Below are 274,188 nucleotides of genomic sequence, written 5' to 3'. Positions count from 1 at the left end.
CTTCCGCTGTATATTCATAAGGGATGTGGTTTTGATTATACCTGACTAGCCTAGTGGTTTTCCCTACTTTCTACAGTTTAAGCTTGAATTTTGCTAGAAGAAACTGATGATCAGAGACACAATTAGCTCCAGGTTTTGTTTTTGCTGTCTGTATAGAGTTTCTCCAGGGAACATACTGTAATCAATCTGATTTCGGTGTTGCCCATCTGGTGATGTCCATGTGTTGTTTGAAGTATTTGTGATGACCAGCTTGTTCTCTTGATAAAACTCTATTAGCCTTTGCCCAGCTTCATTTTGAATTCCAACTTCCCTGTTGTTCCTTTTATTTCTCAACTCCCTACTTTAGCATTCCATCCCCTATAATGAGAAGAACATCTTTCTTTGGTGTCAGTTCTAGAAGTTGTTGTAAGTCTTCATAGAATTGGTCACCTTCAGCCTTTTTAGCATTGGTGGTTGGTGCATAAACTTGGATTACTGTGATGTTGAAAGGTCTGCCTTGGATTCTTAATGAAATCATTCTATCATTTTTGAGATTGTATCCCAGGATAACTTTTCCCACTCTGTTGTTGACTATGAGGGCTACTCCATTTCTTCTACGGGATTCTTGCCCCCCAAAGTAGGTATGATAATAATCTGAATTGAATTCGCCCATTCCAGTTCCATGACGCCCAGGATGTCAATGTTTATTCTTGCCATCTCCTGTTTGACCACATCCAGTTTACCAAGGTTCATAGATCTTAGATTCCAGATTAACATGCTCTCCTTTATAATACAGCAATAAAATTACTTTGGTGTCCGTTAAGTTTAGAGACAGGATGGGGTGAAAAATCTGTCCAGTGATGCAAGTGGATCAGTAATACAAGCAACAGGCTCAGTCCTCTTGGGCAATACAAAGTTGAGAAAAACCTAACAAGTTTCTTTTAGCAGCAAGTCAATAAATGCATTTGTAACACCTTGAGGGATAAGAGTTTGTCTTGCGTAAGCTTTTGTGGAACTGGAGATTAATTTTAAAGGAGGCGTTATGTTACAAAATGCAATAGAAGCCAGTCTCATCTAGAAACTAGGGTTTAAAATTCAGTGCAAACATGAGGGAAAATCACCTTCCATATTGCTTATACAGAAAATAATCTAAATCTTTTTCTCAAGGGTTCCCTCTTCTGGTTGCTTAATTAGAGGCAAACACACGAAACTAAGTATTTTGTCATCAGAATGTTGTTTACCTATTGTAGAAACAATAGACAAGAGTTCCAAGGTAGTGTTTGAATTAATCTATTAAGGAAAAGCAAAGAAGTCTTATGGCACATAAAAACCTAAGGAGCCTTATTTGGCATAATTCATGGACTGTAAAGGCATTTAATCACTTGCAATCACAGACACTTAGGTGCTTTCTGGAGGTCAGAAAAGAGCAAAACAGCACTAAAAGTTCCAGTGAGGCAATGCTTACAATAGTAGTATCTAGTTTTATAGGGACAGAGACGGCAAGATCTTGTTGGCAGAGTATTTGGGGGAAACCCACAGACCCTGTAAATAATTTTTTCTGCCTTGAAAGCAATAGAAATTACTGCAATGTAGTTTACATGTTTGTACATTAACCAGCAACAGTATAATACCGAGGCTCAGTGCATCCTGTATTAGACAGCAAGTCTGAAATGTCCTTAACAATAACTTCTGTTGTAGCTAGGCAATAAAACTAATTCACAACGTCTGTGGGTTTCTTCGAAATGTTCTAGAAAGCAGATCCATTTACTTTCATATTGGTTCATTTATCAAATTGTTTTGCAGTCTTTATCCCAAACTCTGTAAAATCATTATTATCACAATTTTGATGAACCGAAGTTCAAGGAAATCTGCCTCCAGTATAACAGCAGATCTAGTTATTCTTTATGCTTGGTAAGTGCTAGGCTGATTTAAAAAACCTGCTTAATAAGGCGTGGACTAGCAGAGTCCTTTGAGAGCAGATATTCTGATTTCATTTTCATGCTTCAGTCATAAAAAAATTGATTAAACATTTCAAAAAAATTATGCAGCCTGTACTATTATGCATTTTTCTGCACACTGCTCCTATTAAGCTTCTCCTCAAAACAAGATATTTAGCATTTATACCCAACTTCATGCATTTATCCAGAAATTCAACTGAATCTAATACTTTTCCCAATTAAATGCATTAAGAATTTCACTTCACTATCACACTGCATTTTGAACATATCAAGCTGCCTTATATCAAGCATGACACATGTTTTATCTAGGCTGATATTGTTTCCTGTGCCTCTTTTACCACTAGTACTCCTCCATGGCCTCATGTACAGGTATTTCTTAACTTGGCTACAATATCCTTTTGAAGACATACTACAATCTGAGCCCAGCATCTATCTAAACGCAAAACATTTGTTTTATTACTAAACAGCTGTCAACTTCTCCAAGTGTCAAAAAGCAGGCACGTGATCAAAACATTATTAGGTAGTAATACCTGTGTTTATCCATTGACAAAAGTGTTCTTCAAAATATCCTTAATCTCAGGGAGGTCAGCAAGATGAAATTGAAAAATGCAAATGTGTGGTTTAGCAGGGTTTAGATACTATTCTTGTTGGGTTTTTTCCTTCAGGATTGTCTCCCAGGAATTCAGGATGAAATTGCTAGGTCTAAATGATGTCATGTGCTCTGGTAACAAAAGTAATCCTCACTGTGAATCAATAGGATTTACTCTTGGTTCTGTAGGCATAGAACGGCAGCCATGGGATGATTTAAACAATTCACCAGAATAAAGTGTCAGTACTTTATTCTGAAGGTCTTTTTATCTTAAATATTAGTTTAAAACAAGGAAACATAAAATGTAAGATATTTTATTAAATAATTGAAGAAAAGGTTCAAGAAATTGTGATAAATTGGATTTTGGATCTTTAGGATTTATATGAGACAATAATTGAAGTTTATTTAGCATACACACTGATCAATCAAATGGTCCTCTTCAGATGAAATTAAGTTCGGTCCTCAAACTGTGCCTTATTTTTTAAGAGATAAGCCGCTAGAAATTCAATAGGATTTGGTGGTCTGAAAAGGAAAAAAAAAGATAGCAATTTCTTGTACACCTACTTATTTTAACTTCAATGATCTTATTTTATTTTGATGCATTACCTAATTTGGCATAAAACAGACAGTAGCTAAGTAGAAACATTTGCTGTTTTTCAAATCTGAGTCAGAATGCCTATTTCATATTTTTCTCTCTGTTTTGTCAAGTACAGAAGTGGGGTGTGTGAATGCACATGTGTCCCTTTTCTGTTGGGGGCTGCATACCAGAGATGGACAGTTTGAGACAGCACTGGGTGGAGCCACCACTGACAGTAGGTGGCACCACCCATTTACTATCCTGAATTCTAGCATCTTTCATTTTATATCATAGTCCATACTTCCCAGTGCTGTAATCTTCATCCCTATTGTTCTTTCGGTGCCTCTCTTACCATGTAGGATTTTCCCCCCAAAACATACTTAGCATATTTAATGACTTCCTATCTCTTTGATGCTGCAAACCAGATTGCCTAGCTTTTTTTTTACTAATTATGGAGAAAAGTGCAACTTCAATGGCCAAAAGGAAAATGCAGGAGGAAAAACAACTCACTCTGTCCCTGCTCCAATACTTTCCTCTGCTTCTGGGGTAGCCACAAAGGAAGAAATGGCCCTTCCTAGGCTCTCTCCTGTTTCAAATAGCACTGTAACCAAGGCACAGAATGCTCTATGAGTCCAGTATTAAAATCTACTCTATTTCTGTGCTGGATAAGCTGAGGATTGAGTCAGAGGAAGTGACGGAGGCTATGGGATAGATGCAACGGTGTCATAGGGCTTAACCAGTCCATGGGCCACAATAATACATGTTTCCCAACCTTTTATTATAGGTTACATTTGACAACTGTGAAACAGTGAACTGATAGCAATGTATGATTTCATGTGGTACAATTTCATACAGAGCAATACTGAATGCTGCTCCCTTTTCCAAATGTCAGTTACCAAGAGCTCCTTTTACCCTCCTCCCTCAGAATTTTACAGAGAAACTTGCATAAACATCTACAATATCCATGGTGATAACTGAATTAAAGCTGACTATTAAGAATCATAACTGTTTTCAGATTCATAAACTAGATCTCTAGAGTAAACTTTGAGATCTTCTAAATTGAAAGCATATAGTTCATTTCTCTGAAATAGCAAATGAAGTAGGAGATCTATGGACTAGAGGGTTTAAAAATTCAGGAGAGGACTTACATGAACAAATTCTCTATACACTGACAGTCCTTTAACCTACAAAACTGTCATGTAGAGAGCTAATCTAGTTTGTGCGCAACTTTTTGGTATAGAAGATAATTCATTCACCTGAGCCCCCAATGTTATTTTGGAATAGTATGGCCCAGATATATACAGTGGTGCCTCTCTTAGTGATGTTAATTCGTTCTGCAAAAATTGCTGCAGAACGAAAACGTTGCTATGCGATATTAAAAAGCCCATAGAAACTCACTGAAACTCCTTCAATGCGTTCCTGTGGGCTTAAAACTCACAGTTGAGCGAAGATCCTCCATAGCACCGCCATTTTCGGTGCCTCTAAAGCGAGGAATCAGTCTCAAAAAACAGTGGGTGACCATTTTGTTTGAAACCGCCGATCAGCTGTGCGAAAATGGGGGCTTTGCAATGATCACTTCCCTGAGATCATCGCAAAGTGAAAATACCCCACAGGGAACATCGCAAAGCGATCGCTATTGCGATTGCACAAAGTCCACCGCAAAGCGATTTCGTCGTAAAACGGAGTGATCGCTATGCGAGGCACCACTGTATTTACCAACCCATCTAGGTTGTGTTTTTTTAATTTTATTTTTAAACTAGACCTATATAAAGCATATAAACAGAAAAATTAGTTAGGTATTTCTAAATCCAATGATGAAAGAAAAAAGTAGTACTGTACCTCTCTTTTGCAAGCACTGCAAGTCCCTGTAATAGGATAGGCACAACTGTCTGATCCAGATAGGCACGTGTAGGCAGTGACTGAAGGTCCACTTTCTGCTTTGATGTTTTCTCTGCATTTGCTTTCTCATTCTCCACTATTCGCTTAAAATGCAAAGCACACACTTCATGAAGACAGCAAAACAGTATTTTAGTTGCAAGCATGAAGACATGCATTGCTCAATTCAAATGGCCAAGAAGTGCCCAACTATCTGAATTTTTTTCTTCAGTCTATTTAACGAGTAGACGTTGTCTAGAGGGGCGGGGTAGAAATTGAATCAATCAATCAATCAATCAATCAATCAATCAAATGGTTTCATTTTCTCTAATCAGTCATGTGAAACTTGAATTATAAAAGATTATTAACTTCTTTCATTACTGACTTTGGCTCTAAGGAGTATCACTGTGCAGCCTAAGTTCACGCATTAAATACAGTTAAAACGGATTCTTAGTTACTTCAATTCAAAGCTTATAACAAAAAAATACACACAAATGTACAAAAACATGCCACACAGTAGCATCAGTCTAAGCACATATATTATATATATACTGAAGCAATAAACTATACAACACATTTTGTTGTATTACATCCAAAGAAAGCACTTGTTTGATTTTATCTGAAGAAAAGCTAATACAATTTTCTCTTATTCTTGGTGCCACTTCACAATAAATATCAGATATTATATGGCCACAAGAGGCAAGCTACCATAATTAATGACTTGCCTGATACCTTCTTACCAACTTCATTTTGCTATAACAGTGGTAGACGATATTTTGCACATAGGTACCAAGGTAAGGCTAATCTTGATTATTAGTATAATCTTAGTTACCTCTACATTTTCTGTAAGACCATATTCTGCATGAGGATTCTCTGGAACCTGCAAAAATGACATATAATTATGAAATACAATTAAAATATTTAGATATGTTTGAAAAACACAGGTTCATTAAAAGTGGTATTGTTGGAAGCTTATATTACCTGTGGCTGGCTCTCCATAATCTGTTCTGTGTCCATGATGCGTAAAAATTACCTAATATAAAATGATCTTTGGGGAGAAAATTTAAATTTTAAAAAGGTTAATTGAACTGTGACATTTAAAAGCTCATAACACAAAACACAATCCATAACCAAAGTGCTATGAGCAATTGAGAGAGCTTATTGGAATGGATTCAGATTTTTGCTAAATGCACTTTTTCCACATAAAAACAAATAGATATCTTACGAAGAAGAGAATGGTGCCTTAACTGCTTTGCACTGTAAAAACTATTTGGGGTGGTAGTGGTCTGAAAAATGACAGAGAGATATATTATTGAATGATCATAAATGATACCCAGAAATGTGGGTGTAGATAAGAGCTGTAAAAGCTTACTCCAAAGCAAACCCCACAGATTGAACTGAGGCTGGCTCCTAAGAAACCATACATGGGATTGCAGCCCTGTTTACGTACCCTAAGGAACGCTTTGTCCATAGTGCGCTCCCCTACACTACACACTAAGAAGCACCTCAAACCGTCCATACGAGAGCCATTACTCGACCTGCCTGCTATTCGGTTATTAAGACTACTAAATTGAGAAGGCGGGAGAGGACCGGATCCCGGCTGCATCACGGAAACACGAGCGCCGGGATCTCGGGTTTCCAAGCAAAGGCCGGGCAAGCGGCGGCTGGGACTCGGCTCGAGAGACTCGCCTCCTCACCTCCGAACAGCCAAGCAGTATCGGTTCGGGAGCGAACCCAGAGAGCAAGGGCCTGTCGCGAAGCAACGGCCAAAACAACCGTCGATGCAGGTCGTGCGCAGGCTGACGTGCTTCGCTGTGTCGCAAACGAGAGGAAAGAACTGTCGTAAATCACGGGCCACGAGTACGCCTGCGTGAGGACCAACGTCCCTTACTTACTTCCTCTCTAGAGGGGGATGCGAAGATGTCGATACTCCCAGGAAAGGTGGCTTACTGAGTCTGTCCTAGCTCATCAATAGAGTACGTGCTTGTGCATTCAGAGTAAAACCAATCATCCAGCCCATAAAGCAGAAGTAACTGAGCAGCAGAAGGAAATCGTCACTAATCAAATCAGATTCGAAAATAAAACGTGCTCACATCTCAGAGTTTGAAAAGGTTCACACCTACAAGTAGGAAAGGTGTTTTAAAAATGATTAGTTACAGCACTTAGTCACCCGATAATTAGCTAGCAATATATTTATGCGTTTTAAGATTTTTCTTGAATTCTTGATTTTCTGGCTACTGGAAAGTGGAACAGTTGCCTTTCATTTTTTTTCCTTTTTGTTATAAAAAGTCACTGGCCTGTAACACAAAGCACACTTTAAACCAGTTATATTGCACTGCAAAAGGCATGAAGTTACCTTTCACCGCACTTCAGACATAACAGCGAGATTCCTGTTGGCATTTGTGCAAGCATCCCCCTTTCATGGAATGGTCTCCATCACACTCAGTTTTGCACTAATTGCAAATTATGAGGTCAATTCTATAAAAAAACAGACTGCAGGAGAAAAATGTCTTCGCTATGGTTTTTGCCCATATGGATTTTCTCAAAAAGAGCCTGTTGTATGTAACTTAGCTATGCCTTAGACTAGAGATTTCTTTTACAGGAATTAATCACATCAAACTATTTCCTTGTTCTTATGTGAGCTGGAGGAAAGAGGCAAAGAGAAGAAAGAGAGTGAGTCATTCCCTACCACGTCTATAGGGGAGGGTAATGACAGAGAGGTAAAGAAAGTGACAAAAGAAGTGAAAGGACTGGAAGCAGAAGAAAAGAGAGAGGAGACAGAGAAAGAGAAAAAGAGGGTAGATGTGTTCTTGAGGTCAGAAGAGACAAGAAAAGTGAATGTGTGGGAAGAAGCGAGACAGAAGGAGGAAGACGTACCAAGAATATTTAAAATGCCACAGAGAAAGGAGACAAAAGATGAGATATGCAGAACAGTAGAAAGAGGAAAGAAAGAAGGAGAATTAAAGATATCCTTAGAAGGGCTAGGACTGGAGGAATGGACTGTGTTAGTATATCCTTGGAGATCCTTGGAAGAAGGTGGTCCATCCAGGACCTGTCCTGCCGAATCAAAAGCCACCGGAGGAGACTGGTCTCGTCACCTCTGTTGTGGGACTATCTGTGTGGTGAGGAGTGGCTCCTTACGAAATCCAAGGGATCAAGAGCGATTCGGACCCTCTCCCTATTGAGGAAAGATTACCGTGGCAGTTTACCTTTGTTGTGGACTGAGTTACCTGTAGACCTTGATCATGTTGACCCTACAGAAGTTGTTATTGACAAACCCAATAGTTCTGTTAATAAAGACTTTATTGTTAAAAAATTGATTTCTCCGTCTTTTCCCGCCAAATTTAAGGAACTATCGTACGCTAATGAAGAGCCCTATCACATCTTACAGGATAACACAGTCTGCTTTAGCTAGGGAGTTCCAGAAGTGCTGCAGGAGGATCTAAAACAGTGTGGGAAACAAATTTAAATATTAATATACCTGAAGAAACTTGGACAGGAATCTGGAAAAAATATCCATATAAATCTATTTCAGCAAGTGCAAAAGAAACGGTTCTAAAGGTAGTGCACCGATGGCATCTATGCCCTACAAAACTACACAGAATTAATAAAGATATATCCGATAAATGTTGGAGGAACTGCGGTCAAAAGGGAACTCTGGAACATATGTGGATCTCTTGCCCCAAAATAGAAACTTTTTGGCTGGAGGTAATTAAATGGATAGAAACACTGACTAATCAAAAAATAGAGATTAATGAAACATTATTGTTATTTTCATTATTCACGGGGGGAAATGAGAAACTACAATATAAAGAATTAATTGAAAATCTCATAGGCACCGCAAGATCTGAAATAGCTAAAAATTGGAAAAAAGCCCAAGATCTCTCACTGCAAGCATTCACAAGTAAAATATGGCATACATTGTTGATGGAAAAAATGACGAATAAAGTTAGAGTATATAGAGGGGAAATAAGCTATAGTAAATTCACGGAAAACTGGAAGCCATTATTAAAATATGCTGATAAAATGGAGACATGTGGTTTGAAAAGAGACTTAGATTGTTGGTCAATTTTTTTTAAAAAAGGTGATGGTTAAAGGTATATATATGTGATTTGGAGAAAAGTGGGGAATAGTTTTGTATTTAATATTTGTAAAATGTTCGATTGTCTTTTCATTCTTTAGAAATAAATAAATAAATTAAAAAAAAAAAAGAAGTGCTGCAGAGAGAGATCTGTCTTGCATAGCCATAAATCTGACCTGAATTTGTGGTCAGAGGCACCATACTCTCATCTGAAGATATGGAAATAGCAGGGCTGAACACTAGAACTGATGAAGTGAGCTGCAGTCTATGCATGTTTATGCTGTACATGTTTATGCTTTTTGGACTTTAATGTACCCCAAGATTATTTGTTGTTTTGACTGGGAAATTAGTCATTGGACCATCCTCTTCAACATAGTTCTTTAATTTAGGATAACTTGATCTGTGCATTTGACTTAATGCTGACTGCAGTACATATGAGTGTGAACAGTTAACAGATTCTACATGTCTTGGTTTCTTATATAGAACCTAAATTTTCTCTCAAAAGTAAACAGTTTGATCCAGAATGAATTCATGAGTATTTTTAAATCACATTTCTGTAGATGTGGGCTTTCTGATGTCTTTATATAAGCAAATATTTATTATCCTGTTGGTTTATAACCCACCCTCTGATCAAATTATTTTGAAAGTGGCTTATAACAGGTCATAATAGTACACCCACATCACACATGAACTCTCTCCCTTACAAAACACCATGCTTCATCACTTGATCCTCTGGTGAGCCAGAATGCATTACTGGGTAACCACTTTCAAACAGCAAGTAGCAGTTGGAACCCAGTGTTCTTTCAGACAGGTGTGAGGAACCATAGGTAAAGGTTCCCCTTGATATTTAGTCCAGTCATGTCCCCGTTTCCAAGCCATGGAGCCAGCGTTTGTCTGAAGACTGTTTCCGTGGTCACGTGGCTAGCATGACTAGACAAGGAAAGTCATTACTGTAACAGCCTCCTTATACCTCACAAAGGGGCCATTACGTCACACTCAATCACTCTTCGTTTCCACTGCCACCAACCATTCCATCAAATGAATCTTCAGGCCAAAGTATGATTTCAAAATAAAAACTTAGGTTTATTGTATACAAACAAAAGGAATGGTAAATCACTTGAATATAAATAATACTTTAATCACTATAATAATATAACAATCACACACACACTCTCACAGACCCTCACTATGTAGCACAGTTCTTATCTCTCAGTATCTCCAAGCCCTAACCATCTCCATCTCTCACACCATTCACTCCCCTTATATACAACAGCTCCACCCCTTATGTCCCACCCTCCATCACACCATTGGTAGATGACACACAGCTTCAGCAGTGACGGGCAGGTGATGTCATAGCTGTATGTAACAATTACCTTCCCACCAAGGTGGTACCTATTTATCTGCTCACATTTTTACATGCTTTCGAACTGCTAGGATGGCAGGAGCTGGGACAAGCGAAGGGAGCTCACTCCGTCATATGGATTCAATCTTACGACTGCTGGTCTTCTGACCTTGCAGCACAGAGGCTTCTGCAGTTTAACCCGCAGCACCACCACGTCCCTATGAAGAACCATAGATCACTGTAATTGCTGCTTCCTTAATCAATGCATTATGTCGACAGACTGATCAATCGTCGATCAGGGAGGAATAGCTTACCGGCGGCAGAGCTTGTTTCCCTCGTCAATGGTAGTACAGACTATCGTATATTGTCCTTCCCTTCAGCTTAACCCTTTCAGGACACTTTCGATAAACAGCAAGCAGACTGAAGGAAAGAGCATTTATTAGAAACATATTTTTCAACCCAGTGCAACTACTCATGTCAATGACTATATCTTTGTACTATAAGAGATAGAATTGCCAGGTCTCAGGGAGTTGCTACGCTATGGAGAAGGATTTTTATACATATGTGTACAGTATTGTGAATTTGCTTTAAAGACAAGATATACATGCTAATTTGTTCTGCATCATCAAGTCGGAACCGACTTTTAGCGACCCTAATACGGCTTTCTAGGGAAGTGAGAGACGAGTTCCACACACCTCGTGAGTTCCCATGGCTGAGTCAGGCAGGATTCAAACCCAGGCTTCCTGAATCTCTCCTTCTATCCACACACCACCCATTGTGCGGAGAACTGCATTGCTTGATGGGAATTGTAGTCTACGGCTCTCTATTTTAGATTGCCTGTTGCTGGCCACGCCCCCTATTGTCACTTGAGCAGTTCGCGCAGGCGCGAATTAACAATAGTTCCTGTAGCGGGGAACGGCCGTTACGGCGCTCCTTATTCAGGAAGGGTCGCTACGTTGTGGTCCTCGTGCGCGCGCGCGGGAGTTACCGTACGTGTGCCTGAGGGGCCGAGCGAAAGGGGCGTAGCCTCGGTCATGGCCGGCCCGCGCGGGTGCTTGTTGTCAGTCCCTGGCCGCGGGTTATGGCGACGACCGTGGTGAATGAATTCTCCGGGCGGGAGAGGGAAAAAGAAGGGCTTCGCCGCCGCCTCCAGTTCCCCGACCCGAGCCGCCGGGGCCTCCCCTTCGGCCGCGGCCGGGCCGGCTCCCTCCGCCCAGCATCCACCTCAGCCGGTAGCGGTGGCCTCTCCTCACAAGCGGAACCTCTATTACTTCTCGTACCCGCTGTTCGCCGTCTTCGCGCTGCTTCGCTTCCTGGCCTTCCAGCTCGGGCTGCTCTTTGCTTGGCTCTGCGAGCGCCTCTCCCGCGGCGGGGCGCTCATGGCAGCCGCCAAAGGCACCCCTGGCAAGGCCGGCGCCGTCGACGCGCCCGAGACGGTGCGAGCCTGTCACAAGCGCGCCTTCGAGTGCATCTCCACGGCGCTGCGCATCGATGAAGACGAAGCCGGTGAGCCGGAGTGGAGGGCAGGGGGTGAGGCGGGGGGGGGGGGAGAGCGACAAGGGAGACGCCGCCGCCGGACGGGTTGGGGTCCGCCGGCGGGCGGGCGTGGGAGGTAGCTTGGAAGAAGGCAGGACGGGGCCAGGCAGGCCGAGAAGGGGGCGCGGGAGACCCAGTGAAGTTCGCCTCAAGCCGGGCAGGTCACCAGGGAGGCGTCCTTGACCGTCTGGTTTTTATATAAGAGCTTAAAGAAGGAGTTCCGTTAGCAGCACCTCGCGCCGCTCTTCTACTACTTTAAGGTTATATAGCATTGTCGCCGGATTTGTTGTGTCCGCTCCCTCCGAGTCGCTCTTGAGGTTGCTGAGGGGGGGGGGGGAAGCACGGAGCGGTTTTCGTTCCTCCTTTCGCTTTGAGTCCTTCTCTCGTCTGTTAGGGATGGTTTGCCAGTGCAGACGGCGAGTTAGGCCTCTTTTCTCAGTAGGAATTAAATACGATTGCTGTGATCACGCACAGGTAGACTGGGGGTCGTGATGTAGAAGGGATTGATTGCATTAGAAGGGAAAGCTCGGTGGTCTTTTCACACCGCCCGGGAAGAGCAAAGTGTTCCTCTGTGTGGAGGGTATTGACATGAAGGGCTTGTGGGTGGAGTCCATTTGACGGAGGTTTTACTGTGCATTTGAAAGAGACTTTGTGTACTACCCGCATAGTCTCTTTGTTCTCTGGTTCAGCTTGCACTCCTAGGGTTTTATCATCACACACTTGCTCTGGTTTCTTCTGTTATTCTGTCCCTGCTACATCTCAAAGGTCCACTGAATTATTTGTGTGACTGGCCATGTTGAAGAAAATGATACCTACATAATGGTAGGGATTTGAGGCAACCTACACATACAGTAATGGTTTTCTTGGTGGTGCTGTTGGGCTGGTATAGTAACCTAGGAGGAGTTGCAAGTCTTGTAAAGGAAGAGGAATGAGTTAGAAAGTACATGTTATGACTTGTCCGTATATTTTACTTTTTGTATTCGCGAAGGCTTTCACGGCCGGGATCTAATGGTTGTTGTGGGTTTTTCGGGCTCTTTGGCCGTGTTCTGAAGGTTGTTTTTCCTAACGTTTTGCCAGTCTCTGTGGCCGGCATCTTCAGAGGACAGCACTCTGTCTGGGTGCTGTCCTCTGAAGATGCTGGCCACAGAGACTGGCGAAACGTTAGGAAGAACAACCTTCAGAACACGGCCAAAGAGCCCGAAAAACCCACAACAACTATTTTACTTTTGTTGATTGTGATGTTTTGGGACAAAGACAAGCCTCTGATGTTCTTATATACCATCAAGTCACAGTCAGCATATGACAACCCTATGAATGAACAATCTCCACAGTTGCTTCCTTTATAGAACCAATCTGTCTCATATTCTGCGTTTCTTACTGCTTTAACTTTTCACACAATTACTGTCATAAGGTAAAAACCTTTGTTGCAAAACCTTGAGCATCACTTTGCTTTTATGGGAAATTAGAGCAAAGATCCTATAATTACTGTGCTCCTTGCCATATCCTTTCTTGGGGATTGGAATGTTGCCAGTCTGAGGGCCATTGTATTTTCCCTATTTGTTGGCATATTCTTGTTAGGATTTTGACAGTCTTTGAGGCGTAGAATACAATAGGAACCCCATATCTTTGGAGGAACAGTTCCAAGCCCCTGCCTCAATGATACTGTATAGTGTGCATTATAGCTAACACAATCTGTTGGACCCAGGACTCCCTTGCACCTGTAATTTTTATCTCTATGGGGCCTCTATGAGTAAAAACTAAATTGAAATCTTCTCTCATTCCTTAATGTACTGAAGATGTCTCCCTCTCCCCTCAATGGCTCTGCAGATTTTATTCTTTAAAGACAAATAAAAATGCATTTCCTTGTTTGCCCAGAAGTATTGAGGAATGAGCTGACTGGAAGACAAGAAGGCTGGGAGGTGAAAAACTTCTCCCAGGTGGCAGTTTGGCATAGGTTAACGCCCCTTCTTCTTCCTCACTATCTAATCCAGCTCTGAGTTTTACAATGAAGCTGCTCTGGAGAAAGCTGCTGGGAGACTAGGTGAAATGGCAGTAAAAAGGTAAAGGTAAAGGTTCTGCTTGACAATTTTTTTGTCCAGTCGTATTTGAATCTAGGGGGCGGTGCTCATCCCCGTTTCCAAGCCATAGAGCCAGCGTTTGTCCGAAGACAGTCTTCCATGATCACATGGCCAGTGCGATTTAGACATGGAACGCTGTTACCTTCCCACCGAGGGTGGTCCCTATTTATCTACTTCCATTTGCATGCTTTCGAACTGCTAGGTTGGTGGGAGCTGGGACAAGTGACAGGCGCTCACTCTGTCATGTGGATTGGATCTTACAGCTGACGAGCTACAGACCTTGCAGCACAGAGGCTTCTGCGGTTTAACCCGCAGCACCACCACGTCCCTGCAGTAGCTAATCTATATAGCATAGTGTCTAGTTCCCTCTAGTGTCAAGTTCTGATAATTACATCTTGAAAATCCATTCTGTATTTATATTTTTCCATGTAATAATTTTAATATCTGTATTTTCAGAACGTGGATAAATGAATCAGCAGTTGTCAGTCCTGTGGATAAGGGGGTCCTACTGTAATTCTATTAGTGTCCCATCTACCCATGGTGATTCATTTCTTCCCAGTGCTTTAAGAGCAGCTTTTACTTTACTTTCTAAAATGGTAGTTTCTTCATCATAAGATTCTTCTTCAAATACATTTAGAATCCTTTTATTTTCTCTATGTAGGTCTTCAGTATACTGTTTCCACCTTCTCTTTGTTATTACCTTGTATTTCTTTGTGCGGGTCATTATATACTGTATACAGTGGTGCCTCGCTTAACGAGCGCACCGTTTAACGATGAATCCGCATAGCGATGTCGCAATTGCAATCGCAAAAGTGATCACATTGCGATGTTTAGATAGGGAAAACTCGCATTGCGATGATCGGTAAGCGTTTCACTTACCGATCTTCGCATTGCGATGTTTACAGAACAGCTGATCGGCAGTTCCAAAATGGCCACTGCAAGTGTTTTCGCGCCCTGCCCTCGCTTACCGAGGGCGCGAAAATGGCGGCACTATGGAGGAACATCGCTGAACGGTGAGTTTAGGGCCCCATAGGAACGCATTAAACTAAGTTTAATGTGTTCCTATGGGGTTTTTCGATCCGTTTAACGATGTTTCTGAATAGCGACGAACGGATTAACGTCATATTTTAAGTGTCTCTTCTGTCATCCATCTAGGTTTTCTTTTCTTTTTACTACAGGAATTGTCTCTTTGCATTCTTTCCTTACAGCATCCCTAGTTTCAATTCACAGTTCTGGTTCATAGCCAATTGCATCTAGTAAGGCAAATCTATTTTTAATGTGAATTTTAAATTCTTCAGAAATTATGTTTATATTATATTTTGGTGGTAGGATTATTTTAATGTACTTGTTCAGCTTTACTCTAGTGTTTGATATTAATAGCTCATGATCAGTACCAAAGTCTGCTCCTGGTCTTGTTTTGGCAGAGAGAATACACCGTTTTCATCTCCTGCATCCAATTACATAGTCTGTTTAATTTCTGTATTGGCAGTTTACTGATGTCCTTATGTACAGACATCTGTTAGATTATTTGAAGCATGTGCTTGCAATGAATTGTTGCCTTCACAGAACTCTACAAGCTATTCTCTGCTTCATTTCTGATCTCTAGATCAGTTTCCCAGTGATATTGGTTCTACTTGGTGTCCTATTTTTGTATTCTAGTCTATTGTGATTATAAGTAGTAGGGTAACATATCTTGTTTTGGTGGGTGATCAGTTTCCTCCTGGATGCCTGCATAAAAACTTCCAATTTCGTTTTCAGCATCTGTAGTTGAAGCATAGACTTGAATGATGATGGTGAGTTTTCCCAGAAATATGATTGATATTATTTGGTCAGGCCTTGCATCATAGTTCCTAACTGCCTGTGCTGCATCTTGCCTCAGTAATAGAGCCACTCCAATTCTTCTGTCATTTCAGAAATGTTATTTAAATCATATTTTGGCACTATTATTTCCATGTTCTTCTTTAGCTTTACTCCAGTTTTTGACATTAACAGTTCTTGGTCAGAATTACACAACATGCTCCTAGTTTTTGTTTTGGCAGAGAGAATACAGCTGCTCCAGTACTATTCCCAAGTATGTATTCTGTTTGATTTCTGTATTAGCCATATGGTGATATCCATGTGTACAGTCATCTATTCAGTTGTCTGAAGCGTCTGTTCCCAATAAACACAGTGCCAATCATACAAGTTTCTAAAAATCTCAATGTGTAAGATATTTATTCTGTTAATATATTCAGTCAGTAACTTCTGGGTGATGTACTGTATTTAGGCCCTTTACTAGTAATCTGCATTAATATTTTTTGGGGTATTAGATGAAGTGCTAGCATAATGTACAGTTTAGGGCTTGGAGATGTTATATGTGTAACATGAACAAGCAAATTATTTATTCTGCAGTCTCTATTTTGAGAACAAATCCAAACTGCAGACCTAATGGATGCAAGATCTGACCTAATGTTTAGACTTACACTTTGTCCCCACCCCTGTATTTTTATATCACCTATCCAGATGAAGAGCTTAAATGTGTGCATGATTTTGTGGTGTTTTGGTTGGTTGTAATAAAGGTATGGCCCAACTGGGGATTTCAGATAATTAAATCTGAGTTTGAGTTGTCAGATTAGATTTAAATATATTTTTGCCATTCTACAAGGCAAACTTTGTTAGAGAAAGGGGTGAAATTTGGTGTATAGTGCCTCCCAAACCAATGCCATGGGCAGCCCACTTCCTCCTGTCTGCCATAGGATCTGGTTATAATTATTTCTAGAGAAGAAACAGTTGTTTTGTTTTCCAGTTGACTGATAGTTTGGAAGGAATTATCATATTGCCCAATTATCCTGCCTATTTTGTCTGCCCCTCCCCTCCCCCTAAAGTCTTGGCTACTTTACTTTCATGAATCATCTGAAGCTATTTGGTTTACAGGTGCTTTCTGCTGGTTTGTCTTGTCGTTATTCATGGCCAGGAAAGGTCTGATTATTGTGGACTGATGTGAATGCCTGTATGGATAATTTAGCTTTCTGTTCTTGTGTTGGGCTGGACTAGGCAGGCTTTGTTTCCTTTTAACTTTGATTTTGGGCTCTCTGACTTCTAAACTGATATGCTTATACTGTATAAATATTTCATATCTTAAAGTGCAGTCGGGAGTAGTGTAATGCCAGAGTTTTGAATTTTAAAGCACTAATTTAAAATGTCACATGAACTTATTGAATGATTATAGTCAAACCACTATCTCTGTCTGTGTTCTCCATCTATGTAGTGGGATGCTGTTACCCCTTCTTTAAATACTACTGGTCAGATTACTTTGGTATTGAATGTGTGTAAATCACAGACAGCACTATCTATATCAATGTTATTTTTTTAAAAAAAAGTTGTCCTACATATATTTTGTGCTTGATCAAACATCAGTGCTAGGAGACATATCTATTTTTATATTTTGTGTGCTGCAGCACAGTTGTGTAAGTTCTATACAGTGTCTAGAATTTTGATGACTTGTTTCTTCATAATGTAAAGAACACAGCTGTCTTTTTTCAGCAGGACAAAAGGAACAAGCTGTTGAATGGTATAGAAGGGGGATTAAAGACCTGGAGGAAGGGATAGCGATACCAGTTATCGGTCAAGGTAAGCCAACTTTGTATGTGTGAGAAATTGTGAGCAAATTGGACAAATGTGAATGTATGTTGTTTGGAAAACATGTGTGAAATAGTTTAGAAGAAATACCTGGCTTTTGTAGAACTAAAGCTTGAAATTACAGATTTTAAAACACTTTGTTCTTGTATCTGAAATTTATTTTCTTGTCCGTAGTCATGTTATCAGATGCCTGAGCCAAATAAAGTTCAATTGAGATTGTGTTGCCCATTTTGTATATGTTTGACATCTATATTAAATTAATTTTTATTTATTTTATTGGGACTTTGACACACCAGATCCAAAACTGATTCTGTTCCAAGTAATGCCAATTTGTGAAGTAGAGGAAACAAAGTTATCAGTCTTCCTATATAGATGATGATGGATTGGGCCTGCGTGATTAGTAGTAAGGACTCCCAAGAGCTGAATTGAATAATATTTGGAGGAGCAAAGGGTTCTAAAGCCTGATATATGTCATCATGTTCCAATCTTAGTCTCTAGAAGATCTACTTGGAAGAGAAATACTAAGAGGCTTTAGCAGTCTGTACTGCCAGAACATTGTAGGATTAATGGCCAAAAATGTCACCTATCATGAGGGGAGTCTGCTTGTTAGTAATCAGAACACAACATCTATTCTCAGTTTAATACTAGTATTAAGAAATACAGTGGACCCTTGACTTACAGACGGCTTGACTTACAGACTTTTTGAGTTACAGACTTCTCTGGCCACAAAATTTAGGTTTGACTTGCAGCCTGAGAATTGACTTACAGACCAGAAAAAAACCAAAATGGAACAAAAACGGCCTGTTACGGGATTAATCGGTTTTCAATGCACTGTAGGTCAATGGAGACTTGACCTACAGACTTTTTGACCTGCAGCCACCGTTCCAATACGGATTAATTCCCGAAATCAAGGGTCCACTGTAAGTTGCAACTGAAGTATTGAATGTGAATAAAAATCTTCCCAGTTATTGGTTTTGTGTGCATATGGCTCATTTTGGTTTGGAATAGTAAATATACTGCCCAACAGCTTTTAAATTCTGTATTTTGAATTGATAACTTGGATCTATATGTAATGCCTCTATAGATTTTCTGGTGAAGTTTTGTTTCTTTGAAAAGTAAGAATGTTTTAACTGGGGAAAAAACCCTCTTGAACAGTCTAGTCATCAGTTTGTTTTTTTAATTGAGGAGGTGGGGAACCATGGGTTTGGAGGACCCTCAAAACTTGGTAGAATTGTTCCTGATAGAGAGCAAAGGTTTTTGTTTTGTTTTTTTCTGAGACAAAAAAAAAACCTTTTTCACAAGAAGTGCAGTTTTTGAGTGGTTTTGGAAACTGGCTGTATATTTGGGCCCCAGAGTGGCACATGCTGCCCACAGTTTGCACAGTGCCTATTGTAGCATAACCTAACAAAAATTTTACATAATTAAAAAACTTGAAATAGAGTGCTTTTCAGAAGGGATGCAGATGGCGCTGTGGGTTAAACTGCTGAGCCACTGTGCTGTTGATTGAAAGGTTGGCAGTTCAAATCCGCTTGACGGGATGAGCTCCCATTGCTTGTCCCAGCTCCTGCGAACCTAGCAGTTTGAAAGCATTCAAATGCAAATAGGTACCACCTCGGTGGAAAGGTAATGGCATTCTGGAACATGTTTACTCATGCCACCTACGTGACCATGGAAGGTGTCTATGGACAAACACCAGCTCTTCAGCTTACAAACAGGGATGAGCACCAGCTGCTAGAGTTGGACATGACTGTACTTAATTGTCAAGGGGAACCTGAACCTCCCACACTATTTTTTTTTGTCACAAAATAGATCCCATTGTCTGAACTCAACCCCTCCTGAGGCACAGAATCCCCATGGAAGACTGGCCAATGCACCAGTAATAAACCTTTAACTTTACCTTTTCAGAAGGAGGTCTAACACTGTTATCAATCGTGTGAAATTATATCTAAATGTTAATAGGGAACAGAATATTTCAATTGGGAGTAGACTAGTTGGTCATAAAACAAAAATATATTGGTCTCTATGTACCTTGTTATCCTTTTGTCATATATGTAACTGCCTTAAGCAGAAAAGATCATGGACAGACTTACTATGTTAGGTGATCACATAGGGTTTTAAGGGCCTCCTTGGTGCATCAGTTATTTCTAGGTGCATTTATATTTTAATTTGGATTTAATATTAATATTTTTCACATTTTATTAGTAGATGTATTATAGACATTGCTGTTGTAACTGTCTGAATATTTAACATAAATGTAAGAACAGGTAATCATATGGGCTTTTTCTGTTTCTTTTCTGAATATTTAACTTTCTCTTTAAGGAGATCATTATGAACGAGCTCGCCGTCTCCAGGCTAAAATGAAGACAAATTTGGCAATGGCAAAGGACCGTTTGGAGCTGTTAGGTACTACTTGTTATTGTTCTTCTACTTCTAGGAAACTGTACAAAGTGCATTTATTTAAGAATCTTTTACTAGAAAGGAATTGGAGACTTGAAAAACTTGACTTTTCTAATTTTAAAAAATAATATTTCACTGTCCCACTAGTTTTTATTTAAGTTGAGTAAGTGGGTATATTGTGACAGAGATACAAGAATATTTTCATGTTTTGGATTTTGCTGGTAGTTTAAAAGAAATGGCTCTGGAGTTTGAGTAAACAGAAAATAGAAATGTAGCATGGCATTGCTAAGTTGAGTTTGCTGTTTGAAAAAGTTAAGATAATCAATTTACCCATAGTAAGTATATTTAGCAGAGGGCACTAAAAGTGGACAGTTTCATAGTGGAAGGTATAGGAATATCTGCTGGATAGAAGTTTAAACTGAAGTTTTAAAATACAGTGGTGCTTCGCATTATGATGTTAATACATTCCAGCGAAATCGCTGTAGAACGAAAACATCGTAATACGAAATTTAAAAGCCCATAGAAACGCATTAAAACCCGATTAATGAGTTCCTATGGGCTTGAAACTCACCGTCCAGCGAAGATCCTCCATGGCACGGCCATTTTCGCTGCCCGTGCAATGAGGAATCCGTCCCAGAAAAGAGCGGGGAGCCATTTTTTTACCTGGCGGCCATTTTGAAACTGCCGATCAGCTGGCCAAAAATAGTCGTTTTGCGAGAATCGGTTCCCGAAGCAGGGAACCGATCATCGCAAGGCAAAAACCCCCCATTTAAAACATTGTAAAGCGATCGCAAAAAGTTCATCATGATGCAATTTCGTTGTTAAACGGACGCTCGTCTTGCGAGGCACCACTGTACAGAGAAAGCATATACCATATTTTTCCATGTATAAAACAACACTTTTCCTAAAATAATTATAGGAAAAAGTGAGAGTCATTTTATACACAGAAGTAAGACGGGGGGGAGGGATCAAAGCGCTTTGATCCCTGCTTCCCCCCTCCACTTTTTGCAAAGAAAGTGGAGGAGAAAAGCGATTCCTGCTTTCCCCCTACATTTCTTTGCAAAAAGCTGCTCTCCCCTGCCACATTTTGCAACAAAAGTGGAAGGGGAAAGTGATTCCTGCTTTCCCCTACACTTTCCTTGCAAAAAGCTGCTTTCCCCCTACACTTTTTGCAACGCAAGTGGCAGGGTAAAGCACTTTCCTCGCAAGAAAGTGGAGGGGGAAAGCAGGAATTAAAGTGCTTTGATCCCTGCCTTCCCCCTCCACTTTCTTGCAATGAAAGAAATTTTGGGTTAGAAAAGTGGTGTGTGTGTGTCTTATTCATGGGGGTATCTTATACATGGAAAAATACGTTAAATAGACTAAATTGCTGTAGAGATGGATTATTCTATTTAAAATAATTCAAAACTATATCTTTCTAAATATAGCATAAAGAGATGGGCAGTTTTTCTTCACTGGGAGCAGGTTCAGAAGCATAAAAACCAAAGACCATAAATACAATTCTAAATTAATTTGCATACTGAGAAGAGTGAATTAAAACTAGGTAGCAGTTGCTCATCTAATTGACCACCTCAAGTCAGCCACACAGTTGATGCCATTAAAAATAATATTTCTTCTGTTTTTGGTTTTATGTCGCTGGTTCACAAAGCATATGCCAGGGGTGGGCAATTAATTTATATAGGGGAGCCACATGAAAAATCTGAACTCTTGTTCGGGGTCGAACCAGCTTTACTTAAAAATAAAATAAAACAGTAATGTTATAATTGTTTTTATTTAAAACTTGTTAATCTTCACAAATACTAAAGAGTTTTTTTGCAGTATGTTAAAGATAAGCAACTGATCAACTTTAGACAAAAAGCTATATTTATTTATTTATTTATTCTATTTATTATATTTATATCCCGCCTATCTAGCCGATTAGACCACTCTAGGCGGCTTACAACAAGGGGTACAACAATGAATAAAAGCAGTTTTACATAAAAAGAAACTTTCAACAATAAGGTTTAACACTGGAGAAAGAAAAGAAAAGGGGAATCGGGGATTAACTAAGGGGGGGAAGGCCTGCCGAAACATCAATGTTTTTAGTTGATTTTTGAAAATGCCCAGCGAGGGAGCCGCGTGAATCTCAGGGGGTAAGTTGTTCCAGAGGCGAGGAGCCACCGCCGAGAAGGCCCGGTTTCTTATCTTTTCCTTCCGGGCCTCCCTCGGCATTAGGCTCCTCAGCCTCACCTCCTGGCTCGCGTGAGTGACACGGGTAGATCTTGTTGGGAGAAGGCGTATAAATGGTTTTGATGTTCAAAACTGTCCGCGGGCCGGACAGGAGTGGCTTGTGGGCCATATGTGGCTCTCGGGCCGCACTTTGCCCAGGTCTGGCATATGCACATGGGAATCCGTTTTTATTTACTAAATGGGGAAAGGCTATGACACAGTGCTTGCATAGGGAAGATGAAATCCCCATACCACATTTTTGTTCCACTTTTGTGCAGTGCTGGTGGTAGAAGAGAAGAGCACATCTCTCAAGATATTGTAATTAGCAGCTGTCAGCCTTAACACATTCTCATTGATATTTTGGTCCATTTCTATTTAGATTAGAGACGTTATGTAAGCTGTGACATTGTAACCCATGCATTTTGTCCAACTTCACATTTTTCACACTGTCGAAAAACAGGTTAAATTACATTGTTAAGATGTAAAGATGTGTAGATTTGGAAATTCATTGGTGAACTTTCTGCATTTGTTGTAAATATACAGTCTTCTTCACAAGGTCAGGAGAACCTCTGTTTTCCTGTTGGGAGATAAATCAGTCACTGCATTGACTGCCACTGGAGTCAGCTTATTAGGGCAGATCTAGCCCTTTATGATCGGCCTGGAGGGAATCAGTCAAAATGAATTGTTGTTTTTTAGGGTCAATGCTGTGTCTGATCATCTGATTGACCTTGTTTCACTCCACTTATTTTTCTATCCCAGCCTCACCTACATATGAAGTGGAAGAAAAGAGGAAAACTTTTAAGTCACCAATTGGCCAGAATCCTACTGGCAATCCCAGCTAACTTAGACCCATTGAATCAATTGGATTTACATGTATTGAATCAACATTTAGCTGCTAATTTAGTGGATCTGCACTAGTTCAGATTGCCAGTAAGATCCAGGCCTTGCATGGAACTTTAAAAAAGACAGAAAGAAGGAAAGCAAGCAGGAAATCCAGGATGCTAAAGCATTTGCTCTTAGGCAGCAGATGTCTTTGTTGTCATAAAAATGAAGATAGCTGAAATGCTTTGATCATAAAATGAGAAATATACAGGTTTTCATAGCTAGGCATTCATAAATAGAGATGGGGATATTCGTATTCAACAAGCCTCGCTGCAAGGATAAAGAGTGGCAAGTGGATCACGCACTACGGAGCCATTGGTAGAATCATGCCGTCTGTGTCCATGGAGGATTGTTGAGTGGACCATCCGGATCCATGGGGCTGGACCCTTGTTAATGCCACCTGTATGGGGATATTCGTATAATAATACCCCCATCTCTATTCATAAAAATGGATAAAGTAAATGCAGGGAAAAGGTTCTTGGCTAAAGACTATGGAAGCTGGATAAAACACAACATGATGGCTTAGAACTGCCACATCCAAAGTCAAGACAGTTATTTTGACATTGTAGTTTTAAAGTATTCACATACTTCTTGAAGATTGATCGCTGACTAACATAAATTGATTCTTTGTACCATTATCATTGGTAAAAGACTTATAACACTGGAAAGATAAATATCCACCTCTTATAATTAATGAATAAAGGGCCTTACAATGCTACTGACATATGAATGTATGGCATATAGAAGATAATCACATACCAATATGTTTTAATTTTACATATGGATATATTTAAAAAATATATTTGGAAGCCTTTTATAGAAGCCTTTTAACATGTTTATGTACATATATGTTTGTTTTAGAAAATATTACTATGTTTGTAGTTCCATTACTGTTTCTTGTTTTAATTTTATCTGTACAAATGTTGAAAACTGTTGCAGATTAAAAAAGTATATTGGGCCTTTAGTAGGATAATAGAAACAAGAAAGATACTTATAGTTACAGTTGAGATTGAGTGCAGGGAAGAAGCAAGATTTATTGCTCAGCTAAACAAAACACAATTTACATCTCTGTTTATATTCTCATGGAAATTTATATCTAGCACTAAAGCTCATGCACTACTCATGAAAATTCAAAGCAACATAATCTTGCAGCATAAAGTAAAACTATAGGTACGAGTTTGAAGAAGGTAATAAAGAGATAGAGACTGCAGATGGAAGTTTTTGTGGACACTTTTTATCTTTCACTGGAAGACATCTGACCAGTGAAGATTTTCTACTACTCTTATGGATAACTCTTGCAGTCCTTTTTCACATGAAAAACTTTTTAAAAAAAAACCAAAACTATTCTGTATGCTGCTCTTGGGAAGATAGCAGTAGCTTTTAGGTCAGAATCTTAAATCTGCTTTTTGTACATGGCTATGCTAGACACAGAAATTCTCTTATCTAAAGACTGTGTGAAACCTTATCTTAAAAACAATTTTAGACCTTCTGAACATATGTTATGTGCATTTTTCAATGTTTCTCAAATTTCCATTTTTTCTGTGAAAGACCAAACGTTCGGGGAGGGGTCAGAGGAACAGAAGAAATATTTCACTTCTCTAATGCTGTTGCTTGCTTTCTTCTGTTTCCTCCCATTGTTTGATTCTTCTATGATATATCTGGCTAATCTCAGTTGAAAGAAACCCCAATTAGCTTTATCTTTCCTTTCCCAGTGTCTTTATTCAGATTGCATGTTTTTCAAGATGGTGTCTGTCTTGCTGTAAAACATTCCCTACATCCATTGAATGATAGTTATTAATAGAACTACATATATGTCAAAGGCAGAGCTTTATTTTTGTAGTAATTTTCCAGTTTAACAACTGTCATCTCATTTGACTTTTTGTAGAAACATGTGTTGTGTGGCTTCTTGAGCCATGACTTCCATCTGAGGAGCAGATGAAGAGGCTTAATGTTCCTAACCCCAAAAGTTCAAAATCTGTAATTTCTCTGTCCAAACTACATTGCAAAGAATTATTTCCAGGTCTCCGTGGTACTGTACATCGCTTGAGGAAGGAGGCAAAGTCTTTTTTTTCTAGGGTATAACTTAAATGTCACTCTGCTGTTTCCAAGAATGCTTCCAGTTCCTCTTGCAGCTTCTTGACATGTGGAATTAGAATTCTGGTCCAGATAAGGGAAGCCGTAGCAGCTAAGTGTTTTTAGAGCATGGAAGCAGCACTCTTTGTTTTGTTTAGCTGCAGGAGATTTAACTGGTTACCTTTGAAATGATTTGTTGTTGTTGTTGAGGCTCCTAAGTTAAGAGATAGATTTTGTCAGTGTGATTTCATGCATCTCTGCTGAGAAGAAAGTCTTACTGAATTCAGGATAACTCTCGTTAAGCATGCATGTGCTTAAGGTCTAAAGTTTTTAGGCTATGTACAAAGCTGAAAACTGTTCTCTTGGACTATAGTTGGGATAAACTGCATTTTTAAAAAAGTTTATTGTAGCTATCTATTGTGCGTAGTACTTCAGAAGAGTCATCAGATAATATATATTATTTTTGTATATTGTGAAGAGTGTTAATGATAATTTTATACATAAAGCAAGCAGAAAGCTTAAAAATAGAGTATATTTAAACTTGCCTGGTTTATAGACAGTAGATGCCATCGGCTTGAAAGTTGGTGTGCTGGGATGAACCTTAATATGCTATCATTATGTCTGTTTAGAGGTTGCATAAGTAACTGTCTAGAATGTTGGGGCTGCTGCTCCTTTTTTCATGTACCATCAGTGTGCAATGTGAATTGTTTTACTTGATTCTGGTGCTTTGGTTGATTAATTATAAGCTTCTTACCTTTGTGGGGTGTGGCTGTGGAATCATTGCCTATTAGAGATGTGAAGGGGATTTTTACTGATCTTTTTTTTTTCATTAGAACACCTGAAATCTGTTAAGTTTATTCTTAGAAAATAGTGTTTTGGATTTACTCATATATTAATGCATATGAGTTATACAGGAGTTCAACACTCCTGTGGTGAAAAATGCAAATGTAAACCAAACATTTTCATCTGCCATTCAATTCAGAATGCCCATGTTTTACAGTTTCAAATAAAAACATAAACACGGTAACACAAAATAAACATTGCAGGAACAAATCAACAACAAGCAAACAGTTTTTTGCTTAGTACCTGAACAGCTCCATAGATCCTTGGCAACATACCCCTGTACAGAGAGTTTCACAAGCAAAATAGGCACCACAAGCAAAGACGTTCTTCTCCCCGTATCTGCCCACTTCATTCCTGATGACAAGGAGATCCAGATGACTGTTTCTAATGCACATCTCAGTATATCTTCAGGTTATTGTCCTAGGATATACTTCCATAATTGTGCAATTCAGAGCTGCACAAGGCTTTAACCTTCAAGTGTACTCAGAAACAAACCAGAAACAAACCAGAAGCCAGTGAGGTTCTTCAGTGTGGTCTCTATGAATCCACACTAGTGGGTTAAGACAGCGCCTGTGCTGGCCTCTCGGAATCTTCTAGAGCTGTAGGGAAAAGTAACAAAGTTTGAGTTGCCCTGTATTGCACATGCCCCTCCGTGGACTAAAAGAGAGTTCAATCATGCCTAAATAGAGCAATTCTGCTACTTCCTGATTAAGAATCTCTTTGAGATGATGTGGCCAGTTCCATACGCCAGTCCTGACTACCATCTGAGGTGGAGTATTCATATGGTGTTCAATCATTGGGGTTAATCCTGGTTTGTTTGAAAAGAGATCCTTAAACTTTCTCCAAATTTCTTATCTGAGGAATCTGTTCTGCTTCTGTCTCTTCCTCTGGTGGTTGTATGCAAACCAATGCCTCAGGACCAAAGTCTTCATCTTCAACCTCCCCCAAAAAAACTTCCCTCTCTTTCCATTCTTTCAGCAAATTCACATGAAATATACCTGTGTTCTTCTTCTTGTCTTGCATAGCTATTTCATAATCTACTGGTCCCACTTTTCTTATAACCTCATATGGTTCTTGCCAACGCACAGAGAGTTTTGCATTTTCAGCTGGTAACAATAGTAACACTTTTTGTCCCAGGATAAACTGTACCCTTGAGTCATAGCTCTTTTTCTGGCCTTGTTGCACCTTCTGTAATGGATTTTTGGCCATTTCTGCAATCTTATTCAAATGTGCTCCCATCTCTATCACCTGTTTAATTATTATCTGAGATTAATCTTTACCGCTGTCCCATTTTTCTTTTACCAAATCTAATACTCCTCAAGGGTTCCGGCCATATATCATTTCAAAGGGTGAGAACCCTGTGGAGGCTTGAGATTCCTCCGTAATGGTAAACATCAGTGGTTCCACTAACAAATGCCATTGGTTAGGTTTTTCCATTATTAATTTCCTAAGCATGCCCTTCATAGTTTTTAAAAAATCTTTCTACTAATCTGTTGGCAAAGGACAGCCTGAATATTGATAGCCTCTAGGGCAGCAGTCAAGATGGTCTACAACAGGGGTCCCCAACCCCCATTCCACACCCTGTTGCTGGTCTGTGGCCATGGCAGGGCCGGGCCATGGAGACAGATCTCCCTCCCGCACTTATTCCCCCGCACCCCACCTGCACGCACAGCCCACCACCCAAACAAATGCGTGCCCCACCCACCCACAAGCACGCCCCTCCACATGAGCATGCACGTGAGCACCCCCTCTGCAAGCATGCCCCTCCCCTCCATGCATGCGCACAAGCGTGCCCTGCCCATCCGCGAGCACAGGGAATGCCCTCCGCACACGTACTCCACCCCATCAACCAGTCCGCAGTTCCAAAAAAGGTTGGGGACCACTGGTCTACAGGATATTTTCCTTTGGTCACTACCATTCACAAAGTGATACCACGCAGGGGAAAATCCCAGAAGTCCTTTTTTCATCAGTTAACAATTTCTCACCCAAACACTAAATAATAGTTGGGGCTGTTTTCCAACAAGTGTGAGTGGTAGTGTATTCTGTAGACCATTTTGACTGCTCTCAAATTGCTTTTTAAAAATTTAGTATTGCTCCCCTGATGCCTGGATTCCTTCTTAATTAAAAAAAGTGGGTGCTGAGACTAGCTGTTGTCTTTCAAGGTAAGCAAGTTTGGTATTTTCAGTACTTGTTTGGAATCTGTAGTGTCTGTACGGGTGGTGGTGGTAAAACAGCTCTACTCTTAAAAAGCCATAACTCAAAAATTGTTGAAACATCCCTAAATTTAGCACAGAGCAAGAGCAGACTATTTGCTACACCTGTGCTAGATTTGGTGCTGATCTGAGGACCAGTTTCAGAGTTGTAATTTTTTGTTTGGGGTCACCCCTGTTTTTTGAGTTGGCTTATGGAATGCTGAATTGACCTTTTGTACAATACAGTACACTATATTAAGTATGTGAAGGGAGGAAGTGAGTGAGGAACATGGAATGCTGGTAAAAATGTTTCTGATTGGCTGGGAAAAACTAGGGGGAGTATTTTGTGAGCCATGTGAGATGACAAGATTGAGAAGACAGTGATTTTGAATTGTGAGATCTCAGAATGAAGTTGGAGGGAAAAGTTAGAGGTTGTGAGATAACAGAGAAAGTGAAGGATTGCACTGAATGAATGTAAAGCCTCAGAAAAAATAATGCTTTTTTAACACTACATTTAATAACACCTTACTGGTTCTATTCAAGCAGTGTGGTGCTAAGTTCAGTATCTGAGGGCTGGCTATATGAAGGGTAGTTTAAGGGCCTGAGTAAAAGGGGCAGGTACATACACATAGATGCAGCTAAAGGCTGGTAGCAGCAGAAGAGGGAGAGAGGAAATAAGTGAAGATTATTAATTTAAATCACCACATTTATTCCTCTGGTAATTTAAAGAGACAATTACCTAAACAGTCAGGTGACCAGACAAAAGGAAGTTGCACAATGGGGAGGGGTAGCTGTGACAAAGCTTTTGTGTTACTACATTAGTTTTTAAATGTGAACTAGTAATTATATAAAAAGAATTCCCATCTAAGCTTGATGGAAACAAAAATCTAGTTGTAACATGTACCAACTGGTTATAGATTTTCACATACATCTCTCTTTTTCCTGTTGATATCTATAGTTAAGTTTTTTCCTATTGCATTGAAAAGTTCCCTACCAGTCCTTTCATTGTTGTTTCAGACTAATTTGGTTACTGAATACAGTTCACAACTTTTTCATAATAATAGTACTTCACTTGCTAGATGTAATATTTGTTTCATTACATAGTCAACATTAGACATATGTTCTGTACCATAATTCAAAACAAGTTAACTAAAGACAAAGTCATTTTGGTGTGATTAGTGTATGTAACTTTTCATTGGTTCATTTTTTTGTTTTTTATTTGTCCTTTCCCCTCCTCTGTTTTGCTGCATAGAGAAGATGCAGGCAGTTAAGCAAATCCCCAAGCTGCAAATGGAAGTCTATAGTGACAGTACTAACCTGGTATGCCGCAATGGACATCTCCAGTCAGGTGGGTTTGGTTTTACCAGCACCTAATTAATCAGGGGGATGTCTGTCAGTTTCTAGTGTATAATAAATAAAGTATGCAGTGCTAAATTGCCTGCTTCTCTACTTTAAAGGTTTTATTTAAGTGCATTCCATCCTCTCTTAACTATTATTCTTATTAAACTTCTTTTATCAACCTCTAAAGTTTACTGCATTTTAAAATGAGGTAGTTGTGAGGCATTTATTTCTAATGCTTTTAAAATGCAGTCCAGTAATATATAAAAAACCAGTGTTTTTAGATCTTGTAAAATGCAGCATCATAAAAATAAACTAGTAGATTTCTTCACCTGTTTGACAGTTTAGAAGATAGGATGATAGAGGCTGGTTAAGTTGGGAGATGAAATATGGATGTTTTATTATGAGTGTTGTTTCATTTTTGTTTCTCTTTAAATAATTCTTATTTATTTTGTCTTTTGTATAATTGTATTATATCATTTAAAAACTTTTAAAAGAAGCTTAGAAAAGAAAATTAATTTTTGTTGGATTATTTTGAATTCTATTTTGTGGAAAACTAAAAATACCTGACCATTATTTTATATATACTTTCCGTTAGTTGAACTAGCTCGTTGGTTTGGTTTACTGCAGAGTATGAATAGCACAGACAGAAGAAGGTTGTACACATTTGCAACATTAAAGTGTTACTGGTTAATTAGGAGTGTTATGTATGAGGAAAACTGCTTGAAAACTGTAAATATGAGCAAATTATACTTTCCTGGCATCCGTAAACATTGCTCTAAATCAGAAAGAAAAGCTTAAGGACACAGCGTGCTGCAGGCATTATAGGCTGAAACCAGGGATGGGTGTAGCTATGATGGGGATAAGATTCACTTAAGTCCTGCCCCAAATGTTCCCCCACTGAGATATCAGTGAGACCTTTTCACATTCAGTGCAAAGGATAGAGGTGGTGCTTGCATGCATGTCCTGCTGAACATGCTTCCAGTGCTCTTGAACATGAGAGCATTATGAGCTTCCTGGAGACTGGGCATATATGTATGCCATTGGCCACTTGTGTTGTCCCTGATTTTAGGATATAATGGCTGGATGAAGTTTGTGTGTCTACATTATCTGTGTAGAAGTCTAGTTAGTTAAAATAGGTAACTTCTCTGCCACAAATCACCATTTACTTTGTGATTTGTCACCTCAATAATATTCATTTTTCTGTAGATGCAGTGTGTTTGGATTCACTGTGCAAGTGTTTTTGAATGTCCAGATTAAGCTAAAATGTGATCTTGGTTTCTTGCTAATATTTGTATTTTAGAAATCTGGCAAATTGGATTTTTGAAAGATGCTGGCTGGAATCTAAGGGGTTTAAACATTTTTGTTTTTATATCCTTCTTAGATTTGGGACATAAAATACCTATTTTCTCTCTTGTTACTTCTATGCAAAGCCTCATTTAAGAATGGTATAGTAGTATAGTATATTTCAATGATTTAAAAGGATGTGATATCTTAGTTGCTGAGAAAAGATGAAACAGTGCATGTGAATGATCCTGCAAAAAGCATTTTTCTTGATTTCAGTAACTGGTGCTCCCTAAAGCATCTGCATATAGTTCTGTACAGACAGTCATTGATGTAGAGGAATAGTGTTTGACTTTGCCTACAGTGCTACAGATTCCCTGCAAAAAGAAAATCCTATTTGCTCTGTTCTTTTAGTTGCAGCTTTTTCCCTTGTTCTATACCACTCAGAGAAACAATGCTATTAGCTAGATTGTATGGCAAGGAGTTTCTGGTCCACCAAATTTCACAGTTAAAATATTTTTTTAAAAAACACAATTTTTAGGAGAAAGTCGTTGAGGATGCAGCATATATATATATATATATAGAGAGAGAGAGAGAGAGAGAGAGAGCATGTGAGCAGCCTTGGAGAGAGAGCTGCACAATTTTCTTACAAGCAGGTTCACTGGTAATCTTTTAGCTTTTAAATACTGTTTTAGTGGTATAAGTTGCCTTGGGTCCTTTTGGGGGAGAAAGGTGGCATAGAAATATTTTAAATAAATAAATAAGATAAATAACCTTGAAATGATTTAAAAATCAAACCAAACCCAATTCTAAAACTATGTGGAGGTCATTGTTACTTTATTTTAAAATGTTTGATATCTTTATAATACACAAGGTAATGTACAGAGATACATACTGACATTATTATTGCTGGGACAGAGAGGCCCGCACAAACTACTCACCCACACTACACAGACTTTCCTGTTGTGGATAAGCTCCAGGGAGTTCATGTGCTGATGGCTGGGGAAAATCTTTCTGTCTGGTGCCCTCCCAACAGTCTGTCTCCCTGACTCCTCAGTGCTCCAGGGAGTTACCAGAAAACATCATAAGGTTGCATTCTTTAACTTGCACACCAACCCTGCCACATAGGAATACTTTTACGGCTTGGCTTTCTTTTTGATGTCTTGGAACCGGGACTGATTAAAATGGGACTGGGTAAAGAACAAAGCATAGGATATCATCTGCTCATTTCGCTCAGGGCCAGTCAAATTGCTGTATTAGTACAAGTGGTGAGCTGTGTTGTGTTAGAATCTCTGCATTGGTTTTAGATAGCAAAGCTGACTTCAAATGCTTCCTAGAAATGTAGTCATGTATATGGTCATCATGTATACGTTGAGCTTGGCTGAAATAAGTCATACTTAATTGTACCTTTGGCTGCCTTTTAACTTTGAATCAGAGAGTCCCTGGGTTTTATCTTGACTCTCAGTTTTATTCAGTGCCCTTAAGCAACTGTCTCTTTATTTTGGTTCTCTGTATCCAACACATGCCTCATGCATTGCATCATTTTGATACTGCCCAGGTGTTCAAAAGTGATATATAAATTACAAGTGGTACAGTTTTCCCCAATTTGTTTTTCTGTAGAAATTATGGGAATTGTAGTTCTACATATATGAAAGGCATTGATCGGGGAGATTACAGTAATACCATAATAAAATATGCAACAAAATGCTTATTACATGTGGTTTATTTGCAGTTGTTTTCATCATACACAGACTGCATGAACTGTAGTGTTTGATTACAAATTGGTAACAGAAGTAGATTAAAAGAAAAGAGGACTGTATGAGAATAGTAACAGGTATCACAATATATAGGGAGTACATGTTAAGGTCGGTTTGTTGCTTGTAATGCTGTACAATAGTATTCTTGAACAAGATAAAGTTCATTCTTTTTGGTAGATCTATGGAGATGTCAATTTGAGCATACCCTATATTTATGTATATGTCATTTCTATTTGTAGAAAGTGGAGCTGTTCCAAAAAAGAAGGATCAGTTGACTCATACTAGTAACTCGCTCCCTCGTTCAAAGTCTGTTGCAAAAGCTGGATCTGGAGGCCTTTCAGGGCACCAAAGGACACCTAGTTATACTGGAATATCCAATTTTAATGTGCCTAGACAAGGAAATGTTCCTGCTACTTCAACTCAGAAGGTAAGGTGGAAGTTTGCATTCATGATGAACTGTTATATTTGCCAGTTTTTCTTCAACTGAAAAATTGAAATTCAAAATTGAGGACTTGTGAAATAAAGGTCTCAATTATCATTTATAAAATGTATCTCAGAAATGTTATATACATACATAGCATACTGGTAGAATGCCAGTTTTGCCTGAAGAAGATTTCATGTTTGATCTCTGACATCTCTGTAGAACCAGAAGTGAAACTATCTAAAATTCTCAGGGTTTGCTTATAATTACTGTAGACAGTACTAAGCTAGATGGGCTAATTACAACCTTCATATAAGGTAACTTTGTATGTTTTTTTATTCCAGAGCATCTTCTAGACCAGCTCTGGACAATGTGTGGGCCTCCAGATATTGCTGGTCTGCAGTTTCTGTCAGCCTTAGTAGCCATAATGAATGATGACCAATGATAGAAGTTACCATCCAGCAACTTCTCAAGGGTCACACATTTCCGAGTCCCATTGTAGAAGAAAATGCTACTTGTATTCTTCAAGTTCCTATTCTGATTGTGATCAGGAGTTTTATCCAGTGGCTGCTGAAGAAGGGCCAGTGGAAAGGGTAGGGGTACAGTTTTTAGCAATTTTCTCTTCCCCTGATTTTCCCAGATCTGTTCGGGAGAGTTGAGATGTGCTCAGAGAAAGATTTGAAAAATGCGGGCAAAGAAAATGCTAAAAATCTCATTATATCGAGGAAAGGTTTTTGTCAACAGAGGGAATTAGTTGGATTCTGTTCTGTGTGATAGAGGTTAGCAGCCAGTATTGTTGGAAAATCTCATCTTCTCAGTGGTTTATATGAAGATAGTTTGAGTAGCTTCAGTGATATTATAGGTATTGAACAGTATACACACAGATGTGGGATTGGTTTTTCTCTTCCCTCTGAGAAAACAGAATTTCCTCTATTCAGCATAAAGTTTTCATTCATACATGCATGCATTTTGCTTACATATTGCCTTTCTCTGATGACCCTTTTTATGAAGTGGCTTGAAGACTATTTGAAAGACAAATATTGAAATAGCTAAAACAGAATAAATTACAACATTTTTAAAAAATGGAAGATGATCCTTATTAAAATGATTTGAAGAAAAACAATTTTAAAATTACTTAAAAGCGTATTTAAGAAGGTAAAATTACAACATTGCCTTTTAGGCATCCAGTTATTTAGCAAAAGCCTGCCTGAATATGAAGATTTTTGTCTGCTAGCAGAAGGCCACCGAGGATAGGCAGCCTGGCTTTCTTTGGCAGTATATGCTACAGCCTGGGAGCAGCTATCAAAAATGCGTTCTGTTATGTGCTCACCAGGCACACCTGTGAAGATGATGAGACCTAGAAAAAGGTGCCCTCTGAAGACCCTCTAAGCGGCCCAGAGTAGTCATTTGACTGGATGGGCAGGGTATAAATGCAAGAAAGACAGAAAGACAGACAGACAGACAGACATGTGAAAGCAGTATTTCAGAGACTACATCAGTGTGGTGAAATATATGTGTATATTTCAGGCAACAGTATAACTATGTAACATATTCATGTCCTGCCCATTCCTGCTTTTATTTGATGGCAGTCTGCTTATAGTCTAAAAGATTCTTAGAGATATTGGGGAGGAGGTTTTTGTTACACATGATATTTGTCTCAGCTAAAGAACTAGTTAAACTTTAGTTAGCGATTACAAGCTCCAAACCAGAAGAAGGTGCAGGAGAAATTGGGTTGGAGGGATGCATGCTGAAGGGCATGCACCCAAAGACCATTTTCCCTTCTTGATTAGTCTATATGGTGAAAAGAAAATGATTTTTTTCAGCCTACTGGCCACCTCTTACAATGAAAGCTAGTTTAATTTTCAATTAGTATTAAAATGTGTGAAATAATTGTTTCTTCAGGCTACTCCAAAAAACAATAGAGCGAATAAGCCTTCTACTCCGACAACTGCTGTGCGGAAAAAGAAAGAAGCAAAGGTTTTTAGAAATGTGGACAGTAATCTTGCTAATCTTATTCTTAATGAAATTGTAGACAGGTAAGTACTAATGAACACATTTTATTATTGTCTTCTTTTGTTGGGGTTTCTTTATAGTATTGGAGGGGGATTTTTGGGAATTCCAAGGATTCTTCTTAAAAGTCAAGTATTGCTCTCTGTATTCTTTTTCTTGGTGAGTTTCAAGCAATCTTTTGGTGGGGCTGACTAGATAAAGCATGAAGACATATCCCTAGGAAATGGACCACTTTAATGTAAATGGGAATAATATCATAAGGGTAATAGATTTCCTACAATTGTCTGTGATTAAGGGTATGAAACTAACCAGCTGCACCCTGGAAGAATGAAATGTCTATTGTTGCACTAATTGTTATTCTGTATCTGTCAGTGGACCATCTGTCAAATTTGATGATATTGCTGGGCAGGAGCTAGCTAAGCAGGCATTGCAAGAAATTGTTATCCTTCCTTCTCTTAGGCCTGAGGTAAGCAATCTTATTTAGTCACTTTTTATACAACACCCGTGAAACTTATCTTGTATAGCAAACTGTATTCTAATAATCTTTTTATTCTCAAAATTTGGTAACTAGTTCACATAACACATTGAAAGGAAATCAAAGCTGTTATCCACTCTCTCTGCAGAACCTACAAACAGCTCTTACACTGTTTTAGATAGTTCATAACTCTTTGGAGCAGATTTTTAGAGAGACCCATAGGCTTGTAGAGGAATACAAGAATTGGGGAAAATCACTGCTTTTGCTGTTCTGTCAGAAATACATGCTGGATCAGAACTTTCTGCAGGTGGGAATAACCATTCAATTTGCAGAAGGCAAATTTTGAATCCATCCCAGTATCAGGATATACTGTGTTGCTATAGCCTATAAATGAATCAGTATATGTAATCATGTGACATACGTAACATGCTAAAATAATTCACAAGCCCTTGAATATTTCTATCAGAAAATTGCATCTGTCCTTTTCATATACAGTAGCTCTTAAAAATAACCAGGGCATTGCTTCCCAACTTTGAGTAACTCTGGTGTTCTTGGTCTGCAACTCCCAGAATCTCCGGCCAGCATAGCTAATAGGGAAGACTTCTGGGGGCTGCAGTCCTAGAACACCTGGGTTATCCAAGGTTGGAAACCACTGATCTTGGCAACCTGTTTTCAGCGTATCCATACAGCCTTCTGAAAATTATTACCTGGGTATCTGAATGATTTGTCAAATACAGTATTTTATATAGACTCATGCTTGTTTAGTGTTGTGAAACTCTGTGTAACTCATATGTTCTTTCAGTTATTTACAGGACTGAGGGCTCCTGCACGGGGATTGTTGTTGTTTGGCCCACCAGGAAATGGAAAGACGATGCTGGTGAGAACTCATTTTTGTTCTTAGAGATGTATGAATCAGTCTATGCCATGTGTTAGTTTTCCATATATTCAGTCATAATTCCTTTTAGCAACTTTATTTTTACTAGACAACCTCCATCCTATATTTTCATATGCATTAATAAAAATAAGATAATCCTAAAGGGAAATAGGAGTGTATTTTATTTCTGAGTCCAATGTACTCTAAATGGGAGCATGTTAAATGAGAACATAATACCTTATGAGGAAGATTCATCTTCTAATTATAGGAGCAGACATGCTAGACTTTAAAAATAAGATGCTCTGTATTGTAAACACTTTGACTATTTGGATTTATCTTAAGTGTATTGTACTATTAAACATTTCAGCAATATACTGTTACTGTTGTCTTATACTATAGTTCTAATTTGGTGGATTTTTTCCCTTATTTAAGGCCAAAGCTGTGGCTGCAGAATCAAATTCAACCTTCTTTAACATAAGTGCTGCAAGTCTAACATCAAAATATGTAAGTAATAACTGTGTATTGTGGCTGAACAGTTAAGAAAACACCTTAGGAGTTCATAATTTAATGGGTTGTGCTTGGGAAGCATAACTGGGGAAGTGCTTGCTCTAAGAATATTTATTTATTTATTTATTTACAATGCTTTTTAGCCACACTATTACCAATGATGCTACTCCCAGTTTTGTCCCAACCTTATTTTTCTTTCAGAGCTGCAGCTAGAGTCTGCAGATTTGTGGACAGTGGCAGGTTGGGATTCTGAGCCAAATTGAAAATTTTTGGATAAAGTCCATATACACACCTGACTTCAAAGCCACTTTGGGGAGGACAGTACAGAGGTTTTTGGTTTTGTTTTGTTTTAAAGGAAAGCATGCTTTATGAAACTGATGAGACCTGACTTAGATCATCAGAATGCCTACTTATTTATATTATCAGTTTCATTGTAAATGAAAGAATTAGCCATAAAAAAGTTTAAAATACTGGCTAATAATAATGCTGCAGTACTGTACTAAGCCTGAATGTTGTGGGAAAATGAGGCAGCCTGCTAGTGCACATTGTCAGATTGCTGAGAGAAATGGCTAAACAACCATGGGTCTTCCATCTATGGTACATTTATTGAAATGCCTGGACTTAGAAGTCTGGCTTGTTTTGCCCAGTAAGAATCATAAGGCATCAGTGGAATGGGAGTCATTGAAGACATTAATTAAGTATTTAGGGTTTGGATCTAATTTTAATCATATAATTCACCAACTTTATTCTCAGAATACACCTAAGGTTATAGTGAACGATGGTATCACTGAAACAATATACCTAGGTCGGCGCACTAGACAAGGTTGCCCCCTATCTCCAGTACTTTTTACAATGATAATTGAAATTTTGGCACAGATAATTAGAGAAGATAAACAGATTAGAGGGGTAGATAATAAAGAGAATGGTAAGATAAATTTATTTGCCGATGACACATTAATAGTTAATAATCCAGCTGAAACAATTGAAAGGTTGAAAATACATTTGAAGGAATTTGAGAGTATAACGGGATTAAAGATAAACTGGGGGAAGTCCGAATGTTTATTGTTAAACCATTCAGAAGAAGAGGAAAATAAAGTGAAAATAATATTTGAAGGTAAAATAGGAAAGGTAATGAAATATTTGGGGATTAATATAACTTGGAATCTACAAGAAATAATCAAATTAAATCTGGATAGATTAAAAACAGAGATAACTGGAAGGATAAAGGAATACCAGAAATTAAAAATTTCATGGTTTGTTAGAGTCGCATTATGTAAAATGAAAATAATCCCTAAATTAAATTTTATATTTTAGATGCTCCCTATAAAGATTACAGAAAAACAATTAAAAGAGTGGCAGACAATGATAAATTGTTATTGTAATGGAAACAAACGAGGGAGGATTAATAAAAAACTATGGTATGTCGCACAAAAAAGGGGGGGGTCTTGGATTACCTAATATAAAATTATACTATGTAGCGAATCAGCTTAGACATATCCCATATATAATTAAGGATAATAAAAATTTAATTTGGATGGATATTGAGACGGAAGGAATACAAGTAACTGTGGAAAGTATCTTGTTTAAAAAAAATTGCAGAAGGGATAAAAAAGATCTATGTTGGAAAATTGGAAGGAATTTAGAGAGGTATTGAGTCCACCGATATCTCCTTTATCTCAGGTAGTTGATTTAAGGAATTTTCCAGAAAATTTAAAAAACTTAAAGAATGTATTAAAAAGCAAACAGATAAGCAGATTAAAAGACTAGACAGAGAAGATAAAAGAAAAAGGGGATATAAAAAAGATATTAGGGGGAGAAGGGTATTCATGGTTAAATCTAATTCAATTAGAAAAGTAGACAAGAGAATGGTATACTAAAGAAGGGAAAGGTAGAAAAATGACAAAATTTGAAGAAATTATAGAAAAAAGATTGAAATCAGAGGAAAAAACAAAGAAAAGGAACTGTAAGTCAGATATATAAATTATTAAATCAAGTAGAACAGGGTACTGTAGGGTTAAAAATGCAATGGCAAAATGATTTGGATGAAGAAGTAATAGGAGAAGAATGGGATAAAATATGGGACCAGAGAATTATGAAGTACATGTCAGTAAGGATAAAAGAAAACTGCTATAAAGTAATATGGAGGTGGTATTTAACACCGGTCAAAATGAATATGATGGATAAAACTGCGTCATCATTATGTTGGAGTTGTAAAAAAGAGAAGGGGACGTATTTACATATGTGGTGGCTATGTGAAAAAAGAAAGAAAGAATGGAAAGTAATATTTAGGGAAATAACTGAAATAATGGGATTGAATATTCCAATGTCCCCAATAACAGCCTTATTGAATTTGAGTAAAGATCAATTGGTGAATGAAAATAAGGATTTAATAATAATAATAATTACGGCTGCAAGGATAATTATGGCAAGGAATTGGAGAAATGAAAATCAATTTAACCTTGAGGAATGGTATAGAGAATTGTGGGACATGACTATTAATGATAAACTGACATGTGATATGAAAATAAGCAGGGGCCAAATGAAAAATAATGACTTTAAAAAAATATGGAACGTATTTTTAGAACATGTATTTCGGAGAGGGAGGGGTATACACCGAGTGAAGAAACATTGAAATTTTGGAATGAAAATGGATGGAAAGAAGTGTAATGCTAGTCCTGAGGGTGATGGGTGCACTGTTTTGTTTTGTAATTTATAGTCTCGTAATTTATAGTTTTTTTTGTAGTAGTAGGTATTTTGTATTTTTCGTATTTTTTTGTATTTTTGTACTTTTTAATTAAAATAAAATTTAAAAAAAAGAGAGAATCATAAGGCATCGCTACAAAATTCTGGTTTTTGTTGTAGCCAGATGTGCACACTGTGTTGTTCTGGTCAGACTTCTTTTCTCTCATTAGACTAAGATTTGGTTTAAACGATAGAACTAATGCTGTAACATAATTATCCCTACTAGCAATTGGCTGCTGGCAGCTGGTAGACTTAATCTAACTCATTGGAGAACTATGTGCAAGATTTACAAGGGAAAATTTATTTCTTGCTTGGAATGCTGTAACATTCCAAGCAAGAAATAAATTTTCCCTTGTAAATCTTGCACATAGTTCTCCAATGAGTTAGATTAAGTCTACCAGCTGCCAGCAGCCAATTGCTAGTAGGGATAATTATGCCTTTCAAGGCACTCTTAGTTCTCTGTAATATGTAATACTTCCCTTAAGTGCCAATCTCTTCTTCCTCTTAATGTTTCTTCTTAATGACATCACAAACCGTCTCTCCTCAGTTCTTCCCACTTGTCTGTTCTGGCAGCTAGAGCACCACTATTCTTGTAAACGAAGTAAGAGGATCAAGGCCAAGGAAGTTTGGCTTGCTAGAAAATGATCAGTATTTATAACTTTATTTACATACAGAAAATAGCAGAGAGAACAATACCTAACTGATTAAAAATCATTTCCATAGCAAGTCAGTTTAGTTGCCAAAAGCCTTTTAGAATCAAAAAGGTACTTGCCTGTCAGCAAAATAACAAGAATGACCCAGGCTGAACTTTCCTTTCTTGGGAGGGCCACAGAGATATCTCTTTCTCATGACTACACCAAACAAGCCAGGGGATTGAGTGACGAGTCTTCTGAAGACTTTATATCTAGGCAGGCTCATGTGGAATAATAGGACTCCCCCTCCCCCAATACCCACATTCTATGAGAAAAACCTTTGGAGGAAACTGCTGGATTTCTCTTATTGGGGACAGTTTCCTTTTTAAATGCTGCTGGTTGTTTTATTAGCTGGTGGCTGCTTCTGCCAGCTTTCCCCCCTTTCCTCCTGATTGCCATTTTGTGTATCTTTATTACTGTGATGATTACTGTGTTCATTTTGGGTTGATTCCAGACTAGAACATGCTTAGATAGATGCATTGAAATCAAGTCTTGATCATAGCCATTATGTTTTTGAATGACGAAAATCAGTGGGTTCCAACCTTTTTGACACCAGGGACCAGTTTAGTTGGAGACGATTCTCCCAAGGACTGGGGGAGGTGGCATGTATCCGTGTGTACATGTGTCTGTGTGTGCATGTGTGGGGTTCTTGCGTGCATGTGGGAGGCATGTGTGTGTCCATGGGGTGTGTGTGTGTCCATGTGGGTGGTTGGGTGTGTGCGTGCACATGGGGGGGGGGTCGGGAGTGCACGCACAATTCTTCAGCCCTCAAAAATCTGTCTTGGCAGCCTGGTCCTTCCAAGGCCATGGACCGGTCCCGGTCCGTGGCCTGAGGGTTGATGACCCCTGACGTAAATAAAGCTAATAGTTTTTAAATAAAAGCAATAAATCCTGGTACATATTTGTTAGGGTAACTATGTTGTAAAACGTGATGACAAGTAAAGTTATCATCTGAAGCAGATATTAGAGAATTCCTTTTTTCCCCCCACTCCAGGTTGGTGAAGGGGAGAAATTAGTGCGTGCTCTTTTTGCAGTAGCCAGAGAACTTCAGCCTTCTATCATTTTTATAGGTAAATTTCTATATTTGCCAAATAGAGATTCATGCACTTTTATAAGAAATTCTTTATGTGATTAGAGAAAAGTGATTCTTGGTTCATCTTCTATCTTATTTGATTAATTATAATTTCTTAAAAGTATGTTATAATTTATTTTGTACATGTTGTGTTCTATACTGTGTGTTGGAAAGTACTTTGACAATCTGTACTGAAAAGTGAGGTATTAGATATCAAACTGATAAACAATCCAGTAGATGAGTCAGATATATGGTTTATGAATACCACAGACTTTTAGAAAGAAAAGCCAGTAAATTCTAGATCAGGTCAAACCTGAACTCTCTAGAATAACTAAACCAAGACAGGTCTTTTCCCATGGTCTGTTCCAAGACTCCCTAGAAAAGATAGTAGTGCAAAGAAATGAAAGGAATTGGAAAAGAGGGAGCCTGGAAGTGACATGGATTGTCTCATGGCTTTTAGTTTGCAAAGAGTTGACCAGGGCTCTTAATAACAGGATGTTTTGGGGGTCATAAATTCATAGGCATAAAATAGCTAAAATCCTATTGTACAGTACACAAATGACTTTTTTTGCAAACCAATTGCTGTAAGCTAAGAAATCTCCATAGACATTGTCTGTTTCATACTGAGTTGTGTGACTCAGCATGCGACAGATAAGGTCTGCAGATGGTAATATGTATCTAAAAGTTAACACTGTTTGCGTAACTGCCCAACAAGATTTCAGCCAATGATAAATAAATAAAATAAATGTGCTCGCTCATCAAAATATTTATAGAAATAAAAATAACTACAAAAATATATAGCTGCACTAAAAATAATACAAATTATTTAGCTACCTTTTTTAGGATCACAAATTTTATGTTGACATTTTTTTTAGATGAAGTGGATAGCCTATTGTGTGAAAGAAGAGAAGGTGAACATGATGCAAGTAGACGTTTAAAAACAGAATTCTTAATAGAGTTTGATGGTGTAAGTATTAAATGTACTATAATATTACAATGATGGATGCTAGCAGCAGTTATTTAGCATCTGAAATTTATTAGCAGATCTTATGCCTTCTAACTCCTTCATGGATTGCTGCCTTGTTGTGGCGAAGGGGCTTGAGTAATTCAGAGAAGCTATGGGCTATGCCATGCAGGAACACCCAAGACGGAAAGGTCATAGTGAACAGTTCTGACTAAACGTGATCCACCTGGAGCAGGAGTTGTCAAGCCACTCCAGTATCTTTGCCAAGAAAACCCCATGAACAGAAACAAAATGCTAAAAGATATGATGCTGGAAGATGCTAATGAAGCGGTTGGGCCAAAGCCAAAAAGACGCACAGCTGCAGATGCTCCTGGAAGTGAAAGGAAAGTCCGATGGTGCAAAGGAAAATAGTGCATAGGAACCTGGAATGTAAGATCTATGAACCTTGATAAGTTTGATGTGGTCAAACAGGAGATGGCAAGAATAAACATTGACATCCTGGGCATCAGTGAACTAAAATGGACAGGAATGGGCAAATTCAATTCAGATGACTATTATATCTACTACTGTGGGCAAGAATCCTGTAGAAGAAATGGAGTAGCCCTCATAGTCAACAAAAGAGTGGGAAAAGCTGTACTGGGATGCAATCTCAAAAATGATAGAATGATTTCAATAAGAATCCAAGGCAGACCTTTCAACATCACAGTAATCAAAGTTTATGCACCAACCACCAATGCTGAAGTCGCTGAAACTGACCAATTCTATGAAGACTTATAACACCTTCTAGAACTGACACCAAAAAAAAATGTTCTTCTCATTACAGGGGATTGTAATGCTAAAGTAGGGAGTCAAGAGATAAAAGGAACAACAGGTAAGTTTGGCTTTGGAGTTCAAAATGAAGCAGGGCAAATGCTAATAGAGTTTTGTCAAGAGAACAAATTGGTCATCACAAACACTCTTTTCCAACAACACAAGAGGTAATTCTACACATGGACATCCCCAGATGGGCAACACCGAAATCAGATTGATTATATTCTTTGCAGCCAAAGATGGAGAAGCTCTATACAGTCAGCAAAAACAAGACCTGATTGTGGCTCCGTTCATCAGCTTCTCATAGCAAAATTCAAGCTTAAACTGAAGAAAGTAGGAAAAACCACTGGGCTAGTCAGGTATAATCTAAACCAAATCCCTTATGAATACTCAGTGGAAGTGAAGAACGGATTTAAGGAACTCGATTTGGTGGACAGAGTGCCTGAAGAACTATGATGGAGGCCTGTAACATTGTACAGGAGGCAGCAACAAAAACCATCCCAAAGGAAAGGAAATGCAAGAAAGCAAAGTGTCTGTCCAGTGAGGCCTTAGAAATAGCAGAGAAGAGAAGGGAAACAAAATGCAAGGGAGATAGGGAAAGTTACAGAAAATTGAATGCAGACTTCCAAAGAATAGCAAGGAGAGACAAGAGGGCCTTCTTAAATGAACAGTGCAAAGAAATAGAGGAAAATAGTAGAAAGGGAAAAACCAGAGATCTGTTCAAGAAAATTGGAGATATTAAAAATGGAAACAATAAAGGACAAAAATGGTAGGGACCTAACAGAAGCAGAAGACATCAAGAAGAGGTGACAAGAATACACAGAGGAACTATACCAGAAAGATCTTGATGTTCCGGACAACCCAGATAGTGTGGTTGCTGACCTTGATCCAGACATCCTGTAGAGTGAAGTCAAGTGGGCCTTAGAAAGCATGGCTAACAACAAGGCCAGTGGAGGTATGGCATTCCAATTGAACTGTTTAAAATCTTAAAAGATGATGTTGTTAAAGTGCTACATTCAATATGCTAGTAGGTTTGGAAAACTCAACAGTGGCCAGAGGACTGGAAAAGATCAGTCTACATTCCAATCTTCAGTTTCTGAAAATCACTGCCAGGTGATTTTGCCACCTTATTAAGAGATTAATCATAATGCCATATATTAAGAGATTCTCGCATGAAAAAAATCAGGAAGCCTGAGGAAAGGTTGATTAAGAATCATAATGTTTTAATTTCTGAAAAACCACGACAGTTGATTATGTCATTAGCTTTACTATATGCAAGTTCTCCTACTGGATTTCAGCCAGTGTGTATTTTAAACTAGATGTTCTCAACTAGTGGTGGGTCCCAGAATTAATCTAGGTGGACACAAGATTTTCATAAAAAGTACTAAGTTTTCTATCTCTTATAATCCCAATGTCTGCCTGTTATATGTCATTTCCTACTAATCCTGCCTATCATGAATTACCCATTTGTGACCCTTCTGGCATGCTAGTAGTAAATTTTGCCATTCACTGTTCCTACTACTCCTCTGTTCTTCCTTTTTACTAATTAAATGATAAATATAATAATAGAAAAATATTAATGAAATAAAAAATGCCTGTAAAAATGTTAATGTCGCTATGGGAAAAAGTGGCTGTTTTGTTTTTAATCATGGTGCGACTCAAGTTCTTTAGCAAAGTGATAGGTAACACTTAAGATAACAAAGGTCAAAAGCAACTTTTATAAACTGTAGAGCCTACTTTCTTTTGTTACTGAATCCTTATTAAAATAAAGAGTAGCAAACACAACAGTTCACCTTTTCTAGAAAAAATATTAGTCGTTGCTGCTTCTGTTTTGCTGAACTCCAGCTGTTCTTCACGTGGGAGTATGACCTGTAGCATGAAACAGCATACTTTGAATGGAGTTACTCTCATTCTTGCACTACAAAAGCAATATAGTATTGAAGTAATTATAGAAATGCAATTATGGAAGCAGTGTTCAGCAAGCAGCAGCAACAGTGGTATTTTAAGCTTTTTGGGATATAACATCACAGCATTTTCCAATTTTTGTCTTTAAATTTTGGTTTATTGAAAAATTAGGTGCAGTCTTCAGGAGAAGATCGAATACTTGTAATGGGAGCAACTAACAGGCCACAGGAACTAGATGATGCTGTTCTCAGGTATTTTAAACTTTAATTAGCTACTCATATGCAATTTGTTATGTAAATTTTCTAGATTTGCATTCAGGTTTTTTTAAACAAAGTAACTTGAAAAAAACTACATGTGGCGGGTTCCGGTGTTTTATTGGGGGGGGCAGTTAGGTGAGTATCCTCGTTTTAGCTGACAGCTCACAATACCTGGTATTGGTAGGATATGATAAATATATCTGAATGGTTCCAAACTTCCTACCTGTTTTAAAAAGGAATGTAGGTGTGTTTGGTTAGAACTTGATGGCTTTTGTTAAAAAACTAGGAAAATATTTGCACAATAAATGTATAATCAGATAGAGGAATTGCTAAAAAATACTTCATAATTGGGTGGAATACTTTCAGTAGGAATATACCGTGTTTCCCTGAAAATAAGACAGGGTTTTATATTAATTTTTGCTCAAAAAAACGCATTAGGGCTTATTTTCAGGGGATTTTTTTTTTTTCCGTGTACAACAATCTACATTTTTTTCAAATACAGTCATGTAATCTTCTGGTTGCTGCACAATGGTGGAGGGTGGGGTTTCACTTAACTGGGGCTTATATTTGGGTTAGGGCTTATATTACGAGCATCCTGAAAAATAGTACTAGGGCTTATTTTCAGGTTAGGTCTTATTTTCGAGGAAACAGGGTAATGATGTATTTCTTTGTTTTGCTATTGAAAACAAATTAGTTGCATTGAAAAGATAAAAGACATAGGCTGTAATCCTGTTGAGGTGCAGGAGCAGCCAGTCAGTCATATGGTTCATGGCACAGTTGTGCAATTGATCATGCAGTTCATGATCATAAGTTCACAGCTGTACAGTTGTTACAGTTTCACAATTGATTGCCTGGCTCATGTTGGAACTGTTTCATGATATCCACTAACTACTTCTGCAGACATACTACTTTTGCCCTGTGGTGTTTTTTTCTACCACTTCTGCATCTGCTCATTATGTATGTGGAGCTGTGCAGCAGGATTTCAGCCACTGAGCTGGAATCAAATATGCCTTTTATGCACTGGAAGCTTTTGTTAACAGGAGGATGGGAGATGGCTTTTGCTAAATTTTTTCCATACTGTTTCAGATTGTCTCCCTAGTCTTCTGGAACACATTTTGAGTGTGTGTGTTGATTGGGGAGGGGAGGGGCAGAACCCTTCTTCGTTTTCTTTGTTAGTAGATGTAAGGAGTGCCATTTTAATGAGTAGAATTCTCTTCATAGGATTTTAGGGTCCAACTCCTGGTGATAAGGAAAAGCTAGGTTTGGATAGACTCTCAGAATTTATAGTTCCAATAGTTAAATATTGCTAGTGGGAACTATACCATTTCATTTGCTGCTGTCCTTCAGACACGAAGAATATTTTAGGGTGATTCAGCACACTTTATATTGCAACTAAGATGGTACGGAAAGGCAGTGAAATGGGGTGGAAAGTTCTACACTGGGAGCTGCTGTGGGCAGAAAACAAACTTGGGAAGGATTGGAGCTTGGGAAAACAATTGGAGCTATATACCATAGTTTTCTGTGTATAAGATGATACTTTTGTCTAAAATCTTTAGACTAAAATTTGAGGGTCGTCTTATACACGGAAGTAAGTTGAGGAGAGAATAAAATGGCCCATACCTTGCCTCTGCAAACAAACTGCCTCCAATCACAAGACTTAGCTTCCTACAGTCAGGAGACTTAGCTTCCTCCAATCACAAACCTTATGTAACTGATGTCAGCTGATGCTGAATAAACCAATTGAAACACACTTTGTTGGAGGTGGAGCATGTAGGCAGTGCTCAGATGCAACAGGGACTCTTAATGTCTGAGCCCAGAGGCTGAATACTCAAAGCTAAGATTCTTAATTTTGGGTTAGAAAAGTGAGGGGGTGTCTTATACATGAGGGTGTTAGACATGGAAAAAACACGGTAATAAAAAGGACTGGAGAAGCTGCAGGTCAGTCTTGTTTCACTGAACTTCCTGCTTAGGCATATTTATTTTGTATGTATATGTCCTGATGTTTGGCTCTAGAGATGTGATATATTAAATTTGCTAAAAGAGCTTTCTGCAAATGGCAAGCTGAACAAACTTTTCTTTATTTTTAAAAAGCAAAAGTTGTATTAGCTTCACTGAAAAGAACTGTAAATTCATAGTTTTCGTAAGCATCAGTTTTTAATAAGATTTTTATACCATTTTATAATTTTGTAGCTGATGTATTTTATCTAAAATATGTGCTGTATGTGATAGTTTAAAAATATTCTTAAACACACAGTGGCCAAAATTCTGTTGCTTACCATATCACAATAGAAAAGACCCATTTTATAATCTGTGAAACTTACAGAGGAATTATATCACCAAATCCCTATTGATTCAATTATGCTAAACAACATGATTTTAGCCAGCATGTCTGTATTATCTGTCTGTCTGTCTGTCTTTCTGTCTATCTATCTATCTAATTAATTAATTAATTAATTAATTAATTATAGAATTAATTAATTAATTAATTAATTTGTACTCCGCCTATCTGGTCCACTGGACTATTCTTGCTGTCTTTAGAAATCTCTGATTACACCTGCTGTTTTGTTCTTACCCAAGTGTGGTTTGATGTTTGTTAAACTTTGATGTGGTAGGAGAAAGATAGGTTTTATCATGTTCTACTCTCTGAACTACACATCTGTATCCATATCTATGTTTTTCAGGCGATTTACCAAACGTGTCTATGTTTCTTTACCAAATGAAGAGGTATGTAACTTGTAACAATGTTTTCACATAAGGTAATGCCTTTCCGCTAGTGCATTGGGGTTGCATATTAGAGATAATGAACTACAGTGGTGCCCCACATAGCAAGGTTAATCCTTCCGGATTAACCATCGCTATGGGGAAACATCGCTATACGGAACAGAAAACGCCATAGAAACGCATTAAACGTAGTTTAATGCGTTCCTGTGGCTCTAAAACTCACCGTTGTGCGAAGTTTCCCCATAGCGCCGCCATTCTCGCGCCCTCGGTAAGCGAGGGCAGGGCGTGAAAACAATGCGGGCGGCCATTTTGGGTGTTCCGCCGGCCATTTTGGAACTGCCGAACAGCTGATTCCCCGACATCGCAATGTGAAGATCGGTAAGCGAAAGGCTTACCAATCGTCACAATGCGAGTTTTGCCCATTGGAACCATCGGTATGCGATCGCATTAGCGATCCAAAAAAGGATCGCTATGCGAATTCGTCATTAAATGGTGCGCTCGTTATGCGAGGCACCACTGTATAGACTGAAATTGCTCACATAATTTTTACAAATATGGATCCTCAATGTACAATCTCCTCTTGTCCCCCAAAAACCTGCTCTGGGGGGCTGGGAAACTATGGTTTTCAGGCATTCAGGGGCTGCCGTGGGAAATAAAGAGAAGCATGATCCTTCATGATGGCTTTGCAGTGCCAAAACTGTGCTGGATGTAAGCTTTTTATTCAAGTATATTTTATGTAATACTGCTACTTTGTGCACTCACAAACAGTTGAACATTGTGTTTTACAGACACGACTACTTTTGCTAAAGAATCTTTTAAGTAAGCAAGGAAATCCATTAACCCAAAAAGAGTTGGCACAGCTGGCTAGGTGAGTAACTTTCTGTCTTATTGCTAACACTAACTCTGTTGCTCATCAGAAGGAATTCTAAAAGCAGTTGCTCTTCAGTCCGTCACATACGGATTCACTTCCTATCCTTTGATATAAACATCAGTAACTGATGTCCCTCCCTCTTTCCCCCCCAGAGTGCATAATACTACTGCATTTTACAGCTGAATATTAATTATTATTACTGTTTAAATTATTTAATATAGAATTGATAAAATTTGAATTAAAAATTCATTGAAAATATTTATAAGATTAGTGGCTTACAAAAATAAAAATGCACCAATAAGACTAAAACATTTGTAAACTTAATTAACTTCCTGTAAGGCAACTACACATTCCTGAAAATAAGTGTGTTTACTTTTGCTTTTTATGAAGAATGACAGAGGGATACTCAGGGAGTGACTTGACAGCATTAGCAAAAGACGCAGCATTGGGCCCTATACGAGGTAAGCATGGTTAGGTATTGAGAAATACAGTACCTTTTACATAAGCTGAGGTGCAAAGAAGTAGTTTAGCTAGACTAAAATGGTTACTATATTTTTCGCTCCATAAGATGCACCAAATTTTTAGAAGAAAACAGGAAAAAATAATCTGTTTTCTTATCCTAAAAATTGGTGAGCCTTATGGAGAGGTCCATCTTACGGAACAAACCCTAGGCCCCTTTGGAGGCTCACCCTGCCCCCCCTGGGGCCAGGAGGAGTGAAATCGCCACCTTCTGGGACTCTTCTGAAGGTCCCTAAGCTTCAAAAGACTCCCAGAAGCTGGTGATTTTGCCAGCACTGGCCCGGTGTGGGGGTAGGGGACCCTTGCAATGCTCTTCCCCCCCCCACGGGACCAGGGGGGATGAAATCGCCAGCTTTAGAGTCTTCGGAAGCTTCTCAAGCCTCAAAAGACTCCCAGAAGCTGGTGATTTCGCCAGCGCTGGCCCCGTGTGGGGGTGGGGGGGAGTGTCGCAAGGGTCCTGGAAGGCTCACTCCGACCCTTGCGACGCTCCCCCCACCCCCACCCCCCACGAGGCCAGGGGGGGTGAAATTGCTAGCTTCTGAGAGTCTTCTGAAGCTTTCCAAGCCTCAAAAGACTCCCAGAAGCTGGCGATTTCGCCAGCACTGGTCTGGTGCGGGGGTGGGGGGAGTGTCGCAAGGGTCCTGGAAGGCTCACTCCGACCCTTGCGACACTCTTCCCCCCCCCCATGGGGCCAGGGGTGTGTGAAATCGCCAGCTTCTGAGAGTCTTCTGAAGCTTCTCAAGCCTCAAAAGACTCCCAGAAGCTGGCGATTTCGCCAGCGCTGGCCCCGTGCCGGGGTGGGGGGAGTGCCGCAAGGGTCCTGGAAGGCTCACTCCGACCCTTGCGACGCTCCCCACCCCCCACGGGGCCAGGGGGGGTGAAATCGCCAGCTTCTGAGAGTCTTTTGAGGCTTCCCAAGCCTCAAAAGACTCCCAGAAGCTGGCAATTTTGCCCGCGCTGGCCCGGCAGGGGATGGGGGGAGTGTCGCAAGGGTCCTGGAAGGCTCACCCGGACCCTTGCGACGCTCCCCCCCCCACAGCACCATCGGGGACGAAATTGCTGCCTTCGCTCCATAAGATGCATAGACTTCCCCCCCACACACATTTTGGGGAGGAAAAAGTGCGTCTTATGGAGCAAAAAATACGGTATGTAGGTTTTTGAAAGCTTTAAACAGCAAATTCAGGCTTCACAATAGCATAGAAGGAGTGGGTTGTTCAAGACAGAAAGTCTAGAGGCGCACAGAATTGGTTGTACACGACTGTGAATCAGAACCTCTTAAGATGGGTCATTTTAATATATCAGTGGGATCTTGAATCTTTCCCTGTTCTGTTTGGTTAAATAAAAGGCCACTTTAAAAAGTACATATTGATACAGTTAAACAGGGATTCTTATGATGCATTTCTCTATGAAAAGAAGTGACATGATATTGATGTGATACAGAATTAGAGGACATCCATCATTATTGCATCAACAGAGCCAAGGACCATAATTTTAGCTATTCCTTGAATTTGTGCAGGCTGATCACATGTCTTCGCTCATATGTATTTACATATAGAAAAAAAAGTTATAAACACCTTAAAAACCTGTAGTTTATCAATCTATTAATAATATGAATGCAGATTTTTGTAGTAGTCTATGAAGTTGGCTATGTGATTTACTTCTAAATTGTTATTACAGATGGGGATATTTGTATTTGTATACGACTATCCCTGACACAGCTGGGCCTAATGAGGGTCTGGCTCCCAGGACCAAACTGTCCACTCACACATCTTGCCTTGGTGCCGGCCCATTCATCCTGCCAGTGGCATCTTGAGCGCCACTCTCTTCCTGCTTGGCTAGCCATTCCAGACAGGGTGGGAGGACAAGTCTCCCCACAAGGCTGCTGAATGGCCAGCTGAGGAGGAAGAGAGCGGCGCTCCAAGCGCTATTGGCAGGATGATCAGTGCCACAGCAAGACGCATGAGTGAGCAGTCTGGTCCTGGGGGCCAGACCCTCGTTAGGTCCAGCTTCATTGGGGATATTTATATTCATATATGAATACGAATATCCCCACCTCTTAATTGATATCATAATTCAGCCTTCCCTAACCTAGTATTCTCTAGACGTGTTCCCCCAATCTGGAGCCCCTCACACCTCTCACAGTCTGTACTAGCGGGCTGGGAGAACTTTTGGAACAAATTTTGAGAGGTAGAGGGCCTGCGTAGGGAAAAGGCCTATTGAGTGAATGGAGGATTGCCCGGGGGATGTTGCATTCACACTGTGCACACATTTCGTGGCATAAATATTTTTCCCCAAGCTTTGATATTGTTCCCCATAAAAGTGAGTGCACAGTACTACTGTGCTAGAAATATGGGATGAAATGCAAATTTTATATACAAAAATCATTTTTCTTGTCTTCTTTAACATGCTCATAGGTAGATTTAGTTTTACTCCAACGTCAGGAGGCAGTGGAAGACAGGTTGGCCTGGCGTGGTCTGGTCCATGGGGTCACAGAGTCGTACGCGACTAAATAACAACAAGATTTTTTTCCCAGTTCAGGCTAGAAAAATAATGGAATTGAGCTCCTGTCATTAAATGTTCATTTAAAAGTTTGACCTTCAAATGTACACTGTGATGCTGAAAATATTAGCATACTTGATTGTATATATATTTCTTTCAAAACTCACTGATCAGGATTTCCTTAATTTACAGAACTAAAACCAGAGCAAGTAAAGAACATGTCTGCTAGTGAGGTATGATGCTTAAGACTCACTTTACCAAACAGAAAACAAACTACTGGCTTTTGCTGTTCTTTTCTTCAAAACGTGTGAACAGTTGAATAGTCTCTTGTTTTAAGACCTCATGTTGAACAGATAAGAGAGAAGGAAGCTGTGTGTTTTTGGTAGCTGTTGCATAGACTAAGTAGATATGCCATTCATTGTAATTTCTGGAGACATCCTGGAAAAAAGCAAAATTATTTAGCTTTTAATACTTGCTGGCCAAAATTGGATTTCATAAATATACTGGTGGAAAAGTTTAACTCAAAGCATTTAATGAATTGAATGCAGACTGCCAAAGAATAGCAAGGAGAGACAATAGGGCCTTCTTAAATGAACAATGTAAAGAAATAGAGGAAAATAATAGAAAAGGAAAAACCAGAGATCTGTTCAGGAAAATTGGAGATATTAAAGGAACATTTTGTGCAAAGATGGACATGATAAAGGACAAATATGGGAAAACATCAAGAAGAGGTGGCAAGAATACACAGAGGAATTATACCAGAAAGATTTGGATATCCCAGACAACTCAGATAATGTGGTTGCTGACCTTGATCCAGGCATCCTGGAGAGTGAAGTCAAGTGGGCCTTAGAAGGCATGGCTAACGACAAGGCAAGTGGAGGTGATGGCATTCTAGTTGAACTATTTAAAATCTTAAAAGATGGCGCTGTTAAGGTGCTACATTCAATATGCCAGTAAGTTTGGAAAACTCAACAGTGGCCAGAGGACTGGAAAAGATCAGTCTACATCCCAATCCCAAAGAAGGGCAGTGCCAAAGAATGCTCCAACTACCATACAATTGCACTCATTTCACACGCTAGCAAGGTTATGTTCAAAATCCTACAAGGTAGGCTTCAGCAGTATGTGGACTGAGAACTCCCACAAGTACAAGCTGGATTTCGAAGGGGCAAAGGAACTAGAGACGAAATTGCTAACATGCACTGGATTTTGGAGAAAGCCAGAGAGTTCCAGAAAAACATCTACTTTTGCTTCATTGACTACGTAAAAGCCTTTGACTGTGTGGACCACAGCAAACTATGTCAAGTTCTTAAAGAAATGGGAGTGCCTGACCACCTTATCTATCTCCTGAGAAACCTATACATGGGACAGGAAGCAACAGTTAGAACTGCATATGGAACAACTGATTGGTTCAAAATTGGGAAAGGAGTACCACAAGGCTATATATTGTGTCCCTGCTTATTTAACTTATATGCAGAATATATCATGCAAAATGCTGGACTGGATGAATCAAAAGCCAGAATTAAGATTGCCGGAAGAAGTATCAACAACCTCATATATACAGTCGATACTACTCTGAAGGCAGAAAGTGAGGAGGAATTAAAGAACCTCTTAATGAGGGTGAAAGAGGAGAGGGCAAAAAATGGTCTGAAGCTCAACATAAAAAAACTAAGATCTTGGCCACCGGTCCCATCACCTCCTGGCAAATAGATGGGGAAGATATGGAGGCAGTGACAGATCTTACCATCTTGGGCTCCATGATCACTGGAGATGGAGACAGCAGCCACGAAATTAAAAGACACCTGCTTCTTGGGAGGAAAGCGATGACAAATCTAGACAGCATTTTAAAAAACAGAAACATCACCTTGCCAACAAAAGTACGCATAGTCAAAGCTATTTTTTTTCCTGTAGTGACGTATGGAAGTGAGAGCTGGACCATAAAGAAAGCTGACCACCGAAGAATTGATGCTTTTGAATTGTGGTGCTGGAGGAGACTCTTGAAAGTCCCCTGGACCGCAAGGTGAACAGACCTATCCATTTTGAAGGAAATCAACCCTGAGTGCTCACTGGAAGGACAGATCCTGAACCTGAAGCTCCAATAGTTTGTCCATCTCGTGAGAAAAGAAGACTCCCTGGAAAAGACCCTGATGTTGGGAAAGTGTGAAGGCAAGAGGAGAAGGGGACAACAGAGGATGAGATGGTTGGACAGTGTCATCGAAGCTACCAACATGAATTTGACCCAACTCTGGGAGGCAGTGGAAGACAAGAGGGCCTGGCATGCTTTGGTCCATGGGGTTACGAAGAGTCGGACATGACTAAATGAGTAAACAACAACAATGAGTTCCTGCCCGACTGCTTTGTTGCATGCCAGTTGGGTGGCTTGGTGTGGAATCAATAATCCAACTAACTGGGGATTCATTAATTAGCAACAGCTAGTGCAAGTTGTGCCATTTCTCTTCCATCCATGCATCTATAGAACAGGAATTTGTCTGCTGTTTAAGTAATTCATCTAATAAAAGAAGTCATTTGGTTTGTGTGCCTAATACACAGAAGGCATGTGATTGAGTTCTTTAGGAGACTGAAGCAGTTCCTCTTTTTTGGCGGGAAATAACTACACAGATCCGTTTGAATGGTTAACAGATTTATTTGTACTAACATTCTATGATTCAACAATGACTTCAACAGGATCAAAACAGGTACAAACCCAAACTGAAGCTTAGGAGAGTTTATTGAGGGGCTGGTCCAAACCGTTCTTTGTCTGTGAGCTTCCTCAGCAGAGCGCTCCTCACTGCACATATTGTGCCCCAACAAAGATGTCTGGCCCAGTCTCCCTTGCACAGCAGCTGATTGAAGGTCGGATCTCATCACTGTCCTCCAGTGACCTTGCCCCCCTCCCAGGGAAAACCACCACTGTCCATTCTGGAGTTTCTCTTACAGTCACCCTCTTTTCTTTTTGATCCAAATTGGCTAATAATCCTCCTAACATTTAAGTTGGGAAAGTCTTCTAATAACTTGCGCCTTCTTCCATATCTAAGCTCTTCCTCTTTTCCCCTTCTTTCATCTTTCTTTATCCCAGTCCGCAGTATACTGAAAACTCACCCTCTCTTCTGATCTTTTGTGTCCTCCTCCCACACTGGTAGAGTTAACTCCTCCTCCTCTTTCCCTTTTCCTTCCTCTACTAAACAGACTTCTTTTACTTCTTTCTCTTTCAATTCCTTCACTTCAGTTTCTTTTACAACCAATCCTTCCTTTTCCTTTCTCTCTCCCTCTTTCTTCAACTTATTTGAGGGGACAGGTCACTCATCTTTCTCTTTCCTATTTCTCTTTCACAAGGCAACAATACAATTAAAATGTAAGAGCAAAAAGCAACAGTAGCAGAGTAGTTAAGTTGCTGTACTGCAGTCAAAACTGCTTATGACACAGGTAGCTGGCCCAAGGTTGACTCAGCCTTCTGGCCTTTTGAGGTTGGTGAAATGAGTACCCAGCTCATGGGGGGGGGGTGTAGTCTGCATAATTAACTTGTGAACCACTCAGAGAGTGCTTTGAGTGCTATGGGGCGGTATATAAGGATACTTTATAACATGCTGAAACATTTCAACAATTAAAATACTTTTTTGCGGATTGTGTTATGTCAGCTGAGGACATAGAACATAAATGTAGAATAAGCATTGTCATTAATCCCTATATAGTGCAAACGTCATAATGAGAGACAGATTAGGATTCATAACTACTTAGTCTGTATGTTCAACACTACAGGCAAAGAATTCAGAAGCTCAAATGTATTTCTGCAAGAAATCAGCTTCTTGAGCAGAATTAAATATTTGTAGTATTCAGAGCATTAGAGTGCTGTTTCAAACACAGGCATGATCGTAAAAGTTAAAGTTGAAATACATTCAGGATAGATAGCTAAGAACACACAAATTTCCTCCCACAGTAAGCCCATAAGACAACATCCTAACATATTCATTAGAATTAGATCATGTTTGGTTCTTTTCAGAGATATAAGAGGCTTCTTGAGAGAGAGATCAGTTGTGTGACCAGTGTTCTTCATTATTTAATTAGTAGAATCTTAGTAGTGAAAAAAGATATGTCAACAGACTGAAATTCTTGCTGGATTTTCATTTTTATGTATTAACACCATGTAATGGAGTAAATAGAATTTCATTTTATTCTATCTTTTGATATTGGAGCAGGCAGAGTATAGACATAGTTAATACAAAAACCTTTCTTTACTTTCAGATGAGGAACATCAGATTATCAGACTTCACCGAATCCTTGAAGAAAATAAAGCGTAGTCTGAGCCCTCAAACCCTGGAAGGTTATATTCGCTGGAACAAGGACTTTGGAGACACTACAGTTTGATATGCAGCTTTGTCACAAGGAGCGGAGAATACTACATACAAGAGACAGACTGCTGTTTGAATGCAGCCAGAGTTTACAAAACTTCCCTGATCTTTAAATATCTGCACTAAAAGACCAGACTGATGTAAGGAGGGCAGGGGAGAATCTATAAAGATGTCAAGCTTCATACCTGGATTTCCACTAAGGGCACTGTAAGGGAGAGCACAATGAGACATGGGGAAAGAATTCTAGCAGTTGAATTATGCTAGGAAGTGTAATTTGTATATGTTGTTGGCCGAAATGTTCTAATAGCATTATCAGATAGGGGAAAAGTTTTTTTAATTTGCTCTTGACATTTAGCTTTGCTTTTTTTAACCATTAACTGTGAGACTGTTTTTAAATTGTTACCTATGTATTGATAATGTGCCAAATAAAAATATTCCATATGCATTGGGAAAGATAACCCTGTTCTGTTTGAAATGTCCACAGAATAAATCAGGAAGTCTGTTACTCTTTGTTGTAATGAAACTCTGCAGTCAGTAGAACTGTTTAGAAATCTGCAGAACGGCAATGGCAGTACAACCAACAGCAACACCAAAGGGCTTTAAATTGGCAGTCTTGTGTCGTTTGTTTCTTGCAGCATTTCTTCAATATATTTACAAGGTTGCTATCTTAGGATAATTGTTCTCACATTATAGATATGTAGATCAAGAAATAAGAGCAAGTGGCATTAACTGTCAACAGAAACTTCAGATTCTCTCTCTGGTGATGATTTTATAATGTGATGTTCTTCAGTTTGTACATACAAAATAGACCTTCTAAAATATAGTGTAACCCTTTCTGCTAGCTCATATTATTTAAGTCTAAAATTGTATTAGGTGGACATGTGAACATGGGGGAACTGTGTTCTTCCTCAGATTTGGAAATCACATTCAGTGCCCCACAGACAGAGGTTTTCCTTCTAACAAATCCACCTGTCTTGCATAAAGGGGCAGTGGAAACATATGAGGGAGGGGGCAGTTCCATTTAATAATCTGAACTATGAAACAACTGATTAAAGCTAAATAACATGCAAATCAATTACTTTTTAATATTAAAAGGATGGGCATGTTTAATCTTTGTTTATTTTGGTGTTTTGTTTGTGTAACAATATTCAGAAACCATGGTTAAAATGCCGTTCAGTAACTATGAGAAAAGAAGGGCTTCCATGTTTATAGTTTAGCAAATGGGGAGAGGATAAAAAAAATCTATGGAAACTTCTGTGAATGTACATTTTTCTCTTTGAACATTTTTTAAAAAATAATGCCCCATAATTCTAGGGGAGGGTTTAATTTGACACAGAACAGTGATGCATCTTTAATTTTGGCAGTTAAAATAGAAAACTAGTGATCTTGAACTAATGAGTGTAGCAATTCTGCAGTCTTTTTAAAGGGCATCATCATTGACCATAAATGTAATACTATCCTAATCACAGTCAAGAAAATACAGTTATAGATAATTCTACAAATTATGATGATTGTCAAAAACTAACATTTGTTAAGTTTAGAAAGAGAGCTTAGAATAGAGGCCTGGAATCTCTTCAAGTGGCCATTAGATGGCTTCATTAGACATTTCAGATACCCTTGTGTCTGAAACTTCAGAATAAATAAATTGTGATTCATTTTGGGGAGCTTCAAAAAATGTGGTTTTCAAACTGGACACCCTTAATCTCTGCATGAAAACTACAATGTGCTTCTCACTGCTCCCAATTTAGGCTAAAATCTGTAATGCCTAAGAAACCTAGATGATTGATCTTCTCAAACACTTCATTAGTCAAAGTTTAAAACCTTTTCAACTTGTTTCTTTTATGAAATAAAGAGCACTTTCCTGTGTCGTGCAGCATCCTGCCTTCACATTAATTGTACAAATGATCGTTTATGGTAGCCTACATGAACATAAAAAGCCTCGCATAAAATTTGAATAGCTGTTAGCTGTTCATAACTTACATTTTCCCTGAGGAAACACCAACATGGTTACGACAGAGATGACTGTAATGTAGCTCTAATAATTGTATTCCATTATGTGATAAGGTGTAAAGTCATCATTTTAGCTCATAGAAAAAGTCTGTTAGACCAAACGTGCCAGATTAGCCATCACTTAATTCCCAAATTAGGCTTATCAAATCATATGGCATTTATATATTGATTTGCCTTCCTGATTCAGTCAAATCTTCTGCTTGCGGGATTAATAAGAAAAATGTTCTAACTTCTGATAGATCAGGTTTTGAAATGTTTGGATAGTCCTATCACTGAGTGGCTACAAAAGCTGAAGTTTGCTTTAGGCTTGCTAATTTGAAGGGACTAAGCACTATTAACTGGGCTTAGACTTGCAGCAAGACCTTCTTTACTTTAGAGGAAAACAGACTTGGCCTTCCGGAAGAAATTGGCCTCTGAAGGCAGTGTCCAAGACATCTGGAGGAAAATTTTCAAGCCATTTGATCTAGTAATAACTGGGATATCTCAGATACTGAATGGGCGCTGTTAGATTAGCTGGATTATATACCTTTGCAGCATATATTGGGAAGACTTCATCCATTTACTTGAACAGAATACAACTCTTTGCGTCCTCATTATCTCCTTTTTTGCTGCTTGTTGTATTTCAAATAATTTCACAAGAATTCTAAAGTATTTGAATGTTGTGTGTATTATTTTTAGAAGAGTGATCAGGCCTTTTGGCAAGACTTTCCAGTTTATTTACACAAGTTAATTGTAATACCAGTTTATCAAAGGATCCTGAAGGAAACACAAATGTTACAAGACAGTGTCATTGAATAATGTTGCCAGCTCACATAGTCTTAATAGTGCTGTACTTTAATGCCATCAGTTTCATTCAAACAGGGTCCCTTCCTTTTCAAGTGTTGTATAGTCAAAGTTGTCGCTGAATGGATAGATAGGCTATTCATGCTTGTAACATAAGATTCTAATAATTCTTCTTTTGGCCCTAAACTTCTGTAATTTCTAGTTGACACTGAGTCTGGCATACAAGTGTTAGTGGGAACTACGTATTGAAAAAAATCTTCGTTCAGGCCAAGGTAGAAGTTGAATGCTTTTATTTATTAAGCAGTATAGACACTGTGAGGGACATGGTGTGCTGAGGGTTAAACCACAGAAACCTCTGTGCTGCAAGGTCAGAAGATCAGCAGTTGTAAGATCGAATCCAACGGGGTGAGCTCCCGTCACTTGTCCCAGCTCCTGCCAACCTAGCAATTCGAAAGCATGCAAACACAAGTAGATAAATAGGTACCACCTCCGTAGGAAGGTAACAGTGTTCCATATCTAGTCGCGCTGGCCACGTGACCATGGAAACTGTCTTCGGACAAATGCTGGCTCTATGGCCTGGAAATGGGGATGAGCACCACGCCCTAGAGTCGGACATGACTGGACTAAATGTCAAGGGGAACCTTTATCTTTTAGACACTGCAATGTCTCTGTGTTAGCATTTTGGACCATTGTTCCTTAGAGTACTGCACCCAGGGCTCTTACAAGGAAATTAACATATTACAAGATGTTCTTTAAAAATGCACTGTTATTATAACAAGCAGAGGTAAGCATTCACTCCTACATGTTAAACTGATCTAGTCCCTGATAATGTTGTTAGGTAGTTTACCTTTCTATCTCTGAGCCGTTTCTTCTAAAGTAATGGGTGGTTAGGAAGGACCTTGGGATACTAACCGTATTTTGAATTCAAAACCAAAAGTGCTGCCAAAACTAGAATATTTTCATGTTTACCATATTTTCAGCTACAGGAAGACTGCATGATAGCATCCATTATGGAAAAATTCTTATTTTCTTTCCACAAACCTCTTTTTTTATTAGACATTGCTCTTAAATATCGAGATCTGAACTTGTATTGCGATAATAAAATGTATAAAAGCATGAAAAAGGTTCTCATTAAAAACTTGAGATACTTGATAAAAAGTTCATTTTTAGTTTTATTGTATTATGTGGTCCACTTCCATGCCTTTCAACTATATTGCCTATTACCTTTTGCTGTTAATATTTCTCATGTGATGCAAGATCATGGATAGTTTCTTGTAGAATTCTTCCATTTGGATTCTTTGAAATGAGACTAAAACTCTTTATTGATGTTAGTTCTAATTTAAGTACAGTGTGCTGAAACCAGTTTTTAAATTTTTATTACGATTTTGTTAGATTCTAAATAAAGTGAAAAAAATTGAAAAAAATTGAATGACTACCGAATATTTCATTTAAATGTTGTAAGCAATTGATGTTTTTGTTAGATGAGGCTGCCTGTGACTCACAATTTTTGTCATGTCAGCAAATACATTCTGCTTCAGACTATACAGTGGTACCTCGCATACTGATGATAATCGCTGCAGCAAAAAACGCTGCAAAGCGATTTTGTCGCTATGCGATTTAAAAAAGCCCATAGGAATGCATTGAAACCCATTCAATGCGTTCCTATGGTCTTCAGACTCACCTTTAAATGAAAATCCTCCCTACGGCGACCATTTTCACTGCTCGGTAAGCGAGGAATCCGTCCCAGAAAACAGCGGGCGGCCATTATTTTACCCGGTGGCCATTTTGGAACCGCCGATCAGCTGTTAAAAAATCATCACTTTGTGATGGGTAAGCGAAACAGGGTACCGATCATCGCAAAGCGATTTTTGCCCATTTAAAACATCACAATGCGATCGCTTTTGCAATCGCACAATCTTCATCGCTATGTGATTTCGTCATTAAACGGGGTGCCCGTTAAGTGAGGCACCACTGTATTCTGTTTTTGTTGTTGGATTTTCCTCCTTCCATCACAAGTTCATATTTTTTTAGTAGCAGAGTATTTATTTTCATTAACCATCTGCCTTGCAGGTAGTACATATAAGTTACTGTGATATAAAACTAACATACTAATATCAAAATGATAATAATAATCAAATATATATACTCTGAAAAAGTAAACTGGTTAAGTCTGCAAAGAATTAGTTTTGATACCATAATTAACTGAATTTTAATTGCTGCTGGTTAAAATTTTGCAGACTGCGCCATCACCTGTTTGTTGTGGTCTGCAAGTAGAGAAGATACATGTGTGGCCCAGCTTGTTATCCAATGAAGAACAAATTGCACAATTATGTAAAAAGAGCAAAACAGTAATACATGTTTCCTTTTACTGTCACTACATGAACATATGCTTCAACTTTATTAATTAATATGATCATTGGTCAGTCATGTTAGACATCCAAGACTGAAGTACAATAACAAAGCATATAATATTTACAACTGAAATAAAGCAGACTTAAATTCAGATTACAATTAAGTGTGAGTTTCTAATCTAATTACTGCAGTGAGTCAGTCATCTGTTCTCTTATTATACAAACCACTGCACAGAACTTTGTGACCTCCACTTGAGGAATCAGAATGGAGAACAAAGATGTAAAATTTATCAGGTCTACCTGGATAATGTTTTAAAATTTGGGAAATAAGTAAACTCTATGAATCCTTATAGTATGCACAAGAGGACATTTTCCAGTTTCCACCATAACAATTTGGCAGGGGCAAAGATATTGGTCATAAGGAATATATGAGTATCTCCCCTCTAGCTGAGTGCAGAGAATTGAATCAGCCTGTGTAAAAGCTCTCTGTGTCTTGCAAGTTTTAAATTACAAAGATAATCTGCTGGGGTGAAGATTTTGCTCCTAGTTACTAAATAATATGAGACCTGTGCTCTATTGAGTGGAGGGCTATGTCCCAGATCTGCTTAACAGCCTCCTTATTTTTCATAAGTTCTAAATGTAACAGGGTTGGAGCAGATAACCCATAGGAAATCAATTTTCCTGCCACTGCTCTTGCCCACCCTGAGGGGTGATTTAAATGGGCATATATGATTCCATAGTGAAACTCTTCTGAAATGACTCTGGAGTAGTGCTGAAAATATGACATTAAGTTGTAGTACATTTAAACATTTACCTTTTAAGTACAGTGGTGCCCCGCATAGCGACGTTAATCCGTTTCAGGATTAACGTCGCTATCCGGATTCGTCGCTATGCGGGGGGGGGAACCCCACAGGAATGCATTAAACTCCATTTAATGCGTTCCTATGGGGGAAAAACTCACCGGTAAGTGAAGATTCCCCCATCCGGCCGCCATTTTCGCTGCCCGGTAAGTGAGGGCAGGGTGCGAAAACGCTGTGGGCAGCCATTTTGCTGATCCGGCGGCCATTTTGGAACCGCTGATCAGCTGTTTTCTAAACATCGCAATGCGAAGATCGGTAAGCGAAACGCTTACCGATCATTGCAATGCGATGTTTAGCCTCTCTCGTGCACACCCCCCCGCCAATGTGTGGGGTTCCACTGAGACCAAAACCAAAGTGGCTGGAAAAATTGCAGCGTGGAGGGAGGTGGAGTCATGTTCATGTGGGTGCATGCCTTAACCTTGCAAACAAACAAGCAAGCAAACACATTAAAGTTTGTTTGCAATTTCTTGGCAGTGTGTACTTTTTCCTGGGCCTCTTGGTTTAAAAGCTTTGCAAAAATAGGCTGCATCTCTCTTCACTCTCTCTGGTCTTCTAGTGTTACAGATCAGCCCTCCTGCCTGTAGCCAGAGCTTGGCTGCCAGAATAATTTTCAGAGGCTCTTACACTGAGGTCACATAACATTTACTGTCACCCTAAACTGGTGTCACTTTGGCTGTTGTACATGCTCCTGAACATTGCTTTTTGTCTGTTCTGTGACCATCCCCTTAATCTCTCCACCCTGATATTTTCCTAGCTTCATGATTTCCAACTCTCTGAAGGCTTCCTACTACCCTTACACCTTAAACTTTCAGAGCTCTGCCCTTGCAACCCCTTAAACCTGGGATTTTGTCCCAAGACAAGCCACCTCCATATCATCCTCCTTCCTCAAATCCTTGTCCAGCACTTTTGTGGCTGAATTCGGCAACAATTTGCTATAAGATAAATGTGCGCAGAGGTTTGTCTGAGCCTGGGTGTATTTGCCTCTTTTTTTGGTTCGCCCAGAGGGAGAAAATGAGTCCACATGGACAACGTTAAGGATGCTTGCACTATTTGAGCTAGTTTCCCACTAAGAAAATACTAAATCTCTTTGCCCTTATCAGGCAATGTTTTTATAGGGGGAAGGAAGGTACATAAGAAGAAGCAATCTAATGAACGTTTTCATTCTCACCAAATCGATGCAGGAAACAACACCTGCCATTCATTCTGCAGGAATTCTTCAGTAGTTATTTTTAAATAACATTTGGGCCATTTCAATGCTTTAGGTAGGGTTTTCGTCCCTGCTGCCAACTGCTATGAAGCTCAGCCATTTCAAAATCGCACTTCCATTAGTTTCTACAGCGTTTCAAATGGCTCCCACTGTTTCCAAGAGACATCCTTATTTATTCTTGCCATTCGTTTTTACTCCAAGTCGTCCTGGACGGACACGCGAACAACTCCTTCTGCTCTGCCCCGGGAGAGACAGACCAGCGAAGGATCGACTCCGCGGGTTCTCCAGGACCGCCCACTTCACAGGATAGAAACGCCCCTCCTCTTGCCTCGCTCACCAATGGCACATGCGCAGAGCATTCTCCCCGCTTGCCACAACACCTAGAGTGGGCGGGGGGGAAAACACTAGCGTCACTTCCTAGTTTTCCGGCGTCGACCAATTACACTTCAGCTAGTTCGACTCCTTCCTTATCTCTATGGTACCCAGAGGAACCGCCTTTTCCGGCCCCTTTGGGGAGCCACGGGTCCCTCAACATGGTGAGTTGCGTTATTTTCATCCCGAGAAGTGATGCTTGACGGCGGTCAGCTTGGGTGCACGTGTAGAGGCGGCTTCACGACCGGGAGGAGGGTGAAATGAGGCCTGCCCGGGCAACTTTCCCGTCTCCGAATAAAGGGTTGGCTGCCCTTTATTCGACGAAGAGGGAAACGGCCGTTGTTCAAAGCTGCTGTCACTTTTTAAAGGGAGGATTCCGTGCCTTCTGGTAGCTGAAGGATGAGGAGACCTACAGCCCCCGAAACCCTCTTCCAGAGCCAAACGTTTCTCGAAGGTTTGACAAATTGGAACAAGTTCAGAGGAGGGCAACAAGGAAGATCAGGGGGCTGGAAACCTAGCCCTGTGAGGGAAGACTGAAAGAACTGGGCACCTTTAGCCTTGAGAAAAGAAGACTGAGGAGAGATAGGATAGCACTTTTCAAATACTGGAAAGACTGTCGCACAGAGGAAGGGCAGGATCTGTTCTTGATCATCCCAGAGTGCAGGACAAGCAGCAATGGATGTACCAGTCCTTGTGTTTCTTTCTTAAAGAAAACATGCCACCTCCTGGTTTTTAATATTGCAATTCAGCCTGATCCATTAGATTTGATGTCCGGGTGTAAAGTTTTAGTAAATAAGCCTTTCTTTTCTGCACATCCAAGCTCTGTTATGAAGACAAGAATAAGTCAAGAGAGGCTGGGAGAGAGGGTAGCAGCCAATCTTCATGAGGGGGATTATGAAGTTCATCCCTGAACAAACTGCAGTCTCAGTTTTATAAAATTATAATAATGATAAAATTATGAAACAGAGAATCTGAGGTCCTTGGAGGACAAATATGATAAAAATCGCAGAAAGTTGAAAAATCCCCAATGGGGAACTTCTGTTGTGCTTCTGCCTGTTTCACACCTGTTAAAGGCCTAAAAACGTGTTTTTTTAAAAAAATTCAAAAGTTTGCAGCTGTCTTGTACTCACATTTGATTGGTAGATGGCTTACTCCTGGTAGTCAGTGTGGATCAGTATTGTAGTCTGCTTGGACACAATCACTGGCAGTAGTAGAATGTTTTCTGTATTTTAAAGGCCTGTGTTCAGAAGTCAGACTCGCATCAAAAGGAAGTTATAAATTAAGAATTAAACAATGACTAGTATTGTTGCTTTTTTGTTTGCAGGGCACAATACACTTGTTTCGCAAATCACAGAGATCCCTTCTTGGCAAATTAACACAGGAATTTAGATCAGTAGCAGCTGATCGAAGGGTAAGAGTTTTCTTTTGCAATGGATAAAAATAAAATTGTTCAGTGACATGCATTTTCCAAAATACAGCTTTTACCTTGCTTGATTAAAAACAACTTCTGTAAATATTTATGCAACTACTTAATTTAAATTTGGGGGAGCACCCAGTTCATACTAATTGAATGTTAATGAATGATGTTGTGGTCTGTCTGCCTGTCTTTTTCTCTCCTTTCCCAAATAATTGTTCTGGTTATGTAACTGATTGTCTTACCATGTGGTCCATTGAACACTAGCTGTTATGGTGTTAACAGTACAACTCAGAAGTTGCAGCTGAAAGGCTGTGGCTTCCTTTGTTGAGTCAGCACACTAGCTGTATTTTACTGATATTCTCATGAGCAGTCTCAGTGGAACAACTGCTTGTGTTTAAGGTAGCCAGACAATGCAATAATGTTCTGATTTTCTCCACATGTGCCGAGTAGCTTGATCTCTTTCAACCATGGTGTCCTTCTGGATAGGCTGGCTGGTTTGGGAGTAGGGGACACTGTTTTACGGTGGTTCTGCTCCTTCCTGGCTGACCGTGTCCAGAGGGTGGTGCTGGGGGACAATTGCTCTGCCCCATGCATTTATGTCATGGGGTTCTGCAGGGCTCAATACTGTCCCCCATGCTGTTTAACATCTACATGAAACCGCTGGGAGAGGTCATCAGGAGGTTTGGGCTGAGGAGTCAGCAATATGCTGACGACACTCAGCTCTACCTCTCGTTTTCCACCAATCCAGGTGAGGCGGTTTCTGTGCTGAACTCATGTCTGGACCTGATAATGGACTGGATGAGGGTTAATAAATTGAAACTCAATCCAGACAATGTAGAAGTTATACAGCATGGGGGACAGTATCAAGCCCTGAGGAACCCCATGACATAAACACCATGGGGCAGAGCAACTGTCCCCCAGCACCACCCTCTGGACACGGTCAGCCAGGAAGGAGCAGAACCACCATAAAACAGTGCCCCCAACTCCCAAACCAGCCAGCCTATCCAGAAGGACACCATGGTCGATGGTGTCGAAAGCCGCTGAGAGGTCCAGGAGTATCAACAGGGTCACACTCCCCCTGTCTCTCTCCCGGCAAAGGTCATCATACAGGGCGACCAAGGCAGTCTCTGTACCAAAACCCGGCCTGAAACCCGATTGAAATGGATCCAGAAAATCCGTTTCATCCAGCAGCGCCTGGAGTTGCCCGGCCACAACCGGCTCCAACACTTTGCCCAAATAAGGGAGGTTTGCCACTGGTCGGTAGTTAACCACCAGACTTGGGTCCAGGTTAGGCTTTTTAAAGAGTGGTCGAATTACCGCCTCTTTCAAGGCGGTAGGGACCACTCCCTCTCTCAAAGACGTGTTCACGGCCTCCTGGACCCAAGTGCAAACCCTCCTGGCAGAGCTTCCAATTAGCCAAGATGGGCAAGGGTCGAGCGGAGTGGTGGTAGAATGGACACATCCAAGCACCCTGTCCATATCCAAAGTCCAAATAAATAAATATCCTCAGGTCTCAACAATTGAAACTCATCCATTAATATTTGACCTAAGCACGGCACGCTGGACACATCTTCCGATTTAGCAGTAGCAGTGGAGTCCAACCCACTGCGAATCTGAGCGATATCCCCCTCAAAATGAATAGCAAACTTATCACAGCAAGCTGATGAGCAGTCCAGGACCTCCACCATATTTCCCGGTTGAAGAAGATCCCGGACCACCTGAAACAGCTCTGCTGGATGACATTCTGAGGAAGCAATATGGCTGGAGAAATATTGCCGTTTTGCCAGCCGTCTTGCCATGAAATAGGCCTGATAATCGGCTCTAAGTCATGTTCGATTGGACTCCCAGCGGGACTTCCTCCACCTGCGCTCCAGCTGTCTCCCCTCTCGCTTCATCGCCCGCAGTTCAGAAGTATACCAAGGAGCTGTCTGGGCTCTGCGTGCAGGGAGAGGGTGCTTAGGCGCAATCATGTCAACCACCCGGGTCATCTCCCTATTCCATAGAGTGACCTGAGCTTTGACAGGAACGCCGACCATATCAAATGGATAATCCCCCAGCACTTTCAGGAAACCATCCGGATCCATTAGTCTCCGAGGGCGGATCATCTTAATAGATCCGCCACCCTTGCAGAGGGGAGAAGAATCTAATAGACTAAACTTGATCAGGAAGTTTGACTGTGACAATGGAGTCACAACCAATCCCCCCCACATCCAAACCACCACTTTCCAGTCCCGTTGAGAAAACCAGGTCCAAGGTATGGCCCTTCGCATGTGTCAGGCCGATGACACATTGAGACAGCCCCATGGTTGTCATGGCAGCCATGAGGTCCTGAGCTGCCCCAGTCAAGGCAGCCTCGGCATGGATGTTGAGGTCCACCAGCACCAACAGCCTGGGAGTCCTCGACACCAGGTCCGAGACTACCTCCATCAGCTCAGGTAGGGAAACTGTTGGTACGCAGCAGGGTGGGCGGTACACCAAAAGAATCCCTAATCTGTCTCGCAAGCCCAACACACAATACAGGCCCTCAAGACCTCCTCTCAAAGGGATAGGAGGCCTGGTCAAGGAGATAGAACTCCTATAGACTATAGCAACTCCCCCTCCCCGGCCCTCCAGGCGACATTGGTGCTGGACCGAGTACCCCGGTGGACAAAGCTGGGAGAGGGCGACACCACCCTCCTCTCCCACCCAGGTCTCATGGGTCACACAATGCTGAGAGAAAACTAGAGTGGTGGTTGTGAGGATAAAAACTTCCTAAAAGAGAGACAGAGACACTAAAACTCTGTTCTGTGGTTTCAGTTTTGATCTGAATTATACCGCTAAAAGGTGAATTCATAACTTAATATTGGCTTGAAATACAATTGTGCCCTGCATGACGATGATAATCCGCTCTGTCAAAATCGCTGTACAGTGAAATCGTCGTCATGCAAAAAAAATCCCCATTGGAATGCATTGAAAACTGGTTAATGCGTTCCAATGGGGAAATACCTTGTCGTCCAGCGAAGATCGCCTATAGAAAACAGCTGATTAGCTGTTTAAAATCCCTGTGTTGCGAAGCTTCTGTCCAGAAAACACCCATTTTGTGAAGGGAGGGAAGCCATTTTGCGGAGCTGGAAAAATCATCGTTTTTCCGAACAAATGGTTCGCGAAGCAGGGACCTAATCGATGTAAAGCGAAAAAAACCCATAGGAACCATCGTTTTGCGATCGCTATAGCGATTGCAAAAAAGCCATCAATCGATTTCGTCATGCAGGGTCGTCGTCATGTGGGGCACCACTGTAATGTGTGTATTTACATTTTTATTTTATCCTCCGTTTACAAAGCATTAAAGCATGTAATTGCACAAGCAATAGTCACCTGAACAATTAAGCTCATAATATCTGCGGCACAACTGATTTAAGTATTATATCAAATGAATGTAATAATACTGAGTAACCACTTCTACTGAGTAGAGAGTTACATAAAAGTAAATATTCATGTTTAGGTTAGCCTTTAATACTTCAGTGAAAGGAATTTCTTGTGGTAGCAAAGAACAAGACATGTTTTAGTGGGACTGTGAGGGTTCGTTGGGGTGTGTTGTCCTCTCTTCAATAAACGGACGAGGCATAGAAGGAACATCAAAAGGTATCATATTTATTTCAACGTTAACATCTTCCGGTACACCACCCATGAAAGGGTTCAGAGACGTTTGGAGACCATGGTTAGGTTTCGAGGGGGTCCATAAACTATGTACAAAGGGGTTAGTAGTCTCTGGATTCCAAGGACCGGTTAAGGGCGGCACAGGTCCCAGACCAGGGTTCGTTTCTTCTTCCAGGGAAATTAAGGGTAAGGTCTCCTCATCTCCGCTCCAGCCATCCCAGGAGGATCCCTCTCCTCCTTCGGTACCCCAAGGGCCGGGTAACCCCCCAGCTTCCTCAACTCGGCGATATGCCATTGTCGTTTTCGTTCCAGCTCTCAGGCGACCGCCTCGCGTTCTTCCCGCAGCTTTCTTCGCCACTCCTTGGCCTCGGTTTCTCCCCAGTAGGACGGACGGGGTTTTAGTCCGAGCTGTCGGCGCTTTTCTGCCTCCTCATGGGGAATCCGAACCTGCTCCCATTTGTGGGTCCAAGGGTCCTCCATCCAGACCCACTCCCAACCGCCTGGAATGTCTCTGGCCCTCTCCCTTATATCTCCCATCCCCGCTTCTATCTCCTCCCCTCTTTTTCCCGCCTGAACTCGTCCCGGTTCGCGGGTGATCTTTAACCCCTTCATAACCTCCTCTAGGTCCCGGGTATCCACCCCCTTGCTCAGGGTAAGGGTTCCGCCGCATTCTGTCCCCCAATCAGGGGTCTCCACTCCTCTATCTTCCCGTCGCGGTGGGGATGGTGGGGGGGATGTCTGAGTCTGGTTGTTACTCTTCGGGCGTAGCGGCACTCCTACCATGGCTTCCACTTTGGGAGCCTCACATACCCCCCCATCCGAGAGTGCCGCTCGCTCCTCCTCGCTCCGCGCCCACGGTCCCTGCCGGGAGAAATAATCTACGTTAGAATGTTCTCTACCCTTTCGGTATTGAACAGTGAACGAGTAGGGTTGCAAGGCTAGATACCAACGGGTAAGTCTGGGGTTAGTCTCTTTCATACGGTTCAACCATTGGAGGGGGGCATGGTCTGTCACCAAGGTAAACGGGGCTCCTTGTAGGTAATATTTCAAGGCGTGAGTGGCCCATCTAATGGCTAAAGCTTCCTTTTCGATAACCGCATACTTTTCTTCTCTGGGTTTCAGCTTCCGACTCAAATACAGAATAGGGTACTCTTCCCCCTCCCTCACCTGAGACAACACCGCTCCCAGACCTCGATCGGAGGCATCAGTGAACAACACAAAGGGGCGAGAAAAATCTGGGGAAAATCGGATGGGTAGCTCACAAATTATCCCCTTCAACGTTTCGAAGGCCTTTTCTTGGGGCGGGCCCCATTTAACTTTAACCGAGGCCCTCTTCCTGGTAAGATCCGTGAGTGGGGCTGCTATGGAAGCAAACTGAGGTATAAATTGTCCATAATAACCAATTAATCCCAAAAACTGCTGTACCTCCTTTTTGGTCCTTGGTCTATACCATTTGGAAATCTTCGTTACCTTCTCCTCCTGGGGCTGTATTTCACCCTGACCGACCTTGAAGCCCAGATATTCTACTTTATCCAACCCTATTCGACACTTTTTGGGATTAATGGTTAAGCCCGCCTTTTTTAACTCGTTGAGCACCCTTCTCAAGTGAAATAGGTGTTTTTCCCAACTAGCGCTGAAAACAATAATGTCGTCTATGTAGGCCGCTGCCCATTCTCTCTGGGATTCCAACAACCTATCCATAAGCCTTTGAAAGGTGGCGGCCGCCCCATGGAGCCCAAATGGCATCTTAACAAATTGGAAGAGCCCCTTGGGGGTGCAGAAAGCTGTTTTTTCTCGATCCTAAGCTCTCACGGGAATCTGCCAATATCCCTTTGTTAAATCGATCGAGCTCAGGAAGCGTGCGTTCCCCAATTTGTCCAATAGGTCCCCTACTTTTGGCATGGGATAGGCATCAAACTTAGAAACCGCGTTCACCTTCCGGAAGTCCACGCAAAATCTCAAGGACCCATCAGGTTTGGGTACGATCACTGGGAAGCTTCGCCATGGGCCCTTGGCGGGTTCTATCACCCCAATGCTCAACATGTCTTCTACTTCCTTCTCCATGAGCGCCTTTACATGGTGGGGCCAGGTTCTCCCGTTTTCTCTTACCACCACTCCAGGGTCGGTCTCAATGTTGTGTTCGACCAAGTTCGTTTGACCCGGGATCTTAGAAAACACTTGGGGAAACTCCGACTTCAGGGAGATGGCTTGCTCCCTTTGGGTGGGAGTAAGAACTTCACCCACCGTTATGTCTTCCTCCTCCTGCATCTCCCCAATTTCAGGCCCCAATTCATCATCAGCCTCCCCGTCGAAGAAGCATTCACGGTCTACCCACGCTTTTAGTAGGTTCACATGAAAAACCTGTCTCTTCCTTTTCCTATCTGGGGTTTCTACTTCATAATCTACCTCACTAACCTGCCTCAGGACCTCATAAGGTCCATGCCATTTAGCTAAGAATTTCGAAGTCTCCGTTGGTAACAACACCAGTACCCTCTGTCCCTTTTCAAATTCCCGGGGCTTCACCTTCCTATCGTAACGATCTTTCTGTTTTCCCTGCGTTTGAGCTAGATTCTCCTGGGCCACCTCCCAGGCTATCTTCAAATTATTCCTCATCTCTACTATTTGCTGCAGGGCATTCCGTGATGCATCTTCTCCTTCCTCCCACCTTTCACGTATTAGGTCTAGTATCCCCCTTGGCTTTCTCCCGTACAACAATTCAAATGGCGAGAAACCCGTCGATGACTGAGGGGCTTCTCGCACTGCAAACATTAAAGGGTTAATAAACATGTGCCATTTTTTGGGGTGTTCCATCGCCACCTTCCTCAACATCCCCTTCAAGGTGCGATTGAACCTTTCTACCAAGCCGTTGGCTTGCGGATGGTAAATGGAAGTCCGTAGGGGTTTGACCCCCAAAAGATCCCACATCTGTTTGAACGTTAAGCTCATGAAATTAGTCCCTTGGTCCGTCAATACCTCCCTCGGAAACCCCACTCTCGAGAATACCCCCAAGAGTTCTTTAGCCAGTACTTTCGCCGTGGTTGATCTCAAAGGGAGGGCTTCAGGGTACCGTGTAGCGTAGTCAATGATCACTAACACATATTGATGTCCCCCTTCTGACTTAGTTAAGGGCCCTACGATGTCCATTGCAATGCGATCGAACGGCCTATCAACCAGTGGCATAGGTATTAGACCAGCCCCAGGACCGGTCTTGGGTTGCGTTAGTTGGCACTCTGGGCATGATTTACAGTACTCTTCGATGTGTTTCACTATGTCCGGCCAGAAAAACCTTTGTCGGATACGTGCCAACGTCTTCTGTGTTGCCAAATGCCCGGCCACCGGCAAGTCGTGCGCCCAATGCATTACCCAGTTCCTCAAGTGATCTGGGACCACCAGGGCCGACTCCTCACCCTGTTCCCCCCGGCGTACGTGGTACAACAGCCCCTGGCGTACCTCAAACCCTTCCCCGTTCCTCGGGGTTTCTCCCTCTGGGTGGGCTTTCTGAAAACAAGGCTTCAGGGATGGATCATCTTGTTGCAGGCCCCTCAATTGATCTCTGGACAACTGCATTACTTCTCCTTCCCCTTCTCCCTCGCCCTTTTCACCCACCAATCCATCTTCTGCTCGTCGCGCCAAGTCCTCTAGGCCTGGCCAGTCCCTGCCCAACAGCATCTCTCGGGTTAGGCCGGGGACTACTCCCACCTCCAAGGTTGCCTCTTGGGTTCCAATAGTCACATTTGCCCTGGCCGTGTCGTATTCTTTGGCGTCCCCGTGGATGCACCTTACTACTACCGTTTCTCCCAGTCTCGGTCCCTCTAACTCTCGCACTAGTGACCGGGTGCACCCGGTGTCTATCAGGGCCCGTTTCCTCTGGCCGTTGACCTCCGCTGTTACTACCCACCCGGGATGGAACTTCTCACCCACCTTGGCGGCGTTTGCATATATGTTGGCCCATGCGTATTCTTCGGCTGGGCAGAACTTCCGGATGTGGCCGAATTGGCCGCAGCCGAAGCACGCGGTCATCTTTTCTTTTTCCTGGTTCCATGTGGGTGCCAGCTTGCTCTTGGCGGGGTCAGTTGTGATCGTTGGGCGGGGAATCTGCGACCCCGTTGTGTTCACATATTCAATGCGGTCTGGGCCTTGTTTCTTGGGAGTCGCCATCTGGTTCCCTCGTGGAGCTCCTGTGTTCGTTGCCTCCGCCATCTTGTCTTTGCTCCGGGGTTTCTCTGCCCCTGCCGCAGGGCGATTTGACCATGGATCCTCCGCTCCTAGATAGTCCTCCAGTAACGTAACAGTGCCTTCTACCGACGTTGGTTTATGTTTCACCACCCAGTTCCTGGGTCCTGGGCTAAGCGTTGACACCAATTGCTCTAATATCACTAGCTCTAGCACTTGCTCGGCCGTCTTTCCTTTCGGTTGCACCCACCTCGTGGCATTCACTCTCATCTTTTGCGCCACCGTTGGTGGGTGTATACCCGGCTTCAGTCGTAGCTCCCTAAAACGTCTGCGGTAGGCTTCCTCATTTAGGTTCAACGTATTAAGGATTGCTGTTTTCACTTTTTCGTAGTCTCCTGAATCCTCTGGGTCTAGCGTGTCCACTATTTCTTGGGGTAGGCCCGTCAGGTATGGGGTCACAATGAGAGCCCACTGGTCCTTTGGCCACTGTGCTGAAACCGCCACTCGTTCAAATATGTTTAGGAACGCCGCTGGGTCATCTTGGGGTCCCATCTTTTGGAGTTTGATAGGTGGGCGATGTGCGATAGTACTTCTGCCTTCCGTCGTTGTCATTTTAGTGGTCAGTCCTAACTGCGTTCTATGTAGTTGATCTATGATCAGTTTTTGCTGGTCGGCCAGTTGTCGCATCAGTGCCTCTTGGCCTTCTGTTATTTGTCGCATCCAGCCGTCTGTCTCTTTAGGAGGAGTTGACAGCCCCACGTTGGGCGCTAATATGTGAGGGTTCGTTGGGGTGTGCTGTCCTCTCTTCAATAAACGGACGAGGCATAGAAGGAACATCAAAAGGTATCATATTTATTTCAACGTTAACATCTTCCGGTACACCACCCATGAAAGGGTTCAGAGACGTTTGGAGACCATGGTTAGGTTTCGAGGGGGTCCATAAACTATGTACAAAGGGGTTAGTAGTCTCTGGATTCCAAGGACCGGTTAAGGGCGGCACAGGTCCCAGACCAGGGTTCGTTTCTTCTTCCAGGGAAATTAAGGGTAAGGTCTCCTCATCTCCGCTCCAGCCATCCCAGGAGGATCCCTCTCCTCCTTCGGTACCCCAAGGGCCGGGTAACCCCCCAGCTTCCTCAACTCGGCGATATGCCATTGTCGTTTTCGTTCCAGCTCTCGGGCGACCGCCTCGCGTTCTTCCCGCAGCTTTCTTCGCCACTCCTTGGCCTCGGTTTCTCCCCAGTAGGACGGACGGGGTTTTAGTCCGAGCTGTCGGCGCTTTTCTGCCTCCTCATGGGGAATCCGAACCTGCTCCCATTTGTGGGTCCAAGGGTCCTCCATCCAGACCCACTCCCAACCGCCTGGAATGTCTCTGGCCCTCTCCCTTATATCTCCCATCCCCGCTTCTATCTCCTCCCCTCTTTTTCCCGCCTGAACTCGTCCCGGTTCGCGGGTGATCTTTAACCCCTTCATAACCTCCTCTAGGTCCCGGGTATCCACCCCCTTGCTCAGGGTAAGGGTTCCGCCGCATTCTGTCCCCCAATCAGGGGTCTCCACTCCTCTATCTTCCCGTCGCGGTGGGGATGGTGGGGGGGATGTCTGAGTCTGGTTGTTACTCTTCGGGCGTAGCGGCACTCCTACCATGGCTTCCACTTTGGGAGCCTCACAGGGACATCCTCCTTGTGTGTTGCTGTGTTGTTAAAAGACTGCACTTTATACTTTTAGGAAGAACATAACACTTTCTGTTTTGGGACTTTATGATTAATTGATTTTTTGCATGTTTATGGTAATATTTATAGTGTAATTCCGATTCTTTTTTATCTGTTTAATTTTACTTTGACTTTCAAGATGCTGTATTTTGTTGTACACTGGTGTGATGGCTGATTTTTCTGTTTGAAACGTAAGCTACAAACATATTATTGTGAGTGATTTGTGACCGAGCAAGCAAGCTTGAGGGTCCCCTCTTTGTTTCAGTAAGTATTCATGCCTATTGGGTAGGTTCAGACAATCACCATCCAACGTACACTCTAAGTTTCAGCCATGCTGGGCAGGGCTCTGCGTCTCTCTCTCTCTCAGCTTCGCCCCAGCGTGTGTGCATGTGTCCACTCCCCTCCCCCCGTGTGCTGAGTTCCATTATGACTGGAACCTAATGTGATTGCTGCACAGAGGAGGAAGACAACTGCATAGAGAGAAATGGAGTTGTGTGTATGCGTGCGCCCAGCTTAGCAAGAACCATCCCATCTGTGCCCTCTTGGCCTCTTCTGTTAACTAATTTAAAAAGAGAATTCCTGGTTGGCATGTCTACAAGGAACTCGGGTTCAATTGATTATTTGTTCCTAAGCTGATGCATGACAGAAGGATGGAAAAGAGGAGAATATAGTAGTAATAACTATCTCTGAATTCATAAGCCATATTATAGGAAGCCTTTGGCAGTCATTCAGATGTGACCAATGGCATTTGTCACAGAAAATGCTACAGTGTTATTTCTGGTACCTCTTGTGTGGAACTAAATTTGCAGAAGCGGCCATAGCTGTTTGGCAAAATGGCTGTACTGTGTCTGGTTATGGCGTGAGCCACATGATAGGCAGCTCTTGGAACAGCCATGAACATGTCCGAAACTTCAGTTCTGCACACAGTAATCCCCAGCAAAGATACTGCCTTCTTGAGATCTGCAGTGGGACTAAAACTGATGGTAGCTTAAATCGCTTGTTCAAAATTATGTGTGTGTTGTAGGGTTATAAGTTTCTTTAATAAAGCTTTTTCAAAAAAAATTCAATAAGATTTTATCTTGATTCCTTTCCTAAGCAATTCCTTTAATCATTTGTCATTTGCAGTCCTGGAAAATCTTGCTGTTTGGTGCAATAAACATAGTGTGTACTGGTTTCCTACTTATGTGGTGCAGTTCTACAAACAGCATAGGTATGTTTTTCTTTTTTCATTTAAATGGTTATGATGACAATAAAATGAATCTTGCACTGATAGAAAAATGAGCAAAGTCAAGTCCTATTGTTGGTTTATAAAAGAACTGGACAGCTGAATCTTAATCAAATTAACTATAGATGTGTGAGCAATATATAATGTCTTATAATGTCCTTCTATTCACAAAAGGTATTTTAGATCATCTGCGTATTCCCTTCTATCACTTCTTTGGAATTTTCTTCAGGCAGATTTTAATGAAATAGTAGGATTATTTAGTCTGTAAGGATTTATATACATTTACAGTTTAATGTAAAATATCAATGGATGCTCCATCAAAATTACAGTGCTGCTATCTAGGACTTTGTGGAGCTATTGTTGCTGCAATATCACCATGCCTTTGCTATTCTGGAGTAAATTTCCCAATGTTGGAAATTGACATGGACAGATACTGTGACTGTTCCTAGTGAATGAGATTGAACTTGGTGTCTTGTCCCTTCCTGTCCTCTCTGACCATTTACTTGAAGGAGAGAACTAGAATAGATCATTCTGCAGCTGCTTGCAAATTTTTTAGTGGCTACTTGTCTTTCAGCTGTAGTGGATCACTCCCAGAGTCCTGTCACTTGCAATTCCTTTGAGGTGTCTTACAGTTCAGTGTGAAAAAAGGAATATCTTGAGAGCAAATGTGCTTATTTAGGGCGTAGTCTAAAGCCCAATATCATTGAATTTATCATTGAAAGCAGGTCTATGTATCAGTTTTTTTTCAGACACAAATTTGAAACTTCTAGATCATTTATTTCTGTGAGAATAAAGTGTAAACCTTCTTTCCACAGCTTTAACAGCATATACCTACTTAACAATCTTTGATCTTTTCAGGTAGGTTTTATAACAATGTATGATTTGCCTTTTGAAAGTTCCCATCTCATTTGTGGACAGAGAAATTCAGAAGGATGTCACCAAATTTCTCCAGGGGAAGAAAAAAAAATTCTCCCAACATTTTTTCAGATGTGGGATCTGAATTTGCAGTGGCTGAACGAATGGCTTTGTTCCTTTTCTACTCGAAATGATTTGTTTTTGTTTTTGTAATGCATCATCAACAACAGCAGAGTTGGCGGCCTGTTGACCTCCACTTAATGTCATTTTATAACAGGGAATGGATGTGCTACAGAGGCAGCCACTTATGGGGGGGGGGAGAATGGTGGAGAAGGTTTTGAAATAAATCTGCAAAACAGCTTTCTATTTCTAGAAGAATTAAAAGAATAAAGGAAATCAGAATATTTCTTCTTAGACAATTACTTTCAGATAAATTTTGGCTTACTATTTATTGTCATTCTTCTGAGTTCAGCAGGTTCTGAGTTCAAAGGCCCTGAGTTTCTCTGGGCCTTTGAAATATTATATTTGCAAGGGGTGGTTGTAGATGGTCATAACTTTGTGCTTATAATATAGTTCTATCCCCATGAGCTCAGATATGAGGGATAACAATTTTATCCTCCAGGAAAAAGATAAATAGTCCTGTGTATCATTTGTATGACAATAAATGCTTTATTTTACCGTGCAAAGGGCATCCCAATTTTTAAAATGTTTCTTTTGGATATATTTTTGTGCTTACTGTAACCCTACAAAAATGGCCAAGGATGCTGCACATACTTCACTTTCAATTACACATTCTGCAGCTTCCCTGGTGGCCTGCATTTCCTTGTGTGAGCCTTCCCTGTTGAAGGAGTTACTTTATCATATTGTTTTCTCAGCTGTAATTGAAGCATGGAAACTTGTGGGGGCCACTGGCCGCTACAAGGATTGTTGCACATTTGTGTTATAAAAGCAAGAGATGCATACACAATCCCTGGTACCTTGTATCCATGACAATTTCTCTGAAATTTTTCCATGTCTGCTATAATTTTCAAAGAGATCTTATGTTAGTATATCATTTTGAATGAGAATGTTTGGAATTCTCATTGGAAAAAGCTTCATCACAGCAGGAAGGCATTTATGTGGTAAATTCCTGATGAGCAGAATAAGTCAGAATTTTATTGAGGGCACATGATTGATTTAAAATAGAGGGCTGCAACAATTTATGTTTCTGGATAACAGAGTAAAAAGCAGTATACAAGTTTCTCATCTTCAGGAACTTAAACAAGTAAACACACTCCTTGCTGTCATAAAACATTCTCTCATGAGAATTTTAAACATCTCATTCAAGTTGATCTGAAATAAATTATCCTCAAAAATAATAACAGAAGAGGAGAAATAGCTAAAGGTTACTCTATCCAAGATAAGGGGGTGTAGAATTGCAGTCCTAAATGTCTGTCACTGTACTCATGATATTACAGTGCCTTTCTACATTGTGTTGCCAGACCCTTCTGTACAGCAAAACAGAGGTTTTCTGGAAGACAGAATATACTGGCCAAAATCCTGTTAATAACCATATCTCTAAGGCCCATCATGTAGCAATTTTCCAATCTGGTGGGCTATACTGTTGATTTCAAAATATGAGAAACTGTCTAAGTGCTGCATTCTAGGAGGAGCATTATAGCCATAATCTCTGAGAGGGACAGTGGTGGTATCTTTTCACTTCAGGAAGGCCCTGCCTCTTTTGACATAGATCCCATTAGTTAAATAAAAGTATAGACTTATATTCTGTCTTTGATCCTGCAGAGGCCCTGGAATCTTAATTGTTTTCCTCTAGTCCTATGTTTGTGTATCCCTTTTCCTTGTAGGCTTGTGTAGTTGTTTGGAAGGTGTGGCATTAAGTTTTGTAAATAAATACCTGGAGCTCCGTAGTCCTTGATTGAGACTGCGGTACCAGTTTTATTGATAGGGCAGTTTACTTCCTTATCATGTATAAGGTTTCATTTTTAAAGAAACTTAATGGGAAATTATATTTTGAAATGTGAGAGTAAACTATTTTAATAGTTAGACTATACTTATTTGAATGAATCTTTATGGTTTTTATTTTTTAGCTTAATAACATGCCTAATAAGTTATTGGATAATGATGAAGAAGCCCATCCCAGCTTATTCATTTGGGTAAGTGATTATGCACATATTTTGAAAACATAGGAAGTTCATTTTATTTCTCTAAAAGCTGATATAAAGATAAAGAGGGTTTTTTAAAAAAGGGATCAAAATCCATTTATGAACCTGCAAAAAAAACCCCCACCATAAATAATTTTTAGGCAGATTGAAGAAGATCAGAACAACACTGTACCTTAGGTTTAGAGTGGCCTTGGCAGCTAGATGGGCGGTATAAAAGTCAAATAAATAAAATCAATACATATAAAATAGTTCTAGAATCGTTCGTTGTGGAGAAATTAGATACTGCTTGAGTTGGGACCATCACAAATAGACCCTAGTATGAGATTACTGACTTACAGCCCTTATATGGGTCATATCAGGCATGTGATTTTATCAGGTTTATGAAGACCCAATACAATTTTTAGTAATTTGTGAGGTATTAACAGATTGCCTGAGGAAAAAGAAATACATCAGTGTGGTGTAGTGGACAAAGTGTCAGGAGAACTAGGTTCAAATCCCTGCCCAGCCATGAAAACTCAGTAGGGCTATCAGTGATAAAGCCCTTGGCTATTTCATATACTTTGAAAATCCTATGAACGTTGTTGTAAGTTGGCAGTTATTTGATGTTACATAACAGCAGCAATTACAAGAACGAATGACTTCCAAAACATCCCATCATTGAGAGATAAGATATAATCTAAAGACCATGAGTTCTTTTATTGACTCAATCCATTGTCCGATATATACAGTATCCCACTTTTCTCTTCAACTTTTCCCAGCATTGTTGCTTTTTTCTAGTGAATCTTTTCGTGATTTAGTTTAATCATTTTTAACTTCTAGTGAAAGTTCAGGTTTGCTTAGTCTTCAAGTAAAGTTAACTTGCTGATAAATATTCTTACATGTTCAGGTTGATTTTAACATTTTTGTTCTTCAAAATTTCAGGTTTGAAAGATTTGAAGTCCTAGCAGTATTTGCTTCTACCGTTCTGGCACAGCTTGGAGCACTTTTTATACTTAAGGAAAGGTAGGAATAAACAGATAATAAGATCTAGACTGGACCTTTATCAATATTATTTTGGATCTCTTTCAGAGATGTAGTTAATTGCTAAAAATATACTATAGAGCAGTGGTTCTTAACCTTGGGTTACTCAGGTGTTTTTGAACTGCAACTTCCAGAAACCCCAGCCAGCACAGCTGGTGGTGAAGGCTTCTGGGAGTTGCAGTCCAAAAAACACCTGAGTAACCCAAGGTTAAGAACCACTGCTATAGAGACACATATAAGTGATTAACAAACAGAAGTATTTAAGCAAAATGTTTCAGTTTTTGCCATCTTCCATCAGACAAGTAGGAATATATATTCTTTTTATACTTAGAGAAAGGTTGGAATATATATGCTGCTTGCATTTATGATCAAGATATATATATAACAAGGGCAACTTAACTCCAGTGAAACAAGACAGTTATTTTTATTTTCTAGCACAGTTCCAAGCAGTGGTAGGATGTTTCATTTGTAGCATATTGATTTATACTAGAATGTATAAATGTGTAGCTGACAAATTTATTGAAACAAGTAATAATGTGTTAATTGTAACATTGTGATTCTTGTTTCTTGTAGTGCTGAGCGGTTTCTAGAACAACCAGAAATTCATACGTAAGTGGTTTTTACATACAGAGGTCCGAAATTAAATTTTATGGCAATAAAGTGGCATACCTAGTAAGAAAAGAAAAGTGTGCTGCTTATATACTGCCTCATAGTGCTTAAATCACTCTCTGGGTGGTTTACAATTTAGTTATGCAGGCTACATAATACCACCACCACCCAGCAAGGAGGGTACTGAGTGTATTTTGAGCTGGATATCTGGGATTGAACCTAGGTCTTGAGAAGAGTTTTGGCTGCAGTGTTACTGTTTAAGGCTCCTGTACAGTCTTTTAATGTTAATTTTACATAATAAAATATTAGTACAGTGTTAATTTTACATAGTGCTACAGTTTGAGGCATAGATCTATAAATAATGCTTATGCTGACAGAACATGAGGTCAGTGGCAAAAATGTATTATAACTATACTGTATCTGCATTAATACATCAATTCATATACTTAACTAATTGAACAAGGTGACTTTTTAAAAGCATCTGCTGCTGCAGATTTCAAGCTCATGTATATTTATTTTATAGGAGAACATTAGTATATAATGTATAAACCTGCTTTTCTTGTATTTTAAAAAATAGGTTATGCTAAAGCACTCAATTAAAGGAATCAGTTCTTTACTTCAATTAGATGTCATTAAATATAATTTGAATAAGACTAAAAATATGATGGCAATCAGAAGCTGATAGAAGAAATGGTAATGTAGTAAATGATAGTGTCTTGGTGAGTGGCATGAAAAATGAAGGTAAACTCCTTTCCTTTTCCAGGGGTCGATTGTTGGTTGGTACCTTTGTGGCACTCTCTTTCAACTTGTTTACGATGTTGTCTATTAGAAATAAACCCTTTGCTTACGTTTCTGAAGGTATGTAGTAAATAAGTGTGGAAAAACAACCTAACTAATACTACTGAATATTCATGGGTTCACAAACATGACTTGGAAGCGTAGTGTAACTACTATTGCATTCATGAGTAGAATTGCATAGGGAGTATCCAGTTTCATAGATAATCTGGTATATTAGTCCTTTGGTCTGACTCTGATATTTACATCTGAATCTTGGCTTGTACCAGTGCAGGTTAGTCTTGTGTGCTGTTTGTAATGGGCCTCCTTTGTGTCCCTTTGGGTCCTTTGTTGGGAGAAATGCATCATCATCATGTGATGGCGGTCTGATCCTGTTATTACTAGTGGTACTAAGAACAGTGCAGCTATATTGGCAAAATAACAAAGTGGACTGATGTAAACTAATGGTGCATATATTCCATAATTTTCTTATAAAAGTCTGACTGGACTACGGATTATACAGGATTCAGAAAAATGTTTGGGGGAATTCTATGGAGGAGATCACTAAATTGTTTCTCATCACTATGAAGGATGCTATAAGTAACGTGCAAATAATTGTGTTTTCATGAGAAATTAGATATGTCTCTATTTTGACTGGCATGTCTGATTATCTTGCCAGTTATGAAAAGGTGAAGAATCAAATAGTACTGAATTAATTTCCTGACAACCCTTGTTAGAATAACATGTTGTGCATGTTTAAGGGCAGAATATTCACAACTATTGGTAGGATAGTAGAGCCTTCATAGGTCCATAGAGGATGATTTACTTTCTGAGATAAAATACTGTCTTGGACCTGCATGATGTCAAACAAGATGACTAGATATAGATTTCTAGCAAAGTTGGGTTTGTAACTATGATTTAATAAGTATTTTCTTGAAGATAATTGGTGGTTCTGTTTTCATGTAGCTGCAAGTACAAGCTGGCTTCAGGAGCATGTTGCCGATCTCAGCAGGAGGTAAGATAGAGATAGATATGGTAATTTGGGACTTATGGGCAGTACACTTTTATACTCCTCCTAAAATGGCTGGGACGTCGTGGCGCTGTGGGTTAAACCACAAAAGCCTCTGTGCTGCAAGGTCAAAGACCAGCAATCATAAGATCGAATCCACATGATGGAATGAGCTCCTGTTGCTTATCCCAGCTCCTGCCAAGCTAGCAGCTCGAAAGCATGTAAAAATGCAAGTAGATAAATAGGTACCACTTCGGTGGGAAGGTAATGGCATTCCGTGTCCAGTCACGCTGGCCACGTGACCACGGAAACTGTCTTTGGACAAAACGCTGGCTCTGTGGCTTGGAAACGGGGATGAGCACCGTGCCCTAGAGTCGGACATGACTGGACTAAATGTCAAAGAGAACCTTTACATTTAAAATGGCCTTCTTGTAAAAATAGTTGCTGCATGGATAGAGGTACTATTTAACAGGCATGATATGTGATGTCTGTGCAGTGCTAACGTACTAAGCTGTAAAGTGTTTCATCTAGCTTTGAGCAATCAATGATTTAAAGACTGGGACGTGTATACTAAATTGGCTGTCTTAGCCATACTACGTTCTCTGGGCAGACAGGGTTCCAGGAAATGTTTCAGGTAGGAATTAAATTAAAAATATCTGAAAGGGTTATAAACAAACTCAAGTGAATGCAAATCTTGCTCTTTTTTGTGCTAAAGTTATTTTGAAATACAATTCTCTGAAGGTACCTTGACAGCAGTCTGTTTCTTGTGTGAGTGTGAGACAGCAAAGATCCTGTGCCGTATTCCCCTCTTCATTCCTCTGTTTTGTTGCCATCTTTGAATCATATATATATATTTGAGAACTCTACTATCCTGCTGTGGGTGTCTGATCAACTGAAATATCATCTTTCTGTTTTGTTTACACATTGTTTACACATAGTTGTTTTCAGAAAAATATTTGGGGGAATTCTGTGGAGGAGATCACTAAATTGTTTCTCATCAATGTGAAGGATGCTATAAGTGATGTGCAAATAATTGTGTTTTCATGAGGAATTAGATATGTCTCTATTTTGACTGGCATGTCTGATTATCTTGCCAGTTATGAAAAGGTGAAGAATCAAATACTGTATTACTGAATTTCCAACCTTTGAACTCTTGCCTCACAATCCAGTATTAATGTACTGAGTCTTAGCCCTGGTGTTAGTTTCTTGAAATACATATCACTAGATGACCAAATAGGCTTATTTAGATTCTGTATACAGTATCTTGCCTTTTAGGTAGGGTTTGGGAGTCTATGGCCCTCCAGACGTTGTTGGACTGCATGTCCTGTCTTTCCTCACAAACAGCTATGTTAAAGTTGATGGGAATTGCAGTCTAACAATATCTGGAATGCCACATGTTTCCCCAGCTTTCCTCTGTGGGATAGTCATCACAAAGTGATATGTTCAGACAGACATTTTAAGATATCAGCAACATAATACCACAAAAATAATAAGTAAAAATTGCATACTATCAAGCCAGTTCTGAGATGGCAACTCTTTACAGAATTTTCTAGGTAGAGAGTACTCAGAAGTGGTTTACCATTCCCTTCTTCAGTAGGCACCCTTGGAGTGTGCAGCTTGCCCAAGGCCACAAAGGCTGGCTGTTCTCACAGGAGGCAGAGTGGAGAATTAAATTCCCAGCCTCTGGCTCTATAGCCAGATATCTAAGCCAGTGAGCAATCCAGCCAGTACAGTGAGGCAAGCAGCACACTGACAGTTTAGATCCTTTCTGAAAACTGTTTTGAAAGTATACACTAGGGCCTGACTGAAATGACCTATTTCTCATGCCCACCAGCTTAATTGATAGTACTGGCATATGAATGGGTTTTCTGAAGTTGATCTATACATTCAAATAAGATCATTTGTGTGAAGGTTTTGCTTTAGATTACATGGCCAAAAACTGTAGGATTGTTGGCTTTCCAAATCATTTTGACTGCAACACTAATTGAAGTTGTGAGGGAATACTTGTAAATAAAATGTAGCTTTGCCCTTGATTCAGTTTCAAAGCGTGGAAGTATAAAAAGCTGAATAATGTTCCAATTAAGTATAGACACCCCCAACCCCACCATTCAGCAGCAAGGCTCACAGCTGTCCCAGTTGTGTCTCCCTGTCTACAGAGAGCTGCTGTAAGAAAGTGTGTTATGTGCCATCGTGTTACACTTTAAAGTTATGTGATTTATTTTAAGGAGTGGTTTTACCATTAAACCCCCTCCCCCTAGAGTACCCTCTAATTTCAGCCTCGCTTGGCAGGGCTCCATCTCTGTCTCTCAAGCGACTTCATCCTTGAGTGTGTGGGGTTCCGTCATGACCAGAACCAAAGGGGATGAAAACAATCACTCTGTAGAGGAGGAGGAGGAAAGCTGTGTTAAGGAAGATGGTCATGTGTGCACACACAAGTGTGTGCCTTAGAGGGAACCTCCCCCCTCCAATAATTTTTTATGTCCTTGCCATGCAGGGTCTCCTGAATACTAGTTATTCTATCCACTATACCTCAATGATGTTCACTGTATGTTTTTCACTATTTATTTTGCAATTTACATTTCTAATTTATACTATTTTTCTTTTTCTTTTTTTAGCATATGTGGTATAATCCCTGGTTTGAGTAGCATCTTTCTCCCACGCATGAATCCTTTTATCTTGATTGACCTTGCTGGAGCTTTAGCTCTTTGCATTACATACATGCTAATTGAAATTAAGTAAGTAATCTTGAATTTAATAATTACGTTCATATATATTTAATCCTGGAAAATAGATATGCCCTCTAATGTTACATTTGTTTCTTTCAGTAATTATTTTGCTGTTGATACTGCTTCTGCAGTAGCTATTGCCTTGATGACGTTTGGTACCATGTATCCCATGAGTGTCTACAGTGGCAAGGTATTACTACAGGTGAGGCAATAGAGAAGCCATTTTGTAATGGTATATTAGAGTGTAGCCAAGATTGGGAGCACTCACCAGCTTGAGCAACAGAACAAAAAAAAAAAGCTGGCAGAAAGCTGTATCTGATGCCGTTCAATATATATCAGAGAATGTCAGCTATGTATAATTGTTTTCAATATATAGCTTTCCTAAAATGTATGTGCACACAAACAAACACACTTTAATTTTATGAAATGTTTAGAAATTGTTAAACACTTAGAAAGCAGATGTAGGGAGAAAAACAGGTGCTGCCACAAGAACCATTTGCTGACCACTTACTTTTAAGATTAGAGATCTAGGAACAGCTTTACATGTTGAAAGAATCTGTAAAAAAACAAAGATGCTTGAGACTAAGATGGAGATGCTTTTATAGTGATTACAATGACTTCCTCTCTGTAGTTTGTTTCTTCAGCATAGTTTCTGTGCTGCTACCAGCTGTCATCCTGTTGTTGTTGTTGTTCAGTCGTTAAGTCATGTCCGACTCTTCGTGACTCCATGGACCAAAGCACGCCAGAAGCCACTGGTAATAGTGTGTATTCCACTGACTCCCGGAGTTGGGTCAAATTCATGTTGGTCGCTTCGATGACACTGTCCAACCATCTCGTCCTCTGTTGTTCCTTTCTCCTCTTGCCTTCACACTTTCCCAATATCAGGGTCTTTTCCAGGGAGTCTTCTCTTCTCATGAGATGGCCAAAGTATTGGAGCCTCAGCTTCAGGATCTGTCCTTCCAGTGAGCATTCAGGGTTCATTTCCTGCAAAATGGATAAGTTTTTTCTCCTTGCAGTCCAGGGGAATCTCAAGAGTTTCCTCCAGCACCACAATTCAAAAGCATCAATTCTTTGGCGGTCAGCCTTCTTTATAGTCCATCTGTCATCTTAGTACAGGCTTATTTTCTCAGTCACTCTTTACTGATCAAAATCACTTAGTTATCTACTCATTCCCAAAAGTGAATAACTGCACTGGTATATGCATAACAGATGTTAAGTTATACAGTGTATCAGTATATGAAATTAATCTTCAGAAAACTGTGGTTTTAGCAATAAATATTCACAGGACTAATGGCCCAAAGCAAAAAAAAAACCTAAAGAAAACATTTCTCAGTATTTCTAAAACGATGAAATTCCTAGAGATTTGTTTAAATACAGTGGTGCCTCGCAAGACGGCTTCTTCTGTGGGTATGCTTCACAAGACGATTTTTCCCCTGCAAGACTGATGCCTCGCAATGCATTCCTACGGGAAACCGCTTTTCACAAGACAAAAATTTCACAAGACAGCGCTACTTGCTGAACACATTACTTTCGTCTTGCGAGGCACCACTGTACATATAAAGAAGAAAAGACAGTTTCTCTCACGAACAGACTACATTTAAAATGGTTGAGGCAGGAAAAGATTTGCAAGTAAGGGGAATTTGGCTGACTCTTTAAAAAGATAACATTGTAAGTACAGTAAGGTTCTTTCATTTTTTGAAGGATTACAAAGTGATACCTTGAAAGTACTCTCCGTTTAAAAAGACTGATATATTTTAATATGAGTTTTCACTAATACATCCATTTCTGAAGGAGTGGATGTATCCACAAAATTTCACGCTGAAATATCACAGTTAGTCTGTTATACAGTATTTCTGTTGATTGATTATAATAATGATGATTTTGTCTGGATAAACATGCTTAGTGAGCGGTGAAGACAAACCTATAAATCTTTGCTTTGTATTTCAATGATCTCCACAAGCCAGGGAATGTTGAATGTCAGGCTGAAGAAAAAAACTGGAGCAAGGCAAGGCAGATGAAATGAAATATTATAAAACAAATGAAAAGTTCCCTCAAAAACCTGATGAATATTTTTGCCTTTTCCCATTTTTTCATGTCTCTTCTGTAAGGAATAGACACATCTGGCTAGAACTGAACACTCATTTCTGTAATGATACGAGCCTTCACTACAAAGTAGTAGTACGATTTACACTTGCTGACCCATAATTTTCTATGGATCTTCAGTGTTTAATGGAACCACACTAATAAAGCACTGTGGTTCAATTTTTGTAGCTGTAATTATGTAAATCACACATACAGGTTGTGGGCTAATTTACAGTGGAGTAAATGTCAATGATAGTCAATTTTCTCCCTTTTTGTGAGCTGCAAAAGATCAGATTGACAACTCATACCATGCTGTTCAGTACATTCTTATTCTATGTACTGTATCAACAAGATTGCTGTACATAAACTACTGCCCCATTCAGTGTTTCTTTTGGAAGAAACATACTGGGGTAATAATGCTTATCTTTTCCACTTATCTAACATAAATGAACCAGCTAGTTCCCTGATACTTCCGTTGTTCATAGTTCATCAGAACTGTTAACAACTGAATGTCACAGTTGGTTGTCTTTTGTATTATTGTCATTCTAATTGAATCCATACAGGCTCTAGACTACTGCAATTTGTATTGAGATCAGGTTAAGGGCACTTCAGCCCGTACAGAATACAATTGTCAGCATTTTTTTTGAGGGCCACACAATCCAAACACAAAACTCTTGACTCTGTTACACCTGCACTGATTAACTGCCAGTTGATAGTGTTGGTGATCACTTTTAAAGTCTAAATGCCATGGGGCCAGGTTATTCGAAAATCTACCTGTTCTTGTATAAACATGCCTGGGCCATAAGGCCCTAGTATCTACTTTGACTGTCAAAGACCAGTTCAGATGCACCTGTACATTGTATTAGGTTGCTGAGTAGCAGAACCTTTTCTGTCATAGGGTTCAGTCACATTGCCGATTTAAATTGCTTTTTAAAAGCATCTTAAGAGACCTAGATGTTACAGTCTATTTTAAAATGAATGGAAGCCTATCTTTATCTTATACATTGGAGGAATGTTTTTGTTTGTCAAATGCTTTATGGTGTTGCTTTAATGTATGTTATATTTGTTTGAAATTTTAAAAACACTGTCAATGTCTTTAAGGCTATGCCTGGAAAGGTGGTATTAAAACATTTGAAATAAATGAATAAAAATAAATCTCCGTGGCAAACAGATCTGTTCTTTAAAATAACTGTCATGGTATCTTGTTTTTCCAGACTACACCACCTCATGTCATTGGACAGCTGGATAAACTTATAAGAGAGGTTAGTTAGAATAAAATGGTGCATTGGTACACAGTGACCAGGGCTGCCTCTGCCAGTGGGTTCATACGGAATGCTTCTCTTCATATGCAGTGGAGGAGATACTTCTGTTCAAATATTGGCCACTCTCATCTATGGGATGCTGTTTTAGAGGGCTTTCTGATGTTAGTGTCTGCATTTAGGATTGTTGCTTTAAAAGCGGGTAACTATAAAAGGGTAGAATAAAAATCTGTTGCTGTTCTAATCTGCCTCACAGATAAAACTTTTTGGTGATGCATTTTAGTTGTGTGTGTATGAAATACAGTGCTCATGTGTGAACTAGGTAATGCCATGCATAGGATATTTAGCCTGTTGTTAACATTCAGAAGAACATATGCATGTTTCAGTGGGATAAGAAAATAAAAATGATGGTTGTAAACATTTGCTAATAAATTAGATATAGGATAATGTTTAGATCAGTCTTGTACTCTTTTAAAACTGCTGCATTTCTCCCAACAAGGGACCCAAAGCGGCTCAGATTTTCATCATGATCTTTTGTATTCATATTGAAAGGCTCTTTGACCTTAAATGAATGTGCTTATTTATGAAACTTTTGGGACTATCTTACTAAGCAGCTAGAAACATTAGTATTTTAATATAGCATTTTAATTAAACAGTATTCTCTAGATGGCCATATGAGCAGCAGGACTTATTAATATTAATGTTTTAAGAATTGTTTTAATACAGGATATTTTATATTGTGCATTTTAATGTTTTTAATGTTTTTAAGTTTTAATATTGTTGTACGCCGCTCAGAAGCCACTGATAATGGTGTGGTTTTAAAATATTGAAAATAAATAAATAAATAAATAAATAAATAAATAAATAAACAAACAAACAAACAAAAAACAAACAAACAAACAAACAAACAAACAAATAAATAAATAAATAAATAAATAAATAAATAAATAAATAAATATTTGTGTTACTTTTTTGTGTTTTTTCCCCCAGGTTTCTACTTTGGATGGTGTCTTAGAAGTTCGAAATGAACACTTCTGGACATTGGGGTTTGGTTCTCTAGTATGTATTTTTCTCTTACAATACCTTTTCTTTAGATGCAAATGATTATAAAAGCCTTATTTTTAACAACACAGCTCATTTTATAAAAGTCAATAATTTCTCATGTAATCAGAGATGACAGTATGTATTTTAAGTTATCCAATGTATGCTTACTCTTTCTCAATTAATGGCCTAGTTATATAAGCTCAGCGGACTGATGAGGTTCTTCTTTTACTTTTTAGGCTGGATCAGTACATGTAAGAATTCGAAGAGATGCGAATGAACAAATGGTCCTTGCTCATGTGACCAACCGGTTATATACATTAGTATCAATTTTGACTGTTCAGATTTTCAAGGATGACTGGATCAGGCCTACCTTAGCCACTGGACCAATTGCAAACAATATGCTGAGTCTTTCAGATCATCACATAATTCCCATGCCACCTCTAAAAGTTGCAGAAAACTCCAGCCCTGCTACATCTACTCCAGCAAAACCAAGCAGTCCACCTCCAGAATTCTCTTTTAATACGCCAGGCAAAAATATGAACCCGGTCATTCTTGCAAATACTCAGGCAAGGCCTTCTGGACTAGGCTTTAAGAGTGGAACTACTCCTTATAGTAGTGTCTTTACTCATGGATTAGGAGTGCCAGGAATGGGGACAATGCAGGGTTTCAGGACTGGGTTAATCAACACTCCCTACAGATTTGGAACTGGCACGCAAGGTCAGTCCAGACCCTAATAAACTATTTTCCATATTTATTGTGTGATTTCCTCACCACCACCATTTTATTCCTTTTCTACAAGACAGTTAAAATTTCCTAGAAGGCTGGGATAAAATATCTCCAGCGATTGTGGAACCATGTGTTCATCTTTGATGCGATTTTCATGCTTTAAATGTGAAGCCATTCACTTGTCATTCTTTAACTTTACGAGCAGTAAACTGTTTTTATATTTGAGTTGCTTCTTTTATAAATGATTATAGCATATTGCATGAATGGAGCTCTTGCAAGATTCAAATAATCAAAGAAGTAAGATTCTGTGGCCTGTTTTCTAAGATAAATTTCTCTGTTCTCCTAAAACATTAGTGCCTCTGATATAATCGTACAACCAATTAGGAATCACATTTTTCTTTCTTGGAAAAGTGTCTCAGAAAAATGATCTCTTGAAGATCGAAATGACACCCTTAAAATTCAATTCAACATTAAAGGGTATATATTTATACCAGAGTATTGTTGGATATTCTGTGGTTGTAACATCTGTTGATTAATGCTTGTTTCTGCATTATGTTTAATGGTGTCCTGGAAAATAAACTGCTTCATAGAACTCTGATTTTAAAAGTACAATTAGAAAAGTGGAAAGGAAGGATATAGGAAGAACTGATGCTTTTGATTAATCTATTAGTATTCTTTGTATTGTGAGCTGTTGTTGGATGTATGGTTTCAAGAATTCTCCCTTCAGTCTTACTAGATAGGTCTATATCTCCATTTGCAAATGGTAGATCCTTGGTCTACCTGATTTATTTCCAGTATGAGAAATATATACTCAGTGGTAAATGAATACATTGTGCTCTGTGCAGGAGGGCAGTAATACCAGAGCCTATGTAGATTCTCCTTCATTCATTATAATATGGTATTTTCCCTTGACCACAAAGATGTATATGCTCTGCCTTCCTATCTAGTTTAAGGAGTCTAGTAGGCAAGTATCTGCTCATAAAGATGTGTGTGCATCACCTGTTGTGTATGCAACTGAACATGTACTGTACATTCCTTCCCATTTCTAGTATTCTTGCCCCCCGAAAGCACTTTAAAGGTGAAATGTACTTTGCTGAACCATCTTGTTTTTTCAAACCACTATCAATCTCAACAACTAAATATGGCAGGGAGTAAACTATAATGATAGGATGTGATTATTGTACAATGACAATCCATGAGATACTTGCCTAACCATTCAGTTATTTGAGATTTGCAACCATAGTGAATGGTGTTCTGCTTTTAAAGAATATAGCCGGGTAATTCCTTTTGAATTAGATAAAAACAATAGAAATTTAACAACCAGAATGACAGCTTCTGTTACAAATGGTGACCAATAACTATAAGGTGCTAATTAGTTTATTTGCTTAGAAAATACTTGTTTTGCTTTGATGGATTACTATCCAATAATGTTAAAAAGGAAGAGAATCTGCACTTTTATTATGTGTCCTTCTTGTCCGTTGATAACCAATGCAACAGTATTTTGCTCTTTATTATTACTTTTTTAAAAACCTGTCATGAAGTAGATGAGTTCTATAATTCAAGGACAGGGGCATACATTTCTTCATTCTATAGTTCATTTGGAGTTTCCCCTCAAGTAAATAGTAAACCAAACTTCTTTTTACTTTCCTCGTGTACTGTTTTCCTCATTTAGTAGTGACTTTTCATCTTTGTATTGATGAAAAAGCCTTTTCCTTTAGCTAAGAGTAAAATAGAATCTGAAAATTTTTAGTGGTTCCACCTTCTGATTCATGTTTTGCTTTAGGTATGGGAAATATTACCCTACTAACCATAACACACTTATAATGACAGCAATAATAAAACCAGTTTCCATTGGAGTTTAGTGGGATTTGTAACTCTTTGCAACTGAAAGTGTTTAAATTAACTGGTAGTGGAAGAGCTGTAGCTCAATGGCAGAGCCCACGCTTTCTATGCAGAATGTCTCAGTTTAATTTCTGATATCTTGAAAGACTATCTGAAACTCTCAGGGACTGCTATCAGTTAGTATACACCATATTGAGCTAGATGGACAAGCGGTCTCAGTTAGTATAATGTATAGTAGCTGTATATGTTCCTCCTATCATTGCTTGATCTAAAGCAACCTTGTATTGTCGCACAACAGCCTCCATAAATGTTAACTTCATACTGTAGATAGTTTGTATAACAGCTGTCATAAAACACATACCTATTAGATATTTGACAGTTGAAGCATTCACCTGAAAAAAAATAGTCCTGACCTTAGGATAAATCAAGTGAAGGTTATTTGATGAAGTCCTATCCCTAGCATGTAAACTATAAAGTCCAATGTGAAAAGCATCTAGAAGTATGTAATTCTGTGTTTGTAGTGGACAATTTAGGGCCCTCCAAATGTTGGACTTCATCAGCCTTGTCTAGTAAAGCTAATGTTGAAGAATGGTAGAAGTTGCAGTTCAGGTACATCTGAACTGTGGCTCAATCCTCTAGCTGTAATAGTCCAACCCTTGTTCTAGCTGCTGTATCTAAAGCAAGCTTCTAAAATCTTACCAGCAAATGTGAATGAAAACAGGTGTATATGCAGTACTTATTTTTAAAAATTGTGTATACAGTCTGAACATTTTTACATTCAAAAGTTAGGATGAATACATATGTTCACTGGCATTCAGTTTATGCTATCACCTATATGTAATCCACCTTCAAGCTTAAATTCCACCATTTAATAATTGCCTAAGGAGAGAACACCAACATAGATAGCTAAGATGACGTGACTGTAGGGCCACACAATCATTTAAACTATGAATGTTGTTTAATCTGAGCCTATCATTGTCTCACTTTGTTCATATGTATAATCTAGGCAGTGAGAGTTTATTTAGATTAGCATCTGCAGCTATGTGCAAGCTATGGCACAAACAGTGGAAATGTATATTGGACCTCCAAACTGAAAAATAGTTTGTAAGAGTCAGCTATACAGCAGAATGGTGCAAGAAATGAACAGCTAGGGTTTTTGTGTAACACCTATTCTCTTTGTCCATATCCTAAGTGACTGGTGGATTTCTATACTAAAGGTGCTCAGAATTATTAACCTTCAATTTTTAGAAACAAATGCTTTCCTGGTGGTTTGTTATATTGCTGTAGCCAAATTGCAAGATATTGAATTTGACTGTGTTGATGGAACTAAGAAGACTGCCTGTCTAAGGCAACAGTGGTTTCTACAGAAATGACGACGATGTACTATATAAGTTTTGCATAACTTTTCTTCTCTCACTAAAACATACCTTTGTATACATGGATTTTATTTTCATCTGTTTTACTGGCATAATTAGCTTTAGAATCTCTTCATGGTGGTTGTGGGCATATTGGAAGAAATCAATTTTAAACTTTCTATATTAATTTTTTTTTAATTACTTATCATTCACATGTTATAAACAGCAACATAGTCTATAACAGTTGCAGGGCAAATAATTTGCATGCATAGGATCCAAAGTTCAATTCCTGGCATATCCAGGAAGAGTAAAGAACGAATCCTGCCTAAAATGTTGGAGAACAGCTGCCAGTCAATGTTGACAGAGTTGCCTAGATTAACTGATTCGGTATAGGGCGGCTTCCTATGTTCCTGATTATTTCTATAACATCTAAAAACATATTTGAAGTATCCCAAAGATGACCTAATTTTAGAACAGTGCAGCAAATGAATAAGTACCATGAGTGTGTTATCACAGGTTGAGATATTCAAGCACAAACACTTGCAGAATTTTGTTGAGGTTGTCAACAGTGGGCTTGTCAAGGTTTTCTTCTGTGTCCTCCATAGTGTGCCATACTCTTGGGAAAGGAGATGGTATCAAGTGTAGGACTGGAACACCTGACAGGAAAGGGGGAGGAAGAATGTAGAGGTGATCAGACTGCTGGAGCTTACTGTATTTCTAGATAGTACTGTGTGTTACATAAATGAAAATAACTTAAAATACATACTTTTCATAAATGAAAATTGCTGCAGTTTTACATTTTAGGCATATACCATTCCTCTTAATAAATACTGTATTAGATCTGAAGTCGTCCCAAAGTCCCCTGCTTTAGGAGCTATTCCCATGAGGAAATTAAATTAGCAATTATTACTAATGAAGGAAGGGAAAAGAATTAAATATTTTAAACCAGTGCTTCAGAAATGTTCTGGAGCGGTATTTGCGTCTAAACTTTTTTGCCACTATCCTGCTCAAGTATCTGTGCATGTGATTCTAAACACAGAAATAGCTGCAGTGATGTAGAGATGTCCAATCATCTGACTGGTTTTGTAGCTATTTGTGTAACGCAAACAGGCAAGCAACTGGAATTTTCTACATCATTGCAGCCATTTCCATGTGTGTGGTTACACATGCAGAAAATGGAACAGGATTAAACACAGAACCAACCTAGAATTAATGGTTTTGTCATCATTCATTTATAAAGGAGGGGAGGGGGTGGCAGTAACAAGACCATGTAGAATAGGATAACAAAATCTAGATTTTATATTGATCCTTTGTGGCACTTCTGATCTTTTCTACAAACTGAGCTCAAGGTAAAGCAACAGGCCCCTCTCTTTCCAAGCTTTGTGGTCTTTTCCAGAAAATCTTGCCTTATGATGTGCCCAAAGCAGGACGGCCTTAGTTTCATCATTTTTGCCTCTGGAGATAGTTCAGGCTTGATCTGTGAAGATTCTTAGTCATCCAGGTGTGATTCAAGTCATGGCAACTGGACTTCTTTCTTATTAGGTTGAAATATTTTGCTACTCATCCAAGTAGCTTCTGAGGAGAATTGGCAGGAGATCCCCGATATATCCTGTCCTCCACTAGTCTGAATAGGCTCATTAGATGGACAAAGGGCGGGTTGAGTAAAAATCACCTCTGGAGTCCTTCTCCACCCATTGTCATGGGTCATTAACAGTAGTTAACAGTGGTCTTTGGTGTTTCTGGGGATGGATGAAAGTGCAGCATGATAAATGGCAGACCAGAAGGATTAGGGACACACACAAGAAAGATCACTGTTAACAACTGTCAATGACAATGGGTGGAGGACTGCAGAAGTGGAGTTATACCTCATCCTCAGTCCTTTGTCATCCTAATGAGCAGCCTGTTCAGACCAGGGGGAAGTGAAACCAACTTGGAGGCTTCAGGATCAAGGATCTCCTACCAACTCTCCTCAGACTGAAGAAGCTGCTTGGATGAGTAGCAAAACGAAATGTTTCAACCTAAAGAAGTCCAATTGCCATGACGCAACTTCGAGATTCAGGCTTGATATGATCTAGGACCCACTTGTTTGTCTTTCTGGTAGCTGAGGGATCAGCCAAGTTATCCTCAAGCACCATATTTCAAATGAATCATTTTGTTTCCTGTCAGCTTTCTTTACTGTCCAGCTTTCACCCCATACATGGTGACTGGGAGTAGAAGATTATCTTGGTATTAGTCTCCAGTGACACATCTTTATACTTGATAATCTTTTCTAGTTCCTTCATTGCTTTCTTTCCTAGTTTTATTCTTCTGATTTCTTGCCTGCAGTCTCCCTTTGGATTGATGGTAAACAAAATCTTTCACTTTTTCAATTTCTTCATGGTCAGTGCTAAAATTATATAGTTCTTCTGTAGTCATGATTTTTGTCTTCATAATGTTCAACCGCGGTATTCTTTCACTATTATTCTGTCATCTGCTTATCTTAAATTATTGATGTTTCTTCCACCAATTTTCACACTTCCTCCATCTGAATTTAAGCTGCTTTTCTGTATGATGTGTTCTACATACAGACTGAACAGATGAAGGGATAAATACACCCTTGTCTTACATCTTTGCCTAAAGATGTTCCACACAGTCAAAGGCTTTGCTGTAGTCTATAAAGCATAGACTGATCTTCTGAAATTCTTTGGTATGCTCAGGTAGCCAGCAGATATTTGCAATGTGATCTTGAATGCCACTTGTTTTTCAGAATCCAGCTTAAACATCAGGTAAAAGCCTTTGTTGCAACACCTTGAGCATTATTTTGTTTGCATGGAAAATTAGAGTAATGCACTACAGTTACTGCACTTCTTGGCATCTCCTTTCTTGGGGATTGGAACATTGCCAGTCTATGGGCTGTAGTTGTGTTTTCCCTATTTCTTAGCCTATTCTGGTTAATATGTTGACAGATTCAGTCTCCTAGGCTTGAAATAGTTCAATCAGTCTTCTATCCTAGTGCTTTCAGAGCAACTTTCACTTCACTTTCTAGAACTGCAGGTTCTTAATAATAGGATTTCTCTTCAAAAGAGTTGGTCACTTTATCTTTTGGTGTATATCTATTTAGTATATTGTTTCCACCTTTTTATTTTCTCCTGGTCGGATGATGTACAGTACTTCCCTGTTTGTCATTCAGTATTCCTAGTCCAGGGTTAAATTTCTCTTTGATTTCTTGGACCATCTGGAAGAGATAGCTTGCTTTTTCTTTTTTATTGTTATCTGCTTCTTTGCACTGGTTATTATTGTGGGCCTAGGGCTGAGCAGGCCCAGGCAATCCCACTTGATACCATAAAACACAGTTCTGGAAGAAAAGGACACAACTTCATTGGTTTCAGCAGCAGACTCCTGGCCCGAATGCCTCTTGGTGCCACCCTCTAGCAATCTGCTGGGGGTAATCTGCTTGGGGTGACAGCCATGGATTACATGCAGGCATATGCCACTTTGTGACTCCCTACCACCTGGGTACAGTGGGGAGCATATGGCCCCCAAGCTAGTTCAGAGTCTACCCTGTCCCCAGCTCCCTTTATGGGGATCCCTTACTTTCAGGGGTTGCAGACCTTGTCTAGAGCCAATTAACACCACCGAGATCCATCCCAGTACCCCAGCCCACCACAGAAAGTTGTGCCAAAATTGTGCAATTAGCAATACCATGAATAAAACTTTTCTCACCCATGCCACCAACACCAATGTAAGTTCTCACAGCTAAACACAATACCAAATTGGGGAGAGGGAGGGGAAGCCACCAAGTTGCAGAATGGGCTGCTTTAAACAAGGGTGGGCCAGAGTGAAACGTCATAACTCTGGCTGATATGCCAAGGCCCTCTTTATTTCAAAATTTTGACAGGGGCCAATGGGAGGCAACCGCATCACTGCATCCTCCCATTGGCTGATGCACCCAGCCACCTGTGACTCCGGGGCCATTTTACGGAGCCCTGGTGTTGCCCAGGCTGCTGCTCCAGCAACAATGAGGAGGCCCAATAAGTTGGGGGGTGCTTTTTAATAGTTTTTGTCCCTACGTGACAGTTGCTGAAAAGCTGCATTCAGGGTTCTGATCCTATTTCTGTTACCTTTTACTTTTGCTTGTTGCCTACCTTTAACAATTTTAAGTGTTTCTTCTGTCATCCATCTAGGTTCTTGTTACTACAAGAACTGTATTTTGGCATACTTCCTTAATAATATCTCTAGTTTCAACCCACTGTTCTTCTGGTTCATGGTAAATTGAGTTTCGTAATGCAAATTTGTATATAGTGCCACAGTAGTTAAACTGCAGTACTGTAGTGAAGAGTCTGCTCATGAACTGTGTTGGATCCCAGTTGAGTCAACCTTCCATCCTTCTGATGTCAGTGAATTGAGTATCCAGCTTGCTGGGTTGGCAATGTGTAGCCTGCATAATTAAATTACAACCCCCCCCCCCCGAGAGATCTAAGCGCTATGGGGCAGTATATAAGTAGCACACATTTTAGATATAAAATTATTCACAGTACTCTAATGTTCTGGAAGTTGTCAGAGAGGCATCACATGCTAGAAAGATTGAGCAATATTTAATATTGTAATTCTTTAAACAGGCATAGATGAAAGTAATTATTCTGTTGGCTGTTAATAGGTACCAGAAAGACATTAAATAATGCATCTACTAATTTTGCTGTGATTTTCTCCACTACCCTTCTTATGAAAATTGATGCCCCTTCAGAGCAGAAAGGCTGTAGATTCTCCAAAGACAACCTGTTAAATCCCATCTTCCCATTGATTTTTTACAAATATGTTGCCACTATACCTGATGGTCATGTGAAACGACCCTAAATAAGCAACTTGATTCGCATACAGCCTGTGATACTTGAAATGTTGCCTTCTGATTTCTTTGTGAGCATTTATATGGACTAAATTATCACCTTCCAAGTCCACACATTGCTCAGTTGCTACTAGTAATGTGCGTCCTTGTGTACCAGGTAGCAGCAGCATTAAAAAAGATTTTCATACCTCTTCTTAAAAATGGAACATGGTCATCCTCAACTGGATGTCTTCGTAGATCACTCCAGAAGTACCGCCTTTCAGCAGGGTAATTCTTTAACAAACCCAAATCATGAAGACTTCGTTCTGCAGTTTCAAAAACAGCAATATTTAGGCAGTGATTGACAACAGAATTTCCTTTTTTAAAAAAATCAGTCTGGTTAAAGCAACAGTTTGGGGCATAAATTGGTTTCCCTGTCATCTCACACAATGGAGTGGTCTCTTGAATGCATTTCCATTTGCTCTGATTGCTGTGATTACATCCCAGAAAATGATATCAAATTGATTTCAAGTTGGAAATACTATCAAATGATAAATCCATTTAGCTGCTGCTTAGCATTCTACTGTTTTGTTTACATTTACATAGCTCTTTATTTTAAAGAGCCTGGTGTGCTTTAGTTGGAAGTGAAAAAGGAAATGCACACAACCACTTACATTTTTATATGTGAATAGAGTAGTCAGAAAGGAATTTATTAAGATTTTTCACACACACATGCCCCCCCAAGAAAAAACAAGAGGGGAAAGGAGCATACCCAAAGTTCATATATAAAATGCAGCAAACTTTTAATTTCTAGGAATAACTCCACCACACAACTGACAGTAGAGTTTCTACTCTGTGCAATTGATAATTTTTTAAAAGATGGGTTTTGTCTGATTTGTTCTTACCAATTGCTTCAAGTCTTGCAAACCATCGAGCTGTATTTAGAAAGTAAATGGGAAAGATTGGGTTCCGAGCACCAATTAAATCCAGTAATACAAAAAGATCCTGTGAGAAATTGTAGAGAAATATGCTTGTTAGAGATGTCACTCTCGGGGCCTTGTAGATACAAAGCAATGCCTGTCTGAAACCAGCGAGTCCCAGACACATTTTCTGACTCTGATCAGTTGAACAAACACTGGTAAGTGGTAATTACAGCCTGCAATCCTATACAAAATTACCTGTAATACAGCTTAAATGACTGCCAACATCCAGTCATGTATCTTCTGTATGTTTTGAGATAGTTACAGAATTCATCTGGGCTTATAATTAATCACATATGAATCACAATCACCAAACTTCAGACTTTGGTGGAAAACAGAAATATGAAAGGGTTGATAAAAGCATTGGTTTTCAAATCTGCTACCTTAATCAGTAACTTAAGACCACTCTAGATCTTCTGTTCTCACTTACAATGCCCTGAATCTGAGTGGTACTAGTGGCACCCGGTGGGTGCAGAGTAGCTGCCATTTTCTGGGCCAAGGACCGAGAGCCATACAGAGAATCAGAGGGAGACCATCGAACAAATGCTTCTTCACCATCAAAGAAAATCAGACGCAGGGAGAGTTCTGGACTGGTACCCATAGTGGTTTCCTGAGGAAGGAACAAGATGGAACGTTAGTCCCCATGCTCAGAGATGGGAAAAGTTTTTAAAAAAATTGCTACAACTTCAAGAATATTCCAGCCAGATTGGTTGGGATATATTGGGAACTGAAGTACAAAAAAAGTAACTTTGCCCACATCTGCTCATGCACATTGAATACAGAAACAACAATTGAAAAGAAAACAAGTACCTTTAGAGAGTGAAGCTGTCTGTCCAGGGCACGTGCCAGTTCTAGCATCATAGCACAAGGCACAGCTGAGTCAGTGGCACCAACAAAGACTTCGCCATCAAATTGTGGTGGAAAGTACTTAGAATCATAATGGCAAGCAAGCACCAAATGACGCTTGGCCAGAGGATTGAGGGTGCCGATTATATTTGAAAACGTGCGGTATCCATAAAGAGTGTGGCTCTGAAAGGCATCTTCTTCAACAACCCAGCCAGCTTCTAATCCTTGCAAACGGTGCTTGATATGCTGAAATGTATACAGCCACAGGTCAAAGGAGACTACTGCTGTTCATATGCAAGAAACCCATGCAAATCAACATTGTAGGAACTGGACAAATGCCTGGAAAAGCTCACTATGCTATTCTGCAGCCTAAATAAAGCAGCAATAGCCATCTATTATAGCTGTCAGATTCCTATGGCACCTTTCAGAAACCAACCAAGAATCTAAAAGCAAAGCAGACATCATAGTTTTAAAAGACACTTTTTGCAGTGTTTCAAAATTAGCCTGTTGTTACCTATTGCAGTAATGGAAAAGTAAGCTGTTAGCATTATTATTTCAACTGCTCATCATGTTTTTCCTACTTTCAGATTCTTTTTAAAAAAGAAAACTTAAGATGGATAGGAAAATAGCATAAAACCCTACAAATCCCTGTCAAAATGACAAAAAATGCCTTAAAATACCTTTAGAAAGTAACTTAAAATGTTACTTGTCACTATTACAATTGTTAAAATACAATGGTCAAAACCCCTTCATAGATTGCTGCCTTGTCGTGGCGAAGGGGCTTGAGTAATTCAGAGAAGTTATGGGCTATACCATGCAGGAACACCCAAATGGACAGGTCATAGTGGAGAGTTCCGACTAAATGCAATCCACCTGGAGCAGGAGTTGTCAAGCCACTCCAGTATCTTTGCCAAGAAAACTCCATGAATAGAAACAAAAGGCTAAAAGATATGATGCTGGAAGGTGAGCTCCTCAGGTCAGAAGGCGTCCAACATGCTACTGAGGAAGAGCGGAGGACAAGTATAAGTAGCTCCAGAGCTAATGAAGTGGTTGGGCCAAAGCTGAAAGGACGTTCAGCTGCAAATGCACCTGGAAGTGAAAGGAAAGTCCAATGCTGCAAAGAAAAATATTGCACAGGAACCTGGAATGTAAGATCTATGAATCTTGGTAAGCTGGATGTGGTCAAACAGGAGATGGCAAGAATAAACATTGACATCCTGGGCATCAGTGTGAATTAAAATTGACAGGAATGGGCGAATTCAATTCAAATGATTATCATGTCTACTATGGTGGGCAAGAATCATGTAGAAGGAATAGGTTGGCCCTCATAGTCAACAAAAGAGTGGGAAAAGCTGTAATGGGATACATTTTCAAAAATGATAGAATAATTTCAATATGAATCCAAGGCAGACCTTCCAGCATCACAGTAATCCAAGTTTATACACAAACCACCAATGCTGAAGAGGCTGAAATTGACCTATGAAGACTTACAACACCTTCTAGAACTGACACCAAAGAAAGACTTTCTTCTAATTATAGGGGACTGGAATATTAAAGTAGGGAGTCAAGTGATAAAAGGAACAACAGGCAAGTTTGGCCTTGGAGTTCGAAACAAAGCTGGGCAAAGGCTCTATACAGTTAGCAAAAATAAGACCTGGAGCTGATTATAGCAAAATTCAAGCTTAAACTGAAGAGAGTAGAAAAAGCCACTGGGCAGGACTGGATGAATCCCAAGCTGGAATTAAGATTGCGGAAGAAATATCAACAACCTCTGATATGCAGATGATACTACTCTGATGGCAGAAAGTGAGGAGGAATTAAAGAACCTCTTAATGAGGGTGAAAGAGGAGAATGCCAAAAACGGTCTGAAGCTCAACAAGAAAACTAAGATCATGGCCACTGGTCCCATCACCTCCTGGCAAATAGAAGGGGATGATATGGATGCAGTGACAGATTTTACTTTCTTGGGCTCCATGATCATTGCAGATGGTGACAGCAGCCATGAAATTCAAAGACACCTGCTTTTTGGGAGGAAAGTGATGACAAACCTAGAAAGCATCTTAAAAAGCAGAGACATCACCTTGCCGACAAAGGTCCGCATAGTCAAAGCTATGGTTTTTCCAGTAGCGATGTACAGAAGTGAGAGCTGGACCATAAAGAAGGCTGACTGCTGAAGAATTGATGCCTTTGAATTGTGGTGCTGGAGGAGACTCTTGGGAGTCCACTGGACTGCAAAGAGAACAAACCTATCCATTTTGAAGGAAATCAACCAAGGACAGATCCTGAAGCTGAGGCTCCAATACTTTGGCCATCTCATGAGAAGAGAAGACTCCCTGGAAAGGACCCTGATGTTGGGAAAGTGTGAAGGGAGAGAAGGGGACAACAGAGGGCAAGATGGCTGGACAGTGTCTGCGAAGCAACCGACATGAATTTGACCCAACTCCGTGAGGCAGTGGATGACAGGAGGGCTTTGTACACTCTGGTCCATGGGGTCATGAAGAGTTGGACGCAACTTAATGACTAAACAACAAAACAACAACAAAATTGTCAAAATTCTGTTGTTCACTGTAAATTTCAGTAGAGTACGACTACTGAATAAATGAATTTGGTAAGTCAACTCCTCCATAAATTCCACTGATTCAAATTAGTCAATTTTAACTGTGACTTTCTTCAACATACTGTAAATTGCAATTAAAATAGGCCCATTTCAATCCATGGAATTTGTGGAGGAGCTGACTTACTAAATCCTCACTGATCTAGTGGGCCTACTCTAGTGAGATTTACTATGCTAAGCAGTAGGATTTTGGCCAACACTTTTAAAAAGCCAGTCTAAGTTGCTCCTTTGCACTAAACCCAGAGCAAGTGGATAGTTCAGGATCAGGTGTGATTCCAAAGGGACTGCATTCCTATATTTGGAAGTGACACAGGATAATTTTTTTCTTGCAGGTTCAACAAGTGGGTTTCTGCAAATGCGGTCGCCTTCAAAAGAGTGACATGTATTGCTTTGCTGCCAGCACTACATTTTGTCATAGGGACACAGTAATTGTGCCGCCTGCCTGATGATGAAGTGCAGGCTCTTTTGCTTAATGCGCTACAACTTTAAAAGGAGGAAGACTCTAGAGCGAGGGAGTATGCTCATAAATCCTTCTACTAAGCTGGTAGTTCGGTTATCAACTAATCAATGTTTATTACTTTGATATTAAATGATGATGAAGAAGATGTTACTGTCTTATCAGGAACGGCTCTCTCGCAATGGTGCTGCACAGACATGTAGTGCCACCTCAGAGGTCCCACTCTTCCCACTCACTGTGGGAAGTTGGAATGGGGTGAATCAGACAGCGTGTGGCCCAGACAAAAGATTAAAGCAAGCCTTAAACAAGGGTGCATGTGAATGGGTTCATTGACAGCATTTTCTCACACCTCCTTCATGTTCTTAATTGCAAAACAACAAAAGAGTTAAAGGAGGAGTGTGAGGAAGTGGAGCTTTTTGCTGTCTGCAAATCTAGTCAGAATGAAGTTAAAGATTATTTATGAAGGTAACCAGCTTCTTTACTTCAGCTGCTGTTACTTAATGACACTTAATTGCACTCTGCTCAGGGTATACATTTAGATGTTTCCTTGGCAATGTGTCTCATCTGCTTTAAAAATGAATCCCTGCAGCATATTTTAATGTTATACGGTTCAAGGTCTAACAAGGCCTTTGGTGCCTTATATAACATGTTGCTACTTGCCCATGAGAAACACACTGTACAAATTAAATTTGATGTGTCTAAAGGCTAGCTGTTTCGTCAGACAAAGAATACAAATGATCTCTCCCATGAAATCAGCCCAATGTAATCAATATACAGTAGTGCTTAGGAAAATGACAATCAGACATAATTAAATGTAACATCACTGGCAGCCAAGAGAGGTCTGCCAGTCTGACACCATGGCCTTCTATTTGTTTACTGATAATGAAGGACTCAACAACATCATAGTAAATTCAAGGTCTAGAGAAGGTGGATTTCATGTAAAACCATCTCTCAAACTAAGCAGGTCAAGGCCTAAATAGTTTTCAAACAGGAAGTCTCCCTGAGCAGCTCTGGCATAACCAATATACACCAAAGCAAAAGCAGAAAACTGAATGTACTGGATAATCTGTTTGGGATGGAAAGAGGTGTCAGAGACATACAGTATACACACAAATTACCAGTTCTGTCCAAGCCATACTGTCAGGACCAATCAACTCTCATAGAAAATCTCATATGCAAATGACGTTTGGTAAGTTTTTAATACTGTTTGAAATTGACAACGAACAGCTCTATATTCTTTCTAAGAATAAGTTTTACTTATTTTTCTTCTCCCACAGAAGTAAAGATTCATAGGCATCCTTCAGTCTCGAGAGACTATGGTAACATGCTCTGAATCGAGGAGTGTCCACTCCAGAGCATGAAGCCCGGGTAAGGTAATATGGAGGATAGGCTGTTACCCAAGCAGCAGATCCCCCCTCTCCACAATTGCCTGAACATAGCCATTGTTTGCTGCACAAGAGATGCATGTTACTGTTACACTCTTTGTATAGGCTCTCTGCCAATAAACCTCCTAGGAAACCGAATGAGGTGCAACCAATGTTCTTTGAAATAGATTATCTCTTCTCTGTTCTACCTTATTAATCACAAATTGTAGTTGCACTTTAGCTGCACTAAGAGAGTGCATCATTGCTCCCTGGCCCTTCCAGACTATCAGGCTTCAGTGTGATCAGTGCTCAAATGTTCAATAGTTTGGGATATATTTTTAAACTGAGGATTACAATTCTTCTTCCAGCTAGCACATTTACCGTATCACTAGTGACTATTGTTTGTGATGTGATGAGCGTACCATTCCTGCTTCTAGTTCATACTCTTTAGTATCTAATTAAAACAACAATAACAACTTGGATGTGTGGCAATAAATCAGTTCTAGCAGTTTTCCTCTCTAACAAGGGTGGGGCTTTTGTAAAACTAACTAATTCAAATTTTTCATTGAAGACCAAAGTACTCCAAAATACTTTGGAGTACAACAGAGATCATGCACAACAGTACATTATTGCTAAAATGTCCCAGCCTGCCTCCTAAGCTACAATGAGGATGGGAGGGGGGAAAAGAATGCTTGAGGAGGATGGCAGATGACAATTATTCAAAAAAAATAATAATAATCCCAGAACTCCAACAGTGGAAGCTCTTGCTATGCTACAGTTCTTGAATATTTGTGCAGAACTGGCTTTTTGGAGTTTTCTTAAAGGGGAAGACAGGAGTACGATTTCACCTCTACAGCAAGACCACTCTCTTCTAGCCCATGACACTGGGATATGATAATATATTACTGGCACAGTATCTGAGGCAGGGTAACTACAGAGTTCAGATATTTATTTGTGGTCAGTAAGATGGGCTCTTAGTGGATCAGTTAACTGAAGAACCTCATACTACTATGAACAAAGAGGAAGTTCTACCTGATCCTCATATACAACACTTTGTTTTATTACATGCAGCCTTTTGCCAAGGATTAGTCTACACCAATGCAGCTCAATGTGGGAGACAGGTGTTGATCAGAAACTGGAAAAGAGGCAGGAGGAATCGATTCATTGGAGATACCAGCACAGGATGTATTTTTAACCTGTTCAGACTCACCTGGCGCACAGCGTAACTCCCAGGAGATCCTGGGTATCTCTCAATCAGTATTGGGTGCAGGTCATTTTGCCACATTCGATTGACATCGGTCTGCATTGTAACTTGTTGAAGGCTTGTTGCATTTAGAATTGTAGGGCGGTGGGAATACTGTGGAAGAAATCAAAGGCAAGATTTTGAGAATGGGCTTTAATAATATAATAAGTTTGGCCATTAAACTTTGTACTGACAATAGTGAGTATATTCATCCCTTTAAAAACACTTACTCCCTACTTTCCATTAAAGCAGGCATTGAAAGGGACTAGTATATATAATTGCAGATAATATAATATCATTATATATTACATTGATAAAATTGAAGTGTGCATGTACATGAAAGTCTTGAATGTTATTGGATGTACAAGTAAATAATGGAATATGTATAAAGGACTTTGTGGTGGGAGAATGAGGATATCCTGGGGTTCTGATTGTTCTACATATCATTACTGTATTCCAGTCCATGGAGAAGTATGTGAGCCATTTTGTGTCATCCTTATGAATAAGGGTTAAAGGGCTTAAGAGATTTAAGTGGCTTAGGGAAAGGCAAGGATGTGTAGAGAAGACCTGTTCTCACAATATAAAGTCTGATTATGGCTTATACATGTATTTGGGGGCATGCACTCAAAAACCGTCTTCAGATATTTCTGTGGAATGTAAAAAGGTCTAAATAGTTGCCTGTGGGTGAGAGAATACATCCCCCCAGTAGTCTTGGATTTCACATGCATCAAGTTTTGAGACCCTCGATCTGGTAGAGTATTTCCCAGTATTTTCTTTATGGAAGTTATTACTACAAGAGACCAGAGTCTGTCTCTGTTCCTCATGCACACATTTTAAATATACATATCTGTACATAAACTAAGAAGAATAAATTTCATTGTTAGTTCTAAGTAGACTTGACCTACTGTTTACCCCCAACATCATCTGCTGTTTTGGGTGTACATTTCATGTGATCTAATAGTAAGATTATTGCTGCTACAGTGGTTTTGGTCATATGTGGATTTCCAAACAGAGACAGTCATTGTTCTTGACGGAGGTAATTCAGCATTTCACAATTCCCCAACTTCCAGGAAGTGTAACAGACATTAGCAAAGGATGAGTAGAGGAAGCCTGTGAAAACAGATCAGTTTCCTCCTTCTGGTTGGCTTTGCCTCTGTATAGGGTCTACATATTCAGCATTATAGAAGACAGTTCTGTACTTGACGGGCTGTCAGAAGATAATCCTTTATTTGAGAGCATTCTCTCTTTGAAGGGTAATCTAGCCTAGAGAATTAAAAAGTTGATAGTTCAAACAACTCTTGAGAATCTCCCGGGCAGTGATTATGCTGAGATTCTGGGAACTGTGGCCTAAACAAGTAACTTTTTCAAGCTCTTGCCCTGTCCAAGTTTAACTGAATGATAAAGAACCATAAAGAGAGCAAGGTCCTTGAAACTGTCTATGAACTGTTAGCATTTAAGGTACAGTGTAAGCCATCATGGTCTTCCTCTCTATAATGAAATGTATTTCTGCTTAAATCATTGAATTGGATCCAGTCTCAGTTTGGAAAATTCAGATTCCACTGGAATAACTGGGCTAAAGTTTAACCTGTAGTGCGGTTCTGTATATGTCTATCCATAAGTACTTTCCACTAGGTTCACAACCAATTTTAATTCTTACTTGAGATCCAATATATAGCAAATATTTCTAATTGTGTGTCTTTACATATTTATTTGGAATATATAATGCGAAAGACAGCTAGATGAATCCCAAGCTGGAAAACATTGTCAGAAGAAATATCAACGTCAGTGCTGTCCTCTGAAGATGCTGGCCACAGAGACTGGCGAAACGTTAGGAAGAACAACCTTCAGAACACGGCCAAAGAGCCAGAAAAACCCACAAAAACCAACCTCAGATATGCAGATGATACCACTCTGATGGCAGAAAGTGAGGAGGAATTAAAGAACCTCTTAATGAGGGTGAAAAAGGAGAGTGCAAAAAACAGTCTGAAGCTCAACATCAAAAAAACTAAGATCATGGCCACTGGTCCAATCACCTCCTTACAAACAGAAGGGGAAGATGTGGAGGCAGTGACAGATTTTTCTTTCTTGGGCTCCATGGTCACTGCAGATGGTGACAGTAGCCTGCTTCTTGGGAGGAAAGTGATGACAAACCTTGACAGCATCTTAAAAAGCAGAGACATCACCTTGCCGACAAAAGACCACATTGTTAAAACTATGGTTTTTCCTGTAGTGATATATGGAAGTGAGAGCTGGACCATAAAGAAGGCTGAATGCTGAAGAACTGGTGCTTTTGAATTGTGGTGCTAGAGGAGACTCTTGAGAATCCCCTGGACTGCAAGGAGAACAAACCTATCCATTTTGAAGGAAATCAACCCTGAGTGCTCAGTGGAAGGACAGATCCTGAAGCCGAGGCTCCAATACTTTGGCCATCCCATGAGAAGAGACGACTCCCTGGAAAAGACCCTGATGTTGGGAAAATGTGAAGGCAAGAGGAGAAGGGGACGGCAGAGGATGAGATGGTTGGACAGTGTCATCGAAGCAACCAACATGAATTTGACCCAGCTCCGGGAGGCAGTGGAAGACAGGAGGGCCTGACGTCCTCTGGTCCATGGGGTCACCAAGTGTCGGACACGACCTAACAACTAAACAATAACAACATATTTACTTCAACAATTTTTACACAAAACTGCACTTTATTTTAGGGTTGTGATTTTTATTTTTTAAGCTATGAGTTGGTGGACAACACCAACCCATGACCACAAAGTGTTTTCCTACCTGGTGCCTTTGACCCTCTTTTTAAAGCACTGTCTAACTTATGGCAGGGCAAGCTATACATCTGAGTGCAGTATGTGCACTGGACCTTTGGCTCCTCCACCACCTTTACCAGCAAGGTAGGCAACACAAATGTGGAAAGAGGGAACTGACAGCAAATAAATAGATGTATTGGTAGAGGGAGTAGCATTGTACTCTTACTTCAAGTTTTGCCTTAAAAAAAATCACAGTGTTCTCATTTTCCCTCTCTGCTCCCCCAAGTTCAAAATCTGTGCTCCCAAAGGCAAGCCTAATACATATAAACCTGTAAAATTGATAGTTATGGATGATTCAGGGCAGAGAAAAAGTGTGCAGCAAAAGCACCTCATTTCCTCCATCCTTAGCCTTCCTTCCCAGTGTTTAGCTTCAAAAATATGTTGGGGTTCTGCAAGAAAGATGGCCACAGGGCTCTGTTACATACATTACCATTTTATGTGCAGTTAGTCCCTGAGGACTTCAGCTTTTGGAAGTATTTTACACCAGTGTATATAACAAGCAGCCTAAAAGGGGAGGGGAGTGTGGAATGATGCAATGATACAAAGCCAGGTAATTTTGGCCATCTTGCTCTCTCTTGGCCTTTGCCATTAATGATTTGGTAATGTGCAAACTGCTTTACTTCCTCTTTATCAGGTCTATGACTGTACAATGAAGACTGAAATTTAATGTACTTCCTCTGTCTTCTTCAAAGCTACTTAGTTGTTTTCCTTTCTTACAGGAAGCTAGCTACACTTGCAACCTACACCATACAGGCTACCAGCATACCCTCTTGCACAGAAGCCAGTGTTTGAGGCTTTTTGAGCAAATTTAGTATATTTTCCTTCTATTTTTGACAGAATTTTCTGAAGCAATAAACATATTCTGTTTTTAACAACTAGAGGTTTCTAGCTCCTCCTAAGAGAGAAACCTCTCACCATAAAATGTGGTAAGAGGTTATAGTGTTCAGGACAGTGGAAAGCAATGCTGTCAGGAGGTTACAGGTCTACACTCCTAGCAGTGTCACCCATGGCAGAATGATCAAGGCTTCATCATTCAATGATAATTCTATCTTCATCAGGAATTAATTGTTATATTAACAATAGAGAAATGTTAGTTCCAATGAGGATGGAAATTCTTCCAGGGCAGCTGCAGTAGTGGAAGGTGGCATCAATGGAGGATCTTTCACAAACAACAACAATGGCATTCAGTACTTGTTAGTACTGTGCAGAAAAAGGCAATGTTAAACTACCTCTGAATATTTCCTACCCTGAAAACTGTATGATGAGACAATCTAAAATGAAACAAGATACAGTGTTGATGATGAGATGAGATTTTTAGGATGGAAGGCATTGGGGAAGTCAATAGCACAATTGGCAAGAATTCTGGACATTAAAGGCTACTCTACCACCTGAGGCCCAAAGGCAAGAGGGTTCCCTAGAGAGCCTTCTAGCTTGGTGGAAGAGATAGGAAACATCTAATTAAAGATAAAAGGCTGCAGCTGATGTGGGCATAGAACTGCCCCAACAGAATTCCAGTCATTATCCAATCATGCTAAAATAACGATAAGATGGAAAATATATACTGTACAGAAGGGAAGGGAGGATGACAGATTCCATCAAAATGTAATATTTTGATGAAAAACCTATAGCTATAAATAGTGAAATGAAAGCTTTTTTTTGAAGGCAATGGGAAGACTTTCTGTACTGCAGTACAATGATCAATCCACTTGGAGACTGCGATCAAGAAATTAGGAGACTCAGATTTGAAAGGGCAGCAAAGAAGAAACTAGAAAAAGTCCTTGAATATAAGGATGTGTCACTGCAGAACAAGGTCAAGATCATTCATACTATGGTACTGTATTCCCAATCACTATGTACAGATGTGAAGGCTGGACAATAAAGAAAGCTGACAGGAAAAAATGAGTAATTTGAAATGTGCTATTGAAAGCAAGCTTTACAGATGCCATGGACCACTAGAAAGGCAAATAAGTGGGTGCTAGATCAAGTCATGCCTGAACTGTCTCTTGAAGCAAAAAATGACTAAACTGACAATCTTGTACTTCAGACACAGCATCAGAAGACAAAGACCGTGAAAAAGAAAATAATTATAGGAAAAGTGGAATGCAATAGGAAAAGAGGACACCTGAACATGAGATGGATGGACTCTGTAAAAGAAATCACAATCTTTAGCTTGCAAGATCTGCACAGAGTTGCTAATGAAAGGACATTTTGGAGGTTATTAATTCGTTCAGATCATCCTAGGTGGGAAGTGACTTGATGATACATAGCAATAAGTTTTGATAATAGTTGCTCCTATTTAATAATAATAAAATAATAACTGTGTGCCATGAAGTCAATTCTGACTTATGGAGACCCTTTTCAGGGTTTTCTAGGTAGAGAGCACTCAGAAGTGGTTTGCCATTCCCTTCTTCTGAGGGCATTCTGGGACTGTGCAGCTTGCCCAAGGCCACACAGGCTGGCTCTTCTGGGATGCACAGTGGGGAACTGAACTCAAAGTGTTGATGCTTACGTACAAAGCCCTAAATGGTTTAGGGCCTTGATACTTGGCAGAACGCCTTCTACCACCAAGATCTACCCGTGTCACTTGCGCGAGCCAGGAGGTGAGGCTGAGGAGCCTAACGCCGAGGGAGGCCGGAAGGAAAAGACAAGAAATCGGGCCTTCTCGGCGGTGGCTCCTCGCCTCTGGAACAACCTTCCCCCTGATATTCACGCGGCCCCCTCGCTGGGTATTTTCAAAAAGCAATTAAAAACATTGATGTTTCCCCCCTAGTTAATTCCTGATCCCCTCCTCTTTTCTTTCCTAACGTTTAACCCAATTGTCGAAAGTTTTCTTTTATGTAATTCTGTTTTTATTGTTGCATCCCTCGCTGTAAGCCGCCTAGAGTGGTCTATCGACTAGATAGGTGGGATATAAATAAACAAACAAACAAACAAACAAACAAACAAACAAACTCTCAAGCTTTGGCTTCGCAGCCAGATACCTTAAATAGGAGCTATCTAGACTGCTCCTATTTAATAGTAATAATTTTTACACAGCCATCTGTACTTTGCTAGTGCACATGCCAAATATCCTTATATATCACTACAGGCTTTCTAAAGTGGGCGTTCATACTTAAATTTGACACATGTTCAATTCAGCAATTGAGATGTCATGCTGACTTGCCTTCAGTAGATTTTAGGGTGTATTATGTTGAGCATACATTCTGCCTTAAGCATTTATTCAACCCCATTCATGCTTAGATATAGAGACTGGTCCTGTTCCCAACTCCAGGATGAAGTCTGTGGCGTGCAGTAAGTACTTTAACATTCTAGCCACAGAGAACCAGGCAAACAAAACAGCTATTTGTGTTGGCCACAGTAATCACAAATTTCAAAATGAGAAAGAGTGCAGTAAAAGGTCTCAATCGGGCTTCAGTCTGTCACCCACTGCCATATGGCTCTTAACATTCCCCAAGGGTACGTGGCTCTTGACAGAAAAACAGCCGCCCGCCTCTGCCATGCGTGATGATATGAATTCTAGAATAAGTGCCTGCCCTCAGTTATCACCACTGTGACATATGGAAAATGAAAAGGGTCCCAATATGATATAATGTATTTCTTATAACTAGCATATACAGTAATTAGTCAAAACCAACCACCATTTGGATTTGAGAAACTCTTTAGAATGCCTCCTTATCTTAGTTTGGGCCTCCGATTGTATACTAGGTATGCCACTTGCCTTGAATTCTTGAGAGTTTACTGCTGGGTAACTTCATATACAGTATGGTCGGTAACAGTAGTATGTCCGGGGAATTACATTTGCGGGGTGCTTACTTCTGTTGTGTAATGACACTGATAGTCTCTTTTCTGCCAGCATGGAACAAGGATTGTACATGGAAGATTTCTTGGTGATCTCCAGTCTATGCACTGAGGAGACTGAGACCTGCTTAGCTTCGGCAAGACAACTGTATCACCAGGGTAAGTGGCTGCTCATAGACTGGATTGTGGAGGTGGCTCACCTCAAAATTTCTGGAGGTGCCTCCCTGCCCATTCATAAGCTGCTTATATGTATCATGCGCCTTCAGGTCATGTTCTCCCTTTATTCACTATTGGCTTGTATCTCATGTGCAGTTTCTTGCTTGCTTGCTTGCTGTGTGCTAAGATAATTTGCCTGAGAGGGTGGCATTTAAGGGCACATCACCCTATCGCACCACCCAATTATCAGGGGCACTGCCAGTCAGCAAAACACCGATTTTTAAAATATGCAAAATCTTTCCAGAGCAATCAGTCCTCACGTCCAAATGTAAAATGCAGAAAGGCACATACTGAGAGAATAAATTGCATTTTAAAACACGGAACGCTAGAACAGTGCACAGAGTTTGCTCGCGTATCACTTTATATGCCTTCCCCCTCCGCCCCGGCACATTTGTCACCATCGACGCTGTGCGAATAAAGGAAAGAGAACCGACCGTGTGAGAGCATTTTAAACCCTTCCTTCCCTAAACCCCCCTCACCGCCCGGTGGACGACCTCTTCCCATCCCAGGCCCATTTCCTCCCCAACCCCCCCCGTCATTTCTGCCCCGCGCAAGCCGATCCCCCGACCCCCTCCTCCCTTGACCCGCTGCGCCCCCAAAGGAGTCCAATGCCAGCAGGCAGAGGAGCGGGACCGCCGACCCACCTTCGCCTGGGTCCAGTCTGCCCTCCCTTCCTTGCCGTTCACCAGCTGAGGGAAAGAGGCGACGGCCAGCGCCAGGAGCCCGACCAGGCGCCAGGCGGCCGCTGCCTCGCTCTTGCTCTTCTTCCTCCTTCCCCCCTTCGCCATGCCTCCTCCGAAGCGACGTGTGGCAAACGCGGGCTCGGGCGGAGGGGAGCCTCGGCTTCTCTACCTGTGAGGCAGCGGCGCGGAAACGGACCCGGAGGCGGGAAAGTGGAAAGGTTGGCGCTGGAGCGCCTCCGTTAGCGCGCTCGCCCGAGCAGGCGTGAGGTGCGGGACCCTCTCAGCCTCCCTTCCGCTCTCAGCCGTTGCCGCTGCCCTCGCTGGGGCTCATTTTGCTCCGCAACGTGCTTCCCGCCTGCCTGGCCTCCGTCAGAGAAAGGGAGGGAGCCGCACGTTCCGCTCAAACCCAGCTTCGCCTATGGATTTCGCCGGAGGGATGTGCGTTTTGTCCCTGGCACCACGTCAGCGGCACCATCAGGAGGACAGCAGATGACTAATCCCGCCTCAGCTTTGGGCAGCCGCCACAGCAAGATGGGCTCTCCCCCTGCCTTCATTTCCTCTTGTCTTATCCCCCCGAGGCACAGTGGAACAACGCTGTTGTGAAGGGGCGGCGGGCTGGACCTTGTGATTCTCTCCTGAAAGCTCCAGAGGAGAGAATCAAGGCATGTTTATTTACATATGCCATCCCAATGTGGTAAAGCCCAAAGGCTGCCATAAAGTTCAAGCCACGGAGGGTACTTTTTTTAATCCCCAAAGGAAGGTGTGCAAGAGATAGATACCCCCCGCCCCCGAAATCTGAACATTTTTGTTCTGTTCAGCTTCTTACAAATCCTTACACCACCCCTCCTTCTTGAGTGGAAGGATCAGCAACAGGGTGCTATGGTTGCTCAGGAGTGCTGGGATGCGTTCACAGTCCTCATATTCTTCTGGCTGGTTCCTTCCATATTCCCCACAAAGCCCATGTAAATGCATGCATATAAAGGCTAAAACAGATGTTGAGGGGAATTAGTTTTCCCTCTTTTCCCCTTGAACACTCCACACAGATGCATACTTCAGTCTACCTTTCACAGATCAGTCACAAAACACAGCGTGATAAATTCAGGATCTGTATGTGAAGAAACTCATATGCTAGGGAAGATATCTTCCATTGTCTAAAGAAGTACATCTTCTAAAATGTGCTATTCATTATTGTAGATTAATACTTATGTGGGAGTCAGCTGTAATGAACATACTGGGACTCACTTTCAGGAGGACATAGGTAGCACTGCACTGCAAGTGTCCACAAATGTTTTTGCTACATGCTGGTAAAGTTGTGTGTTACATTTTCTTTTCTGGGGATTCGCCTTCTTTTTCCCAAAGGGCCACAACAAGGAAACAGCTTGCAGCCTCTCTCCTCAGCCAGAGTTCCATGCGAGGAAATCCCACCATCATTAATATGGTGATCTTCTGAACTTAAAGTGCTAATGAACCTTCAGAAATGTTCTGATCCATTCCTTATTGGAGGAATGCCATTTCCATTCAAATATTTTCTGAATCTATTTGAATCAGCCCTGGTCTATTCAATTTTGCCAAATCTGCAGCCCACCAATAATATATAGATAACCATTCGTTGTCGTTTAGTCGTGTCCGACTCTTCGTGACCCCATGGACCAGAGCACGCCGGGCCCTCCTGTCTTCCACTGCCTCCCGGGGTCAAATTCATGTTGGTTGCTTCGCAGACACTGTCCAGCCATCCATCCTCTGTCATCCCCTTCTCCTCTTGCCATCACACTTTCCTAACATCAAGGTCTTTTCCAGGGAGTCTTCTCTTCTCATGAGATGGCCAAAGTACTGGAGCCTCAGCTTCAGGATCTGTCCTTCCAGTGAGCACTCAGGCTTGATTTCCTTTAGAATTGATAGGTTTGTTCTCCTTGCAGTCCAGGGGACTCTCAAGAGCCTCCTCCAGCACCATAATTCAAAGGCATTAATTCTTCAGCGGTCAGCCTTCTTTATGGTCCAGCTCTCACTTCCATACATCACTACAGGAAAAACCATAGCTTTGACTATTCGGACTTTTGTTGGCAAGGTGATCTCTCTGCTTTTTAAGATGCTGTCAAGGTTTGTCATCGCTTTCCTCCCAAGAAGCAGGCGTCTTTTAATTTCGTGGCTGCTGTCTCCATCTGCAGTGATCACGGAGTCCAAGAAAATAAAATCTGTCACTGCCTCCATATCTTCCCCTTCTATTTCCCAGGAGGTGATGGGACCAGTGGCCATGATCTTAGTTTTTTTGATGCTGAGTTTCAGACCGGTTTTTGCACTCTCCTTTTTCACCCTCATTAAGAGGTTCTTTAATTCCTCCTCACTTTCTGCCAACAGAGTGGTATCATCTGCATATCGGAGGTTGCTGATATTTCTTCCGGCAATCTTAATTCCGATTTGGGATTCCTCCAGTCCAGCATTTTGCAAGATATATTCTGCATATAAGTTAAATAAGCAGGGAGACAATATACAGCCTTGTCATACTCCTTTCCCAATTTTGAACCACTCAGTTGTTCCTTATCCAGTTCTAACTGTTGCTTCCTGTCCCACGTATCAGGAGATAGATAAGGTGGTCAGGCATTCCCATTTCTTTAAGGACTTGTCATAGTTTGCTGTTGTCCACACAGTCAAAGGCTTCTACATAGTCAATGAAGCAGAAGTAGATTTTTTTTGGAACTCTCTGGCTTTCTCCATAATCCAGCCCATGTTAGCAATTTGGTCTCTAGTTCCTTTGCCCCTTCAAAATCTAGCTTGTACTTCTGGGAGTTCTCGGTCCACATACTGCTGAAGCCTACCTTGGAGGATATGGAGCATAACCTTGCTAGCATGTGAAATTAGTGCAATTGTATGGAATTGGAGCATTCTTTGGCACTGCCCTTCTTTGGGATTGGGATGTAGACTGATCTTTTCCAATCCTCTGGCCACTGTTGAGTTTTCCAAACTTGCTGGCATATTGAATGTAGCACCTTAACAGCATCATCTTTTAAGATTTTGAATAGTTCAACTGGAATGCCATCACCTCCACTGGCCTTGTTGTTAGCCAGGCTTTCTATGGCCCACTTGACTTCACTCTCCAGGATGTCTGGGTCAAGGTCAGCAACTACATTGTCTGGTTTGTCAGGGATATCCAAATCTTTCTGATATAATTCCTCTGTGTATTCTTGCCACCTCTTCTTGATGTCTTCTGCTTCTGTTAGGTCCCTCTCATTTTTATCCTTTATCATGTCCATCTTTGCACAAAATGTTCCTCTAATATCTCCAGTTTTCCTGAACAGATCTCTGCTTTTTTTCATTTTCTGTTATTTTCCTCTATTTCCTTGCATTGTTCATTTAAGAAGGCCCTCTTGTCTCTCCTTGCTGAAATGGCAATGCCACTCCAGTATCTTTGCCAAGAACGCCCCATGATCAGAAACAAAAGGCTAAAAGATATGACGCTGGAAGATGGGCCCCTCAGGTCGAAAGGCGTCCAACATGCTACTGAGGAAGAGCGGAGGAGAAGTACAAGTAGCTCCAGAGCTAATGAAGTGGTTGTGCCAAAGCCGAAAGGATGCTCAGCTGTGGATGTGCCTGGAAGTGAAAGGAAAGTCCGATGTTGCAAAGAAACATGCTGCATAGGAACCTGGAATGTAAGATCTATGAACCTTGGGAAGCTGGATGTGGTCAAACAGGAGATGGCAAGAATAAACATCGACATCCTGGGCATCAGTGAACTAAAATGGACAGGAATGTACGAATTCAACTCAGATGATTATCATATCTGCTATTGTGGGCAAGAATCCCGTAGAAGGAATGGAGTAGCCCTCATAGTCAACAAAACAGTGGGAAAAGCTGTAATGGGATACAATCTCAAAAATGATAGAATGATGTCAATACGAATCCAAGGCAGACCTTTCAACATCACAATAATCCAGGTTTATGCACCAACTACCATTGCTGAGGAGACTGAAATTGAACAATTTTATGAAGATTTAGAACATCTTCTAGAACTGACACTAAAGAAAGATGTTCTTCTCATTCTAGGGGACTGGGATGCTAAAGTAGGGAGTCAAGAGATAAAAGGAACAACAGGGGAGTTTGGTCTTGAAATTCAAAGCGAAGAAGGGCAAAGGCTAATAGAGTTTTTTCAAGAGAACAGGCTAGTCATCACAAACACTCTTTTCCAACAACACAAGAGGCGACTCTACACATGAACATCACCAGATGGGCAATACCGTAATCAGATTGATTATATTCTCTGCAAGCAAAAAATGGAGAAGCTCTATGCAGTCAGCAAAAACAAGACCTGGAGCTGACTGTGGCTCTGATCATCAGCTTCTCATAGCAAAATTCAAGCTTAAACTGAAGAGAGTAGGAAAAACCACTGGGCTACTCAGGTATAATCTGAACCAAATCCCTTATGAATACACAGTGGAAGTAAAGAACAGATTTAAGGAACTAGATTTGGTGGATAGAGTGCCTGAAGAACTTTGGATAGAGGCTCGTAACATTGTCCAGGAGGGAGCAACAAAAACCATCTCAAAGAAAAGGCAATGCAAGAAAGCAAAGTGGCTGTCCAACGAGGCCTTAGAAATAGCAGAGAGGAGAAGGGAAACAAAATGCAAGGGAGATAGGGAAAGTTACAGAAAACTGAATGCAGACTTCCAAAGAACAGCAAGGAGAGACAAGAGGGCCTTCTTAAATGAACAATGCAAAGAAATAGATACCCATTACTGCAAAGCAAAACACAGCAAAGTGTGCTGCTTATATACTGCCACATAGCACTTCAAGCACTCTCTGGCTGGTTTACAAGTTAATTATGCAGGTTACACATTGTGTGCACACCCATCCCCGTGAGCTGGGTACTCATTTTACCAACCTCAAAAGGACAGAAGGCTTAGTCAACCTTGAGCCGGGTACCTGGGATTGAACTCTGTGTTCTAACTCCTGTCCTCTGAAGATGCTGGCCACAGAAACGTTAGGAATAAAAACCACGGAACATGGCCAAACAGTCCAAAAAAACTACAAGAACCATTTCTTTGGAAATTTGAACAATCACAAAGTTGGAGGGCTCTACCAAGCTGCAGCTGAACTGTCTGCAGTATATCCAGCAGTTCTGATTCAACATGTTGTTGTGAATTCAGCTGTCCTAATCACTTTGAAGTAAAGTCAAGAATCTGTCAAAAAAAAAAAAAGAATAGTGTTCATGACTTGTGGATATTTTCTTGAATGAGTAATTAATTTACAGGGTAGAATCCAAGAACATGGCTCTTCATAAACAACTCAAGAGCCCTATGGTTAAACTGCAGTACTGTAGTAAAGCCTCTGCTCATAACCTAAGTTCAATCCAGACAGGTTCAGGTAGGTAGCTCAAGGATGACACAGCCTTCCATTCTTCCAAGTTCAATAAAATGAGTACTCAGCTCACTGAGGGGCAAAGCACTCATTGCTTAATTACAGTATACTGTATTGTAAACCACTCTGAAAGTGCTGTAAGCACCATGGTGTGGTATAGAAGTTGATACAACAACTGTGAACATGTGGCCTTTCAGATATTGCTGGACAACAATTCCCATCAGCCTTATCAGAATAGATCAGGGAGGGGAGAAGTGCAGTGTAGCAACATATGGAGGGCCACTCCTTTCTTAAGCCTCTTTCCAACTACTTCTGTTTAACTAATAACGACTTCAGCAACATCCCTTTATTTTTCCTTACTCTGTGAAACAACAAAGAAAAAAAGCTGTTTGGTCCTTGTGCAAAATCCAAAAGGGAGGGTGGATGATGCTTTTATTAGACCACCAAAATGTCAAAGACGAGTTTTCAATTTCTGTGGAACTCTTCATCCGGCTGGGAAGGTGGGGGAGAAGCAGAGAACCCCCCCAAATAATCTTGGCCGTACAAAAGTTTTGCTCTGGGAGATAGCATTGGCTGAAATCCAGTAGTAAGTCACAACCAGAGTAGCCCATTGAATCAGTGGGGCTTTGGTGAATTAACAGCTAGACATGTTCCATTGATTCAATACGCCTACTCTAATTGTAACTTACTATTGGATTTCATTTTAAGTCATTGCTGTGTTCTGCCAGTAAGATGGTATCAGCTGCATACAGTCTCTTAAATTATTGATGTTTCTTCCATGGGTTTTCACTCCTCTTTCATCTGAATCTTATATGGCTTTCCATATGTGCATGGATGGAACAGATAAGGGGATAAAATGCTCCCTTGCCCGACATCTTTGCATATAAGAAACCATTCTGTCTCTCCATAGTCTGTCCTAAAAATAGCTTCTTGTACACAACAGAAGTTACACATCAGGACAATCAAGTGCTGAGGGACACTCATTTCTTTCAGAACAACAATAGTTGCTCATGATCTAAACAGTCAAAGGCTTTGTTGTAGTCTATAAAGCATTGTTGTTGTTTAGTCATTTAGTCATGTCCGATTCTTCATGACCCCATGGACCAGAGCATGTCAGACCCTCCTGTCTTCCACTGCCTCCCAGAGTTGGGACAAATTCATGCTGGTAGCTTTGATGACACTGTCCAACCATTTCATCTTCTGTTGTCCCCTTCTCCTCTTGCCTTCACACTTTCCTAACATCAAGGTTTTTCCAGTAGCGATGTATGGAAGTGAGGGCTGGACCATAAAGAAGGCTGACTGCCAAAGAATTGGTGTTTTTGAATTGTGATGCTGGAGGAGACTCTTGAGAGTCCCCTGGACTGCAAGGAGAACAAACCTATCCATTTTGAAGGAAACCAACCCTGAGTGCTCACTGGAAGGACAGATCCTGAAACTGAGGCTCCAATACTTTGGCCATCTCATGAGAAGAGAAGACTCCCTGGAAAAGACCCTGATGTTGGGAAAGTGTGAAGGCAAGAGGAGAAGGGGACGACAGAGGATGAGATGGTTGGACAGTGTCATTGAAGCTACCAACATGAATTTGACCAAACTTGGGGAGGCAGTGGAAGACTGGAGGGCCTGGCATGCTCTGGTCCATGGGGTCACGAAGAGTCGGACACGTCTTAATCACTAAACAAGAACAACAAAGTGCAGATCTGTTCTTTATATGGATTTAAAATTCGTTAGGAATGTTGTTTAGATTCTAATTTGGTACTACAATTCTTTTAGTGTTCTTTTTCAGCTCACTGTGAGGTTGGATATTAATAGTTTATGATCAGTACTAGAGATGGAGACATTTGTATACGTATACGAATACCCCCATCTCTAATCAGTACCAGAATCTCCTCCAGGTCTTGTTTTGTCTGAGAGAATATCCCCTGCTTCCAATTACATAGTCTATTTATTTTCTATATTGACCATTTGGTTATGTTCCATAACCAAACATATAGCAATCTGTTTCATTGTTTGAAGCATTTATTTATAATAAACAGATTGTTGGTTTTTCAGTACTCTATGAGTTGTTCTGAGAATAGCAAGGAGAGACAAGAGGGCCTTCTTAAATGAACAATGCAAAGAAATAGAGGAAGATAACAGAAAAGGAAAGACCAGATATCTGTTCAGGAAAATTGGAGATATTAGAGGAACATTTTGTGCAAAGATGAACATGATAAAAGACAAAAATGGGAGGGACCTAACAGAAGCAGAAGACGTCAAGAAGAGGTGGCAAGAATACACAGAGGAATTATATCAGAAAGATTTGGATATCCCGGACAACCCAGACAATGTAGTTGCTGACCTTGAGCCAGACATCCTGGAGAGCGAAGTCAAGTGGGCCTTTGAAAGCCTGGCCAACAACAAGGCCAGTGGAGGAGATGGCATTCCAGTTGAACTATTTAAAATCCTGAAAGATGATGCTGTTAAGGTGCTACATTCAATATGCCAGCAAGTTTGGAAAACTCAACAGTGGCCAGAGGATTGGAAAAGATCAGTCTACATCCCAATCCCAAAGAAAGGCAGTGCCAAAGAATGCTCCAACTACCGTACAATTGCACTCATTTCACACGCTAGCAAGGTTATGCTCAAAATCCTACAAGGTAGGCTTCAGCAGTATGTGGACCGAGAACTCCCAGAAGTACAAGCTGGATTCCGAAGAGGCAGAGGAACTAGAGACCAAATTGCTAACTTGCGCTGGATTATGGAGAAAGCCAGAGAGTTCCAGAAAAATATCTACTTCTGCTTCATTGACTATGCAAAAGCCTTTGACTGTGTGGACCACAGCAAACTATGGCAAGTTCTTAAAGAAATGGGAGTCCCTGACCACTTTATCTGTCTCCTGAGAAACCTATATGTGGGACAGGAAGCAACAGTTAGAACTGGTCATTGAACAACTGAGTGGTTCAAAATTGGGAAAGGAGTACGACAAGGCCGTATATTGTCCCCCAGCTTATTTAACTTATATGCAGAATACATCATGCGGAAGGCTGGACTGGAAGAAACCCAAGCCGGAATTAAGATTGCCGGAAGAAATATCAACAACCTCCGATATGCAGATGATACCACTCTGATGGCAGAAAGTGAGGAGGAATTAAAGAACCTTGTAATGAGAGTGAAAGAGGAGAGTGCAAAAAACGGTCTGAAACTCAACATCAAAAAAACTAAGATCATGGCCACTGGTCCCATCACCTCCTGGGAAATAGAAGGGGAAGATATGGAGGCAGTGTCAAATTTTATCTTCCTGGGCTCCATAATCACTGCAGATGGAGACAGTAGCCCTGAAATTAAAAGACGCCTTCTTCTTGGGAGGAAAGCGATGACAAATCTTGACAGCATCTTGAAAAGCAGAGACATCACCTTGCCGACAAAAGTCCGAATAGTCAAAGCTATGGTTTTTCCTGTAGTGATGTATGGAAGTGAGAGCTGGACCATAAAGAAAGTAGACCGCCGAAGAATTGATGCCTTTGAATTGTGGTGCTGGAGGAGGTTCTTGAGAATCCCCTGGACTGCAATGAGAACAAACCTATCAATACTAAAGGAAATCAACCCTGAGTGCTCACTGGAAGGACAGATCCTGAAGCTGAGGCTCCAGTACTTTGGCCATCTCATGAGAAGAAAAGAGTCCTTGGAGAAAACCTTGATGTTAGGAAGGTGTGATGGCAAGAGGAGAAGGGGACGACCGAGGATGAGATGGCTGGACAGTGTCTGCGAAGCAACCAACATGAACCTGACACAACTCCGGGAGGCAGTAGAAGACAGAAGGGCCTGGCGTGCTCTGGTCCATGGGGTCACGAAGAGTCGGACACGACTAAACGACTAAACACACACACATGAGTTGTTCTCCTGCTTTATTTCTCTCTCCTAAGCTAAATTTTCAAACAACATATGGTTTTGCTTTGTTCTCTCCAAAAACCATGACTATAGAAGAACAACAAAACTTCAACTGAAATTCAAATAGTTGAGATTTTGAATACCTTGGTTTAATCATCAATCCAAATTGAAACTGCAGCCAAGAAATCAGAAGAAGATTGGGAGTAGGAAGGGCAGCAATGAAGGAATTAGAAAAGATCATCAAGTGTAAGGATGTCTCATTGGAGACTGAGACCAAGATCATTTCCATTCTTGTATTTCTAATGAGTGTGAAATCTAAGAAAACTGATCAGGGAGGAATTTATTCATCTGAAATATGGTGCTGGAGGAGAGCTTGGTGGAAATCCTGGATTGCCAGAAAGCAAGCAAGAGGGTCCTAGATCAAATCAATCCTGAACTATCAGTGAAAGCGAAAACTTAAAACTGCCCAACTTCAGGCACATACTGAGAAGGCAGGATTATCTATAAAAAGGCAGTAATGCTGGGAAAGGTGGATGGCAGCAAAAAAAGAGGACAAATAAATGTGAGATGGACTGACTCCCTAAAAAAGATAACGGGCTTCAATCTGCAAGAGCTGAGCTGGGTGGCTCAAGACAGGACATTTTCTCTCATTCCTAGGGTTGCCATGAGTCACAGGTGACTTGACAGCACCCAACAACAAACTGGAGTTCAGGGGTTGTCTCTTTCAGTCCTGTAGGACTAGAAAGTTAACATGTTTGTGAATTTTTCATGGTTTTATAAAAGCATAATCCATGCCTATTTCCTTGGGGGTTTTTTGCCTATTTTCCCTACAGGGGAAAAATGTCCCTGTTGGTCCTCCTCAATATCTCAGCCACATTTGATACCGTCGACCATGGTATCCTCCTGAGGAGGCTCTCCAAGTTGGGAATTCGTGGCCTGGCATTTGCTTGGCTCCAATCCTTCTTGGAGGACCATCCTCAGAGAGTACAGCTTGTGGAGAGGGTTTCGGCCCCGTGGAGCCTCAATTGTGGGGTCCCACAGGGCTCGATTGTCTCCCCAGTGCTGTTTAATATCTATATGAGGCCACTGGGAGGGTTCATCAGGGGATGTGGGGCATCATGCCATCAGTATGCTGATGACAAATAGCTCTACATCTCCTTCTCTCCAACTATAGTCGATTCCGTTCTGTCCCTTCAGCGCTGCTTGGAGACTGTTCTGCAATGGATGCAGGAAAACGGGTTGAAGCTGAACTGGACAAGACAGAGGTACTGAGGGTGGGTGGCCCCACCATCAGCAGTTTGGGAAGCTCCCTCTCATTTGGGAGGGGTGACTCTCACCGCGAAGAGTGAGGTTCGTAGCTTGGGGATACATCTGGACCCGGTGCTCAGCATGGAAACCCAGGCGGCATTAGTGGTCCACTCTGCCTATTTCCACCTTTGGCAGATTGCCCAGCTACATCCCTATCTTGATGCTGGGGCACTCACCACTTTAGTGCATGCACTTGCAATCCCAAAATTAGACCACTGTAATGCACTCTATGTGGGGCTACCCTTGATGTGGAAGCTTCAAATGGTGCAGAATGCGGCGGCCAGACTTCTTCGTGGGGTGAGAAAGCACCATCATATCTCTCCCACTCTGGCTGCATTGCACTGGATGCCCGTGCACTTCCGCGTCGATTTCAGTTTTAATGATTACATACAAAGTCCTAAATGGTTTAGGACCTTGCTATCTGACGGAATGCCTTCTCCCACCAAAATCTACCTGTATCACTCGATCTAGTCAGGAGGTGTGACTGAGGAGCCAAATGCTGAGAGAGGCCTGGAAGGAAAAAACAAGAAACTGGGCCTTCTCGGCAGTGGCTCCTCGATTATGGAATAACCTACCTTCAGAGATCCGTATCGCCCCTTCGCTGGGTATTTTTAAAAGCCAATTAAAAACCTGGCTATTCAGGCAGGCCTTCCCTCCGGGCACAATTTGATATATCTTCTTTGTCTTTTTTCATCTTGAATTATTATTTATTCTTGGATAATGATGTTATTTTAATTGCTTATTTTGTCTGATGTACGCCGCCCAGAGTAGTTGAATGACTAGATGGGCAGGGTATAAATATAACAAACAAACAAACAAACAAACAAACAAACAAACAAACAAACAAACAAACAAACAAACAAACAAACAAACAAATATTCCTGTATTCTGGTAAATTGCTTAAAATGGAGAAAGAATCTTTCTTCTTTCCCCAGGGCCCTATAGGACAGCATTGAATACAAGTGGTGCCCTGCTTAATGCTTTCTGTGTTTGACGACGAATCCGCTTCATGATGAAGTTAGCGATCGCAAAACGATGTTTGAATGAGGTTTTTTGCTTTGTGATGATCAGTTCCCTGCTTTGGGAACCAATTCTTTGCATTACGACGGTCAAAAACAGCTGATTGTTGGGTTTCAAAATGGCCACTGGGTGTATAAAATGCCTTCCCGCTGTGTTTAGGAAGGCTTTTTGGCAAGACAGGGAGCAGAAAATGGCCGCCCTATGGAGGATCTTCGCTGGACGGTGAGTTATTCAGCCCATTGGAATGCATTGAACTTGTTTTCAATGCATTTCAATGGGATTTTTTATTTCTCTTGACAAGGATATTGCTTAACAGCAATTTTGCTGGAACGGATTATCCTCGTCAAGCGAGGCACCACTGTAATTATAGCCAGTCACTGATAACTGCTTTGAAATGAGTGTATCAGCCTTCTGAATTCAGTTGATAATTAGACATGACAAAGAGGATTTAATAACAGGATCTCTTGCAGATTTTAAATAATACTACTAGTTGTCCAGGATTCTGATTCAGACTGGTATTGGATGATGAAAGGCTACTTCTCCCCTGCCAACACAATTGTTACATATAATATCTTTACAAAGTTTCAATTTATCTTAGAAAAAAATAATAATTACCACACTTGATCTGCATTAGTTCAGATGTTCAGCCCAGTAGCACTTTGTCATGCAACTATAACTTGTTCCCATAATTGTTCTTTGGGTGACCCAAGTTTCTGTTCCCATAGGAACAGATATCCAAACCTGTGTTCTATATATCTGTTTCCTGCCCTCTTCTAACCTACTTCCTGCTTTAGGTCTATAATCTTCCAACTGATCTGTTTCGGACCCATTCTATTTCCTATAAGTGGTCCACATCTGCAAGAGATTTTTATTATTTTTGCCGTCAGATCCTGCCAAAATTTGCCCCAGACAAAATTTGCTCTCAGACAGTGCCCAGTCAAAAGTGTACAAACCTTGCAGTGGATTCATTGTTTCATGAGTACTGCTCATGAGATACATCTGTTAGGAGAATGAGGTGGAAGTTAGAATCCCCTAAAAAGCTAATTGAGAAGTGACTCGGATACCAGCTGAGAGATGCATGAGGATAGGATGTTTGGAAAAGGATACCTTTCTGGTCTGTAATTCCCATTAATTCCCAGAATCCCATGGCTGCTGATCAAACCGTCTGGGGGATTCTGGGAGTTCTAGACAAAGAAGCAGTTTCCCCAAATGGTGGAAAAGAGAATAGGCAAAACCTGCCTTCTTCTGTCTCATTGGGACTTCCAGTGCATCTCCTCTGCAAAAGTGGGAAACCATCTTATATCTTCACAGCTGTTGGGATAAATCAGACCCTTTTGGACTCAACACGAATGAAGGATTGTTGGATCCTGGAAGCCATATACTCATATGACAGTGGACACTTGAGAAGCCAGAAACCTGAGTCTCCAACTGAAGGCAGCTTTGGGGTTGGGCCAGAGGAATCTCTATGCCTTAACCCACATGAATGCTAAAGCTTAAAGACATGAGGCCAAATACAGGTTAAAAGATAATGTGGTCAGCTGTCTCCTTGGGAAAAAGGACTTCCTCAGGGGTAGGAGTTTTCCTTGAGAGAAAACGTGTTCTCCCAGGGAGCCAGCAAGCATAATGGTTGCAGTTGAGCTCTTCTGCTTGCTGGTCAGTTGCTTACGTTGAAGCTAAGGGAGGGTCTCAGGCAGACCAGCAATATAAACCTCAGTCCAAAGATTGTCCTCATTTTCAATCCTTCTTGCTTTGTATTCTGAGGTTGCTGTTGATACCTTACTGTGTATGCTTTTGGATTCTCCTTGTTTGGTTGCATGATACTTTAACTGGCTTGATTTAGATTGCTGTTTTTTGGGCTCTGGCTTCAGAGTTCCTGCACCTGTTTACCTTACAGTCTGGTAAACCTCTGCTTGTTGACCTTGGGACTAACCCACCTTGGGAGTATGGCTAATCTTTCCATTTAAAGAAGGAAAAAATATTCTGGATTCAATCTCTGAGCTCTATGTCAGTGTTTTCACTCAAAATTACTGTTCTTGGTGCATTTATTTTGTCAAGATTGACTAGTTCTAGGTATAGATGCATTTAGAAGTAAAAGATCTGATATGAAAGTTACGTGAGTATCAGACTTGTTTTTTATAGGACTCATTGAATTACGATGAGCACATGCTTTGCGTATACGGTATAAGGTCCTAGTTTTTGGTATTTCCAATTGAAAGATTGCATTTTGTAGGATAGGAAAATCTTGAGCTTGGAGAACTTCTGCCTGTTACAATAGATAATAACACTAATTGCATGACATCAAGTCAATTCTGACTTATGGCAACCTTTTCCAGGGTTTTCTAGCCAGGGAATACACAGAGGTGGTTTATCATTCCCTTCTTCTGGGAATTCCCTGGGACTGTGCAGCATACTGTATTGATAAATAGAAGCAGGGGAATCAAAAACATGTATGAAATGAGGAAGCAGAAGTGTAAATAAGAAAGAATCCAGAGCAGTTATTTATATTTAAGTATCTGCTTAAACATTATTGCCTTCACCTAATAAAATGATGAGGTGTGGCTTGGGAAAAGGCCTGGGATTTGATAAAAATGGAAAAATTGTTTCTGTATAAAAATAAATCTGTGGCATGTGGACTACAACACATTTTATTTGGCAGAAACTTCTGTGGCCTGTAGCCTACTTTTTTGCATGCAGAAGCTGTTATTTTGCTGCAACTTCCTACACATAATGAAACAAAATAAAATAGTAAAATGAATTAGATTTATAAATGAAATGTCCTTAATTATTTTCTATATGGATCCAAATATGGAAGATATCATAAATGTCGCTAGTGTTCTCTCCCCCTGCTGTTTTTTATAAGAATTCAGAAATCATGTTCATTTAAAAAAAGCCTCGCACAGTTGTTCTTCAAGGTGTTATAGCACCACCTAAGGGTTATCGAAAAAACATCTTTCACTGAAGTGACTATAATTCAGAAAAGGAATTTCATACTATCAAATATATCTTAATTTACAATTTTCTGACATTTTAATCTGTAAATGGTCAAGACTGGTGATTAATCGAAGGCCATGATATTCCATCTTACTACACCATTGAATGCCACAAAGTAAGGCTCCATGATCACTGCAGATGGTGACAGCAGCCACGAAATGAAGAGACGCCTGCTTCTTGGGAGGAAAGCAATGACAAACCTAGACAGCATCTTAAAAAGCAGAGACATCACCTTGCCGACAAAGGTCCACATAGTCAAAGCTATGGTTTTTCCAGTAGCGATGTATGGAAGTGAGAGCTGGACCATAAAGAAGGCTGACTGCCGAAGAATTGATGCTTTTGAATTGTGGTGCTGGAGGAGACTCTTGGGAGTCCCCTGGACTGCAAAGAGAACAAACCTGTCCATTTTGAAGGAAATCAACCCTGAGTGCTCAGTGGAAGGACAGATCCTGAAGCTGAGGCTCCAATACTTTGGCCTTCTCATGAGAAAACTCCCTGGAAAAGATGCTGATGTTAGGAAACTGTGAAGGCAGGAGGAGAAGGGGATGACAGAGGACAAGATGGTTGGACAGTGTCATTGAAGCTACCAACATGAATTTGACCCATGTCTGGGAGGCAGTGGAAGACAGGAGGGCCTGGTGTGCTCTGGTCAAACAAAGCGTCATACACAACTTAATGACTAAGCAACAACAAATAAAAGTGTGGAATGATGACTAACAGGATATGTACAGCTAAATGTGAAAATAATTTATTAATATAGTTTATAATGTGAAAAGGGATATGGCAAATTAAAGAGTAAGAGTAACCTTGTTGTTATAGGCAATGGTACCTACAAGAAGTCCACATAGTACAACAGAGGACAACAGAGGACGAGATGTTTGGACAGTGTCATCAAAGCTACCAAGATGAATTTTACCCAATTCTGGGACGCAGTGGAAGACAGGAGGGCCTGGCATGCTCTGGTCCATGGGGTCACGAAGAGTCGGACATGGCTAAACGACTAAACAACAACAAAGTTTTCCCTTGACATTCAGTTCAGTCATGTCTAATTCTAGGGAATAGTGCTCATCCCCATTTCCAAGCCATAGAACCAGCGTTTGTCCAAAGACAGTTTCCGTGGTCACGTGGCCAGCGCGACTAGACACGGAATGCCGTTACCTTCCCACCGAGGTTGGTATCTGTTTATCTACTCGCATTTACATGCTTTTGAACTGCGATGGGATGCCATAGCATGCAGCAATTCTGGCTGCTGTCAAATTGTTGACTGAGGGAATAACTGTTTGGCAGGAGCAGGGCCAGTCTTACATTAGGCACATTTGAAGTTGCTTTGGAAGATTTTTTGGGGAATGTCTCCCCATGAATTCCCCAGGTGTTTACCATTTATTGGACAGCAAAGCAGTGAACATCAAATGGCCTCTCTTTAATTCCTTAAGCTGACTTGCTGCAGTCAGCTTCTGGAAAGGAGAGAGGGTGCTATCTTGAATTTTTTTGCCTCAGGTAGCAAAATCTTTTGGACTAGTTGGGCAGGTGTAGTCAGACTCTCCTGATTTGAACACTACCTACCTTCCTCCTAGATGTGATCTGGGTGGTAAGTGGTTCTGGGAGGGAGGCACTCTGCTGAGACCAAGATAGCCATAACTACCATGAACTGTTGGCAGAGGAAAATGGTGACCACAGCAAGCTCCAAACTAAGGGGATTCCATCTGACATCAAAACTTCTGTCTGAAGAAGAACTGTGTTTCAGCATAAGCAGTCTTGTGTCCTGGCCTGGCTGTTCTCTGCTCTATCCTCAGATTCAGTCTTGAGGTGTGTCTGTAACAGAGTAGGTGTTTCAAGGAAGCTTTCCTCCTCAAGACAGCCCAAAACTGCACAGGTGAGTAGATGAAAAGTGAGGAAGTTATTTTTTTCTATCCTGCTCCCGGCTGTAATTGAATACAACTTTATAGAAACGTGTCCATATACTATCATTTATGAGAACTTTTTGCTGAAATGTTTTATACCGTGTTTCCCCCAAATTAAGACAGGGTCTTATATTACATTTTGATCTAAAATGCATTAGTGCTTCTTTTCAGGGGATATTTTATTTTTTTCATATACAACAATCTACATTCAAATGCAGTCATGTCATCTTCTGGTTGCTGCACAATGGTGGAGGGTGGGGTTTCACTTAACGGGCTTATTTTTGGGGTAGGGCTTATATTACGAACATCTTGAAAAATCATACTAGGGCTTATTTTCAGGTTAGGTCTTATTTTGGGGAAAACATGGTACAAATAAGACAGTTAAATAAATAAACAAATTTGGAGGAAAAGCCAATTTGTATGTATTACTGCAAATGTTCTGAATACTGCATTCACAAGGCATTCCTGTGTATGTCTACTCAGAAGTAAGCTCCATTGAATTCAGTGGAGTATACTCCCACTTGAATATTTTAAAGCCTCAGAACAACAATAACAAATAAAATATCTCAAATTAAGTGGCAGGGTATACACAAAGGCTGAGGGATTTGCCTCAGGCCTTTGATTTTGGGTACCATGAAAGGCCAGTGTGACATTCCACCTAGTGTTCCCAGTTTGTTTCCCCCAAACCAAGGTTCACTCTCTGGATACGTTTCGTCTTTCTCCCACTGCCACCACGGTGACTATCTCTCACCCACCCTGCACCATATATGCATCAGACACGTGCTGCCAATATAACTTATTTATCTTTTGGTATTTAAATCACAGATGTTCTTTTATCATTGTGTAGGATCACTCATTAAACTTCTTATATTTGATTACACGTTTGCTTATTCAGGTGTTGTATTTATTTATTCACATTAACCAACTCATTAATAATCTCTGACTATCTCTTTATCTTGACTATTCAATTTATCTCTTTCACGACTCCCCTTCTCATTCTCTCTCCACTCTCCAACCCTTCTATTCTCCTTCTAGCTCTCCATCAACTCTCTATTCTTTTTTTCTCTCTCTGACTATCTATCAACTCCCTATTCTTTTTTCGCCCTCTCTCCCTCTGTCTGTCTAATTGACTCCGCCCCTCCTGTCTTCTCATAGGCTCCTGCACTTGAGCTTCAGCTATGATAGACAGGAGTGACGTGGGCATTCCACCACAGTCAGCAAAATGTTACTTGGGCAATTTATTATTGCTGCATGCCTATTCCCAGAGAAGAGTACAGGAATTTATGGGATTTTCTTTTTCTGTATCAAAATAATCCAGCCCATAGGCCTATGTCCTTTGCTTTGGAGCAGAGTGAAGAGCTTTTGATACTTTACACAAACAGCAAAACATTTGGAGCTAATGGTTGTTGTGGGTTTTTCGGGCTCTTTGGCCGTGTTCCGAAAGTTGTTCTTCCTAACGTTTCACCGGTCTCTGTGGCTGGCATCTTCAGAGCACAGAGTGCTGTCCTCTGAAGATGCCGGCCACAGAGACTGGCGAAACGTTAGGAAGAACAACCTTCAGAACATGGCCAAAGAGCCCAAAAAACCCATAACAACCATTTGGAGCTAGCCCAATAAGCACTTCTACATCTTATTGGTTTCAGTGGGACAAGAGGGTTTAAATCTATGGGATCTGAAGTGTTTTGTACTTAGTTGCATTTTCCTGTAAACCCACTTTTTGTTGACATGGTTCATGGCATTTAACAACATGAGTAGAGGAAGTCATAGTTTATTAATTTCTTCTTTCTTTCTACTGATATAAGGCAGAGACTAAATAATTTTTTTAGCTTCAAGTAGACAAGAGTTCTACAGGAAACCACAAACCACTCCAGTGTCTTATTAGTAATTTATTTTGCCACAAGCATGTAAAATAGAAAAGAACTTCCACTTTTGAAAAGCGAAAGATTGTTCTAGACTGGGAATTGAACATTTAATTAATATGGTGTATTTTATTTACAATGTCTTGGATCGCAAGATAAATGAAATTAAGGAATTTCACAAAAGGAAAGTTGCCTACGGCAGGATGTAAATCATATGACCAGTGTCATATTTGGAGAGTAAGGGCAATCACAGAAATATTCCCCTGTTGCCGCAAACCTCTTGTTGTATGGCTGATCATGCAACTGTCTGCACACCAGTCTCACAGGCACTATAAGATGAGGCATGCAAATATGAGCATTGCCAAGGGCAGGAAGAATGTTTATAAGATTGCCTTTCCACAACTCATGTAATGGAGTAGCATAGTGCTTTATGAATCTAATAAACAACAAAGTTTACCTTGATTCTGGCCTTGCACTCACCTACAGTCTCCATAGACCACAGATGTTTATGAAAAGTGGGACAAAGTGGAGGCTGCTGCAAGATGGGAGTATTAGTCTCAATCTGGTTTAGGTTATAAAATAATTCACAAAATGTAAAAAAGAAAAAAAAGCGCATTTGATTATTAGTGAGATTCCTAGTGTGGTGTAGTAGATACAGTGATGAACTAAGACCCTGGAGAAAGGGATATTGCGTCTTTGGAACCATGTCACAAGTCCAAATTGGAGTCTTTCGTACTAAGCCCAAGCTCTTATTGAAAATAAGTTTTTCCCCTAGGAAAAAAAGGAGTGGGTGGGTTGCGACTCAAGTCTCAGGCACTGAAAAGTATACCCAAGTCGAGTCACCGGTGTGACTTAAGCCTGACATGACAGCAAGTCCTGTGACTTGAGCCCCCATTCTTGCCTGGAGAACAAGGTTTGAGTCTCCACTGAGCCATGGAAACTCACCAGGGAAGTGGAACTGGTAAAGCCACTCCTTTAAATCTCTCACTTATTTTGAAAGCCCTATCAGAGTCACTCTTAGAGCAGGGCAAAAAACTCTGGTTTGGTGGTTCATGCTGTGTCGTCCTTCAGACAAACCGGTGTCTGACACTTCCCTTCCCTTCTTCTTCCAGAAAGCATCCACTCAGAGGCAGCACCTGGGGAAGGTGGGACAGGGAAGCTGGGACACTCCCTCCGAGTGGGTGCCCAACAGAAGAGGTAGAGCTGGGAACCACGAAACACCGGTTTGTCCTAGGTATCAATAATTTATTTTCTAAGAAGGCTGCCTTTTTTTTTTTGTCAGAGTAACGATTACAATGGGTTATTTACCTAACGTAAGAGTGATAGCTGAAATGCCTGATTACATTGGTCAGTTTGTATTTCTCTTTCCACTTCCCTGATATAATCCTGTTAATTTTTATAATTGTCACTGCCTATGATGAAACAAAACAATTTTTGTACTATTAAAATACATTAGCCTACTTGCACTATCAATTAGTTGATAGTCAGTGTTTTAACTGCAGTATTACAGCAACACTGTGTAATCACATACGTGGGCTCTATGTGTTCACAGCTTTGTACAATGAAATAAAAATAATCAAATCAATTACTGCACTGAGTTTTAATAATAAAACCAAAACTACTCTTTTGCTTTAGAAACCTGGAATCAGCAAGGGACATAACAAAGCTCTCCAAATGGATGTTCGTATTATTTTACTGGCTTTTTATAATTTTACCTAATCCATCAGAAATTCTAATCTATGAAAAAGCAGCCAGCATGGCTTAGAACAACAAATTAAAGAAGCATTAGATCTATTGGATGCAACATAGCTAAGCTTTAAAAAGAAGCTTAATTGTTGCCTCTAAATGGTTCCAGTAATACCCAGTATCCATCTGTTATTATTCATAAACTGATATACACCAGGGATGGACTGGGAAATATTCTCTCTATATATGAGAGAGTTAGCTTAATTGAAAATGAATCCAGACAACTCTGTCTTTAACATTTACAAAACCAACCTTTATGATGTTCAAAATGCTAGTGTGTGGGAGCCACACTGTGGGTGCAAAAAGAAACAAAAGATTCCTTTGAACTATTTCACATTGCACATTAGCAGCAACAAGAATGTCTATCGACTGAACATAAATCATTAAAATAATCATAGGAGGTATTAACTTTTCAAATGTGTGAAGCAACATGTCTCTACACATTTTACTTATCAAGAGTTCAACAATTCACTGACAGGAATTTTCTGGCTCTATAAGTAAAAAAAAATGGCTCTGTGGTTGCAACATAGCCTTGTAACATTCTGCAGCCATGAAAAGAAAAGAATAAATATGTTTGCTATTGTTCTTTGCTCCTCTTCGAAAGTAAAAACATTTTTCCTTCACAGAATCTTAACATTTGGACTACCTTTGTTTAGTGTTTTTGGAACACTAAAAGGATAATGCTTTTGGAATGGAAATAATGTTGAGGGCAAATGAGGCCTTTATTGTGTGAATGTGGCAGTGCCTGCTTCTCCACATGCCTGTATGTAGGAATACCCACTTTTGCCTCAGCTGTGCTTCCCAAAGCTGGCTTTGCTATGAATTACAATGGTTGGTTTTGCCCCATGTGCCACTACTGATTGGAGATTATAGCCCATAGTTTGAGCTGACCAGCAGAATTGACACAGCTGTCAGAATAATGTTTCCCTTAAGCCTTTACATGCCTTCTCAACCTAGTCTGGTGTGATGAGGAGTCCTATAAAACAGATACGGGGGACATGTTAGCACATAAGAACTAAAATGCCCTCAGGAATTTTTATCCAAGGAAAGATGAGTTCTTAGCTTGCCACCTCCTGGATAAAAAATGTTGTCACCAATTAAAAGTGGCTCCTAGCTGGCATCATGATCCAAAGAGCTATCTTTGGATCTGATGTTTTAAAATGGAACTATCTTCACTCAGGGCTTGATCAGACAGGCATTTATTTTGTGCACTGCAGGGATGAATTGATTCTCCCCCCCCCCCGGCAATCAGATTATGTAATCATTGAAGTGAACCAATCCATCCCCAGAATGCCCCGACATGCACTTTTTTGAGCCTGTCAGAGGCTTTTACTGTTTGGTGCAGGTAGCTTTACTCTAGTTTGGTCCATTTAGACCAGCACATGCAATCACTGGGAAATGACCAAGTAGCGAGCCTTAAAAGTTTTCAAGGCTGCTTCTACTGGAAATTTCTGGTATCATGAAGTGGCTTAATAAGTGGGACACTTTATGATAGCAACAAATTAAACATTTGCCCTGCTTCTCAACAGGGGGCAGAAGAAGTGAAAATATTATTTTCTTACTCTGCTAGACCATTGCTGATGTACTGCATCACTTAGATTAAATAAAAAAATTGCCTTGTTTGAAGTGCCAATTAAGAAGCAACAGTTTGGCTATGGGGAATTTCTCAATTACAGTAACACTGCAGAAAAGGCAAATAAAACAATTTTTTAAAAATGTAAGTGATGCAGTGATGATCTAGCAGAGTAAAACATTTAATAATTTCACTTCTTCAAAGATCAGGGGAAGAGCTCAATTTGCTGATATCCTGAAGCAGCTCATTTATAAAGCCACTGCACAATATGAAAAATTGGCAGCAGAGGGAGCAGAGTTAAATTGGGTCACTTTAGGTCCATATGCCATTTGGATGGCACATCAAATGGCATATTGCTCCTCCAACTGATCTCAAGCAACCCTACTTAGACCACATCAGCTCATTATAAAGGGGCCAGTACAGATGAGCCCTCAGTTGGCTTTTCAATCTCTTGGGAGTTTCAGTTTTTGTTTGAAACTGTAATGTGCTGTTGCTTTATTTTATACTGTTATTATTTGGATTGCTGTTAGCCGCCCAGAGTAGACTTCGGTCTACGGGCGAGGTATAAAATAAATAAATAAATATGATTAGGGTAGAGCAGTGGTTCTTAACCTTTGTTACTCGGATGCTTTTGAACTGCAACTCCCAGAAACCCCAGTGAGGACAGCTGGTGGTGAAGGCTTCTGGGAGTTGCAGTCCAAAACTCCTGAGTAACCCAAGGTTAAGAACCAGTGGGGTAGAGCAACCTTCTGTTAGCTCTTTGGAGTCAGAGCAAAAGCCAATAAGTGTTCCCTGATGAATGGCGGTGGTAGTGGTGGGGAGGTATTCAAAAAAAGAGTAAAATTTCCATGTTCTGTCTAAAGCTCTGGGTTGATTAACTAACTAATTCAAGTTTGCTGCTCACACTTTTTAATCAGTAAAAACTAAAGAAAATCATGCAGTATATAAAATTAAATAAGTGCATAAAAAGTGAACAGTTTGTGAGAAAAATACAGTAATGAAACACAATATATGATGAGCCTGTTTCTCATTATCAAGCAATTCCTTTCTTTGGTGCTAAGGGCTATGTTTGCATAATAGCATCTTGGCTTAAAAGCTGATAAATGAATGAGCTTGTACAAATGGCTGCTTTCTCCCTACATGACAGGACACAGTTAATCCTAGAAACCACCAATCAACCATAACTTCCCACTTTGTCTGAACTGGAAAATAATGGTTGTCACTTTCAGAACTAGACAATATCTCAATCCACAATTTGAAGCTGGCTTTACATCTTGCCGTGCTCCACATCCATTAAGCAAAGCTTCTTGTTTCAAATGAAACAGAAAAATTAGTTGATGAAACATTTCCTGGTCTATTGCTACATGTCTATGACAAGTTATTTACCAGTCATTTAACTGTACCACATATTTGGAGGGAATGTTCTAAACCAGAGCCTAAAACTTTGATGAACACTTGTGTTCCATCTGGAAGATGCAGAAAGATGTACAGAAGCAATATCATTTAGAGGGTTAAAACAACAGCAATTATGGTTTGTAAGTTTGTGGCAGTAATTGGTGTGATAATTATATACATAATAGAAAATTTTAAGCTTTTTTCTTTATGGAAGTAAAACAGCTCCTATGTTATGGCAGAATACCAACACCAAAAGGGAAGTGAAAATAAAAATATTAAATGGTGGCTTTCCACTGTAAGGCCAATATTCCACTGAGCTTCTGCTGAGCGGAAAGTCCTGCCAATGTAGTAACACAAGAGTGCACTGCCAAGAAATTTGGAAAATGAGGGACTATGGTCTCTGTTGCTCTTCTAGAAAAATCAGGCTTGTAGTTGGTGCCTGGGATGAGCTGGCTGAGAGAAGGCCCATCAGTAATGGGAAGGCAGTGCCGTCAGCAGCTTGCACCTATGACAGAGGCTCATTCCTTGGTACTGAGTTAATTAGGAAAATGGTTTCAGCTGAGTGAGAGGAGGGGAAGAAGTTATTATCTTCCTTGTGAACATTTGAGGAAACTGGCTATCTGACTGGAAGATAAAATTTGGGTATGAAAATAAGAAGTTACTTTAGTTGGCTTAGTAATCTCTTATGAGAATGCTAAGCTCATTTGCTATCCTACTGCTCCTTTTGACATTTTCAATACCTTTAACAAAATATAAATTGTCTACTTTTGGATTAAGAGTGCTACTGGTACTTAAAAATAGGCCTTGGCTTCGCCATATACAGGGAACCTCTGTTTTGTAGGCATTGTTGCATTCCTGTCTTGCAAGATTGGTATAAGAGCCACAGCGCCCAAACTGATGGATTTTTGGAGCTCCATGGAAGCACTTGCCTGGTTAAGCTGGACTAAGGTGTTGGGATTTCTCCAGCTATCAGCCCTATCATCAGAACAGACAGGGTAGTGTGGCTGAGTGTTAGTGTGGGCCTCCCTGAATCCTGGGCACCCTTGACATTCACTACCTACAGAAGAATTCCCATTGTTAAGGGGATTAGAAATTGAGATAAGACTGCTGCAGGGGAAGGGGAGTGCTGTGGAAGGATTGGTGCACTTTACTGTTCCTGATGGCCTATCATCTGTGGTGGCTGCTTTACTTTGCCTTATGACAGTGCTGATCCTGCTGTATTTCCACTATTCCCAAAGTAACTTGTTCAGGGTAGCCACGAAGGAAGAAGCCCTGAAGAATAGCATTTTGACTGACTAATGGCACAGTGATGCACATCGTAAAGATGTGCATCACTAAGATGTGCATCATCATAATGTTTTCATTTATCACACCCTTATACTGTACATTAATTCTTTGGGTCAGAGTCAGAACCAGTCCAAAATATGTGGCTTGGTGAAGAGGCAGAGACCACCCCAAGAGCCCCAATTCTACCTACAGAAGCCAATCTGGCAGTTGAATCTTATTTTAATATGTGTAACAAGATAACATTCTGTATCATGCCTGGGGATTGGGGTCTAGAACAGGTTATGGGATCCACACAGCTCATTGTTCCCACAGTGGGGAATGACTGTGTTTCCTGGAAGAAGGCCAAAAGACTGTCACAATAAACAGATAATCCCCTAGTCTAAACAGTGGGAGCAACCCTACTTGGAGCACCTGGTTAATCCGCATTGGAGTTTAGCAGAAGCTCCGCACTTTGGAAGCCCTTAAAACAGCCTTGCATGTTGTAGAGGCGAAGCAAATGACCAGGTAAAACCGTTCTGTTTTGGAATAGGCAGAATTTTACGATGTATGAAGAACACTGAAAGGAAAAAAAATACTATGGAAAGGCAGATGGTAATGAAACTAATTACCAATTGATTGAAAGAATTCAAGTACTGTTCAATAGGAATATGTAAAAACGTGATCCTCGACAATGTATTTGTTTTAAAAAAATCGGAAAAAGTGACATAGCGCACTAATATTTTGAGAAGGCTGATTCCGGAATGCATTAGAGACTGTCCTCAAAGCAGGAGACAATGAGAGCAAAATCATTTGGGGTATGATCGGAAGAGAAGGTGATGATCAAATACACTTGGAATTTAGGACGTGAACGAGCGGAGCTCAAATTTCTGGCTTCCTTCGCGAGAAGCTGGAGAACCACCGCCTGCGAAAGTAACGTGGCGGTTCCACGGGAAGGAGTTTGCCAAAAGACAACGATCTCACGGTCAAATGCGGAACAAATTAAAACTCCGCGATGCCTCGCCCGCAGGGGTAGGCGAAATTCGACTGCACTATCCCCGCCGTCTCGATAAAAGGCAAATAACACTCCCGTCGGCTACTGCGTCTCCTCCCCATTTAAAACCCCGTCCCCCTTGCCTCCCTCCTTCGCTTCATTACTTTTTGTCTCCCTTCCCCCGCTCCCACGACTCCCCCTTTCGCTCTCGCTCCCTCGCACTCGCGGTTCAGAACATGAACCGCCACAGGCACTACAAGTAACGGAAACTCCGCGAGCCGCCAGGGCGCCTGCGCCGGTCCAGTCCCCTCCGCCGCTTTCCCGCGCAGCTTGCTGGGCGTCGTAGTTTTTTCTGTCATTCGCGTCTGGATGAAAGATCCGAGCGAAAGACTTCACGTCCCGAAATGCTTTTCGTCTCGGCTGTTCCCATCTCGGGCGGCTGAGGCTTCTTAGTGTGTGTGTCTGGGTGCTCGAAGTGGGAGCGGCGGTAATAAGATGCGTGTGAAACCACCCAGTCCCGGGAGAAGAGGCTGACTTTCTCAGAACCGCAAGTCAGTCATCGGCGGTTGGGGGGGGGGTCGTCGGCGGCGGCGGAAGAAGAAGCGGGAAGGTGAGGAGCAGTCCTGGAACGGGGTTACGTAGAAAGTTCTTTCGGTCCCGCAGACGCGGCGGCAGTTGCCACCCTTCACGGAATGGGATGGGTGGGTGTGTGGATGAGGGAGACGCGAAACTCGAAGTAAAAGTCTGAGGTGCGGGGCGCCAGGCGAATCGAAACCAGTCCATTTTTCCCGCCTCAGGAGGGTTTTTTTTCGCCAACCTTATCCAGATGTGGCCGGTGGGTGGGGGCGGGTGTGCCCAGATGTGGCGAGGTGAGCAGGCGGAGTTCCTCTCGGAGGCCACCCGGTCCTTTCCACCCTGCCTCCGAAGGATGCTTCGAGGCATAGTTGCATGTACTCGCTGCTGCTGTTTTTTTTTAACGGACCTCCCTTCAAAAGTCAGTTTCTTACGTTGGGCCGTCGGGACCTTAGAAGGGGAAAGAGCTCTTTCTCGCCCCCCCCACCCCCCCCCCCTCGGGCAAGAAGAGAGACTTTCGGAGCCTTAACCTGTCCTTGCCTCAACTAGCTTCATCCGGAGACGTGTAGCGCCCGATAGAAAAGGTTGGTGAGGTTTCGGAAAAACCTCCCGCTCTCTTCTCTCTCGTGCTCTCAACTTGGCAACCTGTTGGATCGCAGCTGAATTGAACAAAGCGGCCCAGGCCTAGATCAGCCCTGAAGCTGCATGGGTGCTTTATTCTGATCCAGCAGATACCTGAATCCTCTCAGTGAAGGTGTGGTGGTGTTGTTTAGTGGTGACCCCATGGACCAGAGCACGCCAGGCCCTCTTGTCTTCCACTGCCTCACGGAGTTCCGTCAAATTCATGTTGATTGCTTCGCAGACACTGTCCAGCCATCTCATCCTCTGTCATCCCCTTCTCCTCCTGCCTTCACACTTTCCCACCATCGGGGTCTTTTCCAGGGAGTCTTCTCTTCTCATGAGATGGCCAAAGTATTGGAGCCTCAGCTTCAGGATCTGTCCTTCCAGTGAGCAGGGTACACCTTCCGGTGAAGGTGTAAGGTAAAGGTAAAGGTTTCCCTTGACAAATTGTCCAGTCGTGTGCGACTCTAGGGGGTGGTGCTCATCCCTGTTTCCAGGCCATAGAGCTAGCATTTTGTCCTTAGACACTCTTCTGTGGACACTCTTCTGTGGACATGTGGCCAGTGGGACTAGTCACGGAAGGCTGTTACCTTTCCACCATGGTGGCATCTATTTATCTACTCGCATTTTACATGCTTTCAAACTGCTAGGTTGGCAGGAGTTGGGACAAGCGATGGGAGTTCACTCCAATGTGTGGATTCGAACTGCTGGTCTTTTGATCTTGGAGCCCAGAGGCTTCTGCAATTTAACCTGCAGCGCCACCATGTCCCTATATTGTGAATGTGTAAAAAAAGGTAAAGGTAAAGGTTCCCCTTGACAGTTTGTCCAGTTGTGTCCAACTCTAGGCAGCGGTGCTCATTTCCGTTTCCAACCCATAGAGCTAGCGTTTTGTCTGCAGACAATCCTCCGTGGTCATGTGGCCAGTGTGACTAGACAAGGAATGCCATTTACCTCCCCACCAAGGTGGTCCCTATTTATTTACTAGCATTTTTGCATTTTGAATGCTTTCGAACTGCTGGAAACGCATTTCCAGCAGTTCGAAAGCATGCAAAAATGCAAAAATACAGAGGCCCTGGTGTCGGTTAGTGGTTCCCAACCTTGGGTCCTCAGACGTCCTTGGACTACCACCCCCAGAAATCCTGGCTAACACACCTACTGGTGAAGACCTTTGGGAATTTTAGTCCAACAACATCTGGGGAACCACCATTGCGAACTACTGGGATTGTGAGCGGCAGGCATAATCTTGAATGGGATGCATGAATTTAAGAGCCTACCTAATTAAGGGTCTTCTTGATATGATGGGTAATGCCTTAATAAGGCCATGGTGTTTGGGAGCCTCAGAGCTGTAGGTGATGTGTAATTGGGGAGTTATGGAAGTTTAGGTAGAAGTTTTAAACTTCTACTTGATTTCCAAGCCATCTGTGATGTTGCTTTGCACAGTGATTCCCAACTTTGAATTGTTGGATTACAATTCCCATTATCCCTGACTGTTTTCTGTATTGGCTGAGGTGCTTTGGGAAGCTAAAGATAACAACATCTAGGGACCACCAAATGATAGGGAACACTGGAGTCAAGGCAGCAATGCAGTCTGGTTAGGAGAACTGCACTGTATTCTGATCCTTCTTTGCTTTATCTCTTGGTTGGTCTTTTTCAAGGTTTGAAGTTGCTGAAAGTTTTATTCCAGTTGTTGATTTGAAGTTCAGTGCATGCCTGTTGCTTTAACAAGCAGTTCCCTTTCCCAGACAATGTTTTTGTGGTGGTTAGGTTTGCAATGTGTTAAGCAGCACAGAATCCAGCCACCAGTTGGTATTTTAGTGTTGCAAAACTCACGCTGCAGTCTGATGCATCTGTTCTAGACAGTGATTTCTACTGAACTGTGATGCTCCTTCAAACAGATGTACACACCCCAGGCTGCACAGTCTCCTTGTTAATTAACATATATTTTTAGTATCTTCTCTCCTTTTAAATGCCCAAGAACTGCAGCACTATGCCAGCCGCATAATCAGGATCCAGTGTAAATACTGCTATAGTCTGAACATCAAGAAAGCTCCTTGAAGAACCAGTGGTGGTGGGCAAAATCCTAGTCAGTCTTGGTGGTTATACAAAGAAATAATGGCTGTCAGGATCATATCTCTCTCCTTCTTGATTTTGTGACAAAGTTCCTATGCTATGCTTTCCTGTGCTGGGTGGCTTGGATCCTGAGTGGCTAAGAAAGTACTCATCTTCCATTCTCTGCTTGGAAGATGACAGTAAGCTTGGCATTTTAGCTGCAGGACTTGGACAACTGAACAATCGCCAACTGAACAATCCTTCTAACCTGGGAGGTGGTAGCATGAAACTAAATTAAAGTGATTGATTATTCACTTACCTCCAGTAAACCATGAGTGGAGTGAAGATTAGGGTTCATCATATTCACTAGAAGACAAGCAAAAATAATGTAAACATTGAAACCTGCTTCTGATTTGTGAAATTAGACTAGGGAAAACAGCAGAAGCTGGGAACAATAATTCACTTGGCAAAGGACTGAAATGGATAAGGATTTGAACTGCACTGATTACATAAGGCTTTGACAGTGTTTGACTTTGAAAAGGATTCTTTATAGTTTAGCCGTTTATTGGTAACTGATTTTTTAAAAGAACTTACTACATAGAAAGTGGAAGAGAGCTGTTTCTAAATTGAAAGCATGGTAAGATCAGTGTGATTCTTTTATATGGCAAATACAGTGGTGCCGCGCTTCACGATTACCTTGTTAGATGAGGAAATCGTTTAACGATGAGTATTTCGTGATCGCTATAGTGACTACAAAACAATGTTTGCATGGGTTTTTTTGTTTAACCATGATCGGTTCCCTGCTTCGGGAATCAATTTTTCGCTTAACGATGATCAAAACAGCTGATCATCGGGGTTTCAAAATGGCGACCCGCTGTGCAAAATGGCCGCCCGCTGTGTTTTAGGTTGGATTCCTTTCTATACAGGCACCAGAAAATGGCCGCCCTATGGAGGATCTTCGCTAGACGCTGAGGTATTTCGCCCATTGGAATGCATTGAACCAGTTTTCAATGCATTTCAATGGGTTTTTTACTTTCACATGACGATTTCATTCTAGAGCAATTTTGCTGGAATGGATTATCGTCAAGTGAGGCACCACTGTATGGACAAATCATATATTTTGTGCAAGGTTTAGAGTAGTACTGAAATTCTCACTGGGTAAAAGATAGTAAATTTTGGCAAGGTATAGGGAAGCTGTGCAGTGTGGATTCTTGTTCACCAAACTGTCTCCTCTTGCATTGCTTCAAACATTTTTTTTGCATGGTCCTGTATATTTAGATTTCTTTTTTCAGTCTTAACGGAAGTAAAAATCATTACACTATGGAGCAGCTAGTTCTCTGGCCATTTGTGAGCTGTCTTGGAATAGTTGCATTAAATGGTGCATTGTGTTCCTTCTTTCTTTGTTCATTCAGATCTCAACTTGGAATGTACTTGTACAGCATTCTTTACGGGAAGAAATGGCAGTGAGAGCAAGAATATAAGTGCTGCCCACATAGCGTAATTTTTAATGACATGCACTCTACCCTTCTTTCCATTGATTATGAAATTTTCATCCAGGATCCAGACCATTTTCATTTAGACCGCTGCCGATTCCTTTCCTCACGGCCGACTGTTCATTCTTTATTTAGTTCAGAATGCCTCTGCTGAAATGTTTGTTTCCTATTATAATGACCAAGTTGCCTTTTTCTTTGTGCATTCTTCATTGGCCAGGATATAAGTCCAATGTGTCTGTCACAAAGAACTGCTGGATATCTCAGTGGTTTAAGGTATCTGGCTGCGAAGCCAGAGGTTCAGTTCCCCCCTGTGTCTCCTTGACAGGAGCTAGACTTGATCCATAGGATCCCTTCCAACTCTTCAATTCTAAGATGATGATGATGATGATGGTTCTTATTTCTTTGGTGGGTCTACTTAAGAGGTGTGAATTATGTGCCCCATGAGCAGCATGCAGCCTGTTATGGCCCCTGATGTGGCACCTTGGCAAGCCATTCTTTTCAGCCTCAAAATGGATAACTGTGCCTCCAGTGGGTTCTATGGACATAAGTATGAATTGTAAGGCTGTTTCAAACTACATTATTGTTTAAGGATCTGGAATAGTTTTTTTTTTTGTAAGAACTGGTCATTTCTGAGATTAGAAAAAGAGCTATTGAGGTCTGGACCAATGCTCCCTCTAATTTTCAGCCCCACTGGGCAGGACTCCTCCCTTCACATGCGCGCATTTGCCCCCATATACACACAGTACCCTCCTCGCCAGGTTCTGTTCCAACCAGAGCCAAAGGGGCTGAAAACTATTGCTGTTGATGTGCATAGCAGGAGGAAGCTACATGGAGGTGGGCAGAACTATGTAGTTGCGCACCTTACAGGGAAACTTGGCCTGGAGTATTGTTGAAAATGATTTGGCTCTGATTCCAGTACCTTATACCTAACTGTTCACTTTTTGTCTAATTGATGAGTAAGACTGGATTCAACCCATTGTTAAGTAGGCAGTGACCATTAGATCAGCAGTTTAAGCTTGATTGACCTGTGGACTTGTGATACTAGCATTCTTTCCCCATTGAAGACAGTGGTACTTTTCCTAAGAGCATATAGTTATGTTGAGTATATTTATATAAAAAAGCAAAGTGTGCTGCTTATATATTGCCCTATGGTGCTTAAGAGAGTCGGACACGACTTAACGACTAAACAACAACAATAGTGCTTAAAGTTCTCTCAGGATGTTTTACAATTTAACAGGCTACAGACTGCCCTTGCGATGAGCTGGGTACTCAAGTTTACTGATCCCGAGAAGATGGAAAGCTCAATCGAACTCAAGCTAGCTACCTGAGGCAGCGTTTGAACTCGAGTTGTGGCAGAGTCTTCACTATAGTACTGCAGCTTAACTACTGCACCATGAGGCTTAGTATCAGCAGTGGCATATATGTTAGGGCAAGTAGAGTACTGTTCCACCTTAGTCCCAAGCAATTCTCAATTGTTCTACTCCTGCCTCCTTAGCAAAAGCTGAAGGGGTTTCTATATGCACATGTGAAAAAAGATGCTCATATGTATATGGAACATCCATTTTGCCCTATGTCTGCCCACCATTGATTGCTATTCTTTCTCCCTACCAGCCACAGTGAAAACTGACCAACATTTACAAAATAAAGTTGTACAGTATGTGACACTTTTTCCTGTGTTGTAGAAGGCTCTCCTTTACCTGGCAGAGATACCTATTCTTGCCTAAGTAGATTTAACATATATTCATTTGTAATGTTAGAGAAATGTACATACAATCCTGTAAATACTGTATTTTTTGTTTAATAAGGGAAACCCCCCCCCCCCAATTTTCTAACCCCAAAATTAAGAAAACTTATCTTTGGGGATTCATCTTCTGGGTTGAGAACATTGGACATTTTGTCTTTGTTGAACCTTGAGGCTACAGGATCCATCTCCAAGGAGGTGTGTTCCAGTTGGTTTGTTCAGGGTCAGCTGACATCAGTTCCATAAGGCTCATGATTGGAGGAAGCTAAGTCTTCTGGCTGCAGGAAACTAAGCCTCGAGGCTGAAGCAAGCCTCTTTAGAGAGTCAAGGTATGTGCTGTTTTGTTCTCTCCTCAGCTATCTCAGCTTACTTCTGTGTAAAAGACACCCCTCAATTTTTAGGGTAATGATTTTAGGAAAAAGTGGCGTCTTATAGATGGAAAAATACGGTAACTGATATAGGTATCTTACTACATGACGGTATGCACTAAATTTAGTTTATTTGTGTAGCTTTAGCAATGCATTGAAGAAACAGGAGTATAAATTATGACCAGGATTCACATATATGGAAATAGCTGGTTCTGTTGCATATGCTCTGTTAAGCTTCAGCCATGATTTCCTCAAAGCCCCTTACAAGGTTTGAAACCCCCAGAAGCAAGCATTTCATAAATTGCAAGTGGTTGCCATTGGAAGGATATCTTTGCTTCCCCTCTAGGTGGAAATATTTACTGCTTATGTATGAGGTGGGCATTAAATAGCTCTCTTGTCTTTGCTATTTCCATGATTTGATGTTAACTACCATAGAACTTCTATTATAATATGTTTCTTCTTAGAAATTTGGGCTAACTCTGCAGTTCCTGAAATGTAAAACTGGAAGAAAGTTTCTAAAACAACAACTTAAATTGGCTCTCTTTTGTGCTGTAAGTGATTGTTTCTGTTATAATCTACAAATTTGCTTCTTCTGTAACATGGGTGGGCAAATTGTGGCCTTCTAGGTGTTTAACTCACACCATCACTCACCACTGGCTATCACAGAATCATAGAAAAATGAAGTTGAAAGGGGTCTACAAGGCCATCAAATCCAACCCCCTGCTCAACGCAGGAATGCAATCAAAGCATATCTGCCAGGTGATTATCCAAGTTTTTCTTGAATGCCTCCAGTGTTGGAGCACTCACCAACTTCCAAGGTAACTGTTTCCACTGTTGTACTGCTCTAACAGGAAATTTTTCCTGATATTCAACTGAAATCTGGCTTCCTTTAACTTGAGCCCATTGCTGCATGTCCTGCACTTTGGGATGGTCAAGAACAGATCTTGTCCTTCCTCTGAATGACAGCCTTTCAAATATTTTCACCCCTCAGTCTTCTTTTCTCAAGGCTAAACATGTCCAGTTCTTTCAGCCTTTTCTCATAAGGCTTGGTTTCCACCCCCCTGATCATCCTTGTTGTCCTCCTCTGAACTTGTTCCAATTTGTTAGCATCCTTCTTGAAGTGTCGTTGTCCAGAACTGGACACAGTACTCAAGGTACAGCACCTAACCAGTGCTGAATAGAAGGGGGCTAGCACCTTGTGGGATTTGGAAACTATACTTCTATTACTGCAGCCTAAAATAGCATTTGCCTTTTTTGAAAATATTGAAGAGTACCAGGCCCAGGACTGAGCCTTGGGGGCTCAGCCTTAGCCAACTGAGCTGTTGGCTAAGGCTGGTGAGACCTGCAGTGTAACAAATCAAGTTCGAAGTCTGGAAGACTACAAGTTTCCCACCCCTACTGTATAAGCCAGAACAGAACCATCTTAAAATATCAATTAAAATATATGACTGCTGATGGAAACTGTTTATGTGTTTGAAGAACAGAAGTTATGTTTACTATAGTTCTGAAAAGATTTAAATTACCCATTTGATGTTATTTCATAGCACATTATACTGTTTTCAGTTTTTTAAAAAAGCCACACATTTTAGGAAAGTTAAAAGAACTGCAGAATGATGCATCATTTCGGAAGGGAAGGGAAACGTGTAGTAGTTTTCCTTGTTAATGATGGAGGAACAATCCAATATTATAAAGCTTAAAATGTGCTTTGTGTCTCTTGGTAGTAGTTACTGTAGAAACTTTATTGGTTTCGTTAGAATTGTGATAAATGATTTAGAGAGGATCATAAAAGTTGAAAAAAGAGGGAGTTGTAAGAATGAATACTGTTCTAAATAATTAAAAAATTGCCATTCTTGCAGTTTAGAATGCATATGAAAACATGATGAATGTTCACTCTGTCTTGATTCCTTTTGCATCTGGACTGCAGAAGACAATTGTATTTATTGGGGAGAGAACACATTCTGGATTGTGTACTTTAGACCGAGCTAAATTCTACTTTGTTTCTGAGATTGCTTCCTGCTTAATGCAAAGACTCAGTGGGAACTAGGATGCTTATGTGTCTATAGTAAAATTTTTGAGAAATGCGGATGTAAATAACATATTTTAGCTGTAGAAGAAAGATTTGATATTACATTTTCAGTACTTATTTTTTTAGTTGAAAGTGTTCTGGGGGAAAAAGCCTCCTAATATCCACAAAGGGAAACAAAATATTTACTGCATGACTGTTGGGGAGGAGAGTTATTTAAGTGAATACCTAGTTATTTGGTCTTCTGGTTGAGGAATTTTTGTATATGGATGCCCACATATTGCCAAAAAAGCCAACATATTGCAGATCTTTAAAATACTTCTTAATTTTTTTTCTGTGTACAGTGCTGATTATTTTGGTGTAACTTTTCTTCACAGTATATCTACTGTATTTTCTATGGTTCATCCATGTATGTTGATGTCGCAACATTTTGAATATAACTATAGTTAGGATTGCATTCTTATTTGGTGTGGCAACAGCACTGCAAATTCTCAGAAAGAGATGTTCCACCTCACTTGGTGCCTCATCTTCTAAAGTGGAGATCCCCAGGATATTGGACTGTTTGCATGCAAAGCCTGTACCATTGAGATCTGGTTTCTTCCTAAAGGATATGAAGTACCTTTCATCTAAAAATGAAAGGAGAACTAGATAGTGACACAAGCATTTTGACTACGGTATCATTTCTGCTTTTAAGTAGGCTGATTGTGGTGTTATGTAACATTCTTAGGATATGTGAAATAAATTTTGTTTTTTTTCCCCCACTAGGCAATACATTACAGCTCAAAATGCTGCAGATTACCATTGTGAACCCTCCACCTCTGTTTGCAGTACTTGTGTTCATAGAAATTTTGTTCCTTCCTTTCGTAAGATGAGCATCCTCCCAAAAAAATGAAAGCCTGGAGATCTTGAGGCTAACCTTATTTTCTTCTTCATGATCACTGTGATTTGCACATATGGGAAGAACTTTTGCAAAGCAGATTCATCAAAGACAGTACTTCTAAATGTGGTATTTGAGAGGCTTTCTACCCTAAACAAAGTCTAAGGTTGTTTGGAACATAGTGGAAAGAAGAGTGTCTGTGAAAAAACAATGCCTATTTCTACTTCTGAAGAGAACAGTTTCATAATGATGTAAGCCTCTCCCAACATCTGGATGTGGTGCTAAAGGCAAAGCATTTTTGATCAGCTGACGTGAAGCTGTGCAAAGAGGACCTTTCATTAAAATAACTTCTGGCCAAAATAATCTTAAACATCATCATGCACAGAATGAAAAGGAAGATGACGATGACTTTGACAGGAGGAAATTATCCTGAATTGTAGAAGGGAAACACAAGATTTCACTTGCAACATTGCAGAGTAAACAAAAAAGCAACAAATTTTCTTGACTGTTGGACAGGTTTTGACGGATTTAAATCAAGTCAGATGTCATCAAACGAATCTTCTCCTCCATCTGTACAGAAATTTTCCCCATCTGTGTCCCATGCTGCTGCTCCACCTACCCCTTCTTTATCTTCAAGTCCACAGTCTGGGCTCTCAGGACGATTGTCCAATGGCAGCTTCAGCACTCCAAGCCTCACCAATTCCAGGGGATCAGTGCATGGAATCTCCTTTCTCCTGCAGATTGGCCTCACTCGCGAGACTGTTACAGTTGAAGCTCAAGAGCTCTCCCTGTCTGTTGTCAAAGACCTTGTCTGCTCTGTAGTTTATCAAAAGGTACAGTACAACATATAATGCTACTGATTTTAAATGTTCCACTGCTGTCATCTGAATTTTGATTCAGGATAATGAATGTACAGGGTGTGTGTTGAGGGGATGGTTAGGATGAACACAATAGTTCCCACTCCTCACCATTCTTGTCTTCCTTCAGGTGCTGAGTGTGAATTCCTACAGTGGATAGCCTGCTTAGGTAACAATCTTTATAAATATCTTAGAACTGCAGAGCTGAAAGGGACCCTATGGATCATCACATCCAGCCCCTGCCAGGGAGGCACACTGGGAAATGAACTCCCAACCACTGGTTCTGCAGCCAGATAGAAAATGCTGCTGCAGAATTTCATTCTCAGTATCCTGGAGGGGAGCAAGGATGATAATGAATGAAGGGGAGGGTAGAACTAGTGTGCTTGTCAGCATTCTCACCATCCTTGCACATTGATTGAACACTGAAATAAACACCTGAAAAGGGCTTTTGTGAACCAGAAATATTTGAGTGGAAGTTAACGCTGCTATCTTCTACAAGTTTACTTAAAAACCATCTCACTTAGTCCATTGGAACCTTCACCAAGGTAAGAGGGTCATGATTTTACAGCCCAGTTGTTGAGAATCCAGAAGGCAGTCTAACTATCACTGAATTTGTTATTGTTTTATCAGTTGAGGAGAAAAACTGAGCCATCTCACCTTTTCCAACATTTTGATTTGACTGCCTTTTAAATAACTTGAACAATAAATATCAACAGTTTTTTTTAACATGGATCAGTACCTGCACAATATGATTTTCTTTATAAAATTTCTTATATTTGTATTCTCATCTTCTCCAGAGGACCTTAGTAGTAATATTAGGCAATCTTGGACAACATGTTTCTTTGAGAGAGAAGGGCTCTCTCGTACTCTGGTATCTTCCTCTTGTGGGAGCAGTACATGTAGAGGAATCTGCAGTGAGAGATCTGTGTTCTCCCCGTGGTGATGGGAGCATGAAAACAGTGCATGAATTCAGGGGAGAAGCATCAGTTTAAGAGGGTTATGATAACTTGCCTAGGGATACATAGAAGACTTATTAGGCAAACATATTTGAATATAAGACCTCCACATCTGAGGTTGGAGCTCAGATGCTTGCTTTCTGGGGCAAGATGTGGGAGTGCCTACTTTATGATACATTGTGTTTATTAGTTCCTCTGTAGTCACAGGATTGGAAACAGTTTCAGTTATCCACAGTTTATCTCAGTCTTGTATGGAGTATAGTACAAGGGGGCAGGCCTTGTGGCCTTTGTCTCACCTCCTTGTAGGTTTTATATAGGGTTCTCTCCTGTCCATAGATTCAGGCATTCACAGTAGATTGTGGAATGGATTCACTGCTGATACGGGAGTCTTACTGTACTACAAATTCATCAGGCATGACCCTTCTAGAGAACTGTGCAACAAAAGTATGTCATAAGATACTGTACCAAATATTTTTGTCCTCTTCCTGTTGGCATTAGGAAGGTTATTTTCTGTGCAGAGTAAGATGTTCTTATTTATTGTAAAGCATGTAATGGGTTGCCCCTCAAAAACATGTCATATGAAAGGCCTCTGATATACATGTCTTACTGGGATGGCTTTTACACTGGGTTTGAGTACTTGCTAGCATGATTTATGTTCTTTTACCAATAAGTAATTTCAGATGAGTAAACACAGTTCTTTATTACATTGTTAAAACATTTGATCAGACTCATTTAAAAAATGTAATGAGAGAACATGAGAAATACATTGATACGGTGTATTGATAAGTTGGTTTAATTTCCTAATTGTGTCTTTATAAATTGTTTTCTTCGTATGTAACCTTGTTCAATGTAGTCTTTAGGTGCCTTATTTTTCATTGAAGATTTTATAAATGACACTGGATCTTAAGAGATGCAGCTCCTTCATTGTTCCCCCCACCCTTGCAAATCAAATTTGAAAGAAAATAGTTTCTTTTGTGTTGGTTTGGCAGCTTACATAATCCTTTGAGTAGTTTACTTCCATGTTTGGGCAATGTGTTTAATTTTGGTTGGGGTGAAATCCTACTATTTGTTTTTCAACTTAATGCTCCATTATTTCTCTTTGGAATCTATTTTAATGTATGTGATATATGCGGAACCAAAGTATAGTTTAAGAATACATTGAAATAACATGCGGTCTAACTTAACTGAAGGATAATACCTTACCTTAGTTTGGAAAAATTTGGTGCTGGCACTAATTTTTTTGCAAAACGAAAGCTAAAGTCCATAGATGAACAATATTTGTATTAGGGACAGCTGTAATTTCACAGCACAGTTCAGGTTTTGAGCTCTCCCAAACTCAAAATCTTACACACTACTGGTGTGTAGGTGTCATGAAGAAAGACACTGCTTGCCATTAGATTTTGGACTTAACACAGCAGTCTGCATTTTTCCACGGACTGTTGCATTTCATTTAGATGGTTCATGAAACAAAGTTTCAATAGGTCAGTCTTAAGTACAGTATATCTGAATTTAAACCCAAATCTGCAAGAAGTGGGATTAAATTATGGTAAATGTATATAGCCTATTCCCTAGAACTAAATTTCCTACAAGGAAAAAGGGGTGGGGAGAAGTGAGAGAGAAAGAACTCTGGAAGGAAGAAATGAAAGTGGGGAAAAGCCAAGTCCAGGGGACCTGAAACAACTAGCTGCTTTTCTCTCTCTCTAAATATGTGGTGATTTAATGACAGTAAACTGAGTTGGTTGTTTTGGAATCTCATGCATACCAAACTGCATGTCAGCAACTTTGCAAGATTGCAGGGAAAGGAGAGAATCTTGCAAATTCATTCTGTTGAAAAGGGCACAGTGCTCTATGCATTTAAAAAAATCTCTTGACTGTTCTTTTAGATCATAATGGTATGACTTTTTCAGCCATCACATGGATTTTTTGCACCTTTTCTTTCCATGCTTCCCTAGCTTTGTCATTTCCAGCTTTGCACGTCTCCTTTAGACACTTTCTGCCACCACATTGTCTCTACCGCTGAATATTTTCTGCATGATCTATCCTACCCACAAAAATCCCCTGACTTTAGAACCAAAGGTTCCAAAGAAAAGAAAAAGAAATTGTCTAGAAAGGTGAAGCTCTGGGCACCTAAAGTTGAAAGATAATCTTCACATGAAAACAGGAAATTCATTGAATCCAGTTGAGGTTTGCTCTTGAATGGGTTTCCTACTCCCAGCGGCTAGGATTCTGTGCATGGAATCTTAGGAGCAAGTATCTGGATTAGGCTCCAGCAGCAGCATGGCTTCAAACCCTACACCTGCCTACTTGAGATGAAGACCCTACTGAACTGGACAAAACTTCCATTACGAAGAAAATCTTGTGGATTTTCACTGAAGGCCATCCCTTCTAATTGCTGTGCAAGCAGAGTGCTTTCCTGCTACAAGCAGTTATTTCAGGGAAGTTCAAAGAGAAACCTTCTTCAGTGCCTTCTCAAGACCCAAAACCAAGTTGGGTGGGTGGGGAAATAAAGTTTTTAAAACTTCTTCAAGATTTTGATGAGTTCCTAAGGGAAGCCTCATTTACTTCCTTTATTAGAAGTACTGTGTGGAGCTGTCTCCTCACCAATTTGCTTACCCTCCAGATGCTTAGAGCTGTGTGTGGTATACTGATGCGGCTTACTTAAGGTGGGAGAAGTAAATTGGGCTCCCCCACTCCTTTCATCCTCTTCTGTGAGAAAGAGCTATAAGGCCAATGCACTTCCTGTTCCAAATGGCCCAGATCACAGACGTATGTGGTTTCTAAATTGCTTCTCCCACTGTGGTGTGGATGTTGGAATTGTTGGCATACTACAAACATAAAAATATTAAATGCTCACTTGGTGTGGTCCAGAATGTCCAGTTTAATACATAAAGCTGAGTGAATTAAATGAGTGACTCCCAGGGAATAGTAAGGCTGTATTTCAGAAGTTACCAGCCTTGGATAACCCAAGAGTTCTTGAACTGGAGTTCGCAGAAGCCTTCACCGCCAGCTGCGCTGGCCAGGGTTTCTGGGAGTTGTAGTCCAAGAACATCGAGGTTATCCAAGGTTGGGAACCACTGACATATTTGATAATTTGTGGAGTATTCCAGCTGAATGTTCTGCCTATGCCTGACCCTGTACATTATTTCTTGGTAAGGAAATAATGCAGTAGCCACTGCACATATGTAATGGAGGAGAAGCATTGTCCATGTGTGCTGTCAATTTGCAAGTGGGGGCAGGCTGATAGTGGGTTTAAGACTTGGGCCAAAATCCTGTTGTGTAATATAGTCAATTGCGCTAGAGAGGGATCATTGATTTGATGTCAGTTCCTCTCTAAGTAGATGTCAGTTCCTCTCTAAGTAGAGCTTCGACCTACGATAGGCAGGGGGAAAGCGTGGGAAATTCAAAGCCGCCCCGCTGCCCTCTGCCTCCCATCCCCGCTGCCCTCTGCCTCCCATCCCTGTGGGGAAAGGAGGCAGAGGGCAATGGGGACAGGAGGCAGAGGGCAGAGGGGTTAGCTTTGGAAGTCTGGGAATCCAAAAGCCGCCCCAACCTCTGTCCCCGCTGCCGGCTTTTGGCTTCCTGGCTTCCAAATCCCCTCCACTGTCCTCTGCCTCCTGTCATCGTGGGACAGGAGGACAGGGGGCAGAGGGCACCGGGAATGGGAGACAGAGGGCAGCGGAGGGGATTTGGAAGCCCGGGAAGCCGAAAGCTGGCAGCAGGCATGGAGGTCGGGACGACTTTCAGCTTCCCGGGCTTCTAAAGCTGCACCCGTTGCCCTCTGCCTCCTGTCCCTGGTGCCCTCTGCCTCCCTTCCCTGTGGGGACAGAAGGCAGAGGGCAGCGGGTGCAGCTTTGGAAGCCTGGGATTATTTTTCTTTGGCTGGAACGGATTAAATGGTTTTCAATGCATTCCTATGGGAAATGGACCCTCAACCTATGGACGTTTCAACCTGCGGGCACCATTCCAATACGGATTCATTCCTTAATTCAAAGGTCTACTATAAGTTAGATCAAAAGCGTCCCCTCCAACTTACTATTGCTGTGTACATTGTTCATCTTTCCAAGACTGATATTCCATTTTTCACTGCCTCAGTGTTTCCTGTAATGGTTCATCTTCCTTTTTTCTGGCATTCCGTAAAGTGGTGTTCAACATGATCTCTTCTTTTGCTTATCTTACGTGCTCTAATTTCTTTGAACTGTTAGCACTCTTCTGATTCTGCATTCTTTTGGTTTGAAGCTAACCTCTCCCTCTTGATTGAGCTTCATCTCTTGCACAGTTACAGCAAAAGCTTCTTCGCTTTGTCTATTATCATTAATTGACTTTTTAAAGTTAACCTGCTTTCAATATAGTTGGTCTTATGTTCAATCCCAGTTCTTTATTACATTGTCTTCAAAAGTGGCAAACCTCTTCTTAAATACATAGGTAAGGTAAAGGTTCCCCTTGCCATTTAGTCCAGTCGTGTCCGACTCTAGGGCACAGTGCTCATCCCCGTTTCCAAGCCATAGAGCCAGCGTTTGTCTGAAGACAGTTTCCGTGCTTACGTAGCCAGTGCGACTAGACACGGAACGCCGTTACCTTCCCACTTAGGTGGTACCTATTTATCTACTTGCATTTTTACATGCTTCTGAACTGCTAGACTGGCAGGAGCTAGGAGAAGTGACGGGAGCTCACTCCGTCGTGTGGATTCGATCTTACGACTGCTGGTCTTCTGACCGTGCAGCACAGAGGCTTCTGCGGTTTGACCCACAGCGCCACCACGTCCCCACTTAAATACATAGAATCATAGAATAATGGATTTGGAAGGGGCCTATATGGCCATTGAGTCCAACCACCTGCTCAATGCAGGAATACAAATCAAAGTATATCTGACAAATGACCATCTAACTTTCTCTTGAATGCCTTCTATCTTCCAGCAGAAGACAGAAGTTCCCTGCATTTTCTACTGTCTGGAAGAAAAATGTCAGTTGGCTGGAGGTTCCCCCTCTCTTGGTGTACTGTACATTGCAATGATCCTGAAATCACTTTATGATGAAGGGCAAGATATTTAGAAACCAGGACAGATAGAAACACAGAACACCAGCTGTTGGATGCTTTTTCAAGAAATAGGCAACACAGCAGTCATGATAAATCCAGATTTATCTCACTCCACCATAACTGTTGAAGTTAAAGAAGAAGGGATAGGTGAGGTTTGAAGTATATTCTTTGCAGATGACACAGAAGACTTTATGATCAAAACCACAGACAACAATTAAAGACAGCTTCAAAGACGCAGCTAAAAGGATAGGAAGTTTTACTCAGACATAAGCAGAAACAGCACACATAGAAATGACTTTGATGCAGAGAGAGAGAGAGATCAAAAAGAGGTCTCTGCAGGCACATTCACAGTAATCGAAAAGCATTCCTTTTAATGGAAACCTGAGAGGATGAGCCAATGAAATTGCTGCCATGATGGTTCAGAGATATAGAAAAAGCCATTTTACTGCTGCTTTCAACTGCAGTTTAGGAGTAAGGAACTTTCTAGGTTATAGAGCTCTCAAGGGGCACATTGAATAGTTCCCATAATACATAAAGTTCATCTTCTTTCTGTAGTATTAGCAGAAAAATATAAACCTCAGTGTTTTCTGTGTCTGAAACAACAAGGTACCTAACCAGACTGTTTTTAAACCTAAACAGAATGAAACATTAGTATCTGTAAAAGATGTGATCATTATCAGTTTTCTGAACCCTGTGTCCGAAAAAGAACTGCTTATGTGCTGTATGAAATCAATGAAATGGAACCTATTTAGCCTCGAGAAAAGAAGACCAAGGGGAGATATGATAGCACTTTTCAGATACTTGAAAGACTGTTACATAGAGGAGTGCAGATCATCCCATAGTGCAAGACAAGGAATAATGGGCTCAAGTTATAGGAAGCCAGATTTCAGATGAATATGAGAAAAACGTCCTAACCATTAGAGAAATAAGAAAATTACATGAGGACATAGTGAGCATTTCAATGCGGGAGGCATTCAAGAGAAAGTTAGAAGCCATTATACAGTACTTTGATTTGAATTCCTACATTGATAAATGGTTTGGATTCAAGGGCTTTATAGGTCCTTTCCAACTCCATTATTCTGTGATTTTGTGAAAAGGGGAGCTCCTTCCTCAGCTGTGTTGCTGACCTTTGCAGATGAGAGGGAAAGGAGCAAATGGGATACTATGTTGTTATCTCTCATCACTGATAGAATATAATGCTAGGGATTTCAGGATGATGTGGGAGGTATGGCGCGGGTAAAACTGTCCTAACCAAGGCACCAGCTTAAGGGATATTCCTGTGGCCAGTGCTCTGATCAGGGCTGTTGGGGCATCACTGCATGTGTAGCTTCGCTGGTAAAGGAAAGCCAGGTCATAGCAAAAGTAAGTCCATTTTTAAGCTGTGGCTGCAGCAGTACTATTACAGATGGCACTTCATTTGAGGCTCTTCAGCTATTGTGGTCTAATGCATTGGCCCAGCTTCTGGTTGTTTTCTTCAAGCACACTTGGAACTGGATGGCCACCTTCCCTAGGTTATAATTGCTTATTTCTATGAGAATTCTCTTTCATGCAAACATTACCTTCCCTTTTACGGCTGAAATCCAGTATTAGGTCACAATTAGAGTGGGCCCATTGAATTAGTGGGGACTTGATGAGTCAATACTTAAGTACATTCCATTGATTCAATGTGTCTACTCTAGTTGCCGTTTACAACTGGGTCTCAGAATTGAAACTGCAGTGTTCAGCTTCATATGCAAACTAGAGATGGGCACTTACTGTTGTTCAGCAGGGTTTGTTGGATTGGGCCCACATGTGTTCACAAGTGTTGTGTGGGCTCCCTGGATTCCGCACCCTCTCTCCTCCCATGAGTGCACACTCAGAGGAGGAGGAGAGATAGGGAAGGCTGCTGTGCTGCTTCTGCTGGTGTGCTGATGGGAACCTGGGCGAGGAATCCGGGGTGCCAGTGCAACACCTGCGGGTCTGATCCACTGAATGGCAGTAAGTGTCCATCTCTAATGCATTTCCCCATTGATTTAAACAAACTATAGTGACTAGTTCAATAACAACTTCAGTGTGTATGCATCTATATATTATAATTGATGTGACAGAGGGCCTTTCTCATGCCAGGAATATGAGAATGGCTTGAAAATCAGAGATTGCATGATGCTGTTTTATTTATTTATTTATTTATTTATTTATTTATTTATTTATTTATTTATTTATTTATTTAATTAATCAATCAATCAATCAATCAATCAATCAATCAATTAATTAATTAATTAATTAATTAGATTTTTACCCCGCCCCTCTAGACTATGTCTACTCGGTGGCTATGAGATTAGAAAATCTGTTAAATATTGTTTCTGCCATTTATTGCAAGGCAGGAGAGTTTATTGACTGTTTTTGTTCATTCTGTTTGGCAACTGAATAGAGTAAATTAGTTTTTGTAATGGAGTAGCATTTAAGTGGTTGAATTAGAGACACAAAATGAATGGACTATGTAGAGCAGCCATGGGCAGTTTTGGCAGGTGCAGGGGCAGTTTTCTGCTCAGAACCTTCTGAAGTTAAAAAAAAAACTCCTGTTTTCTTGTGGGCCCAGGACCACACTTTGTAACCCACTGTAGAGTCTAATCTATCTTGTCATTTAAATATTTATTTATTTATTTATATTTTATTTATTTATTTTATTTCTATCCCGCCTATCTGATCATATTAGACCACTCTAGGCGGCTTACAGTAAAAACAACAATTTCAGTGTTCTTTTGATGTTGAAGGCACTGTTTGCTTAAATTACAGAATACAAGAGCACGGGCAAGACTGATTTCAGTTTTGGTGTGACTCTCATTAATGCTTCACCAGTGAAAATGTTGGCATAGTTAATGGCTTAAAAATGGCATTCAAAGATGAATTCCCGTATTTATAAATAATTGTTTTATTTAGGAAAAATGTTTCTGAGAAATACTCAGCATGAGCCATAAACCAGCAGAACAAGAATACATGTTTTAAAAGCTAATATAATGGCCATAGACCAGAATTGGCTAATGCTGAGATTTCAGTAAGTGGTGTTGCAGTACTTATGCTTTTGTTGTTGTTCATTTCATAAGCAATCAGGGCAGCTAAATATAGACAAAGCTGGATTAAAACCACAATTTGGAAATATCTGACATCAAAGAATATGAAATACCTCATTGGGAAGAGCTACACTGTTCTGAGATGAAAAAGTTGTCACTGGTCTGTGTAAACCATAGGAACTTTTCTAATCTTTGCAATGCTGAAGTCATAATTTGGTATTCTATGTAGACACAAGAGATATGTGAATGGCCCAAGAGCACTGGTAAATTGCAGAAAAGATTGGCTGAAGATCAGTAGTAAGTTGCAATGAATAGGCCCACTAAATCAATGGAATTGACATAGGTGTTGACTGGCCAAATCCCTGCTGATTCAGTGGGACTACTCTACTACTGGATTTAAGCAGTGAATCATCCTGGTGTTGTGCAAGCCAGCCCAAAATTCATAATTGATCTGAATTAGGCCATTTCAAGTCAATTTCTGATGTTCTCTTAATTTAATTGTTCTTGCACTCTGCATGCAAATTTGAATTGTTATATTGAAAGACAGTCTTTAAAATAAAAAAGAGTAACCCTTTCTTCCTTAATTACCGTAATCCATAAAAATCTTACACCTAGGTTCCTGACTGAGAAGAGTTATTGTATCAAAGCTATAAGTTTCTCCCCTAAAGGTAAAGGTAAAGGTTCCCCTTGACAATTTTTGTCCAGTCGTGTCCGACTCTAGGGCGCGGCGCTCATCCCGCTCTTCAAGCCATAGAGCCAGCGTTTGTCCGAAGATAATCTTTCCGTGGTCACATGGCCAGTGTGATTTAGACACGGAACGCTGTTTACCTTCCCACCGAGATGGTCCTTATTTATCTACTTGCATTTGCATGCTTTCGAACCGCTAGGTTGGCGGGAGCTGGGACAAGCAACGGCCGCTCACTCCGTCGCGTGGATTTGATCTTACGACTGCTTGGTCTTCTGACCCTGCAGCACAGGCTTCTGCGGTTTAGCCCACAGCGCCACCACGTTTCCCCCAGGTCTCTGTAAATTTATTGGTGTCTATACACAAAAGGCTGAAGGGAGCAAAGCTACTGGTGTACTGCTTCAGTTGAAGATCCAGTCAAAAGCTGGCCCTTAGTGTCTTGCTTAGAGGAAACACCTGTGGGCCCTTGCAGTGGGAATTACAGCTGATGAACAAAGAGTAGAGTTTTCGCAGATACATTCCAGAGACTGGAGGTGGGAAGAAGCATTACTAGATGGGAGGGAAAATTAGAGGAATTTGTTTAGCAAACTGAAAGTGCTATTTTAGCTGGGGAGTTGAAATCACAATATTTTTTAGTTTACTTCCTGCATAGATGCAAGAAGCATAAACCAAGAGTGGGTAGCATGTGGATCATGCACGCCATGTAGCTTCCAGGGACCTAAATAAGCTCACACAGTATTTCTAGTAATCCCTAATGCCCATTTTTTTTAGTGCAACAATTTTTCTGGTCACTAGAAGGTGGAAGGGGCTTCCTCAGTAAAAATGGCAAGCCCTCATGGTTTGCATTATCCTAGTGAGACCATGATTCCCTTCATGGATAGCTGCCTTGTCGTGGCGAAGGGGCGTGAGTAATTCAGAGAAGCCATGGGCTATGCTGTGCAGGGACACCCAAGATGGACAGGTCATAGTGCCAGGCATCCTGGAGAGTTGTGACTAAATGTGATCCACCTGGAGCAGGAACTGGCAAGCCACTCCAGTATCTTTGTCAAGAAAACTCCATGGACAAAACAAAAGGCTAAAAGATAAGACGCTGGAAGATGAGCCCCTCATGTTAGAAGGCGTCCAACATGCTACTGAGGAAGAGCGGAGGACAAGTACAGGTAGATCCAGAGATAATGAAGTGGTCGGGCCAAAGCTGAAAGGACGCTCAGCTGCGGACGCGCCTGGAAGTGAAAGGAAAGTCCGATGCTGCAAAGAAAAATGCTGCATAGGAACCTGGAATGTAAGATCTATGAACTTTGGTAAGCTGGATGTGGTCAAACAGGAGATAGCAAGAATAAACATTGACATCCTGGGCATCAGTGAACTAAAATGGACAGGAATGGACGAATTCAATTCAGATGACTATCATATCTACTATTGTGGGCAAGAAGCCCGTAGAAGGAATGGAGTAGCCCTCATAGTCAACAAAAGAGTGGGAAAAGCTATACTGGGATATAATCTAAAAAAATGATAGAATGATTTCAACACGAATCCAAGGCAGACCTTTCAACATCACAGTAATCAAAATTTATCCACCAACCACCAATGCTGAAGAGACTGAAATTGACCAATTCTGTGAAGACTTACAACACCTTCTAGAACTGACACCAAAGAAAGATGTTCTTCTCATTATAGGGGACTGGAATACTATAGAGAACAAGCTATTCATCACAAACACTCTTTTTCAAGGCAGCTACCCAAGAGACGACTCTTGTGAGGCAGCTACCCAAGAGAGGACTCTACACATGAACATCACCAGATGGGCAATACTGAAATCAGATTGATTATATTCTCTGCAGCCAAAGATGGAGAAGCTCTATACCAGGGGTGTCCAACCTTTCACCTTTCCTGGCCCACATTAGAAGATGAAAATTTGGTTTGGGCCGCACATAAATTTTGTTTGGGCCGCATGGGGGGCAGCCCTAGCCGTCCTCCTCAGCCCCACTCCAAGCACGCTTACCGGCAGCTGTGATCTCAGACAGCAGAGGCTGCCAGCTTGGACTCCGGTGGCTTTATGGGGCTGGGAGGGGGTCCACCTATTGACGGGGATGGTGCAATGCAGTCACGCAGCCCCCCTCTCCCCTCTCCCTCCTTCCTTCCTTCTCTCTCCCCCCCCCCCTACCATTGTGACGTGCCCCGGCCACATTCCGGTCGCAAGTACCGGCGGTGTAACTTGAAACATTGGAATTTCTTTAAAAACAAAAAATTGCACTGGGCCACATTACGAGCCGACCTGGGCCGCAGGTTGGACAAGACTGCTCTATACAGTCAGCAAAAACAAGACCTGGAGCTGCTTGTGTCTCCGATCATCACCTTCTTATAGCAAAACTCCAGCTTAAACTGAAGAGAGTAGGAAAAACCACTGGGCTAGTCAGGTACAATCTAAACCAAATCCCTTATGAATACATAGTGGAAGTGAAGAACAGATTTAAAGAACTAAATTTGGTGGACAGAGTGCCTGAGGAACTATGGATAGAGGCTTGTAATGTACAGGAGGCAGCAACAAAAACCATCTCCAAGAAAAGGAAATGCAAGAAAGCAGAGTGGCTGTCCAACGAAGCCTTACAAATAACAGAGAAGAGAAGGGAGACAAAATGCAAGGGAAATAGGGAAAGTTACAGAAAAGTGAATGCAGACTTCCAAAGAATAGCAAGGAGAGACAAGAGGGCCTTCTTAAATGAACAATGCAAAGAAATAGAGGAAAAAAATAGAAAGGGAAGAACCAGAAATCTGTTGAAGAAAATTGGAGTTATTAAAGGAGCCTTTTGTGCAAAGATGGACATGATAAAGGACAAAAAAGGTAGGGACCTCACAGAAGCAGAAGACATCAAGAAGAGGTGGCAAGAATGCACAGAGAAATTATACCAGAAAGATCTGGATGTCCCGGACAACCCAGATAGTGTGGTGGCTGACCTTGTTCCAGACATCTTGGAGAGTGAAGTCAAGTGGGTGTTAGAAAGCATGGCTAACAACAAGGCCAGTGGAGGTGATGGCATTCCAGTTGAACTATTTAAAATCTTAAAAGATTATGCTGTTAGGTGCTACATTCAATATTTTGCTAGCAAGTTTGGAAAACTCAGCAGTAGCCAGAGGAGTGGAAAAGATCAGTCTACATCCCGATCCCAAAGAAGGGCAGTGCCAAAGAATGCTCCAACTACCGTGCAATTGCACTCATTTCACATGCTAGCAAGATTATGCTCAAAATCCTGCTACAGCAGTATGTGGACCAAGAACTCCCAGAAGTACAAGTTGGATTTTGAAGGGGCAGAGGAACTAGAGACCAACTTGATAACATGCACTGGATTATGGAGAAAGCCAGAGAGTTCCAGAAAAACATCTGCTTCTGCTTCATTGAGTATGCAAAAGCCTTTGACTGTGTGGAGCACTGCAAACTATGTCAAGTTCTTAAAGAAATAGGATTGCCTGAGTACCTTATCTATCTCCTGAGAAATCTATATGTGGGAGTTAGAACTGGATATGGAACAACTGATTGGTTCAAAATTGGGAAAGGAGTACAACAAGGCTGTATATTGTTCCCTTGCTTATTTAACTTATATGGAGAATACATCATGAGAAAGGCAGGACTGGATGAATCCAAAGCCGGAATTAAGATTGCTGGAAGAATATCAGTAACCTCAGATATGCAGACTATACAACTCTGGTGGCAGAAAGTGAGAAGGAATTAAAGAACCTTGTAATGAGGGTGAAAGCCGAGAGCACCAAAAATTGTCTTAAGCTCAACATCAAAACAAACAAACAAACAAGCAAACAAACAAAAAACTAAAATCATGGCTACCGGCCTCATCACCTCCTGGCAAATAGAAGGGGAAGATATGGAGGCAGTGACAGATTTTACTTTCGTGGGCTCCATGATCACTGCAGATGGTGACAGTAGGCACGAAATTAAAAGATACCTGCTTCTTGGGAGGAAAGTGATGAGAAACATTGACAGCATCTTAAAAAGCAGAGACATCACCTTGCTGACAAAGGTCCACATAGTCAAAGCTATGGTTTTTCAGTAGCAATGTATGGAAATGAGAGCTGGACCATAAAGAAGGCTGACTGCCAAAGAATTGATGCTTTTGAATTGTGGAGGAGACTCTTGAGAGTTCCCTGGACTGCAAAGAGAACAAACTTATCCATTTCGAAGGAAATCAACCCTGAGTACTCACTGGAAGCACAGATCCTGAAGCTGGGGCTCCAATACTTTGGCCATCTCATGAGAAGAGAAGACTCCCTGGAAAAGACCCTCATGTTGGCAAAGTGTGAAGGCAAGAGGAGAAGGGGACGACAACATGAATTTGACCCAACTCCGGGAGGCAGTGGAAGACAGGAGGGCCTGGCATGCTCTGGTCCATAGTTTCATGAAGAGTTGGACCCGACTTAACGACTAAACAACAAAGTGACATTTAATAAGATGAGCCCTGTTGGATCATGCCAAAGACTTATCTAGTCCAACATCTTGTTTCCAACTGTGCTCAGTGAAATATGTCTGGTTCAGAAGAAGGACTGAGAGCAATAGCTCTCTCCTTCTTTTGTTCCCTAACACAGTAGTCCCCAACCTTGGGCCTCCAGATGTTCTTGGACACAACTCCCAGAAGTCTTTACCACCACCTCTGCTGGCCAAGATTTCTGGGAGTTGAAGTCCAAGAACATCTGGAGGCCCAAGATTGGGGACCACTGCCCTAACAGCTCAACATGCTGGGTCTTACCCTGGTGACAGTGTGTAACCATCCTGTCTAATCTCCATTGTCATTTTCCTCTCCATGCATGTGTTGGACTTCTCTTTAAGGTTATCAAAAGTATGACCATTGCAACAACAACCTCACCAGTTCAATGGAAGACCAAGTTTTAACATATGGACATGGGTTAGTGTAAGATTCCTTGCTGTACTTTTGATTTTTATTAGTTAAATCTACTTGTTTGAGAGGCAATCATGAAAAAAAGTGTATTTGAAGTATCTGACAAAGATGGTGGTTTGGAATCAACAGGTTAGGAATGATTTACTGTACACACAATATATTTACACAGGTTATGAATTAGAAGCTGTCTTAGCACAAATACTTGCTCCCTATATTGGATGCCACATTTTTCAGCCAACGGCAGTCAAAATTAGATTACTGTCCACTCTGGGTCTTGGTGGTAGTTGCAGATTGAAGTTAGTTCAGAGTTTTTCTGTTGAAGTTTTTATGACTGATCTGTTTAGATGGAGTCACATTGCACTTTTCCTGAAGACGTTATACTGAATGCCTATTTGTGAGCCTGATTCAGAGTGCTAGAGCTTATCCTTAGAACCCTAAGTGGTTCAAATATTTGATGGAGCATCCTTTACTTCCTACCTCCCAGTAAATCAAAGTTTTCATCTCAGTTCCTTCTGGAAGTGGAGGAAATTATCTATTAATTGATTGAACACATTAAGTAGTGCTGTCCTTTTTTCTTTGATATTTTAAATATATGGGCCAGAGTCCAGTGGTGTTTGGGTTTTTATTACAGTACTTCATTTCTGTATTGATATTTGGAAAGTCTGTGTATATTCTGATTTCACATCTTGATGAAGGCAGCATTGAGAATTTTTTTAAAATGAATTAAAACAAGATTTTCCAGATTTCATTGTTGAGTAAGCAGTCACCAAAGAGCTCCTGCCAACCAGAACTGAGAACATGACTGAGACAGAGCTGCCAGATCATTTAGCAAAACTTGTTTGGCACAATGTGTTCACTTTTCTCCCCTTTGTATTCTTTCTATTCCTCCTTTTCTCTGTTGAATTTCTTATCCTTGTCTCTAACACCATCCTTTCCGAGAGTAGATCACATTGTTAAGTTACTCATGACTGTCTTAAGGCAGAAATGGGGTTTTAATCTGTACTCCACTCCCTCCCTTTAATACAGTGGTCAGGGAACAGGGTTAAATTACCCCAAATGGGGTAAAAATGAAAATCTTGGGGGTAATGAGGACAGTTGCAGCAGTGTGACCCTCCTCATTAACCCCAGGCATTTTATTTCCAACGATATTGTGTGTAGGCGGGCATTCTGTCACAGGGAGAGCAAGCGCTGGTGAGGAGGCCCCCTTCCCTCCCCGCCTCACCTGAGCTCATGGCCGGTGGACCTGCCGGCCCTGCGGTGCCCGACTCCGTTCATCAAGGATGCGCTTTCCTGGTGGCATGGCAGATCCAGACTGGCTGCTGCAAGCGCAGAGGCGGGGGGGGGGGGTCGGCTGCAGATGACAAGAGCGGAGGGGTGGGATAATGTTGGCGTATAAAATTTGGGGAGGGGAGATAAAAAAGTTCCCTGACCCCTGCTTTAATACAATAGTTGCCTCTTTAATACAAAAAAGTGCAACCTCTTTCTCTTGAGTAAAAGAAATGCAGGATAGAAAGCTAGTAACATCTATATTAAATTGGCATCGTCAGGATGTTTCTTTGCATGGTGACTATCATCCTAGGGGACTCCCTTCTTTAGATTAAATCTCTTTAGATATGATACAGGAGTTAAAGGCCAATGTATTGCTGGAATGATGGTCACCCTCCTGTGCTCTGTAGAAATATGTCGCTGTACTTTGATGTTGGTTATCATCTCTCATTCATCTTTGCCACTGTTTTATGTATTTGCAAAACTGTCCCATGACCACCAGTTGGCCAAGTCTCAGTTCTGAGTTGCAGAAGTTGTTATGAGGTTGCACTGCTTCAGAGTGCAACAGAGGAGCAGATAACCCTTAGGCAGAAATAGGGATTTAATCTGGCCAGGAGAACTTTCAGCTTTTCCTACCTTTGTCTAAGTTTGCTGTCACTTTTTAACTCCATGTCCTCTATGCATTTCCTACTAAGAATTGCTCATGTGCAGTTGCGTCTGTGGGCAACTGCCCAGAGAGCCACAAAGAGGAATTCAGTGAAATACTGCCTTGTTTCCTAAACAGACGTTTGTGCAGGCATAGAGTCGTTCCTGAAACTCCTCCGTTTAGGTGGGTTGTTTAATCTGCAGGGGAAAGCATCAGGGTCTCCTTTCATGACATCAAGTCTGTTCCTCTTTTCATATGAGTTTGGCTTGGAGCTGAACTGGTCTTATTTATTTATTTATTTATTTTATTTATATCCCGCCTATCTAGTCGCGAAGACTACTCTAGGCGGCTTACAACAAAGTTAAAATACAATAAAAATAAAACAACAAATTACAAAACAGGTAAAAGTAAAAAGACAGTAAAGAAATAAGAAAATCAAAAATAATCTTATGAGAAGGCCTGCCGAAACATCCAGGTCTTTAATAGATTCTTGAAAGTGCCCAGCGAGGGAGCTCCGCGAATGTCAGGAGGTAAGTTATTCCACAGGCGAGGAGCCACCGCCGAGAAGGCCCTATTTCTTGTTTTCTCTTTCCGGGCCTCCCTCGGCGTTAGTCTTGAAAATAAAGCATATGATTAGTCATTCAGTGCTTGGTTTCTTTACTGTTATTTATTTATTTAATGTGTATGCTGCCCTTCTCCCCATAGAGTAGCCAAGATAGTACACAATCAGTTTCTCTTGAACTGCATAAGTTTGAGCAGCATTGTTTTGATCGTACACAGATTTTTTTTCAGTCAATCAGTCAATAAATAGTGTGCTGCTATTCATCTCCAGGACATGGCCTGAGAAAGATGGGTCTTGGATTTACTGAGGCCCCTCTTGTGGTGTTTGTGGCGCCCCAGTTCAATGGCAGCAGCCCCGTCAACTCCCTCTCCTGTCATGGCAGCTCCATGTGGTGTCTGGGGAGGGTGCTGGGACATTCTGGGAGGTTAATAAACTGCCTCTAGTTATGTTTTTGGGAGTATAAGAGTTATAAATGGATTTTGAACTACACAGGGGTCATGCCTAACTCCAGTGTCGTTATAGGAAGAAAAGTATTAATATCAGGAGAAGCTAATTTATATGTATATATGGGATAGAGGAAAGGAGATATAACTTTTTGTCTACACCATGGTCTTGATCAGCATTATAGGGGTTGTTATTGTTGCTTTCATACAGTTAATGCAACAATAAGTAATACATTATTCACAGCCTCTCCTGCTTTAATGGTAATCACAACCACCCGTCTTCTGGTGTGGGTGATGTGACTCCCTTACCTGTTTACTCTGGAGTGTCTGTTACTCAGGTACCCCTGTTCTTCCTTTGGTCTTTAATGGTGAAAAGCAACTGCCTGTAGAAGACAAAGGTTCCTGTCAATTTCAGCTCTGCAGGGTCTTTTGATTTTCTCTTAAAATACTGCCAGAGAAGATGCATGACTTTAAAATAAATAAAAAACCTTAGAAGTAATTTGGAATTTGGAAGGAAATGTGAGGGGAAAAGAATCAGAAATGTTTAGTTGGCTGCAAGCTATGTGATCATGGACACTGAACACAATAAGGTGCCCTTTTGCCATTTTCTGTTTATTATATTTAGGTTGTATGTACCGTGTTTTCCCCAAAATAAGACAGGGTCTCTCTCTCTCTCTCTCTCTCTGTCTCTCTCTCTCTCTCTTTCTCTCTGTGTGTGTGTGTGTGTGTACACTTCAGTGGGGTAAGGCTAAAAACATGTTTAGAGCGTCTGGTGACAAGCAGATTATGAGAAACATAAAGTTGCATATCGACCCTTGTGCATAGCCATAGGTTGATAACAAAAGCAGATCAAGTGAATTTTAAAAAGGACATCCGATTGAGAGGTACTACTCTTGATCCCTTGTCTCTGGCTTAAATTTAACTTGTTTATACTATAATATATTGATTAAAATCGATTTTAGAAGTTAGTATTCTAAGAGCTCAGAGGGACTTTGGAAATCTGTATGCGGCTCATCAGTTACAACTGGGTTACTTTACTCTCATAGTATATATAATTTTTATTACTAGTTGACAAAATGGTTTAATGGGAAAAACTGATAGCATATGTGTTGTTTTCTCTGGAGTGCTGATAAAATCTGAGGTGACTAAAATAATGGGTCCTAGTGCTACCTATATAATTGAAATACAGCACACTTCAGGAACTTGGTTTGAAGATAAAATAAATTAATTAACAATTTTATAAGCTGTTTTATTGATGTAATTTCCTCCCAGGACATAATACAAGCAAAAAAATTAAGAACACAATATACAAAAATACAAATATATAAATTTTCAGATATACTGTATGCACTAATGAGCTACAGGGTGGCAATTAATACATTTAATAAAATATAGATCAAAGTAAAATATTTATGTACTGAGTTCAGAAATCTTGACTTTCAGAATAATATCAAAGAACAATAGATTCAAGAAGTTCATAGATAATAGACAAGAAACAAAAGCACTTCCTGGAGTGGTACACTTAATTGATACAATTTTCTTCTTTTCTTTTCTTTTTTGCTTAAGCAAGAGATGCATGAAATGAACTTGAATTCACTGTACCTCATGTACAAGCTTATAAAAACCTTGTATAACTATTCTACTGGGATGGAGTGGTGAAGATACTAGCTTGCCTTAGTAAAAAGTAGAGTCCAAAAATAATCTCCATATTATTTTCTTGTTAAAGAGGGGTGTGGAGGAACTTTGGCTCTTCAGAACAAGCTAGGAAAATATTATGATGTTTTTGCAACAAAAAGATTGAGATGTGACTTGCAGTTCAGTTTCTGATTTCCCATTGTAAGTTATTAGTACTAGTGGATCACAACATTTAGAAGCAAAATCTGACTTTTTTTGACTTTTATGTGGAACTTGACACTTTAGCTTAAGAACAAGCTATTTTGCCCACCCACTGGTCATCTGTCCAAATGTCTCAGTTCTCTGAAGAAACAGGATAATAGTTACAGTTTCAGCAGAAAATAACTTGATACATGTATTCTGTATGACCTCTAAACTGATATTTTGTGGCAAATACTGCATGAATTTTGATTTCATGTATTTTATTCTTTATGGATCATTTAAAAAATACACATAGCTAAGTTATTTTATATGAAAAATAGTTTGCTTTGAAGCATTTGTTGCAGGTGAAATTATTCCAAGTATTCTATATGGTTTGAAAGATAATGCCTATGCTTGAGAATAGGTGTGTGGTTTGAAACAGTGGCCTTCTGCCTGACTTGTAAGGCTCTTTGTAACTTATTTTTAACCTTCTAAATTTTTGATAGATCACAGGCTTCCAGTATATTGCATAACCTCTGTCAACACTGGGTTCTGTTTTGAACTAGATACTTTGCCATTACAGAGAGTGAAACTAATAATCTTCCAACTTTTTAAAAATGTGTCTTTTGGGGGAAAAACAGCTGGTTAGATCAAGCAAAAAATATTACATTACTTGTGTGGTGGAGAAGAGAACACAAATGCTGACTTTACAAAAGATTGTTTAATCCTGTAGAACTTTGTTATAAACCTTTCTATGGCAATGCTCTATGGTTAGGGCAGTTAGAAGATACAGTGGGGTCTCGACTTACGAATGGCTCGACATACGAACCTTTCGACTTACGAACTGCTCTCATAGGAATATATGGACTTGACTCACAAACTTAGATTCGAGTTATGAACTCTTTCCCCCCCCTTTTTTAAAAGCTAAGTCATCTTAGGTTAAAAGGAAAAAAGAAAAAATATCCCCCTCTAGTGGCAGAAGACGGAATAGCAGCTTCCCATTAGTTTCTATGGACGAAAAGAGCAGATACGGATTAAATGGTTTTCAATGCATTCCTATGGGAAATGCAGATTCGACTTACGAACTTTTCGACCTGAGAACTGCCTTCCAATACGGATTAAGTTCATAAGTCGAGACCCAACTGTAGAAGGAACAAACGGGAGAAGTTACAGATATTGTATTAGCTCCAGCTCCTTCTTCCATTCTTCATGCCTTCTTTGCTTATTTGGTTTATTTATTTAAAATATTTGTACCCTGCCTTTCTCCTCAACAAGCACCCAATGCAGCAAATATCTTATCATCATCATCATCTTAGAACTGCAGAGCTGGAAGGGACCCTATGGATCATCAAGTCCAGCCCATCAAGTTGGAATCGAACTCCCAACCTCTGGTTCCACAGCCAGCTAGCTAAACCACTGAGCTATCGAGCAGTTCTGGATACTATCTACCCAAAGGCGGCTTACATCCTTGAAAGGCAATATTAAGGTTGAAAACAATGAGTATACAACAGTGGTCTACATCATTAAAAGATAATATTTAAAGCTAAGGAGGATAAAGGGGCAGCTTACATCATTAAAAGACAATATTAAAGCTGAGACAATTAATATTTTTCCTTGCTTGGTTACTCTCTCCTGCCCTTTTTGCCTTTCTTTTTTCAATTTGTTTCCTGAACTTACTGTACTTCCCTGTACCATCTCCCTTTTTTCTCCCTGATTCTCCTAGTTACAAAGCTAGTCATATTATTGGTGCATTGTGGTCAGAGGGTTTCTTCCACTGTGATTTGTAATGTCAGTGCAACGTAGTATTTTGAAACTATAACCTGCATTTGTACAAAGAGGAAAATGATGGATATGTAATAGTTCTGATGTTATCTGAACTATTTTAATTTATTGACAAGAACAGGAAAAGTCTTAGATGGAGGTGGCAGAAAGAATGGGCTGTGCCATTTGTTGTTAGCTAACAAGATCAAAATACTACAAACTTTTATGAGGAAAGGCTGAAAGAATTGGGCATTTTAAGCCTTGAGAAAAGGGGTGATAGGATAGCACTTTTCAAATATTTGCAAGGCTGTCATTCAGAGGAGGGGTAAGATTTCAATCCTCCCAGAGTGCAAGACATGCAACAATGGGCTCAAGTTAAAGGAAGCCAGATTTCAGTTGAATATCAGGAAAAACCTCCAAACTGTTAGAGCAGTACAACAGTGGAACCAATTACTTCGGGAGTTGGTGAGTGCTCCAACACTGGGGGCATTCAAGAAAATGCGTCCCTATCTTGATGTTGGGGTGCTCACTACTTTAGTGCATGTGCTTGTAATCTTGAGATTAGACCAGTGTAATGCAGTCTATGTGGGGCTACCTTTGAGACTGATGTGAAGCTTCAAATGGTGCAGAATGCGGCGGTCAGACTCCTTACTGGGGTGAGGAAACACCATCATATCTCTCCCATTCTGACTGCATTGCATTGGCTGCCTGTGCGCTTCTGTGTTGATTTTAATGGTTACATATAAAGCCCTAAAAGGATGCTGCTATCTGACGGAATGCCTTCTCCCACCAAAATCTACCTGTATCACTTGATCTAGTCAGGAGGTGTGACTGAGGAGCCGAATGCTGAGAGAGGCCCAAAAGGAAAAAACAAGAAACCGGGCCTTCTCAGCAGTTACTCATAAGTTATGGAATAATCTACATCCAGAGATCCGTCTGGCACCTTCGCTGGGTATTTTAAAAAGCCAATTAAAAACTTGGCTATTCAGGCAGGCCTTCCCTCCGGCATATTTAATCTATCTATATTTTTTTTCTCCATCTTGAATGACTTTTTAATCTTGATAATGATGGTATTTTAATTGTTTATACTGTATGTTGTATGCTGCCCAGAGTAGTCGAACGACTAGACGGGGGGGGGGGGGAATATAAATATTATAAATAAATAATTAATAAATAAAATAAAAAATAGATAATCACCTGGCAGTTATGCTTTGTTTATATTCCTTCACTGAGCAGGGGTTGGACTTGATGGCCTTGTACGCCCCTTCCAACTCCACTTTTCTATGATTCTAAACACAGTTGTCTTTCTCATTCTTGGTGAGAAAGTCCTTGCAATATCTGTCATTCTTCAAATCCTACAGCATCATTTGTTTTCAGGCAGCTCTGGAGCAAGAGCAAACCATTTTGCACGTCAAAATATGCATGCTTGTTAAGGCCAGACAGAGTGCAGATAAGGTCACCCTTCAGAAATTTTCCTTACCTGAATAAATAAATAAATCGTCCTATTCAAACAATAAAATACACAGCAACCAAGAAGTTAAGAATTAAGTCCAAAGTCAAGTGGTAGAATTCTAGGAATACTTTGCTATAAATGGCAAAGAGACGAGGGACCTTCAGCTTGACATGCCTCAAAACTATTACTGTTCTTCTTTATCATTTGCCATGTGAATTAAACTTTGTGCAGAACTGTACTTTTTATGTTATTTTCTTGTGGGCAGAGGACTGCATTTTATACCCTTTTAGCCATTTATAGCTCTTTGGTTCAACACGGATTTAACAACTGAATGGGTAGAGTGATAAGGATTAATTAGTGCCATAGATAGATAGATAGATAGATAGATAGATAGATAGATAGATAGATAGATAGATAGATAGATAGATAGATAGATAGATAGATAGATAGATAGATAGATAGATAGATAGATAGATAGATAGATAGATAGATAGATAGATAGATAGATAACAGGGCAGTGAAAGATAAAGTGCAGAGGAAATTGGCTTTAGATGTTACCAGTCAATTACCTGGACTTTTTGTTTGTTGGTCTGTAAGATGAAAATGTCTTTGGTAACTATTTTGTTTGACACCATTATTAAATTTGCTTTCATATAATTCCTTGACACAGAAATTCCTCTTGATGTGATTGGGTGCATATTTTTTCTCCTGAGCAAGTTTCCGTAACCCCAGTGAAGCACGTATTTGCTGTTTGTTGTTGATCTTTGATAGTGTATCAGTATTGCAAATATAAAAACTAATATGGAGCTCATCCATATTAAGTGTGTGGCTTGGTTTGATATGGGTTAGAACTGTGATTCCCCTTCTCTATATGTCTGGAATGGCCCACTCCAAGCTTCCATACCTGTTTTAATTTTTCTTTGACTGCAATTCGAATTGAGTTTTCACAACATGTCCCCTGCCTTCCTCCTCCAACACTCTCCCTCCTTCCAGCTTGTGCTGTCCCATTCTCTGCCCAGTCTCCACCCCTTGGAAGGGATATGCACAAAGTCCCATTCTTTTATGGACAATGTGGGAGAGAGAAATCCTAGAACTCAAAATGGAAGAGAATGAAAGAAAAGATGCAGGAAACACAAACTTCAGGAAAGATCTGAGGATGTTACAAGAAATGTAATCCAGCAGGAATTACTGCTTCCCTTATCCCAGAAGGCTGCCATTTACATCCTTCTCCTTCTGCCTGACAGTACCCACTGCTGTCAGGCAAAATAAGGCACCCCAACCACCCCCACTTCCTAGATATAGATTGTTTTTATGGCAGTTTGAGTGTGCAGGTAAGAGGGGAGGAGGGAATAGACTATTCTACTCAGCAGAGTATATCAATGTTTAATTTTGCATAGAATCAGATCAGTTTCTTTTTTCGGGGGGTCATAGAAGGAGAGCTTGGAGCTATACACTCATTTTTTCTTGCAGAGTGAAACAGTGTACAATATTGTATTGATCCTGCCAGGCAGGGAGCATAGGGTGCATGAGAAATGGGTTTCACTTTCACTTCTTCCTCTAGCAAGCAGGAACCTAGCCTTTTGCTTCCTAATCCATAATAGGACTCTGACTATTAAGAATTATTATTACATATATTTGGAACAATCAAATTTGCATTCAGATACATTTGGAACTATCTGAATATGGTATTATTTCAGTTAATTCTGAATATTTCTCAATCTGAATGCACATCTCTACTGCAAACAAACAGCTCTCAAATGTGCATAACTTGAGAAGCAAAATGGCAAGGAGGGAATTGGATCAAATCACAATTAACATCATGTAGCTCTGTTAAAATAAATGGAATCAGTGGGTGACAGAGCCACCTCTTTAAAATGAACAAATAGGATGTGTGAATTGGCTGTGTTTTATGTCAGAATAAATTAGATAAATTAGCATAATTCTCTTGGTTATTCCTCTTTCCTTGACACCATGAACATTGGATACAGTTGCATTATGCTGAAGTTGTTATGCTCAGGAAATTAAGGAGTCAAAAATGTGATGCCTGTGATATTGGAAATGTCAACAGATGATGAAGCAATAACTATGGAATAGAAGGTGGAGTAAGAGATGTAGTTTCATTGTACAAAGGGATCTGGTCCATCCTGCATTACACCTTTTCAATAATTTTTTCTGGCAACCTCTGTAAATGGAATAGAGGGTTTTACTTGTGCAGTGGAAATTTCTCCATTGTAGGTACCAAAAAGAATAATGGAGCCTTCTAGATGAAATCATATAAGATACAACTTATTTTCATCAGATCTGTTTGAAATGTGGAAGAAATGATGCATTAAGATTCTGTCTACAGTTTTCCATATCAAAATACATGTTCAGAAGTATCCAGAAAAGTATTGGTAATATGTAACTTTTGTAAGGCAGGGTGGATCAGATCCCTCTGTACAATGGATGCATTTTGTTGTTCAGGTCTGAAGTTTTGAAAGTACTATAGTTACAGATCTTTAGCAAATTTCTGACTGTCTTGCTATAACACAGTGAAAGTGCAATGTTAGGACCACCCATAATAATTCAAAAACAGCTTATCAGCATGATTGCCTTTTCGCAAAACTGTTGTGGTCATACCACTGAACTCAAAATGCAGCAATATACGTAAGATCTTTTTATTCTATCTAAAATATTTTTCTGTTCCACAAGGTATCTTGTGGATTAACAAATAAATCAGCAGTGGAATTGTCAGGCTTCCATCAAGGCCAATGAGAAAATAGTATATAAATGTTTGTATATTGTAGCTTCAGATTATTTGTGTTCTAGGGTTTTTAGTTTGCAGTACATCTTTTCCAGTACAATCTAGTTTTTCAGAAAATGAAGTAGTAATAGGTTTGGTATATTTTAAGGAATTCTTATATTTTTACAGTAGTTATAGATATTGATACCACCAGTTGAAGAATCTCGAAAATCAGAGTGTATTCTAATTTGGACTCTTCTTGTATTGTTGCAGTTCCCAGAGTGTGGTTTTTTTGGCATGTATGACAAAATTCTCCTGTTCCGCCATGATCTGAACTCAGAAAATATTTTACAACGAATTACGTCAGCTGAAGAAATACGTGAAGGTGACCTTGTTGAAGTTGTTCTATCTGGTAAGGAGAATGGATTTTTATTGAGGCTCTCTTACTGCTTGTACGGATGGTCTTACACATAAAACTGCAACATTGCTGTGAATTAGTTGAAATTCGCAAATTGTTTTATAAATATTTATCAAACTTCACTTGCATAAATCTGACACATTTTATTGAACATATTTCTACTGTTGTAAGTATGGGAGCTCTTATTTATGTAGCTGATTTTATAGACTGGAATCCTATTGATGTTTGCATAAACTGCTGTAGCTAACTGCTGCTAGTTAATGAGTTGCTGGGGTGCATCTTGGTTGTGTAGTTGGGTGTATAAGTGGTCTGGTGGTCCAGATAGGCAGGATATAAATCAAATAATAAACAAACAAACAAACAAATAAGCAGGCATGTCCTGAGACCTTTTCAGTTAGCTGCAAGTTATGCAAACTTCAGTAGGATTCTGCCCACTGTCCTTATCTTTAGGTTCATTTTAATAGGTGACCAGTAGATGTATTTAACTGTGCCATACTACTAACGTAAGTGATGTTATGATGATGGAAACCTAACTATGTTCAGTTTGCAAGGATACACCCCCAACACATTTTTCAGTTGTACAGCCTGGATAACTCATTCTGCATCCAGTTCTGCAAGTGATAATATGCTTAAGGACCAGAAGAACAAATGTGCTCCATTATGTTCAGCTACAAAAATCAATGGAACTCTGACAGTTTGCCTCTCTTTCTCTCCTTTTTTTGGTACTGATTTTATGCTGGATTTAAGCCAGCATAAAGTACAGTTCTCTGTGCTCATGTTGCTCATATTCAAAAACAGCTGTTGAGAACATGTGTATGCAGATATGTTTTTCACTTTATTTTTGTCTCCTGTCATTTGAGCATACCCACTTTGAATTACACAAGATAATCTTTCTGCCGAAGCTATCATTAGTATTAAGAATTATTTCATTCAATACTTAGAAACATTATGGGAAAGGAACAGGGCTTCTTTTTTTTAACCACTTTCCTTTTTTAAAATATAGCTTTAGCTACAGTTGAAGACTTCCAGATTCGCCCTCACATGCTTTATGTGCATTCTTACAAGGCCCCCACTTTTTGTGACTATTGTGGAGAGATGCTTTGGGGCTTAGTACGGCAGGGGTTGAAATGTGAAGGTAAGATGGCAAGTAACTGTATAATGTGTCCATACATAAAGTTCCAAAGAACCAATATTTGTGTGTGTGTGTGTGTGTGTGTGTGTGTGTGTGTGTGTGTGTGTGTGTGTGTGTGTGTGTGTGTGTGTGTGTGTGTGTGTGTGTGTGTGTGTGTGTGTGTGTATAGTAGATCTAATAGATAGAGCTGTAAATTGTCAAGAAAACAAAGTAGCCAATACCCGTTTACTGTATATAGTAGATCTAATAGATAGAGCTGTAAATTGTCAAGAAAACAAAGTAGCCAATACCCGTTTACTGTAAGCTTTCCTCCCATAGTCTCTGGTTTGCTGTAGTACAAGTCAAGAGATCTTCCAGTGGGGCATCCTTTCACAGATGTTGGCACCATATTGTTCTTTGTTCAAGCTCTTAAAACCCATATTTTGCCTGCAACAGTGTTTATGTGGGACAATAAGGTACTGCCTAGTAGTTTTTAACGTTGGGAAAAATATTATGAGTACTGTATTGCCCACAACATCTATTCCTCCTGTGACAAATGAAGTGCTGTATGTTTTATGGGGATGTTGAGATGTAGAGGGTTCAGATCTGAGTTGCATGATGACCATGCTACAAGCAGACAAGCTGGTACAAATGTTTTGGGAAGATGTGTGAATTAGTGAAAGGCTCCCTATCCTTGCTTTGCCTTTTAATAATTTCTGAAGCAAGTTCCAAGTTTTCACTTGGCTGCCGTGCCCTTGCCAATCCTCCTGTCAACAAGCTGTTGTCCAGGTATTAGTAACCCAACACTTTTTGCCCTTTGGCTCCTGCTCAATGCCTGTGGTTCTGAAAGAGCCCAGAGTACATTGTTTAGATAGTCTGCCAGGGAAAAGCAGGCTGAAGAAGATCAGCAGCAACATGAATTGCATAACAGGCCCTGTTTGCAGACTTTAGCCAGGGTGAAGCAGGGTCAAAAAAGCAAATATTGAGGCCAAAAAAATTCCATGCATTTTAGAGATCTGCTGTTAATGACATGATCAGTGCAGTGTTGTAGGTGGGGATTAAAATCTAAACTGTCAGGGATAGCTTCACCATATTTTCTGAAAATGTAAACTGAAACTCAGCTGTCTCTCAATTTCATTTAAATATATGACATGATTAATAGGTTTTGAAATCTTCTCGTTCTCACATCCCTGATATGTATTTTGTAAGGATGTGGATTAAACTATCATAAGCGATGCGCCTTCAAGATCCCAAACAACTGCAGTGGAGTGAGGAAGAGGCGTTTATCTAATGTGTCACTGCCAGGATCAGCACTTTCAGTCCCACGACAAGTGCAAACTGAATACACAGCAACAGCTGCAGAGGAGGTATCTAATATACCTTTGAATAAAAAAATACATAGAATCGAATTGCATAAACTATAGGGAGGAATCAAAGGATATACTTCAATTTTTTGAATATGTGGATATTCAGGAGTTCGTTGTTTGTGTTCAGACTGCTGAATTCCAGCTGAAATATCCTTCTACTTGGCATTCACTCCCAGAACATTTCCCTGAACGTTGTATTGTGTTTATTTTGAACTACATTTCTATAAAATATTGGAATTAGCATATAAAGGTAATTTGAACATCTGAAGCAGTAAGTTCAAGAGAATGTTTCTGATTGTTTTCAGAGATGCTAGATTTGCAGAAAAGCCCTGTAATTTCTACAGTTACCAATACATGGCAAGAATCTCTTTTTGGCACTGTGGATGATCATTTTATGAGCATGTTGCAAAGCCTATCTTGATATAATCCATTATGCAAGCATGCCTTCTGCTCATGCAACCTTGGATTTCACTTTCCCCCTTTCCTGCCCCTCAAAAAAGCTGTACAGTGTGTTTCCTTTTGATTTGATTTGTTTTGATTTTTTTTTTGTTGAGACAATTTAATTATTTTTTTAAATGAGCAAATCATTTGCCATTAAGGGTTGTTGTCAGGTTTAGTCATGCCTTGAGTTCACCAGGTAAATGTAGTTTTGTACTAGAATTACCTTTTCTCTGTATTCAGAGATTGAAGCCTTGACTTTCTTTTCAGCGTTATAATCCAGAGCCCAGTAAGAGGATTCCTTCCTGGAGTGGGCGCCCTATATGGATGGAAAAAATGGTGCTCTGCCGGGTGAAAGTTCCACATACCTTTGCTGTTCATTCTTACACTCGCCCCACCATATGCCAGTACTGCAAAAGGCTGCTTAAAGGCCTCTTTCGCCAAGGAATGCAGTGCAAAGGTAGGAATTTCATTTTCCAGAGTAGCAGCCTTAATATCATCTATGAGTAACTCTGAAAATATTCCCAGCCACAAAACCAAAGCTTAAGCTGAAGTCTCAAAAAGAAGCACTCCAAACGATGAGCTCTTGTTTTTATATTCTGCTTAAGCAGTGCTTGTTTTTTTCCTTCCTTCCTTCCTCCTTTCTTTCTTTCTTTCCAAGTTTGCAAACGGTGACTGCAAAACATGTGCATACTTGAGGGGACACAAAAACTCTTGCCTTGGCTTTGGATGGCTGTCTGTCATCACCTGTGGTTAGACATGGGACAAGTCAGTTAGCTATTAGTATATCCATCCGTTTCCGCATGCTCACCTATAAGGCCTTAAACGGTTTAGGACCTCAATACTTGGCGGAGCGCCTGCTCCCACCAAGATCTACTCGGATCACCCACGCGAATCAGGAGGTGAGGCTGAGGAGCCTGACGCTGAGGGAGGCCTGTAGGGAAAAGACACGAAGCCGGGCCTTCTCGGTGGTGGCTCCTCGCCTTTGGAACAACCTCCCTCTGGAGATTCGCGAGGCCCCTATGCTGGGTATTTTCAAACGCCAGCTGAAAACATGGATGTACACCCAGGTCTTCCCTCCTGTCAACTTCTGATTTCTTTTGCTTTGCTATTTATTATTTATTATATTCCTGCACTATTTGTTACTGTTGAATGCCAATGTTTTATGTTTTTTAATTCTTTATGATATGTTGTAAGCTGCCCAGAGTGGTAGAATATACCAGATGGGTGGGATATAAATCAAACAAACAAATAAATAAACAAACCAACAAAGAAATAAATATTGTAACTGGGATCTGGATTGCAAAGTCCTCATGCTGAGGATCCCTTTTTCTAGGACACTTGCCTTTTATTTCCACTGTACTGTTTTTCAGCATACACCCTTTTTGGAACAACTCTGAGTTCTCAGCTTTGGAGTGCTTCCTGCTGCCTTTGGTTAGTTGTTTGCTGGCCTCATAAGGTTCCTGCTACAAATCTTGAGGCTTCTTTGTGGTGTGCTATGTCTCTTCTGCACAGATGTACCATATTCTATAAAGAGTGGCATTTAGTGAGTGACTTCTTTATTGGTGCATGTGATGCAGATGTGGTGGGGTCACATTGATTTGGCCACCAGGATGGCCTCTGTGTATCTGTCTCTGCTCTGCAGAGTACTGGTAAAAAATCATTTATTACATCATGCCTTTGAAAGTACTGAGCAGCTTCTGTTCATCTGTCCATGGCCCATTGTGCATGGGGTTGTCCTTTCTTTACAGTTTGAGCAAGGGTATTCACAACCCCCTTGTGCACATGAAAGCCCCATTGCTGTCCAGTGCATTATTATTGGCTTGCAATTTTGAAACTGCAAAGAATGCTCTGCCTGCAAAGCTGTTATGCTCTGTGTTTCTGAGCAGGATTCTGTCCACTGTAAACATTTATTTCATACTCTTACTGGAGCCTTTAAAGAATGTGTAAAGTATATTACACAGTACAGATATTAGTTGAAATCTAGCCTATTCATTCACTTTTCTAAGCTTCTAATGGCAACTGTGATGCAATGTGGTGGCATGGCTTGGCTGCCTTGGACAACAGGCTGTCTGCCTCACATTTTTCTCCTTTCACAAGCATGTGGTGCTCTGTATTTACTATTTTATAGGGATGACCCTCATCTCTAATACAGTGGGATCTCTACTTAAGAACGTCCCTACTTAAGAACAATCCAACTTAAGAACAGCTCCATTTGCTAAATTTTGCTTCTACTTGAGAACAGAAATCCAAGATAAGAACAGGAAAAAGACCTTTCCTGCTCTTTTTTTAAACCTTAGTGGTAGAGTACGTATTAACCAGCTTTGCATTAGTTCCTATGGGAACTAATGCTTCAATGTACGAACGCACCTCTACATAACAAAAAACAAAAAACAAAACAAAAAAAAAAACCAGCCAGAACGGATTAATTGGTTTTCAGTCCATTCCTATGGGAAATTTTGCTTCAACTTAAGAATGTTTCAACTTAAGAACACCATTCCAAAACGGATTAAGTTCTTAAGTAGAGGTTCCACTGTAGTTTCTATGGACGGAAATGAGCAGATACGGATTAAATGGTTTTCAATGCATTCCTATGGGAAATGCAGATTCAACATAAGAACTTTTCAATTTGAGAACCACCTTCCAATACGGATTAAGTTCTTAAGTAGAGACCCCACTGTATTTTATATGTAAAGTGTTTAGTTATCTGAAAATGTTAAATGGATTTTATTGATGGTGTTTTTATTTCATAGTGGGCTTACACCCCAAAGAGTAGTAGTAGTAGTAGTAGTAGTAGTAGTAGTAGTAGTAGTAGTAGTAGTAGTAGTAGTAATAATAATAATAATAATAATAATAATAATAATAATAATAATAATAATAATAATAATAATAATAATAATAATAATAATAATAATAATAATAATACAAAAAAGGTGCAAACAACTAAGTGTGCTGTGGTGGATTCCTCCACTATATCTTACCTGAGTTAGCCCTTTTAGCCATGCGAAAATGGTACATGAATAGACTGCATGGTAGTCTGAGTGGGAGTAATGAGAATCCCTGAAAATCGGGCAGCGTCACCGTCTGTGAACAGAGCCCTCCTGACCATGGAAGTCTGAGCCCAGATCCATCGCAAAGTCTTATTTTCAGAACAGTGTAAAATAAACTGGAGAGCATTCTTTTCTAAAGCATAGCAGTGGTCAGATGTGAAGGTGTCTTTGCTCAGACAAGCAGGGTTGACATTAAATTACTGGAAGCCAGCTTTTACCAAGTAAAACATTTTTATAGCATTTCTGGGTTCTAGACATGTTTACTGTGTAGACAGATATTAAAAATTTGCATAAGCAGATGATAGTTATATATACAGAAAAATACAACAAAAAAGTATATCCAACCATTATATAGGTGGCGGTGCAGGTTTGGGCTTGGAATGTTCCTCACTTGAGTGGAAGTGTTCTTTCAGTTTCCAAAAAGGGTGGAAATCCATTAAAGCTCACTAGTGGAGGAATGGGATTTTTCTCCTCCTCTTCTGCAGCTCAATGGTCACCTTCCATGCTCTTCCAGGGGTGGCCCCTAACCCTTCAGAATAGTCAGGAGAGAAAGGGGGTAATTGGAAAAAGTTGCCATTTCCTCTTTTCCCTGGTGGAAACATCTGGTGAGCAGAACTTTGCTTATAGGAATTCTGCTTTCAATTTAATGTATCTATGATGTTGATGTTGATCTGCCATATGTCAAAATGGCTCTTTGTATTTGTACAGAGAACTGCATGATTTGACATTTGGAGGTATGACAGTTAATTCAGTGTGGAGGTCAGGGTGGCAGAGGGACCAAATCTGTGGAAACAAGTCCACAAGAAAGTTTACTGCCCTGCAAGGGTTTAGCAGAGGAGGATTATGTGCCAGGAGTGTGTAATACTCTCTGCTTGCTTGCCTATAGTTAGTTCCTTGTTACTTATGGCTACCAGGCAACTGCTTAAATATAAGGCGTGGGCTAATAATGTGACAAGTCTTGAAAGTAATCGGAGTCTAGTAGAGATACAGTGTGGTCAATTATTTAACCATGTTATTCTTCCATCACTCCTTTCTTGGTCTGTGTAAACGTCCTTATTTTTCTTTCTCTCAATAATTCTATAACATTAATATCTGAATCCATGCTTCTTATGGTTAGGGAACAGCTCTCAAATCCTAGTTAAAAGCTACCCCTGGTTTTTTACTTTTGTAAAAGTTAGTCCATGCTAAGGCTATGGCTTCCCAAATGACAGAGAACTCAGATTTCCAGAAACCTCAGCTAGCCTGCCCAATGATTAGAACTGCCGGGAGTAGTCACTTATTCATTCCTGCACTGAGCTATGTCTAACATTGTCTTACAAGGGTGGGGATATGAGAACCCAAAGGCCAGTGCCTTAATAACATTGTTTTCTCCCTATAGATTGTAGATTTAACTGTCACAAACGTTGTGCCTCAAAAGTCCCTAAAGATTGCCTTGGAGAAGTAGTGTTCAATGGAGGTAAGAGTGAATGGTGAAGGACCTTTGGGAATGTATCGGCAATGAAATACGTAGTTCTAGCAATTTCTAAGTCTTCAGCATGAACTGTTAATACAAATGCCTTTCTCATTTTTGTAATGTACAGTAATGTTGCCCTGAGACATGTATATGAGGGAGAGACAGAAATACCATTGCTATTAATTTTTGCTATGTGTTTTGTCATCAATGTTCTTAAATTGTTCATAATTAAAAAGTCTGGCTCAAACTGCTTCCAGACTTGACTGAAATCAAATGCAGGTCTGGTCACTTTGGCTGACCAGAATGGATAATTTCCCCTGGCAGCATTAGAAAACTATTGACATATGTTATTCTGAGCTGGCTAGCCATTGCTAAGATAATTCTAGACCAGCTGTGGGCAACCTCTGGCAAGAACTAGAAAATAGCAACCCTAAGTTAAAAAACAAAGCAAAACAAACAGAAGTGATCAGAAGTCCATTTCTAGTTTGGTAAGATTTTTAAAAAATATATTAAAAGAGATTGAGGATATGCAACTTGTTTAAAAGTTTAAAAGTTGTAATTTTTTGAAGTTTCCAATAGTAGTTACTCACTTTTTCTGTCAAGAATGTTTTGTAGTGGGTATGGTAGTTGAGTCTGGGGCTGTAACAGTGGCCTGGAAGGCACATGTGGCCCACATTTAGTGTGATTTCTACCATTACACTAGATTTTGCAGCTGAAAAGATGTAAAAACAACACTGCCTTAGGTCATTGTTATTTTTCCACTACAGTGGGGTCTTGACTTGAGAACTTAATCCGTATTGGAAGGCGGTTCTCAAGTCAAAAAGTCTGTAAGTCAAGTCTCCATTGACCTACAGTGCATTGAAAACTGATTAATCCTGTAACAGGCCGTTTTTGTTCCATTTTGGGTTTTTTTCTGGTCTGTAAGTCAAATCTCAGTCTGCAAGTCAAATCTTAATTTTGCGGCCAGAGAAGTCTGTAACTCAAAAAGTCTGTAAGTCAAGCCGTCTGTAAGTCAAGGGTCCACTGTAGTACAATTTTAACTCATCAGTGTCAGTTATAGTGCAAAGCTCTACTCCAAAAAGTAGTTAGTTCCCACTATGGTTATAATTTGTTACATGCAACTTTAATTTGTTATTTAACAGTAACTAAATATTGCACTTTAAACCCATCAGAATTCCATGGCTTGTGGTAAAAAACACACCTGAAGTCAGGTCATCTCCCATAATTATAAAAATAACAGTAACCGCAAGTGGCAGTACTAGCAGCAGCAACAACAACATATAATTATGTTTTTGATACTACATTTGATATAACATATCACAGGAAGAGTTAAGATATTGCTTTTTTACTTTGCAGTTGTAATTTAACTTAATTTGCCTCATTCCTTAATTTAAGGAATACATTATAAGCAACTCTTCATTTATAATTTTTAACAACAACCCCACCCTGCAGAAATGAGAGAGAGCTGTTTTGCTCATGAAATAAGTTCCAGAATCTATACTGGAATGATATTGAGCCAACTAGGAAGTCACAAGAAAATGCATCTATTTGTAAAAATAAAGTTTGTAACTCTACACCTAGCTATGATGCTGGGTTAGTAATTTATGTGGCATATAGGAAGGTTGCTTCTTTATTTGACACCTCTGTTTTCATTTTTGGTATCCATCTGTGTTATTTTTGTAAGGCAATATACACATCCTGCTTTTTTATGTGTAAGAACCTTCTTTTCTAAAACAAACCAAATGAAAGCATAAAGCTTTCTTTCCTTATATCTTTGATCCAATGGCACTCTAAAGATATGGGATTGTTTCTCTCTCTGTGTGTGTGTGTGTGTGTGTGTCTGTGTGTGTAAGAATGTAGGAAAATTCTTATGTGCCTCTGTGTGTGTGCATTGGGGTGGGTTGGGAGATTTCTGGCTGCCTCTCCTTGGCCATCCTGCTGTGTCAGAGGCTGCAGGAAATGAGATTTGATTTGCATTAGTAACAAACCCAGGTGTAAAGGGAGTACTGTTCTCAGATTCCCATCCTGTCCAAACCCTTTCCTGGAAAGGTCTGGTCATGATGTTCTTGCATCAGAGGATAGAGAGTCAGCTGGCACAGCAGATGGAAGAATGTTGCATATGCCAACTTTCCGTTGATGGAGATTTGCCCTGTGTCAGGAAGTACCTACATAGCATAAAGTAGCCTTAGCAAAACAAAATATTAGCCCAAATGTTCCTGCTTGTTCTCTTCTTTTTTGATTGTGCTTATCTGAATTTCTTTTAATTCTGATATACTTGAACTAAAGTCTGCAATCTATTCCTAATTCATATAGTTAGTAAATTGATCTCTTTCTTGCGTTTTTTGATTCAAAGATTTTGCTATTGTTCTGACATGTCTGCTAATCTTTATTGTTTTGGAATAAGAGCCGGCTAGTCCAGGTCAAGATATTGATATGCCAATGGAAGTTGACAGCAGTGAAATGAACAGCGATGGCGGTAGGGGCTTGGACGATGTGGAAGAACCGTCTCCTCCAGAAGACAAAATGTTTTTTATGGATCCAGGAGATCTAGATGGGGATAAAGACGAAGAGGCTATCAAAACAATCAGGTTTGTGGAATAAAGATTTTGGTTTGGGATCTTGCACAATGCTTCCATGTCTTGAAGACACTTTCCTATGCAATCTGGAATGAATTCTTCTGTTCCCCAGCCCCACTCAACAGTTCAGTTATTTTACAATGCAGTTTTCCACACTTGAGCCAAAATAAAACAAATCAACAGCTGAATTAACAGAATTTATATATGCAGATGAATACAAGATTGAATTTTTTTCAGAAGTACAATAATCCCATATAAAAATCAACATGGAACTAAATTACATTATTGAAGAATGGTTGGCTGTGCAGAATTGCTGATGGAAAATGCTCAGCTGACCTAGATTTATAGGACTCCTGATCTAAGGCTGCACTCATTCTGTTGCGAGTCAGTTGATTAAATGGAGTTATGTAAGGAATCAATGTAGCTCCTTATGTATGTGTTAGCTGTAAATTCAGCTGAAGGAAGCAATTTTGTATCTGATGTCTGAAAGGGTCATTTATGCTCTCTCTTATGTACTGATTAGGGTAAAAATTATTTAGATTACACTTGTATCATTGTTTAAAAAGAGGAGAGCTGTTCTAATTTATGGGATTAATGCACTGAACTTGATTTGATGCTCAGCCATAGTCTCGTATACTGGAGAAAGGGATCTCTTTGCCAGAGTTCCATCCTATGAAATGGGAATAACAAACACTGATTTTTCCAGGGACATTGTGAAGATGAAAGAGCAGATTGTAAAGGCACTCGGATCAGTAAATATGCTAGTGAAATAATATTTCCCTCACTACTGTATACTTCAAATCATATATAGTCAGGGTTTGGTGTGAACCAGTGGAAACCAGAGTGCAAGGTCTGATTGAACCATCTTTCTTAGCCCATGGCTGTCTTCTCCTCATTAGGATGTAGGAATCTGAGCACCTATTCTATAGGAAATCATGTAAGATAGGACTTTATAGCATCAAGTGCTGTCTTGCAAAGGAGAGATGCCTGAGTTAAATAGTGGAATGGCCATTGTGGATGGAGTGTGATTGCTGTTATAGGAAAAGAGAGAGAATGCAGCATCAAGCAGTGTAGTATAAAGGTGAAGGAAGCAGTTGGGAGAGGTTAGGGAAAGGTGAGATACAAGAACAAAAGGTTAAAATGAACAGAATATTTAATATGAGTATGTAGATTTGTGGCTGAATACTGCACTCCACTTGTTTGAGGAAGTGTATAAGAGTTCACACTGAAATAAATCCAGTAGTCTTTTATGAGCCATAATACTTTGATTTTCATTCTTTTTATACATAATGAATTGGACTTAACAGAACCACCTCTCTGAAATCACCTGTCCAGAAAGCACAAACATCCTGAGTGGTTGTTTGCAGTGGCTTTTGTATGCTCTAGCACAAACTGACTGCAAAGAGTAAATGGAAGCCTGTGGCCAAGCAGGTATTCAGGGGACACCTACGTAGTTGTGCAATACCCTACGTAGTAGCTTGGGCATTGCTGGGACCTGTTGAACAAGATCTAATAAGAATGCCCTTGCAACTTTTGCAACGTTGCACAGTCTCCGAGGCACTCTGTACTTTATCCCCTTTGTATGGTAGCATGTCTGTGCCTGATCCTCAGGTGGGCAGGTGATTGTTTTAAAAAAAGAATCATCCTGTCATCTGAATGCCCACCACAGATGTAACCTACATAGAAATAGCTATTGAGGTAGAATTTATAGGCAAGATGAAGTACAACACTATAATTTGATATGATATGTATGTGTAACAATGGGTCATTCTTTTCCTCAACAGTCCATCGACAAGCAATAATATTCCATTAATGAGAGTTGTGCAATCAGTCAAGCATACAAAGAGGAAGAGCAGTACAATGGTGAAAGAAGGATGGATGGTTCACTACACTAGCAGAGACAACCTGGTCGGTCATTTAAACTCCCTGCTTTCTAGTGTGAATTGTTTTGACACACTTTAAAATATGAATTTGGATGTTAAAGCATTGTTTAGGCAAGCCAGTTTTGCATGTGTAAGAAACTGTGAAAAGAACAAAAGATCCCTGTGCGCTTACTGATTTCTGTCTGCTGTGGAGAGAAGGACCACAGCCATCATAAGGATCTTAAATAAGCTAGAACTCTGCCCGTTGAATCAGGTCAGAGCTGTGGGTGGTGCCAAACAGCACATGGGCAGGTGACTTGGCTTTCTTCATGTTTGGGGACTGGTTGTGTCCCTTACTCATTTTCCACTGTTGACAAGGGATGAAGGGTTGCAAGGCAGGAAGGGGAGAGGTGGTTTCCTCTGCCTGATGCTTCAGGCTGGTCCCAGGTGGTGGGAGATTCTGAGAGCCTGAATTGCTTCAGTTGTAGCCTCTGAGGAGCAGGTAAAAAATGGGATCACTATTTTGTCTTCCTCTTCCTACTTTCTCAGGTCCCTTGAACTGTATAATGGCCCTGCTGTGTCACAGAAAGGCATTTTCAAAAAACTGAGGATTGTGGAGCAGAAGTTGTGCCCTGGGATAGGAGATGCTGTTAGATCCTTATGCCCCAATTTCTGATCCTAGGCCTAGCAGTGTAGGACTGAGTGCTTTGTATTTAAAAGAGTACAATATGTGAGAGCACAGTTGAGAGACTTTTAAAGATTCTAAGTAGGAACAGAAAGCAAAAGCCGCTGACATCTCTGAGATTGATTTAACTAGAGAATTACAGTAGCTGTTTATAAATTATAAATGCTTCTGTGTTTGTTGCAGAGAAAAAGACATTACTGGAGACTGGATAGTAAATGTCTTACGCTGTTTCAGAATGAATCAGGGACAAAGTATTACAAGGTAAGAATTCAAAAAGAAAACAAAACAAGTAACACTGCTCCCCAGACCCCATTTATTTCCAGTGCTTGTTCCCACTTAGAATACTATTCATCTATTGACATTTCCTTTCTAGCTGAAAGAGAGAAAGGAGAACAGAGGGCCAACATAGTTCTGACCAATGTAATAGTATAAAGGAGTACTGTGAATAATAATAATAATAATAATAATAATAATAATAATAATAATAATAATAATAATAATAATAATAATAATAATAATAATAATAATAATAATAATAATAATAATAATAATAATAATAATAATAATAATAATAATAATAATAATACTTAGAATGGCAGACCTGTGGATAATCAAGTCCAGCTTCTGTCAAGGAGACACGGTGGGGAATCAAACTCCCAACCATTGGCTCCACAACCAGATGCCTAAACCAAATTACTCTAAAGCAGTTAAAATGTTATAAGAATATGTCACTGTGACATATACCCATGTGGCCCCTGCTTTTTCCCAAAAACAATGAGCTCATGTGGTAAACACATCCTTTACCACGCTGCTACCAGTTGATCTCTGGTGTTTCCTATAACGACTGAGGTCCATTCAGTACTTAGCTTTGAAACAAGAACAGCACATTCTTAAAGTTACATAAAGTGTTCAATATTTTTCTTTAACTTCTTCTATCTTAACTAATACTGATAACCCTCTCACTATTCACTCTTTACACTTTCACTCTGCCTCAGAACCCAAGCCTTCTCTTCCAACCTCTCTCTTCTCTATCTCCTCCTAATCTGCTTACCCTCTACTGCAGCCCCCCTTCTATATAGCTGGCTGTGCGTCCCAGCAACTCCCATTGCTGCAGGTTAATTACCATTACATATATGGGAAGGCAGGGTGTCTGCTACAGTCATCTTTCTGTTTGCTAACCAGAGATGGAGATACTCTCCTGCTATGAACTATAGAGAATGATTCTGGAATAATCAGTTTGGGTGTTTAGCCTGGCGGCATTGGGCAGTGAGGCTCTAAGATTATTGCAATGCACTCTAAATGGGGCTGCCTTTGAAGACGGTCCGGCGACTGCAACTGGTCCAGAATCGAGCTGCGTGGCTGGTGAGTGGTGGGGCCGCTAGGGAACACGTCAAGCTGATTCTGTTTAAGTTACATTGGTTACCAGTTGCTGCCCGGGCCCAATTCAAAGTGCTTGTTTTGACATATAAAGCCCTAAACGGCTTGGGCCCTGGATACCTGAAGGACCACCTGCTTCCATATGAGCCTACCTGGCAGTTAAGATCTAGCCAGGGGGCCCTTTTGAAAGAGCCATCCCTCAAGGAGGTAAGAGGGATGGCTTGTAGACAAAGGGCCTTTTCGGCAGCTGCCCCCAGACTATGGAATGCCCTCCCGACTGAAATTCGTCTGGCGCCGAGGTTGATGACATTTCGCTGCCAGGTCAAAACCTTCCTGTTCCAGAAGGCTTTTAATTGAAATAACAATAAGCCACTGGCAATAGTGCGGCTAAAAATATTGTAAATAAATAAATAAATAAATAAACATCAACTGTGGATCCTGATGGCAATTTTAATATATTTTAATCATTTTATCTTTTATTGTATTTTAACTGAATATTAATTGTTGTAAGCCGCCCAGAGACCTTTGAGTGGGCGGCATACAAGATAGATAGATAGATAGATAGATAGATAGATAGATAGATAGATAGATAGATAGATAGATAGATAGATAGATAGATAGATAGATAGATAGATAGATAGATAGATAGATAGATAGATAGATAGATAGATAGATAGATAGATAGATAGATAGATAGATAGATAGATAGATAGATAGATAGATAGATAGATAGATAGATAGATAAGATGAAGTGTAATCAGAGAGCTGAATGCTCATTCCAACCTGCAATTCCATAATGGACTTTGTGAGCTCATGGTGGTTGGGGAACACACAGAGGTAGTGTGGGCAACCCCTTCTCATCTCTTGCCTCCTTGCACACCTTCTTGGTTCATTATCTTCTCTTTCATGTGTTCTTTCTGAAGTTTACACATGCATAGAAGAATCCTTTCTTTATCCCCCTTTATTCATCCATTTTCAGTTCCTTCTGTCTCCCTCTTCCACTTTTTTCGTACTGCCTTCTTCACAAGCCTTAACCAGGCTCTTCCTCTTTCACTTTCCTTTCAGAGGTACATTCTCTTCAAGACTGGAGAATGTAGCAGTCTGCCCATAGAACAAAGTTGACAGATCTTTAACAGTACAATGTCAGCTAGGCTGACTGGGGCTTCTAGGATATGGAGTCCATAAGATCTAGGTGACCAAAATTACCTCGTCCTGCCATAGGAAGCATCAGAGAATGCATATTCTATGTAGTATTCTGGTGCTGTAAATGTGACTGCCAGAGGAGCCATTACATCTGTGTTTCCCAACTTTGAATCCCCAGATACAATACAATACAATACAATACAATTTTATTTATATCCCGCATATCTGGTCGTGTCAGGATCACTCTAGGCGGCTAACAGCATTAAAAATCATACAATAGATATACACATAAAACAATTTTACATGAAGAGATACTAAACAGGATGGGAAAACTGAAGGAGAGGAAAAAGAGGGGTGTCAAGAATTATCTGATGGGAAGGCTTGCCTAAACATCCATGTTTTTAATTGGTTCTTGAAAGTATACAGCAAGGGGGCCGCGCGAATCTCAGGAGGTAAGTTGTTCCAGAGGCGAGGAGCCACCGCCGAGAAGGCCCGATTTCTTGTCTTCTCCTTCCGGGCCTCCCTCGGCGTTAGGCTCCTCAGCCTCACCTCCTGGCTCACGCGAGTGACACGGGTAGTTCTTGGCGGGAGAAGGCTTTCCGCCAAGTATCGAGGTCCTAAACCGTTTAGGGCTTTATATGTAAGCATCAGCACTTAGACAGATACTCTTAGACTACAGCTCCTAGAAATCCTGGCCGGCACAGCTGATGGTGAAAGGCTTCTGAGAGTTTCAGTTTGATATAAGTTTCCTTCTAAAGCAAGCACCTCCACCTCCCTTTGCATAGCTGTCCTCCTCCTCTGCACAGGAACAATTTTCAGCCCCTTTCGTTCCAGTCACAATAGAATCTCACATGCGGGTGGGGGTGGGGTCGCGTGGGAGAGAGGCAGAGGCCCACCCAGTGGGGCTGAGAATTAGAGACTACATTGGTATAAGAACATCTTGGAACCCAAAGTTGTAAACAACTGAATTAGATGATGTTTTGGCATGTATACTCAGAGAGTTGAATGTAGAGTGTACCAATTTATAGGCATCGTGGGACTTATTGCCAATACAGTGGTGCCCCACATAGCGACGATAATCCATTCCGGAAAAATCGTCGCTATCCGGATTCGTCGCTATGTGAAAAGAAAAAGGCCATAGGAATGCATTAAACCCCGTTTAATGTGTTTCCATGGGCTTAAAACTCACCATTATGCGAAAATCCTCCATACGGCCGCCATTTTCGCTGCCCGGTATGTGAGGAATGGGTGCGAAAACACTGTGGGCAGCCATTTTTTTCCACGGCGGCCATTTTGGAACTGCCGATCAGCTGTTTTTAAAACATCGCTGTGAAAATCGGTAAGCGAAACAGCTTATCGATCATCGAAAAGCGATGTTTTACCATTAAAAACATCGCAATGTGATCGCTTTTGCGATCGCAAAAAATCCGTCGCTATGCAGATTCATCGTTAACCGAGGAGCTCGTTAAGCGAGGCACCACTGTATTGGAGGGCCAAGGGAAGATGGAAGCAGTGGCCTCAACCCTGATCTACACAGAAATAGATGTCTGTGTGTGCAACTACAGCATCCACAGGCTACATGAGAGAACATGAAAGGCCATGTGCAGAGAATTGTGAAGTAGAGCACATGTTCCCTGTAGCTGCCTCTGCATATTGTAGCATGGGAGGGAATTGCTCTTTGTGCCGTGAGCAAAGGCAAAGTTTCCTTGATAGGTCTGTTTCTTGAAACATTTGTTGAACTTCTGAGAGTGTGAAAAAGAGACTGGAACCGACTTAGCTCAAGCTATCAAGGTATTTCTAAACTGAATGCATTAAAACTTAAATGTTGCTCTCTGCTGTGAATTCAGCTTGCTTAACAAGGTTTTTGTTTAAGGCACAAGTGTCCATGTCCTGTTTGTTGTAAACTCTTTGTGTTCCCCTTAGGAGATTCCACTTTCCGAAATTCTCCAGGTGACACAGCCACGGGATTTCTCGAATGTGGTGCAGGGCAGCAACCCGCATTGCTTTGAAATCATAACTGACACAATGGTTTACTTTGTTGGTGAAAACAATGGCAGCAACTACCACAACCCTGCTTTAGCTGCTACAGGAGTTGGACTGGATGTAGCTCAGAGCTGGGAGAAAGCTATTCGTCAGGCTTTGATGCCAGTCACGCCTCAGGCTAGCATTTGCACTGCTGCAGGTCAAGGGAAAGATCACAGTAAGAGGAAAAAAACATTACTCCCCCCCCCCCATGCTTAACTATTAAGTGACTAGTCCTAGTCCAAAGGAGGAATGTGCTTTTTCTTAAAGGCAAAGGCCTTACTACATAAATGTAAATAATAATATTAGTTAGCATTATTTGTTTGTCTTATTTATAGGGTGCCTTTTCCCCTCTAATGGGACTCAAGGTGGCTCACAGTATTAAAATTAATGGTATAATTATTCAGTGTTTTATATCATGCAATTGACTTACAGTATGAATAGAAATGCTTTCCTACCTTTTCCTGGTATGTTATTCCAAATCTTTTGTGTGTGTGTGTGTGTGTGTGTGTGTGTGTGTGTGTGTGTGTGTGTGTGTGTGTGTGTGTGTGAGAGAGAGAGAGAGAGGGGGGGGTGTTACTTCATCTTGTTCTGTAATACTGTGTCTCCATTTAAGAGATACATATTTTCTCATTGCAGAAGAATTATCTGTCAGTATTTCTGTTTCAAATTGCCAGATCCAAGAAAATGTGGTGAGTCACAAAGTATACATACTATTACAACTAGATTGTTATCAATTGTCCCCTTTTATTTTATATCAAAATAATTTGAGTCAAAGACTCGTGAAAGCCTGAACTCCACATTCCCTCCCCAGTAGATGACCTGGCTTATCTAATGTGGTGTCAGTTGTTTTTGAACAAAAAAATCAGTATCTAGTAAAGTGCCTCCACATTTTTAGGCACATGGAATGAGAAGCTTTGTAAATGATATACATTATACTGTACACCCTTCCCTGCAATTCCATGCAATACATTTTGACTTTCAAATTTTGAAGGTGTAATTTGTAGCCATCGGCATATATTGTATTTTTGATGTAATTTTGCTTTCTTTTTATACTCTTCATGGTGCTGTCTTCTTTTTAGTGAGCATTTCACTGGAGAATGAATAACTTCATTCCCCAGCCATAAAATGTGTAATTGTGTGTTGAATTAAAGCCATGCTTGTACAGTTAATAAACTGTAGGTAATTAGCACCATTTATTTTATTGATGGTTGTTAATATAGTTGCAGATTGTTTGTTTTCAGCGGTGTGTTCCTTTGTTTATTATGTGAACTATTATGACTGCTGATATGCCTGCCAAGTTGAGTGGTAGGGGAATTGGACATCAATGGATGACTAAATGTCTTAGTATCACGTCTTTCCTCTTCCCTCCTTGGTACTCTTATCTCCTGGCTTTTATTTAAGAAGCAGAAATAGTCTTGTAGTTACATCAGAGAAGAGCCAGGGTTGATAGTAGCTGAATTGGCTTCACCTGCGGTCAGTGACTTCACTGAAGGAACAATGGCAAGCTTGGGGCTGGCCTGCACTCTTGCTCACATTGCGGTACCTTTCTATTGGGTACCATACAGGTATGGTTGCCAGTGATTCATAATTGTCTGATGCTGCTCTGCGTAATGAGAGAAACATTCTTGACTGGCCAGACTAAAGAAACAAATAGGCTTGGTGTTCAGGAGTGTTCTATACCTGATACTTGTATATATATTAAAAGCATACCAAAATGTTATCCACTGTTTTTCTTTTTTAATTAAACACAGCACATGGTGCAGGATAACATTTTGGTGTGTTTTTAATAAGGGCCATGTGGTTATTATGTATGTTCCCTCCCTATTTCACTCTTAACAGGTGTAACTTAGTGCTATCCTTTGCAGACAGTATTAGTATACATTAACAGGTGGGAATACAGACAAATTCAGAATAATTTCTACATAACTCTCTTTTTAGTGTGAATTGAAATTCTAGTAACAGCCAAAATAGATCCATTGAGTCAATAAGCATTGCATAAGAAATGAGTTACCATGTGGCAGCTGATTCAGTGGGATTGTTCTAGAACCTAGATCCATGTCTTAGTGTGTAAGAAATATAGTTCTTAACATTATATTTTCTTTGTCATTCATTTGACAATTTATCAAGTAATTAACTTGTTTATTTCCTGCTGCTTATATTCTCTCCATAGGATATCAGTTCAGTATATCAGATCTTTGCTGATGAGGTGCTTGGTTCAGGTCAATTTGGAATTGTGTATGGAGGTAAGTTGGGGCACATACAGTACCATTACAAATGTTGACTTGTGAAGCTGTTTGGTTTTTCTGCAGTATTCCTGATAGGTTGAGATATAAAACAAATATGGATTTTTTTAAATAAATGAAGGATATTCTATAAAAAAGTGAAAGATGTAGAACATTAATTGGAGATGAGAGTGGTAATAAAGGGTGTCAGCTCAGTGACAGAAGACATACTTTACATGCCAAATGTCCTCAGTTCAGTCTCTTACATTTATAGATAAGATTAGGAGGACTTCGTTTTGGAAATCCTGGAAAACTTCTGCTAGTTTGTATAAATGTTGTATAAGGTAGCATCCTAAATATGAGATTGGAAAGAATATTCCCTGTTTTACTTTTTTTGCAGCTCCATATCATAACTGATCTTTCAGTAACCATGAGAGATTTCTTGCAGTTTAATGGGTCAGTTCCTTAGCAACTCTGCTTTTACAATCTTGTTTCATGCTGTTCTCCATGTTTAGGAGACAGTGGCTACTGTCTTTCTTGCACAGTCCCTGACCTGCTTTTAACAATGTTCATTCCCATTAGTTCGCTCTTCCTTTCAAGTGCCTTTTACTTTAATGGAAATAAGTTTAAATGTTTGTACCTTGTACTCAGATACTTGTTCAGCTTGCAGCTATCTTTTATTGCAGTTACGGTTTCCTTACTTGTTACAGAACTACCACTACTGAATAAGAAACTCCAGGTGAGGTCTAGCTAGGCCTCTAGCATAGCAGCAGTGCAGTGTTCATGTAGTATTTCTTTAGCATTCGTTGTGCCTCTTTGTGTGTATTTTGTGCATATGTCAAATAGATTTAAAAGAGTGTTTCCTTTGTTTTTAGCTTGCAATTTCTTTTAATAAATGTGTTACACTAAGGTTCTTGGCTGTTTTATTCTTTGACCTACAGTATTTTAGCTGCAGATGAAAGCGTTTAGCATCCAGATTGTCGCTTAAGGTAGATAATGGATTTCTGTCTTCACTGAGTGTGTTCAAGTACTGGGTAACTCTGGGCAGATGGTGTTCTCTGTGCCTGTAATAGTGATTTTATTTTACAACCAATTGTGGCTGAGAATGTGACTGGAAGCAATCCTGTTCACATGTTGAAATACTGTTGAAATCAGCAATGTGCTGTGTGGAGTTGCAGGGAGGCTTCAGCCCCCCCCCCCAGTCCCAGGTCAGGAATGGAGAGTCCTTGCTATCTCCAGTCACAGATCAGCAGATTGCCCTGTGTATTTATTTATTGTATTTATAACCCACCTATCTGGTCAGACAACCACTCTAGGCGGCGTACCTTAGAAGAGTCACATTGTGATTTCTGGTTAGAAATTATGGGGATCCTCTTTCCTGATCAGGGAGGGGCATTTCCAGGAACTTCTGGAAGTGCTAGCTGAGTGTCTTTTAGTCCTTTTATCCAAGTGCAGAAGGGGAAGAGGAATAACACCTTTTTTCTTGTCTGAAATTTGAATTGAAAGGCTTTACCCAAGCTGGTAAAACGGTGTACCAGTATGTTGTCTAGTAACTCTATCTTCAAACGTCTGGTGGATGAGAAAAAAAAATCCTCCCATGTCCTTTTACCACCCTTTCCCCCACCTTGGGTGTGCAAGGCTTGTGGTCTTAAGGTGGGATTTACTCTTCAGCTAGTAATTGCCTTAAGTAGAAAAAGTTGAAGGGACTCCTTTCATGTGGTGCAAGCTTGGCACTGTGCAGGCTAAATTAGACTGTACAGTGGTGCCTCACTTAGCGATTGCTTCGTTTAACGATGTATTTGCTTTGCAATGGGTTTCTTTGAGGAATTTCCCCCATCATTTAACGATGTTCTCTATGGGGGAATTTCACTTAACGATGTCCGTTTTTGCTCATTTAAAAGTGTCTTAAAATGTTTGAAACCTGTTTTAAATGCTTGGATTCAGTAGTCCACCTTGTGAAACCTATGCACACTTAGTTTGGCTTTGTTCTGAGTCTTCATTAATTTTTGGTGATTTTTTATTTTCCCCATTTAAATCCATTGGACGGACAGTCCAATGCTTTTCAATGAGAAAAAAAACATAAAATCACCAAAAATTAACGAAGACTTAGAACAAAGCCAAACTAAGTGTGCATAGGTTTCACAAGGTGGACTAACTATTCCAACCATTTAAAACAGGTTTCCAACATTGTAAGGCACTTTTAAATGAGCGAAAATGGACATCGGAAAGGGCTTTTTGATGTCCGTTTTCGCTCATTTAAAAGTGCCTTACAATGTTTGAATGGTTGGAATAGTTAGTCCACCTTGTGAAACCTATGCACAGTTAGTTTGGCTTTGTTCTGAGTCTTCGTTAATTTTTGGTGATTTTTTGTTTTTTCTCTCATTGAAAACCCATTGGATTAACCGGTTTTCAATGCATTCCTATGGGAAATGGTGTTTCACTTAACGATGTTTTCCCATAGCGATGGGTTTTTTTGGAACCAATTAACATTGTTAAGTGAGGCACCACTGTAATAAGGACTGTACTACTCCACTCTACTCCTGTCCTCACCTGATATTCATGCATTGGGTTTTATGTTTGTGTGGAAACCTCTGTGCCTTTTTAGATCCTGTTCAGACTACTTTAACATGCGCTAGCCTGGAGTATCTTTGAAGAGTATTTGGAAACTTCAGACTGGGTCATGATGCTGCAGCCAGACTGTTGACTGGGGGTGATTACATGGAGCATGCCCCTCTCTTGTTATAGCAGCTTCCTTGCTTAGCCACAGTTCAGAGTATTTGTTCTGTCCTACAATAGAGTATGATTAGAGTCCAGGCTATCTGAAGGACTGTCTTCTTTTCTACAAACCCATCTAAGTATTGAGATGATTTGGGGAGCCCTGTCTCTTGGCCCCACTACCATTGGAGGCGTGTTTGATGGGGAAATGAGTGAAGACTTACTCTGAGAACATTCCGAGGTTGTGGGACTTTGGCAATGGAGGTTAGGGCGGCAACCCCATATCTAGTCCTTTTGCAGGCAAGCAAAATCATTTTTATTTGGACAAGCCTCTGGCATTTTAGGATGAGTTGCTGTTCAAAAGGTTTAAAATGATTAAACACCTTTTTTTAAAAAAAAACCCCACACAAATGTGCTTTTTACTATGCCTTTTATCTGTTTTTATAATTTTATTTATCTGAATTTTATTACTGTTAGCTGCCCATAGTGCCATTTGGGGGGGCTGAAAGGTGAGATATAAGAGAGAGAGAGAGAGAGAGAGAGAAAGAGAGAGAGAGAGAGAGTCAAGTTGTATTCAGATTCAGATGTAGCTCCCAAGTTGTATTCAGATTCAGATGTAGCTCCAATCTATATTTATATCCGGATTTTATGGTTTACAAGCCTTGCAGCTGGAATCTATTTAAGCTCGGCTTCATGTTTCTAAGCTTCCATGCAAATGTGAAGTCTGCCTTGTGATTGCTGGTAATAGGGCCAAACTGGAATGAATCCAGGTAGGTACCATGTGATAAAACTGAACATCTGTACAGGACTGGTACATTTTTCCTTGTTTCAATATCATGCTTAGATATACACTTACATTATTACCAATACTATTCTCGCTTCTAGTTCTCCTTTAGGTACATTATAAAGGCTTAGTTTTTTCTGTTTGTTTTCTCCTTACTTTTGTGCAGGAAAACATAGGAAGACCGGGAGGGATGTGGCAATTAAGGTCATTGACAAAATGCGATTCCCTACAAAACAAGAAAGTCAGCTGCGCAATGAAGTGGCCATATTGCAGGTAGAAATATGATACTGTGAACCTGTTTTGTGATGTCAAATGAGCTAGTATATTGCAGCATTGTAGGCTGGACAATCAGAAACTAAATTTCTACATAGTGATTATTTTCCATTATATGAATGAAACGTCTAGTTTGTTAGAGAACAGGAGCATAGAAAAGTTGCATGAAAATTGTTGATATGGCAGGAATCTTTTCGCATTTGTGTATTCAATACTATCGTTATATTACCTTTTCAGCTGCACTAGGAAATTATTAAAAGAGCCATTGTGAATATTGTATGCCTATAAATATTGCTAAAGACTCCCTCAGTGCTTTCATAATAATAAAGAACGGTTCACATCCAGACAAAGCAGGGCCTATCTGAAGTAGACATTTTCTGATTTATAGTACATCATGGCTTGTTGCTTATGTCAATATTACATATTTCCTAGAATTTGCACCACCCTGGGATTGTAAACCTGGAATGTATGTTCGAAACTCCAGAAAGGGTTTTTGTTGTCATGGAAAAACTTCATGGTGATATGTTGGAGATGATTCTCTCTAGTGAGAAAAGCCGCCTTCCAGAAAGAATCACCAAGTTTATGGTTACCCAGGTGGGTTTTCCCATGTGATGGGTATATTCCTCTTCTCTGATGCCATATTGCCAACTGAAAGAAAAAAAATCCCAACATTATGAAGAGGCAGTCTTTCAGTTGGCAGCCTTTAATAATGTGATTGTTTCAACTTATTTGAACAGCCATTTCATACTACATTTTGTGAAGGAATAGCCAAATACCATTAGATATTGTCATGGAGATTGTTTCAGAAAGATCTCTGAAATGTAGTATTATGCACTCCTGAAACAAAAGCAATAACTTATGCTGCACACCAGGACTAATGGTGTCAGGACTGATGGTGTCTTTTTTTCCCTGTAGAGCTAATCTTTTACACAAGGAGGAATTGTGTAAATGAAATTGCTGCTGGCAGGGATATAGGCCTGGACCACTGAATATTTCATTTGGTTGGAAATGTTAAGAGGCTAAAATTTCTTTTCACTTACAGTTGTAGCACTTTCCTGCCATTATGGACTATGCATGCAAAGAAGGGGAATGCGCTAACCCCACCCTGTCCTCACATGTTCCTAATGCTCTCCTCATGTAAGGTAATTTTCCATCAGTTGTCTTGAAGCATAGAGACTGTCCACACAGTCCAGAGTGTGCAGTTTCCAAAATTTCTGGATCAAGTGGAGAACCTCCATACATAATGAAGAAGAGATCCAGAAAGTCTTTCTCCACTTGAACAAAGCAGCAGAAACCTGTGAGGATGGGGCGGGGCTGATGTGCTCTCCTTCCTTGCATATTTTCCCCTATAATAGCTCAACTGGGCTTATGCAAGGGTAACTTTCACTAAAAGACATGATGAAGTTGGGTTAGTGCTTTTTCACTCCTATAGCTTTGTTTTTGTTTTAACCAAAAGAGGGGTAGGACACTGGAGTACCCACTGTGGTATAGTGGGTAAAGTAATGGACTAGAATCTAGGAGGCCTGGGTTCAAATCCCCACTCAGCCATGGAAGCTCACTAGAGTTGGAACTGGTAAAATCACTGTTTAAATATCTCACTTATCTTAAAAGCCCTATTACGGTCCCTTCAGGGACATGGTGGCACTGCGGGCTAAACCAAAGAAGCCTGTGCTGCAGGGTCAGAAGACCAGCAGTCGGAAGATTGAATCCAAACGACAGAGTGAGCTCCCATCGCTTTGTCCCAGCTCATCAACCTAGCAGTTTGAAAGCATGTAAATGTGAGTAGATAAATAGGTACCATCTCAGTGTAAAACAGCGTTCCTTAGTCACGTTGGCCACGTGACAACGGAAACTTTCTTCGGACAAGCGCTGGCTCTACGGCTTGAAAACGGGATGAGCACCGCCCCCTAGAGTCGGACACGACTGGACTAAAAATGTCAAGGGGAACCTTTACCTTTAAGTTGGTTCTGACTTGATGACACATAACAAAAATAGGATTTTGGAAACATTTTGATATAGTCCAAGCTTTGGAGGCAAATTTTGGATTATAATATCCTATATATTTTTATCTGGTCTTTTGTTCTGGAAGTATCATTTTTCTTCTCTTTCTTTTTAGATACTTGTTGCCTTGAGGAATTTACACTTCAAGAATATAGTGCACTGTGATTTAAAACCTGAAAATGTACTATTAGCGTCTGCAGAGCCATTTCCGCAAGTGAGTAAAGAGTGATATTCTTTCTGAGGGCTGTCAGAGAAAATCTGGGATATATTTTTCATGACCTAGGCATTACACATTTTTTGATTTTGCTGTTTTGAAACTTCTAGTAGTTTTGGGCATCTGAATGATTGTTATGCAACCCTCAAGCTATGACTATAATCTTGAAGAGCTCTGAGATTTAATGGTACAAGAACATATTTTGTAATGCTAAACTAGTTTAATGTTGAACCTGTACCAGCCCTTGTATCCACCTGGTATTAATAGATTGCATTGTGCCATTTTTAAGTGAATGTTTATTGTAAATAGTGTCTTGGCACATAATTCCTCCAACCCACCTGAAATTTTAAGAAATGCCTCTTTTTAAAGGCATTGGTGCTTCTTTACTGAGTTTATAATTAACCAAAGAGTGTTTGTTTTCCAGGTGAAGCTGTGTGATTTTGGGTTTGCACGCATTATTGGTGAGAAGTCTTTCAGGAGGTCTGTGGTGGGAACCCCAGCTTACCTTGCCCCAGAAGTGCTGAGGAGTAAGGGCTACAACAGATCTCTGGATATGTGGTCTGTGGGAGTCATCATCTATGTGAGCCTTAGTGGTACATTTCCGTTTAATGAGGATGAAGACATAAATGATCAGATTCAAAATGCAGCATTCATGTACCCACCAAATCCCTGGAAGGAAATATCTAGTGAAGGTAAACATAATCAGGATGGAATGTATCTGTTCATACTATATTCCATAAAGTAATATTTTGTATCTTAGAAAATAACTATGGCATTTAAAGCGTATAGGTCTATGGAATCAGTTAAGAGGAAACCCACATGCTGTTCTTTGGGAGTAATTGTGAATCATTTTACTGTAACTGAGAAGATGGAAGAAAAGTTTTTTCTTTTAGTTCTCCTTGAAAACCCCTGCGACTGGGATACTGTGAGACAGTACATTTAAGGCATTTACACTGCTAGCCCCCAAAACAAGGATCTCGGGTTAGGGGTTAGAAAATGTTGGCACACTAGGCAAAAACTTGTCAGTTGGAGACAGATTCAGAGTATTACCCAGTGAGGAGATGATGATGATTTATTAGATTTATATACCGCACATCTAGAACGTGTCTACTCTGGGCAGTTGATGTAATCTTCAATGTGGTGCATGGCTTTTTGAATGACATAAGATCTAGCTCCAATTGTAGGTCCACTGACAAACAAAAAAACTCTTGTTCCTTCTCCAAAATTCCCAGCTTCTCATTATCTTTCACAGTAGCTTATATTGAGTAGGTCTGATGGAAACTGCAGTCTGCCCAGCTTTTGAAGGGCCAGAGTTGCCCAAGGGATCACATAACCCTCTATGTTATAGCAAGTCCACTGGCTGCTGATCCAGGCAGAGTTCAAAGTGCCGGTTCTAACTTATAAAGCTTTAAATGGCCTGGGCCCAAGCTATCTCATGGCCCATCTCTCCCTTTATGAGCCTGCCTTGATATTAAGATCATCAGGAGACACCTTTTCCCTCAATCCTGCCAACTTTATAGGTATGTTTAGTGGGGACACAGGAGAGGGCTTTCTATTTTGTTGCTCCCAGACTTTGGAACTTCCTCCCACAAGAGGCTGAATTGGCTCCATCTTTGCTGTCCTTCCTCAAGCAGGCAAAAACCTTTCTCTTCAAAAAACCTTTCCCTTAATGACTGGCTTTTTTGAATGTTTTGCCATACTTTGCTGTTTTGAATGTGTTTTGGTGTTGCTTTTTTGTTTACCATGTTAGTAGATTTGTTTGATCCTTTCAGTATTGTATATTCAATATTCTTAGCTTAGTATACTGTCTTTTAATGATGTAAGTTGTCTTGGGTCCTTAAAAGGCAGGGTAAAAATATTATAAATAATAAGTATGCTAGAGGTGTGGATGAAGCCCCAGTTGACAAAACTGGCCTTGGAGGCCTCAATGTAAGCCTGGCTGTGCTCTTTTTCAGGTGGTGCAGATGAGTGCTAAGCAACATTTACAGTATCTCAAATGTTGCTTAGCACTCATCTCTTTCCAATGTTTCTTCTTGTTTGCTCTGGAGCTAAAAAAAATAGTTGGTAGTACCTGAAGTTTAGATTTCTTCAAAAGGGGAATATTACTAGTGTAGTATTGTGTTCACAAAGTCTATTTGCATGTTTAATTACCTGTGTTTATATGCATGAATTGGTATCTTGAAACTCTTTAGCTAGTCCAAATGCATAGCTGTTGCTTTAATGTACACTTCCAACCATTGTAAACTTAGTTAATAATTGTGTGTCATCAAGACAATTTTTTATTTATGGCAACCTTGAACTTGTTTGAAGGAGTAATAATCCTTTTTAATGGTAGTTTTTAGAAATGTAGCTATTTTAGTTCTTGTTATTTTTGCAAAAAATAAAGAACAACTATAAGCTAGAAACACCCAACCATACAGTAAAACCCGCCACAAAGTATTGTGCTGCCTTTGAGATTTATTTAAGGGTGAGATTTCACTGATTACAGTCCACTTCTTCAGACATATTGAGAACTTTACAGTATTTAGGCCACAGGTGTACATACGCAGTCTGTAATCTGTCAGACTGGGACCAAATTAAATGGGAGACTGATAATATATTTTTTAAAATGATAGAGTTCAACTTTTATCAAAAACATTCAAAATAAGGGAACAGGCTAATCATATGCATATTTACTCAGAAGCAATTTCTGCTCAAAAGTATTTACTTGCAGTATTGTCATAAGGATGTCTAAGGTATAACCCAACTTCATGAAAATGAACGGAAATCTTGCCGGTTGTCCTTAGGATATGAATTGTACTCTGGCTCCCTATACAATAAGTGCTTTGTATTTTGAACATGTTGTTCCTTAAACTACTCTTCGAGGTCTAAATAATATTTTTCTTTCAGAATTATCATTATGTGGAAGAATGAAATATTCCTAATTTCTTTTTTTATTTGCTTCTTCCCCCAGCTATTGATTTAATAAACAATTTGCTTCAAGTGAAGATGAGAAAACGTTACAGTGTTGACAAATCACTTAGTCACCCATGGTTACAGGTACAGCTAATGCATGCTCAGTTTACTCTGTTATCTGATAACCAGTCCAATTATATGAATCATAATCTGACTAAAGTAGTTGAGAAATCCTGCATAAATGAGATCTTGGATGTTTTCATGCCATTTGAACTTCCCGTAGAACTAGCTAAAGTGATAGGATACATATTTTCCTCTTCATGCCTCTTGTTTTCAAGTGTGACATGAGGCTTTTTAATTTTTACTTGAAAGCCACTGATAAATATGAATCTGGCCACTTGCAATTATGACGAAAATTCTGTTGTTTAGCACAGCAAATTGCACTAGAGTATTCCTATTGAAACAGTGGGAGTTTGGTGAGTCAGCTCTTCCATAAGTTCTATTTATTTAAATTGGCCTACTCTAATAGAGGCTTACTTTAGTATAATAAGTTGCAGTTAGAGTAGGCCCATTTGAATCAATGGAATATATGGAGGACTCAGTAAACCCCAGTTGTTGAATGGGCTTACTCTAGTGTGATTTACTACCAAAAAGCAGGATTTTGGCTGAACAACAGTGACCTCCATATCATCTCTCCCACGCCATGTAGTCTCTTCATTTTGGAGTCCAGCTGGAAGTTTTTTTAAAATAAATCTTAGGGCAATTGTTACAGGGGAGAAGCAGAAGATTCTGTGGGACTGTCCCATTCCAATACAGTAAATCTAACCTCCAAGCCACCCTCTCCAATGCTACCAGTGTTGCAAGGACATTAGTGTCTCTATCTTACTCTTGCTCTCTTCTGATTTGGTTTGCATTAGAATTAAGAACTCCTTGTCTGTGTATTTTTCTATATTCTTTCTGATGAAAGAATGGGATCGTTTTATAAATATTGCAGATCAAAAATATTGGAGTGTGATTGTGCATTTGTCTTTGCTCCTTTTTCAGCAATCAGAAAAATCGCAGAGAGGGTTTTTCCAAAACTGGAATAGTTATAGCTCTGATAAAAGCTTGTCTGTGCAATGTAGCCTTGAATTCCTTCTTTGTCTTTTTCTTTGTGTGAAGGTATTGAATACAGTGGAACAGCAAGAGATTAGTACCAAGCCCTCCCCCGCTGTGGATGCTAGAAATAGCAGATAAATGTAGCACTTTCTTCCAGTTTCTCTTGTGTCCATGCATGGTTGAGAGAGGGAACCCTGGCCCAGTCTTGTCCAATGACTGGGTTTCCTGCCCTCCTATTTGCAAAGGAGCCTTTCCTGAAAGCACCAACTGCCACCTCCCCTTGCCCCACTTCGCAAATGTGACTTTTTCATTTCATTGGAAGCTGCTTCCCTTGGAGACATCAGGCCATGAGTGCATTTCTATTAATCCACCTGTATATAGTGTAGTCTCTGGTTCCATCTAGTGGGGTAATAGAACTTGAGTATTTGTATTTCTCGGTTTTTAATTTTTTTACTTTTCAGGCAGCAGATAAGTGAAACCATGGATACTGATCCCGCTGATATGGCAGTCCTATTGTACTTGCAACAGAGGAGTTTTTAGATGCTTCTGCTCAGTCCTATAGTGCCTGACTTTGCTGGTCTCCCCTGCCCCCTTGGGGATGGGGCTGAGCCTTTAAGGTAGCTTAGGAGCATTCTTCCTCCAGCGTCATTTTGGTGGCAACTGCAGCAGTAGCAGTGAGTGAAATGCAACTCATTCTCAGAACATATTGTTGTTAGGCAACATACTGTGCTTTTAGCAAAGTCTGGAAACATTATTTTTGAACCCCTCGGGCAATACAGTCAGTGATTGGAGCTGCAGTCCAAAAATGATTTTTCCAGGTTCTGTTTCTTGGATACAAACCACTCTATACCTTTCCCTTTTCCAGGATTATCAGACTTGGCTTGATCTTCGGGAGTTTGAAACACGCATTGGAGAGCGTTACATTACCCACGAGAGTGATGATGCTCGTTGGGAAGAACATGCATATGAACACAATCTTGTATACCCCAAGCATTTCATTATGGCACCCAATCCAGATGACATGGAAGAAGATCCATAATTATCCTTTAGGGAAAGGCACATAATGTTATTTTGTTAGAGCAAGCGTTGCTCTTTTGCTCTTCTGGTTCAGTCTATGAAGCAGTGAAGGATCCTGCATCAGTCTGTTGGTGAACTAGATGATCTGGAAAAGTCTATCCACCTCTGGTTTCCATGAATATGAATGTGATCCAGCACTGGGCTAAAAGCCATGAAGTTTTTGGGTGACACTGCCTTAATAGTACATCACAGTGATGTTACTGACAGCTGAAGTGCACACAGAATTAATGTTTGTGAATTTTCTGTATTTTTGTAGTTTACACAATAAGAAAACAATTTTAATGGTTTTCTAGTTCCTACCTATTAAGCCATAGAATACTATTTTCTGATATTTAGATAAATCTATTAGGAAGCTGTAAAGAAACCTGGAGTATATACCATGACCAAAAAATTACAAAAATGCTTGATTTTTAATTTTAATTTTTAATATCTATACAAAACACTGGCCAAATATTTATTTAGCAAACATGTCTTGAAAAAGCAATTAAGTGTGAGGGAAACCAATAATTTAATTGAGACAGTTCTAACAAGTCAAAGCTTGGTCATTCAGCTTAATTCTTTAGTGTAATTACAGCAGTCTCTTAATGTATGGAGATACAGAGCAAGTATCTCCATATATTACACATGCAGACAAGCTATGATTTAGCAGTCACAGTTGTACTTGGAGAACAATAAACCAGAATGGATCATTTTATGTTGCAAATGTTAGTGTGAATCTAAAGTTTCTGAAGGCCATACTCAAAAAGGTGTAATTTGCATGCTACTGGGGTAAAAAAAATCACACAATTGTTATGAGAATAGTTTATGCTGCTACACATGAATTGGGTTAGTTTAAAAGACTATGTCCTTTCTCCATCAGACACAGTACAGAAACAGTAACATTGAATGTCTGCTGTGTCTGTAATACCCTTATACCTTTTGCCTAGTCAGATAGTATATACCTGAGATCTCAGGTAGTTTAGCCTTTCTCCATAAATCATATGTAATGGGAAGTTTAGTCTTAGATATGTTGGATCCCTTGTAATATAAATGTTCACTATTGGTCTCGGAAAGTGATCCGTATGTATGCAGCAGCTTGGTTGAGAAGTAGCTTTACATTTTTGAAAGACTATGGCTAAACATTATATTTTACATAAATCTGAATGGATTCAAGTAACATTCTGTTGGGTCTTTGGTATCACGGGAGAAGAGATTGTATATTTTGAGGGAACGGGAGGTTGTCTCTTCCCTTTTGCTTCATTTACACCTTGGTAAGCAGTATAAACATAGGTGGCTTTTTACCCTCTTGATTAAGGCATTTATTTTGTGATTCCTGTAGTCCACGTTTCTACACAGTCACCTCTTAGGAAAACAGAAGCAACACTTCATTTCAGGAACAAAGGCATAGCCAAAGCCTTATGAATGGGGAAGGGAATGTTTCAGTTAAGCTTTGAAGCTCTGTAAGTAATACCTAATCATCTATGAATGCAGAGTGATGTCCAAAAAATGGTTCATCAGGTTAATAAGACCACAGCAGGGGAAGAAGAACTGGGTGTAGAAAAGTTAATACCGTATTTTTCGCTCCATAAGATGCACCTTTCCATAAGACACACCAATTTTTTAGGAGAAGAAAACAGGAAAATATAATCTGTTTTCTTCGCTCCGTAAGATGCACAGACTTTCCACCCCCCTGTTTTGTGGGAAAAAAGTGTGTCTTATGGTGCAAAAAATACGGTAATCTGTGTTCACATAGAAGTGTTTTATTCACTGGGATTATCTCAGTAAGAACAAAGAGTATGTTGTGCTTAAAGGTATCACCTTGTATCACTGTTTTGTAAGAAGGCTTATAGTCTCTCTAGTAGAAATGAGCCCAGGTAAAGTTTACATTGTTGTTGTCAATCCACTGAGAAAACGCCATCCACTAATGGAACAGATTTCCCTCTCTAGTGCAATCCAGACCCCTATCCCTGGATCAGTGCTGGGACAAATTCTCTTGGTGAAATTTGTTGGGATTTGCACAGGTAAATCTAAAACAGAGTTTAGTTCAATCTTTTCTTCCATTCTGTATAACTGTTCTATTAGATTATTGGACAACAAAATAATGAGTTTGGTTATGAAATTCACTCTTCCATGTGTGCAGACAAAACTTATTTTGTATGTTTCATTGCAACTTCTCTTGCAGCGGAGGTACTGCTAGAGCTAGCAAAAACCCCTTAAAAACATTTCAACACTGTGCACCTGCCTATATATATACAGAAAACTTGAGCCAGCATAGTTGTGCTAGCTGGAAATGAGGGGACTTCCAGTATAACAGATGTGGTTGGGGAAAGCTGATACTGTTTTGCATCATAACTTTGAAACTGCTGTTAAGTAGCCAATTTATTAAAGAACTGTATTTACAAACAAAATGTTTTGGCCACTGCTGTCTTCTTTGACAGCTGTTTCTCTTGTTAATGGGTCCAGACTAGAGTGGATAAAAATCAATGATTTTTCAAAAATCATCAAAATCAGATTAAATTTAAATCATGATATAAACTATGATAAGTTTGATTTAAATCAAATTGACTCTGGTCCAGAAACCCTGTAAGAACTCAAGATAATGATGTTCCAGGCAAGAGTTCCCTCTGAAATTAGATGCTTTTAATTGAGTGGCCTCTCATATCCTGCAATGGCCATTCCCCCCAAAAAAGAACCTGTGGAGGGTGGAGACCTCCTAAATATGTCAAAATTGCACCCCAAGGCCCTTGGAGAACCCAACAGGATTTTTAAAGCCCAGTTTTAAAGGGGGCTATAGAAGTGTTGGGAGGGCCCAGAGGTAGATGTGGCATGCACCTTGCTTACCCCTCCTCAAGGGGAACTTGTATTATCTATGATTTCTGTATGGTAGAGCTTTCAAATAATTAATTGGTGATCATGGTGGGCCTACAAGAAGCACTGGTTTTAGATACGCTTCACACATGTGAGAGTGAAATTAGGCCTGCAATTCCTTGCGTCATTGCAGGTGTATTCTGATGTCTTCTCTATGCATGAATTGGAATTTAATTTGTTCATTTTATTTTAATATGATTTAGTTTGCATATTATCTCTGTGTTTGCTACCTATGATGAACTCTTAACTCATATGGCAATGAGCAAAACCACCCTTTATATAGGTTAGACAATCTACACTACGGGTGAGTTTATGCTGACATCAGATGATTAAGGAGCCAGTCTGGGGGGTAGGATAGGAATTTATCCATGGTGGTAGCATATAAAAGTTGAAAAGCTCTAGCAAACTGACCAGTGAATTTTAGTCATTTCCTATGGCTCCCCCTACTCATGTGAGTTGTTAGAACTTTGATTTTTGCAATATAGGCCAAAATCCAAAAGCAAGTTGCAACAATAAAAGTCCCATTGAATTACTGAGGATTTAGTGAGTCAACTCCATAAGTTCCACTGATTAAATGGACCCACACTACTTGCAACTTACTACTGGATTTCAAACTCAGAGTTGGAACTTAGTTAAAATTCCAGGGAGGTGGGTGGACAATTCTGTGCAGTAACACTGTTTCTTGAAAATTGAGAGAGCAATCAAAGTGGAAGAAACTTTTCCTGAAAATACTGGTTCCAAAATGGTGAGTCAAGATTATGTAGCAGATTGTCCTTATAAATTGGAACATTAAAATGTCAAGAAATGTATTCATAACAAAACCTGGTAAATGGCCTTATTTTATTCTCTCCTGATTGAAGATTGTTGTAATATTATTGTCATCTGCTAGCTGGCACTAGTGTCAGGGATGTCACTGGAAAGACATAATCCTCTCAGAAAAGGATAAAACGGTTTTGAAATAATTGAAAGCAATTATCTTTAAACCACTCCCAGTCATGTTTGAAGTCAGCTTTTGAAAATTATTTTGGAATTGTTCTGTATTTATGGGATAGGTTTGAACATTAATAGTATCTGTGGGGGAAAAACTAATAGTTATGCCACAGTGAAATGTATTTGCTATACATGAAAGCATTCATTGGAGTTTTGTTTTCCCCATTAAGTCTTTATAAGCCTATGCAGCAACAGGACATTAAAAGTGCTATCACATATTTACTCAGAAATCAGTTTCACTGAGTTCAATGGGGCTTCCTTCCAGGTAAAATGCATGTATAGGATCACAGCCTTAAGATGATTTTCAGTACTGAATGACCATAGCAGCAAAACAAGTCAAGAGGATAATTGCAAGGCATGTTTGAATTAATTTTAGGCTTTAGGATAGCAGTATTGTGGACCAGTAGAGTAGGAATACAAACCCTATTGTGGCTAAGAAGAGAAATAACTGGAATGTTTCTACTCTGTCATAGGTATTAAACATACTTCACGAACTATGAATAAAGTTGAATACCTTACATTCTAACTTTCCCATGGATGCCTAAAATAGTATTCAATCAAAATTTTAAGTCACTGAAAGGTTGGCTTTAATCAGTTGCTCCAGATGAATTTATACCCAGTGTTGCATTACCTGTAATCTTTGTTTTTAAGTTTCATTCATTGCAAAAATAGTGCTGTACTGATACTAGAAGATGCTCATGTAAAACTTGTAGTCTCAAAAGGGCACTGACAAGTACTTTTTTATATTTTTATATGTCCCATTGTTTGTAAATATCCTCTAAGCTTGAAAATAAAATTTATTTCCCTATCCTGAATGTTCTTTTTCATTGCTTTAAGCTTTCTTGGAATGTTGGCAATCATGTATCAGAATTCCTTACATCTGTGATGCTACAGAAGTTTATTATTTGTTTTTAAAGCAACATTAGAGCTCTGTTGTATCAGTTACTAATATTAATAATATGTTGCTAATGAATTGTTTCTCAGGCAATGTTAGTGCTCTCACAAAAGCCTTCTGCCACCTAGAGCACTTAATTTTATTTATTTATTTATTTATTGGACTTATATACTGCCCCATAGCGCTACAAGCACTCTCCGGGCGGTTTACAATTTTTTTTTAATTATACAGGCTACACATTGCCCCCCCCCCCAGCAAGCTGGGTACTCATTTTACCGACCTTGGAAGGATGAAAGGCTGAGTCAACCTTGAGCCGGCTACCTGGGATTTGAACCCCAGGTTGTGAGCACAGTTTTAGCTGCAGTACAGCGTTTTAACCACTGCGCCACGAGGCTCCTCTGAGTGGTTTATAATTATTTATTAATTTTATTTTACTTATTTAACTTCTGTGCCGCCCACAATACCCAAAGGTCTCCGGGTGGCTTACAACAATTTAAATATATAAAGATAAAAGAATTAAAATACAGTAATCTAAAAATTGCCACCAGGACCCACAGTTGATAATATTTCAATTAAAAATGTTTTGGAACCGGAAGTTTTTGACCTGCCGCTGAAACGTCGTTGGTGCCAGACGAATCTCATTAGGGATGGCGTTGCATAGTCGGGGCAGCTGACCTTTTGTCTACAAGTTATCTGTGGGAAACTTCTGCCCAAGGTCGTTAGCTGCATTCCTGTTTCAGAGAGTGCACACACTCCCGGCAGAGAGTGGCGGCTCTCAGTGGGCGGGGTAACCTCTCATTCTGCCCTTTTGCTTAGAGCTAGAGCATAAGTTCAAAGAGTTTTTTCAGCCAATCCTAGTGGTGATTAGGTAACTGGTATCCTATCTGAATTCTCACAACATATTATGTAATTAAAAGTTCTCAAGGTGTTGCTTGAGGCTCTGGGCATCTGTTGTCGAACACTTCTTTGTAATTTTTCTGAAGGCTAATTGCCTTCCCTTTGTTCCGTGATCACCCACAATCATCCCTCTTACTTCCTTGAGGGATGGCTCTTTCAGAAGGGCCTCCTGGCTAGATCTTAATTGCCAGGTAGGTTCATATGGAAGGAGCTGGTCCTTCAGGTATCCAGGGCCCAAGCCAGTGACTGACAGCCAATGTAATTTGAACAGAATTGCCCTGATGTGTTCCCTAGCGGCCCCACCACTCACAAGCTGTGCAGCTCGATTCTGAACCAGTTGCAGTCACAAGACCATCTTCAAAGGCAGCCCCATGTACAGTGCATTGCAGTAATCATATGCATAACTGTCATGAGACTTTGCTTGTCCACGTAGGGCCATAGCTGGTATTTCTGCAACTGAAGGAAGATGCCCCTGGCCACCAAGTCCACCTGGGCTTCCAGAGTTAGACTGGGATCCAGTAGCACTCGCAGGCTGCGGACCCTATCCTTTAGGGGGAGTGCAACCCCATTCAGGGCAGGGAAATGGCCATGTGGCCTCAATGCAGGCTACACGTTGTTGTCTCCCCGTCCTCATGAATTGGGTATTCATTACTGATCTCGGAGCGATGGAAGTCTGAGTCGACCTTGAGCCAGTGACCTGCGCCCATCAGGACTGAACTCAGGTCATGAGCAGAATCTTTGCTTCAGTACTGCAGTTTAACCACTGCAATACAAGACTCCTCCATTCAGCATGGACCTCATGTCCCTTTGGCACTCAAAGAATAGTTTGCTCTCCTTTAGCTTGTCAACTTTTCTGCTGCTGCTTGTCTAACTGCTGGGGCTGTTTGAAGTTTTAAATCTCAAATGACAACTACCATTGTTTGTAAACAGCTGACCTGCAAATATTTGCCCAGGTTTGGTCTTTATGCAGATAGAATGCTTGTGGCTCAATGAATGTTCAACCCCAATGAAGTTTATATAGCATGTCTGTATTGTTACTGACTGTTTAGGATTATTTCTGTATTAGGACAGAATCTTCTTGTTAGAGGCAAACAAACTGACACTATGTATTGCACTAAATGTTACAACTATTTCACTTTCTGCTCCAATGAAATTATAAACACACTACATGTCTAATGCACCAAACCAGCAGAGAGGTCTACTGTTGAAAAATGAGATGGTCCTCAATTTGCACCATGCCTATATATATATAAAGAAAATGTGAACCAAAGGTTCAATATTAGATAGGTCATAAATAAAACTACACAAACTTGCAGATGTTACTCTGGAGGTAAGAAGTGAGGCCTTTAATAAGTGTGAATATATTTTACAGTACAGGATTAAGTAGACAGAAAAATAAATTAAGATGCATTTTTTCTTACCCAGAATGTGGTGTGTGTCCTCCCCCACAGGAGTTACTGTCACCTTTTAGTTCTATTAGAACCGTAGTTTTCTCTTCTGGCTGCATGTTACATGTACTTGACATAACTAGCCACATTCATAATTTTACTTGAAATCAGTAAAACAGTACCATTAACTTGTTTCCCCAGTGGAACATGATGGGAAATCTGCATCTTTTCACACAACATGCTGAATAGGCTTCATTTCAATGTAAGTTCACCAAAGCCAGCAACAGCTGCTGAAACAGATGAGTGTTCTGGTTTCATTACCTGGTCTGAAGGCCTAAGTCTGCAATGAGGTAACATGGCAAAAAATTTGAAGCATCCTCCCATTTTGTCCAGGTCCATGAGCATTTCATAACTTCGGAGGAGCTGATTCCGAGTATGCACATCATTAGCATTCTGCAATAGTACCTAATGAAAAAATGAACCAGTGTACACTGAATACAAGATCTACTAGTTAATGTTCAATTCTTCATTTACCTGTACTCTCCCATAACTTCCCAATTTCTTCTTAAGGTCATACACTTCAGCTGTCTGCTGATCTATTAGAGATGGAACCTTCCATGCCTAAATGAAAGACCCAAAACAGAAAACATGCTCTCTTCAGTGTAATCTGTGTTCTTCTGGTAACTGCTGAAAGAGAGCCTCTAACATCTTATGGCACTGTTATTTTGCTGCCTGTCTTCTTTGCTTATTTCTAGGGATAGTTTAGTACTTTATAGTGGATTCTATAATTAAATTTTCTTTATATTTGTTTTGTTTTACCCCTCCCAGAGTAGTGATTTTGCTAGATGGGCGGTATAAAAATTGAATAAATAGATGAATTTTAAAAACCTGACTGATTTTATATTTATGAAAAAAATCTACACAAAGTTGTTTCTTTCATGTTAACTCTTTCATGCAAACTTGCAGTGCCTTCTCATCCTTTGTCAAATTACCTGATTTTATTTTATTTTTAAATAGCATTGTGAGGGCTGTCAGGAGCCGATCAGAATGTCCAGGAAGAGCAGGAATTTTGAATCTGCAAAATGGCATGGACTGGTTGGAACCCAGTGAAGAGTGCTCTTCAGTTATTTCTTATGGAACTATTTGTGTGCTGAAATCCTGGTTCTTCCCTCTTGGATCCCTTTGTTTTTAGCCTTTTTTCTTTATTTGCAGTGTGTGTGTGTGTGGGAGAGGAATTTCTCCTAATTTCTTTGTTATTTAGGTAATTTACTGTGTGTACATTTATTTTTAGTATATATGTGAAAAACTGAATGCATGAAGTATTAAAATGATGGTGGTGTAGAAAAATCAGTCCTGAAAATATATATTGTGTTTTTAAATGGTGGTCTGAACAACAGTTTACTAAAAGTCACTGGAAAACAGTCAGCTAGCTCTACTGCTGAGTCTGGAAGCAAGGGTACTGTACAACAACGTTTTGCAGAAGAATCTCTTTCATTCCTCACAGCTGGATGTATATGCAAATGAATAATTGTATTAAAAGAGTATTGAAATTGGTTTGTACAATGTAAAATGTTGCAATGTGCTAACATGAACAGCAGGCGGATGTTAGCAGATTCAGTAACTTGCTCTGCCTCTCTTTTACTCCTTTAGTGATTTACACCCAGTGTAATTTGCTGGCTTCCCAAATGTTAATAAAAATAATAACACTTATTGTCATGGTGGCAGCTTGCAAGATTTTGATTTAGAAGAACTGTATTTTACAGGAGTTGTAAAAGCAATAGAAATGCCCATTATACATTTTTTGATAGTGTATCAAGTCCCTGTAAATTACTACACTGATGAAAGTCAGTTATGTACGGTTGAAGGGAATTGTAACATCTGAGAGAAATATAAACATAGGGAGGCAGGACACATGCACAACACACTATGCCACACACACCAAGTACCAACAGCGCTGATAAAAGGGAGTGTCAGACATCATGGTAGCAAGAGCAACAGCAGACAAGAACAACATGGATTTTCCTACATTCAAACTGGCTTGGCTGGATGAATAGTTTTTTCTGTGTGTTCTTATAATATTGCTTAAAGACTAAGAAATTATTTTTCTTTAATATATTATCACATTCAAAAATTTTGATATTTTAAGAGATGTATTTTCTACTTTTTGATTGTGCCCTTTTTAGCTATAAGCTCTTGCATTTTTAGAATGTAATTCAAACATTCTTTTTGGTATTTCATTGTACTTTTTATCCTCCTGTATTTTTGAGCAACTTAAGTTACATTTGCACATATTCTTTAAGCATTTGTACCTACAATTTTCCATAGCTGTAAGACTTTTTGGATGTTTTCAAAAACTTTGAATTTTTTTTCTGCATATAGAATAAAGAAGCAATATAGATAATTAAAGCTTGTGGCCTGAAATCATTGCAATGATGAAAAGACGTATACTTTATTGCCAGATGAATTTTGATTGTTGGAAACAGTTGTCTGATTTCATTTAGGAATTAACCCTAAATGGAGTGAATGCTAGCTGTAATGAAAAAAGGTTTCTGATTTTTTCGTAGAATTTCCTATAAATATAGGGTTCTTAGGAAGATGTTCAGGCATCAGACCCTCTGACTTGACAGGTGTATATTTTGATAGAGATTGCTTTGTTTGCTTCGGGGGGGGGGCTGATGATATGATGTGATAATATAAACTAGTGCCTGCATAGTCTGATGATGACTTTCTAATATGTTGCCTGCTGCTGCTGATGAAAAATATGATAATATAATTTAGTTCCTACATATGTCTGATGATTCCCCCCAAATACTGTTGCCTGCTTTTGGAATAGCTTGATATTTTGTTGCCAGGCCTCTGTGTTCCTGGACTGTTTTTTAAAAGAGTTGCATAGGGCTTTTGGAGTGATGTAAAACATAAATAGGAAACCCAAAAATGGCTTTCCTTTTTGTGTAAAATGAAAGGACTGGTGCATGAAAAATATGAAGACAAAAGAGCCACTCAGAAAGAACCTGAAACAAAGAAATATGAAAATTTTTTGCCATGTAGATTCCTAAATGGTACAATACAAAATCAACACAGGTTCTGTTTTTATTGTAATATGAATCAAATAATACAGAAACTTATACTCAGTAGGACCAGTTTGCAAATAAACAATAGATTTAAAAAAGTGACTCCTACCTGTAGCCTGATATCAATGCCCATGTTCCTCAAAAAATCCTGTTGCTTTATGGGACCCAGAGTAGCTACTCTTCCTTGTGCTATTCTTTGCAGGTAACTGAAGTCAACATCTGCTGTGAGATCTGCTGTTCCTGGTGATATTAACACATCATGAAGTTTATGGCCACGAAATCCCTGAAAAACATGAAGTCGAATGGATATTTATTCAGCTCAACAGGCTGTTAGTCTTTCAGGCTGTAGATTAGAAAGACATACAAGATGAAAGGTCATCTTTGTGTGTAAAATGGATTATTCAACAAGGAGAGGCATGTTTATCTGCTTAAGCAACTGCTTGGCTAATCCTTCCAGCACCTCTTTTAAATGTGAATTAGTGACACTGGCAACAAAGTGGAACAAATATGGGTATTTGTATTTCATTTTCCAAAAGCTGCTTCTTAGAAAGTGAGAATGCTGTTTCCTATTGTCTCCCCCCTGCTTTTTTTAAAACCTAGTTTCTTTGTCAGATCCCCACCACACACCCAAATTATCTTTATCCTGCAGGATGTTTATATGAAGAACCTACTCTAAAAGTATCAGTTTTTGTTCCATCATGGCCATAATCTACAATTAATGCAGCTCCCCCATTCTCTTCAATATTCTGGGCTAGCTTCTGGATGATGATACCAGCATCAGGACACACTTCCACATGGTTTCTTGATTCTTCATCCTAAAACAGAGTTAGGGGGTTAAGCAGAAAATAGTGTTGATGTTCCATAAATAAGTAGTGATAAATAATAAACAAATATTCTGATGAAAGCAAAGTATGCTAATTAATTATATACATCATATTTTGCAATGAAATGAGAAGTTTGTCTCTCTCCTTTCCAAAAACAAAACGGGGACCTAGTCTTCCCCTGTCTTTTTTTGCATAATGCATAAAATAAACTTTATCAAAGGCCTAAATCTAACAAAACAACAGTGCAATAGCACTACTGCAATTTGAACTTCACTCTGCGATACCTAAAAGCCACCTCTCTTAAGCTGTCTTTTGGGCATTGGGGGCTGTACTGGACAGGAGAAATTGCCCTCCTCCCACTTCTATTGGACTCTATGGTTGATGGATCCAAACCAAAATCTATGGATAAGTAAATCTGGAACAATTAGCACATTTTGGAAAGTAGTGGGTGCCTCAACATAAGTACCTCAATGGCCTCCAGCTTGATGGAGAGGATTATATAACCCAGAAAAGCAATGACAAAATCAGAAACCTACATGTATGAAAGCCTTTGTAGCTGGAGTTATGGATGGTGCAAGGACAAATCGCAGCTTGTCAGGAGCTCCTGGATCAATGTCGACCAACAACTCATGCCATCCCTTTTCTGTTTTCTGTTAATTTAAAACAGAATAAGGATCTATTGAATAGAGCCATTTAGAACATTTGATCTTGTATGTAGATTAAACAAAAGCAATTCTCCCAATAAACTGTTAATCTTCAGTCACTTGTTAAAGGTCTTTAAAGGCCAGATTGTGATGCACTAGTTTGTAAAAATAATCATGTGCCGCCAAGTCAGTTCTGATTTATGGCAACAATTTTCAGGGTTTTCCAGATAAAGATTACTCTAACATGATTTGCCATTCCCTTCCTCTGGGGTTGTTCTGGGACTGTGCCTGCTTCTAGAGTTCATTGGTGCAGACAGACATTTACCGGTTTCGGTCTCACCCATGGTAACCCCAATCAGGAGGCACTGACTTCTCTGCTGCCATTACCTTTTGTGCCAGAATGTATTTAAATTTAATTTCTCAAGAATTCACTCTAGGATGCTTCAGAAATAGGTTTCACTTTCACTTCTTCCTTTAGCAAGCACAAATCTAGCCCTTTGCTTTCTAATCTATAGGCATAAATGGGACTCCAGATACTAAGAATTATTAATACAGATATTCAGAACTATCAAATTTGGATTCAAATATATTCAGAATTATCTGAATATAGTACTATTCAGTGAATTCCAAATATTTCCAAATCCAAATGCATACCCCTACTATGTGGTGTTTGTTGGCTTATTGCCTAATGGTCAATATTTTTATTTCTAGAGCTCTCACCACCAACTCTACTCATGCTAGAATGAGACACAACTGAAAAAATATGTACTTAAAATGCCAGAAGTGAAAATGACCTTGTAAAATGTAATTTACATCCTTCAATTTTTCCACATATTTACAGATGCTTAGCCCAGAACCCATCTTTCTTCTTCGTGGTCTCTGTGAATGCACACGAATGAGTTTACTCACACCTGTGCAGAGTGATCTCGGAACCTTCTAGCATGGTGCTGGGACCTCCCTCACGCTGCCTCTAACCCTGCCCTGGCACCGAGTGCCTCAGTTCCATTGCTGCTGCCACTGCTGCAGCATCTCTGAGCCTTCGGGTAGTTTTTCCCCCCCCTATTCCTCGTTCTACTGGTCAACTTCCCGGTTTTTACAACTTCGGACTGTTTCATTTGTTTTCGTGAGTTGGCAAAGAAAGCATATAACTGGCTTATCTTTTTGTCTCTGTTTGTGGACTTGTTTATGGCCTCATCAGGCCCCTTCAAACATTGCTCCTCTTGTCCGAATAAAGTCCCCCTTTCGGGGGGTGTTTATTTTGTTTAGGTGAGGAGCACCAGCCAGCTTTGTGTGCTGTTTATAAAGGTTTTACCAAACTGGCTTTAAAACAGAGGCCCCAGTGTTTGAGCTCCTTTTTGTGGGGAAAATTTATTTGCCTGTCCCGGCAAACCATGCAAAGTCACTCATGGAGCTGCCACAGTCTGTGCAGACCAACACATCGTCGACTGCAGCCTCTTCGCCCAAAAAGGCTAAAAAAATCAGTGAAAACATCTTCTTTGGGCTAGAAGTCGATGGCCTCGGCTTCAATGCTGAAAAAGAAGAAGAAATTGCCCCAGGACCCCTTAGGCGCATTGTCTGCTGCCTTGCATTCTCCGCCACCTCGACCGCGAAGAGACTCTTTGGGCACAAGTGGCCATCTGGAGAAGAGGATGTGTAGGGCTCCAGGCCGCCAGTCACACCATCTCTGTGCCTGTCCCTTTCCCCGGATTGGATGGACACCTCTGTGGAGGTTTAATTGGTGGCACAAATTAGCCCTGGCTCTATACTGGGCTCGATGTCAAGACATGTGTCTCCATCTCCACCAGCATCTCTGGTGGACATGCCTAAGAAAAAGAGGCAAAAGATGAGGCATCTGGAACTGGTGCCCAAGCCCAAGCCATATCACCACCGGTGCCTCTGGCTGGAGGATGTTTCTCCCCGTCAAGACTGTTCCGGATCTCGCTGGGAAGATTATGAAACTTTCCTCAAGCCCGACGACTTCGGATTTGTCCAGCATCGATATCAGGTGCCTTATGACCCTGACTTCTACAAGTTTTGTCAGTGGTCCCAATATTACGGCTCCTATTCTCTTTCCCCGTCATCTCCCTGATTTCTAAGTCATCCAGGCACCTATTTCTACCTTTGCTGAGGGCTCACGCACCTGCAATGGATGAGCCCTCACCTCCAGACCCGAGGATTCAGGCTTGCTCGCTACCGGTGCCTACATAGCACCCTCCTGCGTGTCCGATTCAGGCTACCCATTTTCATGGCTATGCTACTGAATTTGATTCTTTAATGGCTATAGGGTTCTTCAGGAACACCATACTCTTACCCCTCTAGAGGAGGAGGTAGCTGTTCTCCTTCAGAAGAATGCCATTATCCGAGTTCACGACCCTATTTTTGCACTTAGTTTCTTCTCACATTATTTCCTTATACCAATGAAAGATGGTGGACTTCGGCCCATTCTGGACCTCCGCCCCTTGAATTCGTATATCACATCCCGAAAATTCAGGATGGTCTCCCTTGATGGCATGATCCAGATGTTGAGACAGGGAGACTGGTTTGCAGTCATTGACTTAAAGGATGCTTATTTTCACATCTCCATTCGGCCTGATCATTGGCGTTTTTTAAGATTTTCTCTTAATAGGGTGATCTATGAATTCAAGGTCCTCCCTTTTGAGTTACCCATGGTCCTGTGAGTATTCACAAAATGTTTAGCCCCAGTGGCGGCTTACCTTTGTTTGCACAGTATCACAATTTTTCCGTATCTTGATGATTGGTTGCTGGTGGCACAAACACATGCCCAGTTAAGCGCAAGACATATCATTCACACTGTCCCTCTTATCTGCTCTGGGACTCCAGGTAAACTATGGCAAGTCAACGCTGCATCCCACTCAGAGGGTTTCATGCATTGGTGCGGTTCTGGATGCCTCAGTAGGCAGGGCCTTTCTTCCGGAAAACCAGATTTTGAAGATCGAGCAGATGGTGGCTCTCTTCCTCCCAGACGCCAGGGTCTCAGTGCTGCAAGTGCAAGATTTACTAGGACTCATGGCATTGACCACAGTGGTACTCAGGCACGCCAGATTGAAGATGCAGTCGTTACAGGCGTGGTTCCTGTCACTTTGCGTCCCCTTGTTGGACCCAAAGTCCAAGCTCTTGTCAGTCAACGTCAAGCTCGCAGCACAGCTCTCCTGGTGGAACTTCTGCCCGAATTTGCTTATAAGCATATCCTTCGGTTCTTTAACTTGATGTCCAACTAACTACAGATGCAAGCTCCTCTGGCTGGGGAGCTTACTTGGGACATCTAACGGTACATGGCCTTTGGTTGCCAATAGGACGGCCGCTACATATCAACCACCTGCAACTGTTGGCCATTTACAAAGCCTTCCGTGCATTTGAAACACATCTCCTTGGCAAAGTAGTTCAAGTGGCGTCAGACAACACCACGGTGGTGTTTTATCTCAACAAACAGGGCGGCACACACTCCGTTCGCCTATTGTACTTAACCATCCAGGTGTAGGAATGGTGTTACAATTGCCACATCTATCCTGTGGTGGTTCACGTAGCCTCGGAGGACAATGTGCTTGCAGATCAGCTGAGCAGACTGCAAGTATGCACCCACAAGTGGGCTCTGGACGAGGACATATTCCTGTGCCTCTGCCACAGATGGGGCATGCCTCAAGTAGACGTCTTCACCTCTCCGACCAACACGGAATGCGTCTGCTACTGTTCCAGAGTGGGAATCGGTCACGAATTGTTGGAGGGCACGTTCATGATCTCGTGGACACAAACTTCTGTACATGTTTCCACTCATACCGCTGGTACAGAAGACCATTCTCAGAATATGCCAGCAAGGAGCAAATGTCATCCTGACTGCCCCTTGGTGGCGGTGCCAGCCATGGTTTTCAATCCTACTTGGGCATGCTGTAGATCACATATGTCTTCCCCTGCTCCCGCACCTTCTTTCCCTCCACAACGGCATGACCTTTCACCCAGACCTACAATCTACCTCACAGCCTGCAGGCTGCTCTCACAGTAGCCAATGTCCTTGGTCATGCACGACACCATTCCACGACCCTCATGTACTCTTGTAAATGGAAAGCTTTCTTGGCATTTCCCACTACGCATGGCTTCCCGATTGTACCTATCTCACTAGGTGCAATACTGCAATTCTTCCTTCTTTTCCATTGCAGCCTGTCCCTCTCTACCTTGAGGATTTAGGTGGCTGCAATAGTGGCTCACCAGCCACCTTCTTCAGAGGCAATGAGTCTTTTTTGACATCCAATGCTCAAAACGTTTTCTGTGTGGGTTAAAAAATCTGGGGGCCCGTTACAAGTCCCCTGCTCCTCAATGGTCCCTCCAGTTAGTCCTTAACAATCTCATGGGATCTCCTTTTGAACCGCTGGCCTCTGCTTCAGACAAATTGCTCTCACTAAAAACTGTGTTCCTTCTGGCTGTAACCTTTGTGAGGAGGGCCAGTGAGCTTGCCGCCCTGTGAGTCGACGCACCTTTCCTTCAGTTTCACCCAGACAAGGTGACCCTGTTCCCTGACCTTTCTTTCCTTCCTAAGGTGGCCTCAAATTTTCACCTAAACCAGCCAATAGTACTGCCAACATTCTTTCCATCCCCCACCTCTAGTCTGGAGTGGGCTCTCCACTCTCTGGACGTTAAGAGAGCCCTTGCATACTATGTCTCTCACTCTTCTGCCTTTCACTCATCCCAGCGTTTGTCTCCTTCCATGGACGGTCAAGGGGATCTCTAGTCACTCCACAAACCATTTCTTGGTGGACACTTTCCACAATCCATCTGGCTTATAAATTAGCCAAGACTCCCCTACCATGTACTGTACGAGCCCATTCCACCAGGGCTGTGGCTTCCTCTATGTCCTTCCTCAGAGGAGAGGATAGATATCTGTAAAGCAGCCACATGGGCCACACTATCCACATTTGCAGCTCACTATCACTTGGACATCCAAGCTAAGGCCGAGGCTACTGTGTGCTGTGCTGTACTAGCATCTGTTCTTTCATGACACCCTGCCACCTGGTAGGTAAGCTTGTTAAACACCCATTAGTGTCCATTCAAAGAGACCACGAGAAAGGGGAAAAAAGGGTTACTTACTTGTAACTTTGGTTCTTTGAGTGGTCATCTGTGAATTCACACTTCCCGCCCTTCCTCCCCGCTAGCCGTCACGTGTGCCTCACGGCATGCTGTGTAGCAGTGGACAGTTCTACAGAACTGAGGCATTCGGTGCCGGGGCGGGCTTATTGGCAGCATGGGAGAGGTCCTGGCACCATGTGCTTGAGCTCTAGAAGGTTTTGAGATCACTTTGCGCAGGTGCGAGTTAACCCATTAGTGTTAATTCACAGATGACCACTCGAAGAACCAAAGTTACAGGTAAGTAACCATTTTTTCTAATTCCTGTAAGAAACAAGCATGAAAGGTGAATACTGTAGAAAATATTTCATCTATTTGCATATTGGACAAATCATTCTCTTTAAAGTTCCTATCAACAAAATTATGGATGAACAGCACTCTTAAACGCTTACAAAAACTTCATTTTTTCCATCCAGAACTTCCTTTCTGATCTAGCAAGATTTTTTTTTCAAGTAAGCTGCAACCAGATGGTCTCACATATATTCCCAAAGGGGGCTCAAACCATTGCCAATGGTATTTTCCCCCCCACAGACGGAAAACAATTTTTTTTGGACTATAGAACTCAGAATTCCACAATCAGCATGAAGTCACAATGCTGGCTACAGGACTCTGTGAACGATGGTCCAAAAAAGTAACCATTTCCTTTTCTTTTTGCCATATAGTTGATATTGGCTGCCTCAATTGTTCATAATGAAGAGCAGATCTGAAAAGGCATTCCTTTAGTAGACCTCGATCTGGAGTTCATCAAATCCTGGACTAAACTTCAAAACACAACCAGGTTGTTTGGGATGTCAAAAGAAGCAGCCTCAAAATAGGCAAGAAAAGGGGCAGGTATAAGTAGTGGTTAACATAATGACAGAAAAATGTAGCAGTGATTTTGTTTGTCCTACAATGCAGCATCTGTGGGATTTTGTCATTGTTTGGAATTCAGAATTTGTAATGATTTAATTTTTGTAAGTATATGTAACTTAATGGCATAGTATATTGTTTTATGTTTTAACAGCTGTGGGATCATTAAGACCACACACAGAGTTCTTGTATGTTGATATGCTTTAAATTATTAAATCCCATGACTTCAGCACATCTGTACTGTTACAGCAAAATGGAAGGTCTGTACTGTTACAGCAAAATGGAAGGTCTAAACCGGAAGTATGATTAAAAAAAACACAACCATTCAAATAGTGCCAAACTTAATATCTCTTCCGGTTATTCTGTCTTTGAATAAAACTGCTTTCTTGGGATACATTTTAGCCCCAAACTGGATAGATGCAATATTTTTTCTCAACAGAATTACCCCTAAACATACAGAACTATTCTATATACTATGTCAATTGTAAACATGCTATTCTTTTCAGTTGGTTCTATTCTTGTTATGTTTCTATATGGTAAAATCCTTAAGTAAAGTCAATGACAACTTATGATCATACCTGAAATTTATGTATAGGTAGAGCATCAAGAAATTCATGAGCTAAATAAAAACTGTTGCCTAGGGAGAAAAATAAAGCATTAATCAAGTTCTGGTAATAAAAACTAGTAATTACCACTTTCATACTTTATTCACTATAATCTTTAAGGACTACTGTATCTGATATCTGTTTAATATAGATTATGGGGCTCAAGATTAAAAATGGCAATCTTTTAAACTGCATTAAAGTTTTGCTTCCAACCTATCTAAATTAATTAAAAGTCTGAGCAGAACTAGATCTATACTTATCTTATTCACATAAATTTCTACCTCAAATTCAAAATTGTTCTTAATTCTAGGAGTTATTACTGGACATATAATTAACTAAGCTCTGCACCATGAAAATCTTACCTCCTGGCACATCATTTAAGTTTCTGTACCAGAAAATTGGCAGTCCTGTCTTTGTAATGCCTTGCATGTAAGCAGTGGAGCTCTCTTGTAATTTTGTGTTTTCTTCTGTCAGTACTGATGCTTGAATCTCACTTAACTTGGGACTAACCTCCATCAAATGAATGGAAATTTCACATTTACTAAGTAAAGAGTTCAGCTGCTTAAAAACCTGTAAACACAAGACAATATCATTAGAACTTGTTAGGTGTAATGATTCACAGAATTTTTAAGTAGTTCTTAGGAATAAAACACTAATCATAGTTTAATTATTTGGATAAACTATTTTTCAAGAGTATTTTTCAAGTTCAAATGGTAACTGCCATATCAAATACTTTGGAAGCATGATTAAACATTGACTTTATTCCACAACAGCAAGTACATGTACTTGCCTTCCAAACCAGCAAGTATAAGCTGGAGCCAAAAGCCTGTTCAGAATCAATGAGATATAGGCAGAACATCTAAATATCCAGGAGGCTACACATGTGTCACATTAAAACAGTTCTATCTTCTGTTGGTAACTTATACAAAGTTCTGGGAATCTAAAGTAAGAATACACTATACAATGCAAGGTGAAAAAGACAGCTTGTACTTACCCGTAAAATATCACTAGTAAGGCTCCCTCTACCTGGGCCCAATTCCACCAGCTGAAATCTTTTTGGTTTACCACTGGCTATCCATTCGCTAACAAACCAAATACCTATTAACTGCAAAACATAAAAGAGTTGTAATTTATCTTTCTTCCATGGTATACACAAATTGATATGTATATTAGGATTTCCCAGTGAGCAACAGGGCAGCTTCCTTTTTTAATAGGAAGCTAGGCTGGAGTTAGGCCTATTCTAGGCTATGAAGTCTTTGAGCTAGGACTTTTTGAGTATTTTATAGCTAGGAAACCCTAGCAGTGGTTGCTATAAGTTGGAATTGATTTGGCAGCATATAACTGCTACTGAAAACTCACACTGATAGAACTATAACTTTCTAATCTGTATCTATTTTGTAGTAAAATGATAATGATGGTGATAAAAATAACATTAACAACAATTTGTATACCCGTTTTGCAGATAGTTGTGCTCAGTATCTCACAATAGAAAAACAGCAATCCAGTAACAGGAACACATATCAAACCATCATTACAACAGTATATTACAAACATATTTTGGCATATTATATGACAGTCCAAACAAACAATGACCAAAAGTGCGTTGCTTAATGTAATAAATTGCTCCAGGGCATACTCATTGGAACTAATGAAATTGACTTATTAAATTTCCTTTGATTCAATGGGTCTACTCTAGTGCAATTTACTACAACAAGCAGCACAATTTTGGCAAACATATTAGTTTGATTACACTAATAATAGAATAGTCTCAAATTCACTATAAGACATTGGCTACTATCCTGTTGTGCAGTTCCATCTGTGTAACGAGAGCGATGTTATGTACCTTTTATAATTTTGGGGTACACATTCATATTATTGGGGGTGAGTCAGGCACACTTCAAAATCAAAAAGGGAATTTTTTTTAATGAGTGGCAATCTGCCACTGCCAGAGGCATCACTACTGTTGCATAGTTGCAATAGGAGACTGGGTAGACAGTATCAAGAAACACGATACTGTATCAGCTTCTCAGTTCTTAAAGTACATCAGCCAGTCCATGATTTGTGGAAACATTTGAGTGCTGTTAAATATTAGTAAATAATATAATAAAATAATATAATGAGGAACCAATGCTCCAAAATGCCATGGCGAGAAAGAACAAGCCAGATTTTTTACAATAGTGTTAGAGGAGAGTGACAAGCCCTTCTGTGGGTGTTTTCTATACAGTGGTGCCTCGCTTAACGAGCGCACCGTTTAATGACGAATCCGCATAGCGATCTATTTTTTTAGATTGCTAATGCGATCACATTGCGATGTTCTGAATAGGCAAAACATCGCATTGCGATGTTTTTTTAAACAGCTGATCGGCGGTTCCAAAATGGCCGCCAGGTGCCCAAAATGGCCGCCGCAAGTGTTTTCGCGCCTTGCCCTCACTTACCGAGGGCGCGAAAATGGCGGCGCTATGGAGGAACTTCGCTGAACGGGGAGTTTGGGAGCCACAGGAATGCATTAAATGAAGTTTAATGCGTTCCTATGGCTTTTTCTGTTCCATTTAGCGATGTTTCCGCATAGTGATGATTAATCTGGAACGGATTAACATCGCTATGCGGGGCACCACTGTATGTAGAAAACAACATATCTACAGAGAAGAAGTACTTGCTTCAAGGTAGGCTCTATATGTGAGTAAGAACCCTGTAAAATCAAGGTTGTTGCACACTTGAAAAGCCTTGATGCAAGTGGGAACCTCAGCTCAGCAGATTCATCACTTCCAATGTGAAGAAAGCAAAAGAGGGGAAGGAGCAAGATGATCTGCTCCATGTGTGGTGAGTATACTGTACTTGTGAAAGTGAGGTCTGAATAGGGCTAAGGACTGCTGGATATTGAGGTATCAGATCCAGCACTGAGGAGAGGCATCTTTAAAAAATGGAAACTGAATATCAGGCAATCATTTTTGATCCTTCAGAAGACTTAATTGTGATGAAGGAGGATCATGCAAATCTTAATAGATTAAAGGCTTGAACTTTAAGCAATGTCATAAAAATAACCATATTTCACCAGAACCTAAAAAACTATATGCTCATGACACATATGAGAATAACACTTAAATTTTAAGACTTAATTGTACAGACCTCTCCAAAGATTTGACTTATTTCAGGTGAAGTTACAAAATCTCCTTTTTCTCCCAGCATGTCATGGTGCATATAGTATCCCTATGGAGAAACAACAACTGATTAACATATGCCTTCTTTCTCTTCCACTGAAGTACTTAATTTGTGATAATGTTCACTTGGTAGCCTGCTTCAACACCAAAGCTGTTTTAATTAAAAGAAACAACTCTGAAAAAGTCTAAAAAGTTAAACTGTTCAATATCTTTTAAAAATGGACTTTCTGACAGACCCATCCATACCTTCACAGGATTAGTTAACACTTCACGCATGTATTCAGCAACTGTAATAGGACCAGTTGACTTTATTTTCATTATAAGATGTTTCAACATTGGAGATACTGGATTTTCTGCTGTTTTATTTTCTGAACTAAAGTGCTGGAATCTCAAAATGGTGGAAGAACCTGTGTAAAAACATAAGATCAGTCATCTCAACTGGTCTATCAGAATGAAAAGTCTCTCTCAAAGTGCCCAATACTCCCTCTTTTTAAAGAAACAACTATTAAAAATACATATTTGTAAATATGAGATATTGCTAAGATTTTTACCAATGTGACCATAAACACATTTATGATCAAAGTACAACTGAGGCACCATCTTAGTTTTACTGACTTCAAAGGCAACATACCACTTTGTTCAATTTTGCACAGTTCTCAAATGTTATATACAGGATGCCACAAGTAATCTGTATTGTTGTGTATCAGAGGTAGCGCTGGTATCCCATCAGAATAGAAAGAATGGCACTGGCTACCAGGTTGTTCTAAGATCTGTGCTGCTTCTGGATGTCATAGGCTTGTTTGAGTGATCTTATGCTGGTTGTTGCTGTCTTCATAATTATGTGCCATCAAGTCAATTCTGACTTATGGCAACCCCTTCCAGGATTTTCTAGCTTCAGAGTATTCAGTAGTGGTTTACTATTCCCTTCTTCTGGGGATTCTCTGAAAGTGCAGTTTGCCCATGGCTACACAGGCTGGCTCCTCTACTGACACAGTGAGGAATTAAACTCTTCCAGTCTCTGTCTCCACAGCTAGATATCTAACTAGGAGGAAGGAAAGCGTCTCCCTACAGATCACATTTCTGGCAGAAGACATTATCGTTGAAGGCTGGCCATCATCCACTGCCTTATGTTCAGCTTGAATGCCTCTGTACATTTGTACAGCAGAAGGATCTAGACTACAGTGCCCATTGTTTGGCAGTCAGAGCCAAATTAAAACGTGCTGAACTCCTGCCCTATGTCAAAAGAAAGGCACTGCATAGGATTACCAAAGGAATAAATTGTTCTAACTGTACTATATCAACAATGAGGTAAAACTTCAAAATTTGTTTAAAAAAATATGTCGAGGTCCCTCATAATCTGAGGTCCCAAATTTTAGCTAATTTAGCCAGTACGCCATTCTGGATTTTTAAAATTCTTTTCCTCTCTCACTTATTACATAGTGGCCAGAATTAAAAATCCAATTTAAATTCAAAACATCAATGATATGTTCTGTTTTTCTAAAAAAAGCACTGATGTTTCTACCCACACTGACTAGTAATAAGTTAGTCTAGGCACTCTTTTCTTCTGTTGATTTCTCCTGCTACCTCCTTTGGTTTCAATGTGGCAGACCTACACAATCTGAAAGCAGGTGTTTTGCAGTGGGAGAAGTTTCTCTGTAAACTACAGTCTCCCAAGCTTCTGTTATCTTCTCCTAACCAGTAGCTGCCCAGACTTCCATAACACGGGTCCTCTTTCTCACTGCACACATGTATTCTCCTTGCCAATCAGTGACAAAAGCAAGTAACAAGAATCTCCACTGAGAAGGTAAGTGACCTGAGGAAAGTGGGACCACCCTAGAAGAGGCGCCCTTCAAAGGCATCTTGCCAACAGGTCCTTCGTTATGTTGAGCTGACTCTGGCACCCCATAATACTCTGGGAGGAACCGGAAGTTTTGTTCTGAGCGGCTTGCATTGCTGCTATGACCCACGGTGATGATGAAAGAAAAATGCTCTGCACATGTTCAGAGACCTTTTCCCTGATGTCTATCCACCCTACTCCGGATGTATCTTAGGGCCAGAGCCTTTCCTGTGGCTCAACAGTACTCTTAAGCTTTCTGTCTTTCTGTAGGACATTGGTGAAGGAGTCTCATGTACCTCGTATATAGGATTACAGTGGGGTCTTGACTTAAGAACGGCTCGAGTTAAGAACATTTTGACTTAAGAACTGCTCTCATAGGAAAATATTGACTTGACTTAAGTACTTAGATTTGAGTTAAGAACTGAAAAAACCACGTGGGAGGCAGGGAAAGTGCAAAATTTGAACTTTCAGTTAACTGTTGGCCAGTGAAAAGGGTGCCTGTCTGCTTCCTCACTCCTCCCAGTGTTTAGAGAGTGGATTGGGAGACAGTCTTCGGACTGCCTGGTACTGCCTGGACTGTATTTTCCCTGCCTTCCCTGAACCTTTCTTGACCTAAGAAAAAAAGAAACAAAATATCCCCCTCTAGTGGTCGAAGGCGGAATAGCAGCTTCCCATTATTTTCTATGGACGGAAAAGAGCAGATACGGATCAAATGGTTTTCAATGCATTCCTATGGGAAATGCAGATTTGACCTGAGAACTTTTTGACTTGAGAACCGCCTTCCAATACGGATTAAGTTCTCAAGTCAAGACTCCACTGTACGTTTATCTAAGCCTTAAAAATGTGTGCGCGCTGATGGAACCATCAGTTAAACCTTGCGTAGCATGATGCGGGGAGGTGATGAAGACTTAACGGCATCCTTAGAGGGACCAACTTATATTCCTGAAAACTGGCGGCTTCGGCTGCAAGCCTAGGCACTTACGTATTTGGAGAGCAAGCGCCGCTTCGTTTAAGAGGACTTACTTCCAGGGAAAAGGGCCGGTAGGCCGGGCCGGTGAATAAGACCCCCCAAACTCCTGCCACACGAGCTCCTGTTGCCATGGAAACGAGGGCTCCGTGCGACAGAGCGCAAAAGCCCGAGACACGCCAGCTCCGCGAGCGGCATGTTTAGGCCCGCAGTCGCCTTCCTTCACTCGTCTACCGCCGGGTCCTGACAGCTAAATAGAATATTTTTTCTGGCTCTTAGCTAAATGCGCCTTTTTCTGTGCTGCGCCTACTCCATGAGGTTTATTTGCTTATTTAGGAATGAGAAGTCATTTTTTTCTCCTTTTTCCTTCGCTAAATCGGCGGCTTTTCTTTTAGTGTTACTTTATCTTGCAAGTCCTTTCTCTCCACGACGACGACGACGACGACTACCCGGAAGTCAGAGCAGCGCCTGCGTAGTGGAACGGGAGACGATGGCGGCGCTGGGCGAGGATCGCTCGGAAGAGCCAGAAGAAATGGACGGCGAAGAGGCTGCCGACGGTGAAGGGAGCTTTACGTTGGAGGAGGTGTTGCGCCTCGGCGGGACCAAGGTAAGAGGGGCGTCCTTACGGTGTTGCAGAAAGAGTAGCGTGTGGGATCTGCGTGGTCTCCGTGAGTGTGAGCACGTGTGATGATGGTGGTGGGAAAAAAGGAGCGGCCTGAGCGATCTGCCCTTCGTGATCTTTTGGTCTCGTGGGCAGCCAGAAGTTCCCTCTTAAACTTCTCTCGGTTACGTTAGTTCAGCATAAACGGGCTTAAAGTGAGAATGTGAATCTGCTCTCCAAAGCCAATTGGAATGGCTTTTCGAGGGGTTTATACAGCTTGCTAGGAGATCATGTTACGAGTCATTACCGTCAGTATTGGAAGCAGTATGCCTTTCACTGCTAATTCCTGGGAAACACAAGCGGGAGGGTGTATTGTATTCATGTTGCTTGTGGGCCCACTGCACCAGTTTTGTCAGTGTGGGAACAGCATGCAAGACCAGATATACCTTATTCTGATCCAGTAAGATTTTTTACATAACTCAGTCCCATTAAAGTTCCAGCACTTTGATAGCAAGTGGAATTTTGCTAAATGTAAGATGTTACTCAGGTTGAGGAATGCTTTGTTGTTAATGTGGATAAGTTTGTGCCTATGGATGATGACATTTCACAAAAAGTGTGAAATGTAATGATAGCAGTGGGTGTTGGTTGCAGAACCTAAAATGGACAACTCATTGCCTTTTCACTTTTGTTTGTGGTCTTCCAAGAAACATTGGTTAAGCACTATTGAAAACATGATGCAGGAATGGATGATCTTTTAGTCCAACCCCATGGAATTTTTCTAATATTTATAAAAATGTTGTGGTATGGCTGTGTAATGTGCCTCCACAATGCTTTTGTGGCTGCTTTTTTAGAAACCACACTTCTTATTGGCAGTGCCATATAATATGATGGCAAATATTACTTTTCTGATAGTACATTATTGGCATATATTAAACATATGGAGGAATACGTTCACTGCTTTCTTTGACTTCAAAATCTGGATAACGACTCTCTTTTGTAATGCTGTTAACATTTGTATTAAATTTGTGTGTGACTGTTTATCACATATGATACCTCTGCAAACCTATTAATCATATATCTTTTAATTGTTTTGTTTTATACAGCAAGATTATATTATGCTTGCTGCTTTGGATGAAACAGAAGAAATTGTGGATGGTGGCAAAAAAGGAGCAATTGATGATCTAAACCAAGGTGAACTGGAGGCATTTATAAATTCTTTAGGTGTGAGTAAATATTCGGAGAAATTACTGGTGTTAGAAGAAGAAGAAGCGGATGGAACAGTAGATGAACAAGGGGGAAAACCTCATAAAAAAGAAGTCAGTCCCAAAGAAATAAACATAATCAAAAGAGGAGAGAAAGAGAACCAAATAAAAGGAAGCAAAGGTAAAACACAGTTAAGTAATGGCAGAGATAATAAGAACAAGTATGTTCCTGATAGTAATGAGAACACTGTTTCATTGTGGGGGACAAAAAAAGCAAAAGAAGAAGAAGCTTTTCAGTTCCATGAGCGACAGGTTCTGCTGATAAAACCAGGGGGGAAGTGGTATGATTTGGAATATACAAGTGAATTTTCTGCTGAACTCCAAAATCAGTCTCTTGTATCTAGCTATAAGACCTTGGCCCAAAAGCTGTACCAACAGGAAGCAGATCTCTGTAAGAACAAGGCAAATCTGCGGAAAGGATCATCATCTGCTTGGATGAAAACTGTTGTGTCTTCGGGTACTCTTGCTGACAGAATGGCTGCCATGACCCTTCTTATCCAAGATGCTCCTGTGCACTCCCTTGAATTTATAGAGACTCTGGTTAATCTGATAAAAAAGAAAGGCAGCAGGAGGCAGAGCTTAATGGCTCTGGATACTTTCAAAGAGCTTCTCATAACACATCTTCTACCAGACAACCGGAAGCTGTATACTTTCTCTCAACATCCTTTTAACACTCTGGAGAAGCTTTCAAGTGGCAACAGGGACTCAAGGGACAGGCGCCTCATTCTGTGGTATTTTGAACATCATCTGAAGCACTGGGTGGCTGAATTTGTTGAAGTGTTGGAGTCACTGTCGCACGATGCCTTGATGGCAACAAAGACTCGTGCACTTGCTGTGGCTCATGAACTTCTCTGTAATAAGGTGGAGCAAGAGAAAGCTTTTCTTGTGCAGTTGGTGAATAAACTGGGAGATCCTCAAAACAAGGTAGCCACCAAAGCATCTTATCTCCTAGAGACTTTGCTTCACAAACACCCCAACATGAAAGGAGTGGTTTGTAATGAAGTGGAGAGGCTTCTCTATAGATCAAATATCAGTCCTAAAGCACAATATTATGCAATTTGCTTTTTGAATCAGATAGTTCTTAGCCACGAGGAGAGTGAACTGGCTAACAAGCTGATAACGCTTTATTTTGTTTTCTTCCGGTCTTGCATCAAGAAAAAAGATGTTGAGTCTAAAATGCTTAGTGCTCTCCTGACAGGAGTGAACAGAGCTTACCCTTATGCTCAGGCTAGTGATGAAAAAGTAAAAGAACAGATGGATACTTTGTTTAAAGTTTTGCACCTTGTGAACTTCAGCACTAGCATCCAGGCCTTGATGTTGCTGTTCCAGGTGATGGACTCCCGTCAGACTGTATCAGACCGATACTATGCAGCCTTGTACAAGTAAGTACAGTATAACATACCTTATTGATACATCAGTCAGACATTGTTTCAGGAATTAGTAATTGTTAGCCATGATGCACATTTGATTGTGAATATACAGCAGCATGGAGGTAGTATTTTCTTTTCTCATTTCTCAGGTCATTCCAGCTTCTGATTTACTCATGTAATGTTTAAATAAATTAGACTTAAACATGCATTGTTTTCTCAAGCCTCATGATTGCACAAAAAAGCCTTTTAAATGCTTTTAGAATACCATTCAAATGTAAATTTGACAATGTTTTAAAATATTAATTTCCTTTTGAAATAGTTGCAGACTTTGAACTTAAACTGATGTTATATTGTGTGTCAGTAGTAGCAGTTAAGGGACGTGGTGGCGCTGCGGGCTAAACCACAGAAGCCTGTGCTGCAAGGTCAGAAGACCAAGCAGTCGTAAGATCGAATCCACGCAACGGAGTGAGCGCCCGTCACTTGTCCCAGCTCCCGCCAACCTAGCGGTTCGAAAGCATGCAAATGCAAGTAGATAAATAGGGACCACCTCGGTGGGAAGGTAACAGCGTTCTGTGTCTAAGTCGCACTGGCCATGTGACCACGGAAGATTGTCTTCGGACAAACGCTGGCTCTATGGCTTGGAAACGGGGATGAGCACCGCCCCCTAGAGTCGAACATGACTGGACAAAAATTGTCAAGGGGAAGCTTTACCTTTAGTAGCAGTTAGTGAGCTGAAAATATACAGTAACTCATATTTTGAGTTATGCTGCTAATCCACTTGAATAACTTTCAGTGAATTAAACGTATGTAAAAAGTGTGGTGATGTTTGTTTCACAGAAAGCTGCTGGACCCAGGATTGGCAGTATGTGCCAAACAATCAATGTTTCTCAACCTCGTCTACAAATCTCTGAAGGCAGATATAGTACTGCGCCGGGTAAAAGCTTTTGTGAAGCGATTGCTTCAAGTCACATGTGGACAGATGGTACCATTCACTTGTGGAGTCTTGTACCTTGTATCTGAACTTCTGAAAATAAAACCAGGCTTACGGGTTCAGTTGCAGGATCATGTGGTGAGATGTCCTTTTACTTCTAGTGATTACCCTTCTGTATTTATTAATTTTTCTAAAAACATGACTGCTTCTGTTTTTTTTCCAAGTGGTTTTTCCTCAAGATGAATTATTTGTGTAAGAGTTGCCCAGATACACTTCTTTTTTGTTCTGAATAGAGCACCTTTCTTAAAAACTCCCTCTCTGGGTGTTTTCAGGAATAAACTTAAAACCTGGCTATTTGGGCTGGCTTTCCCTCCTGCTGTATCTTAATTTCTTATCTTTTCGCCACCTTGGATCTATAATATATGTTTTTTTGTTTTTTTTGTTTTTAAACTTGTAAACTGCCCAGAGTACACCTTTGGTCTAGATGGGTGGGATAGAAATCCAATAAATAAAATAAATAAAATAAATAAATAAATATCAGTGCAGTATTATGGATGGTCAAAAACCACTCCACTTTTGTGGGTAACTTCTAAAGGCTGCCTGGCAGGAATGAGCAACTTGTTTTTTAATAGAGATGGGCACGGTATATGCACTGGTGTTCTGCGGGCACTGTGTGTGCCCCTCTCCTGTGTGATCACTCACGGGCAGCAGTGTACATCTCACTTCTGCCTCCTCCAAGCAATTCTCCACTCACTGGCAGGGAAGCACACTCCTGCAAATGAGTGGGCAATTACGGAGAGAACGTGGGGGATGGAAGTGCAGGGCCCGCATGAACATCTGTGGGCACTTGGCCAAACTGTGGGTCATGCCAATCTGGTTTTTTTGATTAATCGCAACAATGGAAATACATCAACAGTGATCTGCAGGGTTACAAATTGGCAGACATACATTTTCTTGCATACAATTCACAGGGAACACTTGGTTTTATTGAACACAATGGATGCCAAGGTACTGTTACATGATATACTATTGTTTTTGAATAAAATACTTGTAGAATATCATCCTAAAGTATTTTAAAATTTACGAAGGCATGATACAGTTAAACGGTTTGAAAATGTTTAACAACTGGTTTTAATCATCATCGTTGTCTTAGAACTTCTTGTTTTTAATCTTGATATATTTTTAGTTTTTTTTAGTATGGTATTTAAATGGTATTTTAAAACACTTGATTATTGTTAGTTCCTGTGAGCTGCCTTAAGTCCCCTGTAGGGAGAAAGATGGCATATAAAATATATGAATAAAATAAGTACACATTCATAGAGCTGTATTTATCTATAACTTGCCTTTTCAATTTTTTTATCTTTAAAAATGTTTTAAGTGCACATTTAAAATAATGTGTCATACAAAACAAATATTTTTCATTGTCAGAGTACATTCATTTGGATCAACCAAATTCCACAGCATTTGAAAGACTCTGTAAACCCTAATTAGCAGTTACCATGATTATTATGGCGGAAACAAAAGGAACATTTCATTATTCTTTTGCTTATATGTTATTGTTAGTACTATCCTTTTTTCAGTCTTGTCTCAGCAAATTTGTTTTACTCTGCATACTTTAAAACTTAAAACCCTATAAAGACAATCTCAGTATTTTCAGTGCAATTTGTATATATATGTTAAAAATGTTTACAGGATTCAAATGCTGCTTCAGATTGTGTTCAATAATGCCTGTTGTAGATCTTACTCCTGAAACTTTAACCTTCTAAGTTCTCTGCCATTGATTTATCTTTTCCCAATATTATTTGCTTTTCTGAATCAACTTCGAATCTCTAGTTTGGACCAGCTTCTCTGGTCAGTGCCTTTTTGTGAGTGCCCTTATTTCCTTAGAGCTGTGTATGGCTGCCTTACTGCTTGTGCAGTTCTTATATATGAAATGGCTTTTTTTCCCCAAGGAATCTGATGATGAAGAACATTTTCATGATCTTGAAGAAGCTGAAGAGGAAGAACATTTTGTAGATGCAGATAAAACAACCCAAAATAAGAGTTTGGAAGGTTCTGTGAAACCTCATGATTCAGTTGGAGCCTCTTGGGTACATCATGAGAACCTGGAAGGTAAATATATTTGGAAAAACTGCTTTCTGTCTAGCAGACACTGAAAAAAGAGTGGGTTGAAGTCGTAATATAATGTTTTTCAAATATGGATAACTATGATTGCAGGGACATTATTCAGGGGCTTCATTGCTTTATCAACCTTTGCATATGCGAAAGAAGGTGTGTGTTTGCCTGGCTCAAGATGTTTTCTTGCCTCAGGCAACTCACGAGATTCTGCACCCCCCACTTGGCTTTACATGCAGATGCAAACCAGACTGGTAGCTGAATATTTCATCAAAACAAAAGATGGGGCATCACCTTTTACTTCATTTGTAGTCAAGGGAGGCTCTGTGCGCCCCATTCCATTTTGTTCTTCACTGCTCGTCATCACTTCACACCCCTCAATTTGCTGCCTGAGGTGCTTTTCCAATTTGCATAAGGATAGTAGGGCTGGCTCTTCATGTGTGGTAAAGTGTTCAGATATTACATGAGCTGTGGGTCATTGTGACTGCTGATGGATCTTCCTATGCCTTTCATTCTTATGAGTAAGGAGTAATATGCCATTTTCCTTTCTGTATTAGTTAGGCTGTTCTTATTTTATGTAATGTGCTGCTGAATCCCATAAATCTGCTTATTGGGGCAGTCCATTTTCTATTATCATAACACTGTATAAACTTGCACTAGTAGGGGATGGTTGGCCTGATTTCACTGGCTTTTGCTATGAAAAATATAGGTCTTAGAGAATCAAATCATATGAAACTAAAGCAGAGCACACAGATCTTATATATTTGCGCTCTTTGCTGGATTTGAAATCTGTTCTGTTGTGTAGCTGGCTATGTTGCTACTTAAAGAATACACATTTGCTCATGTATGAAAGCACAAAACATCTTTCATTTGTCAGGTGGAAAGAATAAGGGTGGCTATGATCCACTGCATCGAAATCCTTCATACTGTGGAGCTGATAGAACAAGTTTTTGGGAGCTAAAAAAGGTACTGTTCTTGTTTTCATGATGTCAAAATTTGCCAGGCAATTTAGTTGCTTTAGTTGAATGTAACTTGAACTGTTTACATATACCTCCATGTAATGTTCATAGAATGTTAGCAGTCCTTAATAGGCAATGTACTTCCATCATATACATTTTAATCGGTTGATCATTTCTGTTCCAATACTAGATTTCTTGTAACTTTGTGTAAAGCTTTATAACCTAGATGCCCAAAATTTCACTCTCTGAAGTTCTGAGCTGCTTAACTTTGAAAATGCCTAGAGTGGTCGAAATGACTAGATAGGCGGGGTATAAATAATAATAATAATAATAATAATAATAATAATAATAATAATAATAATAATAATAATAATAATAATAATAATAATAATAAATTATTATTATTATTATTATTATTATTATTATTATTATTATTATTATTATTATTATTATTATTATTATTATTATTATTATTATTATTATTATTATTTCATCAGAGCCATGTTTCAATTGTTGCAGTTTTTGACAGTATTATCTAGACAAATAAAGTTTATTTACCATTGTCCCCAGTTTCCTGGCAATAGCCAGACCTTGTGTACCTAAATTTAGTTTTCATTTCTAGGTTAATATGCCCTGTGGTAAAAGTGCTATGTGTTCACTTTACAACAAATGACGAATGAAATACTGTTCTGACATGGTTCTGTTGAAAAATCTGGTGCTTCTCTTCCCATCCTCCCCACATTTTTGCAGGCAAAGAAATAGTCTTGGGTACATTTAAGATGAACTATCCAAATCTCACTCATAAATATGGCTTCAGTGCCAACCTTATTTGACTTAGTGCTTCATAAAAGGTTCTGGAGACACACTGTATGGCAGTTTTTCAAAGAACATAAGAAAAGCCGTGGCAAAAGGAAGCCAAGAGAATAACATTCCTCTCCTGCTGTTGTTTCCTGGCATGAAGGATCCTGCATAAAATCCCATCCACTCTTGAAACCAAGAGGGGAAGCAAGTTCCATAGTTTAATTTTCTGTTACATGACAGAGTATTTCCTCCTTTCCAATCTGAACTTTCTACAACATTGTATAAATATCCTTCTGATTTGCTGTGTTGGCTTGTGCCCCCCTCCATTGTTAGAAGGTCAAGACAGTCATTGATTGAGAGATCTAAGTTGAAGTTCCTACTAAATTATCAAAATCACTGATGGGAGGCTATTCCAGAGCCAAGGGGCCAAAATCTCGCTCTCTGATTGATCGATCACAGGGTTATTGCGGGGCCAGAGTGAAGAGGAAGAAAGTCATGACCTCAATCAGGGATGTAAATGTAGTAAGAGTACTGAACATAATAAGTGAGAAAATAAAATGACTTCAAATGTTGTAACCTATTGGCCCTGTTTATTGGCTGTGTTTCCTAGCTTTAAAGCCACTTGGGTGCCCTAGCAATAACTGGAGGAATTTTACCTTTCCAGGGTTCCGTTTTTATTTAATCTGTTAATATGATGATCCAAAATATCTTCCTCTGCATAGCCATTTACAGAAATTTTATTGTTCTTACCCTGACCTTTTCCAGCTTTCAGAACACTTCCATCCATCAGTGGCCCTCTTTGCGACAACTATCCTGGAGGTTAGTTGATTTTGTTTTGCTTTGCTTTTCACTACTTTGGTTGCCACATTGAATACGTCTTCATACATGCAGAGTGATTAGGGATTGCATCTGTGCAGTAGGACTTTGTTTGCCTCTTCCTTTATTCTGAAAAGGGACAAAGTGTAATGGTGGTACCTACCAGTCACTGTTGCACACTCTACCTTGGAAACCAGTGATTACGCTTTTCACCCTGCCACCTGTACGCAGCCCTCAAGTCTCCCACTAGAGTTAGAGGCAAGATTGTGAAGTTTATGCCTTTTTCCAGGAGGGTTCTATTCTCACCTGTTAAGTGATAGATCGACTCCAACTGACCAGAGCAGGGGGAAAAAACAGTCTGTCCTTTAGCCATTTTGAAGACCTGTAGGTCAACCCTTGAGTTACGAACAGCCCTAGATATGTACTTTTTGAGTTACGAACCACTCTCATGGGAAAAAAATATTCCCTCAATTTGCAAATCCGGCTTCGGGTTACGAACGGAAAAAAGGGTAGGGAAAAAGGGCGGAAAATTCAAATCTCAGCCTCCCGGACTTCCCACCCTTTTTCCTGCCTTTCTCTGCTCGGAGGCTTCCCCAGCACCATGGGAGGACTTGCGGGCGACCTCCGAAGCCAGCGATCGCGGTTGCAGGGCCCCCCCGCCAGTCCTCCCATGGGGCTGGGGAAGCAAGGCTTTTCACCTGATGCTGCCACGGCTGCTGAGTCCTGTTTGCGCCGGGCCAGGGACTGAGCTCAGCCCGGCGCGAAGGGGACTCGGCATCGGGTGAAAGGAGGGAGCCGATTTCTCCCCGGCCACCTGGCTTGCTTCTCCAAATATTTTTATTTTTGGGGGGCGTATATTTTTCTTCCGCCGGAACGGATTAATTGGTTTTCAGTGCATTCCTATGGGAAATGCTGGGTTGATTTACGAACTTTCCGATTTACGAACTGACTTCTGGAACTGATGAAGTTCGTAAATCGAGAGTTGACTGTATGTGGACCAGGATACAGAACAGCAGCCTTTTCTAGCATATTTCGCCTTTCTGTATTCTGACACAGATCTCTGAGATCATCTGCTTTTGCTAGGTCCTCCTATTGTCAATTGAATTAAAGCAATATGGTCTTTTCAACATTTTCATTTGTGCAATTCTTCATGAAAATTTTCACTATGAATATTGTCTTTGTCTCAGGGCAATTACATTGAATACTCAGGTGATCCTCTGCAAGATTTCACATTAATGAGGTTCTTGGATCGTTTTGTTTATAGAAACCCCAAAGTTCCTAAAGGCAAAGGTATGAACCCTATCAACATTTGTTTTGGTTTTTTCCTTTCTTAAATATAGTAACAGGATAACAAGACAGTCAATAGACTGTGTACATGTCTCTGATAGTTAATTCAAGCTGCATAATGGGCCCATCTAAACAAAATTTGTCGACAGAGCATGTTGGGATAATCATATAATGTTGTTCCAAAACCTCAGATGTTGCAATGGGGGACCCTTAGCATGTGGATCAGAATTTGTAAGAGATTATCAGGAACTATGTTGAAATGAAACTTGTCTCTTTCTCCCAAGTTCATTGTTTTGCACAGTTGAGAGTAACTTTTCACACAATGAATAGTTCCAAATTCTCCAAAGTGATTAATGTATCCCAAAATCTTTTGTGTTTTTTCCACTGCTATGTGATTTCTATTCTTGCTGTACTAATTGTTAGTGCTATACATCTTTCGTGTATCAGTTTTCATTTTGATTTAGAAATAGACATAGCAGTGTAAGAGTTTCATTTATTCCTCCCACCACAGTACACTTTTCTAAAAAGTAAACATTTTCAGATATTAAAACCACACATGCAGTGAGGAGCCATTATGCCCACAGTTCCTCCAGCATGAAGCAGATGCAGGGATTTATTGTATTTAGGCAACCTAGAATAGATGTGCAGTGGTATAAGGCTTTTATGTTACCTTTTTAAAAAACTTGTCCTGACATGGTCTTAAAGGTGAAGTCCATGTTTCACATATTGTCTGGAATTGTTATGTCCAAATATGTTTCACAAGCACCTTTGGAATTACTTCATTTTTTATATGAGGCATTTAGCATCTGAGTTAAGATCGTTTAATATTTAGCAACAGTTACACCCTCTTGACTTTCTTATGCAGAAAACACCAGCAGTGTGGTAATGCAGCCAAAGAAGAAACAATCCATGAGCAATGTCCGGAATCTTGCAGGCAAGTAAACATTCAGCCTACATGTGATTGCTAGTGGTACTTCGGTTACCAGTACAACATCATGTTGGAAGTGTGATTAATTTCAATGAATGATGTGTGTGCAGTGGGCTGTGTCCTGTGATGTATCCTATGGGGGGGGTTGTCTGGCTATTATGTCAACAATAGGCCTGTTCCTGTTAAAATCCCTCCCAGCTGGTATTTGTGTTAATACCTGTGGGAAATCATTCAGGAACTATATATATGTTTTTCCGAAGAGAAGAAATAGTAGCTTTTGTTAAAAGAATGCAGGAACATGGTCCCAATTCATCTCCCCAAAAACCTACTGTCAGAATTTTAAAAAGTGAGGGATCTGTATCACCCTGGTCATCTCTGCTTGTGGCCTCAGTCATTGTCCGTGTACCTTGAAAATGTAGTCATTCATGTTCTGCTGATGGAAGCCATTGAATGATGATTTATAGCAAATTTATTTAGTAAGTTCACTAGTATGTCTTCATTTCTAGTTAATAGTAAAGAATTCCTTGCGCAGGATGAAAGCAGAATCCCAGTAGATGAAGTCTTCTTCCACAGGTAACAAATGTTTTTTTAAATGATCCTTTTCATGTATCTAGAATTCTACCTCTTATATGACGGATTCCTTCTTGGTGGTTCCATTACTATTTTCAATTGTAAAAGTGTTCTTGCAAGGGGAAAGGTTGCTGTTGGAGGATAAGAAAATGCAATTGTTAATGCTATTGAAGCTTGCTTAAAAAAACACAGAAACCCATAGGAGTATGTCATACATCACAGAAAACAAGCGGGGAAAACAGCCAGCATAACTGTTGTCTAGTATTAACTGGAGTGGCATGCACTACTCAGTGGCTTCTGATTTTTTTAAAGCTCTGAGAATATACACTTTCTCTTTTTCCTCATTTATGAGATATAGTTGGAGACTCTAGAAATGGCATTATTCCCAAGCATTGGTATAGCCACCTGCAAAATACTTGTATTACCCATTTTGTCAGTAAAAGTGGCTATGAAGAACTTAGTCTTTCTCTGTAGCTATTGTGGATAGCATATGTAAAAGTACTACAGTGGTGCCTCGCTTAGCGAGTGCACCGTATAGCAATGTTTCCGTATAGCGATCCCTTTTTCGGGATCGCTATACGGAAACATACCCGATCTTCGCAATGGGGAAAACCCGCATTGTGAAGATCGGGTATTGCGGCGGCCATTTTGGAGCCGCCGAACAGCTGTTCGGCGGCTCCAAAATGGCCGCCGGAAGCCCGGAAATGGCTGCCGGCAGCCGTTTTCACGCCCTGCCCTCGCTTAGCGAGGGCGCGAAAGTGGCTGCCGGCAAGGGGAATCCTCGCTGAACGGGTAAGTAAGCAAGGTATTGGAACGCATTAAACTAAGTTTAATGCGTTTCAATACGTTTTCCCTACCTGTTTAGCGACGATTCCGCATAGCGAGGGTTAATCCGGAACAGATTAACCTCGCTATGCGGGGCACCACTGTACATATAATGAGATTATTATGTGATTGGCAAGCAGACTGTATCAAATTTATATGATTATTCATTATATAAGATAAATGTGTCAAAGTAAAATGTAAATGCTTGCAGCAATACTGTACCATAGCAGACAAAATTTTTATTTATTTATTTTTTCTTAAAAGTTTCATGGGACAGTTTTGACTACTGAAGAAATGCATGAGGTCAGGCCAAATGGGAATCTTTGTATCAATAGCATTAGTAGCAGTAGCGATGACAATGATGTGCTGTCAACTTGATTGCAACTTATAGTGACCCTTACCAGGGCTTCTAGGTATACTCAGAAATGGCTTACCATTCTGTATTGCAAGGCAATACTAGTTCCATATACTTTTGGATTAATTACTTTCTCGACCTTCAAGCACTCCTATATTTTGAATAAGTAAAATGTTGAATTAATCCTATTTCTGCTTTGACAAGAAAAATCTGTTATTGTCTATCACATTTTAGATCCCAATTGTTCTTCCCCAGGGAAACCTGAAGTCAACATACAAATGATTTCTGTTACATAACTAAAATTCTACTATATGGTCCTACAATAAGTCACACAGTTTTAATAAATGTAATGTAATGTTTGTGATACTACAGTTTTTATCAGTAAAATCATTAAAATCATAAAAGAAGCAAGATCTCTTATAATAAAATAGTTTTCATAGTCCTTATTGTTTGATATTATATGAACATAATGTTCATTTTTCCATATTCAGATTTTACAAAAAGCTAGACATGGAGAAAGCGAAACGTAGACCTGTAGCTGATGATGAAAGTGTGGAAGATGTGGATGATGATGAGTTTGAAAGAGCATTAGGTAAGACTATTTCATATCTTCTTTTCCACCCCAACCAGTCTGATTCACCAAGGAGGTGTTTAGGGGGGAATAAACCAACAGCCACTTGTACTACATTGCTACCCGATTGCTCAGTTAAGGACATTTCCTAGTCAAGGAGACTAAGCAGATTTGGTGAATGCCAAATTTTATATCTGTACACATTTTAAGTAAGAATTATACTTAATAGATTTTTAGATGGTGCTTGCTTTTTGTAAGAATATGGTGCACTTTCTAAATTTTAAAATGAACAAATTACTTTTGTAAATCAAATACAGTAAAAATATTTAAACCTGTATTGATACTGTGAAGTTAAACTTTTGCACCTGCTTTTTATCTTTCAGATTCATTTGAACAAGATTTTGATACAATTGTCAAGGAAGACCTTAATTTTGCAGGGTATGGTTTTCTTTTTTTAATGGTAACAAGCAGATAGACAATTTTAACTTCCAGAGACTATGGACAGAATAAATGTCTGGATAAAACAGACGGTATAAACAGAGCATGTAGTATGCTGTGCATTGTGTCTCAAGTTTCATAAAGCCCAAACCAGGGATTAGCACATTATGGCCCTCCATATGCCTCCAACATTTCTCGCTATTGCCTATGCTAGTTAGGGCTGCTTGCAGTTGCAGTCCAGCAACAACTGGAGAGTTGCAGGTTACCTATTGTGCCCTAGACTTGTTTTTGCAAATGTATCACTTTTAGCTCATAAAATGGGGTAGAGAATCATTGGTACCAGTTGGCTTAAAACTCCTGTCAGCTTTTCCTAACATGGCCAATGGTAAAAGAGTGTAGGAGCTGTATTCCAAAAGATTCTAAGGGCCCTCGTTCTTGCTGTGGAGCTGACTGCAGGGAGGGTATGGCCATTCATCCCCTTTAATATGGTCTGCTTGCCCTTAAGATGGAGGACACAAGTGCTGCCTCACAACATGCATCTCTTACATTTTATGCAAGAGATTTCAACCTATGTTGTATGAATGAACTCTTCCTGCAGTTCCTCCATTTGGCTTAGAGTTCCTTTTGCATCTAACCATGCATTAGCAGGATAGAAACATTTTCCTGTTTCTACACTGACTGAGAATAATACAGACTGATCAAATGACACTGCAGATTAAACGTCCACATCAAATGATGTTGTGTATGCTCCATACTTACATCTAATATGACCTGAGGCTTAAATGGAGACAGCTCATTGAAAGAGAGCTTAAAAACAGCTGGCTTAGAGAGAAGTTTTCTGTAAAAGAACTCTTCTGCTCACTTTGGTTTCAGCTTCTTTCTAACTGAGCAGTTGGCAGTACAGCACCTCCTCTTCCTTGTCACAGAACATAGAGAAAGGCAGCTGTGAGAAGTCCATATAATCTCTGAGTGATGTTCCCACTTGCTTAAGTTTCATACACTTTGAAATGTTAGTATTACAGTAAGAGGGTAATTTTGGATAGGATACTTACCTGTACTGATTCTAGCATTACATAAGAGAAATCTTAGTGTATCTTGTGAACTCAGTGTCCGTAATCATTTACTGTGTGAGTGGATGCCTGTTATGTCTGCCTGATCCACCCGAGGTGGCTTATACATCACTCAGAAAACATGAACCAACTGTTCAGTGGCTCATGCCAGTTTGTCCTTTGGTTGAACAGGTGTTTGGTGCTTCCCAGCCCTGCCTCTTCTGGCAGGCACCCACTCAGAGGTAGGCTTATGCCCATCTCTACTCCAAATGATATGTCATAGGTAGGGTATGGCATTTTACTGATCAAAAAATAATTGACTAAAATTAGTCCGGAACTGTTTAATGCACTGTCACGATGAGAAAAAGCTAATGAATCATAAATACGTTTGCTACGTCTGCTGATTACAAAAACAAATTGCTGTGAAGCACTAACTTAAAATGATGGCTTATGTTTATTTTAATTTTTATGCTGCCTGTCACTCATGCAGCATGTCATTTGTTGAATTCTTTCCCAACATAAGTCACTTGGGTCCTATCCTTGAGCTTCCAGCAAGCAGTCAAAACTTATTTTGTATGACCTTTGGTTTTCAAAATTGGCTTTTTTTTTTAATTTCCATTATTAAGAAATGGTCTTGGCTCCCTTCCAAACCTGGGAGTTGAATTGTAGAAATAAAAACAGGCCTAACAGCAAAACTTGCTCCCTGTGTACTCTGAGATTGTCAACCCCTGTGCTAAGTAAGGGGAGCCTTCTTTCTGTCTTCTCTGGCTATGATACAAGCAACACAATAGATCAGCTGGCTTAATTTGACTGAATGGAAGGATAAATCTGGCAGAGAAAATAGAAGCCATGTGAGCCCCCTATTCCCTGGATTGCTTGGGTATGCTGCCCGCCTATATGGTGGGAGGGAATAGAGCAGAGTACGGTGAAGCTCCTTCCTTACACAGGCAGAGCTTGATTCTGTTCCTGTCCAGATTGGTAATTATTGCCATAACACTGAATGCTATGGTTTTTTGTTTTTTTTTTTTTTTTGATTGTAGAGGGCAGCCTTAAACACAGACACATGAAAGATGACTGCAATTTCTATGTTGGCATTAAGCACCTTTTGAAAGTTTTAAGTATAGATTAAATTCTAGATTGCTTACGATTTATGATCCCACTAAAGCACTGTGAGAAAGGTTCTTTAGTGGGAAGGGTGTTTTTGGTTGATAGGTTTTTGTTTTTTTAATCTCAGAAATGTAAAAGACAAAGGGAAGAAAAGCCAAAAGGAAGAGGCTGTGTGGGGAGATTCTGATGAAGAGGATTTTGATGACCTTGATGATGAGGAAGTCTCTCTGGGGAGTATGGATGAAGATTTTGGAGAAGACTTTGAGGAAGACGGAGGGACCTTCATGGATGTGTCAGATGATATGAATGCTCCAGGTACAAAACAAACTCCTCGAATTATTAAAATTACTTTAAATTATATGAAAAGCTAGTTATTTTGGAATGCATGGTTTTGTCTTCAGGTACCATCAGGTAAGGAATATTATGACCTAAATCCAGTTGTTAGTCCCAGCTAAATTAAACCAGTGGAATTTAAATGGTGTCAGTTTACCAATATTCTGTTGATTTAATGAGTCTATGCTAGTTACAACTAACAGTTGGATTTAGACTTGTATTTGTGGAAACATAAGTCTCTAGAAAAGAACAGGCATGGTGGCAAACACGTTTGAAGGATACTCATGTCAAGCCTGACACTGAGTCAGTAAAAATTACTCTTTCTACTGTATTCTAGTTCCTAGGCTGTAGGTCCTCAGATTTTATTGGACTACAGCTTCCGATACCCTTCATCTTTAGCTGTCCTGGATGAAACTTGTGGAAGGTGAAGTCATTGACATGTGCTGCCTAGTTCAGGGTTGTACTGATAAGTACGTGCTCTCACACAGACACAGTTTTGCTCTATATCATGTTTTGCTTCAGGGACTTTGAAATCATGAAGGATTTTTAATACTTTATTCTTCGCTGGTAGTAAAATTATTCATATTCCAGTCTTTCCTTTTAGTTATACTACAGCTTTGAAACAGAAATACTATGAGGCCATTTCTTTTGTTATTTTTTCCACTTAAGAAAATAAGATATTTATTATTTTTAAAATGACACAATGGTTTGTTAATCAAGAGCGTTCACTAGATTGTTTTCCTATCACATAATCAAGTCTTTAGTTAGGGGTCAGAACTGATGCTAATAAAATAATGTATTTCTATTTCACTTCCACTTTCGTAGAACAGGGATTCCAAATCAGTCATGTAAAGATAAGGAAATAGCCACACCAGTTTTCAAGAACAACTGTTTGAGTATGTGTGTGTTGTTTGATCAAATATAACTGCTTCAAAGGCTATACAGAACTGTTCTTGTCTGGCACCTGTATCTTTCATTTGCTTGAATTGGCTTTCAAGTACAAAAGCTGGTCTCATGGGATTAAGGGGGAAATATGGCTCTTGCTAATTGGACACTCATGTCACAGCTCCTCTACTTCTGTCATTTTATGTTATTGGACCAGATCATTTCAGTATTATTACATAAATCTCAGTGGATGTTCAGGAGGAACTGGTATTAACATCTGGATTTCACTATGTTTAGAAGGGACATAATGTGTGAGTGCATAATCCACATGCACAGAACAGTTAAGATATCTATAACCATATAATCCTTGCTAATGTCTAACCAACTTTAACATACATGACTAGTAATTTTTTGGGGGGAAGACACATTAAGAAAGCATATTGTTACTGATTCCACCCCCTTCTCTTCCCATGTGAATTAAATGGTAAAGGTAGTATTCTTGTCAGTCCAGGAATATTACTGCATAAAAACAGTGATTCAGCTTGCACATATACACAATCTTAAATCCAGTACAAAGCTGTGGCAGTGCACCAGTGCTAACATACACTAAGCTGCCAGTGCAGTTTTTGCAATAGCAAGGATGATGCATTTGGAGACAAGGAATGTCTGCTTTTTTCTTGGTCGGAAAGTGATATTGGAGAGACTGCCCTCTTTCCGTTAATAACACTTCAGAAGTGAAAAAATGTTTTTTGAAGTAAGAGCAAGCACAGGAAATAACAATATATAAACAGCAAGCAATTCAGGATTACAAAAAGATGTTCAGATGAGTTGCCAAACTCTCTTCCCAAATAAACAATATTTTGCTCTTTGATCATATACAAGTTCTTGAGATTACTAGAAGAAACTTTGTGAAATTTGTTAGATAGGTACTGAGATGATCCCAGTCTTCATGTTCCGTTATGCAGGGGTGGGCAAAATGTGGCCCTCCAGATGTTGAACTGCAACTTCCATAATTCCTAGCCCACGCAGGCAATAGTGAGGAGAGTTGGGCCTAGCCCACACAGTGAGGAATGTTGGGATTTGCAGTTCAACAACATCTGGAGGGCCGCACTTTGCCCAGGTCTGCGTTATGGTCTCTGCATAAAACACAGAAAATTTTCATGCTGCAAATCTTCTATTTATTATGTACTCTGAATAAGGTTAAACTGATTTCCTTTTCAATAACAGATGAAAATAAAGATGATCCAGTCAACTCTATTAGTAGGAGAAGCAAAGGAAAAAAAGAAGTGGATTTTGCTGGATCAATTAAAGGTAATATAAGACTTCAGTCTGAAGTGTGAGAAATGTGCATTGGCTCAGGTATAAAAAATACAGAGGGACAGGCACCCTCCTGGTGGTAACGTAACTCAAATCATGGCAGGTATATTCTGCCTACTTTGCAGTCATGCATGACCTTTTTACTGATAACAAGTAGAAGGAATTTAATGTCATTGGCTGACTTCTTAGGGGAAAGTAATTCCAAAAAAGAACTTACCGTGCATTGTAAGTCCCACCAGAGAGGTGCCTGTCCCTCTCATGCAATTTAATAGTTTTTAAATTCTGTTTCTTTTATCACACACACACATACACACACACAAACAAAAATTTGACTTTGTAATTATGTGTGTCATGAAAGGAGAAAAAAAGGCAGCAAGGCTATATGATAATAAATGTGAAAAAGTGTAAAGACTTTTTCAGATTGATACAAGCAATTGTTTTTTAACAATACAAATTTTCTTCTAGTAGTGCATATGAAATCTGTCAAATAATGGTGACAAGAGGATAGCCAGAATAAAACTTAGTAGTATAAAGTTAGCAAATTACTATGAATGTATGCAATTTGTCCCAAAGTTCCAAAAGCAACAACTGTGGAGATCCACTGAATTATATTAAACATTTTATTAATAACGTTAACTTCCTTACTAGAGAAGAAGGAAGCATTTGGTGTTATACATAGAATAGTGGAGTTGAAAGGGCTCCAGTTCAATGCAAGAATCCAGATTAAAGCAAATCTGACAAATAGCTGTCTTAACTTTTTCCTGAATGTCTCCAGTGCACTACCTCCCAAGGTAATTGGTTCAAGTCTTACTGCTCTAACCATCAGGAAGTTTTCCTGATACTTAACTGAAATCTGACTTCCTATAATTTAAGCCCACAAAAATATGCAAATTAGACATTTCTTGACCATTTCTCTACAATTGCTGGCAAATGTGAAAAATGGTCCTTTGCTCTGCTGAGATTGACCACCCCTGCTTTAGTGCTTCATCAACCTTAGCCCCTGTTCTGTTAGTAGCACTGCTTGATTTAAGGAGGCTTGGACAAGAATGGGCTTTTAACCCTCTAAACTGCAGGTGGCAGATGAATGTGACATAGTTCTGTTAAGGTGAGAATTACCTCTGCCATGATTCATATGCATAGACTTTTAACAGGAAATAGGTCCAGGTGGATTTAGAGAGAAATATGTGGGTTCAAAAATACCTCATTCATTCTGAGTTGAATGTTAATATCTTTACTTAAAGGGCCAAGAGAAAGCAAGAAAAGAAAACTCAAAGACTCTGGTGTGCTTGCTGCTGCAGAAGAAGTAGGTGCCATTGAATTCCGTATCCATTAAAATGTATTTGACCTGGGCGGTATTCTGATCACTGACCATTTTCTGTTTGTTTTGAAGTTCGGTTACTTACTGGATGAAAATGTTGGGTCCAAATTTGACAGCATTGGGATGAATGCTCTGGCCAACAAAGATAATGCAAGTAAGTAATTATTTCACAAAAGGGATCAATGAATGCATTTATCATTTGGCTTTAAAATTTGAAATTTATATTCTGTACGCCAGAAAAAGCTAATGTTTAATTTCTTAGAAATTTTCTTCATATTAGAAACTGTTTTAGGTTCTTCATGCTGTGTAGTTAAGAGTAAATGAGCCTGTCCAGCAGTGAGTGTACTGCTTACGTAAAACAAGAGCCTTGTGTTGTATGAGAAAACTATTTTTTTAGCCAAAGTTTTCAAATGGATTAATGAAAATAAACCCACAGTAGGATTGTGTTTATCACAAGTATACAATGTGGCTAATAGTATGGATATGTTATTAGAACATCCAGATATAAAAGTGAGCCATTTGATGTTCTGTCTCAGTAAAGGGAAATACATGTTGCTTATTCTCCAGGCTTTATTGGAGATGCAAGCATTGGAACCCAAATAAAGTGTATTTTACAGATGAGTTTTATGGAACTCTCTGTTTCTATGGGACCCTTGTTACAATTTGAATATAGAATTGCAATTATTTGTGCAGTTTTCACAGCACTTGTTTGTAGGGTCAGAATAAAGGTTTGCTTTAGCCCTTTCATGCAGATTGTCTTTCTGTTCTCCTCTCCATTTAAGTTAGCAAATGAAGTGTCTCTTTGAAAGCCCTGGGAAACCATGATGCCAGAGACTTCTGTAAAGTAGGCTATGTGTCAAGTACTGTACTGTCCACTGCATTTTTTTCTGTTAAAGGAGATGACTTTTGGGAATCATAAGAGAAAATACATAGCATAGGTTCATCTGTCTTACTTGACATAATGGGATATATTTCTCAGCCTAGATCACCAGTATAGAACTATTTGTAGATTACAGAGATAAGATTTAGAGATAAAGATGCCCTGAACAACACACAGGATTATCGGCCAAACCTTGTTCTGTGGTGTCTTCCTGCGAAGGCGGCATGACATCATTCAATGATTAAAGTCTTAAGCCTTATAACACAATGGCTAAACTGTTATACTGCAGCCAAAACTGTGCTCACAATCTGGGGTGGAGTCCCAGGTAGCTGGCTCAAGGCTGATTCAGCCTTCCAAAGTTAGTAAAATGAGTGCGCAGCTTGCTGGGGGAGGGGAATGTGTAGCCTGCATAATTGTAAACTGCTCACTGGTGTGGCATATAAGCAACATGCTTTTCCTATTGCATTTTCGGAGTATATGTGACTTTTGTCACGTGTGATTTCTGCATATCCCCAAATTCTTAAAGGAAGGCTTTGTTGTTGTTTAGTCATTAAGTCGTGTCCGACTCTTCGTGCCCTATTGACCAGAGCACACCAGGCCCTCCTGTCTTCTATCGCCCCCCGGAGTTAGGTCAGATTCATGTTGGTCACTTCGGTAACATTGTTCAACCATCTTGTCCTCTGTCATCCCCTTCTCCTCTTGCCTTCACACTTTGCCAACATCAGGGTCTTTTCCAGGGAGTCTTCTCTTCTCATGAGATGGCCAAAGTATTGGAGCCTCAGCTTCAGGATCTGTCCTTCCAGTGAGCACTCAGGGTTGATTTCCTTCAAAATGGATATGTTTGTTCTCTTTGCAGTCCAGGGGACTTCACCTTCGATATGCCAGGAGGTGATGGGACCAGTGGCCATGATCTTAGTTTTTTTGATGTTGAGCTTCAGACCATTTTTTGAGCTCTTCTCTTTCACCCTCATTAAGAGGTTCTCCTCCTCACTTTCTGCCTTCAGAGTAGTATCGCCTGTATATCTAAGGTTGTTGATATTTCTTCCAGCAATCTTAATTCCGTCTTGGGATTCATCCAGTCCAGCCTCCCGCATGATGTATTCTGCATATAAGTTAAATAAGCTGGGGGACAATATACAGCCTTGTGGTACTCCTTTCCCAATTCTGAACCAATCAGTTGTTCCATATCCAGTTCTAACTGTTGCTTCCTGTCCCACATATAGGTTTCTCAGGAGATGGATAAGGTGGTCAGGCACTCCCATTTCTTTAAGAACTTGCCATAGTTTGTTGTGGTCCACGCAGTCAAAGGCTTTTCCGTAGTCAATGAGGCAGAAGTAGATGTTTTTCTGGAACTCCCTGGCTTTCTCCATAATCCAGCGCATGTTAGCAATTTGGTTTCTAGTTCCTCTGCCCCTTTGAAATCTAGCTTGTACTTCTGGGAGTTCTCGGTCCACATACTGCTGAAGCCTACCTTGGAGGATTTTGAGCATAACCTTGCTAGTGTGTGAAATGAGTGCAATTGTATGGTAGTTGGAGCATTCTTTGCCACAGCCCTTCTTTGGTATTGGGATGTAGACTGATCTTTTCAATCCTCTGGCCACTGCTGAGTTTTCCAAACTTGCTGGCATATTGAGTGTAGCACATTAACAGCATCATCTTTTAAGATTTTAAATAGTTCAACTGGAATGCCATCACCTCCACTGTCCCTTGTTGTTAGCCAGGCTTTCTAAGGCCCACTTGACTTCACTCTCCAGGATGTCTGGTTCAAGGCACATTATCTGGTTTGTCCGGGACATCCAGATCTTTCTGGTATAATTCTTCTGTGTATTCTTGCCACCTCTTCTTGATGTCTTCTGCTTCTGTAAGGTCCCTACCATTTTTGTCCTTTATCATGTTCATCTTTGCACAAAATGTTCCTTTAATATCTCCAGTTTTCTTGAACAGATCCCTGGTTTTTCCCTTTCTGTTATTTCCCTCTATTTCTTTGGACTGTTCATTTAAGAAGGCCCTCTTGTCTCTCCTTGCTGTTCTTTTGAAATCTGCATTCAATTTTCTGTAGTTTTCCCTATGCCCCTTGCGTTTTCTTTCCCTTCTCTTCTCTGCTATTTGTAAGGCCTCATTGGACAGCCACTTTGCTTTCTTGCATTTCTTTTTCTTTGGGATGGTTTTTGTTGCTGCTTCCCGTTCAATGTTACAAGCCTCCATCCAGAGTTCTTCAGGCACTCTTTCTACCAAATCTAGTTCCATAAATCTGTTCTTCACTTCCACTGTGTATTCATAAGGGATTTGGTTTAGATTATACCTTACTAGCCCAATGGTTTTTTCCTACTCTCTTCAGTTTAAGCTTGAATTTTGCTATAAGAAGCTGATGATCAGAGCCACAATAGGTCTTGTTTTTGCTGACTGTATAGAGCTTCTCCATCTTTGGCTGCAGAGAACATAATCAATCTGATTTCGATATTGCCCATCTGGTGATGTCCATGTGTAGAGTCGCCTCTTGTGTTGTTGGAAAAAGAGTGTTTGTGATGACCAGCTTGTTCTCTTGACAAAACTCTATTAGCCTTTGCCCTTCTTCATTTTGAACTCCAAGGCCAATCTTACCTGTTGTTCCTTTTATCACATGACTCCCTACTTTAGCATCCCAGTCCTCTATAATGACAAGAACATCTTTCTTTGGTGTCAGTTCTAGAAGGTGTTGTAGGTCTTCATAAGATTGGTCAATTTCAGCCTCTTCGGCATTGGTTCATAAACTAGGATTGCTGTGATGTTGAAAGGTCTTCCTTGGATTCATATTGAAATCATTTAATCATTTTTGAGATTGTATCCCAGTACAGCTTTTCCCACTGTTTTGCTGACTTTTGCTGAGGAAGCCTTTAATTACAGTACTGATAATCTATTGCTTTCGATGACATTATTTCTGTTGTGCAGGCAGAGCTGCATAACATGATTACAGCAAATGTATGGTTGTTTTAAGAACTATACTGTGTACTTTGAAGATATTTCAAATTGTATTTTGAAAATTAAGGGAAGATGTTGAAGGTAGGGCACATTCTATTTATGACACATATTGCATCGAACATTTCGCTTTCAGTAGGACAAAAGATACCATAAACCCAGTCAGTGATATTTTATTAGAGGCTTCAGAATTTCTGGTTTAGGCAGATATATTTGCATCTGTATAAAAACCCAACAGTAAATGTTCAGGGGAGGGAGTTTAAATTATCTAATTTACTTCTTGTCTTCCTCCATTAGATTTCAAACAACTCAGGTGGGAAGCGGAGCGTGACAAGTGGATTCACAATAAAGATGTGAAGAGTATCATCAAGCAGAAAAAGAAATTCAGGCACAAAACTCTGAAAAACAAATACAAAAGCAAAAAGTCTAAAAAATAAATATAAAACTGTTCACATAAATTATTTAGAAATCCTTTCTACTTACTATTTTTTTGTTTGTAACCACATCTCTTTATCTTCCTCCCTTTTGCCATATATACCAGCCCACTCGTTACTTTTGTAATAAACTGTGAAGACACAAAAGTGCATTTATTTTATATATGGTTGAATGAAGTTAACATTTTTGAAAACATAATTGGAGTTGAAAATTTTGTCTGATTTCAAGATGGAAGTTGAATCTGAGCTGCAGTTTTGTAAGAATGACTGATTTGGAAAATAGAATCACATAATCACTAATTATCAGCAATGAAGCTATCAAAACATACCTTCCAGAATAAATGGGAATCGTCTCTTCATTTTCTCCCTAAAATCTAAGAAAATAACATGTTTCAACAGTGAACTTTTAACACATTTCAGCTGCAGTAATGGCATTTACTTGCACTGGATACATTTCCTAATTTTTCAGTCACAAATAACTATGCTACTTCCACCCTGAAGTGTCTTGATTGTTTTTAATACTCTTAAAGCTTCACTGTGTGAAGTACTGTACTTGTGGAAAGTGGTGTAGTACAAGGGTTACCTTATAGCACAGAGAGAACTTTGCTAATCTTATGCCCCTCTTCTGTATGAGAATCTTTCAAATATTTGAAAAGTCTGTCTTTTCTCAAGTTTAAACATGTCCAGTTCTTTCTGTCTTTTCTCATAGGGTTTGGTTTCCAGTACCTGATCATCCTGATTGCCCTCCTCTGAACTTGTTCCAGTTTGTTGGCAACCTTCCTAAAGTGCAGTGTCCAGAACTGGACACAGTACTCAAGATGAGGCCTAACCAGTGCCAAATAGAAGGGAACTAATACTTAATGGGATTTGAAGGCTATACTTCTGTTAATGCAGCTTAAAATAGCATTTTCTCTTTTTTGTAGCCACACTGCCGTTCGCTCATATGCAGCTTGTAATCTACATCTATTTCAAGATTCTTTTCACTCATAGTATTACTGAGCCAAATATCCCTCATCTTGTAACTATACTTTGGTTCCCCCACAAGTATAGAACTTTGCATTTAGCCCAGTTTAATTTCATTCTCGAGCACGTGAGCCTATCAAGATCTTTTTGAATTTTGTTTTCCAAGATATTAGCTATTCCACCCAACGTTATGTAATCTGCAAATTTGTTACTCTCTGCACCCCCTCATCCAAGTCATTAATAAAAATGTTGAAAACCACTTAGCCCAAGACTGAGCCTTGCAGTATCCCACTTGTTACCTCCTCCCAGTTTGAGAAGCAGCCACTGATAACCACCCTCAGTAAGATTCTGTAACCAACTGTGTACCCATCTGATAGTTGCTCACGCTTAACTTGCTAATCAGTACATCACGGGGCACTTTGTCAAAAGCTTTGATGAAGTCATGATGTATTATGCCTACAGCATTCCCACCGCCTACCCAGAGAGGTTACCTGATCAAAAAATGGGATCAAGAGTAGTCTGGCAAGATTTGTTCTTGATAAACCCATGTTGGCTTCTAGTTATTACTGTATTATTTTCAAGGTTCTTGGATAGTGATCGGTTATAATCTGCTCTAGAACTTTTCTTGGGATTGATGTGAGGCTGACTGATCTGTATTTCCCAGGTTTCTCCTTTTTGAAGATACATTAGCCTTCCTCCAGTCATCTGGCATTTCACTCATTCCTCATGATTTCAAGAAAATAATAGACCATGGTTCTGAGATCTCTTTGGCCAGTTCCTTCAATATTTTTGAATGCAGTTCATTGGGCCTGGAGATTCAACTCCTTCAAAGTGATAAATTATTTGATTATTTGGTTGTTGTAGGTTTTTTGGGCTGTTTGTGTTTCGGCCAAACACCCTGGAAAACCTACAACAACCATCGGATCCCAGCCATGAAAGCCTTCGAGAATACGTATTTATTTGTTTCTCAATCTCAAGCTGCAATCCTGTTACTTACACTTGCATTTCACATTTGCCTAGAGATCATAGACTATGTTTTGGGAAAAAATAAAGGTAAAGTAGGAATTGAGCAATTCTGTTTTTCCTTCCTGTTCTTTTTCCAGTCACACCGAATACCCTAACATTCCTGCAATTCTTTGCTACTTGTCTGTACTCTTGCTTTGTGCTCTATGCTTCCTTCTACTTCCTATAGGTATGCTTTTAATTTTCAGATCCTCTTTGAGCCTTTTGTGAAGCACACTGGTCTGTTTTTGCTGTCTTCCACCTTTTTCCCCCTTGTTGGCACTGTTTGTAGTTCTGCGTTTAGAATGTCCTTTCTAAGAAACTCCCACCCATCTTGGACTCTTTTTCCTGTTATGATTTTCTGCTGTGGGACTTTACTTACCATTGTTCTGAGCTCTACATTTACTGTTTCAAAATTTTTGAATTTTACATGGCAAGCATTCCTGGATTCCCATTCAGGAGTTTAACCATTATATTAAAAGATCAGAGCTTTCCAGGAATACTTAGTTTCTTGTTTACTAACTACAATGCAGTGTATAAAAGCAAAGCATGCAAACAAAAGAATGTAACTTCTAGGCATAAAGAGTAAACCAACTAAATATAAAATCAATAGGTTTCCAAACAGTTGACTATAAACAAGTAAACTGATGTTTCAAAATGAAAATAGAGCATTTGATTAGTCTTCTGGACAAGAAATGAACTGAAGTCTTATTTCAGTATGGTTTGTTCCCTTTCTACATATGGCACTGAACTGTCTCAGACAAGCTCAACAAGTGTATGCATGATACATTGTATAGTAAATGCTTGTCACCTGGTGCATTAAAATGTTTTTACCTTGACTTTTGTCCATATTGAAATACAATAGATATGCTGCCCAAAGTCCAAAACCTTCAACAATGATAATTCCTTTGATGATATTTCTTGGTGAGGTGAGTCTCATTGCTAGGCCAATCTTAATTCCTAGTCACAGAGGCAGAGATATATTTCACAGATATTAGTTTATCATAGAACAAGAAACAATTGCTATTAAAGAAAAAGCTCTGCTTTTACTATATAATCTGTAATGTGTCTTTGAAGGGAAGCCTAGAGGATGTCCTTGAAGGAAAGGAACAAAAGCTGTAGCACTTACATAATCCTTAAAAAAATAGCTTCCATTGATACTGTTGCAGTTCAAAATGATTTCCACTTTGAAACATCTGCAAGGAAAGGTAGTACTGTATTGTATTGCGTTTCTAGCTGAAATTCTGTTGAGCAGCTGCCGATCTAAAGGTGATTTTGGGATGCACAAAACTCATACGTAATGTGACATCACATGTATCTTTTAATCAGTGGCGATTTATATCTGTTGATGGCATCACTGCATGGGCAGCAGGATTTCAGCCATTGCGTTGACTCTTAGGGAAGGAGATGAGAATTACATTCCCATTTAAATGTTCACTAGGTACTAAAGGTCAAGGTTCCCCCTAACATTTACTCCAGTCATGTCCGACTGCAGGGAGCAATGCTCATCCCTGTTTCCAAGCTGTAGAGCCAGCGTTTGTAGAGTTTCCATGGTCACATGGCCAGCGCGACTAGACATGGAACGACATTACCTTCCCACCATGGTGGTACCTATATACTTGTATTTTTACATGCTTTCGAACTGCTAGGTTGGCAGTAGCTGGGACAAGCTACGGGAGCTCACTCCGTTGTGTGGACTGGATCTTACAATTGCTGGTCTTCTGACCTTGCAGCACAGAGGCTTCTGCGGTTTAACCCGCAGCACCACCACATCCCTAAATGAGTTTGCTTTAAAGCTACCCTCCCCCCTGCAATAAGGGGACAACCCTGACCAATTTTGTAGAGGGTAATATTTGACTTACCTTCTACAATAATCAGACTGAGAAAATACCAAGTGCTTTGAGCTTTCTAAGTACTGTAGTATTTAAATGTGTACTTAGAATATTCCATTGCTAAATTTTGCTTTCAAAAATAACGGGTCATGCCAACCTTTGAACTTGGTAAGGATTTCTTATCTTTGACATCAGAAGCCAGGTGATTCTCTTAAAGATATCATGGAGATGTGTTGAGGTCTAATGTATGACCCTTGGACAACGTCCTCAGATCATGACAAAATTCAGTGAGTTCTACCTGCCTTAGATGTAGAGCTTACTAACAGTTACCTGGACTGTTGACCCTTTTGACTAAATTTTCCATTTCCAATGTTTCAATCATTCACTGACCAGAAAACAGTGATGACAAGCATATGAATAAACCACAATATGACAGTAGTTAAAAACAAAGCTTTCCTTTCCACACAAGACCTTTCAAGGGAGACAGCCGATATGCTCAGTTGACATGTTTCAGCTAAAAAGGCATCAAATAGAATCACGTATGCACAGTTTGAGTCAGTGTAATGTAGCCGACAAAATGTTGAACTTCGGACTCCAGGGACTTGGGTTCGAATCTCCCGTCAGCCACTGAAACTCACTGAGGGATGCTAATCGCAAAAGCAAATGCCATAAATATCTCAACACGCATCAGAAGTCCCACTATGATTGTCGTAAGCTGGAATTCACATGATGGTGCACAATACACACACGTACACATCAGCGCCTCAGTTTGGAGATAACGGTATTCTTGGTGTACAACTATACACTTGATGTCCTTGATGCAGGAAACGCCACGTACGGAGGAGGCTAAGCTCCACACTCACGCTGCAGAAGACACGCCAACAAGTAACCCGACCAGCTCCTGCCTCTGTGGGCAAGTGGGGAGACTCCCCGCCCTTGAGCTGCCGTGGGTCTGTCTCTTATTCACCACGCCCCCACCCCGTGCAGTCACCCCTTTCCCCACCCCCTCCAGGGGTGACCGCAACACACCACCCGGGACACAGCGATGGCGGGAAGCTCGCTCTTCACTCCCCGCTGAAGGCGTACCTCGACCTCTCTGGGCGACTCGAAACACCGCTGAGCACGGACCGCTCAACCACAAGTCGGACTCCAGTGTCGCATGCGCACTGCCGGCCTTGTTTCTTTTCACTTCCGGAAAGGTGCCGGGCGCTCCTGGGCAATCGCAGGCTGTTTCCCCCGCTGCTTACGCAAATCCGACCATACTGCGCGTGCGTGCCCGAGCCCTTTCTTTCTCGCGGCCTTGGGTGGCTCAGGTGGGCGAGTTTATGTTCCCCGCGCCGCCAGCAGATGGCAGTAGACCAGCGACAGCGTACACCGGCAGCGTGATAAGGGACAACGTGCTCTTGTGATTTCTGAAGTCGGGCTTTCGACAGATTTCCCACGCCCGCTAAAATTAGGAGTGATGATGGTGTGGTACAGAAGACATCTTCAGTTCAATGCCAGAATGATTGGGAAATACGTATTTGGCTGAAATCCTGTTCCTTACTGTTAGTAATTCACCACTAGAGCAGACCTGTCCAGTTTGAGTTTTATTGCAACTCTAAACTTGTCAGACTCTTACACAGACAGGAGCTGGTATGGTGGCATTTGGCTCTTTGTGTGCTTTGTATCCTTCTCAGTGTATTTAGCCCCAGGTCGGTATAGTTCCCAGTGGGGCTAGGTGAGATACCAAAACATATCAGGAGCTAATATCGAAAGGAAACTGGGGTAGGGATTATTTCATATTAGTCTCTGTCCCCTGAAAAGCTTTGGAATATCCTTCTGTTATTAGAGACACTAAATTTTGGATGCTGGAAGGGAACAATTGCATACTTATGAACTCACAATATATAGATGTTCTCTACTGGAAATTATGTGATAAATTAGGAAAGGCAAACCTTTGATTCAAGGATCAAAATCTTGCTGTGTGAGTGGGACTAGATGTTAATCTTGCCAATATGGATATTTTCTCACCAAGCATACAAAGCGTTGCCCAATTTTATGCATGTCTCTTCAGGAGCAAGCCATGGTGAAAGAGTTTCTTAGGCAGTAAATAGCTCACTTCCACGTAACAACTGCTCTGGCTTTTAGTAGTCTCTTATCTCTGATCACTGATTGGAGGTAAGAGGAGAAGAAGCTGGTTGGCTGGACAGGGAACAGGTAGGGGTGGCATGCAGCTCTTCAGCCTGAGGTTCTCCATCCCTTGCTGTAATCCAGCTGTTAGATGTGAACCTGGAGCTCAGGATGGTGCTTCTGTCCCTGGAAAGTTTGATTTAAAATTCCACTGAATACAATGGAAGGTCTGAATATATCCATGGCTCTCTGATTCTATCTGCTGCTGCAGTATACAGTGGCACAGCTTGCAGAATTGACATCAGAAAGAATTAGGAAGGAGTTCTCTGTGCAGTTATAATAGGTAACATGGAATATTTGTTAAATAAAAGGTATCATCCACAGTATAAAGCATATTGCTTCGTCAGCAGACTACATTTCAAAGGCTTCAAAGGTTTATGTGAAACACGCCTCTTGTTATGGAAGTTTAAATGTGATATTTTGTCTCGTGTATCTTTCAAATAATCCAGGTTTTGTACCTGTTTTATTTTGCCATGCCAACATTGTTTGATTTCAACAGCGATTACCTCTGAGGGCAAATAGGAGAACTAAAAAGTGGGCTAGTTTTCTCCACTGTAGAATACAAAGGGAGGGGATAAGGAAACTGATCTGATTTGGCTGGCTTGCTTTAAAAAATCCAGAAAATATAAAAGCATACACCCTATACTGTGATTCTTCTAACCCTCTGAATACCCCTTTAAAAGGCACTTGTTGTCCTAACAACACCACAGTTGCTGATAACATAGAAGGCAACCATGGCTGAGAAGGTGTTTGTAGAGAAATAGAGAAAGCAATGGAAAAATCCAAAGGCCTTAACATCAACAAACTTCTATTCTCTTACCAGGGCTGTTCTCTACCCGACTACCGTGTCCAGTGCAGAAACATTCCAAGCCCTGGAGAAGTTTGAAAGCAGAAAAGATGACTTAGTATTGGTGTCCTATCCCAAGTGTGGTAAATACAACTTAAAATTATTTTGCCACTTGTAGTGACAAGCAGGAACAACATTTCTAGTGCTGTATGAGCGAAGGTGTTAATAGCGTTGATGAGATAATGGACATAACTGCTGGTCTTTAAAAGGTGAAGAGAGAGAGCATACCAAACAGCCTATTATTTCTAATGCACTTGAGACCTGTTGAAAACTCCGTAGACCAGTTTAGTTAGGGACTACTATTAATTTTTGTGGTTACTTGCTGTCAGGTGACATCTGCCTTAATGGTGACCCTATGAATTAGAGAACTCCCAGGAGGGTTAAAAATAAACATAAATTTAGCTGTGGCATTGGGCAAGCCATTGCAAAGAGGTGATCCAGGATAAGGATTTCAAAGGTAAATAAAATATTATATGAATGATTGCAGTGTTGCCAACAGGAATTTTCAGAGGGTTGCTCTAAATGTCTTGAAGTTTGAAAAAAAAAAAAAACAAGGGTTTCCTGTGTAGTGGGGATGTCCTTTGGTGACTGATCCACTATCATGGAAGAGATGAAGAATTATTTTTCTGCTGAATTTGCACATGCTAATTTTGTTATATTTATTTTTTGGCCCTCCTTGCCTTTCTTTTTGGTTGGGTGAGTAATGGAATAGGAGGAAGGCATGCAAGGATCTCGTTAGGGGCTCCTCCATATTTTGGAAGGTGTGCTGCCCTGCGGCAGAGCTCCGGAGGTGATGCAGCCATCTCCCCTTTCCTGCATCCTCAGTGTTCTCCCTGGAGTGGTGAGGGGAACTCTGCTGCTGTTGGGCCTTTGCATCAGCGCCTGATGGGGAGAGAGTAAGGAGGGCCATGTTTAGGAGCTGCTAGTCAAGCCAAACAGAGCCAGGATGAGAAGAGGAGCTTGTTCTGCATCTTGTGTTTTTTTCCTATTTCTTGTAACTTATTCTGAGGTGACTGTACTCCTGCTGGAGGCAGTAGGTGGCAGAGAAGAAGCAATGCTTTCCCAGCTTCTGGCTCCAGATATTCTTGTCCCAGGACTCCTAGAAGGCCGAGCTGGCATAGCCAGTGGTCGGGGCCTCTGGGAGGCGTAGTCAAGAATATCTGGATGCAGTAAGGAAGTGGCAACTGTACTCCTCAGCCCCCTTCTGCAATTATTAATGGTGAAGACTTATAGAGGTCTGTTCAGAAAGAGGCCCCAGTGAATTAAATGAGGCATACTCCCAGGAAAATGTGTGTAATGTTGACATGTCCAGTTACATTTTGTAATCTGTTTCAGTTATAGATTGATTTTGACAGCTGTCATTATTGCTAGCAAAAAATGGCAAAACAAATGTCTTGATTCAGCAGTTCATTTCATATCCATGCTCTTTAGTGTCTGAATGGATGTACCACCGCAGCAGGGAAGCATGCCAGTGTTTTCATTGCCCCCAAAAAGCACTTGCCTTGCATTGCTGGGGTGTTCTGTTTTGAGATGTGCAGTTTAATTTGTGACAGCAGACTTTCCCATGCTTAAACTCTTGTCTACATTGGGAGAGGCCAGCTGACCATAGCTAGCCCAGCCAGTAATAACCGATGATGGAAGCTGCAGTCTGGAAACATCTGGAGGGTCACTGCTGCCCATCCCAGTTTATTTTAACCAACCCTAACCAGCCTGATCCTCATAATAGTTTATTGGTTCATTTGGGGAGGGGTAGAGAAATTCCAGAGGGGGTAGAATGAGACTGTGAGAATTTCATAAAGAGAAAAAAATTGCCAGATTAAACAAAATTTTATGGTAGACATTGTTACTAGAAATTAAGATTTATCCAGAAAAACTAGTCTTGTGTTTAATTTGATAGAATTTTTATTGAGTCTCTTTTAGTTTTAAGTTGGGTTGGTTTTTTTTTTTTTTTTCATTTTAAAGGAGTTGGATGAAAGTAAAGGACTGGTAGGGAGGTGGGAGAGCTTCTTAGGCATCAGGAGGGGGCATGGCGCTGAAAGGTTTGGGAAGCACTGTACACCTGGATACTCAGATGATGACTGATAGTGTCCATTTGCAGCCTCAAGTAAGGAAAGGTTTTCAGTGTTGCTTGTGCACAATGTGCAGTCCACCATATCTGGGTGGAAATAAGTTTATAAATTGGGGAAATGAGTGCTCTTGCTGCCTTCATCCAACATGATGATCTCCTGAAAATTCCTCTTCTTTGTCTTTTCCAGGTATTAACTGGCTCATTCACATTGTAAAGGATCTGATTGCTACGACTTTAAAAACTAAGCAAGAGAATGAGGAATTGCCATGTATTGAATGTGGAGATCCAGAAAAGTATCAGGTTAGTAAGGGGCACAACCTGAATCAGTTGCTTGACTTACATGCAGTCAACAGTGGGTTGTATCTATGTTCAGTCAGGTAAAATAAACTAATTAGTGGACATGGAATATAATCAGTTCACAGTAATCAGTAAAAAGCAAGCAGCCCAAATAATACAGTTAAAGATCCAGAATGAAAGTGCGTTGTATATTGACAAATAGAAATACTTTGAAATTTAGTTGAATGAACAGTAAGGACATAGCCACACAGTGAAAGTCAGAATAGAGATGGTTTGGAGCAATCGTCTTGAAATGAAGAATGCAATGTACAGAAAAGGGAAAAAAACAAACCTTAAGATTTACTTTGAGAATGGCCATTGTTCAGGCTGTGTATTTTTGGTTCTGCTGTAAGACACAGAATTATTAAATTTAACATGGCTTACTATAAAGAAAGACAGAGGCTGTCCTGGGCCCTTGCAGGGAGGGAGGGAGGGGCTGATGGAGGAAGGGAGGGAGGGGGAGAGAGAGAGAGAGAGAAAAGCAAGCAAGCAAGCAAGAGGCAGGCAGACAGGCACGCAGGCAGGTGTTTGGAATGTGAACTTGTTGCAGGTTGCTGAGAATTCCTTGGAGAAGGATTTGTTTGTGACCAGGACAGAAGGAAGAAAGTGACTGAACAAAGAATTGCAAAACTCATGAAATATGAAGAGCTAGAATACTTTGTGTCAAATTCATGTTGGTAGCTTCGATGACACTGTTCAACCATGTCATCCTCTGTCGTCCTCTTCTCATCTTGCCTTCACTCTTTCCCGACATCAGGGTCTTTTCCAGGGAATCTTCTCTTCTCATGAGATGGCCAAAGTATTGGAGCCTCAGCTTCAGGATCTGTCCTTCCAGTGAGCACTCAGGGTTGATTTCTTTCAAAATGGATAGGTTTGTTCTCCTTGCAATCCAAGGGACTCTCAAGAGTCTCCCCCAGCACCACAATTCAAAAGCATCAATTCTTTGGTGGTCAGCCTTCTTTATGGTCCTGCAAGCCTTATGCAAATACCAGTAGGATTCCAGCATCTATCTTTTAGAAAACACACTTGCTAGAACAAGCAACGGTTTCTGCAGGGATATGATAGATTTTTTTTACAGAGATTTAAGCTAATAGCCAGAAAAGCTTCTCAGCTTTACAGTAGCAACGAGTTCAAGTTGATGATTTGAAAAATAATGCTGGAGGGCAAGAATCCATTAGACACAAGCAGTAAAGCCTGCTGTGTTTCCATAGGACTGAGGATGTACACCCAGCCACCTGCTCTTACTTGTTGCCATTGTTCTTCCTCTCATATTGCCCTCTGTTCTTCCTGGCAATCTTAAGCTCTTTGGCCTGCTTTTTGATCTTAAATTCTCTTCCCTGCAGATGAGGTTGATTTCCTTGGAGAACGATGCTTTGCAGTGAAGTAACCTTGCCATGTTCCTATTCTTGCCTCTCACAGATTTGCAGTCTTGTTAATGATTATTAAGCTGAATCCATACTAGGCCCCTTGTGAGTATATTGCACACTTACCCTCACCACACCCCCATTGTCACTTAAATAGGGCAAAGTATCTGGTAACTTTTTCCATTTGTTGTTATTGTTGTTGTCCAAGTGAAGAGCAGCTGAACATTGTTGTCCTGTTTTCTCATTTTAGGTGCTGGTGTTGTTTCGAAATCCTAAAGATACGGCTGCCTCCTTTTTCCATTTTCACAACAGCACTCCAAGCGTTCCCAGTTATAACTCTTGGGAAGAATTTTTTTCAAGGTTTATGAATGGACAAGGTATTGTTTTACTTTTGAATGTGTTTGAGAAATGGAATATCTTAGGCTGACTAAGTTTAGGTTCTACCCATCAGAATGGGCACACTCGCTGGAGGAGAGGTGGCCTTTCCGAACAGCAGTGTTTTGGCATTTGAGTGGCTTCCTGACAGTGGAGGTACAGTTTGGAGGGGAAGCATTCGTTTTGCGGAAAGCTGAGCTGGGGAGTGAGCATCTGGAACCTCTGCAACCTGTGTGCCTTCATTGGCGATTCTGACCCTGAAAGAACTAATGGTTTTTTAAGAGAAAGAAAAGTGGTGCAACAGGAGCATCATTTTCCCTGGTGTGCCCAAAGGTACGGAAACAGAGGTCCCCCAGATGCTGCTGGCCTACATTTCCCATCCTACCTGATCTTCAGCCATGGTGTTTGCGGCTGATGCTTGTTGGGAGTCCAACAAACTCTGGATAGCATGCATATGCACACATTTCTGTTATCTCATCATCCAGTCATATTAAACTTTGCAAGTCTTGGAAGGAACATAAATCCTACACAATCGGTGCACTGGACATGACAGTGTCATAATTGTGGGCATCATGTCAGTGCCAGTGGTCATAGATGGTTGCAGCCTGCCTTCAGATCAAACTGAACTGAGAATGTTTATCGCAATCTTTAGCTGCTAGCTCTATTCACGTGGACACAAAATCAAACAACAATACTCTTTGGGAATCTTTTTAAGAATAATCACATTCTTTCTTCCCTTTGGAGTGTAGGTGACTCCCATGGATAGACACAGAGAGTAGTGTTCATCTGCCAGTAGAATGTTCACTGCTGGTGGAACAGATTCCTGTACCTCCTGCAGGAAAGGAAAAGGGAGACCTGTTTCATGGGTGAACATCCATTTCTGCAACATTTGATATTAACCCGGTTATTATATGAACATAATAAAACAGTTGAAAAGTAGTTTGCTGCTAGGTTTTGATGGCTCCTTGTCAGCAGAAACCATCCAAGGGCATAAAGGGAGGCCCTCTATGAGCCTACCTGGATATTAAGATCATGAGAGAAGGCCTTTCTCAGTTCCACCACCCATTTGGTGGCACATTTGGTGGGGACAGAGGAGAAGGCCTTCTCTGTTGCTGCTCCCATACTTTGGAACTCCCTCCTACAGGAGGCCAGGCAGGCCCCATCATTAGTGTCCTACCACAAGTAGACAAAGACCTTTCTCATCAGGCAGGCTTTCCTTTAAATGACTGGTTTACCAAGGGGATTTTTAAGGGAGTTTTTTAAAATACGTATTGTTCTTATTTTGAATTTTAATGTGATATTTGTTTAATGCTTTTTAAATTTTGTTAATTATTTATTATTTGGCTTTTGACTTTGTTTCTTTTAAATACTGCAAGCTGCCCTGGATCCTTCAAGAGAATGTGACAAACAATAAAAGCCATTCTGATGTGTTGCCTCTGTCTGATCTGCAGTTGCCTTAGAAACCCCTATTTTGACCATGCAGTCACTTGGAACAAACATATGGATGATGAAAATGTTCCGATCTTGACATACGAAGAATTAAAAGAGGTGGGCATATTCACAGTCACCAGTGAGGATTATTCTTATGCGTAAATATAAAGTGGCTGCCCCAAACTGATCTTGTTTTGCCAGCTGTGACTGGACATCAAGCTCCTGGACAATTTGTCCAAGTCAGAAGGCAGTGATGCTTGTCTGTGTCCTGAGGCTCAAATTGGTGTCTGAGAGACATGGATAGAATGATTTAGCAGTCTAGGAGCCAAGCCATATTTTACAGATTGCATGTCAATACAAGCTGAAGTCTGTTAGTCTTTCAGAGACTTGGTTCCAGCAGATCTTCATGACTGAGCAGTCACATGTGTATGTCTATGTCCAGAAGACTAATTTAAAAGAAAGAGAGCTGATTTGGAAACTAAAGAAGATGTGTGATAGGCTTCACAGTGATAGTCAGACATTTCCAGCAGTTAAGGAATCCCCTCTCCTAAAGAATAGCTATCTCAAATCTATAGCACAGCCGTCAGCAATCGTGCTACTCACTAATGTACTATGAACTTTGAAATTGCTAGCCTGTTTCAATCAGAACTTGAGTTGTAGCATTTGGGTATATATATTTTTAATGGAAAGTAAACTTTCTAGTTATTCTTGAGAAATGGAAACACAAAGAGCAACTTTTCACTATAAGAGTAATGGTTTACTCTCTTGGGAATTTGAATGGAAGCTAATCAGTTACTTTCTGGGAGTAACTTTCGAAGCTCTAGTTTTAATGGTCTTTTGAGCAAAGAAGTGCTCACTGGCTGTACAGCAGCTAAAATAGGTTTACAAAACAAGTAATTATTATAACTGATCGTACTGAAAGTAGAAAATATATACATTGGCTGGAGTCCAGTAGTAAATTGCAACCTGAGTAAGCCCATTGAATCCTTAAGACTTGGTCAATCAACACTTGTATAAACTCAATTAATTCAATGGGCATATTCTAGTTGCAACATACTACTGGATTTCAGCTTGTGTTAGAGAAGACTGGTGTTCTTTTTTCTGATAAGCTTCAGGTGCAATCTATACCTTTGAAAAGAGCCACCATTTGAGCTGCAGTAATGTCTGAGAGACATAACTGAACCAATTTTTTTGCCTTAGAAATCACACTTACAAAGGAAGAACATGTTTCTGATATGATCAGACACAATCACAGAATGAAGCAAGCTAATTAGGAAATGACAGGAGTGGCGGCTTGACGCTGCAATGAGACAGCAGGAGGAGGATGGATCTCCATCCCCTGGCCTGAATTCTAACCTGTTTGGGACCCCTTAGGGCAGTGGTCCCCAACCTTGGACCTCCAGATGTTCTTGGACTTCAACTCCCAGAAATCCTGGCCAGAAATCCTGGGAGTTGAAGTCCAAGAACATCTGGAGGCCCAAGTTTGGGGACCACTGCCCTAGGGGATTAAAATCACCCCAAAGAGGTGGTGAAATGGGGGAGAAGCCTATTGATCACGAGGGGCGGGGGGATGGTGGTTATCCACGTTTGATCCAGGAAACTCCCCAATCAACCAGCAAGTGGAAACAAGCGGCTGAATTAGCCTGCTTGCAAATCATCAGCAGCCAGCAAACAAAGAAGCAATAAATCAGCTAATTTAACATCATCGTTACCACTGGGTGAGATACAAAATCTTAACTATACTGCTCTATGATAAACCCTTTAACAGAAATAAGCATCTCTTAGCCCCACCACTAAATAGAGCAGTGGTGGATCTGGAGAAGGGGAAAGAGACGCAAAGAGATGCAAAGAAAATAAATTGGACATTAATTAAGCACTTATTTATACTTCAAGGAAGGAAGTTTGGTATTACTTTGGCATTAAACTTATGAAATTGTCCTCTTAAAAGTATTTTAGCCAAACAACGCTGGGAGTTAAACTGTTTGTTACGGCTATCTTCAGTGTTGGCAAAAAGCTAAGAACATGACCTTGAATACTCAAACTTAGAACTCTGTTTTGACTTTCCTTTTTTTCTGAGAATTGACTAAAATATAGAAAGTCTAATACAAACATAGAGTGAACAGGGATGTCAACCTATGTCAGAGACTGGATTCCAAATTAACCCTAAAGGTCATCAGTTTACTAAAGTGGACTTATTGAAACAATTATTGATGAAACTAGACTACTGCTCTAAGCTACTCGACATCTTTCACTTGAAATACAAGTACTTGGCATCTTGGGACATAATGCTACAACAAGGGAAATTTTGGGATGAAACAAAATCTACCCTTCAAGCAATCTTAGAAATAGTGAGATCCCATAATGAAGAGGTGAAATCATTTAAGGAGCAACTAAAGAAGGACTATATTCAACAGGAGACAGGGAATAATGAACGAAATGTGACAATGGTGGATGATGTATGCCAACCAAAGGAAGGACTGGAGGAAATCAGAGGAGGAAATTTAGGAGATTTAATTCTAACTCTAGAGCCAAGGAGAATTTTAGCTGTGTTAAAGGAAGATAAGGGGAGAAACTCAGCAGAATTAATTAAAAATAGCCTGGAAGATCTATTGGCGATAGATCAAGTGCATAAAATGTTTTCATATGATACAAGGAATGGCAGAATGTTTAGAGAGACAGAAACAGGAATTGGGAAAAGACAAATAAGAGAAGGAGTTACTTAGAAAGATGAGAAAAAGGAAAAATACTAAGGTGGCCCTCAACATTGAAATCATGTACTGTATATACAGTGGTGCCTCGCATAGCGAGGTTAATCCGTTCCGGATTAACCTTCGCTATGCGAAAACATCGCTAAACGGGAATAAAAAAGCCATAGAAACGCATTGAACTTCGTTCAATGCGTTCCTATGGCTTTAAAACTCACCGTTAAGCGATGTTTTTCCATAGCGCCGCCATTTTCGCGCCCTCGGTAAGCGAGGGCAGGGCGCGAAAATGCGGCGCGGACCTTCCGGCGGCCATTTTGGAACCGCCGATCAGCTGTTCTCCCCGCTTCGTTCTGCGAAAATCGCTAAGCGAATTGCTTAGCGATCATCGCAAAGCGAAAAAACGCTATAGGGGCCATCGCTGAGCGAACGCTCCAGCGATGGCCCGGACCCCCTCGCTATGCGAATTCATCGCATAGCGAAGCACTCGCTAAGCGAGGCACCACTGTACCTAACTTCTGAAATCATAAAGGGGCATATCTTATATATGAAAAAAGGGAATTAAATTGAAATAAGGGATCACTAATCAGAGTAAAGGCATAACACGGTGGTTTTTAAGGTATATTAAAACTAGATATAAGGACGGGGCAAAACAAATAGTACTTAATGATATACATTAGATATGATATTGATATAGACATGATAGAAAATGTGGAGATAGAAATGGCTAAACAATTATATAAAGAAAATGTGTATAAAATGCTTTAGGTAACATCTATTATGTTGGGAACCTATTCAGTTATTATTGGTATAAAATACAAAGTTCGTTGGTTAAATCACCTCAAAATTATATGGATTTGGAACTGGAATTACTTTTATTAGGTATGTGACTAGAGGATTTTGAGAACATTGTATACTATGAGAGCAATATTATGATAGTAGCCAATATTGTATGCTAAAATATCCACATGAATGATTTAAATGTTTAAAAAATATATAGATTTTGAGGAGACAACTAAGAAGACACCAAGACGTAAAAAACAAATAATTACAGCAACCCATGTAACACGATATTTAACAAGCACAAATTGAATGTAGATAGATTGAAAAACTAATAAAATGTTTAAAAGGAAAAAAAATGGAAAAAGGAAAAGACAGTGGAGGAAAGCCCATGCTGTGACAATCACAAAAATCAGCATTAAAGGCATTTCTTTTTCTAGTGACAGCCATTTAAATTGGACAGCACTTCTCCCAATTCATATTATTCAAACTAATGGGGATTTTGTAATGTGGCATGTGCTTGGTGTTTTATGGAGGGGAGAGATTTGAACATCCAAAGCCCATCTGAACCAGACTGTCCCTTTGTCCTGAAAGCTTTAGCTTCTGTTGATTCTTCAACTGCTTGCATGTGACTTATGGCCAGTGGTGAGTGACAGCTGTGCCTTTAATTACTTCCTCAAGACTGAGCCAAGGCAAGCCACTGAGTATTGCCTGATTGTCTCAAATGCACTATTGAGTGGTCTACTTTACTGACCATGTCACTACATTGCTTTCAGGATTTGATTGCTGGAATAAAGAAGATAGCTGAATTCTTTGGTTTTGCTGCTACAGAGGAGCAAATTCAGGCTATTGCCAACAGAGCACTTCCAAGCAGTGCGGGAGAGATCGCAGGAGATGCATGGGGCAGCTGGGCCTTTTCTCTTCCGCAAAGGTAAACTGATTTAAAAATAAAGTTGGTGCTTGCTTGCTATCTTGATCATCATCAAAGATAATGAAGTGTATGGATGTGTCACTGGTGACCAAGGCCAAGATAATCCACACTCTTGTATGAGTCTTCATGAGAAGACAGGATTATCTGGAAAAGACAGTAATGCTGGGAAAAGTGGAAGGCAGCAGGAAAAGAGAAAGACCAAATAATAGATAGGTTGAGTCCCTAAAGGAACGAAAAGGCTTGAATTTTTAAGAGCTGAGCAGGGAGGTTTAGGACAGGACATTTTGGAGATCGCTCATTCATAGGGTCACCATAAGTTGGGGACTTGATGGCACATAACAAAAACAACATATTGTTATAGCTCGTAACATGTTTCACAATAGACTTGTTTAGAGCCGGCAGAAATGAGAAGTCTGGTGTCCTCTATTTCATTTTGATTAGTAGTAAAACTTTGCACGTGCTGATGCAGATCATTGGTCCCAAAGAGGCTTACTCTCAGGTAAGTGTGTCCAGGGCTGCAGCTGTAGAATATTAAAGGCTACACTAGAGCTAGCTAGTAAGGCATCAGTAAAGGGTCTGGCATGTAAAAGAACAAGTATTAGCTCAGGAAGCTGAGTTGTGCCAAATCAGAGCATGGATTTAACTCAGAGTGGCACAAATCTTTTCCTTAGTTCTGCTAGTGTAGCGCAAACATTGCAGGCAAATTGCCCTAAGTTAAGGAATCACCATGGACATTATCAGTTGCATGCTGAATTGTATGACTCACTGTACAAATGACTGTGTCTATAGTGATTTCTTAACTTGGGGTATTTTGCTGCCAAATGGTATGCTACTGGTGTGGCTAGATAAGAGGATTTTTGCCACTTGCTTTGTCTGTACTGATTGGCAATGATTCTTCTCTGTTAAGATGGAATTTTTCCAGCTTACCTGGAGATACCAGGAATTGAGCTTAGAGTCATCTTCTTTCAAAGCAAGTGCTCTGTCAGGGAGGGTGAAATTAGATGAGATGCAAAACATGTAATTAGAAAGGGATGAGATATTTTCTCTCAAAACAAGCACAACAACAAACACAACCATTTGAATCTCCTGCAAAAGGGGAATCAACTTGCAAATGAATCCCAATTTTGTCACAGTGATTTAACTCCAAATCAATCATTGAGAAAAAGCGAGTTAAGTTGCAGTTTCCAATGTTAGGAAACTTTGCCCAATGATAAACTGGACCTCTTAAGGGAGGTCATCAGTGATCACTATAGGCAAGGAACCGTATGCCTGTGTAGGGGTATTCAGATCTTTCCCTAATCTTCATCCCAAGGAAGTCATTTGTCTTGTTGTTGTTCAGTCGTTAAGTCGTGTCCGACTCTTCATAACCCCATGGACCAGAGCATGTCAGACCCTCCTGTCTTCCACTGCCTCCCAGAGTTCATGTTGGTAGCTTCGATGACACTGTCCAACCATTTTGTCTTCTGTCATCGCTGCCTTCTCCTCTTGCCTTCACTCTTTCCCAACATCAGGGACTTCCTGCTTGAAATGCTTGCCTGCCCTATTACAAAGAACCAAGACCACTGATTTTATTTGACCGAAGCGTCCATGGACTGCAGGACACTTCACAGACGCAAGTGGATTGCAGGCCACAAGCCCATATGCCAAATAGAACTTGTTCATCTATCAAATGTTGGTGTTGCGGTAACATACTAATACTATTACTGTCCAACCCTGCCAATATCTTCCTTCAGAAGAGGGCCAACAAGCAGTGTAGTTGAGTGTTTCCATCACTTATCCAAATTTGCTCCTTTTCCTAGGGTTGGGAAGCAGGATTCTTGTGATTTTAAAAGGTTAAGGAAATTCAGCAAGTATGACTTTTTCCAACATGCATGTGTAGCGAAAGGAAAAGTTTCACATCATATTAAAGGCACAGGATCCCTTTCTGATAAAAATATTAGCAACTTTGTTGTTCCTCTGCAGTTTGATAATTTGAACAGAATCTGGTTGGTCAAAGCTGTAACTCAAAGTAAACATAGACCATTTTTCCGTCAAGGTGAGGGCAGAAGACTTTATCTCTCATTTGATTAAGAGAGTAATTATCAACATCCAGCCTAATCCTAAATAAATCCAAAGTTACATTTTATTTTACTTTTATATTACTTTTCTAACTTTAGAGAATTATAGTTCTTGATAGTTCAGCTTCATTTTGCATAATAACTCATCACCAAAAATTCTTCACCATGTATATGGAACTCAGACAAAATCTTTAAGGAAGTGTGATGGAACAATATTCATAAATCCCCTTTTTTTCACAGCAGAGCTGTCTGTTCCATTAGCTTTGTAGGTCAAACATGTGGAAGTAAATACTGTAATTATTCAATGATTTCATTGCCAAGGAATTAGTTTGAAATTAAGTCATTACCAGATCTTTGAAAAGTTACTTTTAAGTACTGCTGTTCCCACCTGGCATATGAGTATTTGCTGGGGTGTCACTTTACTCATTACATCAAGAGGAATGTATGTGTATTTTCAAAAGGAAATCTGTAGAGTGTTGTTTGTGTTTGGTGTCTGTGACTAATGATCTCCATTATAATAAACTCTTTTTTGTTATTGCTGTACATTTTGTAAGGATAACATTTGCATTTGCCTGTGGGGTACTTCAGAAGTACACAACTAAACTTCAAAGGATATTTCTTTACCTTGGTTACAGCAGACAGGACTCTGACATCTCTTGTGTCAGGATTAGGACTTCTAATGGGCCACAAAATGGATGCTACTAATTTGCACAGATCTTCCCAACACAGCAAACGAGGTACACTGCCAGCAATGTATGAACACCAAGCCTTTTATGTTTTACCCTATTTCTTCTACAACCCTCTAGTTAAAACTTATGTTCCCAGCTGTTAAGTTGTCATTGCTCTAAAGATTGAGAAAGACAGCTACTTATTCCAGGTCTATTCAGGCTTGAGTGAAAGTGGATAGAAATTCAGCTGAGAAAACATAAAGTCTGTCCCCCTTTTGTGTGTGTGTGTGTGTGTGTGTGTGTGTGTGTGTGTGTGAGAGAGAGAGAGAGAGAGAGAGAGAGAGAGAGAGAGAGAGAGAGGGAGGGAGGGAGGGAGGGAGGGAGGGAGGGAGAGGGAGAGAGGGAGAATAGCCAGGGTCTAATCATACCTGGTTTTTCAGTCAGAAGTTCTTACTATGTAATGCCAAAGAAGCTATGTTAAACAATTGCCTGTTTCTGGATCAATGGTTCTCAATGTTGGGGTACTGTAGTCCAAATATATACATCTAGGTTTGAGTCATAAAAAGGGAGGTGGGATGGCATGTACCCTCTGCACCAGACATGACAACTAACATTCCTATTCAAGTTACTTATCCAACATTGCTTTTGAAACATTAGATTTGGGAACCTTTTCCAAAAAAGTAACAAAGTTAATGTTGATGCCTTAATTCATATTATTTTCAAGCTCTGTGTATATACAGTATGTACATGGGATTGAAACCTTATTCAGTCTGCAAGTGGCTGTTTTGGAAAAAAACAACAACACCATAAAACCAGACTTAAAAGAGAATCAACTGAGATAAGGTATGTAGTGATATTAGAAACTCACTCTATGTCTGAGGAAGTGGACTTTACAAAAAAATTACATTAAAATATAGCAGTTAGTTTTTAACGTGCCACAAAAGTTTTGTCTTCTGTGTTTTTTGTTTTTTTCTGGGTTTTTTTGTCTGATGTGCTAAGCCATAAAAGAAGAGAACTGAAGTGATGTTAATTTAAAAAACCTTTTTATTAATATCACTTTAATAAAAAAATTCAATGACAGATCCATTTTCTCATTTACAAAATGTATACTGTTCAAATACAAGCATTTCTTGATATCTTGGTGCAAAACATAATTAATGTTATAGTACAATACCAGGACTATTAAACTACAAGGCAG

At 40.2% G+C, this 274,188-nt stretch overlaps 7 protein-coding genes, 1 non-coding gene and 1 pseudogene across 21 annotated transcripts; 5 read left to right on the top strand and 4 right to left on the bottom strand.

The window, feature by feature from the left end:
* Positions 1-2,824: 2,824 nt before the first annotated feature.
* Positions 2,825-6,817, bottom strand: DPY30 (dpy-30 histone methyltransferase complex regulatory subunit). Of its 2 annotated transcripts, none has more exons than XM_020788075.3 (5): positions 6,676-6,817; positions 5,960-6,026; positions 5,811-5,858; positions 4,943-5,085; positions 2,825-3,048 (listed from the first exon to the last, which is right to left on the bottom strand). In XM_020788075.3, exons 2-5 carry the CDS (start codon positions 5,993-5,995, stop codon positions 2,976-2,978), a joined length of 300 nt encoding a protein of 99 aa, XP_020643734.1. In that variant the 5' UTR covers positions 5,996-6,026; positions 6,676-6,817; the 3' UTR covers positions 2,825-2,975. The 2 variants fall into 2 exon arrangements, with proteins under 2 accessions (XP_020643734.1, XP_078239214.1); XM_078383088.1 differs by having other exon boundaries at positions 6,429-6,683.
* Positions 6,818-11,363: 4,546 nt separating this feature from the next.
* SPAST (spastin) lies at positions 11,364-60,506 on the top strand. 4 transcript variants are annotated; one of them, XM_072992740.2, is made up of 17 exons: positions 11,364-11,907; positions 17,541-17,624; positions 19,953-20,036; positions 29,481-29,576; positions 32,847-33,034; positions 34,931-35,064; positions 35,411-35,504; positions 36,316-36,390; positions 36,820-36,891; positions 41,323-41,398; positions 42,276-42,367; positions 45,251-45,330; positions 48,018-48,060; positions 48,846-48,925; positions 49,319-49,389; positions 52,139-52,179; positions 56,183-60,506. In XM_072992740.2, the coding sequence occupies exons 1-17, from the start codon at positions 11,502-11,504 to the stop codon at positions 56,303-56,305; spliced, it is 1,839 nt and encodes a 612-aa protein (XP_072848841.2). In that variant the 5' UTR covers positions 11,364-11,501; the 3' UTR covers positions 56,306-60,506. The 4 variants fall into 4 exon arrangements, with proteins under 4 accessions (XP_072848841.2, XP_072848837.2, XP_072848853.2 ...); XM_072992736.2 differs by having other exon boundaries at positions 17,538-17,624; XM_072992752.2 differs by lacking the exon at positions 29,481-29,576.
* A 3,419-nt stretch (positions 60,507-63,925) lies between these two features.
* On the top strand, positions 63,926-90,319 carry SLC30A6 (solute carrier family 30 member 6). The gene is made up of 14 exons (XM_020788121.3): positions 63,926-64,036; positions 65,197-65,283; positions 75,930-76,014; positions 76,845-76,887; positions 78,972-79,037; positions 79,968-80,048; positions 80,640-80,675; positions 81,439-81,533; positions 82,416-82,464; positions 85,074-85,193; positions 85,284-85,386; positions 88,481-88,528; positions 89,516-89,584; positions 89,806-90,319. Exons 1-14 carry the CDS (start codon positions 64,034-64,036, stop codon positions 90,301-90,303), a joined length of 1,383 nt encoding a protein of 460 aa, XP_020643780.1. The 5' UTR covers positions 63,926-64,033; the 3' UTR covers positions 90,304-90,319.
* QPCT (glutaminyl-peptide cyclotransferase) lies at positions 79,079-113,568 on the bottom strand. Of its 5 annotated transcripts, none has more exons than XM_072992720.2 (8): positions 113,263-113,542; positions 105,765-105,911; positions 100,084-100,365; positions 99,704-99,883; positions 99,199-99,298; positions 98,503-98,619; positions 93,990-94,148; positions 79,079-79,151 (listed from the first exon to the last, which is right to left on the bottom strand). In XM_072992720.2, exons 1-7 carry the CDS (start codon positions 113,404-113,406, stop codon positions 94,003-94,005), a joined length of 1,116 nt encoding a protein of 371 aa, XP_072848821.2. In that variant the 5' UTR covers positions 113,407-113,542; the 3' UTR covers positions 79,079-79,151; positions 93,990-94,002. The 5 variants fall into 5 exon arrangements, with proteins under 5 accessions (XP_072848821.2, XP_020643801.3, XP_072848831.2 ...); XM_020788142.3 differs by lacking the exon at positions 79,079-79,151 and adding an exon at positions 85,578-86,168; XM_072992730.2 differs by lacking the exon at positions 79,079-79,151 and having other exon boundaries at positions 91,657-94,148; positions 113,471-113,568.
* A 25,417-nt stretch (positions 113,569-138,985) lies between these two features.
* PRKD3 (protein kinase D3) lies at positions 138,986-209,902 on the top strand. Of its 3 annotated transcripts, XM_072992687.2 has the most exons (20): positions 139,020-139,177; positions 145,877-145,963; positions 148,201-149,145; positions 174,740-174,878; positions 175,888-176,019; positions 177,205-177,362; positions 178,071-178,260; positions 182,229-182,306; positions 184,708-184,891; positions 186,664-186,787; positions 187,610-187,687; positions 191,870-192,146; positions 192,608-192,660; positions 194,142-194,214; positions 197,859-197,965; positions 198,398-198,559; positions 200,082-200,180; positions 200,605-200,872; positions 203,134-203,219; positions 205,039-209,902. In XM_072992687.2, the coding sequence occupies exons 3-20, from the start codon at positions 148,855-148,857 to the stop codon at positions 205,210-205,212; spliced, it is 2,673 nt and encodes an 890-aa protein (XP_072848788.2). In that variant the 5' UTR covers positions 139,020-139,177; positions 145,877-145,963; positions 148,201-148,854; the 3' UTR covers positions 205,213-209,902. The 3 variants fall into 3 exon arrangements, with proteins under 3 accessions (XP_020643818.3, XP_072848788.2, XP_072848791.2); XM_020788159.3 differs by lacking the exon at positions 145,877-145,963 and having other exon boundaries at positions 138,986-139,177; XM_072992690.2 differs by lacking the exons at positions 145,877-145,963; positions 148,201-149,145 and having other exon boundaries at positions 139,043-139,177.
* A 2,296-nt stretch (positions 209,903-212,198) lies between these two features.
* On the bottom strand, positions 212,199-229,686 carry NDUFAF7 (NADH:ubiquinone oxidoreductase complex assembly factor 7). Of its 2 annotated transcripts, none has more exons than XM_020788204.3 (10): positions 229,412-229,686; positions 226,798-226,958; positions 226,520-226,600; positions 224,388-224,498; positions 223,756-223,963; positions 223,367-223,425; positions 216,699-216,812; positions 216,010-216,153; positions 215,448-215,621; positions 212,199-212,732 (listed from the first exon to the last, which is right to left on the bottom strand). In XM_020788204.3, the coding sequence occupies exons 1-10, from the start codon at positions 229,551-229,553 to the stop codon at positions 212,520-212,522; spliced, it is 1,407 nt and encodes a 468-aa protein (XP_020643863.3). In that variant the 5' UTR covers positions 229,554-229,686; the 3' UTR covers positions 212,199-212,519. The 2 variants fall into 2 exon arrangements, with proteins under 2 accessions (XP_020643863.3, XP_020643872.1); XM_020788213.3 differs by having other exon boundaries at positions 229,371-229,505.
* Positions 229,687-229,802: 116 nt separating this feature from the next.
* On the top strand, positions 229,803-253,609 carry CEBPZ (CCAAT enhancer binding protein zeta). 2 transcript variants are annotated; one of them, XM_020788194.3, is made up of 16 exons: positions 229,803-229,962; positions 231,060-232,600; positions 233,426-233,657; positions 235,472-235,631; positions 236,512-236,600; positions 238,160-238,213; positions 239,398-239,500; positions 240,363-240,431; positions 240,932-240,998; positions 242,667-242,767; positions 243,130-243,184; positions 245,468-245,655; positions 247,786-247,869; positions 249,117-249,178; positions 249,266-249,347; positions 253,326-253,609. In XM_020788194.3, the coding sequence occupies exons 1-16, from the start codon at positions 229,846-229,848 to the stop codon at positions 253,463-253,465; spliced, it is 3,144 nt and encodes a 1,047-aa protein (XP_020643853.3). In that variant the 5' UTR covers positions 229,803-229,845; the 3' UTR covers positions 253,466-253,609. The 2 variants fall into 2 exon arrangements, with proteins under 2 accessions (XP_020643853.3, XP_020643845.3); XM_020788186.3 differs by having other exon boundaries at positions 247,780-247,869.
* LOC110076233 (uncharacterized) lies at positions 253,186-258,526 on the bottom strand. Its single transcript, XR_002300079.3, has 5 exons — positions 258,346-258,526; positions 256,262-256,387; positions 253,792-253,836; positions 253,512-253,593; positions 253,186-253,426 (listed from the first exon to the last, which is right to left on the bottom strand). It is a non-coding gene; the product is annotated as an uncharacterized LOC110076233 (transcript).
* A 58-nt stretch (positions 258,527-258,584) lies between these two features.
* LOC110076365 (sulfotransferase 6B1-like) lies at positions 258,585-272,865 on the top strand (annotated as a pseudogene). Its single transcript, XR_013542131.1, has 8 exons — positions 258,585-258,628; positions 258,678-258,806; positions 260,255-260,361; positions 262,534-262,646; positions 264,297-264,445; positions 265,873-265,969; positions 270,111-270,265; positions 271,605-272,865. The product of XR_013542131.1 is annotated as a sulfotransferase 6B1-like (transcript).
* Positions 272,866-274,188: the final 1,323 nt, after the last annotated feature.

This window comes from Pogona vitticeps, chromosome 1 (genome assembly GCF_051106095.1).
Source record: "Pogona vitticeps strain Pit_001003342236 chromosome 1, PviZW2.1, whole genome shotgun sequence".
Taxonomy (NCBI): domain Eukaryota; kingdom Metazoa; phylum Chordata; class Lepidosauria; order Squamata; family Agamidae; genus Pogona; species Pogona vitticeps.
The sequence above is the reverse complement of the archived record's forward strand: the minus strand, read 5'-3'. Positions and strand labels throughout refer to the sequence as shown.

What these genes read in the sequence shown, in the direction of transcription:
- DPY30 (XM_020788075.3), bottom strand. Translation starts at nt 5,995, where the DNA reads ATGGACACAGAACAGATTATGGAGAGCCAGCCACAG. An exon ending in GTCTTACAGAAAATGTAGAG is followed by an intron (nt 5,086 to 5,810) that starts GTAACTAAGATT and finishes TTGCATTTTAAG; the next exon opens with CGAATAGTGGAGAATGAGAA. An exon ending in GCAGTGCTTGCAAAAGAGAG is followed by an intron (nt 3,049 to 4,942) that starts GTACAGTACTAC and finishes TTTCCTTTTCAG; the next exon opens with ACCACCAAATCCTATTGAAT.
- NDUFAF7 (XM_020788204.3), bottom strand. Translation starts at nt 229,553, where the DNA reads ATGCCGCTCGCGGAGCTGGCGTGTCTCGGGCTTTTGCGCTCTGTCGCA. An exon ending in ACCGGCCCTTTTCCCTGGAA is followed by an intron (nt 226,959 to 229,411) that starts GTAAGTCCTCTT and finishes GTTTTTACACAG; the next exon opens with GTTCTTCCACCATTTTGAGA. An exon ending in TACCTATACATAAATTTCAG is followed by an intron (nt 216,813 to 223,366) that starts GTATGATCATAA and finishes TTAAATTAACAG; the next exon opens with AAAACAGAAAAGGGATGGCA.
- SPAST (XM_072992736.2), top strand. Translation starts at nt 11,502, where the DNA reads ATGAATTCTCCGGGCGGGAGAGGGAAAAAGAAGGGCTTCGCCGCCGCC. An exon ending in CTTAATGAAATTGTAGACAG is followed by an intron (nt 35,065 to 35,410) that starts GTAAGTACTAAT and finishes TGTATCTGTCAG; the next exon opens with TGGACCATCTGTCAAATTTG. An exon ending in TTTCTTTACCAAATGAAGAG is followed by an intron (nt 48,061 to 48,845) that starts GTATGTAACTTG and finishes TGTGTTTTACAG; the next exon opens with ACACGACTACTTTTGCTAAA.
- CEBPZ (XM_020788186.3), top strand. Translation starts at nt 229,846, where the DNA reads ATGGCGGCGCTGGGCGAGGATCGCTCGGAAGAGCCAGAAGAAATGGAC. An exon ending in TTGCGACAACTATCCTGGAG is followed by an intron (nt 238,214 to 239,397) that starts GTTAGTTGATTT and finishes TCTTTGTCTCAG; the next exon opens with GGCAATTACATTGAATACTC. An exon ending in AGATGATATGAATGCTCCAG is followed by an intron (nt 245,656 to 247,779) that starts GTACAAAACAAA and finishes TTTCCTTTTCAA; the next exon opens with TAACAGATGAAAATAAAGAT.
- PRKD3 (XM_020788159.3), top strand. Translation starts at nt 148,855, where the DNA reads ATGTCATCAAACGAATCTTCTCCTCCATCTGTACAGAAATTTTCCCCA. An exon ending in GCCAGATCCAAGAAAATGTG is followed by an intron (nt 192,661 to 194,141) that starts GTGAGTCACAAA and finishes TTCTCTCCATAG; the next exon opens with GATATCAGTTCAGTATATCA. An exon ending in TTAGTCACCCATGGTTACAG is followed by an intron (nt 203,220 to 205,038) that starts GTACAGCTAATG and finishes TCCCTTTTCCAG; the next exon opens with GATTATCAGACTTGGCTTGA.
- SLC30A6 (XM_020788121.3), top strand. An exon ending in CAGTTCTACAAACAGCATAG is followed by an intron (nt 76,015 to 76,844) that starts GTATGTTTTTCT and finishes TTCTTTCCACAG; the next exon opens with CTTTAACAGCATATACCTAC. An exon ending in GAACAACCAGAAATTCATAC is followed by an intron (nt 80,676 to 81,438) that starts GTAAGTGGTTTT and finishes TTCCTTTTCCAG; the next exon opens with GGGTCGATTGTTGGTTGGTA.
- QPCT (XM_072992720.2), bottom strand. Translation starts at nt 113,406, where the DNA reads ATGGCGAAGGGGGGAAGGAGGAAGAAGAGCAAGAGCGAGGCAGCGGCC. An exon ending in CAGACTGGACCCAGGCGAAG is followed by an intron (nt 105,912 to 113,262) that starts GTGGGTCGGCGG and finishes TTTCTTCCACAG; the next exon opens with TATTCCCACCGCCCTACAAT. An exon ending in CCACTCAGATTCAGGGCATT is followed by an intron (nt 99,299 to 99,703) that starts GTAAGTGAGAAC and finishes AATTTCTCACAG; the next exon opens with GATCTTTTTGTATTACTGGA.